The sequence below is a fragment of the Orcinus orca genome, chromosome 6, assembly GCF_937001465.1.
Source record: "Orcinus orca chromosome 6, mOrcOrc1.1, whole genome shotgun sequence".
In the NCBI taxonomy this organism is placed as follows: domain Eukaryota; kingdom Metazoa; phylum Chordata; class Mammalia; order Artiodactyla; family Delphinidae; genus Orcinus; species Orcinus orca.
In genome coordinates, this window is record NC_064564.1 from 104,064,560 (window position 1) to 104,352,917 (window position 288,358).

The window sequence follows — 288,358 nt, forward strand, 5'->3', positions numbered from 1 at the left end:
GCAAGGATCTAGGGGAATATCAGCCTTAGCTAACATTCATTCTTCCTTATCTTTACTCACCAGAAATAAGAACTTTTTTTCATCCTTCTAACACCTTTCATTTTAAATATTAATTCAATAGGGACATTGTTGAGAAACCTTCACCTCTGTTTTTCTTAGAACATTTTACTTTGTCTCCTAGTTGATATGTAGGATCTAGGTATTTTTACTTTATGTTTAATCAATTAAGGTAAGATATGAGCAAGGACCAGATGGATACCACTTGCAGCAAGATGGTGGGCATATTCCAGAAATTCTGGTAGGTGTTTTAAATCACAAGGTGCCAAGAGTCAAAAAGAGAAGAAAACTTTCTGGACAAGACGTTTGAGTACAAACATCTCTGAATTGGAGGCAGTGGTTTCTTATGGTCTTGCTTCTCTGCCTCTTCTGAGCATTCCCTCACAGCTTAAATTAATTAATGAGAAAATCAGTTATAATATATTTGAATCATGTAGACCACCACCTATCACAGGTTAGAAGATGAGAAGTATTAGCTCTTATTATTATGATTGTGGAGTTCACCTTGTGTTGTTATGGTGTTGGAGCTACTGAAATGAGGGAAGATTACAAAGGATGCAATGGGGAAATCATTCTTTAATAATCAATAGAGTGGGATCATATTTTGAATTACTAACATGTTTTTGCCTCACATTGCCTTACATACTGTGGCCATCCCCTGGAACCATACGTAGGGGCATTCCATTTTCACACCCTCAGGGAAGCATTGTTCCAGCAGAGTAGGCAACAAAAAAATCAATTCTTAGCCTTTGAATTTGGAATCGATAACTTTGACAATAGTTCAAAAGGAATGGATTTTGAATTTCAGGATTCTGGACATTAAAAATAAATGGCCCTGGGGCTTCCCTGGTGGTGCAGTGGTTGAGAATCCGCCTGCCAGTGCAGGAAACACCGGTTTGAGCCCTGATCCGGGAAGATCCCACATGCCGCGGAGCAACTAAGCCTGTGTGCCACAACTACTGAAGCCCGTGCGCCTAGAGCCCGTGCTCCTCAACAAGAGAAGCCACCACAATGAGGAGCCCGCACACCGCAACAAAGAGTAGCCTCGCTCACCGCATCTAGAGAAAGCCCACGCACAGCAACAAAGACGCAACACAGCCAAAAATAAAGAAATACATTTATTTAAAAAAAAAAGGCCCAAGATTTGCATGATGGATAAGTGCCAAATTTGTTCCTGCCATGATGCCAGAGGCCACCATTGGGTAAAGACAATCACCTACAATTCTGTAAAGACTAGCTTTGGCCAAAGGTAAAAGGTTAAATCTTTATCATGGTCACACTTTCATGGACAACTTGTATCACCTTTTGGTTGGAGAACTTATTGATCACGTTTTTTTTTTTTTTTGGCTGTACTGCGAGGCTTGTGCGATCTTAGTTCCCCAGCCAGGGATTGAACCTGGGCCCCCCTGCAGTGGAAGCATGGAGTCCTAACCACTAGACCGCCAGGGAATTCCTGATCACTTTTGAGATTAAGTGGTCTCACCTGCCCCAAATTTCCTAGCAGTTCGTTTGAACATTCCTTAGAGTACTTGATCATTTCATATACTTTACTATATTAATTTGCACACATAACTTTCCTTTCTTATTCTTTAGGACCCTGGAAAATAGGAACTGCAGCTTATAAGTGTTATTATAGTACATATAAAATGTCATGGTGCAGATGAATCACTTGGAGATTGCAGATCTCCACCTACAGAGATTCTGATTCAGTCAATCTCCCATGGCACCTGGGAATCTATCTTATAAGCAATTATCCCAGGTGATCCTATTGTTAAGTCTAAAGACCACATTTACAAAAACATTTCTCTGTTACACTGAAAACTGTGTCTTGCCCACAAAATGTATTCAGTAAATAAGTGCTAGATTAATGCAAGAGTAGACTAAGGGGTTAGCAGTTTCAAGAATTGGTATTTTTGTTGAGTTTTTATATCTGAAGAGACTCGTAGTGTGAGTGAAAAATGTTGCCTGCCATATCAACAAACAAAGGACTTACAGCCATCAAGTTACTACCGCCACCCCCTATGGAGAGTAACAGACTGCCCTTCGCCAAGCCCTCAGCCACTGAGACCACCCGCAATGGTGTACCCTGAGGGACTCAGGATGGGAGAGCACAGGATACTGGCCCTAGACAGCTAAGATGCATATCAAAGGAATGATTTCGATGAGCCCAGGTTCTTGCATCTTCCCATACAAAGAAAAGTGCTGAGTTCATTAACTAGAGATACCTGGTTTTCTTTATTTAACAGACTACCTGGTCTTTGTTGCAAAAACCCCTATATATCCTGGTTCCTCCCTTATCTCTTTGGAGCAATCTCTCAGAGCTCGCTGAGGGGCTGTGTCCCGGGCTTAAGTCCTCAGTTTTTTCTGCCAAATAAAATATAATTCTCAAAAATATAATTCTCAACTTTTCGGTTGTGCATTTTTTTTTTTTTCATTCGACATTAGTAATGAGTTGGAAGGGAAATAAAATGTGCTTAACTGAATGCCTCCCAATCAATCAAATTCCTTGAGGGCCAGGAGCTTCTTTACCATAATCCTGCCAGGCCATCTACCCAAAAGGAAACTGAGGCTCAGAGAGTCAATCTCTTGCTCAAAGTCAAGGAGCTAGAAAGTAGCATAACCAGGCTTCACATCCTGGTTGGTATTATTTTTAAATTCATGCTCTTTTCATTCCTCCAAGCCTCCCGGGTTACAAAGCTCAGACACCAAGGTCCAGAAACAACCTCTCTCAGTGGTACTGAGAAAGGCATTTAACCTCTGTGTGCCTTAATTTACCATCAGCAAAATAAGGGCAAAGATACTTAATTAAATAGGGTGCATTATAGACTTAATCAGTGGAGGTGTGGGATGGGAGGTGAAAATGTAAAAGCAGCTTCTAATCATGCCATCATTATTATGAATAATAACATTATCAACGTTGGGTTCATAATTTAATCCTTGAAGCACTGACCCAGCAGCTCTGATTATTATTATTGATAATTATAAGGGTAAGATAGGAGGTTAATGAGGGCTCTTTGTGGCTTCAAATCTTTACTGGGTAGGAAGAGAGGAAAATTAATTCTTTTCTTTATACCAAATGTAACAGAATTTGGATTTGTTGTCTATTTTTGTGTTTCTTTCTCTCTTAAAATTCCCTGAGGCCCACTTAGAATAATGGAGTAAATGAATCAGTCTATAAAAATGCATTTTAAAGCCCACAGTGGTGGTGGCTACAACACGTGGTAGCTGAGACAGTGGCTCATCAGGGAAGTGTTCAATCCCAAACTTGCCTATTTTCTGAAATTCAGAGGGAAGTGCTTGAGAGGAATATAACCCCCTATCAATGTGAGCCTAGGAGTTGGGAAAACTCAGCGAGAGCTCTGGTTTGGTGATTAACCCATGTATGAGTTTAGCTAAACTGAAATACCTCCATGATCTGATCTACAGAACAGGGGTGACAGCCTTTGTTCAGCTTGCAAGGCTATTTCGAGGATCAAATGATGTGATGTAGATGAAAGTCTTGTTGGCCATTAGCTCAGTTTGCAAAGATGTTCAGAAAGAGAAAGACTTTGAATCCTAGATACACAAATTGCATGCTTTATTAATAGATTCATTAGTCAGTTATAAAGTCAGAGGAATGATCTGGGTCTCATGTTTGCAACTTGCTGCTCCAAAGTGATGTCTATATCGCCTGGCCACCCAACGCAGACACCGTCATCCCAGGCCGTGGTTATCTACCTGGGAAGGTGTGAGGTGCTCAGCAGATGCCCCTCCTCAGTGCAGCAGAGACTCGGGCCCCTTGGTGACTTGCTTACAGAAAATTGGTGATTGAATACATTTCTTGAATATACTTTGACCAGAGAAGTGACCCCACTTTCACCTTTTCATTAATTCTAAACTCAGCATCCATACAATATAATGCCAAACAGCATTTTGGAAAATTAGGAGAAATTGTTCTATTATTAGAAGCTCGTAGAGTAAATGCAGAACTGGCCGCAATTCTTAATCTTCCCCTATATCCATACCCTTTGCAATACAACTTGGCTGCCTCTTCCGTCAAGTGGTAAATTCTGGTTCCCTGTCCCCTGAATGTGGCCTTCTGACTGACGCTGGCTAAGAGAATATAATGGAAGTGACAGTGCAGTCATTCTAAATCGAGGCCTAATGAGGTGTTTTGCTCACTTTCCTTTGGAACCCAATCATTGGCTATGTCAAGAGCCCGGGCTAACCTTTTGGGGGATCAAATTACTTATGGAGAGGGCCCAGCTGAGGCCATCTATGAGTAATTTACAGTCAGCAGAGTTGACTGACACACAGCTGCTGGCAGATTCACAAATAAGACAAGCTAAGACAAGAACCACTCTGTTGATACACACACTCAAGAGAAATAACAATGTGTGTTTTAGGCCATTAAGTTTGGTATGATTTGTTACGCAGCAGTTGATAACTCATATAAATATTACAATGGAGACCTTCAAGTATAACATTTCTTTTTTGTAACTTTATGAAAAAAGAAAGTAAAGGGAAAGAAATATTAACCTAGCGTGAGTTTACCATTAACCAGATTTGTCCAATCTCTAATTGTAGTTTTTGAAATTTTTAAATTGTGATGAAATATGTAACTGTAGTTTTACTGTTCATAGTAGAAAAGATCTTGACTACCTATAGAGGTGAGTGTAAGAGGTCATGCAATGACCTCTTTATTTCATGGATTCATTTTAAAACAAAAATAAAACACTTTTATTGAGTACCTGCTCTGTGTCATAAGTGTTGTTGACATTTATGTTGTCATAAATGTCAAACATAAGGCATGTTTGACATTTCATCTTTAGCAAATTATCCTTTGGAAATCTGCTTTTAAATAGTCCCAGAAGTTAGACCATTTTAAGCTGGTCTCAGTGACAAATATAGATGGAATTCACTGTATGTTTTCAATTGACTCTTTTTCCCTCACCTATGATCAATTTTCTCATCTGAAAAGCAGAAGGTTGGGACCAAGCTCTCTTCCATCTCTCTATTAACTGACGTGAGAAACTTTCCTTATTTTCATTCCCAGCTGGTACATGACTGATACAGTAACTTAAGAGATACCAATGACTTAGCTCAAAGCCTTAGTGAAAATAATGGTGAAAATCTTGGACATTGGATTTCAGCTCCAGCATATAAAGAGCTTGGGACTAATCACTTCAATCTTAAAAACAAGAAAAAGCTGGAAAAACGGAAAACCAAAGGCTGTTCTTGGACCCTTTAGAGAACTGATGCTGCCTTTATGAAATCTGGAGAGACAGTCCTATCCAGAAAGACACAGCTAGGCTCCCTCCAAAAGCTTCTGGAGCCATGCACTGGTAAGAACACTGTAACAGTAATTTTGAGAATTGCTTGTGGCTGAGTATTAAGCAAAAATGCCTGGGGACCTCAGTCTCAGGGTACTCCCCTACATTTTTTTATGAGCTTTACCTTCAGGAACCCCACCAGATTCTCATTTTGAAGATGTGAGAAAAACCCTGTGTCTCTGGCAGGTGAATGGGAAAGGATAAGTAATATTTATGAAATACTCCCAGAACCTCTTCATGACAAATGCGTGCACTCCAGGTGAGAGCCCTATTCCAGTTGAGGAAAGAGGAAGGACATTTCTATTACTCCTTCTAGCATTCCTGTTTCACCTAAGGGGAGAAGGAAGAGGAGCACAGTCCATAGCATTTGGGATTCAATGACATTGATTGAGAATGCTTCATCCTGGGAAAGGAATAGGAAGCGGGTATAAAAAAAAGAGAAATAAAGTTATAGCATTGAGGAGACAACTGTGAAGGGCAGAGCCCAAAGACACAGCCTCAGTGAAACACTCAGTGAAACACTGAGTTTTTGTTTTTTTTTAATTTAATTTAATTTATTTTTTATACAGCAGGTTCTTATTAGTTATCCATTTTATACATATTAGTGTATATATGTCAATCCCAATCTCCCAATTCATCACACCACCACCAACCCCCTGCCACTTTCCCCCACTGGTGTCCATATGTTAGTTCTCTACCATCTGTGTCTCTATTTTTGCCCTGCAAACTGGTCCATCTGTACCATTTTCTAGACTCCACATATATGCATTAATATATAATATTTGTTTTTCTGTCTTACTTCACTCTGTATGACAGTCTCTAGAAACATCCACATCTCTACAAATGACCCAATTTCGTTCATTTTTTTTTTTTTTTCTTTTAGCGGTACGCAGGCCTCTCACTGTTGTGGCCTCTCCCGTTGCGGAGCCCAGGCTCCGGATGCACACGCTCAGCGGCCATGGCTCATGGGCCCAGCTGCTCCGCGGCATGTGGGATTTTCCCGGACCAGGGCACGAACCTGTGTCCCCTGCATCGGCAGGCGGACTCTCAAACACTGCGCCACCAGGGAAGCCCAATTTCGTTCATTTTTATGGCTAAGTAATATTCCATTGTATGTATATACTACATCTTCTTTATCCATTTGTCAATGGGCATTTAGGCTGCTTCCATGACCTGGCTATTGTAAATAGTGCTGCAATGAACATTGGGGTGCATGTGTCTTTTTGAATTATGGTTTTCTCTGGGTATATATCCAGTAGTGGGATTCCTGGGTCATATGGTAATTCTATTTTTAGGTTTTTTTAAGGAACCTCCATACTGTTCTCCATAGTGGCTGTATCAATTTACATTCACACCAACAGTGCAAGAGGGTTTCCTTTTCTCCACACCCTCACCAGCATGTGTTGTTTGTAGATTTTCTGATGGTGCCCATTCTAATTGGTGTGAGGTGATACCTCGTTGTAGTTTTGATTTTCATTTCTCTAATAATTAGTGATATTGACCAGCTTTTCATGTGCTTCTTGGCCATCTGTATGTCTTCTTTGGAGAAATGTCTATTTAGGTCTTCTGTCCATTTCCTGATTGGGTTGTTTGGTTTTTTTTAATAGTGAGCTACATGAGCTGTTTATATATTTTGGAGATTAATCTTTGTCCATTGATTCATTTGCAAATATTTTCTCCCTTTCTGAGGGTTGTCTTTTCTTCTTGTTTGTAGTTTCCTTTGCTTTGCAAAAGCTTTTAAGTTTCATTAGTTCTCATTTGTTTATTTTTGTTTTCAGTTCCATTACTCTAGGAGATGGATCAAAAAAGATCTTGCTGTGATTTATGTCAAACAGTATTCTTCCTATGTTTTCCTCTAAGAGTTTTATAGTGTCCAGTCTTACATTTAGGTCTCTAAAACCATGTTATTTTTGTGTATGGTGTTAGGGAGTGTTCTAATTTTGTTCTTTTACATGTAGCTGTCCAGTTTTCCCAGCACCACTTATGGAAGAGACTGTCTTTTCTCCATTGTATATCCTTGCCTCCTTTGTCATAGATTAGTTGACCATGGGTGCATGGGTTTATCTCTTGGCTTTCTATCCTGCTCCATTGATCTATATTTCTGTTTTTGTGCCAGTACCATACATACTGTCCTGATTACCGTAGCTTTGTAGTATAGTCTGAAGTCAGGGAGTCTGATTCCTTCAGCTGTTTTTTTCCTTCAAGACTGCTTTGATGATTCAGGATCCTTTGTGTCTACATAAAAAATTTAAGATTTTTTGTTCTATTTCTGTAAAAAATGCCATTGGTAATTCGATAGGGATTGCATTGAATCTGGAGATTGCTTTGGGTAGTATAGTCATTTTCACAATATTGATTCTTCCAATCCAAGAACATGGTATATCTCTCCATCTGTTTGGGTCATCTTTAATTTCTTTTATCAGTGTCTTATAGTTTTCTGCATACAGGTCTTTTGTCTCCTTAGGCAAGGTTATTCCTAGATATTTTATTCTTTTTGTTGCAGTGGTAAATGGGAGTGTTTCCTTAATTTCTCTTTCAGATTTTTCATCATTAGTGTATAGGAATGCAAGAGATTTCTGTGCATGAATGTTGTATCCTGCAAGTTTACCAAATTTGTTGATTAGCTCTGTTTTCTCATGGCATCTTTAGGACTCTCGATGTATAGTACCATGTCATCTGAAAACAGTGACAGTTTTACTTCTTCTTTTCCAACTTGTATTCCTTTTATTTCTTTTTTCTTCTTTGACTGCCGTGGCTAGGACTTCCAAAACTATGTTGAATAATAGTGGCAAGGGTGGACATGCTTGTCTTGTTACTGATCTTAGAGGAAATGCTTTCAGTTTTTCACCATTGAGAATGATGTTTGCTGTGGGTTTGTAGTATATGGCTTTTTTATGTTGAGGTAGGTTCCCTCTATGCCCACTTTCTGGAGAGTTTTTATCATAAATGGGTGTTGAATTTTGTCAAAAGCTTTTTCTGCATCTATTGAGATGATCATATGGTATTTATTCTTCAATTTCTTAATATGGTGTTTCACATTGATTGATTTGCATATATTGAAGAATCTTTGCATCCCTGGGATAAATCCCACTTGATCATGGTGTATGATCCTTTTAATGTGCTGTTGGATTCTGTGTGCTAGTATTTTGTTGAGGATATTTGCATCTATATTCATCAGTGATATTGGTGTGTCATTTTCTTTTTTTGTGGTATCTTTGTCTGGCTTTGGTATCAGGGTGATGGTGGTCTCACAGAATGAGTCTGGGAGTGTTCCTTCCTCTGCAATTTTTTGGAAGAGTTTGAGAAGGATGGGTGTTAGCTCTTCTCTAAATGTTTGATAGAATTCACCTGTGAAGCCATCTGGTCCTGGACTTTCGTTTATTGGGAGATTTTTAATCACAGTTTCAATTTCATTACTTGTAATTGGTCTGTTCATATTTTCTATTTCTTCCTGGCTCAGTCTTGGAAGGTTATACCTTTCTAAGAATTTGTCCATTTCTTCCAGGTTGTCCATTTTATTGACATAGAGTTGCTTGTAGTAGTCTCTTAGGATGCTTTGTATTTCTGTGGTGTCTGTTGTAACTTCTCCTTTTTCATTTCTAATTTTATTGATTTGAGTCCTCTCCCTCTTTTTCTTGATGAGTCCGGCTAATGGTTTATCAATTTTGTTTATCTTCTCAAAGCACCAGCTCTTAGTTTTATTGATCTTTGCTATTGTTTTCTTTGTTTCTATTTCATTTATTTCTGCTCTGATCTTTATGATTTCTTTCCTTCTGCTAACTTTGGGTTTTGTTTGTTCTTCTTTATCTAGTTCCTTTAGCTGTAATGTTAGATTGTTTATTTGAGATTTTTCTTGTTTCTTGAGGTAGGATTGTATAGCTATAAACTTCCCTCTTAGAACTGTTTTTGCTGCATCCCATAGGTTTTGGATCTTTGTGTTTTCATTGTCATTTGTCTGTAGGTATTTTTTGATTTCCTCTTTGATTTCTTCAGTGATCTCTTGGTTATTTAGTAATGTATTGTTTAGCCTCCATGTGTTTGTGTTTTTTACGGCTTTTTTCCCTGTAATTCATTTCTAATCTCATAGTGTTGTGGTCGGAAAAGATGCTTGATATGGGTTCAATTTCCTTTAATTTACTGAGGCTTGATTTGTGACCCAAGATGTGATCTATCCTGGAAAATTTTCCATGCACACTTGAGAAGAAAGTGTAATCTGCTGTTTTTGGATGGAATATCCTATAAATATCAATTAAATCTCTCTGGTCTCTTGTGTCATTTAAAGCTTGTGTTTCCTTATTACTTTTCTGTTTGGATGATCTGTCCATTGGTTTAAGTGAGGTGTTAAAGTTCCCCACTATTATTGTGTTACTGTCTATTTCCTCTTTTAGAGCTGTTAGCAGTTGCCTTATGTATTGAGGTGCTCCTAGGCTGGGTGCATATATATTTATAATTGTCATATCTTCTTCTTGGATTGATCCCTTGATCATTATGTAGTGTCCTTCCTTGTCTCTTGTAACATTCTTTATTTTTACGTCTATTTTATCTGATAGGAGTATTGCTACTCCAGCTTTCTTTTGATTTCCATTTGCATGGAATATCTTTTTCCATCCCCTCACTTTCAGTCTGTATGTGTCCCTAGGTCTGAAGTGGGTCTCTTGTAGACATCATATAGATGGGTCTTGTTTTTGTATCCATTCAGCAAGCCTGTGTCTTGTGGCTGGAGCATTTAATCCATTCACGTTTAAGGTAATTATCAATATGTATGTTCCTATGACCATTTTCTTAATTGTTTTGGGTTTGTTTTTGTAGGTCCTTTTCTTCTCTTTTGTTTCCCGTTTAGAGAAGTTCCTTTAGCATTTGTGGTAGAGCTGGTTTGGTGGTGCTGAATTCTCTTAGATTTTGATTGTCTGTAAAGCTTTTGATTTCTCCGTCAAATCTGAATGAGATCCTTGCCGGGTAGAGTAATCTTGGTTGTAGGTTCTTCCCTTTCTTCACTTTAAATATGTCATACCACTCCCTTCTGGCTTGTAGAATTTCTGCTGAGAAATCTGCTGTTAACCTTATGGGAGTTCCCTTGTATGTTGTTTGTCATTTTTCCCTTGTTGCTTTCAATAATTTTTGTTTGTCCCTAATTTTTGTCCATTTGATTACTATGTGTCTCAACGTGTTTCTCCTTGGTTTATCCTGCCTGGGACTCTCTGCACTTCCTGGACTTGGGTGGCTATTTCCTTCCCATGTTAGGGAAGTTTTCAACTATGATCTCTTCAGATACTTTCCCGGGTCCTTTCTCTCTGTCTCTTCTCCTTCTGGGACCCCTATAATGTGAATGTTGTTGCATTTAATGTCTCAGAGGTCTCTTAGGCTGTCTTCATTTCTTTTCATTCTTTTTTCTTTATTCTGTTCCATGGCAGTGAATTCCACCATTCTGTCTTCCAGGTCACTTATCCATTCTTCTGCTATTGATTAGTTATTATTCTGCTATTGATTCCTTCTAGTGTATTTTTCATTTTAGTTATTGTATTGATCATCTGTTTGTTTGGTCTTTAATTCTTCTAGGTCTTTGTTAAACATTTCTTGCATCTTCTCTGTCTTTGCCTCCATTCTTTCTCTGAGGTCCTGGATCATCTTCTCTATCATTATTCTGAATTCTTTTACTGGAAGTTTGCCTATCTCCACTTCATTTAGTTGTTTATCTTGTTCCTTCATCTGGTACATAGCCCTCTGCCTTTTCATCTTGTCTATCTTTCTGTGAATGTGGTTTTTGTTCCACAGGCTGCAGGACTGTAGTTCTTCTTGCTTCTGCTGTCTGCCCTCTGGTGCGAAATGCTGAATTTTAATGAGAAGATTCTAGAATACTCCTGTGATATGCTGAGTACTGGCCCACAAACGATAGCCACATCCTAATCCCCAGAGCCTGTGAATATGTTACCTTACATGGTAAAGAGGACTTGCAGATATGATTATGTTAAATGATCTTGAGATGGGAAGGTTATCCTGGATTATCATATCCTAATGGGCCTTAAATTTAATCACAAGGGTCTTTATTGGAGGGAGGCAATAAGGTCAAAGAAGGAAGTAGGAGATGTGAAAAGAGAAGCAAGAGGTTGGAGTGCTTCAAGAAAAGGGTCACCAGCCAAGACATGCATGTGGCTGCCAGATGTTAGAAGTCAGATGTACAGATTCTCCCCTAGAGCTTCCAGAAGACACCAGCCCAGCTTCCAGAAGACACCATACATCTGTATTTTAGCCCAGTGACACAGATTTTAGACTTCTGACTACAATATGTGTGTGGTTTTAAGCCACTAAGTCTGTGTTAATCCATTACAGCAACAATGGGAAACTAATCCAGCTCCCCGTTCCTATGCCTTACCAACACCACAACAGGGTTACAGAATAATGACAGTGGATTACCCATGAAACAGCTGAAATAGTACTTAGGGAAGCCTTTAGTAGTTTGAGGAACAGTACTTAGGGAAGCCTGAATTCAAGAGGGGAGACAAAAACAAGGACCTAAAGGAAGTTGAAGCCTCTGGCACCTAAAGCTACACAAAATATTAAACACACCCAAATCCTAGCCAGTTTCTCATAAATCCTCACACCAAAGGACTATTTGCCACAATTCTTGTTATCTGATACAACATGTCTGCTTTTCAACAACAACAATAAAATTACAAGATATATTATGAGGTCACATGAAGCACAGTCTGAAGGGACAAAGCAAGCCTCAGAATAGATTCAGTTTATGACACAGATGCTTGAACTATCAAGGAATTTAAAATGACTATAATTAATCTGTTAAGCCTCTAATGGAAAAGATTTACAACATACAAGAACAGATGGGTAGTATAACTAGAGAGAAGGAAACTGGAAAAGAACAATTTAAGCCTAAAGCAAGCAGAAGAAAGGGAATAATAAAAATTAGAATAGAAAATGAAATTGAAAATAGGGAAATAGATTGAAATGATCAGTAAAATTAATAAACCTCTAGCCAGGCTAACCAATTAAATATGAGAAGAGAAACAATTTTCCAATATCAGAAATGAAGGAAGGGTTATTACTACTGATCCCATGGATATGCAAAGGAGAATAAAAGAATATTATGAAAACTCTATGGCTGCAAATTTGATAATTTACTTGAAATGAACCAGTTCCTTGAGAGAGAAAAACTACTAAAACTCACACAAAGAGAAATACGTAACCTGAATATCCCTGTAAGTATTAAAGAAATTGAATCCACCTTCCAAATTGAATACAACCTTCCAAAAAAGAAAACACCAGGCCCAGATGGTTTCACTGGTGAACTCTACCAAGCATGGAAGAAGACCAATTCTGCACAATCTCTTTCAGTAACTAGAAGTTGGGAGTGGGGAGGGAATTTCCAAAGTAACTTTATGAGTCCAGCATTTCATTAAAACTAAAACCAGATAAAAGAGATTACAAGAAGGGAAAACTACACACCGATATATCTCATGGTCATAGATGTAAAAATCCTCAGCCAAATATCAGCAATTAAATTCCAACATTGTATAAAAATAATTATATGCTGCGACCCAATGAGATTAATTCTAGGTATGCAAGGCTGGTTCAACATTTGAAATCAATGTATGATTTCAATGTATCAACCATATGAATGGACAAAGAAGACAAGGCATATGATCGTATCAGAAGACAACAAAAAAGGATTTGAAAAAATCCAATACCCATTCATGATAAAAAAAAATATATATATACCCCTCAGAACATTAGGAATAGAGGGGAATGTCCTCAGCTTGATAAAGGACAACTAAAAAATCCTATAACAATGTCATACTTAATGGCACTCTCCTCCTAAGATCAGGAACAAGGCAAGAAAACCTTTTCTTACAACTTCAATTCAATATCATAATGGAAGTTTCATCTAAAGCAATCATAAAAGAATCATTAAAATATACAGATTGGGAAGGAAGAAATGAAACCATCATTCTCAGATGCCATGTGGAAAATCCCAAAGAACTGATTAAAAAAACAAACAAACAAACAAGAAAACCTCCTGGAATTAATGAGTGATGACAGCAAGATTTCAGGATACAAGAATAATACAGAAAATTGATTGCTTTCCTATGTACCAGTAATGAATTTTACTACTAAAAATATAATTTATAATAGCACCCACAAAATGAAATATTAATATAAATCTAACAAAACTTTGTTGTAGTATCTATATATGTGGAAACTACAGAACACTAACGAAACAGATAAAAGCAAAACTAACTCAACTCATTTTTTACAAAAATGCAAAGGCAATTTAATGAAGAAAGAATCGTCTTTTCAACAAATGACACTGTAGCAACTGGACATCCACGTGTAAAAAACCATGAACCTCTAAGCATGGACCTCCCCCAAAAAAATTCACTCAAAGTGAATCATACACCTAAGTTTAAATGTAAAAGTATAAAACTTCTCGAAGCAAAAGAAAATCCACATGACCCTGGATTTGAAGATGAGTTTTTAGATACAATAGCAAAAGAATGATCCATAGAAGAAAAAGTTGGTACATTGGATTTTATTAAGATTAAAGACTTTTTTCTGTATAAGATATTCTTAAGAGAGTTAAAAGACAAACCACAGACTGAGAGAAAATATTTGCAAAACACAGATCTGAGCTTGCAGTCAAAATATGCAAAGAACTCTCTAAAGCAGAACAACAAGAAAACAAACAAACCAATTTAAAAATAGGAAAAAGATCTGGACAAGCCTCACCAAAGAAGATACACAGATGGCAAGGAAGCATATGAAAAGATGCTCAACATAATTTGTCATTAGAGAAATGCAAATTAAAACAACTAGACACCACTATACACCTATTAGAATGGCTACAATCCAAAAAGCTGACAATAGCAATTTCTGGCAAGAATGCTAAGCAAGAAGAACTCTCATTTATTGCTGGTACGAATGGAAAATGATGCAACCACTTTAGCAGACATTCTGGCAGTTTCCTACAGAACTTAAGCATAGTCTTACCATACTTTCAGGTAGTGCAGGAAACCTATATTGGATTATAGCCTAAAGTATAAAATACATATCCATGAGTCCACTCTGATGTAGACAAATGACTGAGTAGACAAATAAATGGGGGAATATAGATAAATCTCCCACGCAGAATTCCAAATAATTTTTCTGCCTACTCTGTCCTCAAGTGTCCCCCATTCTTTAAAAGTGGGCTTCGCATAATGACTCCCTTACAAAGATTACCGTTTGAAAGGGGAAAAAAAGAGTAAATGCATAGTGGAGAAACCTGCAAAGCACTATCTTAGCCATGTGATCAAGAGGAACATTATCAGTGATAAGTCATGTTGATAAAATGTACCCTTGGTATGAGGTGATGAGAATAACACTTCACCTCTGTGATCTCCCTCCCCAACACCCATGACCCCAGTCGTCCAATCATGAGAAAAAACATCAGACAAATCCCAGTTGAGGTATTTCTATGAAATACCTGAATAGTACTCCTTAAAAACTGTCAAGGTAATCAAAACCAAGGAAAGTCTGAGAAATATCTCAGTGAAGAGGAGCCTAAGGAAACCAGGTAATAAATGTAAGGTGGGAACCTGAAACTGAAAAAGGATATTAAGTAAAAACTAAGAAAATCTAGATATTATATACATGTTAATAAATAATAATATATTAATATTAGTTCATTAATTGTGACATGCTAATATGAGATGTTCATAGTAGGACAACCTCACTGCGGGTTATAGGGGAACTCTGTACTATGTTCATAATTTTTCTGTAAATCTAAAAGTATTCTAAAATTTAACAAGTTTATGAAAAAATACTGCACACTACAGCAAGCTTGGTGAGAAGAATATTTTTTGGTAGAGGAGGAAGCCAAGGAAATCAGCATAGTGTATGGAATTGGGCATTAGCACTAGACAGACCTGGGTTCCAAGATCAACCCTGCTACTTTCTGGATGTGTGTTGCTAAGCATCTAATTTAACCTCTGTTTCCTCGTATGTTAAATGAGTGTCATCTAATGATTATCGTTGAATTAAAGAAGGCATATGGCGCATAGGCCATGTAGCTGTTGCTGTAGCTGGTATTGCCAATCCTCTGTGTGACATGACTCTTCTCGGTTCAGCTAACCACGCTGATTATCGACACCCACTGGGTAGATGTCTATGGTGTGTTTGGATGACAACTGCAGTAATGCAGTGCTTCCTTGTATTCAACTCCAATCCAGCTTGCTGTCGTTCAAACATGTCCCCTCTCAGGGAGACAGAAAGCAGATGCTCCCCTTTCCTTGAACAAAGATGCCAATTATTTAGTCAGATTTCTCTGCAGACTTAGGGTTTCTTTTCTCTTTGTGTTCATGTAAACTGGTGCTTTTATTATCACAGTTGAAGGAGAGTTGAGGCTGGAATATTTATTATTCATGTTATAAATAACCTTTCATTATTTCCTCTTATTATGAAAACAACAGATATTCAATATAGAAAATTGAAAACATTCTAATAATCAAAAAGAATTAAAAACCACTTACAATGCCAAGAGTCAAATGGTTTTATAACCTGCTTTTTAAAATCAACATTATATCTTGTAAACCCCTGATCATGCTTATGTCCCTAAATATTGTCACACAAATAATTTTTAATTGCTGCATAGAATTCCCTATATAATGACTGCACCACAGTTTATTTGCTCAAGTGCCTACTTTTGAGTGTTTGGGGAGTTCCCTCTTATTTTTTTTTTTTTTTTTTTTGATATTACAAATAGTTTGGTGTTGAACATCCTTGTAGTTAAACCTTTACATATGTTGTAATTATGTCCTTGGGGTGGTGTGTTCTTTGTGGTAGTTGCTTGAGCTGGTTGGCCTCAGGAGGATCCTAGAGCTAGCACTGCTCTTAGGCCAGAGGAAGGGTGAGAGGAAGGAGTGGGATGTACGGAGTCTGAAATTAATTCTTGGGTAATTCAGTGTAAAATGAAAGAAAAACAAAACTTGTATTTATGCTAGATTGGACTTTGCATCTCAATATCTACACTTCTGCTTCATCCCAGTTGTAAAGATTCCAACCACAATGCCCTTTGTAGCTAGATACACGGGTAAGAGTCTCAGGTACGCCACATCCTAGCAGCATGACTCATTATATTCATCTGTAAAATGGGGGTGGCCTTGTGAGAACTAAAATAGATAACACATATAAAGCCCCCCCACGCCCGGTGCATGATGCGGGCTCAAGAAGCAATGGATTGCCTCCACCTGAGAGATGCTTGAATTTTTTCCACAGCCCACAGCAAGGCATTGTTCCCCTCAACTTTGGTCAATTTATAATATCTAGGCAATATTTTCCTTCTGAGAAAAGCAAAAGGACATTTTTCTGCCTCTTTTGCATTCTGCATCCTCACAGCCCCAGGCCCTTCTGAGACTCCTATGACCACTAAGTCACTTCCATTATACTCAGGACTGGAAGAATGTCTGTCCCTGACAAACAGGGTTTTAATTCATCAGTGGCCCCCTGATACCTCAGTGTCCAAAATGCTTTATCTGGCATTTGCCTCGCCAATGAATGGGGAAGAAAGAAAAGGCAAGATGCTATGCAGGGTTTAAATCTAATAAGCCTTAGACAGTTCAACTGCTGCTCCCTCCACCCCACCCCTCCCCCTCTTCTTTTGGAGCTACTCATTTTCAAACATCCTCAGTTTTCTATCGGAAGGGGAATAAAGGAAAGGACATAAGCTGGGCAGCCAGGCATATCAGGGTTCCACTCCACGGCTCTGCTATTTACTGGCTTTGTGATCTTGGGCAAGGTAATTTGTCTCGCTGAGCCTCGGTTTCCTCACATGCACAATGAGGATAAATACAGCTGGTTGGTAGTAATTTCATGATTAATGAAAAACGCATAGCATAATGCCTTCCACACAGCAGCATTTCCCCATTTATTGGTTCTATCACCCCTTGTAACTTTCCTTTACCACACCTCTACTAAAGTTACCTTGGAGAGAGAGAAACTTTTCATCAGTATACAACCCATTGTGCCTTCCAGAATGATTTGGTTAAAACTGCTACCTAAAAACCTGCCTAATGAGACTTATTTTTACCCAACTAGACTCGTTCATTCATCCATTCACTCAGCTTGTGCCAGGAATTATGCTGGACACTGAAAATGCCTAAAGGAACAAGACCTTCTCTGTCCTCAGGGAGCTCATAGCCTAGTGCAGGACACAGACAAGGAAACATAAAATTATAATTCAGCAACGAAGTGTTCATGTTATGGCAGAGAAATGTGTAAGGGCTTGGCAGGGCTCCCAACCTAGCTGTGCTGGGGACGGTGGCGTCCTCAGAGAGGGGCAACTGAGCTGAGCTTGAAGACCCAGTACAAATCAGGTCGATGTGAGTTACATCATGTAGGCTTTAAGACAACTCTGAAAAATAGACATTTCCATTTTACAAATGTGGAACCTAAGGCTCAGAGAGACTGAGCTATCTAAGATCACCCAGAAGGCTGGGGACCCAATAAAATCCAAGGGAGCCTGGCTCCAGAATGCCTCCTTGATGGTGGAAGTCCAGACGCCTTGTCAGGATCGCTGCCTACTTAATGGAAGCTCTGTAGTATGCTTCTCAGCTTCCTTTCAAATCATACTCTCTCCCCCCCTTTTTCATGCTGCAGCTCCTCTTTCTCCACGGATATGCTGGGGATTTAGAGAAGGCAGGGACTCAGCTTTGCTCCTACTGCCTAGCCCCATATGTGGGCTGCACGAGTGTCAGCCACCTCCCAATCATCATTCTTTCTTCCAGGGACAGAGTTATGGCCCCCGGGAGAGGTCTGTTCCACCAGAGTAGTCAGCTACTAATGAGCTTCATGCTGCTTCTCTGCCCCCGGCTCCCCAGCCATCCTCCACCCCAGATCTCCTAAGTCACCTTCATCTGGCAGCTGGAGACGGATGGGAGTCTGTGTGGGGAAGTGCCCAGCCCTGGAGCTAGAGCATGTCCCTAGATCCCTTGGGTATACACTGAGTGAGCCAACCGCAAAGGAGAGGAGGAGACGGGCTCAGCCCCTTGGACCACTGCCCAGGACAGAGACGCCTGGTCTCAGTACATCAGACCTGTAGGTCCCTCCCTTCTGGGGAAAGGCACATTTCGCTGATGCCCACAAAACTCTGGTCCTTCTCTGCCAGAAACCCAGGACCCCTCTGCTGAGCCTGTTCCTATGGTGTTATAGGATTATATAATATCATGTGGATTTGAATTGGGAACATCAATACCATAATAGCCACCATTTATTGGGAACCTGCTATAAGCAAGATATTCTTTTTTAATAAATTTTAATTTTATTCTTGAAGTATAGTTGATTTACAATATTATGTTAGTTTCAGGTGTACAGCATAGTAATTCAGTATTTTTACAGCTTATACTCCATTAAATGTTATTACAAGATAATGGCTATAATTCCCTGTGCTATATACAATGTATCCTTGTTGCTTATCTATTTTATACATAATAGTTTGTATCGCTTAATCCCAATACCCCTAATTTGCCTCTTACCTTTTGTGATCACTTGTTTGTTTTCTATATTTAAACCTGTTTCTGTTTTGCATGTATATTCATTTGTACTATTTTTTAGATTCTACATATAAATGATATCATACATGCAAGATATTCTTAAATACCTTATGTGAATTACTTCATGTGCTGCTTACTGTAAACCATGAGGCAGATACAACTATTCTCTCTGTTCTACATGAGGAAATTAAGGCTCAGAGAGTTTAAGTAATGTGTCCATCTTCCCACAATGGATAGATCCAGTATTTCACCCCAGTAGCCTGACTCCAAAGTGTGTGCCCCTAACTACCAAGAATATAGGGGGCTGAGCTAATGTTTGAACACTCACTTTGTGCCAGGCATTGGGCTAAGCTCTGTGCATGGATTATCTTAGTGGCTTCTCCCAACCAGCCTAGTATCCTTATTTTACATATGAGGAGCCTGAGATTCAGAGAGGTTGAGTTTCTCTAGGTCACAGAGTGAGCAAGTGGCAGGATTAAAGTCCCAGGCAGCCTGACTCCTGAGTCCACCCTCCTGGCACCATGCTGTACCAACTGTGCTGGGTTGAACAGTGCTCCGCCAAAGTTCATGTCCACCCAATCTCAGAATGTGATCTTATTGGAAAGTAGGGTCTTTGCAGACATAATCCAGCTAAAATGAGGCCATACTGGATTAGGGTGAACCCTAAAGCCAGTGACTGGTGTCTTTATACATAAGAGAAAGACGAGAAGAGTCAGACAGAAAGACATAGACACACACAGAGGGAAGACAACTGTGTGAAGACAGGCAGAAATTGCAGCGATGTACCTACAAGCCAAGGGATGCCAAGGATTGCTGGTAACCACCAGAAGCTAGGAAGAGGCAAGGAAGGATGCTTCCCTAGAGCCTTGGAGGGAGCATGGCCTGGCCAGCAACTTGATTTCAGACCTGTGAGAGAATACATGTCTGTTGTCTTAAGCTACCGAGTGTGTAGTGCTTTGTTATGGCAGCCCTAGGAAACAAACACACCAACTGAATACCATGTTATCTTCTTGAAAACAGGAGCCTGGGCTCCATGCTCTCCGGGAATACTTTTTGGCTCCACGAATTATGATGGTATCATTTTTAGTTAAACCAAAGGAAGGTTCTAGAGGTCCTAAGGAGAATTATCCAGGGGAAACCATGGCCATCAATGGGGTCTAGCAGCATGAATACCCCCTTCACCATTCCATGGTGTTCTCTGGAGCAGGGGAAATGGACCTGAGTTTTCCAACAGCAAGGCTTTGGATGTGTCCGTTAACCTCTTAGCCTCAATGTTCATATCTATAAAATGGGAGTAATTATATCCTTGATATTGTGAGGATTAAATAAGGTAGTGGATATTCAGTGCCTGATAACACGGAAAAGAAAGATATATGCATTAGCCCCCTACCCCCATCTCAGGGAGATTTCTTTCAAGGCACTGGCAGTTTTGTAAGGATGTTCTCAATAGGAGAGGGGCCAGGGCTATGTGCAGGTGGGAAGTGAGGGGTCCAGGGCAGCTTCAGTGGGTGTCATGGGGATGTTTGTACAGCATCTCTTTGCTGGTAGCGGAGGGGTGTTCAGCAAGATTCAGGAGGTCAGTTCAACAAAACATTTGATGACCCTCTGCTGTGTCCTGGGCACTGGGCTAGGAGCCATGGTAGGGGAGGAAACACCCTGAAGCTGCGCCAGATGGGGTTGCTCGCTCGGCTGCAGAGCTTAGCTGTACCTTTCTATATTTAGATTCTATCTTTGTCAAGCAAGAAGACTTGTTTGACAGGGCTCTGGTTTTTCATCTCTGAAAAGCCACTCATCCATAAAGCTTGGGGGTTGGGGACAGAGATAAAGGGGAGGGAACCTGGCTTCTTTCCCTCACTCTGAACAGATGGGATCAGAACAGGGCCCTTACCCCAGCCAAGATGCCCGAGCCTTGGCAGTGGTCCCAGGACACAGACAATGGGGTCTGATGGCAGCTTCTCAAGCCTGGCTTTCCCTGGGCAAGAGGCTTCTCCTGAGGCTGGCAAAGCCATTTCTTCAGGCTCAGAAATAGGATTTGGGGAGAGGGAAGAGGGGACTGCATTGAGGCAAATCCTGACAGCTTATTCTGGAAAACTAGGACACAGCTTGTGGGATCCTAGCCCAGCGGCCCTGACATCTGACCCTTCTTCTGTCTCTGCAAAGACCGTTGTCTAGGGAGACAGAGGCAGAGCTGGCCCAGGAACGTTGGCCTGCTGGCTGCCGACAAGAGGATGGTACAGAGGATGGTGTATGGGGTGAGAGGTGGGGGAAGGAGGGTCAGGCTGTGGGATGGTACAGTTGGTTTGAGTCTGACGTTTCTCTTTATGGGTGAGGCAGGCTGTGGAGGGAATGGGTAAGGACAGTTAGCCTCTGAGCACAGCTAAAATAGAAAAGCTTTAGCATGAGGTAGGGGAGGGGTCCATCTGCCCGAACGGTTAGACACAGACCTGAAAAATGAAGGAATCAGATCCTGAAGAGCCTTTCTGAGGTGCCTGAGCCAGACTCCTGCCTTCAGAAAGATGAATTTTGAAACCACCCAGGGAGAAGGGCTGAAAGATAATCCCTCGAGTGATCTCCTGTTGACTCCGTACTTGCAGCCTGAGCCACTTTCATTCCCCATAAGTCCTCAGCCTCCTCTCTTCCTAAGAAGGGGGACTTACCCATTCTTCACCAAAACTAAGTTCATCTGGCGCCATCTTCCTCCACTTCCTTTCACCTCTGAAAATGTGTTGGTTTTCAGCCCCGCAGACTGTAAGCTTCTCAAGGGCAGGTGCCCTGTCTTATTCCTCGTCTGTGTCCCCACATCATGTGGCATAAAAGCAAGGGGAGAGAATAGAGAAGAAAAGAGAGAGAGGGAGAGCAAAAGGGAGTGGGAGAGATGCAGCTAGGTAGAGGGAAATGCAGTGGAATAACAGACATGCAGAAAGACAACCAGAGGCAGAACACTGGCACACAAAATCCCTGTCATGTGATACGCACAGTGTTAGGTAAACCAAATGCATTTTTTGGAGGACGTTTCACTGGGTTTTCTCTTCAGCTTATGAAGGGCAGTATAACTTATGCTGGTTGATAGATGAATACCTGCCAAACTACTCAGATATGAACATAGACAAAACCAGTAATCTTCCTTTCCATGTTTATACCCCGCCCCCAGCAAGACACACATTGTACTAAGTATCAACAATTAAGTGTGTTAGCTTTTGTCCTCCCTGGCTTTCCCATATGCTTGTATAAACATAGGCTTTTTTTATTCTACTTCTTTACAGAAAAAACGATAACCTGCTATGCCTGTTTACTCCACATTTGCCTTTTTCACTAACAATATATCGCAGACATTCCTTTCTGTCAATATACATAGATCAAACTCTTTCTTTTAATAACTAAACAACTCTCCAGAGGATAGATGCATAAGAATTATTCTACTATTGATGGACACTCAGGTTGTTTCCAGACTGTTTTATGTTATAATAAACAATTATCTAATAAAGATCCTTGACTATCCATGTATACTGGTGTTTTTATTTCTGTATGCTGGATTCCTCCAAGTGGGATTGCTGTGGTAAAGGTAGACAGGTTTTAAATTTTATTAGATCCTTCTAGCTTAATTTCTGAAAATGCTACAGCAATTTATATTCTCACGGGCAATATGAGACAGTTTTTATTTTCCTACCCCTTTGCCAGCTACTAAATGGAATCAATCTTTAATTTTCGTGCATTGGTTAGGAGAAAATGTTATTTCATTGCTGTTTTGATTTGTATTTCTCTAACAACTAGGGGAGCCTAATGCAAGTTTAGGCTTGTACTAGCATTAGGGTTTTCTCTTCTGATATTTGCCCATAATATCTTTTTCCTTTTTCTACTGGGATGTTCCACCTTTTCTTACCAATTTGTAATTGATAAGAAATTGCATATAATATATATTATACATATATTATTTAATTTACTCTTTAGAATGACGGTTCCCAAATTGTGTCAAGGTGCCTAGGGGGGACACAGAAAACTTAAAGGGGCATGAAGCAACATTTAACACTTTAGGGAGAAACTCAGTGATATTTAACATCTGCTGAATACCCTGGAATTACCAGGGTGAGCGAGTTCACCATCTCACCATCAGATCACACTACAGTTCATTCAATGACATCATATATAGGTGATGCTGGGTTTTAGTGAGTTGCTCTAATAACAAAGCAAGTAACTGCAGAGGAACTCCCCGGCGGTCCAATGCTTAGGACTCTGTGCTCTCACTGCTGTATGGTATGGCCAAAAAAAAAAAAAAAAACAGGCAAGTAACTGCAAACACCAATGTGGAACAGGAAAGAGGGATGTCGGTATTCAATCTGATTGTACAGTGTCCACAGTCCCACACATTCCATGAGTAATTAGGTGACTGTGTTTATTTAAGAATGAAATGATAGTGTTATCTTTCTTTCAAATTATGTATATAAAGTGATAGGACATACACACTTTTGAAATTGTTTGAACCCAACTGCTTAATACATGGAACTGTTGGGTATTTATTTTGGCCTAGGGGCCCTGTGAAAAACTACTGAGATACTAAAGAAACTGTGACTCCAGCAAGTCTGGGAATCTGTGCTTTGGAACAAGCCAATAACGTTGTCGTGGGTGATGACATCTCTGTTTTGCATATTTTTCACAGATGTGGAAACTGAGGCTCCAAGAGGTTAATCGATTTATTCGAGATCAGAGAGTTAGAAAGTGATGGAATCAGAATTCGAACCTCAGTGTGCCTTGCTCATACCCTGACATTTTCCCACCCCAGAAATCTGATACGATTCATTCACGGATGCAAATGTTTATTGTGCCTGGAGTCGCAGAGGAAAGTGACCCTTCTTTCTGAAGTGCAATCCTCCAACACTGCCTTCAATTGTGCTATTGATTATTTCTTCTCTCTCCTATATCTTTGATCCCTCCCTCTCCACTGAATCCTTCTGTAGCCCATGAAAGTGTTCAATTCTTATCTTAAAAGAAGAGGGGGGAAAGTTCCTTGACCTTGATAATCCTTTAAACCGTTTTGCCACTGTGGCTCCTTGACTACAAACGCCTCCATAGTTTGCTGGCACCTGCCCTTCTTCATTTCCCCTTCTGGCTCCACATCATTGTAATCTAGCCTCCTGCGCTCTGCTGATCCCCAAGGCTACCAAATGATCTTAGAAAATCTTTACAAAGTTTAGGGCTTTTTTCAGGCTCCACAACCAACTTGTCCTTGTACATACTGGAACTGCATGCACTCGGTGCTCAACGCATGCCTAGGACATACTGGCTCTGCAGGTCTGCCTCCAATGTCTTTGCTCAGCTCTGCTGATCCCCAAGGCTACCAAATGATCTTAGAAAATCTTTACAAAGTTTAGGGCTTTTTTCAGGCTCCACAACCAACTTGTCCTTGTACATACTGGAACTGCATGCACTCGGTGCTCAACGCATGCCTAGGACATACTGGCTCTGCAGGTCTGCCTCCAATGTCTTTGCTCAACTCCAGGTCCCTGTTAGTTTCCAGTTGCCTTCTGAGCACCCCTAAGTACGTGAAGCTCTGGAGGATCATCTATGTAAATCAATTTTCCTGACTGCCTCTGAACTCCACATCTCTCAACCCTAAATCCTCCTCTTTACCCACCTCCCACTTTTTTCCTTTTTCCATTGTTAAATAAAAGTTCAGGGGCTTCCCTGGTGGCGCAGTGGTTGAGAGTCCGCCTGCCGATGCGGAGGACACGGGTTCGTGCCCCGGTCTGGGAAGATCCCACATGCCACGGAGCAGCTGGGCCCGTGAGCCATGGCCGCTGAGCCTGCGCGTCCGGAGCCTGTGCTCCGCAACGGGAGAGGCCACAACAGTGAGAGGCCCACGTACAGCAAAAAAAAAAAAAAAGAAAGTTCAGGAATTTAAAATCTATCCAGAGCTGGGTTTGAATAATCCCTTATATAATATTGGGCAAGTCATTTTGCCTCTCTGAGCCTGTTTGATCATCTGTAAAATGAAATAATAATAATAGTAATAATGCATTTTATGCCTGTTATAAGGATTAAATGAGAGATTTCACAGAAAGTATCTAACATAGGGCTTGACACTTAGTAGGACTCGAAACATGAAGAAAATGTGTTAATTATCAGCATCATCTTTTGTCATCATCATCACTATCATCTTCCCCACAAAAGACCTGCTCCTCTGTTCCTGAAGATAATATGCTTTAGTGCAAAGAACACTGGGTTTGGAGTCAGAAGGACCTATGTTAAAAACCCAACCATACATCTATTCTGTGACTTTGGACAAATCACTTTACCTCTTTGAGCCTCTGTACCCTCCTCCATAAAGGGGGATTCATATCATTCATCCATGATGGAGTATCCAATGAGATCATAGCTGAGAAGACACTTCTTAACATATATTGCAACACAAAGGTAAGTTTTAGCTTATGATTTATTATTGTGTCCATCGGGCTACCATTCTCACAGGAGAAAAGGTCAAAGTAATCTTTGACATCTAGACTCTGCCCCTCTTGCCCTGACTCAAAGTGCAATGACCACCTTTCAGTTCCTAATCTTGCTTGTGCTGGTCAGAGACATGCACTGGATCGAGGAGCATTTTCTCTGCTTCGTGTTTACTGTGGGTCGCAATTCATATTTAACCCCCAGGAGGGCAACAGATTTAGCCCCACGGCTGCTGCCCCAGCCTGATAAGGTTTCCTAACAAAGTGAGTATACTTTCTGAGTATCTCCATATCTTAATGGAAAATTCTCCTGCAACTTTTCAGACACTTTACCTGGTATTAAATATTAATGTTTCCAACCAGCATATTTTTCATTGGAAAGTGTGAACTATTACAAGATCCTCTCATGTTGTCTATTCACACGACTTCCTAAAGCTGGTGCCAGATCAGGGAGCTGATTGGAAATACAAAGAAAATTAAAAAAAGGAGAAGGGAGCACCAGTGCTGGGGGTGGGGAAGGAGAAAGCACGCAGAAAGACCCCTTGAAAACTGCAGGAGCTGTCTTGGAACTGTTCCTCTTTATTATGCCCTGATTGGCAGACACCTCACAAGGTTCCCAGATATCCCCTGCCCAACTGATGTGCCCTCTGAGATTTATTTACAGGACTCACAACACAGGGGTAGCAAAATGCTACTGTCAGGAAGATATTATAACCAGAATCTGTTTTTAATGCAAAATCTTTAACTCACTATCTTATCCATCTTCAGAAAAAGGTTTTCCTGTCCAAACCCCTTGCATAAGATCTTGATGAAATGTATGAGGGAGAGGAAGGAGTTCGCTTTAACCGATAGCATTCACCGTTTTTTATGGTGCTATTTGTCTAAGTGACAAAAGCAGAAGGCAAACCTATACTTCTTTCTAACTTTTTATTGCTTTTCATCCCAGTGGGAACCAGCAGACAGGGGGAAAGAAAAAAAAAAATCTTTCGAATGGTGAAATGTGGTTAAGATTTTTTTTTTTTTTTTTTCCAGAAAGAGGGAGGAAAAAAAATGACCAACAAATACAATTCGAGTTTGTTACAGTCTGGAGAAAAATGTTGTTGAAGCTTGGCTTCTGCAAATTCTCTGTGAATTCACTTCTGTGAATCCAGCTAGAGCTGAAGGGTAAAAGCGAGACAAAACGAAGAAGCTACTGTGACTTGCATTTTGGCTTTACATAAGAGAGCTCAGCACACAGAACTGTGTTCAGAGTGAGCTACTGTATAAGGTGGTGAGGTCCCCATCACCAGAGGTATTTAAGTATATGCCACTTGGTGGAGATGTTGTAGAGAGAAATAAAAAAATGGAGAACAGGTCAAGTGGATGACCTCTGAAAACTTTTCTAGGCCTGAGAGTCTATGATTCTTTAAGGTCAGGGGCAAGAAGAAAAAAGGTGAGTGTGTGTGTGGGGGGGGCTTTGGTAGTAAAAATACAGAAATTTTATTTTCTCCCGGTGATCCAGATAGAACTGAGTTTTGATCACCTGACTAAGAGGGTATATATCCCATTTTATAATGGGAGGGACTAATAATATTAACATTAGCAACAATCACAGTGGTAATAGTTAATTTATTTTTAGTGTTGGCTATGTGCCAGGCACTGTCTTAAGTGCTTTCCAAACATTTTCTACTTCACTCCTCAGAATCACCCTATAAGGAGGAGACTGTAATTATTCCTCCCAATTTAGAGTTGAGGGAACTGAGATTCAGAGAGGTTGTGTAAGGTCACTAGAACCTCCTTTATAGATGGAAAAATTATACCCAGAGGACTAAATAATTTATCCAAAGTCTCAGAGAGTGTTTGAAGCAGAACAATCGGAAAGGACGGGGCGGGGGTCGGCGGAGGGATGAATTGGGAGATTTGGATAGACATATACACACTACTGTATATAAAACAGATAACTAATAAGGACCTACTGTGTAGCACAGGGAACTCTACTTAATACTCTATAATGACCTATATGGGAAAAGAATCTAAAAAAGAGTGGACATATATATCTGTATAACTGATTCACTTTCCTGTACCGCTGAAACCAATACAACATTGTAAATCAACTATACCCCAATAAAACTTAAAAAAAAAAAAAAAGAAAGGATGGGGGGATTTGGAGTCAGAAGACCAGGGTCCTTAAATTCTAGGTATCAAGTGCAGTGATCCATGTACTGTATTGTGAGATGAAGTGAATTAACATACTTAGTACATTAATTCACTTCACCTCACAATAACCATGTGAGAGTGATATTTTTGTCTCCCTTTTAGAGATGAGGAAAGTGAATATCAGAGAGGTTAAGTAACTTGTGTAATACTGCACAGCAAGGTTGAGGTAAGGATTGACATTTTCAGATTGATGGCCCTGTTGGTACACAGAGACGTTGCATACATTCATCAGATCTCAGGAAAGTCATTAAACAACTTATAGCTTTGGATTTCTCATTTTAAAAAAAGAGACAACATTACAACTGTCCTTGGCTTGTCAATTGTCCAGGGTTGTTATAGGTCCTAATAATGCAGATTGAATATATCGTGAATCAAGTGTAGTGTCTTTAATTTTTGCAAACATTGGGTCTCCTGATTAGAAGCTGAGGGGGATCCTCCTAATTGTCATGGTTGTTTGTTTTGGTTTGGTTTTGGTCCCTTAAAGCAGCAGCTGGAGGCCAGGACTTGGAGGTTCTAAAGGTGGGTCCATGTTCTTTAAGTGCCAAGGCCTTGGTGGGTAGCAGCACCGTATCTGTAAGCATGTGAGAGTAGATGCTGGCCTCCCTGCCTGGCATTGTACTTAGCGGGTCTCAGAAAGCAGAGAGCCCAGGGGAAAATGCCCTTTGAGTGAGCCTGACATAATGGGACCAGGCCTCCCGAATCCTTATCTGGGTTCTCTCTCATATGAGTGACAGGGTCTCTCTGGCCTTGTTTGCACCTGCACAGTAATTGGGGCAGAGCTGCCCTATGTGCCTCTGCCTAAAGGTGCTTCCACTTTGGGCTCTTTCCCTTAAAGCTCTCCTAGTGTTTCCAGTCTGGAGGATAGAATCTGACTATCATAATGGTATGCCTTCTTCCTTGCTGGTAGTCCTAAAATTATCCCTTAATAAATTTCATGTTGGACAGTTTTTTTTCTTTTTTTCTCAAACTGTGGGGTCCATGGAGGGAAAAGCCAAACCTTGAGATTTTCACAGCACTTCATCGTTCTATAGGACACAGAGCCATGAAGCCAGGAGAAGACCTAGCATTTTGCCTCTTGCCTCTGCCATGAGATCTTGGGGAAGTCATGTTCATTTAACAATTTCCTGTCTACTGAGGAGATTGCAATGCAGTAACAGAAGCGTACACTGGATGGGCGCATGGGGTGCTGAGACGCCCAGAGCAGGCACTCAGTCCTCTCTGGAGTGAAGGCTTCCTGGAGGAGGTGTGATGTAGCTGAAACTTGAAGGATGCATTAAGTTGACAGGTAAGCAGGTGGAGGAAGGGCATTCTGAAGAGGGACCAGTTTATGCAAAGACACAGAGGGACGCTGAGAAGGCCTGGTGCATTCAGGGACCAAAAGCCATTAAGTGGGCTTCCCTGGTGGCGCAGTGGTGGAGAGTCCGCCTGCCGATGCAGGGGACACAGGTTCGTGCCCCGGTCTGGGAAGATCCCACATGCCGCGGAGCGGCTGGGCCCGTGAGCCATGGCCGCTGAGCCTGCGCGTCCGGAGCCTATGCTCCGCAATGGGAGAGACCACAACAGTGAGAGGCCGCGTACCGCAAAAAAAAAAAAAAAAAAAAAAAAAAAAAAATCCATTAAGTGTGGCGGGAGCTCAAGAAGCATCTTAAGGGATGCTGAGGCCAGATCATGAAGAGCCTTGGGTGCCAACAGAAGAGTGTGTCTTTATCCTGACAATGATGGGGAGACTTCAGAGAATGTGAACCCATCAAAGGAGAGGTGGGATGCATACTAAAAAGTTACTTTGGTTGCAGTTCAAGGGGCAGATGGAAAGCAGCCAGTACAGACTAGGATAAGATAGGACACTAGTGCATAATTCCAACAGAGGATAGACGAGGCATAATCTAAGGCAGGAGTGATGAAGAAGAGGGGGAGTTTCAGGGCACAGCTTGCTTCTTTGGGCTCCACTTTCCTCGTCTATGAAGTGTGGGGATTTCTGTGGCCCAAATCCTTCATCATTTCACAATTAAGTTTTCCTTCTATATTTTTTTTCCCCATAGACCCCCAATGTTTCAAAGGGTTATGTCTATTAAGTTACATTTATTAAGGGATAATTAGTTTTCCAATAAGTACCAATTTTAGTTGATATAATCCCCACCAAAAGCAATTAAAGTCTGATTTTATTGTGGAAATGTATGATTCCCGTTAGCATTTTTGAAATATTGAAGAGTTCATGGACTGCCATTATACCTTCGGGCTCTTCTTGCCAGGGAGTGTAAGCAGAGTTGGGGAACCACTGGATATGTTCATCTGTAAGGGTCACCTCTGAAATTTTTGAGTCTAGGAAATATCCCTCTTCAACAAGTACTTGGTGAGCTGTAAATCACTCTGTAAGTGTGAGAGATTGTTAGAACTCATTATGATTATGCAGAATCTCCCAAAATACTAGACTTCAGACACATGAGGTAGTAAGCTGGGAGCTACTGTCATTTAATATATGAGAAACTGGAGACTTAAAGAAGTTGAACAATTGGTTTTAAAATTCAGCAAATTAGCAAAAATAGCAGCAGTTGCTTCCCCTGCTTGACTTCCTTGGGTATCTGTTGATTTTAAAGAATGCTTGAAGTTATCCTCTCCCCACCTTCCAAGATCCCCACTTAGTGGGAAGTGATTCATTTCTTGGTGCAGAGGAGCAAGGAATCAAATAGTGGTACAGTAGGAAACTCAAAGGAGGCTTGTGGCGACTCACAAGTAGAACTGACCTCAGGGATGAGGGACAGGGGATACCCTGCACCTTATCCCAGAGAGAACTGCAGAGACAGTGATGAGCTGGGGAGATGGTGGCAGAGCAAAACCATGGGCCATTAGAGAAAGGCTTTTTTTTTTTTTTTTTGCGGTACGCGGGCCTCTCACCGCTGTGGCCTCTCCCGTTGTGGAGCACAGGCTCCGGACGCGCAGGCTCAGCGGCCATGGCTCACGGGCCCAGCCACTTTGCGGCATGTGGGATCTTCCTGGACCAGGGCACGAATCCATGTCCCCTGCATTGGCAGGCGGACTCTGAACCATTGCGCCACCAGGGAAGCCCCTATTTGTGTATTTTTATTTTATTTTCTTGTAATGATTACTTCTTTTGTGTGAGACCATATTCATGGATTACGTATTAAGAAACAAATTTGGCTTACTGGAAACTCTAAGAGCATAACACAGGTCTGGAAATGGAAAGCCGACAAATGAAATATTTTCACTTATTTGTTTACTCATTCATCCTTCATTCATCTAGTTCCTATTGCATGCCGATTTTGCACTAGGCATCCTTTTAGGAACTAGTGATAAAGTGGTAAACAGAAGAGAAAAAACATCCTTGCTTTCCTGTGAAAGGTGGAGACACAATCAATAAATAAGTAGAATATTTACTTTGTTAGATGGAGGTATGCTCATTGCTATCCACTGTCCAACAATGGATATGTTCTGTGAGGAACAGTAAAGCCAGAAGAGAGATAGGAAGGACCAAGAGGGAGAAGTGCTGCAATTTTAAATGGGACGGATAGGAAAGGCCTCTCAGAGAGGAGGCATCTCAGTAAAGGCCTGACCTGTGTCAGGGAACTATGCAGCTATTTGGGGGGAAGAGCATGCCAGGCATTACTACATTTAATCCTCTCAATAATCCTCATCATAGGAAATGTAAGTTGGTGCAGCCACTATAGAAAACAGTATGGAGGTTCCTTACACAACTAAAAATAGAATTACCATATGATCCAGCCATCCCACTCCTGGGCATATATCCAGAAAAACCTCTAATTAAAAAAGATACATGCACCCCAACGTTCATAGTGGGACTATTCACAATAGCCAAGACATGGAAGCGGACCTAAATGTCCACTGACAGATGAATGGATAAAGAAGATGTGGTATATATCTGTATACCACATACATATATTCCATACATCTGAAACTAATACAATAGTGTAAATCTACTATACTTCAATAGAAAAATGAACAAGAAATAACCCTCACTATAACCCTGGGAGACAGGTATCATTAATGTCCTCATTTACAGATGGGGAAACTGAGGCTCAGAGAGGGGGAGGTTGCCTGGCTAGTAAGTGGCAGAATTGAGGCTCAGCCTAGTGCTCTTCCTAATGTGCCAGTGGTTATCTCTGCCCGGGATCTACCTTCAGAAGAACATTTGTTGCTGAGTCTGGGGCATTTTGGTGCAGCTCTAAGATTGCTCAGGAGCTATAGGTCTGGTGGAAAATGTCCTCTAGTGCCACCTTTGCTGCTCTTGCAGGATTAGAAGGTGACACATTCCTTCTCCCTCTCCCTCCCTCTTCCTTCTTCATCCTTTTCCTTTCTGTCATCTCTTGTCCTGAGCCCAGGTAGGACACATGTGGGCAGAACACAGCAACTGGTTTTGAACCTTCACAGAAGTTTCCAGCTCTCAAATGCTGGCTCTCCCGAAGTCCTCCTGACATGCTGACACGTGAGTGGGAAGCAGAGTGATGATGTGGAAGAGCATGGGATTTGGAGACAGAAGACCAGGCACCTAGCCATCTGTATGAACGTGGCCAACCCTCTCATGGTCTCAACTTCCAATCTCACCTGGCCTAAGTCACAGATCTACATTGCAGATCAAATGAGAAGACAATAACTAAGATTCTTGTCCCGAATTCCAGTGTGTGTATTTGTGGGTGGGGTAGGTGATTTGACCACACCGACAGGCAACACTTGGATACCAGCCGTGTGTCCTACGATTCAGCTTAGTTCTAGCACATCTTCCTGGAGATAGCACCAGACTCCACACGTTAAGGGCTCAGTTCCACAAGACTGCCCTTCACTTTAGATGCCAATTGCAAGTCCAGGTTGTCACTTGTGCTTTTGAGCGACTGGCTATAAATCAGATGTTCCAGTGACCCCGAACTTGGGTTGGATTAATTCACTAGATCGGCTCACAGGACTCAGAAAACATTTTACTTACTAGACTGCCAGCTTATTATAAAAGGATATAACTCAGGGGCTTCCCTGGTGGTGCAGTGGTTGAGAGTCCGCCTGCCGATGCAGGGGACGCGGGTTCGTGCCCGGGTCTGGGAAGATCCCACATGCCGCGGAGCGGCTGGGCCCGTGAGCCACGGCCGCTGAGCCTGCGCGTCTGGAGCCTGTGCTCCGCAACGGGAGAGGCCACAACAGTGAGAGGCCTGCGTACCGCAAAAAAAAAAAAAAAAAAAGGATATAACTCAGGAACATCCAGATGTAAAAGATGCATAGAGCAAGGTATGGGGAAAGGGTGTGGAGCGTCCATGCCCTCTCCAGGCACTCCACTCTCTCCAGATCTCCATGTATTCACCAACCCAGAGTCTCTCCAAACACCATCCTTTTGGCTTTTATGGAGGCTTCATTAATAGGCATGACTGATTAGATAATTGGTCATTGGTGATTGATTCAACCTCCAGCCCCTCTCCCTTTCGTGGAAATCAAGGGGTGAAACTGAAAGTTCCAACCCTCTATTCCTGGTTCGTTCCCCTGGCAACTAGCCCCCATCTTTAGGTGCTTTCCAAAAGTCACCTTCATTAATATAAACCCAGTTTTGGTGGAAAGGAGCTTGTTTTGAATAACAAGACAACCCTTTTGCCTTTACTCAGGACTATAGAGAAATTATTATAACAGAAGATGTTCCCACTGCTCTTATTTATCACTCAGGAAATTGCAAGGGTTTTGGGAGCTCTGAGCCAGGAACTATGGGTTGAGACAAAACATAGATGGGAAACATATATTTGGTCATTTGACCAAATTTGACCTTATTTCAAATGACCAAATATATATTTCTTATAAATCACAATATCACAGTAATTTTATTAGAAGTAATATATAGATATTAGATATTTAGATGGACTAATAAATGTTCCATTAGATAGAGGTCTACACTGAGGCTTAAGGTCTGGACAATAAAGGTAGCAAGAACAATCAAAACAAGAGCTCCTTTAGGGATCCAAATGCACACATAATACTGCTATCATTCTACTTTCTAAAACAAAACTTAATGATGTATGATGAGAGAGAAAACAATGAATATGCTATTTCATAACTCGGAAGCAAAATTCAGTAAACAGTAAACTCGGAAGCAAAAATCGTAGATACACCTTTCCATGCCCACTCCACTTTCCTCATCCAGGACACCACCAATTACGATGGGGTGTAGTTAGCTCTCATCATCTCTCATTCAGTCATGTGTATCCCACACAACATCCACAGTGAGGTTCAAAAAATACGAAACACGCTACTCCCCTGCTGAACACCATTCACGGCTCCCCACTGCCCTCAAAACAATTTTCAAACTTTCCAACACGGCTCCAAAATCTCTTGATAATGATTAGGTCCCTGCCAACATCTTCAGACTCATCTCTCATCATTATCATTATTCCCCATTTTCTCCCCAGCATGACTATGAAGTTCAGCCAATCTGAGCTGCATACAGTGCCCACAAGTAGCCATGCTCCTTCTCATCTCCTGGATTTCTCCGCGTACTCTTGCTTTGCCCAGGGGATGTCTATTTCCCCTCCCCCGCTCCTGCCCAGCACTGCCCAGGCTGGGTGGATGGACCCCCTCCTCTCTGCTGCCACCACTCCTGCTTGTCCAGCCACAGCCCTTGTCACCTTGGATCACAGTTGTTTGCAGTCAGTATTTCCAATTAGATCGTAAGGTCTGGGGCTCGGGGGAGGGTCACGTCTGTCTGCTTCATCTTTTAATGCCCAGAGCCTACTACAGTTTCTGACATAGACGAAGGTGTCAGAAAAGGTAGAAAATAAGTATAAATAGCTGCTATTTGTTGAATTCTTCCTGTATACTGTGCTAAGTGCTTGACACAATTATCATTTAATTGTCGTAGTAAGGCACTGATCCTTCAGAAAGGACTTGGTCCAGGGTGTCAGAACAGGGATCTGCTGTGCTCGGCATTAATTCTTTAGTAGCTGGAATGTTTATTCGTCCAGTGCATCCAGGGGAGGAGGCTGGACTGTACAGGTGTGTGTGTGTGTGTGTGTGTCCACACATGTGTGTGTGCAACTGCTGTCTACCAAAAGGAATGAAATTATTATCAAAATATTTTAGGGCTTCCCTGGTGGCGCTGTGGTTGAGAGTCTGCCTGCCAATGCAGGGGACACGGGTTCGTGCCCCGGTCTGGGAGGATCCCACGTGCCGTGGAGAGGCCGGGCCCGCGAGCCATGGCTGCTGAGCCTGCGCGTCCGGAGCCTGTGCTCCGCAACGGGAGAGGCCACAACAGTGAGAGGCCCACGTACTGCAAAAAAAAAAAAAAAAAAAATTTTAGCTAACACAGGATGACTAAAACAGCCATATTTAAGGTGATCACATAATTTATAGTCCAAGTTGGGACATCTGGAATTGAAAGACGGCACTATTAATAAGTAACTAAATCTGTGATTTAAAGTGAAAACTTTAGTGTCCATCAGAATCACTTTTTGCTGAGCTCCACTCAAGAGTTTCTGATTTGGTAGATCTGGGGAGGGGCATGAGAATTTGTATTTATGGCAAGTTACAAAGTGATTTTAAAAAGAAGGCAAGCAGGGGAGGAGGGTGCAGAGAGAGAGAGACGGAGAGAGAAGAAGAAAAAGAAACATACAAAGAAAAACAATTACAGAGCCTAGAAAAAAATGAAGTGATCTAAGTTCTCTGTCTTACTCTCTTAGATTTTCCTGAATTAATTTTTCTAGTTTTAAAGCAGTTGTTATAGTGTACTTTTCTTAATAGAAGGTAGAGTGTAGTTCAGTAATTCTCAAATTTTATTTTCTGCTAAACTAGTTCTAGGATATGGTAATAAGTGATTCCTGAGGGAAAACAAAAACTTCTGTGGGTCAGATAACATTTCTAGCATAAAGGCACTGAGGAGGTCTGCACAAAGAAATGTGCATAATTAAAATTCAATTTTATTTATTCTGTGAATGCTTTAAATTTTTCCCCCCCTAGAGCACATTTATTATCATTTCATAGAACTAGACTTCCTTTACACCCAATATGGGAAATAATTAGTGAAGTGAAAAGGTCTGTAAATAGCCATTGAGACTACACAAACATTAACATGTGTGATATTTTTACACTTTGTAACACACTTTAAAATGCGTAGAATAGTTTCATAATCTCATAAACCTGGGAACTTGACTGAGAAGGCATAGTGGACATGAAAACCAAGACTCAGAGAAGTTCTCAAAGATTACTCCAGGAAGAAATGGCAGAAGCAAGATTTGAAGTTAGGTTTTTCTAGCTCCCTGACATCAGGCAGGATGCAAGAAAAAGCAAGTTGAAAAATTTTAGTCAGAACATCAGGCAAAGAGGAGATGTGTACATTTTTGCAGCAGAAAAGAGCATCATGAGAAAGCAAGTCCCACCATAGCCAAAATTACGCCAAGAAAATTATAAGATGTTCATCTGATACTAGTGGGGTAATGAAAAGAGGAAAAAACAGACTGTTATCAGTCAGGGCCCTGTGAGGACCAGAGAGCAGGTTCTGGCCAGATAATGTGTGAATGATATTCTGTAATTAGTTGGCAAATAGATGCTATTTCTTTTAACTGCTGGGACATGGCCCCCGGCACTGTGCCTCCATGCTGCTGGAGCCAAACATGGGATCCCAGCTGCCGTCGCAACTATGGCTCTTTTCTTTTCTCCCATGTCATTTCTGATCAGGTCATGCAGATACCTAATTTCACCATTTGAGAGCTCAGGTTGCCACAGTAACCCCATCAAGGTGCTCAGGTGCTGCAGCTGAAGCTCCATCATCTGGATACATTCTACTGGGTCCCCCTTGGGCCCTTGCTCCCTTCAAGAAGAAACAGATGAAACAAAAATGAATATGAAAGGGATATTGCAAAAGGGGGAAGAAATAGGTTGATTAATTGAGTGCCTCCTTTGTTCATAGATTAGTACATCTGATTGGACCACTCAAAGATATTCCATCTTGCCCACTTTAGAGATGGGAAAACTGAGGCACAGAGAAGGGATGTGTCAGATGTCTCTGAGTACAGTGAGTCAGAGGCAGAAAGAAGGCTAAGCTGAAACTTCAGACTCCTTGCACAGTGCTCTTCCAACACCAAATTTTACTCAAAATATTTATGGCCAACTCTCTTCAAATTGTATTCTCCAGGCTTAGGGTTTTTCAAGAAAAGTTAGAAAAAGAGGGAGTAGAAGAAGAGACAGGGTGACCTGTTCCTCAAAGGGAATCTGAAAACAATTGCTCCAGATTTCATAGAAAATCATTCTCCATGTTTGGATAGGTTTGGATTTCCTTGTATGACGGGATGTTTATCTATGTATTCAATATGCCCATGGATAAAAGTTATCCTGGCTTTCTGAGCCAGAGACCAGAAGAGTAAGGCCTTTCATTTATTTATTCAGCAAGGCCGGCTTGGGACACGGAGCATACAGCAGGGGACAAAGACAGAATCCTGCTTCTGGAACGCTTAGCATCTGCAGAACTGATGAATTCTCCCTGATTCCAAAATAATAACCCCTAACAAGGGTGGGGTGACATCTGACATTAAAAAGGGCTCCTACACCTCGTACCTCACTGGAGAAACTCAGCAGATCCCTCAGAGGGAGGTGGCATAATATACGCACATCCTAAGAGAAGCTTGTGGTCACAGAGCAGAAAGAGGCATAACCAAGCCCTCTGATTCGCACTGAGAAATGGTGTCTGATTCTTATAAACCTGGAGCCCAGCACAGCTTCTGGCACACATGTCTGACCAAATGGTGTGTGAACAGTAGTGATGATGATGATGATGATGAATATCTTACATCAGCCAGTGTTCTTCAGAGAAACAGAACCAATTATACAGGTGAAAACACTGAAGCTTACAGAAGCGATGCTGCATATCTGAGTCTCATGTGTGGCAGCCACTATGTCATATGAGAAAGGCCTAGAGGTTAAATATATACACAGGGGTTTTGGGAAGACTTCCTGGAGGAGGTGATATCTCAGGTCAGATTTGGATCGATGAATCTAAAGTTTATCATGCACGATAGAGAGAAGGGTATTCCTGTCAGAGGTAGCAGCTTTTCAAAGTAAAAAGATGGCACAAGAGTAGGGGAAGAACTGGGGAGTTAGGAGTCAGATCATGAAAAACCGGAATATGATAGGATCTTGGAGTGTGGGCATCAGAGGCTGGTGGAAGGTTTGAAATGGGGCTGACATGATTTTCCTTGTGTTGCAAACACGATTGTGAGGTTTCATAAACCCAGCTAACATAATTCTCTCTCTACGCAATGGATTCTGGTAGTCGCATGCCTGCATCAAAGCACTTAGTACCAAATTCTCTCAGCTGATTGTTACCTCCACCCACAGTGCAGGTAGGAGGGGATCACAGCTGGAGCACGTTCATGGCTCCATCATCTGGAGAAATACTACAAAAAAATACTCTCTTTTTGTAGGTGAGGGGTCAGGCCCAGAGAGGACAAGGGACTCTCCGAAGGACATTGAGATAGGTGATGTCAAAGCCAGGGCAGAGCCTGAGTTACTTCACACCAGGGGTTTTGCTTCTTCTCACCCTGGGAGACACTTAGCAATGTCTGGCTGGGGAAGAGCTACTGGCATCTGATGGGTAGAGGCCAAGGATGTTGCTAAGCTTCTTGAAATGCACAGGACAGGTCCCCACGACAGAGAATGATCCAGCTCAAAATGAGTTGAGAAACCTCACTCTACACCCGGACTAGATGAGGCTCTTGTTGCATGAGGTCCTTGGAAACCATTTGGTTTCCTTCCAGCTGAGTGAATCGAGATTCAGAGAAGATGAGTGACTTCTCCAAAGTCACACAGTGGAACCGAGACTATTGTCATAGCTTCATTAACTTCCAGTTCAGCCCTAACATGCATTGCCTCTCACAAGCCTGAGCATAAGTCAGGTGTCTGATGGGTAGAGAAGAGAGATGATACCCAAAATGGCCAGAGGAAGTTCTTCTGACCAAAGTTTGTATAGCAGTCACTAACACCCTCAATTAGAGGGGGGGGAAAACCCAGGCTCCAAAGGAACAAACAATCATGCTCTTCACGTATGAACTCAGCATATTTACAGGGTGCCTGTTCTTGTTCAGGCACTGTGATGAACACTGAGGATTCAACAACGAACAAAACACGGTCCCTGCTCTTTCAACACACACACACACAGGCAAAGGAACACGCTTCCCACTACCCACACTCTGATGATTCAGTGCTTGGGAATCCAAGCTCTGAAAAATTAACTTACTTCATACACTTCTTCATCATGTACTAGCTGGTGCAGCACAGGCAAGGAACTTAACCTCTCAAACCTTCAGTTTTCTCATCTATATAATGAGAATAATGACAGTACCTCCCTCACGGGATTGAGGACTGAATGAGGCAATTGATAAAAAGTATTTAGCCTAGTGCTGGAAACAGCAGGCAGAAGTAAGGGCACTAGTAGCAGCAGTAGTTATAATTATTATAGACAGAAGCCCTGAGTACTTGTCTTACTTTTCCACTCTCAGCTAAGTCGTCTTATTACTCTCCATTCCTAGGTCTCAGCAAAATGAAGAGATTGGACCAGCTCTCTGTGGGCTATGAAGTTTACCGTTCGTCCCCTAACTAGATGACTCCTGAGTCCAGCACTGCCCTTCTCTTCTGGAACCTGGCCATCCCTCCCATCCCACGCTAATGTCATTCATGGTCCCACACTACCCACAAGCCAGCCAAGGTGGACCCCTGAGATTCAGCAAAGTGATGACAAAGCTGCGGTTTCGGGTAGGCCAGCTTCCTGGGCTGCGCCTAGCTGCTTGGAATGCGTATCAGTGCCAGCCTGCAGTGATCATGAACAAAGCCATGAGAGGGAAGATGGTAGTGTTTTTTTTTTTTTATTATTTTTAACAAAATGACTCATTCCCCCTCCGGCAGTGAGCTGTCAAAGGCTCAGGAAGGAGCAGGAGATGTTAGAAGTGCAAGTTCAGGACACTTTCACCTCATTGGAAGCCAATTCCAGGGATGCCACACACTTTTGCTCAGCTTAATCGGACCTGGAAAAAAGTGTTTAAACCAAATCCACAGTCTCAGGGCTGTGGATTTACGGCCAAGGGGAAAGACGGACAATCATACAGCCAGTAAGTGACAGTGGCAGAGTTAGAACCCTGGCTAGGGGTGGGAAAATCTACTGATGAAAGCTTAATGTTAGGTGTGGTCAGGGGCTAGGGGCTTTCTGGAACTTAGTTTCCAGATGCTGGCTTAAATCAGGAGCTTTTAAATTGTGTTCTGCAGAGTCATAGGGCTTCCCTTGGAGCCCGCCATGTGGTTCTGGTTCTCTGCCTGGCTTCACCTGGAGTGGCTCTGCTTGCATCTATCTCACATATTAAAATCTCAAGAGTTAACATAATTATTGGTTCCTTATGTGCCAGGCATTGCACTAAACACTCAATACGTATGAAGTCATTTAGCTTCATAACAACCTTATGAAATATTTACAGTTACTATTGCTATTTTATACTTTATGAAACGGAGGCTTAAAGCCAAGGTAAATCATTTGCCCTGAGTCACAGGGCTAATAGGCAGTTTGCCAGGGCTGGAAATCAGACCTGTCTGTCGGCAAAGCCCATTTTCTTAACCACAATTCTACACGGCCCCCCTGCTGGGTTTCCATATAAGCTTTCATTTTCAAAAAGTGTTCCACGGTTATTTTAAAAGGAATAAAATAAAAGTTTGAAAGTGACTGATTAGATGTTCTGAGATCCCTCCCAGCTCCAGATTTCCAACTTTTATGATTTACAGAAGGAAGAAAGCAGAGGTCATGTTACACAGCTTAGTGGTGGGAGACAAGACAGGCTACGGGATAATAATAGTAGCTAATATCTGAGCATTTCATAGGCCAGGCAACGCTCTAAGTCCCTCATATACATTAACTCAATCTTTGTACCAACCCTCTCTAGTAGGTGGTGTTCTTATTATTCCCATTTATAGATAAGAAAACACAGTAGAACAAGGTCATGACTCATTCAAGGTCACACAAATTGAAGGCCACAGCTAGATTCCAGAGCCTGTGCTCCTCACTGCTCTGCTGTTGAGATGACTTAGTCTGGGGGAAAACTACTTCCCTTAATATCAGCATTTATTTTTTAACATCAAACCAGTGCAAATTTATGTAAATAGACAAGCAGATCAGCTGCTACCCTGGCATTGGTGCCAGCTTCCTATCAGGGATGTTGATGCAACAAAATTTGACCATTGGTGCTGATCTGAGCTATCACAGCGGTAGACTTTTCAATAATTCCCCACATTTCTCAGGCTTGGAAGAAATAAATGCATATTAGACAGCTATAGGCCTACACATGCTGCAATTTTGCATTTCTTTTTTTAAAAAAATTATTTATTTTATTTATTTATTTTTGGCTGCGTTGGGTCTTCATTGCTGTGCACGGGCTTTCTCTAGTTGCGGCGAGCGGGGGCTACTCTTCGTTGCGGTGCGCAGGCTTCTCAGTGCGGTGGCTTCTCTTGTTGTGGAGCACGGGATCTAGGTGCGTGGGCTCAGTAGTTGTGGCGCACGGGCTTAGTTGCTCCACGGCATGTGGGATCTTCCCGGACTAGGGTTCGAACCCGTGTCCCCTGAACTGGCAGGCGGATTCTTAACCACTGCGCCACCAGGAAGCCCTACATTTCTTTTTCTTTCAGATATTTTTCAAACTGTGGATAGCTGGTAGCCACTGAAAACAAGATGCTGTCTAGCACTGCATTTTCATACTGATTGATGCATTTGGGCCTTGCCACCGTCCCGCGAAGAAGGTCCCTCCCTTCAAGAGGCAGGGACAGAGTGGAAGGGGCTTGCTTAGAATATTCTCAGAATTTGTTGGCCTGGTTTGTCTTTCTATGTCTCCTACCCCCTCCATCATTGATTTTTCCTAACATGGCAGTACTGCTTTCTTAGTTGAATGCAGGAAAGCTAGTGCCCAGTTTGTCCCATAGAAAGAAAGGAAAAGAAAACTGTGCCACCTGCCCCTTTACAAATGGACATAAGCATTCACAGTAGAAAACCAGCAGCCTAATAAAGAAGAGAATTCCTGGAGTAGCTACTACACCTGGCAGTGTGCCCTGTGCTTTGGATAGGCTGACTACATTGTCAGCCTATCCAAATGAATGAATGAAAAAGAACGAAAAAGGGTGCTATTAATAATTACATCCTGGGCAAACTAGGATGTATGGCCGCCCTTGCAGAAGAGATACTATTCATTTCATATTCACCATAGCCCCATAATATAGGTGACTTTCCCTTTGCTCTGAATCTCAGAAAGTGAGATGCCCAGGGTCACAGAGCAAGGGCTTGGCAGAGCTGTCTGTCTAATTCTACATCCCGGGGTCAAGGCTGACATCAGAGATGGGGACTTTTGACATACTATCCACATAAGAGCTGACGCTAGAGGTTGATTAGCTGTCAAGCCTTTCTTCTCCCCACCATATTCCCAGCCATTGTCCTCGGCCATCGGATCCGGGTGGGGCGCGATGACTGTGCTTCTCCAGCAGAGGGCAGTATTGCCATGCCAGCCAAGACACAGGGCTACAGGAAACAGGACGGAGGCCCAGACTAAGCCGACCTGGTGGCCTGTGCAGCGTTCCTAAAACAGCCAGCCTCAGAGGGCTGCCTACATCCAGCTGCTTCCCTGGCGCCCATTCCCTGAATGCTCACCGTGGATAAACCCGTTGTCCCCTTCACCTGTCTCCTGGCTCCCAAGATAAGACACCTGAACAAAATCAAGAGCTCTGTGCCACCTGGGGTGGAAAGAGACCCAGGGAGGGTTTCCAGATGGGGAACAAGAACTGTTGCCATTTTCTTGTTTGCTCAGAATTACTCCAGAGCTGGGAGCGCTGTTGACATACGTGTTACCACTTAATCTTTCATAAGAAATCCTTTTCATGGGGAAGCTGAATTCTGGATCCACGCCAGTTTAGATAATTACATTCCCCGGTAAGACTGAAGCTCTGAAGGCTGCAGTCTTTCTCCAGCAAGAGTTAGGGGTTTCAAGGATGTGGGTTAGCATTGCTGGGGGTGACAGAACAGTGCGTGGAAAAAGAAAAAGCAGGGTTTGATGAGGAAAAGTTAACCTCAAAGTGTTACCCACTAACTAAGAGTTTCTTTTCTTTTCTTTTTTCCTTCCCTTGGCCTCACTCAGAGTGAGATGCATTTGTAGTTTTTGTCTGTACCTAGGAATTCAATTTTTGCTTTTAAAAGAAACCTGATTTACAGGGGGTGTGAAACAAAGCAGAAAATGATAAGAGGAGGAAAAAAATAACAATTCAAATGGAAAAAGGAGAAAGAAAAGAAATCCTTTTAACAATTTCTCTCTTCTAAAGTGGATGGGACAGCATTTTTATATTAAGTTCAGCATTTTGTCAGGAGGGGATGACAATGCCCTGTGATCCTCGAACTAAGAATTGCTGGTGATGTTATACCCGCTGCTGGCATAGATCTTAATCAACCAGAAAACCTCAAAATGACAAACAAACAAAAGACAGCTTTGCTCTCTGAGGTTCATTAGCTCAGGCCAAGGTTGAGAAGATGCAATAGAAATAGGCGAGCTTGATAAGTCACTTTGTGGGTAATTGTCCCCTCCCTGCTCCCAGCCCTGTGCTTCTCCCTCCAGTAACCAGTAGCCTTTCTTGATGGCTTCCTGGAGCTTGTACTTCTTAGAGTCAGCGGTGGGAGGAGTTGAGGCTGGTGGGGCAGGTGGGGAGAAGGAAGGGTCCTTCGGTGTGCTGGCTCATGCGGAGTCCAGAGTTACCGCCCTCTGCTTTCAAGGGCGTTTGCCAGCCTCCTGAGAACCACAGCAGACCCAGGCCAAGCTTCATCTCCTCATCTTCCTTCCCATCCCAGCTCCCCTTTCTCTGATCCTTCATCATGTCCAGAAGGCATTACCATCTCCTGCACCGCTGATTAGAAACCTCAGAGACACCTACCTATTCTTCCCCTCTTTCTTTCTATAACCAGTTTTCTAAGTCCTATCAAAACATCTTCCAAATCTTTCTCTCTTTCTTATATATCTTCTCTTCTTTCGTAGCTCCAGGTCTGGTCCTCCATATGTTTCTCCTTAATAACTTCTTAGCTATTTTCCCCACCTCCCTATGCATGACAGCCAAAGGAAATCTCCTTAAGCCCATTTCTGATGGTATAATTTCTCTCTAAAATCCTTCAGCAACTCACTGCCACCTACAGGATCAACTCCCCAATCCTTAGCTGGCGCTTAAGGTCCTTGATGACCTGACTCTCTCTTGCCTTTCACTGTTAGTGTCCAGTGTTTCTCTAGTCCCTGGACTCCAGCCATACAGAGCCTCCCCTCGCTCCCCAGCACATTCTTCTCCGGCCCCGTTGTGTTTTCTCAGCTCACTGCATGCACTCACATGGTTCCCTTGGCCTCACTGATTCTGTCCAAGTTCTGTCCACTTGTTATGCTTCAGCTTCAAGGTTAACTTCTCCTAAAATAATAATATGCTTCCTACCCACCATATCTCTGCCCCAGATGGAAGTAAATCCTCCCTGCTTTTAACTTACACAATGCTTTACTTGCAACACATTTTTAAATTGATCTAGTATTTAGCCATTGTATGCACATGTTTCTTCCTCCTCTCTTAAGTGTACTTTCCATGAAGATAGGGAATCATCTTTATTCCATACATAGATTAATTCAGTGCTTTTTTGGTATGGTCAGTTTTAAACAGCAATTTGTTGAACAGATTAATGAATACTTTTGAGAACCCACAAATGAAGGAGTGAATCAAAGTTGCATGGATGCATGAATAAATGACGTTGTACACAGATAAATAAATGAATTAATGTACTTATGCATTCAAATATATCTTGGGAGCCTACTATGCAAATTAATCCAGGAATAGATGAATCCTCACATGCATAAATGAATAAAAACATCCATGCATGAATCTGTGAATGAGTGACTAGATGGCTGGATTTCTGATTCTTAGGATTGTCTCTCAGAGAAATGTTGGTGAAGATACTCTTACATACTGCTGTGATGCTCTACCTTCACCAACATTTCTTGAGTACAAGTAGGTTTTTACTCATTAAGAGCCTTAATTACGTTTATATCATTAACCAAACAAATCCATTTTCTTTCTTTAGTGGCCCTTTAGGCGAGTAGGCCCACTTTTGCACATACCATTGAAATTGGGCATAAGCAATAAAATAAAATAAATAATAAAACTAATAAGATTAATTCCAGGCAGTTTCCCAAGGCTTCTTCTGCATCTTGACTGGGCTTCCTGTTCAACTCTTAGATTGTCATTCTTTTTTGAGTCTAACACCCACTAATTTCTATTGAGGATGGTCTCTGCCAACCCCAAGGCAAGACATCCCAAGAAGGAGGGATGTTCTGCTCTTACTTGCCCTGAAGTAGTTTGGTTCTGTTTTTGGGAAGCCACTAAACCATCAGTTCTTAAGTGTTCTTGAAGGATGGTGTCTCTACCTTTCTGTATCACATAGTGGCCATCTTCTATGGGCTTTCCTTTAATCCACATTAGAGATTATCTGCATTCTAAGTCCTTGTTAGAGGATTTGATTGTGAATCGAATGAGAAACAGCGCTTCTCAGAGGCTCATTTACGATATCTGATGTTTGACAGAGAAAGTCTAATAGACATGCTAACTATCCATTCATCTCCAGTCTCCACTGGAAAGGAAATACCTGAGTCACATTATCTCAGCCCATGGCAGAAATGCTGTCCCTGAGTCACGACTTAATATTTTGCTCTTTGCCTTTACAGAGGGTTGATAAGAAAAATGCCCAGGAGAAAAAAGTGTGTCTGTATTTTTCTGAAACCGTGCTCGAAGATTGGATCCACTATTTATAACTCACTGGACTTCAGAGTCTCTATTTATATTATAGAAAGTGTCCTAAAATTAAATGATGGACCATACCATGAAGCTAAGTAAGGAATATGTGGACTGTGTTCTACCATGATGGACATGCCCCAGTGTAAGGGTATGATTGATGCGGGCTGTATCCAACACAAGAAATGCCACACTGTGTGGTTTAGGACCTGGGACCAGGTCTGGGCCATACGGTATGTTTTGGACAGAATGGGAACTCAGAGGCCACTAATGTTTGTTTGTTTGCCTGGCTTATCACCAGGTATAAGAGGTGGGAGTCCAGAGAGCATTCTAGAACAGAGGTCACAAAACTGTTGCCCTTGGGCTGGCTGCCTGCTTTGTAAATAAACACAGCGGGACATTATTGGAACACAGCTATATTCATTCATTTGTTCCTTATTTGTGGCTGTTTTCATGCTGTAAAGACAGAGGTGAGTAGTTGCTACAGAGACCTCATGGCCTGCAAAGCCTAAAATATTCACTATTTGGTCCTAGAGAAAAGGGCATTGGGACAGATCACAGGACATGGGTTAGAATCCAAGTTTGTATGTGTTTAAAAACTCCCCATACCGTTTGAGATGCAGTATCCTCAACTGTAAAACGAGACTGGTAATTTAGTAATTCTGTCTTTATTATAGGCTTTTGCAAGATTGAACAAGAAAACATAGGTGCAGATAATTAGCACAGTGCCAATAGAGCCACCACGAGTAAGGCATCATGCTAGCTCTGAGTGAGGCTTAGGGACCAGGACAGAAGAACACCTACTCTGGGGCCAGACACAGACATGATCTCTGCCAAACAAAAGCTGGTGCTTCAGTTTCTTTCTAGGAGAGCCACCCTCGGAAGTATTTTCTCCAAAAGCCATGGCCCAGAGGAAGACTATTTTCCTGCCAGAAAGAAAAGCAAGGGGTGGGGTGGGGGGAGGTGGCGGGGACTGAGAATCCTCTGTCTGCCCTTCTTATCACACAGGAACTAAACAGAGATAATCTCAGGTGGGGAAAGCACGGTGAACTTCTTCCAGGGCCTCACATGTCAGGTATGATTTTAATTTCAGATAATGTCCAAACTAGATAAGAATCCCATTGGTAGTGTGAGCAGATCTTCTGGTGCTGCCTCTGTCTGTGGCTGGCACTCTCCTCCCTCCCTCACCCCAGCTCCAAGGTAGGGGAGACGCCACTAGGATGAAGGTGCACCTCAGCCTCATATTTCCTCATTGTTTCCTGAAGCTGGATTCCCTGATGAAAATTTCCATTTGAGATGCAACATTGCTCCAGTCCCTGAGTTAAGCAGTTCTTGATATGTCTTTATCCCCATTGCCTAGTACTGAAACAGGAGGGAAGGGGGCAGGGCACAACATTTAAAGGAATGACATAGCCATAGGACATGAAAAAAACTGATTAGAACCAACTAAGTCCAAGATGGCAGAAGATTTGACTTCTAGCAGACCTCATTATATACTCATTGTAATATATTAGCATCTAAATAACGCAGCCACCAGAACCATGACAATTCTGAGGCTAACCATAAAAGGCCAAAAAGTGGGCTGTGGCCCAATCCCTGGAAATCTCTGCCCCTTCCCAGAAATAATTGGAATAATCCTCCCACTCATTAGCCTATGAAATTACCCATCCCCTAAAAACTAACCAAGCCATATTTCGGGGCCTCTTGCCTTCTGAGATGGCCCACACTCTGTCTGTGGAGTGTGTTTCTCTCTAAATAAATCCACTTCTTACCTATCCCTTTGTCTCTCACTGAATTCTTTCTGCAATGAGACATCAAGAACCTGAGCTTCAGGACTTCCCTGGTGGTGCAGTGGTTAAGAATCTGCCTGCCAATGCAGGGGACATGGGTTCAATCCCTGGTCCGGGAAGATCCCACATGCTGTGGAGCAACTAAGGCCGTGTGCCACAACTACTGAGCCTGTGCTCTAGAGTCCGTATGCCACAACTACTGAAGCCTGCGTGCCTAGAGCCTGTTCTCCGTGACAAAGAGAAGCCACCGCAATGAGAAGCCCGTGCACCGCAACAAAGAGTAGCCCCGGCTCAACGCAACTAGAGAAAGCCCGCGCGCAGCAACGAAGACCCAGCGCAGCCAAAAATAAATAAATAAATTTATATAAAAAAAAAGAACGTGAGCTTCATTAAGTCCTGAGACCAGGTGTGTGATCTCAATTAAAAGACCGTGGGTTCAAGTCCCAATCTGAGTTGAACGGTTTCAGTACCGGTATGTCCAGTGCACGCAGAACATTCAAATGGACTTGGCCCATCCAACACACAGATGCAGAGGACAGAACTCCACCATACAGCACAACGCAGACACTCGAGTAATTTCACTTCAAATAGAATTGAACAAAATGAGTTTGGGTCTTGCTGGGGATGATGACAATGACGACGATAATGATGATGATGATGATAATGAAAGCAAGAGAGTGGTGGTGATGAAATGGTGGCAGCCACAATTAAGGCATCAGGGTGAGGTTTTGAAAATGGAAATGTATTACATCAGGAATTAAGTAAATACTCAGAGACTGGTCTGCTGCTCACACAACCTGGGGGCTCTCAACTGAGATGACTACGTACCTAAGGGAAAATATCCATATGGAAGACAACGCTCTTCTGGATTAACAGCTGAACCAATACCAGTAATCTCCAGTGATGAGCTCTGGTAAAAGCCTGCTTGCAGCATGAAGCTAGGGAACCTAGGTTGGTCTGTTTAACCCCCTTTTTAAAAACTGAGGTGGCTGAGTCTTCAGAGGAGTAACTTGTAGGAGTTACTCACTTGGTTACAGGCACACATGAAATGGGGTAGACACACAGACACACAGACTTGTTTCCTCCAAGGAGGCAAAAATGTACCCCGATTTTCTTACCCCTTGGGAGCAGGACGGAACCCTGAACATTGCTAATTAAATGTCCTGGGGATGATCAATTAGACTGACTATGCAAGAGGCTGGCAGAGATGGAAGCATGAGGAATGTGGTAGAAATCTCCCTCTCCCTGCAACTTGTCCTGTTAAAACACTTTGCTGAGCATTTACAAGCATATTTTTTCCCTTTGATCCTCACATCAACCCTAGGAAATAAACAAAATCATTGTCCAGCTGAGGAAATAGGTTCAGAGGAGTTAAGTAACTTGCCTGAAGTCATCCAACTTGGCTGAACTAGATCTCAGACTCCTGTTTGCTTGACTCAGAAGCCTTTGCTTTTCCCCCTATACCCTCGCTGCTCAAAATGCCATCTGTGGATCAGAGACTCAGCATCACCTGTAATCCTGGAAGCAGTTTAGGAGTGCAAGTGTCTCAGGCCCACTCCAGTCCTACTAAACCAGCATCTACATTTTAACAAGATCTGCAGGTGATTTGTCTGTGTAGTAAAATTAGAGAAGCACCATGTTACATAATACTGCCTAGCTCCTACCATTCTCTTTTTTCCAGAAAACAGGAATATTCATCATGGTCACACCATGCATAGAAGGCTGACCTGGATTTGGGAACCCCCAAGTAATTGAACTTATTCTGCCCACTGAGTTGGAACCCTAAGACCTGCCAGACCATGGTCTAAGTTTCCAGAGGCCCCTGGGCTTTGTATGCATTGGTCAGTTGTCTTTACTGAGGCCAATGTCCCCATATCCTACTCCATCTTCCTTTACTGCCATTCAGTCTGAGGCCATGACATCCCAGCAAAGGATGGGCAGGTTTTATTCAAACATCCCAATGTGTGGCCAGCCCAGACCCTCCGAGGAGGAAAGAGTCTGCTATATTTCCCCCTGAGGAAAAAACATGCACATATACGTTTGTGGAATCCTGAAAATCCTGAAGAAATGAAGTGCTAGGATAAGCTAAAAAAGTTTCTTGTGAATTTAAGCCATTTATTTTCCTTTTTCACTTTTGGTATAGTTTTGCTGTTTCTCAGTGTAATTTCCTATAGCAGATTAAGATCTATAATGTTCCATGATACTGTGATTCGTGCATAAGAGATATTTGAAATGAAAGATACATTTCTTGATACTACTGCTCAGACACTTGATAAATATTCTCTCACTGTAGGCTCAAAACAACACTCCGAGGATGGGGGAACTTATCCTCATTTTATAGATGAAGGCAATAGGCTCAGTCTCTGGTGATGCTACCAAAGCCAGTTTTCAAGGGTAGGTTGGTACCATCCCCAAGATGCATCTTCTTGAGGTGAATGACAGGTAACATGTGAGGGGCGAAGGATGCCTAGAAATGAATAAGACCTAGGGGCCTAAAATGACCATCTGATTTGAATACCGGAGGTAGGGGAAATTAATGACTTTAATGGGTAGGTACTTTTAAACTTTTAAAAAGAATCATGAATATATTAAGGAGTAGAAAGCAAATGTTGAAATGTTGAATACATTTAAGACCAATAGAAGATTTGGTACAAGTACTGAGACTATGGATGGCTAACTTTTCAATTCTGTCCTGCAGTCCTGGGGCTAGGTTTTCACTATTTTCTCTGCTGTTAACAGTTGCAGCAGCAGCAGCAGCAGAAATAGCAGAAGTGACAGTGGTAATAGCCTGACAGTTACTGTATTATCTATGCTGCATAACCACTTATCCCCAAACTTTGTGGCTTAAAGCAACACATGTTTATTGTTTCACAATTTCTGTGGGTCAGCAATCAGGACATGGACAGATGGGTGCCTGCTTCAGTCTCATACAGGGCACAATCGTGCTCTTGGCTGGGGCTGTAGTCTCATTTCAAGGCTTGACGGGGGAAGAATCTCCTGTTGGTTGTTGATAGGATTTGGTTCTTCAGAGACTGCTGGGTTGAAGGTCTCAGTTCCTTGCTGGCTGTTGGCCTGAGACCACCCTCAGCTCCTTGCTACATGGATTTCTCCAACACACCACGGCAGTCAGCTTCATCAAAGTGTGCAAGCTGAGAAGGCAGTACTGAGAGTCCAGCAAGTCACAGCCTTTCATAACTTAATCATAGAATCGATATCCTATCATATTTGCTATATCCTACTTGCGAGAAGTAAGTTTCCAGGGGAGGGGATTACCTAAGGACTTGAATACCAGGAGCAGGGACCATTTGAAAGATGTTCATCATAACTACCATTCACTGGATATCTCTAATGTGCCTGGCATTCAGCTAATCACTTAATTTTACATTAGCTCATTTTATAGTCACAAAGTTGCAGTATAGATCACAATACCCATTTTACAGACAGGGTAACTGAGAAACATAAGGTGAAGCCACTTATCCAGGGTTACCTAAGTAGCAAGGTCAAGACGAAAATCATGATTTGTGTAACACTAAAGTTCATGTTCTTAAGTGAGCTCTTTAAAAATGTTATGTTCTCTCACATGGCCTCTTTTCCAGCCAAGTTCTTGGAGCTTAGAGGTCTCACACATCCATGGGGGCTCAACCCAGGGAGACAGATACTTATTAGAGAAACATTTTAGTAAGTGAATAAAGTGGGCATCTATTTACATGAATTGCTGTTCATAGGAACATCTAGTGTTGACTGAAGCAGAAGGAAGAGACTCTGGGGAGGTAAGAAAGGGATCAGAAAGATGAAAATGGATGGAATGGCCATTGGCCCATGCCACCATGATGCATTTTGTTCAGACACATCTGAAATTGGGATTAGGGCTAGAAACTGAAAAAAATAGTACTTGAGCAAGCACTTAAAAGTCTCTGAACATAAATAGAACTACTTTGGGAGCCATGAGCCAAGGAATAGAACAGAATTGGCATATAAAAGGGAAGATGTTTTTTTGTGAGGAACAGAAAATCATATTGGCTAGAAGTTCAGAAGTAGGGTGGATTTCAGTTTGGTTTGATTCACTGACTCTATGGTGTCATCAAGGCCCTGGTTTCTTCCTGTTTATTTGCTTTGCCTTCCGCAATGTTGACTTCATCCTAAAGCTGACCCCATTTCTTGTCCATAAACTGACTATCAGAATGTCCAGGGCTATATGTCTCCTCACCCATATCTAGAGATGCTCTCTGAGAAGTACAGTCAGCCTTGCCCAGAAACTCTCTGCAAACTGCTCTTCCCTTCTTGCTGGCCTGAATTTTGTCATATGTTCATATAATAATTGTGTGGGGATCATGCTGATAGCTAGAATGAGACACATGCCCTAGGCTCAGATCCCTTTTCAAGCCAGTTTGTTTCTGCTTTCTGTTTTTTGCAGGGTTAGATTGAACCTGGCTGAGATTGAACATCAACCTCCTTGAGAATGAAAGTTCTCTCACCTCCTCTGCAAATCTCTGCCCCTAGACCTTCCTCATATCTGGACACAGGAGTCAGGGACAACAAGGTTTATTGAAAAGAACACTGAATATGGAATCAAAATACTTTTGTCTTAGCCATTCTTCACTAAGTGATCTTAGACATTTTACAACTCATTCTATTAATGTTGAGAGTCAAATGAATCTAGGGCCACATGCTGTGCTAGGCTCTGTGGGAATGACAAGAACATGACAGATAATGGACCTTCTTCTCATGGAGTTTCTAGGAAGGACATAAGCCATAAACACACAGTTTTCTTACAGGCTAAAGATTACCTTTAAGAAAGTATAGAATACTGTGAGAGCACAAAAGGGGTGCATGTAATACAAACTTCAGGGAAAAAGATATGTTGACTGACATTGGAAGGATGACTTCCCATGAGACAGTCCAAGGGTTGGGGCTGACAGAGGGGAGAGGTCCACAGGGAAGTCATTTAACATCAGGGGCCTCAGTTTACCTTTCTGTACTATGGTCAGGGCCGGTTATGCTAAGTGAACTTGAAGGTTCTCCCCCTTAAAAGACTTCACGATTCTGTGTTCCAGGAGAGTGGCACAGAGTAATGTCAGGATAAGACCTATTATTGTGAGGCCCTGAATGACTTTTGTCAGCTGAAGACCCGTGATCTTGGATCTCTCCTTCCCAATGGCAATGAAATGGATGGGGCCATCAGCAGCAGTTTCCAAAAGGTAGAGTAAGAGCTGGAAGAAGTTTTGAATAAAACACACATGCATTTTTGTAGATGTTGGAGAAGAGGGGCTTTATGATGGTGATGGAAGGAAGTATTATGGCTAATTGCCCTAAGAAGTGAAGGACTTAGCAATTAGAACTGTGTGTGTTTATGACATTCCCATTGTTTTTTCTGCCTTAGGACAGAGCAGAAAGGCACTTCACTTCTCTTCATCACATGGAATTCTGCATGTCTCAAGAGGGACGATCTGTGTTGAAAAAGGTTGAGCAGATTTTTTAAATGAAGGACTTCTCAGAGCCTATGCACGAAGAGTTTCCTGGAGAGGGGGTTGGTATCATGCATCTCCAAACATATTGGACCACAGAGCCCTTTATTGAGATTATCATGTACAACTAATGAACTGTGAAAAACAATTTGGGAAATGTTCACCTGAAGGCATTGTGTTGTTAAAAGAACACTGCTCCCCACCTATACCCTGAGAGTTTTGGAGCAATACTTCTCCGTGTATAACTTTTCCATAATTGTGATTATTTATGTAGTTATGGAATGTCTGGTCCCCCCTGTCTAATGTAAATACCATGTGCTTCTTTCCCATTGCTAATAGATGTGTATCTTCAATGCCTCCCAAGTAAGTGCTCAATACATCTGTGATTGAATGATTCAATGCATGATTAAGACTCTAGAGGCCTGGATTTTAGTGCCAGTTTTGTGGCTGACTGGGTATTTGACTCTGGGAAAGTCACTTCCCTTCTTGGCCTCAGTCTACCCATTTTGGCAACAGAAGAAAATGCAGGTGAATGATCTCTGAAAGCCTTTCTAGCTCTAAAATATTATGATCTAATTTCTTGTTTCTTTCAAATGTAGCCAATTCCATACTTTTCTTACAAATAAGATATTAAATATCTTGGAAGATACGAGAGAGTATGTTTTTGGCAATAAATGAAATAGGTTCTATAAAGCACTTGCCAGATCCCTAGTGAATGTTTAGTAAGTGGCGGCCCTTTCTGCTCTGTGGCTGTTGATGGAATTTGGAGTTCAGGTGCTTTGACTTCTAATCTAGCGCTCCCCTTCATTTTACTTGAATACACCAAGGCTTCTGATGCAAGCGTGCTCCACAGGACCAAACACACACCAGGAACTTGACATGTCAGTTGAATGCATGCATGTCTTTTGATAATATAAAGTCAGACAAATGTCACTAATCAAAATATCCCCAAATAGTACAAAGTGCAATTCCAAAATCCCAAGCTAACACTTTCCTTTTTCCTATGTTTATACTGATCATGGCTTAAATCCCCAACAGTGACTAAAAACACTCCCCTCCCTCCAGCTGTTCATAAGGGTTGTGGGGTCCATATCAAGTGAAATTTTTCTCCAATATAAATTGATCGAATTAATCCGGATGGTATCAGAAATGCAAGACATCCTTAAAGAAAAAAGAATTAAATAGAATGGGTAGAGCAGAACAGAATGGGTGAAGAGAAGTCACAAACCACTGAGTGCATGTTAAGGATGCACTTGAAAGCAGAGAAAGTTAATGCCCTGGTGCTGATGATGGGCAGGGCCATTATAGACTGATTGTCTGTACATGAAACACTGCATTATTTCAAATTAGTCAAGAGAAGTACAGGACACTAGACACCAGCACATTTTAAAAGGTATTATTTTCAGTGAGCACCCATTAAAAACAAAACCACTCCACTGTAATAAAGCATGCTCCATTACAGTGGAGAGAGTGATGACAGTATGATCCTATGGGCAGGAAATGACCTGTATTGATGCCGGTATGTCTCAGATCACTTCACAGCCACAGCATGGTGTGCATTTTAATGGCCAATGACCGTTACATCACAGAAGTCTAAGTGGCAGTGGGTGTGTGTGTTTTTTTTTTTCCCCAGAGAGTTTGGGGTGATAGTGTTTTTTTTAAGAATTAACTTGCAATTACGCAAATATATGTATATTGCACGTTAATTTAAAAGACAATTTTAAGAGAACCAAACTCCAGAAATACAGTTGCTCCAAACAGAGCAAGTCCAGGAAATGCCTCATAAACTGTCTACTGCTTTTCCTTGTTTGTCTGCTTTCCTTCTCACCTCTATTCATTACTTAAGTTGTGGGGGATGGGCTTCTTAATGTGAAACTCTATATGGATTTGGGTGGTCAGGAAACTCCTTGAAATTTCATAAAATTTTGTACATGGGAGGAAATGCATTTTTTTTTTTTTTTCTGAAGAGAGTGTCCCACATTCACAAAGCGATGTGTAAGAGTATCCATCCACTCCCACTCCCACATGAAGAATCATTAAATTAATTGGAAGGAACAATGTACTGTGAAAAGAGCTGTATGTTTTAAGAGTAAGATAGAAATAAATTCTAGCCCCATATATTCTTGAACAAATTACTTAACATCTGTACATCTTAGATCCCTTCTTTTAAAAATGAGATAATACCTACCCTACAAGTTTATTATTAAAATCAGATAATCAAATGAGCCAAATAAATGTTTGAGAGCATCTAATCCAGTACCTGTCATATAGTAGATATTCACAAAGTGATAGCTGACATTATCATTATGATTATTCTTGAAAATACTATTTCTGGCAGCAAGGGAGACCAGATCACGTTCCCTTATTGTCCTTCAAAAGGTTCTGTCTTCTTTTATCTATACACCAACCCACCTCGCTACCCATGCACAAATCCATTTCGCCATTCCTATATTTCCTGCTTGGCCACTTTGTTGAAAAGGCCTTCAGTTTTCCATCTCTCTATTTAGCCCACTAACTTAACCTAAACCATTTCTGACAATGAAAAACAAGACTGGGTTTATTAAAAACAAACAAACAAACAAAACATTGATCTTTAATCATGGCTGAAGATAATTCAATCTGGCCTTCATTATTACAGTGGTTTATATCCAGCAGCTGTAGCCCCTCACTCAGATAAATGCTTGTCCTGTATCATTACAATAAAACCAACACCGTAGAATGACATTTCCCTCCCTTTCTTGATGATATCATCACCGAGAATTAATGTTCTGGATTTTTTTCCATTACTGATTCCTTGTATGAAATATGGACTAAACCAAACCTCTGGTCAGATAGTTTTATGTACAATATTGAGGAGGAGGGTGGGAAATGCAAACCATTGAGCTCAATGGGTGAAAACTACTGTGTGGAATAAGTAGTGAAGAATATCTGATGTGTGTTCATAAAGAGAGGAGACAGAAAGTACGCTCCGTTTAAAGCTTTCTCCTTAATCTAAGCTGTTCTGTGTCCTCTGTTTTAGTTGGTGGCATTTCTATTCTCACTAGCATGGAGGTACAGCTTCACCTTAATAACGGTTAAGTGTTGGAGCATTATTAAATGGTGTTTGCCTATGAGGCACATAGAAGATCTGAATACTGCCTTACACCACCTATTCTTTTCTTTGCAAGAATTTCTAAGGGCAATAAACACATAAACAATGACAGGAAATTGAGAAATCAAACTTCCACCTTATTTTGGCAGTGCCTGTGCCAGAAAACCAAACGTGATCTCTTTGCTAAACCGACAGGAGCACTTGGCTTAGAAGCAAGGGCTAAATGGGGATGGGGAAGGAGGAAAGGAGATGATTTCTCCTGTTGTGTCCAGCCTAAATCTTAACTTTAGTCCAGTGCTTTTAAACCTTGGCCACATATTGGAATCACCTGGGGAGATTTTTAAAACACTGCAGGCTGGGTTCTACTTCCAATGGTTTTAATTTAATTGGTCTGAGATGCAGACTGGAGAATCGGGATTTTTAAAAGTCCTCCATATGGAGCAGAAGCAAGAACTACAATCCTGCAGCCTGTGGAACAAAAAACATATTCACAGAAAGAGAGACAAGATGAAAAGGCAGAGGGCTATGTACCAGATGAAGGAACAAGACAAAACCCCAGAAAAACAACTAAATGAAGTGGAGATAAGAAACCTTCCAGAAAAAGAATTCAGAAGAATGATAGTGAAGATGATCCAGGACCTCAGGAAAAGAATGGAGGCAAAGATGGAGAAGATGCAAGAAATGTTTAACAAAGACTTTAGAAGAGTTAAAGAAAAAACAAACAGAGATGAACAATACAATAACTGAAATGAAAACTACACTGAAAGCAATCAATAGCAGAATAACTGAGGCAGAAGAACGGATAAGTGACCTGGAAGACAGAATGGTGGAATTCCCTGCTGCGGAACAGAATAAAGAAAAAAGAATGAAAAGAAATGAAGACAGCCTAAGAGACCTCTGGGACAACATAAAACGCGACAACATTCGCATTATAGGGGTCCCAGAAGAAGAAGAGAGACACAAAGGACCAGAGAAAATATTCGAAGAGATTATAGTCGAAAACTTCCCTAAGATGGAGAAGGAAATAGCCACCCAAGTCCAGGAAGCGCAGAGAGCCCCATACAGGACAAACCAAGGGAAAACACGCCAAGACACATAGTAATCAAACTGGCAAAACTTAAAGACAAAGAAAAATTATTGAAAGCAGCAAGGGAAAAACGACAAATAACATACAAGGGAACTCCCATAAGGTTAACAGCTGATTTCTCAGCAGAAACTCTACAAGCCAGAGGGAGTGGCATGATATACTTAAAGTGATGAAAGGGAAGAACCTACAACCAAGATTACTCTACCTGGCAAGGATCTCATTCAAATTCGATGGAGAAATCAAAAGCTTTACAGACAAACAAACGCTAAGAGAATTCAGCACCACCAAACCAGCTCTACCACAAATGCTAAAGGAACTTCTCTAAGTGGGAAACACAAGAGAAGAAAAGGACCTACAAAAACAAACCCCAAACAATTAAGAAATGGTCATAGGAACATACATATCGATAATTACCTTAAACGTGAATGGATTAAATGCTCCAACCAAAAGACACAGGCTCGCTGAATGGATACAAAATCAAGACCCATATATATGCTGTCTACAAGAGACCCACTTCAGACCTAGGGACACATACAGACTGAAAGTGAGGGGATGGATAAAGATGTTCCATGCAAATGGAAATCAAAAGAAAGCTGGAGTAGCAATACTCATATCAGATAAAATAGACTTTAAAATAAAGGATGTTACAGGAGACAAGGAAGGACACTACATAATGATAAGGGATCAATCCAAGAAGAAGATATAACAATTATAAATACATATGCACCCAACATAGGAGCACCACTATACATAGGGCAACTGCTAAGAGCTCTAAAAGAGGAAATACACAGTAACACAATAATAGTGGGGGACTTTAACACCTCACTTACACCAATGAACAGATCATCCAAACAGAAAAGTAATAAGGAAACACAAGCTTTAAATGACACAAGAGACCAGAGAGATTTAATTGATATTTATAGGACATTCCATCCAAAAACAGCAGATTACACTTTCTTCTCAAGTGTGCATGGAACATTCTCCAGGATAGATCACATCTTGGGTCACAAATCAAGCCACAGCAATTTTAAGAAAATTGAAATCATATCAAGCATCTTTTCTGACCACAATGCTATGATATTAGAAATGAATTACAGGGGAAAAAAAACGTAGAAAACACAAATACATGGAGGCTAAACAATACGTTACTCAATAACCAAAGATCACTGAAGAAATCGAAGAGGAAATCAAAAAATACCTACAGACAAATGACAATGAAAACACGATGATCCAAAACCTATGGGATGCAGCAAAAGCAGTTCTAAGAGGGAAGTTTATAGCTATACAAGCCTACCTCAAGAAACAAGAAAAATCTCAAATAAACAATCTAACCTTACACCTAAAGGAACTAGATAAAGAAGAACAAACAAAACCCAAAGTTAGCATAAGAAAAGAAATCATAAAGATCAGAGCAGAAATAAATGAAATAGAAACAAAGAAAACAACAGCAAAGATCAATAAAACTAAGAGCTGGTGCTTTGAGAAGATAAACAAAATTGATAAACCATTAGCCGGACTCATCAAGAAAAAGAGGGAGAGGACTCAAATCAATAAAATTAGAAATGAAAAAGGAGAAGTTACAACAGACAACGCAGAAATACAAAGCATCCTAAGAGACTACTACAAGCAACTCTATGCCAATAAAACGGACAACCTGGAAGAAATGGGCAAATTCTTAGAAAGGTATAACCTTCCAAGACTGAACCAGGAAGAAATAGAAAATATGAACAGACCAATCACAAGTAATGAAATTGAAACTGTGATTAAAAATTTTCCAACATGGGCTTCCCTGGTGGCGCAGTGGTTGAGAGTCCGCCTGCCGATGCAGGGGACATGGGTTCATGCCCCAGTCTGGGAAGATCCCACATGCCATGGAGCGGCTGGGCCCGTGAGCCATGGCCGCTGAGCCTGTGCGTCCAGAGCCTGTGCTCCACAACGGGAGAGGCCGCAACAGTGAGAGGCCCACGTACCGCAAAAAAAAAAGAAAAAAAAATTAAAAAAATCTTCCAACAAACAAAAGTCCAGAAGCAGAAGTCTTCACAGGTGAATTCTATCAAATATTTAGAGAAGAGCTAACACCCATCCTTCTCAAACTCTTCCAAAAAATTGCGGAGGAAGGAACACTCCCAAACTCATTCTATGAGACCACCATCACCCTGATACCAAAACCAGACAAAGATACTACAAAAAAGGAAAATGACAGACCAATATCATTCATGAATATAGATGCAAAAATCCTCAACAAAATACTAGCAAACAGAATCCAACAACACAATAAAAGGGCCATACAACATGATCAAGTGGGATTTATTCCAGGGGTGCAAGGATTCTTCAATACATGCAAATCAATCAATGTGAAACACCATATTAAGAAATTGAAGAATAAAAACCATATGATCATCTCAATAAATGCAGAAAAAGGTTTTGACAAAATTCAACACCCATTTATGATAAAAACTCTCCAGCTAGTGGGCATAGAGGGAACCTACCTCATCATAATAAAGGCCATATATGACAATCCCACAGCAAACATCACTCTCAATGGTGGAAAACTGAAAGCAATTCCTCTAAGATCAGGAACAAGACAAGGATGTCCACTCTCACCACTATTAGTCAACATAGTTTTGGAAGTCCTAGCCACAGCAATCAGAGAAGAAAAAGAAATAAAAGGAATACAAACTGGAAAAGAAGAAGTAAAACTGTCACTGTTTTCAGATGATATGCTACTATATGTTTTCAGATGATATGCTACTATACATAGAGAATCCTAAAGATGCCACTGGAAAACTACTAGAGCTCATCAATGAATTTGGTAAAGTTGCAGGATACAAAATTAATGTACAGAAATCTCTTGCATTCCTATATACTAATGATGAAAAATCTGAAAGAGAAATTAAGGAAACACTCCCAGTTACAATTGCAACAAAAAGAATAAAATACCTAGGAATAAACCTACCTAGGGAGACAAAAGACCTGTATGCAGAAAACTATAAGACACTGATGAAAGAAATTAAAGATGACCCAAACAGATGGAGAGATATACCATGTACTTGGATTGGAATAATCAATATTGTGAAAATGAGTATACTACCCAAAGCAATCTACAGATTCAATGCAATCCCTGTCAAATTACCAATGGCATTTTTTATGGAACTAGAACAAAAAGTCTTAAAATATGTATGGAGACACAAAAGACCCTGTATAGCCAAAGCAGTCTTGAGGGAAGAAAACGGAGCTGGAGGAATCAGACTCCCTGACTTCAGACTATACTACAAAGCTACAGTAATCAAGACAATACGGTACTGGCACAAAAACAGAAACATAGATCAATGAACAAGATAGAAAGCCCAGAGATAAACCCACACACCTATGGTCAACTAATCTATGACAAAGGAGGCAAGGATATACAATGGAGAAAAGACAGTCTCTTCCATAAGTGGTGCTGGGAAAACTGGACAGCTACATGTAAAAGAACAAAATTAGAACACTCCCTAACACCATACAAAAAAATCAACTCAAAATGGATTAGAGACCTAAGTGTAAGACCGGACACTATAAAACTCTTAGAGGAAAACATAGGAAGAACACTCTTTGACATAAGTCACAGCAAGATCTTTTTTGATCCATCTCCTAGAGTAATGGAACTGAAAACAAAAATAAACAAATGGGACCTAATGAAACTTAAAAGCTTTTACAAAGCAAAGGAAACTACCAACAAGACAAAACACAACCCTCAGAATGGGAGAAAATATTTGCAAAAGAATCAATGGACAAAGGATTAATCTCCAAAATACACAAACAGCTCATGTAGCTCAATATTAAAAAAAAAAAACAACCCAATCAAAAAATGGACAGAAGACCTAAATAGACATTTCTCCAAAGAAGACATACAGATGGCCAAGAAGCACATAAAAAGCTGCTCAACATCACTAATTGTTAGAGAAATGCAAATCAAAACTACAATGACGTATCACTTCACATCAGTTAGAATGGCCATCATCAGAAAATCTACAAACAACAAATGCTGGAGAGGCTGTGGAGAAAAGGGAACCCTCTTGCACTGTTGGTGTGAATGTAAATTGATACAGCCACTCTGGAGAACAGTATGGAGGTTCCTTAGAAAACTAAAAATAGAACTACCATATGACCGAGCAATCCCACTACTGGGCATACACCCAGAGGAAACCAAAATTCTAAAAGACACATGCACCCCAATGCTCACTGCAGCACTATTTACAATAGCCAGATCATGGAAGCAACCTAAATGCCCATCGACAGACGAATGGATAAAGATGTGGTACGTATATACAATGGAATATTACTCAGCCATAAAAAGGAATGAAATTGGGTCATTTGTTGAGACCCGGATGGATCTAGAGACTGTCATACAGAGTGAAGTAAGCCAGAAAGAGAAAAACATATATCATATATTAACGGATATATGTGGAACCTAGAAAAATGATACAGATGAACCTGTTTGCAGGGCAGAAGTTGAGACACAGTTGTAGAGAACAAAGGTATGGACACAAAGGGGGGAAAGTGGCAGGGGTGTGGGGGTGGTGGTGTGATGAATTGGGAGATTGGGATTGACAGTATACACTGATGTGTATAAAACTGATGGCTAATAAAAACCTGCTGTATATAAAAAAAAAATCCTCCATATGATTCTTACATGCAGCTCAGGTTGAGAGTCATACCTTCTAAGCTAGTTGTCTGACACTGAAGTGATAATTTCCTGGAGCAGTACTTCTCAAACTTTCACGTGCATACCGATTAGTAGCTCTGGAGTGGGACCCAAGAATCTGTATTTCTCCAAGCTCTCTGCTGCTGTTGCTGCTGCTGGCTCATGGACCATGCTTTGCGTACCAAGGTCCTAGCGTTCTTGACAGGAAAGACAGGGGGAAGTTGCAAACTTGATGAGCTAACTTATTGATCTGGCTGCAATGAGAGGAGAGACTAGAAGAGAGCATGACAATTTTGTTCATAATTCAGTGACCCTACCTTGGGGTACATTCTCCTACCTCTGTCCTGGAATCTGACCTAAACAGATTAGTAACTTTTCTTAAAGCAATGTGGGGTAAGGAGGAGAATGATATAGGAACATCTTTTCCCAACAATGTTTGCAGTGATAAGAGGGGCAATATGAGGTTCATCTCTGCCTCTTTACTCTTCTTCCCTTTTCTGATCAATCCATGGCCAACTTCTGTGTTCTTTCTCTAGCATATCCTCCACTTTCTTCTTCTCTTCATTTCTGCTGAAACTATTGTATTTTGGTATCTCATCATCTAAGTTGTATGTCTGCCTCTAGTTTCTCCCTTGCCAAAATTGTCTACAGGCTGCTGTTAGGTTAATCTTCTTAGGAGATGATTCTGGTCATTCACATAATCTTATATAAAATAAATTTGAAATTCCTTACTTAGCCTGTCCTATAAGCCCAGCTCACTATGTACCCAAATGGGCTAGGTCCCAATCCCTGCAGACTTGCCATTTTCTGAATACATTATACATGATTCCATTCATCCATCCATTCATTCATTTGTACATTCATTCATTCAAGGAACATGACAACAGACATGCAGACAAAGAGTTGTGACATACTGTGATATTATCTGAGAGCATCAGGGAAGGCTGCATAGAGGTGGTGATATTTGAGCTTGAGTCTTCCAGGAGAATAGTTTTTCAGGTAGATAAATTAATTCTGAGTCCAAGAGACAGAAAATGCAAGCTTAGAGAGGCATGAAACAGAGGACGTGTTGTTCAAAATGTACAAACGGCCTTGGTGTAGTGTTTGTTAGGAAGCTAGGTTAGGTAGGATAACATAGTGAGTGGACTAAGGCTGAGAAACTATGGAGCCACGAGATGCATTTTAGGCAGCAGGGAATTTAGAAGGATTTTATTCTAACAAAGCAACATTGAGATGTGCATTTGTCCCCCTTTGACATTTGCCTCTGTTGTTCTCTCTCTCTCTCTGGAATATTCCTTCTCCTCTGTTTTCCTGATGAGGTCTACTCACTTGTGCTTTAGCTGAAATAACTTCTCCCTGCTCAGTAGAATCAATCTTTCTTTCTGTACTTTGGACTCAAGTTATTTAGGTGACATGTGTGTCTTTGCCTAGATTTGAAGATATTTATACAGCAAATATTATGCTTTACTAATCTTTGAATCTCTTTACTCTTTAACACCTAGGCTTTCTCCTGGCACATGCTACCTGTTCAATAAACAGTTGCTGAATTAAACAGGACAGGAAAAGCCATGCCATCAATTACAGCTTAAGAATTCACCATCTCCACTCGTTATATTTGACTTGAGTGTTGATCAAAGGGTATTTACCAATAAAACCATGTATTCAGTCTAGTGCTGTCTACACAGAGACTTTGCTGCAGAGCAAAGGGTTGGGAGTTAAAAGGCCTCTTGCATCACAGCCAAATTGATGGCTCAATTTCTCCTGTCAGGGTTTCAAGTCCAGATGCTGGGTACCACCAAAAAGCACAGCTGGATCTTCTTATGCCAGCTGGAAAGGAATGAACAAAAGGATAGAAACAGCACCCACCATTTCACCTGCCTTTGCTACTAGCTCTTCGGAAACAACAGCTGTCTACCAGGCCATTCTCAACGCCAAGTGTGCATGGCATAATAATGGCAGTTATCATTTCTAGTGCACGTACCACAATTCAGACACTGGAATAAGCATGTCCTGTAAGTTTGCATGTAATATTTACAACAAACCTGCAAGGTAGACATTCGCATTCCCTTTTCATAGATGGGGAGACTGAGGCAGATAGTGGTTAAATAACATGCCGAAAGTTGTTCAAATGGTACCGGTGAGTGTTGGAACTGGGAATTAAGCTTAGGCTGTCTGACTCCAAAGCCCAGGTCTTTAACCATTCTGTCATATTGTCTCAAGGAATTAAAAAGGATGCTCTGAGAGTCAGGGAATGTGCTAGCAGGTGCAGGGAGGGCATGAAGAACTTCAGGCCAACCAGGGGTCTTTAAATCTACACCCCCATTGTCATCAAGTCCCATCGATGCAATAGCAGTGGGACACACAGGAGCATTTGAAAATGTTCCTATTGATTGGAAGTGAATAATTATTACCTTTTCTATATTGCGGATTCACTACCAGAAAGTAATAGCAGAAATGCTAAACAAGATTAATGGCCATGTTTCATTATGTTTAATGCAAACTATTGATTTTAAAGTGGTGTAAGGTATGGCGGTTTATTACAATAAAACAATAAAATAGACTATATGAAATAATTGAGAATAATCTTTTCCCTTTTTTTGCTGAGGCTATGGGACATAATGTGCCGTGCATGTGAAGGCATTTATGGCGAGCTCTATCCAGCAATGGCAGTTTAAGCACTCTATAAAGAAGCACTGTGGAACCAGAGTATTATAAATAATCGGCAATAAAGCTGGTAAATGGGCCTTTAATTTGATTCCATTATGTCACAGGATCACAAGGACCAAGGAGGCCCAGCATCAAAAACACTAACTGCTGAGCAGAACACTAAGTACATCAGATAGCCTCAAGGTGGCCTTCCCACCAGGGAATTTTCAGGTAAGAGCTGACCATTGGTGTCCGGATGTGGGGTAATACGTTACATGTGAACCGATGCATCTGCAGTCAATGACCCCCAACTCCCATCACAAGAGTCCAGCCTCCTAACAGTCTTCCTCACCAGACTTTGTTTCTCCTCTACTTTCATTCACTTTATCCATTTCCAGAGCTAACAGTCGACACCCTCAGAAGCAATTTCTCTCTGGACTCATTCATTCTGCTGATTAGGGCCTTAGAGGCTGTTGAAAGAATGTATGATTTAATCGCCAGAAACAGACCATAAAGGATGAAGGAGGGGACAGGCCAACTGTACATGTTATGTTAATCAGGCCACACCTGGAGTAGTGAATGCAGGTCTACACCAAACTCCAAAAGCAGATGAACGCTGGACACACTGAGGAGAGAGAAGGATGATGAGGAGATGAAGGCAAAATCATGGCAAATGAAGCGTGAGGCCGGACCTGTGGTTGTTGAAACTAAAGGAGACTCAGGCAAATGTAAGAATTGTTGGCTGATATTTAAAAGGCTGACATATGAAGGAAGATTTAGGCTTGTTTAGTGTAGCCCTAGAAGAGAGAAATTTGGTGTCAGCCAGACATGGGCTTGGGTGCAAACCTATGCAGGTGAGTGAATCTTGCTGGGGCTCAATTCGTTTGTCTGTACAATAGAGATACTACTAATACTTACCCCGCAGGGTTTAGGGGTGAATCAAGTGAGACAGAACAGAGCAAGGGCTTAGCACAGTGCTTGGTACAAAGCAAGAACTCAACAAACACTAGCTTAAAAAAAATAAACACCGACAATAACAAAAGGAAAACTGGAAGGCCGACGGCACCTTTCTTTGAGGAGTTGGAACAGACATAGTTGACGCTGAAATTGGGGTCAAGGGGGTTTGAACTAGCTCCATAAAACTACAAAGCATCTGGGAGGTCCGATCTGAGTTTGGAGTGGGAAAGTCAGACAATTCTTTTCCTTTAAAAGTATAGTGGATTAGCTTTTCCTCAGCTGCAGCTAAGGTGTTCTGTCCTTCCGAGGAACCTAAGGCCACGTTGGGGTGAGTCCCTCACTTCATCCGGTGACTAGCACCGTGCCCGGCAGTCCCTGCCTAGCGCTCGCCCACACCATGGCCTCCGTCTCGGAGCTCGCCTGTATCTGCTTGGCCCTCATCCTGCATGACGATGAGGTGACGGTCACGGAGGATAAGATCAATGCTCTCATTAAAGCAGCCAATGTAAATGTTGAACCTTTCTGGCCAGGCTTGTTTGCAAAGGCTTTGGCCATTGTCAACATCAGGAGGCTCATCTGCAACGTGGGGGCAGGTGGACCTGCCCCAGCAGCTGGTGCTACACCAGCAGGAGGTCCTGCCCCCTCCACCACTGCTGCCCCAGCTGAGGAGAAGAAAGTGGAAGCAAAGAAAGAAGAATCTGAAGAGTCTGATGATGACATGGGCTTTGGTCTTTTTGACTAAACCTCTTTAGTAACACGTTCAATAAAAAGCTGAGCTCAAAAAAAGAGTATAGTGGATTAAAAAATGAAAGCCAGGGGGGTTGGGAGCCCGGGGGGGGGGAGGAAATGAAAGCCAAATTTAGACCAATTTTAGATGCAAGCATGGGGCCAGAGGAAAGGCCAAGAGGCGGGATAAACAAGGGAATGGGGAGAAAGTGAGTAGAAGGGGTAGAAACGAGAGGTGACAACTGGTTCTTAAAACTTTCATGAGTTGTCTGTGGCTCACTTTGGTGGCCTCTGATTACGTAGTGAGTAGGATGGTTGGCTTTTAATAGTCTTAAGCTTAGAGTGGGTACCAAAAGACAGATTCCAAGTGGGTATGAGGAAGACATTCCTAATTGGGAGGCAGTATACTATAATAGGTTATGGCAGGAAGTAGCATGCTAGTTAAGAGCACAGGCTCTGGAGTCAGACTGCCCAGATTCTGGTCCTGACCACTCCAGTAAGACCCGCCTAACCTCTCTTTGCCTCCACTTCCTCATCTGAGAAACAGGTGTGATAATGAAATCTACCCCTTTAGTTTATAAGGATTTAATGAAAATGATGCATATAATGATAGTAATGATGGTATGGGTTTCCACACATGAGTCTAGGGTCAGCAGCTGAAAGTAGAAGGGCTTTGATTAATTTCACCACCCATATGTCTGAGCAGCAAGCCATGCCCATTTCCCTGGGGTGAGAGCCTATTGTTTATTCCACTACCCACGGCAGAAAGGACATTGATTAAAATAAATTTTTGCTTTAAAAAAAAAAATGCCAGGGACATCTGGGGCTAGGGTTCAATTACAAGAATGTGCTTCAAAGAGCAATTTGGAGGAAGCGGTCCCTTCCCAGCCAGGATATAGATATAGATATAGATATACACACACACACACACTGATCACAATGGAAGCTGAAATTATTGAGGGCAGTTTTAAACCCTGATCCTGGCAGAACTTTGTATCATCTCTTTCTAGACTCTCATTCTCTTCCAAAACTCACGGAGGTATTGAAAGTGGGACTGGGAGTTGTTGTATTCTTTGCAGCCTGGGTCCTTTCTCCTTCTTTCTACCAAGGAAAACCTATTAGATCCCATATCCTCTAGGGTCATCCATGAGATCTTCGCATACCCCTCCCTGCTGTTCTACTTCTCTGAAGTCCTTTAATTTTATGGAACACAAACCCAGGAGTCCGGTCAGACCACTAGAGTTTGTTGTTTTGCCAAAAGATGCAAACCTGTACCTTGACCTTGCCTCCGAATCCTCATGTCCCAACCCCACTCATCACTGACAAAAAGTCCTCCAACTTAAAACTGAGTGTAAACACTGTGTGAGCAAGGAACCCTTCTGCTTGGTCTCTCCTAACCACTAGCACCAGTAATCTTGGGTATGTAACTTTTTCTTCCTGAACCACAATTTTCATTTATTCAGGGATGGTAGGGTTTCACTGAGCAGATTATGAGCGTGTGTGGAAGACAGTGTCTGTTGTCTAAACAACAGCTACCTCCCCTTATTCCATTTAACAGAACCCCAGCACCAAGCTCTAGGTGATGGGACATGGTCCATCTAAGTGAATAATTTCATATCCATCTGCCCCCTGCAGGTAGAGAAGGCTCCTCATGCAGATATGGCCAAGGAGACACAAGGGGAAGTCAGCCAGAGTGTGGTTCCAGGAAAACTCTAGTTTTCCTGATGAAAATGACCTGAGGCTCATCTTTCTTCCCTTCTTCCTCCACTGAAGGCTGACTTGCAGGCCCTGGTATTACTAAGCCCCCGAACAATGCCAGCTGACACCTACCTTGACACTCATAATTTGAGAAACATAAGCCTCTGTTTATTTAAGCTATTCCTAGTCAGGGTTTTAATTACTTGCAGCCCAAAACATCCCTAACTGATATTGGGAGGGGGGTTGAATTTTAGGCTGAGGAAACTAGTTAAGCAGAAATGAAGAGATATGAAAGTGGTTAGTGTTTAAGGGGAAGAGAGGATGCTATGGGATAGTGTTAGGGAACGGATGGGCAAGATGGAGATGAAACATAGGGGGAGGTTGGGTCAATTTAGAAGACTGAACAGCAGGTGTTCTCAATACGGGCTTGCACATTTGAATCACCTGGAGAGCTTTATAAACCGATGCATGCTCAGGCTCCTCCCTATCAGATTCAAAATGAATTGATCTGGGGTAAGGACAGGGCATCCGCAGTTGAAAAAATCTCCCAAGCACTGAACATCAGGGCTGAGGACTACCACCTTATAAGGTATTACATGGCCAGGTCCCTAGCTTCCTGTCCACCTTCACTTCTCTCCCTTGAGCAGTAGGCTCTCAACACACTGCCCTTCTTGAGCACATCATAGGGTTTCTCACCTCCTACTCATGCTCCGAGCTTTACCCAGATTGTCACTCCTTCAGATTCCAGAGACCTCCCCCAGCCTCCTCCTACCAACCTAAGTGGGATGTCCTCTCTTATTCTCTTATAGTAGTGTTTATTTCTTAACTACATAGTTCAAAGCTATATATTTATTTTCGTGCTCTTTGTTTATTTACTTATTTCTCTACTGTGAGAGCAAATGTCGTTGCCCATTTTCATCAGTGCTATATCTCCCAATACCTTGTACAATATGCCTGCCATACACTGGGTACTAAATAACTATTTGTAAAGTGAATTAATAAAATAAAGGCTCTATGTGTCAGACTCAGTTGTATAATGGCAATTTCTGCAGTCCCTGGAGGGAAATAGTCACATTAGTGCTTTATCGAAGGGCTCCAGTGTGCCTGTGGAGAGAAAGACTGGAGCAAAACGGGGAAGGGGCACTACTCAGAAGATTATTTCGGCATCATAGGAAAGGGATGGGAACAGCAGACACATTCAGCCGTATGTACCCAGCTCTGTGCCTGACAACAAACCACCCAAGAATATCTGGAAAGTGAAGGAATGGAGGGCTGAATGAGTACTGATGGAAGAGTTTTTATACAGAGCAGAATTTAATAGAGCAAGAGCTCTCTGAATTTTCAGAGAGGAAAGGATGCAGAAAGTGTGCGCAAGGGTATGATAGATTAATTTTGTCAAATTCACCGCACCTTTTGCAGACATGAAGAATTTTATGAGAGTCCTCAGCTAGTGCGTGTAGTGGAGGACAGCAGGCTAAGGCAGCTTGTGGCATTTTGTTTTCTTTCTTTGTTAGTAAAGGGAGAATTTAAATGAGTGTAACCTTTGATAATCTGGCAATTGTAAAAATCAACCTACCAAAGTTCAGGCAGTGTCAGACGCAGAGACACCCTTTCCAAACAGCTCATCTTCCCAGACCTTTCTCTGTCAAATGTCAAAGCCCAAATGAGTTTGTTTGGAAGGCAAATTACATGTAGCAAGCTGTCATTTTCCGTAGTGGGTGACTTCTATTTTGAATAATTAAATAATACAGCAACAAAAATACTCTGGTCTTCAAGTCTAAACATAAGGGTGCATATATGTAAAACTGTCCCCCTAGTCCCTGGACATTGGAGGGTTCAGGTCTTGAATCAGACATCAATAGTAATCTACCCAGAATTTATCATTATTTAAGGACTGCAATCTGATGTAAAGGCTGAGTAGTGAGCACAATTTTAATGGGACAATAGAAGAGAGAGAAATTATTTTTTTTCTGGAAGGGGAAGGGGAACAGGACAAGGTACTATGAAAGATTAAATTAATGGGTAGAGCTTGGCCTGTGAAACCAAGGGGAAATGGTTTCTGGAAAGGTGTGGCTGTCCTCATCCTCATTCTCACCCTTACCCTCCTCTTCTGTATCTGCACAGTACAGCCCTCACATTTACATCACAGTTTAATATTCAGAAAGCACAAAGTGAGTTGACCTGTTCTGCATGTAAGCAGAGAAGGTCTTACTACCATCCTTTAGCATATGAGGAAACTGAGGCTCAGAGAAATAAAGTGGTCCATTAGACAGCACAGCTGGTAAGGAAGGGAGTCCAGAGGCAGTGTCAGGGATATCTCAAGTGTTCTGACATCTGCGAGACACTGTGTGGTAAGGAAGGCAGTAAAGAGGGTAGACTCACAGACAGTATGCATATGCCCAAACTCATCAAAATTTACAGTAAATATGGAAAGCATTGCATATTAGGTAGACCTCAATAAAACTGGAAAAAAAGAACGAGCTCTGTATCTAGATGTGTGGCCCTCAGCAACTCAAACTATATTGACTCCTCCCAACACTGCTTCCTGATTCAGGTGCTCAAATCTCTCACCTGGAACTCTCCAGCAGTCTGTTCACTGATCTCCCAGACTCCAGTCTGAAGCTCACTCTTATCCATCCACCACCGTACAATGAAACTAATCATTCTAAAACATCTACTTGTCAAGATCAAATCATGCCCTTTTGTAACTCCCCATCTTCCCATAATCAAATCCTAACCTCCCAAGCCCTACTCATAAAACCACCAAGATCTGGAACCGTCTACTTTTTTTTTTTTTTTTTGCAATACATGGGCCTCTCACTGTTGTGGCCTCTCCCGCTGCGGAGCACAGGCTCCGGACGCGCAGGCTCAGCGGCCATGGCTCACGGGCCCAGCTGCTCCGCGGCATGTGGGATCCTCCCAGACCGGGGCACGAACCCGCGTCCCCTGCATCGGCAGGCGGACTCTCAACCACTGCGCCACCAGGGAAGCCCTGGAACCATCTACTTTTGAACTTGGCTTCTCCCAAATTCTTTCAACTCCTGGAGCCCTAAGCTCTAGTTGTTCAATGAGTTAGAATGTGTAAAATGCTTAGAACAGGGTCTGGCACGTGGTAAGTACTATAAAAGTGTTAGCTACTATATTTCTATTACTTTTATTATTAGCATTCCTGTCTTATCAGCACCTGGATTTCCCAACAAGCATCATGTTCTCACCCTCCATGCATTTATACATGCCTCTCCCTCATCTGGTTAACTCTAGATCTGAAAAACTTAGCTCAGATGTTGCTCCCTTTGGAAAAACTTTCTTGACTTCATCCAGAAGAAAGCGGTACCACGTAAAGTGCTCTGTGCTTCTCATATGGACACGTTTATCAGTTTGTATTGTAATTCTGTTATTTTTGTTTCTGGCCCATGCTTTTTCCCTGCCAACAAAGAGTTGCAGTTTTCTCTATAAATGTACTTAGCGTGGTGCTTGGAACAAAGTACATTCTCAGTATATGGTTGTTCATCGGTCAATGATGTGGCTGAGACCAAATGAGCAGCTCTAGATGTCTGTTTCTTGAAGTATTGTGTTTGGAGATCTAAATATACTGTAAATGCCCTTCATTCTCTGTTCCTTTTTGAAAACATTAACTGTGGATAGGCTGGTTATTTATTCTCCTTAATTTTCAGCCACCATCTTCCACACCAGTTAGTAAGTATAAATGGCTGTGGCTCTCATCTTGTGGCTCCCTGGGGATGAGGGCAGGCTGGGTGGCTTGAGGAAGGGACTAACATAGAGTAGCTCCAGAGAGTCCCCAAAGGACCATTCCAGTTGATTAGGCTCTAAGTGTGAGGTAGAGCAACATGTGCAGCAGAGAAGGGAACTAGATTCTTCAGGACTGCAGCACACAGGCAGAAACACTCACACATGCACACGCATGTGCACACACACACACATTCACACCATACTTTAAAAGTCTTTGCCCAGCTTCTGCTTTCCAACATCTATTTCACAAATATTTTTGCAACCTATTCTGTGGACCAGCCACTGGGTGAAGAGCTAGCAGTGAGCAAAACAGGATGCTTACCCTCATGGAGTTTGCAATCCTGTAGGAAGACAAACTTGAAATAAGTAGTTGAGTCCAGAGATAAATGCTATGAGTTCATGATGATGATGAAGGCGATGGTAATGATAGAATCAGTACTCATTTGTGTGTCTTACTATAGAGGAGGCCCGGTACTAAGCACGTTATATGTATTTTCTTGTTTAATCTTGCTGATGATGGTATGAGATATATGCCACTATCCTGGTTAAAAAATGAGGAAACTGAGGCTCAGAGAAGTTACATAACTTGATGAAGTTCAGCTGTGACTCCGAATTAAGTTTATTCTCTCCATAAACCAAGCTGAGAGGAGATGGGAGTTGAAGGGAAAGAAAAGAGAATGCAGAGTAAAGGGATCAGGAAAAGCGAAGGCACTTTTCTTTGGAAGGTAAGCAAGTTAGGAAATGCCAGGGAATCAGAGGTGCCCTTAGATCCTGTGGGTAGATGTATGTCTGGGGCATCCATTACGATGGCTGTCACCAGACCAAATGTGGGTGAAAGGGAAACACAGCCATCCAAGAATCCAGCCACATAGAGAAAAGGTCTGGGGTCAGGCATGCAAAGATGCCAGTGTTACCATGCCAACAGCAATGGTACAGGGAGAGAGATGTACCAGCATTGAGGGCTGGTGATTATTGGGGTTGGCAGAAGAGTTACCATCACGGTCCAGGGCACTACTTAGAAAACCTACTCACCATGGGTAGGTTTTTGATTTACATACAAATTGGTAAAATCCTGGGTTTTCATGGCAGCTCTTCCTAGATTTTTTAGATGGAGAAATGTGTAGGGACCAGAAACTTGTGCGGAGTCTGACAATGAGTCTGACGATGAGTTAGTGGTAGAAAAATGACCAGGAGCACAATCCACTTTGCTCTTTTCCTTTTCCTCTACAGGAGGAAGGGCTGCTTCTGCTCTGTGCTCTGGCCAGCATAGCCAAGAGTCTCCATGGCTACCTGCGGCTTGGCCCACAGTTATGTTCTCTCCTGTTTCCTCTGTTTTTGGATTTTTCACTATGCCTGCCTGCTGGTCACACCTGCTCAGGCTGTACCTGAGCTCCTGGTCCCAGCAGTACTTCTTGGAGTGGGCCTCTGGCCAAAGCAAAAGCCAGCCCTGTAGCAGAGGGACTGGCCTTTAGGGCCCTGACTGGCAGGCCCTGGACCTTCTCCCTCTTTCTCTGTCCATCCTCCCCTACCTTCTTGGCAGACCAGAAAGTCCCTGATGAGAGAATCCAGCTCTGGGCCAGAGATGTTTTGCTAGGACAATACATTCTGAAATTATGTCTTCCTTAGAAAGTGTATGATGGTCAAAAGTATAGAAATCAAACTATAAACTACTGTTGTAGAGGAGGGTTATTTTCCAAAACAGCTAGAAAATAAATAAAATTTGTATGTTTCTCTAACTTTAGAAAAAATCTTCTCCCACAATATATTTTCAATATTTCATATATGCTCTTTGATTTTGATTTTCCTCCACAATTAGGTATAAAGCCAATTGGATTAAGGGCAATTAAAATCAGAAGAAAATGATAAGAAGAACCACAAAACAACCAGGTATCATGTATTGAAGACTTGTGATATGATTGATATGTTGTTTAAATTTTCATGACAAATTCAGGATAAACATAATATTGTTCTAAATTTGCAGATGAGAAAACAGAGGCACCAACAGGCTGCATAGTTCACCCCAAATCACACAATTTCTGAGAGGCAGAACTGGAATTTAAATCTAGATCAGTTAACTTCTGAGCCCGCTCTCCTCCATCATAATTTATGTCAGTATCAGCATTAGAGTGCATTATAATTACCTGGATTGTTTGGTGACACACAGATTTCTGGGCCCAGTCCTAGAGTTTCTGATTCAGTAGGTCTGGAGTGGGGCTGGAGAATTTGTATTTCAAACAAGTTCCCAGGTGATGCTGATGCTGCTGGTCGGGAAACTCTATTTTGAAAAGCACTGCCTTACAGGTGTTTAAATAGCATCTTTCATGATTATGTAATTTAATCCTCACATAATGTATGAGAAAGGAATTTAATTATAATCCCCATTTTGTAGAAGACAGAAAAAGCATTCTGTCGAAGGTCATCCAGCTAGTAAGTGATGGAGCCTAAATTCAAAGCAGCTGTCATTCAGAGCACACACACATACTGGACCATTAGGCTGGAGCAATTTCTAGCTTTTCCTCGATTGTATTACACTTATTATATCTCTGTTTTTGCTACAAGTAGCGGCACTTGCGTTTTTCCACTTTCCATTCACAATTATAAGACAGGAAGGACAAAATGCAATAAAAAAGGCAATCCCTTGGACAAACAAACCCTGCTATACAGAGAACATGGCAAAACTGTCCACCCTGAACTGTTGGCTGGCATGCAGTGCTACTAGGTGGTAGCTCAAAATGTTGAATGATCAACAAATGCGCAGAACTCCAAATTCAGTTTTATATACTGTTGAGTAAAGTTAAAAAATGGTAATAGGTGATTGTTTCTAATTGGCTTCTGTGTCTTGGCCCTCCTAAGCCCTGGGCATCAGCCAGACCACCACGCTCTCTGTGTGAGAGACTTGGTTCACAGGGCTAGCACCCACAGTTTGCACAAATGAGGCCCAATGTGACATCTCTCCCCAACCACAGACCCATTTCTACTATTGCACAAATCAACCAAACTCAGTGAAAGGAAACAAAAGTGGGGAAAGGCATTAAAAATTGCTAAGTGCTTACACTTGCTGTTGATCAGAAACTCTTAGCTGGTTGAAAATGATTTGGCAAAGCACATTTTTTTACACATAGGGAAGAAGGTAAGTCATTTTGAAATTATTCATTTTTGTTTTGTTGAAGAAGATTAGAGAAGAGGGAGTTTTATATTTTATTTTTTAAAGAATCAATTTTATTTATTTATTTATTTTTGGTTGTGTTGGGTCTTTGTTGCTACACACGGGCTTTCTGAAGGTGGGATGAGCTGGGGCTACTCTTCGTTGTGGCATGTGGGCTTCTCATTGCAGTGGCTTCTCTTGTTGTGGAGCACGGGATTTAGGCACGTGGGCTTCAGTAGTTGTGGCACACAGGCTCAGTAGTTGTGGCACACAAGCTCAGTAGTTGTGGCACACGGGCTTAGTTGCTCTGCGGCACATGGGATCTTCCCGGACCAGGGATCAAACCTGGGTCCCCTGCATTGGCAGGCGGATTCTTAACCACTGCACCACCAGGGGAGTCCCAAGTTTTATATTTTAGTTTAGCCCTCTGTCTGGCCATGACAGAGAATCCTCCAATCTCTCGGGCTTGGATTAAATGAGATCAAATGAAATCATGCTTCGTAAACTGTAAAGTGTAATGCCAGAGGGTGAGATTATTATGATGAAACACAGTGGAGTGAAATGGTCAATTTTATAGCTTTGAAGACAGATAAATTGAAGCTTAAATGCCAGTTATGCTAATAGCAGTGTAATTTTAGAATGAAAATTGACCTCTCTGAGCCTCCTCTTTCTTAATTATAAAATAGAAATTATAATACTATTGCATGAATGTGCTTGTGGGGTTGAATTGGGAAATAAAAGATGGTCAAAAAGGTATTATGACTGGATATTATTTGGGGTAATACTGGTTTGAGCTTTTTTTTAAAGGCAAGAAAAAATATAACCTTAGTTAAAATTCTAAATAATTTATAAATTAAGCAGCTGCCTAATGGTATCAAAAGCATGGTTTTAAGACATCCAAAAGATTTAAAGCTATGTCCAATAGGCCCTCTCAGTCAGACAAAGGACTTCTCAGAATCTTAAGAGTATTATTTTTTTTTTCCACAACAATGCATGGTCAAAGTAAAGAGAGGCATACAGAAAAGATTGTAGCTGTTGCTTCTATAAAATGAATTGGACATTTGATTCTACATTTCTACATTAATATGTGGAAAGCCCACAAAGTTTTTAAGGGAGTTGTATCAGGAATGGACCACCAGCTGGCATTAAAAGTGACTGAGATTGCTCTTGTTTCTAAAAAGCTTCCAAGCCCTCAACTTCCTATAGGCCAGAGATAGGCTAAAAAATTTACTTAGCTGTAAACAAAGGTTGTTTCTTACAAAACAGCAAGAACATCTCAGACAGTAAAGTTAATATCCCATGGGGAGAGTCAAGAGCTAAATGAAGTAATAGACTTGTTCAACAGAGCATTGGAAGTCCTAGCCACAGCAATCAGACAAGAAAAATAAGTAAAATGTATCTAAATTGGAAAGGAAGAAATAAAATTGTCACTGTTTGCAGGTAACATAGTACTATATATAGAAATCCTAAAGACTCTACCAAAAAACTATTAGAATTAATAAATTAATTAAGTTGCAGGATACAAAAATAATATACAGAAATCTGTTGCAATTCTACATATTAACAATGTTCTACCAGGAAGAAAAATTAAGAAAATCCCATTTACAACTGCATCAAAAAGAATTAAATACCTAGGAATACATTTAATCAGGAGGTGAAAAACTCTGAAAAATATAAGACACTGATGAAAGAAATTGAAGACAACACAAATAAATGGAAAGATATAACATGCTCATGGAGTAAAAGAATTAATATTGTTAAAATCTCCGTACTACCCAAAGCAATATGCAGATTCAATACAATTCCCATCAAAATACAAATAGCATTTTTCACAGGACTAGAACAAATAATCCTAGAACGTATATGGAGCCACAAAAGACCCAGAAAGCCAAAGCAATCCTGAGAAAGCAGAATAAAGCTGAAGGCATCACGTTCCCTGGTTTCAAACTATACTACTGATACAAAGCTACTGTAATCAAAACAGCTTGAGCTGCTTTGATGTGCACCTGAAACTATCTCAACATTTTTAATAAGCTATACTCCAATATAAAATAAAAAGTTAGGGCTTCCCTGGTGGTGCAGTGGTTGAGAGGCCGCCTGCCGAAGCAGGGGACACGGGTTCGTGCCCCGGTCCGGGAAGATCCCACATGCCACGGAGTGGCTAGGCCCGTGAGCCATGGCCGCTGAGCCTGCGCGTCCGGAGCCTGTGCTCCGCAACGGGAGAGGCCACAACAGTGAGAGGTCCGCGTACCGCAAAAAAATAAAAAAATAAAAAGTTAAAAATAAAAACAGTATGGTACTGGCACAAAAACAGACACACAGATCAAGGGAACAGAATAGAAAGCCTAGAAATAAACCTGCACTTACATGGTCAATTAATCTAGGACAAAGGAAGCAAGAATATACAACGGGGAAAAGACTGCATCTTCAATAAATGGTGCTGGGAAAACTGACAGCTACATGCAAAATAATCAAACTGGACTACTTTCTCATATATATATGAAAATAAACTCAAAATGGATTACAGACTTAAGTGTAAGACACCATAAAACTCCTAGATGAAAAGATAAGCAGTATGCTCTTTGACACAGATCTTTGCAATTTTGGGAGGGGGTCTGTCTCCTCAGGCAAGGGCAACAAATGCAAAAATAAACGGGACTACATCAAATTAAAAAGCTTTTGTACAGTGAAGGAAATCACCAACGAAATGGAAAGGCAACCTTCTCAATGGGAGAAGGTATTTGCAAATTACATTTCCAGTAAAGTGTTAATATTTAAATTATATAAAGAAGCTAAACAACTCAATATCAAAACCCCAAACAATCTAATTAAAAAAGGGACAGTGGACCTGAATAGACATTTCTCCAAAGAAGACACACAAATGGCCAACAGACACATGAAAAGATGCCCAACATTATTAATCATCAGGAAATGCAAATCAAAACAACAATAAGATATCACCTCACTCTTGTCAGAATAGGTATCCTCAAAAATAAAAAAAAATTAAAAACGTTGGCGAGGACGTGGAGAAAAGGGAACCCTTGTACACTGTTGGTAGGAACCCTTGTACACTGTTGGTAGGAACCCTTGTACACTGTTGGTAGGAACCCTTGTACACTGTTGGTAGCAATTTACAAATGTAAATTGCTGCATCTATTATGGAAAACAGTATGGAGGTTCCTCAAAAAACTAAAAATAGGATTACCTTATGATCCAGCAGTTACACTCCTGGGTATATAGCTGAAGAAAATGAAAATACTAATTCAAAAAGATACATGCACCCCAGTGTTCATAGCAGCATTATTTACAACAGCCAAGACATGGAATCAACCTAAGTGTCCGATGATAGATAAGTGGATGAAGAAGATGTGCTATATAAGTACACAATGGAACATGACTCAACCATAAAAAAGAATAAAATCTTGCCATTTGTGACAACATGGATGGACCTAGACAATATAATGCTAAGTGAAATAAGTCAGCCAGAGAAAGACAAACACCAAATGACCTCACTTATATGTGGAATCTAAAACACAAAATAAACAAACAAACAAAACAAAACAGAGATAGACTTATTTCTTATTTCACAGAGTGCTAACTGGTGGTTGCCAGAGGGGGAAGGAAGGTAGAGATTTGGGTGAAATAGGTAAAGGAGATTAAGAGGTACAAACTTCCAGGTTTACAATAAATAAGTCACAGGGATGTAATATACAGCATAAATAAATACAGTCAGTAATACTGTAATAATTTGTATGGTGACAGATGGTTACTAGACTTATGGTGGTGAACACTTGTAGTGTATTTAAATGTCAAATCACTATGTTGTACTGAAACTAACAATATTGTATGTCAACTATATACCAATAAAAATATAAAAAACAAACAAATAAATAAAGGGAGTGATGAATTTGGGAGCTACTCCTAGGGAGTAAATGCAGGCCCTATTGAAAGAACAGTAACTGTTCCTAAATTACAGGGTCCTGACAAAATTTACCTAAAATTGTAACAGCTAAGGCACTTTCATTACTCTACCTTTCATGTGGGATCGTCCTTTGTGGTTATCCAACCTCTAGCTCACCACTGTATGTTGTGTCAGTGGGGGAAGACGTTGCCTTTTTAGGTCACAGGTTTTTAGATAAAGAGTGATCATAAAGATGTACCTGAGGAGTCTCAACCCCATCTGGACCTGACTTAAATAATAAGATTCTAGAATTGGAGTCTCAGCATATAATGGCTTTGGTCAGTGGCTCCTCCAATAGCTTCAGCAGAAAATCAAGGGAAAAGCCAACTATTTCTGGGAGAAGAGGATCTCTGATGGACACTTGCTGGCAGTCCTGTGGAAACAGATTGTGGGTCTATTTGTGTCTTGCTACAGTAAAACCTCCAGTATGGAGATCCCTCTGGGACTATCTTTCCATTTAGTAAAAGTTCCCAGATGGCTAAGGGTCTGCCACGTTAAGTTCCAAAGGGTTGTCTTTCAACAAATTTTAGAGCGATGCATTTCTGAGATGTATCATATGCTTCCCTGATTCCTGAAATAGCGAAGTCAGAACATCAAGTTTGTGTTTTCTTATGACTGTTCCTTACTTATACTGTTCCTTCTCCTAGAACAATCCATCTGATTTCCACCTATGAGAATCCTCCCCATCCACTAGAAGCTGCTGAAATACCACTTATTTCATGAAGAATTTCTTGATTTTTTTCTCCAACTAATTTAATAATAATATATAATTATCATGATAACAGCTATCATTTATTGAACGGTTACCATGCACTAATTACTTTGCCTAAATGACATGCTTTTAAAAAAACAGTCAAATAACTGTTGTCCTATTATTATTTGATCCACAGAGGTGATTTAGTAAACTACAGGATTTTTCAACTGAGGAAAATGAGGTTTAGAGATTTACTGAACCCGCAGAAGTCATAAACCAAATGGTGCCTGTACGTAAAAACAGTCAGGGAGAGTCCCAAAATGTACTGCTTCCAAATCAGACTGCTTTCCATTCACATATGAAGATCTGCCTGACCACAGGGAAAGGATGATATTCTTTTTCCTGTTCCCATCTCTCCTAGGATATTTCTCCTTTCCATTCTAGCAAACCTTGTGAGGCTATATAATGGAGGGATTTAAAAAGTCAGTCTCTGGAATGAGACTGGCTGGATTAAATGCTGACTCTCCCTTTTACTAGCGTTACATCTTGGGCAAAGCACTCAATATCTCCACACTTCAGTCCTTACCTATAAAACAGGGACAAGAGTAACCTCCCTATAGAGCCGTTGTGATTAGTAAATATATTAACCCATATGTGACACTATGCTGGGCACATAGTAAGAACTCAACAAATGTTATCTATTATGGTGTTATTCTTTTCCCTTCCCTCTTGTTCTCTCTACCATTCTCTCTTCTCTACTTATGTTTTGAGTTTTTTTTTTTTTTAAATAACAATTTGGCCTCGATTGATGAAGCTGAAAAGTAAATAAATAGCAGGTGCAAGTGGAAAGCAGGTGGAATTCACTCTGGGTTTCCCTTCCTGTTAGCTTTGGACACAGGTTTGCTGTTTGCGTAATGTGTTCTCTTCCTTCTCCCAAATAGCCCTGTATGGGTGGGGTCTCTGTTTGTTATTTAATTCACAAATTATTTCCAATTCTGTTTCCTCCAGGTATGCCACCTCATCCTTCCCCACTACATTAATATCAGTTGTCATTTACAGAGTACTTACTCTGTGTCACACATCCTCCATTCTCTCTTATATAATACTCACATGATCCCTAAGACATCAGTATTATTATTTCCTTTTCACAGATGAGGAAACTTGGATTTCATAGAGAAAATCTCATAAATTTCTGCTTGTGATCATTTAATAGTTATGTGACATTTTAAAAAAAGATGAGAGGCTTCAACTTGTATACAGAAATTTTTATCTTCTGAAATTCTCTCTTGTAGAAAACAGAGAAACGACCACTCTTCACTGGATGTGTTTTTTTTTTTTTTGTTTTTGTTTTTTTTGGTATGCGGACCTCTCACTGTTGTGGCCTCTCCCGTTGCGGGGCACAGGCTCTGGACGTGCAGGCTCAGCGGCCATGGCTCACGGGCCTAGCCGCTCTGCGGCATGTGGGATCTTCCCGGACCGGGGCATGAACCTGTGTCCCCTGTATCGGCAGGGGGACTCTCAACCACTGCGCCACCAGGGAAGCCCTGGATGTGTATTTTTTAACAAAAATTGTAACTGAGTTAAAAGATAACTTTTAGGAAATAGGATCCAGGCTGGAGAATGTTTATCAGAAATATTGCCCTCAGTAAGAGAAAGGAGTTGAACCAACTGCAGTGAGATGACATCTCTTTCACTTGGACTTGGGAAGAAATAATAAGGGCTCTTTTATCCGAACCCTTCAGATAAAATATAAGGGCCTTAGGGAGCTGCTTCTACTCTGATGATAGGTGTAGGGATGAGGCTGCACACAAGTCTGAGCTATGATTGTACACTGGGGTTATTGCATCTTGCCATTGTGATCTCCTGAGATCCAACCTATTCCTCCAGATCTCTTCAGGAGAGAAATGTTGAGACATTATTCTTTAATTCTAACTGCAGAATAACTTCCTTTGCTTTCTTAGAGGTTCTCTGCTTCTTCATACCTACAACTGTATGTGACTTTGCAAACTCTGTGGTTAGCTCTAGGCCTGAGTGTATATGTATCAGTCAGTTTTTAACCAGGGTACGCTGGATAACAAACAACCTCAAAATCTTATCAATACATATTTAATTCTTAAATTTCTTGGGGGTTTGGGGTCAGCTACAGCTCTGTTAGACTTAGCTGGATTCTACATGTCTTCTCATTCTGTAACCCAGGCTGAAGGAGAAGCTACAATTTAGGACATGTTGTTCTCATAGAGGTAGCCCAGAAAAAAAGCACCCAGCCAATCCAAGAAATCAAATTGAAAGCTTCTGTACATATGACCCTAGCATCATGTCTGCTCATATCACATTGGTCAGGATATGACACATGGCAAAGCCCCACAAAATGGGGCAGGGAAGCATGAAAAGGCTGGGGAGGAACAAATAATTGTGAACAAAAGATATACAACAACAAGGAACATTGAACCTGCCATGTCAAGAGCCCATTGTTAACTGACTATATCTTGTGTCATATTAAAAATTCTTGATGGAAGTTCTGATTCACTTAGGATAGCCCAAACTATGGATTAGTTTTCCTGGACCAGGTGTCCATCCTTGAGTCAGTCAGGAGTGGCCAGAAAAAGGGGATATAATAACATTATATAAAGGGAAAAACAAGAGCTGCAGCCAGAGGCAAATTCTTTAGGAAGGATGCATCAGAAAGGCATGTAAATTCACTGAGCTTGTGTTAATTGAATGTTGACCTATTGTGTTTTTCATTATTATTAACCTCATTATTATCATCAGCTTCAGTTTTACCACCTCTCTACTATTGCTACCCTCATTAACATCATCATCTTTACTACCTTGATGGCTTTAACAACTTTGTCCTTTTTATTCCTCTCCACTACTTTGTCATCATCTGTACCACTATCAGCATCATCTTTACCCCCAGCATTGTAGCATAGTATTCCTTCCAATATCAATTCTTTTTTTTTTAACATCTTTATTGGAGTATAATTGATTTACATTGTGTGTTAGCTGCTGCTGTACAACACAGTGAATCAGCTATATGTATACATATATCCCCATATCGCCTCCGTCTTGCATCTCCCTCCCACCTTCCCAATCCCACCACTCTAGGTGGTCACAAAGCAGCGAGCTGATATCCCTGTGCTATGTGGCTGCTTCCCACTAGCTATCTATTTGACGTTTGGTAGAGTATATGTCAATGCCACTCTCCCACTTCGTCTCAGCTTACCCTTCTCCCTCCCTGTGTCCTAAAGTCCATTCTTTATGTCTAAGTCTTTATTCCTGTCCTGCCCCGAGGTTTTTCAGAAACTTTTTATTTTTTTTTTTTTAAGATTTCGTATGTATGTGTTAGCATACAGTATTTGTTTTTCTCTTTCTGACTTCACTCTGTATGACAGACTGTAGGTCCATCCACTTCACTATAAATAACTCAATTTCATTCCTTTTTATGACTGAGTAACATTCAATTGTATATATGTGCCATATCTTCTTTATCCATTCATCTGTTGATGGACACTTAGGTTGCTTCCATGTCCTGGCTATTGTAAATAGAACTGCAATGAACACTGTGGTGCATGACTCTTTTTGAATTATGGTTTTCTCAGGGTATATGCCCAGTAGTGGGATTGTTGGGTCGTATGGTAGTTCTATTTTTAGTTTTTTAAGGAACCTCCATACTGTTCTCCATAGTGGCTGTATCAATTTACATCCCCACCAACAGTAAAAGAGGATTCCCTTTTCTCCACACCCTCTCCAGCATTTATTGTAGATTTTCTGATGATGGCCATTCTGACCAGTGTGAGGTGATACCTCATTGTAGTTTTGATTTGCATTTCTCTAATCATTAGCGATGTTGAGCATTCTTTCATGTGTTTGTTGGAAATCTGTATATCTTTATTGAGAAATGTCTATTTAGGTCTTCTGTACATTTTTTGATTGGGTTGTTTGTTTTTTTGATATTGAGCTGCATGAGCTGCTTTTAAATTTTGGAGATTAATCCTTTGTCACTTGCTTCATTTGCAAATATTTTCTCCCATTCTGAGGGTTGTCTTTTCATCTTGTTTATACTTTCCTTTGCTGTGCAAAAGCTTTTAAGTTTCATTAGGACCCATTTGTTTATTTTTATTTCCATTTCTCTAGGAGGTGGGTCAAAAAGGATCTTGCTGTGAGTTATGTCATAGAGTGTTCTGCCTATGTTTTCCTCTAAGAGTTTGATGGTGTCTGGCCTTACATTTAGATCTCTAATCCATTTTTAGTTTAAGTTTGTGTATGGTGTTAGAGAGTGTTCTAATTTCATTCTTTCACATGTAGCTGTCCAGTTTTCCCAGCATCATTTATTGAAGAGGCTGTCTTTTCTCCATTGTATATTCTTGATTCCTTTATCAAAGATAAGGTGACCATATGTGTTTGGGTTTATCTCTAGGCTTTCTCCTGTTCCACTGATCTATATTTCTGTTTTTGTGACACTACCATATTGTCTTGATTACTGTAGCTTTGTTATATAGTCTGAAGTCAGGGAGCCTGATTCCTCCAGATCCATTCTGCTTTCTCAAGATTGCTTTCGCTATTCAGTGTCTTTGTGTTTCCATACAAATTGTGGGTTTTTTGTTCTAGTTCTGTGAAAAATGCCAGTGGTAGTTTGATAGGAATTGCATTGAATCTGGAGATTGCTTTGGGTAGTATAGTCATTTTCACAATATTGATTCTTCCAATCCAAGAACATGGTATATCTCTCCATTTGTTTGTATCTTCTTTAATTTCTTTCATCAGTGTCTTATAGTTTTCTGCATACAGGTCTTTTGTCTCCTTAGGTAGGTTTATTCATAGGTATTTTATTCTTTTTGTTGCAGTGGTAAATGGAAGGGTTTCCTTAATTTCTCTTTCAGATTTTTCATCATTAGTGTATAGGAATGCAAGAGATTTCTGTGCATTAATTTTGTATCCTGCTACTTTACCAAACTCATTGATTAGCTCTAGTAGTTTTCTGGTAGCATCTTTAGGATTCTCTATGTATAGTATCATGTCATCTGCAAACAATGACAGTTTTACTTATTCTTTTCCAATTTGTATTCCTTTTATTTCTTTCTCTTCTCTGATTGCTGTGGCTAAAACTTCCAAAACTGTGCTGAATAATGATGGTCACAGTGGGTAACCTTGTCTTGTTCCTGATATTAGTGGAAATGGTTTCAGTTTTTCACCATTGAGAACGATGCTGGCTGTGGGTTTGTCATATATGGCCTTTATTATGTTGAGGTAAGTTCCCTATATGCCTACTTTCTGGAGGGTTTTTATCATAAGTGGGTGTTGAATTTTGTCGAAAGCTTTTTCTGCATCTATTGAGATTATCATATGGCTTTTCTCCTTCAATTTGTTAATATGGTGTATCACATTGATTGATTTGCGTATACTGAAGAATCCTTGCATTCCTGGAATAAACCCCACTTGATCATGCTGTGTGATCCTTTTAATGTGCTGTTGGAATCTGTTGGCTAGTATTTTGTTGAGGATTTTTGCATCTATGCCCATCAGTGATATTGGTCTGTAGTTTTCTTTCCTTGTGACATCTTTGTCTGGTTTTGGTATCAGGGAGATGGTGGCCTTGTAGAATGAGTTTGGGAGTGTTCCTCCCTCTGCTATATTTTGCACGAGTTTGAGAATGATAGGTGTTAGCTCTTCTCTAAATGTTTGATAGAATTCACCTGTGAAGCCATCTGGTCCTGGACTTTTGTTTGCTGGAAGATTTTTATAAATTTATTTATTTTTGCTGTGTTGGGTCTTCATTTCTGTGTGAGGGCTATCTCTAGTTGCGGCAAGCGGGGCCCACTCTTCATCACGGTGCGCGGGCCTCTCACTATCGTGGCCTCTCTAGTTGCCGAGCACAGGCTCCAGACGCGCAGGCTCAGTAGTTGTGGCTCACGGGCCTAGTTGCTCCGCGGCATGTGGGATCTTCCCAGACCAGGGCTCAAACCCGTGTCCCCTGCATTAGCAGTCAGATTCTCAACCACTGTGCCACCAGGGAAGCCCTGTTGGAAGATTTTTAATCACAGTTTCAATTTCAGTGCTTGTGATTAGTCTGTTCATATTTTCTATTTCTTCCTGGCTCAGTCTTGGAAGGTTGTGCATTTCTAAGAATTTATCCATTTCTACCAGGTTGTCCATTTTATTGGATATAGTTGCTTGTAGTAATTTCTCATGATTCTTTGTATTTCTGCAGTGTCAGTTGTTACTTCTCCTTTTTCATTTCTAATTCTAATGATTTGAGTCTTCTCCCTTATTATCTTGATGAGTCTGGCTAATGGTTTATCAATTTTGTTTATCTTCTCAAAGAACCAGCTTTTAGTTTTATTGAACTTTGCTATCGTTTCCTTCATTTCTTTTTCATTTATTTCTGCTCTGATCTTTATGATTTCTTTCCTTCTGCTAACTTTGGGGTTTTTTTTGTTCTTCTTTCTCTAATTGCTTTAGGTGTAAAGTTAGGTTGTTTATTTGAGATGTTTCTTGTTTCTTGAGGTAGGATTGTATCATTATTAACTTCCCTCTTAGAACTACTTTTGCTGCAACCCATAGGTTTTGGGTCATCGTGTTTTCATTGTCATTTGTTTCTAGGTATTTTTTTATTTCCTCTTTGATTTCTTCAGTGATTTCTTGGTCATTAAGTAGTGTATTGTTTAATCTCTATTTTTTTTTTTTTTACAGTTTATTTCCTATAATTGATATCTAGTCTCATAGCATTGTGGTTAGAAAAGATACTTGATATGATTTCAATTTTCTTAAACTTACCAAGGCTTGATTTGTGACTCAAGATATGATCTATCCTGGCAAATGTTCCATGAGCACAGAAAGTATATTCTGTTGGTTTTGGATGGAATGTCCTATAAATATCAATTAAGTCCATCTTGTTTAATGTATCATTTAAAGCTTGTGTTTTCTTATTTATTTTCATTTTGGTTGATCTGTCCATTGGTGAAAGTGGGGTGTTAATGTCCCCTACTATTATTGTGTTACTGTCTATTTCCCCTTTTATACCTGTTACCATTTGCCTTATGTATTGAGGTGTCCCTATGTTGGATGCATAAATATTTACAATTGTTATATCTTCTTCTTGGATTGATCCCTTGATCATTATGTTGTGTCCTTCTTTGTCTCTTGTAATAGACTTTATTTTAAAGTTTATTTAAGTTTAAAATTAAAATTAAGTTAAAAAAAAAAACCCAGTACTGAATGTATAGGCAGCAAGGGGATGGGGTGGAAAGTGCCCTGGATCACCTTCTTTCTTGAATGAGAATCCAGAAGCCTGCCTTCTAAGAGTGCCAGCCACTAACCTGCACATGATGTTGGGCAAGTTCTTTTCCTTTTCTGGACTTTAGTCTCTCCATTGATAAACTGATAGGTTTGGTTCAGGTTCTCACTAAGGAGCCTTGGATTCTAAGGTGGATTTCAGACTTTCTGAGCAGTGGGGAAATGCATTTTAATAGATTTAGTATTTCTCAATAAGTCATACATCTAAGTTTAGTAGCCTATAAGTCTACAAAAATAGAAGTAGAACCATAGACTGTAAGAGCCAGAAAGGACAATGGAGATCATGTAATTCAACTCCCTTATATTTGAGATAAGGAAACCAGGGTCCAGAGAGGTTAAGTGACTTACGCAAGGGCACCTAGGCAATTTCATGGCCTTGCTCTTTGCCTATTCCTTATGACGTTAATTTTATCCGATTTCCTTGAGATAATCCTGCCCTGCCATCTCTTTTAACATTGAGAATTCACCAGTGGAGGGTTATTTCTTTTTCCTTCCTCACATAGCAAATGAATTACAAGAGCTCTTTCCAAAGGAGGCTGTTACTTAGTTATTCCTGCAGCCTCAGGTTCTCCTAGCCTGACAATCAAGGTGAGTTGAATGAATGAAACTAAGTGAGAAGTGAGGTCATTTTAACCATTCCTCTGCCTCTGTAATGCTTTCCCTAAACTATTCCAGATGAGTTGGTTGGGTGACATTTTAACCTTTAAAGAGTTAGTTTGGAAACACATTGAAGAGCTGAGCTTGTATTCCAACTATCTAGAAGATGTTAAGGAAAGACTAAGGAAGAGTTTCCTAAAATCATCTGCATTTCTATACCATCAGCCCACATTACCTGTCTCAAATTTACTTTCCACTTCTGACACACCTGTCAGGTAATCATTGATAATGGACATAATGGTCATTTGATTATTTCACTGTGACATCGTCAGTTCTGCCAATTAATAACCTATTAGACTTCTTTGTCCAAAGCGAGAAGAGACATGTCCTCCATGACCTCTGCTCACCTCCAGAAGCTGAGGATCCAAAGGGAGATTTTATTTTGTAATTAAAAGGAATAATGTAAATGGGGACCATTTGAAAGTGGCTCCTTGGATTCCCTCCTTTGGACTGAGATCTGTGAAGGAGGTTGTCTCCTTATTCTGCTTTGAGTAACCTGTAGGCGTCACAGTAAGATCACACAAAAAGTCCCATATTCTCTAGGAAAGAAAAGAAAAAAAAAAAAAATCTGTGAATTCTCTGAGAAACCATACTTCTGGATCTTTGCAGGGAGTTGAGATCCAGCTCCTGCTCAGTCTCCTTTCGAAAACTCAGAGTTAACAGACAAAGCTGAATATGGCTGAGCTTGCATCTGTGTGACCTTCTTTACTTCTTTTCCTCTTTCAGACACAAGCAAGGTCATGGCTCCAGAACATGTGTCTCACAGAATGCCCTTCCTAGAAGCCAGCATGTCAGGAAAGCAGCTGTGGAGTCATGGGATGAGAGTAAGGAGACCTGGGTTCAAGCTCTAATCCTGCCACTTTCTGGTTGTGTCACTTTGTCACTCAGTGTCTATTTTATTCATCTCTTAGTTGGGATAATACCTACTTCACAGGGCAAGTGTGTCTGTTATGAATTATATAAATAAGATGTTTGGCACACAGTTGGTGCTCAACAAATAGTATCTGTCGTTATTATTATACTAATAGCCCCCAAGTTGGGAGAAAGTATTGTTTAAGACTAATAAACTCAAGAACAGTGTTTGCCTAACTTCAAGATGCACAGAAATGTCATTTTATTCTAGACATTAGCCCCAGAGAGTCAGATTCAGTTGGAGTGAGTCTAAGAATCTACATTTTAAACATGAGCTCCAGGTGATTTTGATGCAGGTGGTTCATGATCCACACTTTGAGTAAAATGTCATGAGGAGGAAAATGAGAAGCTAGCAGGCTTAGCAAATCATTGTTGATTCATTGATTGACTCATCAGGGACTCAAGCTCTCACCTGTAGAGGAGACTGAAAGTAGGCATCATTTTATCCCTGCAGTTATCAAGAAATCTCTCCATTTGTTTAACTGCATCCTTACCTGCAGTAACCAAAGCCTGTTCCTTTCAGTAAAGTGAGAACAAGTGATCTGCAGCCCCATCATAAAAACTCTTTAGATATTTGCAGACAGCAGTCATGTCATCCTCTACAGTCATCTCATGTTTTCAGAAAACTCTTTTATTTGCTGTAATTTTGAGTCATTACTAAGACTCAGTAAATGATCTCTAATGAATAAAGTCCTGATAAAACAGGAATAAGGATCAAAGAATATCAGAACTCACTGGGAGCTTGGAGATTTTCTATCATAAATCTCTCATTTGGCAGATGAGCCAATTAAGACTTAGAGGTCACATCACACATTGGTGATAGGATAGGGATTTAGACCCTGGGCTTCCTGCATTCCATGTCAGTACTCTTAATGCTATATGGTGTGGACTCTAATTCATTTTAAATCAATGAACATTACTCTTTCTGAGGCACTGTGCTGATCCCTGTCGGGAATGAGGAGGTATGTTGACCTAAGAAAACAGTCCCTGCACTAAATATCACTGTCTTGTAGAGAAAACATAAAGCTAACAGGCTATTGACAAATAACATAAAAATTGAGAATTGCCCCTATTGTAGTAAGATGGGAACTGAGGACCAGAGTGAGTGAGTAACTTGCCGAAGATCGAGTAGTATCTGAAAGAGCCTAAATGTGGCCTTTTAATTCATTCAATCAACAGATATTTATAACAGACTTACTTACTACATGCCAGCCGTATACTAGTCATTTGCTATATAATGATGAACGGGATGTCCACCACACCAGTGTAATGAGTCAAGCATGGAGCATAATAAGTCAAGTCCTGGAGCTTATGGTCCAGAGATCTGCTCCCTCTCCCTCTTTAAACAAAGACTAACTGGTTGGCAATCATCCTGGGAATCTCAAAAGGCAAAGAAGGCAGTTCCAGAGAGCTCATGCAAGGAAAGCAAAGATTCTTTCCTGCCTAACGAAAGTGAAGACATAAACCATGGAAAGTCAAATCAATCTTTCCTTACTTTCTTGGAACCCCAACTGCTACGGACCCCTAAAGATGGATGTTCTATCTTAAGGCTGTAAATTTTCCATAATTATATTCCCAGCAGTCAGATGCTAGGGCCATGAGGGAAGGAAACACACCCTGGTTACCCCCACTCACGTTAAATGTTGAATTATCTTACAGTTGATAGTTCCCTAGATTCCTCGACCTTTAAATGCCAAACACTACTCGCCTTTTGAATTTTAATCAATTTATTTTTTTCAACTGGAAATGTCAGGCTTCTGTATGGAATTACTTGGCGCTGCTGATGTGATAAAGACTCAGAGTTCAGTGTCTGAAGTCCTGGAGTAGCAGAGGAACCAGCACACATCAAGAGACATCATTTGCAGGCAGCCAAATAAGGGAGTGAGAGAACATACATTTTTCATTAGCTTTCATTTAGAGGTTTGGGACTTGAATTTATTTTGTCTCCTATCCTCCAGCATGGACAAAACTACTCAGGAATGTTAATGACTTAGACCGTGTCACTAAGACAGCTGAAGAGGGAATGTGATCTCTTATTTATAAAGAGCCTACTGTGTGTCTGAAAATATTATCATCTAACTCTCACCCAAACTCTGTGATATAATAAAATAGTTATGATTCTTATTTCATGGAAGAGGAAACTGAGGCTCAGAGAAACTTGCTAGCTACTGCACAGTGTGTGACATAGCACAAACTGTGGACTTGTTGAGTCCAAAACACCTGCTCTTGCCATTATACCAATTGTCCTGAACTAAGTCAATATTCCTTTACCCATTTCTCAGGATAATAATCAGTCTTCAAGTGTGTTTAAGCTGAGCATCACGGGCTCACCCGATCCATCTACTCTTGGCTTAACTGATCTGACCCAGGGCCTTCACACTCATGTATTTTGTATCCACATAAATAACTTCTATAATATTTGACTTCTGTGAAAAAATAATGTCGAGCCTGTTCTCCACCAGATGGTCATCAGTTTGACCACCAGGAGAGGTGCCTGGCACATAGTAGGCACTCAATACATATTTGTTCATTTTTTCTCTTTTTGTAGCTGTCTCTGTCTCCAATTCTTTCTCTTTCCTTCTTTCTCTTTCTCTTCCCTCGATGTGTATTCCAGCATTTATCTCTAGGTTAAGAAAATGCCAAAGTGATCTTAGAAATTCATGGATCTTCCCCTTCATTAAACCATTACTGTCTCCTTGGCTGACTAAATAAAGCTAACATTTAAGTCACAGAACAGTTCCCAAGGTAATAATAGAGAAGTAGAACTCCACTCATCACCGACTAGTTTCACCTTTTAAGAAAAGGCTGTTTGGTCAAGCCCACAGATCCACAGCCCACACTCCATCCATATGCCCACTTTCTGTCTAGAGAACTATCTGCCCAGCAGGTTTAGAAGACTGAAAATTCCTAGGCAGGAGTGGACTTGTCCAGGGCTGTCACTGCATCCTGCCTCTATCTCCACAGCGAGGGAGGTGCTAAAAGCTTATTTAAGCAGCTAACAGCAGACAGGCTCAGTACCCTTAGGTGACTTCTCCAACAACTGGTCCCCTGGGGAAAGAAACCTGCCAATGCCCCAACGCATCTTTGTAGCTTCGTCTGTTGCCACCTACTCTAAATCTTCTACTCAAAAGATTGAACTCAAATGCACACAGAGGCTGAGCAGTTAATATAAACGCGTACATTGGCCCAAGAGAATTAGACTAGATGGTGCCTATGAAAGGGGCAGCTTTTACCTAGATTCACAGATTGTGCTCAGGAGAAAGATGGCCCTGTGCTGCTAGAGCTTAAAATTTTCAAAAGGATTCTGATATCTAGTATATTTACATCTGTCAATCTTAACTACCATTTCAAATATTCTAAAATTAGGTGTGTGACTGTGGAAACCCCTCTTCTTTCATCCTGTGATTCCCTATAATCTGTGTTTGCTGACCCCTGGATTTTCTTCAGGCTGTTCCCTCTACCTAGAATCTTGGCCCTCTGTCCCCATCTATACACATTCTGAGATGCCACCTCCTCTGTGAAGCATTTGCCCACTTATAACTGACCTTTCTCTCCTCTGTGTTCCCAGGATATGTTTCATGGACTTAAATAAATGCAACACTTTGTAGACTTTGAGTTCCTTGGATCTTACTCAAAACTTCATTCCCCCTTTTCCCATACCATCCATCTCTAAGTCTAATACTCAATAAATATCTTTAGAAACAGGATTAAATGAATAAATGAACTAATGCACAAATAAAAGATGGTGTAGTCTGATAGAAGGAGCCTGAAGCTTGGAGACAGACTTGGATCTTTGGGTTCCAATTGAAGGTCTGCCAGTTACTAATGTTGTGATCTAAATACTATTCTTGTTGCCTGTAAAAGAAAGACAAAGATGTCTACACTGCAAGGCTGTTGTGATGATTAAGGAAAATGCGCTTCAGAGCTTGGACCAATGCTCTTACATCTCCTATTGCAGTGTTTTTTCAAACATGGCTGATCATAAGAATCACTGAGCCATTTATTATTAATCATCCAGGGCCCACCCAAGGCATATAGAATCCTAACCATTAGTGGAAGAGCCTAGGGATATGTGTTCTTATAACCAGAAGGAATTAGAAAATAAAACACACTCTTTGTTACCACTTCTATACTCCTAATAGCAGCCTCCTGGATGTCTCAAGGTATTTCAAACTTTTGGGGTCACACTGACTGCTAATATTTAAATAAAAATGGAACCCACCCTGACTCCTTTCCTTAGTCTGAGGATGAGGTCATGTGCTAAGTAAAAGCAGTAATTGAAGATTTATTGGTAGGAGTCTTACTATGAAAGTTATTTCAAAAATCATTTCCTGACTCCATAGGGTCCCATTAAAATGTTAGCACCATAAGGGCAGGGAATATTTTGTTTGTTGTTATATCCCCAGAGCTTAGAACATGCCTGAAACATAGGTGTGCAATTAACATTTTCTGAATTAGATCAGATAACCCGGTTTGCAGCACATGTGCTCTAAGAATAGGCTCACATATTGAATATCAAATGGTTCTTTCACTTCAACTCTCAATCCCAAACATGCAAAGGACACTTCAAGTCCCAGATCAAACCCTCAGTAGCTGAAACTTTAGCAGAGGAGTTGATGGTTCTATCACTGCCTGTGTTATCTTCTCATTAGTCACTTTATGGACAGTCTGTCCAAGCACATGCCTTCATGATGTATAGGACCAAGGGATGGATAAGAAAGAGGGAAGTATTAGTATGGCCATTCACTGTGGCAGGCTCCAAGAAATGTTTCTGATGAAAAACAAATATGAAATCTTGAACTGTTCATTGTTAAATCACAATGGAAAGAAGCAGAAATAGAGACAATTTATTTACTCAATTGCTATATTGGTCAGCAACAACAACTATAAATTGGAAAAATAAAAAGAACCATATTGTGTTGAATATATATGTTTGTTTACACAATCCAAGGGAGCAATGTTGTAATAACTCACTGATTAAATCAGAAGTTAACTTTAATTTTACAATTTATTGAAAATAATTAAGTATATAGTGAAAGGAAAATGCCCTTTGCCAAAGGAGGAAGAGGCAAGATAAGGATTAACTACCAGGTGGCCAAGACACAAAATTCCATACATAAATAACCAAAAAACAAATAAATATATTAATATATAAATAGATAAGAGTAAATATTTCAGGACAGGGAAATACTGACTATATAGCTGAATCATATCATGGGGAAAGATAATGTAAGATATCACAGTCATTTGAAATAAAAGACCTTTAGTTAATTCTTCCTATTCCAGTATGATTCCTTTGGTAGAATGTGCATTTTTCTTTTTCTATTTTTCACTCCTTCCTTTTTTTTTTTTTTTTTTTTTTTGCGGTATGGGGCCTCTCACTGCTGTGGCCTCTCCCGTTGCGGGGCACAGGCTCTGGACGCGCAGGCTCAGCGGCCATGGTTCACAGCCCAGCCGCTCCGCGGCATGTGGAATCTTCCCGGACCGGGGCACGAACCCGCATCCCCTGCATTGGCAGGCGGACTCTCAACCACTGTGCCACCAGGGAAGCCTACTCTTTCCTTTTTTTTACTTTTTATTTTTAATACTTCTTCCTTTTAATAGAAGTATACACCTATGCCCTTTGTCATGTGGCTTTGATGCCTCTAAGTAGAGTAGGTGGAGTATACATCCCCACCAGGACCCCACCTCCAAACACTTTGGGCTTAGCCATCTGGCTTACTTCGGCCAATAGTATATTGACAGATACGCCATGAACAGAGGCTTTAAATGTGCTTGCTCGATTTGTTTTGGTCTCTTGTGCTTTTGCCACCCACCATGAGAAGACCATGCCATGGGTAGCCTGAGGCCCAGAATGAAACACCTGTGACACGAATGACACACAACCTGTGGCGGAGTACCTACCCATCCTCTTTGCAGGCAATCCATAAACTAGTGAGTCAAAGAGTCAGGATCATACATGATTTTGCTGTAAAACCACCAAGATTTTAGGTAACATCATCACAGTAATATATGGCTACTGTAATCCCTATAAACCTGCAACTTCTGATGAATATTACTATTGTTCAAGGTGACCTTCACTTCACCTGAATTGCTCTAGCTCCATGCATGCATGGAACTTGGGCTGTAGGAAGCAATGTAATTTATAACATCTCTGGTAGAATCTCATGTAGCTATTTGTGACACACTGGGTGGTATGTATACAGATATCTCTAAATCTTAATGACACCTGTCCTACCTTGAGCAGTAACTGTACATGGAACTAGGGTAATATGACTTTGTGCTCAATAATGAAAGAAATCTTTATTGGTAAGGAAAGTCTAGATTATGATGCAGTGATTAAAAAATTCTCAAAAGGGAACACTTCTACACTGTTGATGGGAATGTAAATCGGTGCAGCCACTATGGAAAACAGTGTGAAGCCTCCTCCAAAAACTAAAAATAGAGTTGCCTCATGATCCAGCAATCCCACTCCAGGGCATTTATCTGAAGAAAACTATAATTCAAAAAGACACATGCACACCTATGTTCACAGCAGCACTATTCACAATAGCCAAGACATGGAAGAACCCCAATTGTCCATCAACAGATGAATGGATAAAGAAGATGTGGTACATATATACAATGGAATACTACTCAGCCATAAAAAAGAATGAAATCATGCATTTGCAGCAACATGGATGGACCTAGAGATTATCATACTAAGTGAAATAAGTCAGAAAGAGAAAGGCAAATACCATATGATATCACTTGTGTGGAATCTAAAATACAACACAAAGTAACTTATCTATGAAACAGAAACAGACTTACAGACATAGAGAACAGTCTTGTGGCTGCCAAGGGGGAGAGAGGGTAGGGGAGGGATGGATTTGAAGTTTGGGGTTAGCAGATGCAAACTATGGTATATAGAATGGATAAACAATAAAGTCCTACTATATAACACAGGGAATTATATTCAATATCCTGTAATAAACCATAATGGAAAAATATGAAAAAAGAATGTACATGTGTAACTGAATCACTTTGCTATACAGCAGAAATTAACACAACATTGTAAATCAACTATACTTCAATAAAAAAATTTTTTGAAAAATCTCAGTGGTTTAGAAAAACTCAGGTATTTTTTTAAACATCTTTATTGGAGTATAATTGCTTTACAACGTTGTGTTAGATTCTGCTGTACAACAAAGTGAACCAGTTATATGTATACATATATCTCCATAACACCTCCCTCTTGTGCCTCCCTCCCACCCTCCCTATCCCACCCCTCTAGGTGGTCACAAGTACGGAGCTGACCTCCCTGTGCTAGGCAGCTGCTTCCCACTAGCTGTTTTACATTTGGTAGTGTATATATGTCAATACTACTCTTTAACTTCATTCCAGTTTACCCTTTCCCTCACCATGTCCTCAAGTCCATTCTCTACCTCTGCGTCTTTATTCCAGTCCTGCCCCTAGGTTCATCAGAATCATTTTATTTTTTATAAGATTCCATATATGTGCGTTTGCATATGGTATTTGTTTTTCTCTTTCTGACTTACTTCACTCCATATGACAGAAACTAGGTCCATCCACCTCACTACAAATAACTCAATTTTGTTTCCTTTTATGGCTCAGTAATATTCCACTGTGTATATTTGCCACATCCTCTTCATCCATTCATCAGTCGATGGACACTTAGGTTGCTTCCCTGTCCTGGCTAGTGTAGATAGTGCTGCAATGAACATTGTGGTACATGACTCATTTTGAATTATGGTTTTATCAGGGTATATGCCCAGTGGTGGGATTGCTGGGTTGTATGGTAGTTCTATTTTTAGTTTTCTAAGGAACCTCCATACTGTTCTCCATAGTGGCTGTATCAATTTACATTCCCACCAACAGTGCAAGAGGATTCCCTTTCTCCACACCCTCTCCAGCATTTATTGTTTGTAGATTTTTGGGTGATGGCCATTCTGACCAGTGTGAGGTGATACCTCAATGTAGTTTTGATTTGCATTTCTCTAATGATTAGTGATGTTGAGCATTCTTTCACGTGTTTGTTGTAAATCTGTATATCTTCTTTGGAGAAATGTCTATTTAGGTCTTCTGCACATTTTTGGATTGGGTTGTTTGAGTTTTTGATATTGAGCTGCCTAAGCTGCTTGTAAATTTTGGAGATTAATCCTTTGTCAGTTGCTTCATTTGCAAATATTTTCTCCCATTCTGAGGGTTGTCTTTTTGTCTTGTTTATGGTTTCCTTTGCTGTGCAAAAGCTTTTAAGTTTCATTAGGTCCCACTTGTTTATTTTTCTCTTTATTTCCATTTCTCTAGGAAGTGGGTCAAAAAGGATCTTGCTGTGATTTATGTCATAGAGTGTTCTGCCTATGTTTTCCTCTAAGATTTTTATAGTGTCTGGCCTTACATTTAGGTCTTTAATCCATTTTTAGTTTAAGTTTGTGTATGGTGTCGGGAAGTGTTCTAATTTCATTCTTTTACATGTAGCTGTCCAGTTTTCACAGCATCACTTCTTGAAGAGGTGTCTTTTCTCTTCCTTTGTCACAGATTATTTGACCACAGGTGCGTGGATTTATCTCTGGGCTTTCTATCCTGTTCCACTTATCTATATTTCTGTTTTTGTGCCAGTACCTTACTGTCTTGATTACTGTAGCTTTGTAGTATAGTCTGAAGCCAGGGAGCCTGATTCCTCCAGCTCCGTTCTTCTTTCTCAAGATTGCTTTGGCTATTCGGGGTCTTTTGTATTTCCATACAAATTGTGAAATTTTTTTGTGCTAGTTCTGTGAAAAATGCCACTGGTAGTCTGATAGGGATTGCATTGAATCTGTAGATTGCTTTGGGTAGCATGGTCATTGTCACAATGTTGATTCTTCCAATCCAATCTTGGTATAAAGATATACCAAGAACATGGTTTATCTCTCTCTGTGTTTGTATTGTCTTTAAATTCTTTCAACAGTGTTTTATAGTTTTCTACATACAGGTTTTTTGTCTCCTTAGGAAGGTTTATTCCTAGGTTGCAATGGTATATGGGATTGTTTCCTTAATTTCTCTTTCAGATTTTTCATAATTAGTGTATAGGAATGCAAGAGATTTCTGTGCATTAATTTTGTACCCTGCTACTTACCAAATTCATTGATTAGCTCTAGTAGTTTTCTGGTAGCATCTTTAGAATTCTCTATGTATAGCATCATGTCATCTGCAAACAGTGACAGTTTTACTTCGTTTCCTATTTGAATTCCTTTTATTTCTTTTTGTTCTATGATTGCTGTGGCTAAAACTTCCAAAACTATGCTGAATAATAGTGGTGAGAGTGGGCAACCTTTTCTTGTTCTTGATCTTAGAGGAAACGGTTTCAATTTTTCACCATTGAGAACGATGTTGGCTGTGGGTTTGTTATATATGGCCTTTATTATGTTGAGGTAGGTTTCCTCTCTGCCCACTTTTTGGGGAGTTTTTATCATAAATGGGTGTTAAATTCTGTTGAAACATTTTTCTGCATCTATTGAGATGATCATATGGTTTTTATCCTTCAGTTTGTTAATATGGTTTATCACATTGATTGATTTGCGTATATTGAAGAATCCTTGCATTCCTGGGATAAACCCCACTTGATCATGGTGTATGATCCTTTTAATGTGTTGTTGGATTCTGTTTGCTAGTATTTTGTTGAGGATTTTTGCATCTATGTTCATCAGTGATGTTGGTCCCTAGTTTTCTTTTTTTGTGACATCTTTGTCTGGTTTTGGTATCAGGGTGATGGTGGCCTCGTAGAACGAGTTTGGGAGTTTTCCTCCCTCTGCTATATTTTGGAAGAGTTTGATAAAGAATAGGTGTTAGCTCTTCTCTAAATCCTTGATAGAATTCACCTGTGAATCCATCTGGCCCTGGGCTTTTGTTTGTTGGAAGATTTTTAATCACAGTTTTAATTTCAGTGCTTGTGATTGGTTTGTTCATATTTTCCTAGTTCAGTCTTGGAAGTTTGTACGTTTCTAAGAATGTTTCCATTTCTTCCAAGTTGTCCATTTTATTGGCCTAAAGTTGCTTGTAGTAGTCTCTCATGATCCTCTGGATTTCTTCAGTGTCAGTTGTTACTTCTCCTTTTTCATTTCTAATTCTGTTGATTGGAGTCTTCTCTCTTCTTTGCTTGATGAGTCTGGCTACTGGTTTATCAATTTTATCTTCTCAAAGAACCAGCTTTTAGTTTTATTGATCTTTTCTATTGTTCCTTCATTTCTTTTTCATTTATTTGTGATCTGATCTTTATGATTTCTTTCCTTCTGCTAACTTTGGGGGTTTTGTTCTTCTTTTTCTATTTGCTTCAGGCATAAAATTAGGTTATTTGAGATGTTTCTTGACGTAGGATTGTATTGCTATAAACTTCCCTCTTAAAACTTCTTTTGCTACATCCCATAGGTTTTGGGCCATCGTGTTTTCATTGTCATGTGTTTCTAGGTATTTTTTGATATCTTTGATTTCTTCAGTGATTTCTTGGTTATTTAGCATTGTATTGTTTAGCCTCCATGTGTTTGTATTTTTTACAGCCTTTTTCCTGTAATTTTTTCCTGTAATTGATACCTAGTCTCATAGCATTGTGGTTGGAAAAGATACTTGATACGATTTCAATTTTCTTAAATTTACCGTGGCTTGATTGTGACCCCAGTTATGATCTATCCTGGAGAATGTTCCATGAGCACTTGAGAAGAAAGAGTATTCTGTTGTTTTTGGATGGAATGTCCTATAAATATCAATTAAGTCCATCTTGTTTAATGTATCATTTAAAGTTTGTGTTTCTTTATTTATTTTCATTTTTGTTGATCTGTCCATTGGTGAAAGTGGGGTGTTAAAGTCCCCTACTATGATTGTATTACTGTGGATTCCCCTTTTATGGCTGTTAGCGTTTGCCTTATGTATTGAGGTGCTCCTATGTTGGGTGCCTAAATAATTTCAATTTTTATAACTTCTTCTTGGATTGATCCCTTGATCATTATGTTATGTCCTTCTTTGTCTCTTGTAACATTCTTTATTTTAAAGTCTATTTTATCTGATATGAGTATTGCTACTCCAGGTTTCTTTTGATTGCCATATGTATGGAATATCTTTTTCCATCCCCTCACTTTCAGTCTGTATGTATCACTAGGTCTGAAGTGGGTCTCTTGTAGACAGCATATATACAGGTCTTGTTTTTGTATCCATTCAGCCAGTCTGTGTCTTTTGTTTGGAACATTTAATGCATTTACATTTAAGGTAATTATTGATATGTATGTTCTTACTACCATTTTCTTAATTGTTTTGGGTTTGTTATTGTAGTTCTTTTCCTTCTCTTGTGTTTCCTGCCTAGAGAAGTTCCTTTAGCATTTGTTGTAAGGCTGGTTTGGTGGTGCTGAATTTTCTTAACTTTTTCTTGTCTGTAAAGGTTTTAATTTCCCCATCGAATCTGAATGAGATTGTTGCTCGGTAGAGTAATCTTAGTTTTTTCTCTTTCATCATTTTAAATATGTCCTGCCACTCCCTTCTAGCTTGCAGAATTTCTGCTGAAAGATCAGCTGTTAACCTTATGGGGTTTCCTTTGTATGTTATTTGTTGCTTTTCCCTTGCTGCTTTTAATATTTTTTCTTTGAATTTAATTTTTGATAGCTTGATTAATATGTGTCTTGGCATGTTTCTCCTTGGATTTATCCTGTATGGGACTCTCTGTGCTTCCTGGACTTGACTGTCTATTTCCTTTCCCATGTTAAGGACGTTTTGAACTATAATCTCTTCACATATTTTCTCAGACCCTTTCTTTTTCTCTTCTTCTGGGACCCCTATAATTCAAATGGTGGTGCATTTAATGTTGTCTCAGAAGTCTCTGAGACTGTCCACAATTATTTTCATTCTTTTTTCTTTATTCTGCTCTGCAGTAGTTATTTCCACTATTTTATCTTCCAGGTCACTTATCCGTTCTTCAGCCTCAGTTATTCTGCTATTGATTACTAAATTTCATTTATTGTGTTGTTCATCATTGTTTGTTTGCTCTTTAGTTCTTCTAGGTCCTTGTTAAATGTTTCTTGTATTTTCTCCATTCTATTTCCCAGATTTCAGATCATCTTTACTATCATTGCTCTGAATTCTTTTTCAGGTTGACTGCCTATTTCACCTTCATTTGTTTGGTCTGGGCAGTTTTTACCTTGCTCATTCATCTGTTGCATATTTCTCTGTTTTCTCATTTTGTTTAACTTACTGTGTTTGGGGTCTCCTTTTTTCAGGCTGCAGGTTCGTAGTTCCTATTATTTTTGGTGTCTGCCCCCAGTGGGTGAGGTTGGTTCGATGGGTTGTGTAGGCTTCCTAGTGGGGGGACTGGTGCCTGTGTTCTGGTGAGTGGGGCCGTATCTTGTCCTTCTGGTGGGCAGGGCCATATCTGGTGGTGTGTTTTGGAGTGTCTGTGAACTTAGTGAGACTTTAGGCAGCCTCTCTGCTAATGGGTTGTGTTGTGTTCCTGTCTTCCCAGTTGTTTGGCATGGGGCATCCAGCACTGGAGCTTGCTGACCATTAGGTGGAGCTGAGTCTTAGTGCTGAGACGAAGATCTCTGGGAGAGCTCTCGCCTATTGATATTATGTGGGACTGGGAGGTCTGTGGTGGTCAAATGTCTTGGACTTGCCCCTCCTACCTTGGAGGCTCAGTCCTGACACCTGGCTGGAACACCAGGACCCTGTCAGCCATGTGGCTCAGAAGAAAAGGAAGAGAGAAAACAAAAACAAACAAACAGAAAACAAAAAAAACAAACAGACAGAATCCTAGGACAAATGGTAAAAGCCAACTTATACAGACAAAATCACACAAATAAGCATACACATATACACTCATAAAGAAAGAAAAGGCAAAAAAATATATATATTAAAAAAAAAAAGGAAGAGAGCAACCAAACGAGAAACATATCCACCTATGATAATAAGCACTAAATACTAAACTAAGATAAACATAAAATCAGAAAGAAATTAGATGCAGAAAGCAAACTCCAAGTCCACAGTTGCTCCCAAAGTCCACCACCTCAATTTTGATAAAATTTGTTGTCTATTCAGGTATTCCACAGATGCAGGGTTTATCAAGTTGATTGTGGGGATTTAATCCACTGCTCCTGAGGCTGCACAGAAAAATTTCTCTTTCTCTTCTTTGTTTGCACAGTCCTGGGGTTCAGCTTTGGTTTTGGCCCCACCCCTGTGTGTAGGCTGCCTTCAGAAGTCTGTTCCCCACCCAGACAGGACGGGGTTAAAGCAGCGGCTGATTAGGGCTCTCTTCCTCATTCAGGCCGGGGGGAGCAAGGGGTACGTAGTCATAATTGGAATGCAGGGCGAGCCTGAGGCGGCAGAGGCCGGCGTGACATTGCAACACCCGTGCTGTGTGTTTTCCTGGGGAAGCTGTCCCTGGATCTCGGGACCCTGGCAGTGGCAGGCTGCACAGGCTCCAGTGGGGCTGTGGATAAAGACCTGTGCCTGCACACAGGATTCTTGGTGGCAGTGGGAGCAGCGTTAGTGGTTCATGTCAATCTCTGTGGTCTGAGCTGATAACTGCGTCTTGTGCCTACCTCTGGAGCTCACTTAGGCAGTGTTCTGCCTTCTGTGGGCACACTGGAAAGGAATCCCCTCTCCTCGCACACCCAGAAACAAAGGTTTCTTTCCTCTCCGGCAGGTCCAGACCTTTTCCCGGACTCCCTCCCAGCTAGCTGTGTCACACTAGCCCCCTTCAGGCTGTCTTCATTCAGCCGACCCCAGTCCTATTCCTGGGATCTGACCTCCAAAGCCAGAGCCTCAGCCCCCAGCCGCGATCCGTCCCGGCGGGTGAGCAGACAAGCCTCTCAGGCTGGTGAGTGCTGGTCGGCACCGATCCTCTGTGCGCGAATCTCTCCGCTTTGCCCTCCGCACCCCTGTGGCTGTGCTCTCCTCTGCGGCTCTGAAGCTTCCCCCGCCTGCCCACTCCCCATCACCACCAGTGAAGAGGCTTCCTAGTGTGTGGAAACTTTTCCTCCTTCACAGCTCCCTCCCAGAGGTACAGGTCCTGTCCCTATTCTATTGTCCCTGTTTTTTCTTTTTCTTTTGCCCTACTCAGGTACATGGGGATTTTCTTGCCTTTTGGGAAGCCTGGGGTCTTCTGCTAGTGTTCAGTAGGTGTTCTCTAGGAGTTTTTCTTCATGTAGATGAATTTTTGATGTATTTATGGGGAGGAAGGTGATCTCTGCTTCTTACTCCTCTGCCATCTTGAAGGTCACTCTATTTTTCACTAAGACCAACTATCATCTATCTGGTGACTCAGTGATAGAGGCTGATGGAGGTTTTGTCATCCTACAGCTGTGCCATCTGGAACACATGGCCTCCATGTTCAATGTGGCAGGTAAAGGGAAGTGCAAAAAAGGTCTTAGAGTGGAAATTAAATATTTCATCTCAGAGATGATACACATCACCTCCTCTCAGAGCCCACTGTCTAGTACTAGACACATGGTCCTATCAGACTACAAGGCAGTAGGGAAATGTAATTATTATCCTGTGCCTGAAAGAGAGTGGAACTGGATATAGGTAAACACTGAAAATCTCAACCACAAAATCATATTGTTCTAGTTTATTAAATGGAGAAGATAATCAGTGGGTTGTCATTGTGCTGACGATAATTACTGTGTCAAACATGACACATGACAAACTTTAGCGGATTGATGTGTGAACACAATTTTTAAAACGTATCCTGAAGTATAACTAGTGACATATACACTTAAAGTGAGTATCTCTATTAACACAAAAGAATATTCAGTAAGAGCTCACCAGCACTCTTGAGTGGTGGAAGCCTCTTAGATACTACTTTCTATACCTCGGTTTGGGGTAATTAACCTGTCTGTTATAATTGGAATCCCACAGAGAACAGGGCACAACCTTCTGAGGCCTTCTGGGAGTAGAACTGTAAAGGATATGAGGTAGAAGGACGGAGCATTTTAAGTCTCTCCAGAGACATAAATGGCTTTGGGGTAGATAAAACATTCCCAAATTGCTCTGAAGCCAACCAAGTATTAAAAATTCCATGCAACAGAGAGCTGTGTTAAACTGAAATAAGACACCATGTAGACATTCAGCCTGGGGGAAACAACCAACTCTACTCTAGAGGTCATGGTTGGCGGGAGGTGGGTTGATCATGGAAGTGTGTAGCCATGGCTCATAATGCATGAACCTGACAATGTTTGCCTACCATCTAATGAGCTAGACTCTCCAATAAGACATCAGTGCCCAAAGTACTGAAACTGTGAATTGGAAGAAATAACCACAGGGATAATAAAACTATTTTATAGGCTTAGAAAAATAGAAAGCAGTGTTTCAAAATGAGTCATGCTATACAACTGGTAAGTCCATACAGGAAGAAAAATTGGTAATAGGGAGTTAATAAGAGAGAACTAGATGAAAACTGTGCCTTTGTATCTTGGCTATGATTTTATTTCTAACATCTCTATTGGGTATAAAGAGTAAGAGCTGCCTGGGAAGTAACATTGTCCAGACACAATTGCCAGAAGTATCATTTTACTTTTGTTCTTCCAAGCAATTGTGTTAAATTTATGACTATCCCAAGCTGCCAGCCACACCTCCTGAGTGTGAGCTGCTGGGCCACAGGGCTCTATTTTCCCAGCTCAGCTCAGAGTCCTAGAGACCTGTTCATTGCAGCTTCTGTAAAACTATCTGGTTCTGTTCTAAGGAAGAGTGGATACAATAGATGACCGTTCTTCAAATGGTGAAAAAATATGAGACGACTCTAATATTGGGTTGAAAAACTGTATATCCATGTAAATAAAGTGACATATATGCCTGTCAATGTTCTTGGGAGGGTCACTGCCTTCAAGGTTCTGGGATATCTAATTGTTAGCTCTTCTTTATTGGCTGAGGGTAAATGGTGTACTTCAGAAAGAATCTACAATGTTTGTGCCAGATTTTTTACAGGCTAGGAGTGTCATTCTTGTACACAACATTCTGAGGTGAATTAGAACTTACATCATCTGTAGGTCATCTTGCATAAAGTTGAAAACACATGAACCTAGCACTACACACACACTCACACATGTGTACACATATACACACACATATACATGTATAAATTGATTGTTATTATTTTAGCGGCCATATGCTCCTAGGAAACACTAGCTTCTTTCTTTAATTTACCATGGATTCTGGCCAAATGCAAGGATTTCTGTACTTTGAAGAGTACAGCATTACAGCATTCACCGTTTTTTTTCCAATTAGTAAGAAAAAGTAAAAGTAAAATGTATCAGAGACTCTTAGAAAATCTTTCCCTGAAAACCAAGGCATTGTGGCCATTGTCATGATTATAACCATTCCTTTATCTGGGGACAAGAATGGACTTGAAAACGTTGTTACCTAGAGACCATAGAACACAAGATGTGAGTCCTTCAACTCTCAAGGGAAAATGTATGTAAGTTACCATAAAAGTAAACAATAAATGTTGAGATATTCTGTAGTCTTTTTATCTTACATCATGGCATGATAAATGTTTCACGCTTATTACCTTGCTATATCCCTATCAGTAAATAGGAGAAACTTAACTTACTTTTAAATATTTTTCCTAGAGAAGAGAGGAAGCCCCACTTACAGAGCCCCACATGCAAAAGGAAAACTTGTCACTGTATATTACTACCGTCACACATGCTGAGAATAAGTGAGACAGGCAGGTTCTCACCCCCAGGAGAAATAGTGTGGGAGTGTGGTCTGCTGAGGATAACAGGGCTGGTCACACATACCTGCTCACCTCTTCTAAGATGGAAAAGGAGGGCATAGTCTTCACTGCTTCCAGAAAAGAAAAAAAAATTAACCTACTCCAGTAACAAGACAAGAAGCCATACAAAGCATTTTCTTCATTTTGCACCAAGACATTTTAAGTTGAAAATAAAAATATTTTTCTAAAGGAACAATCTTTCCTTTCATGTGTCATCTGTCTTCTAACACATCCACTCACTGCCTTATACAAAGAATCAAGTGTATCTCTGCTGATCCCTAGAATACCAGCTTCCTGCTGTATTCATGGAGTTCTTCCTTTTCCCTTATCACATCTTCTCCTTACTCCTTGCATTTAGATTATTTCTCTCATTCCCATCTTACCTTTTGAAGGTTTTCCTTTTTCTCTGTCATTAAATTATGGGATTCAGACATTTTTCCTTGAAGTACAAAATAAACCACTCTCAAAGAGATTCGAGGTCCTGGTGGAACTTAAATCACAGCATTGGCAACCTAAAATGGAAAGTGACAGAATGAAATGTTTTAATTCGGGGGGTTTATAGTCTTCTTAATTATTTTCATTTCTCTCTGTCTAATGTTTTTGTCCCAATGGGGAAAAGAGAGGTGTTATTTATCCATCTCCTTCAAACCAAAATATAAATTCTATGCAAATTTAAACATTCCAGATCATCAAAGTCCCTTGGCCATTATACCACCTTAATTTGCTCATTGGTTATCTCTCCCTCAGACTTAAGTACCCTTAGTCACCCCTCTGTCCCAAGATCTACCCCATCACCAACATCCCCTGCCTATGTGCACAATCTCTCTTCTCCTCACCTGATATTAGTTTTCTTTATCTCTTTTTCTTGGGTTTACCCAGGCAACTCAAAATCCCTCTTAACTTTTTTTTTCCTCATTTTTCTATTGTGTTAATATATACATAAAAATTTTATTATTTTAATCATTCATAAGTGTACAATTCAGTGGCATTAAATACATTCATAGTGTTGGCTAACCATCACCATTTTCTATACCCCAAACTTTTTCATCATCCTCAACAAATACTCTGTACCCATAAAATTATAACTAGTCCTTCCCCTCTTCCCCTAGCCCCTGGTGACCTCTATTCTACTGTCTCTGTGAATTTGCTTGTTATAGGTAGTTCATGTAAGTGGAATCATACAAAATTTGTGTATCTATATCTGGCTTATTTCATTAAGCATACTGTTTTGAAGGGATGTCTATGTTTTAATAATTATCAAAACTTTAGTATTTTTTTCTATTGAGTATTATTCCATTGTATGTATATACCACATTTTATTTATCCATTAACCTGTTGATGGGAACTAGGACTATTTCCACCTTCTGGTTATTGTGAATAATACTGCAATGAACACTGATGTACAAATATCTGTTTGAGTCTCTGCTTTTAATTCTTTTGGGTATATGCCTATGAGTGGAATTGCTGGGTCGCATGGTAGTTCTATGTTTAATCTTTTGAGAAACTGCCAAACTGCTTTCCACAGTGGCAGCATTTTACATTCCCACCACTCATGCATGGGGGTTGAATTTCCCCATATCCTTGCCAACACTTATTATTTTCCATTTTCATTATTATAGTCATCCTATTATGTGTTAAGTGGTATCTTGTTTCCATTCACATTTCCCCAGTGACTAATGATGTTGAGCATCTTTTCATGTGCTTACTGGTCATTTGTATATCTTCTTTGGAGAAATGTTTAAGTCCTTTGCTCATTTTTGAACTGGGTTGTTTGGTTTTTTGCTTTTGAGTTTTAGGATTATTTATATATCCTGGATATTAATCTCTTAACAAGCATATGATTTGCAAATATTTTCTTCCATTCAGGAGGTTGTTTTTTCACTTTCTTGATGATATCCTTTGATGTACAAAAGTTCTTCATTTTGATGACATCTAATTTATTTTTTTCTTTTGTTGCCTGTGCTTTTGGTGTCATATGCACAGAGTCATTGTCAAATCTAATGTCATGAAGATTTTCCCCAAAATTTTCTTCTAAGAGTTTTACAGTTTTAGCTCTTAAGGTTAAGTCTTTGATCCATTTTGAGTTAATTTTTGTATATGATGTAAGATAGAAATCCAGCTTCATTCTTTTGCATGTGGTTATTTAATTTTCCCAGGACCACTTATTGAAAAGACTGTTCCCAGCTCATCCACTTTATATTCAAAGCAGCCAATAGAAGTAAATAGTAGAGCAATTTACCCTAGGGAGACAAGATTCTAGAAGTATGTCCAGGCAGTCATGATTTTATAGAGGAGGGATGATTTACTATAAGTTCCATGAAAGGAGAAACTGTTTCTGTCGGGTTCAACACAGGAACGTCAGCTGCTAGAATCATGCCTGGCACATCATAGGCTCTCCATAAATATTTGTTAGAAAAAAAAATCAATGAATAAAGGACTTATCCTTTGCACTCTAAAATAAAGTGTAAGAAGAAGGCAAAGATTGTGTAGGCTAGTGATAGATTTGAAAGTTCTGACATGTGGTAATGGAGATATTTCTGGGGAAATTCAGCCTTCCTGAACTCAGTGACACTAGAATGCCACCACCATAGAGCATACACAGCTGTAATCTGCTGGTTTCCATGGTTCTCTCCTTTACTACAGTGAAACTGTGAAGGCAGCAACACCCTCCATACTCCCTCCTCACGGTTTTGTGCCTACACTCTGTCCTTGGCCTAGAATACTCTTTTCACTTCCCAATTACACTCATCTTCACACCCCACACACAACTGAGCATATACCCAACACAGATGTGCCTACACACACTTCGCCCAGCTAATCCTTATCACTTTGAATATCTCAGCTCAGTATTGCTTACTCACCAATACCTTCTCTGTCTCTATTCTGACAAGGTCAGTCCTCCAGCCAGACCATCCTTACCACTCAACACATATCAGTGTATATTTGTGACATGATTTGATAAATGTTTCTTTCCCTCAACTGCCATAAGCCTACCACACTTCTATGTGCATAGTAGGATCTCAAAAACTGCCCAGTAAACAAGCCTATAGGAGACACCCCAAGTGTGGTTAACTGTCATTATTCAGAATAAATCATTATCTAGATCTAAAGATGATATTAAAATAGTGAGTTGGACTGGTAGGCAAAGACCATCAGACAACAACCATGAACACAATGACAAAAACAACTCAAGAGAAAAACTCTTCACTGTGTTCCTCTCTCGATAATCGCAAGCAAGCAACATTCACATTTGAAAATGAGTTTAGCTGAGGACTATTGATTTTCTCTCTGCTTTGCCTCAGGCTTTGTGCTGAGACTCCAGCTCTCAAGAGGGAGAACACCCTGCCCTGATTCCACTTGGCCTTGGTTTACCTCCAGCTCAAACATGCTTGCCTGTCTGTCAGATTTAATTAAAGGGCAAGATAATAGCAACAACAGCAGAAGCAGGGTAGTCAAGAGACCTTGCTTGTTTTGTGAAATGGAACATTTAAAGAGGATTTTCAGAAGGCAAATGAAAATCTTCCCTAATTTTTATTAGGGAATTTTTCCATCTTCCCCAATTTTTATTTGAAAAAAAATGTTCAACCCCTGGAGAATCTGAAAGGATATTATAATGAATGCATATGTATTCTTCATTTAGATTCACAATTGCTAGCATTTTGCCACATTTGCTTTATCCGCATATATATGTGCACACACACACATTTTATGGGTATAGAGTATTTGTTGAGGATGATGAACACACACACACACACACACACACACACACACACACACAGTGGATTTTTTTCCCAAAATCTTTTGAATGTAACTTGTAGGCATCATAATATTTCAACCCTAAATACTTTAGACTATATCTACCTGTAGAACACAAGGACCTTATCTTACAGAACTATACTACTATTATCACACCCAAGAAATTTAACACTAATATGGTAATTGCCTAACATGTAGTCTTCAAATTACCCAAGTTCTCCCCAAATATACTTTTATAGCTCTTTCAAAAATCCAAGATCCAACTAAAGGTCTCTCATTGCATTTGTTTTTTATGTTTTCTTATTGTCTTTAATATACACCCTCCTCTCCTTTATTCATCTATGTTTGTTTGTTTACTTTTATTCATGGGCAATTTTTTAGAGAATTTCATGCTAGTTGTCTTGCACAATTGCCCCAAATTTTGGATTTTTCTGATTCTTCATGACTGAATTCTAGTTAAACATTTTGGGGAAGCTATTGTGCAATTGACTTTGAATAACATCAGGGGGCACATAATGCAAGTTTATCCTATTATTGGTGTTGCTAAATTTGGTCAGTTGGTTAAGGTGTTAGTCCCCAGGTGTCTCCATTATTAAGAATCTCAAGTGACCTGTGAGATTATGGTTTGAAATCTCATAAATGCCCTTTTTTTCAGGACACTTTTAACCAATGGCTTATTGACTGTTATTGACTCTCCATGAATCAATTATTTCTTGATGTTACCAAACAGTGACTTTCTATTCTATTATTCCAGTGACATATATTAGTTAGTATTCTTATGTTAAGAAAGCTCCCTTTTCTCTTTCAAAGGGGGGAGGTGTAGATTGCGTCTTGAAGACAAGACCCCAAAGTGTGTAGGAATAAAGCCCACAGTACTAATCACATCCTGCTTAAATGTTCCACATGTAGTTAGACGCTTTCCTGTAAGACTGGTCTTCTCTGATGTGGGTTCCAAGCCCTCCAAGATCTTTGGATACCCCAACAGCATAGGTGTCTGATTTTTCTGGCTCTCTGGGCATGAAAATCACCAACATTATATGAGAAATTTAGAGTCAAAAGTATGGAAACACCCTTGTAAACCATGCACATGTAATCCCTTATTAGGGCTGAGGTTAACCCAGTAGGGGACCAGTTTGTGGTGGAAATAGGATAGGAGATCTTAGGGTCCATATTGAAACAGTTGTGGCAAGGAAGATGCATTAAGTACTGTGAAATCCATAAAAGCTTAACGCCTAGTGTACAAACCAAGTAGGATAAGAGGAATAAAGGAGAATGAGCAAGAGATGGAGGTTCCAATGCATGTCTGAGACAAGTAGGGGCACAGAGGGGCTCTCTTATCTACTTCAGAATACTTTGGACTTACTGAAGATTGAATGCAGTTTTAGCTCCCCTCAATGGAGCCCCTACTATGTGAGAACAGACTGCGTTAACTGCATCAAATGTCCGATTGGTGTAGACAAGATTGTTGGGGTGATGTCCACATGACACTCTTGCACCTAGTCTCTGTGACTCAGTTCCAGTGGGAATTGGTCTTCTGCGGTCTCAGCAACAAAGCTGACATGTAATCTCTCCATCTCTATGTGGCAAGGAAGTTCCTGCAGAGGTTAGCAAAGGGGAAAGTGGGCTTCCCCTAGTGGCGCAGTGGTTAAGAATCCGCCTGCCAATGCAGGGGACACGGGTTCGAGCCCTGGTCCGGGAAGATCCCACATGCCGCGGAGCAACTAAACCCATGCACCACAACTACTGAGCCTGTGCTCTAGAGCCCGCGAGCCACAACTACTGAGCCCACGTGCCACAACTACTGAAGCCAGCGTGCCTAGAGCCCGTGCTCCACAAGAGAAGCCACTGCAATGAGAAGCCCGTACACCATAACAAAGAATAGCCCCCGCTCGCCGCAACTAGAGAAAGCCTGCGCGCAGCAACGAAGACCCAATGAAGCCAAAAATAAATAAATAAAAGTAAATAAAAAGAACAAAAAAAGGGTGACATTTAAAAAAAAAGAAAAGGGGAAAGTGAGTACACGTGTGGGGGTGGGGGAGTACGGCAGCAGGGAGCAGAGGGTAGAGACAGGTGTATTTAAAGTAGCAGAACAATCAGTACTAGGCGGGGCAATTTTGGGATTAGCGCTTTGGATTCTATTTTATTCTATTTTTTATAAAAAGGGAAGATCTCTCTCTGATGAAGAAGTCATGCTGCTCTATTGTTGTAGTCTCACCTCCACTCACACAGTTTCAACCCGTTTCATTTGTGACCCATTTCCTTCATCTCCTTTGCTTGTTTCCTTCAAGAGCAGTTTTAGCTCCCAACCCCAGCCAGTACCTTGCTTAAACTGCTTTAATCCCCAAGTGCTTCTTATATTGATTTTAAACAGTTAAGCTGCCAATCAACTCCTCTCCTTGTGCAGCAGCTGAGGGCAGAGAGATTAACACAAACAAACAAATAGGGCTGGAGCCAGGAAGTTGGTTAGAATTTCCAAGTGAATGTCAGCACATACTGGCAGTCCCTCTTTCCCCCTCCCACCATGGAGGTGCAAGGTTATTACAAACAGACTATGCTTAGCTTTGTAATGTTAACAATAGCCAGCATTTAATGAATAGTTGCTCTGTGCCAGGAACCCTTCTAAATACTGTACTCTTATAAACTCATATAATCCTTGCAACAATCACATGGGGTAAGTCATATCAATATTCTGTTCTAACAGAAGAGGAAACTGAGGCACAGAAAGGTTAAGTGACACATCTAAGGTCACCTTAGCTAGTGAATGGCAGAGCATGATACTAAAGGCAGTCTGTCTTTAGAATATGAACTAGTAGCCAGTAAGCTATATGGACTCCCTTGCCAGTAAGCTATATGGACTCCTTTGCCTTGTTACAAAGTCCTCCCCAGGCTGTAGCACAGAGAGAAGCAGGAATGCCCCCTTCCAAAATGCAGAGGGGAGACTGCTCAACACAAGTAAAAGTTAAATACCTTTTAATCCAATAAGCATTCATGAAGCCCTGGTTACGTACGGGCACTAAGCTTGATGTTGGAGATACAGAGATGGCGAAGATGCAGTTGCAGCTATCAGAGACGTCAAAAGAGTGAAGTAAGTCAGAAAGAGAAAAACAAATACCATATGCTAACACATATATATGGAATCTAAAAAAAAAAAAAAGGTTCTGAAGAACCTAGGGGCAGGACAGGAATAAAGATGCAGACGTAGAGAATGGACTTGAGGACACGGGGAGGGGGAAAGATAAGCTGGGACGAAGTGAGAGAGTGGCATGGACATATATATACTACCAAATGTGAAATAGATAGCTAGTGGGAAGCAGCCGTATAGCACAGGGAGATCAGCTCGGTGCTTTGTGACCACCTAGAGGGGAGGGATAGGTAGGGTGGGAGGGAGGGAGACGCAAGAGGGAGGGGATATGGGGATATATGTATATGTATAGCTGATTCACATTGTTATAAAGCAGAAACTAACACACCATTGTAAAGCAATTATACTCCAATAAAGATATTTAAAAAATATATATATATATCTAACAGAATCTAATCACAGATAAGCAGTCCACCTGGGAAGATGGTAGTTAAAGAAGAAGGAGAGGCAGGCAAGTGATCAAACAGCTCCTAATTGTTCACTTTATGACTCAAACCTCACTTCTTCTAGGAAGCCTTCCCTAACTACCTTCCGCTGCTTTGCTCTTGTCATATCACTTGCTCTTTTTTTCTTTTCCCCTAAAGATTTATTTATTTATTTATTTTTGGCTGCATTGGATCTTAGTTGTGGCACACAGGCTCCAGGGTGCATGGGCTCTGTAGTTGTGGCGTGCGGGTTCCAGAGCATATGGGCTCTATAGTTTGCGGCACGCAGCCTCTCTAGTTGAGGTGTGCGAGCTCAGTAATTGTGGTGCATGGGTTTAGTTGTGCTGCAGGGAACTAGGATCTTAGTTCCCTGACCAGGGATCAAACCCGCATCCCCTGCATTGGAAGGCGGATTCTCTACCACTGGACCACCAGGGAAGTCCCCATGTCACTCACTCTTGAACACTGCAATGGTAGGATCACCTGGTTGTTTCTCCAACTAGATAAGGGGCCTGCAAATGACATCTTAAAGGGCAAATCTGGCCCACCACCTGTTTTTATAAATATTTATTGAAACACAGTTGTGGTCATTTGTTTACATATTGTCTAGGACTGCTCTTAAGCTACAACAGCAGAGTTAAACAATTGCATCAGAGACTTTTTGGCCTGTGAAGCCTAAACTAATTACTATCTAACCCTTTTCATGAAAAGGTTACTGACCTCTATACCAGACTATCAATATTTTTAAGGCAGGAGCTTGCTCTTTATTTCTGAATCTGCAGTAGCCAGCACTGCAGATCATTCTGGGTAAATCTGCATCTGTTAACCTCATGGAAGCATCATTTAAGTTTGTCCTGGCATAGATTCTTAAAATGAAGGTTCCTGCTGGACAGAGAAGCAGAGGGGATGCTGGAACTCCTACCCAGCTCTTCTATTTCCTGGCTCCACCAGTGACACAGCAAATGGCCAGGTGATTTAGCAACCAAACCCAGGCCTGCTGAAAGCACTCTGTAAGAACTAACACACATAACAAAGAGACACTTTGGGGCAGGCAGAGGGAACGAGGTGGAGACAAAGATAAAACAGACCATGTGTGGGATGATTTTCCACTTTAATTTTCCTAGGGGGTGATATAACTTCTGTGACAGGTACGTTATTTTGGTTCTTCATTAGAACTCTTATTAGTATGGTATTGGATGTACCTAACTGCACCTGCTGTGTTAGGGATCATAAAGTGGTGTGTATAATGTTGCATCTATCTTGGGAAGGACCAAATGTGAGCTGGTGTGAGGGTGGGCAAGCAACAGACTGGACGGCGGGTAGAAATTACCTGCAAGATTTCCATGCTCTGAGCTGGTAACAAGCCCAGAATGAACACTTGATCCAAGCAATTGCTGGCAAGAGGGTCATCCGTCTTGAAAGAGAACATTTTTGCTCAAATCGCAGTGCACCATGCAAGAGCTCAGCTGGTCTGAACATTTTTTATATCTTGGTCCGCAGTTTTCTCCCAAGTGGTATGTGGGGAACAGTAAGTTTTCAGAGGGCTGGCTGCAACCTGCAGAGTCAGGAGGGAGGTGTAAACCTGCTGAAAAGGGGTGACACATGATCCCTAATTTATATGACTAAGACATTGCCAAAGTGAGACAGGCTGGGCTTTTGTCGTCGTCGTTCTGGGAAATCTTGCTATGTTACATCTCAACTTGAATCAAGCACCCCAAAGGCTGTCAGAGTCTATATTTTTCCTTCCTTGTGGGACAGCTGAGAATCTCCATTCCCCTGTCATAGCTTGGTGGTCATTAGAACTTCAGGTTTAAAGGGATGTTCAAAATGAGCTTCTATCACTTAACTATTACAATTCAGTTAGGGAGTTCTTACAACTGATGGTGCTTGAATACCTAATTTCTTGCATACCTCCTTTCTTGAAGAACTCAGATCTCCCCAAAGCACGCCGTAATATCTTGGACCGATTTAACTATTAGAAAATTGTACAGTGCACTTCATATAGTACAAATAGCGGTCTTCTTGATGTCAAAGGATGAGCCCAATCTTGCTTTTACATAATATATCTTCATGTGTTTGTAGATTGTTTCCTTTCTGTCCCTACCCCCAAATCGTAAGTATTCTCTTCTCTAGCTTATATAATCCCACTTCCTTCAACCTTTCCCACAGACGTGGTTTTGACTGCACTCACAACTTTGATTGATTTTTTGGTAACATGCCTCAACCTGTCTTTGGCTTTATTTTAGTCTGTTATCCAGAAGGAATACAATGATGCAATGCTTCTTTCCTCCTGCTAAATGTGCTTCTCTCACAAGACAAAATACAGTACTTGGGACCACTCTCAGATGTCGAAACTAATCAGCTCTCAAGGAGAAGTCTTCACACCCTTATCATAAGTTTAAATCCAAAGACCAGAAAGCATTTCATGGGGGCGGGGGGTTATTAGGCACAGTGGATTCCTCCTCCTGATTTCAGAACTACTCACCCAGTCACTGGAACATTGAGTTCTCCGGGTTAGATTCAAAGATAAGTTTTTTTGGGTTTTGTTGTTGTGTAATTTTTCTAGGATTTGGGAAAATCTGTTCATTAATTTTGAAATTATTTTTTTTTTCTTAGAGACTGTTGTGCAATAAAATAAAAGTAACCTGAATGGTTGTTAGCAACCCTTTGTTCACTTACACCACTCACCTCTGAACTAACTCCTTCTCGGTGACTGCAGTGCTTTGAAAATGCAGAGCTAATTTTCATGCGTTAACCCAGTGAGCTCTGTTTTCTTTTCTTCTCTCGGATTTTGGCAAGAGTTTTACTTTCCTAGCTATTCAAGTGATTTCCAAGCCATTTTATGGACAAAGATGTGGCACTTCGCTTGGGCCAGAACTTTTTCAAAAGAACCAAGCTGTAGGATGTCAGCAGTGGAGGAATCTGAGAAATCATCAAGCCAATGCTCTAACTTTGTGAGTGAATGTCAGCTAGAGGTGATCCTGGACTGAGTCGGAACATGAGACAAGGCTTCCTAAGAGTCATTAACTTCTGCTGAAATTGAGGGGTCTCACTAACATTCTTTTTTACTCTTATAGGATGGTAGTTATCAGAAATGCAATCATGGAAAATTAGACAATTTCTGTACTGCTTTTATTTCCTTCTTTTATTTATTTATTTTTTTCCTTTGGCTTTTTTCTAGAGTGCTTCTTGAAAATGTCAGCCTGTCTCAGCTACGCTGAGGGGAGATAAGAAAAGGGGGATTATCCGACACTGAAGTAGAGTGTTAGGGAGAGGGCTGTGAATCCTGGGAGCCTGTGGTGAAGGTGGAAGACAAGTCAAAGCCAGAGAGAAGGAGACGGTAGATAAGCACCCTGGAGTGGGCCATGCAAAGCCATCTCTGTGAGGCTTCGTGGCACCCTAATGTTCCGGGCACAGCCTGAACCACTGTGTTCCATAGCCCCAGGGGACGATGGGGTGGTCAGGGAACCCTGCAGAAACTGCAGCTAGCTTGAAACAGCCCCAAATCTCCCATTTTATCTTTAAAATTTTATGTGAATTGTAGATTATACTCCATATTACTATAATCCATAAAATATAAGATGCATTTATTATGAAACACATCATTGTTTTATCACTAAGAAAGAAAGAAAAAACACTGTAGATTAAACTGTGACATAGCGTGGATTGTAAAAGGCATTCTGATTTCCAAGGTGTTAAACCACAAATGAAATATTGGATATCTGTCTGTTTTAATATAAAACTTTATTTTCCTTCTGTCTTCCCCCAATCTTTAAAATAATTTTACTTCATAAAATGCACCATGGTTGTCCTTTGGCTTTGTGTATCCACTGGTACCACATCACAAACCCCCAGAAGTATTCACACTCCCATTTAAGACACATTAATTACGCCATTTCCTGGAGTTAGTGGTACAAAGCATCTTTGGGGCACACAGGGAAAAGCTGTGGAACTATTTTCATTTAAAACCCTACCAACTCAAGATAATTAAAAATTTATGTTCAAACAAAAACTTGCACATGAATGTTTATGGTGGCATTATTCATAACAGCCAAAAAGTGAACACAAGGCAAGTGCCCATCAAGTGATAAATGGATAAACAAAATGTGGTGTATGTGTGTAATATTATTCAGCCATGGAAAGGAATGAAGTACTGATACATGTTACACCTTGAAAACATGATGCTAAGTGAAAGAAACTAGTTACAAAAGACATGCATTATAGGAGTCCACTTATATGAAATGCCCAGAATAGGCAACTCCATAGAGACAGAAGTATTAGTGGTTTCCAAGGGCTGGAGGAAGGGGAGGATAGGAAGTGGTGAGTGACTTTAATGAAAATAGGTTTTGTTTCGGGGTGATGAAAATGTTCTGTCATTAAATAATGATAACAGTGGTACAGCATTGTGGATATACTAAAAGACACTGAAATGTACAGTTTAAAATGGTTAAAATGATGAATTTTATGTTATGTGAATTTGATCTCAACTTTAAAAAAGGATTTAAAAAAAGCTATAAAAAAGCTTCCTGTTTCTCTCTGAGCCACCATCCCAGTTAAAAGCAGAAGCAACTGTGTTGGAAGTAGAATTGGGAGGATGTTCTAGCTCAGCCTTGCTCTTACTCCAAGAGAACCCCTGAGGTCCTTCTGCAAAACCCTGGGGTTCTGAGGAGCTAAGATGAAACCCACTGCCTTAAACTCTCCTCACAAAGTGGCTTTCTCTTTCCTGGTGAGTTGCAAGGCCCACACTGCCTTCTTCCAGGAGCAGGTTCCCTGAGTAGCAAGAATAGTGTGTTTCTCCAACATATGTCCCCTCTTTCCTTCTCCAGATCTTCCAGGTACTTCAGATTCAAACTGCTCCCTCCCTGGCACCAAGTTCCTCACACGTTTGGGAGCCAAGTTTTTATACCACCCACATCCTCCATGAAAGGCCAGGCATGAGGACACTGGAGAAGTAGCATGTTCTGCTGGAAAGATTATTTCCAACTTTGAATTCCCTTTGGAGTGATGCACATGCACATGTACATTTCACACTCACATGTGAAGTATGTGCTTTGCTCAGGCCAGGTGCTGCTGTGCTCAGAAAGGTCCAGGTGAGCCTGCCCTAAGCCCAGGATATTTTGAGAGTTGATCACATCAGACTCGTTTATTCTATGTTCTGACTTGGCTTTTTTTTCACAGTGACTTACTTGCCCGCACCTCCATATCCCTAGTTTCATGGCAGACATATCATCTCTGAGTCCAGATTCGCCTGGTCCTCATGCCTGCCACTGTGTATTCTCTCCTTCTAGTAACTGTTGGCTCTCAGAGCGGCCTGGATAGAGGCAGCCAAGAGCCCCAGGTTCTACCTACGCTAAGTCACCAAGATGGAGCCCATGATGCTTTTTCCCACTTCTTTCTTTATGCTATTTTCTCTCCTTGACATACCCTTCCTTCTTCTTTTTGCCTGACTGTCTCACTCATGTTTGAAAACTTAGCTCAGATCCAGTAAATGGAGGCTTGGGCATGTCTGGAAAGATTCATCGTATCTCCCACAATACAAACATAAAAATGTTAGATATTATATAATAATAAGTAAACAATACACATCTAGTCTTAAAGCATAGAGAGGGAAATCCACAATGCCTGGAGTTGGAGCTATGAATACAGACTGATCCCTAACTCACAGGGGTAGGGAGAGGTCATATAAATGAGTATGGGCTCTGCTCTCCTGGGTGAACTGAAACCCTGAAAAAATTCACAAGCCTTAAAAAATGCCCTATGTATAATATAGGGATTTTACCACTAGCCCTCCCCTCCCAGGGCTATAAGTGGAAATCAGATCCCTGTGAGAAGTCAGAATCGTTGGCCAAAGCCAAATATACTTGTAGACTTTAAATTCACATAATCTCTGGAGTGTTAAGACTCCAAATGAAAAACTAATTTATATATAAAAAAAGAATCTCAAACTAACGCATCAGTTTGCTTCTATAAGACAATACACAAGCGGCTCCCACTATACACACCCCTACTGAGACAACTTCCTAGTAAAAATTGTGTACCACACAAGGAAACAAGCCACAACGAAGGAGAGTCTACATATGAAGCAAACGGAAGAATTTACACTGAATGAACCTGAACACTAGACAATCTGAAAGAGATTTTAAAGTGTATTTAAAGTGGTCAAAGGAGATAAATGAAAGTAGTACATGTAAGTCAAGAACAATAGAATATGGAACAAATAATAGGTGGATTTAAAAAAAATAAGTTTAGAAATTAATGTATTTGTAGATATTAAAAACACAATGGATGGATGATACAGTAGACTAGAAGAGAAGATAATTCATGAACTGGAATATAGCTTTGAGGAAATTACCTCAAACTGCAAAAAAATGCAGTTCACAGATGTAAGAAGAAGGGTAACATTAGATCTCTAAAAACTGTGAATATCCAACATGCATTTAATAGAGAAAATGTAAATCTAGTGGCAAGTGATGTTCACAGAAAAATAGGCTAATTTTTTCCATTTTTTTTTTATTGTAGTAAAAAACTCGTAACATAAAATTTACAATCTTAGCCATTTTAAGTGTACGGTTCAGTAGTGCTAAGTATTAATATATTCACATTGCTGTGAAACAGATCTCCAGAAGTTTTTCATCCTATAAATCTTAATTATATTTGTTAAACAACAAATCCTCATTTCCCTCCCTCCCAGCTCCTGGTAACAACCATTCTACTTTCTGTTTCTATGAATTTGACTACTTTATATACCTCATATAAGAGGAATTGTATAGTAAATATTCATCCAGTTTTGAAAACAGATCAAATCAACATAGAGGATCCTAGTTAAGACAAGTAAAAACAAATCTATACCCAATATATTTTATACCAAAATGAAGACATTTTCAGACAGAAAAAAGACTGAAGTGGTTTGTCTGCTTACTGGCCTCTGCAAAAGGACTACTAAAGGTTGAACGGAAGTGAAAAAGGAAGCTGAATCTGAATGGAAGGTATAAGATGCAGGAAGCAAAGTTGAGTAAACAGTATTAAGCATACTGTTAGCACTAAATAAACACAAACCTCAAATATTTACATATATAGCTGTGTGTACACATACACAAATAATGGAGGGGTTTTAAAATGGTGGAAATAAAATATTTGTCAATACATGGAAAACACAGTTAAAGGGTCGTATGTGCTTCACAATATTCATGTAGAAAACAGAAATGATCAATTTTAAACTTATTAAATACAGCATGCATGTTTAAAATTGAAGATCAATCTCTAAATTAAGCCAAGTAGAATGTATAGTTTTCAATTTAAAAAGAGGAAATAAAGACAAAATTTTTCAATTAATAGAAGGCAGGAAAGGAGGCAAAAAGGCGGCAAGATAAAGAATGCTACCCAGCAATGCAAATGAATGTCTAGATCTGGATGGGTAGATCACAAAAATATAACATTCAGGATAAAAGAGAAAGTTGTCAAAGTTTAGGTATGATTCTAACATATGTACCTCCTATAACAATGATATCATGATATGTATTGCTCATGGATATGTACAAATACATAAATATAATTGTGAAGTTCTAACATCATTATCAGGCCAGGTGTTGTTTCTAGAGATTTAAAAAAAAAAAAGAGCATAGAATTGAAAAGTCCCACAAAGAAGTTTTCTACTATATTGGTAATCTCTAATTCTGTATAGGTTTTGAAGCATCTATGAAACAATGTTGGTATTAGTTACTTCCAGGTGGGGAGTATGTGTTTTATAATGTTGTATTAGTCTGATACATTTCTATAGATTTAAAAGATTTCATGTCTATAGAAAGATTCAGCTCAGGATGCCTCTCTCCCAGGAAGCCCTCTCAGGCCCTTTGTCTCTAGACCACGTGTGATACCTCTCCCCTGTGCTCTCAAAGCCCCATGTACTTACTCTATCAAAGCACCTACTGTACAGTGGCTTAGGAGGTGTTCTCCAGAAGCAGAGCCTGAGTTAGGGACCTGGGTCCGTGCAATTTACACAGGGAGAGTACTAAAGTAGGGTAAGGAAGGGGAAAGAGCCAAGCACAGATGTGGTCTGAGGCACAGCCTAGCCTTGGCCTGATCCACAGGACAGGATTCTAGAGCAAAAACGACACCACAGCATTGTCTGTCCTTAGTGTCCATTTGGCTGTGAGCTGCTCACTAGTGGAGGTGGGTGGCTTCGGGCAGCTAAGTGTCATTCTCTCAACAGGAGGTGTGAACCTTACCAGCCAATACTCACTGCAAGTAGAGCTCAGTGCACTGACCCTGTAAATGGCATATGCGTCAGCCTCTATAACACCTACATTATCTTAAAATGCTCATGATCCTCTCTACCTTCTCAGTATATGAACTCCTTAAATCAGGGGCTGGGTCCTACTAGTATTCTGACCTCCAGGCCTACCTCAGTGACTACACAGTGTAGACTCTAACACACACTTAATGAATTGAAATGAACCTGGAGGAAAGTGATCCAGCAATGCTAAAAGGGGAAAATCAATAGGAAAAAGGCCAAAAGTCTGTTCTTGCTTCTGTATTCCTGAACCCATTGGTGGAGGGCTGACTTGCTGATTTTCTGATAAATATATATGCATGCATGCATCTATTTTTTTTTTTTTTGCATGCATCTATTCAGCATCTACTGTGTGCCAGGTACTAGAGATTAAAAACTGTATATATTAAGCTTATATCCTCAAGGAGATTACATTATAGTCAAATGAGTAAGGCAGTTGATTCCTATGAACTTATATTCATGGAAGGCTCAGCTTCCAGGATCAGTGGGAACATTCCATGCTGAATAATTGATGCTAACTGCCCATAAGCGCTTACAATTCAGAAAGGGAAACAGGGCTGCACATAAACAAATTTGGTATCAGATAAGCTGCTGTAAATGCAATAACTGGAGTTCAACTCTGTGATATATGTTCAGTATGATATATAATTCATTCATTCATTCAATTATTCATTTGTTCATCTTTCCTTTGAGCAAATATTTAACAAGGGACTGTTGTGTACTAAACAGAGATGCACTGGGAATAGAGTGTTGAACAAGATAACATGATTCATAAATTTACAGACTACAGACTAGTAGGAAAGGCAAATATTCTAAAGTTACTTATGAATAAATATATAATGGCAAGTTGCAGTAAGTCTAGCTTCAAGTTTCTTGCACGTGAAGAAAACCAAGTGCTATGAAGCAAGGTTATGGAGGATGCCCTGATTTGGTCTTAGGAGATATGAAAATCATCTCAAATGAATTAATTTTTTTTGTTTCCTATGAACAAAGAATTTGGACAAGCAAGGAGTGAGGAAAAGAGTATTTCAGATGTAGGGAAGAAAATCACAAAGTTTCTGATGTTGGCTGGCATTTAGCACAGGATTAGAATGAGTTGGAGAATGGTTGGAGTGGGATCTTAGGGGCCAGATCATGCATTACTTTGCAGGCCTCCTTAAGATATCTGAATTTCATTCCAAATGTAAAGGTAGGCCACCAGAAAGTTTAAGCAGAGGAGTGATATGATCCAATCTGTATTTTTAAAAGGATTAGTCTACTAGAGTGGAGAATGGATTGGAGGCAAACAAGAATTGATATGCGAGGGACAGATAAAACAGTTGTCCAGCACTGAGATGACAGCAGCTTGAAGCAGGCATGACAGATTCAATATGTATGTTGAGGATTGGATGGACAAAGCTGGGATGCAGATTGTCTATGAGAGGTGGAGGAGGAGAAGACAAGAATGAGTCCAGATTTCAGGCTTAAGCAACTGGGTAGATGGCAGGACTATTATCTGAGATGCAGAAGGATGGAGTAGAAATTAATGCTGCCTAAGAGAACTCAGGAAGGCCTCCAGGGGTAAGTGATATCTGGATGACAGGAGTTATAAAGGAGGATATTAAAAAAGATTAATATAGGGAAAGGGGGTTGTTCTAAGCAGACAACGATGTGAACAAAAGCCTGGGGATGAAAGAATACATGGTCAGGAGAATGGCAGTGAAAGAGTATGGCATTGCGTATGCAAAGTGACACTATGCAGATGTTGCTATCAGGGTACAAAATTGAAAATTTAAGTGACATACGATATCAAAGTCTTTGAAATTAATCTGGGAAAAAGATAATTTTTAAAGGTTTTCAGACAGTGGAATAATATGTTCAGACCTGGGTTATTTTTTTTTGTTAAAAATTTTGTTAAATTTTTTTTTTTTTTTTTTTTTTTAGTTTTATTTTAGGAAGGTCTCCAGAATTTCTGGAGCTCTGAAAGGGAGAAAAAATAGTTGGTGTTGGAGAAAGAGACATTTTGGGAAAATTGAAATATATGCAATCTTTTTTTAGCATCTCTAACAGATCAGTTTAAGAATATGAGCATGCATTATGTATAATTTGGGTTGTTTTTAAAAGTATCATGTTTCATGTTTGTTATATATAGAGCTGCTAAGGCCTGGACAATTCTTGGAATAGATTTTATTTTCCCATTAGGATGGAGGTGTGGGTGTGGTGGCTACCCATTGGTCAACAATATTGCCTGGTTAAATCTTGCCATTTCCAACCTAAAGTTTCATATCTATTTTATAATTCAAATAAGAAAGGCTGGTTTTATTTTTATTTTTGGATGGCCTGATCTATTGCCCACTAAAGTGTTCTCTGGACCAAAAAGCAAAGGAAAGAAAAATATGACTGGGAAATTATGGGACAGCATATACTATTCATGGTGCGGAATTACAAAAAATATATTAAAATAATTTTCCTAGTTATGCTTTCCTGGTACTTTTTACATTAAAAAAAAAATCAAAGCAGTGTCCTTGACCTTGACCAGTGTCCAGACTCCTTGACCAGGAGTCAGTAAACTTATTCTGTGAAGGGCCAGATAATAAATATCTTAGGCTTTGTGGACTCTGATCTCTGTTGCAACTCTTTAGCTCTGCCTGTAGCACCAAAGCAGCCATAGATGACACAGAAACAAAGGATCATGGCTGTGTTCTGATAACTTTGTTCACAAAAACAGGTGTTGAGCCATATTTGTTGACCCTTGCCCAAGACCCCCAAATCTGATAATATCATAAGGATTCTTTTTTTTTTTTTTTTTGCCGTAAAAGGGCCTCTCACTGTTGTGGCCTCTCCCGTTGCGGAGCACAGGCTCCAGACGCGCAGGCTCAGCGGCCATGGCTCACGGGCCCAGTCGCTCCACGGCATGTGGGATCTTCCCAGACCAGGGCACGAACCCGTGTCCCCTGCATCAGCAGGCTGACTCGCAACCACTGTGCCACCAGGGAAGCCCAAGGATTCTTGTTTTTGGCTACTCTTTAAACATGTCTATTTCTGCCTTTGTAGATCATACATAGTTTATAGAGTATCACTATGGCTCATCTGCCACTTATAAATGTTGCTCAGTGTAATCCACTCATATTCAGGTAGAGCCAGTACCAGTAAAAGTGAGCCCCAGGTATGGTAGCCCTTTGTCTTAATCAAGGTTATGAAAATTTGTTCCCAAATTCGAACTTACTTTAGTGTCCCCCACTTTTGATTTGTCTTGAGTTAATGTTTTTAAACATCCTGCTTGATGACTAGTAAAATTTGTTTCTCGGGTAAAATTCTCATTCACCCTCAGAGAGTGGGGAAGAGAAACAGCAGCAGGAAGAAAAGGAAAATGAGAACAAGGATGACGCGATGGATAAAGTGGAGGATGCTCTGCATGGTTTTGGTTGTTGCTGTTGCTGTTGTTTTGCCTAGAACTCACAGGCCAGGCTCTGTGCCAAAACCTTGCCAATGCTATTTCCCCCAACAGCCCTACAAAGGAGGTTACAGTCACCATGTAACTCTTGGCAGGAACACTTTTAGGTTGGGTTTCTCCACAGTTAGATACTGGGACAAGGATTTGAATGCAAATAGTCAACCAGAGAGGTAATCCCAGGAAACAAAGGGAGGGAGGGAGAAAATGAGCCAGGAAAAAGGGAAAGACCGTAGGGAATACGTTATCGTGGGGACAACTGACACTCAATCCGTGTCAACTGACACTCAGCCCTTTCAGAGACTGTGGAACACACCTCACAGCTGTCCCCCTGAGAAGCCAGGAGGCTTATCTAACCACCAAACCCCATCCCTTGTTGGTTACGTTTGCTCCTGGGGCCCTTAACCCCTTGCACCACTTGTGGGTTGGTCCCATTCCTGAAGCTGGAGAAAGGCTTTAGGGAGAGACACACAGGTGCTAGAGGCAGGAACTGATGGTGTGTACAGGAATTGTCCACTGAACTTCCAGATGACCTCTGACAGGGACCAAGGAGCTATGGGTAGGGCACCAAGTGGATGTGCTACAGACACTGAGGACAAAGTCTCTAGGGCATGCATGGTTCTACTTTACCTGACTCACACCCATTATTTGTTCCTCTTTTGTCCCCACTCAACACTATTATCAGTCCTAGAGCTAAAGGGAAGTCTAGGGCCGGTCTCCAAGAAGGGGCTTCAACTGATAATTCTTCTAATTTTTCCAAGCCCTCTCTCTTCCCAGTATGTCAGAGCCCACTCTTAACGCTAAAAATTTCAGTTCGCATTCACTCTGGCACAATACAATTTTAGTGGGAAAGAAATCAATGCAACAGAGTCACAATCCATTAAATCATCCCCAGCCTTGTCATTTACCTGCATGGAATACAGATGCAGGATTTACTAGGTAGTCACCCATAGATGGTGTGGTTCACAAGTCTGATGATGGCTATTTTAACAGCAATGGGGAAATTTTCTTTGTTTGCAAACTTAGAGGCATGCACCCAGGAATGGAGGGAAAAATGTGTTTCAAAAGAAATATCAAGTGCTTAATAAGTGTTAGCTAGTATCATTATCATAGATTTTTGAAAAACTGACTAGTTTTTAACATACCTTCCCCTCCCCTGCTTTAGCTCCATCTTTCTGAGTTGGAATAAGCAGGAGACTGATTTATTTATAGCACAAAGGCTAACATATGGGAAAGACATGAGACCTTGTTTCTGTGTTCCTCTAGAGGGCAGAGCCAGAATTGATAGAGGGAAGGAACTCCAAGAAATAATTGAACTCAATATGAGGGAGAACTTTCTGGCCGTTAGCATGATCCAAGACTAAAGCTACACTGCCTTGTGAAGTACCGAGCTCCCCATCACTGGAGGGGCTAGCTTCCCATGTGTTGCAGCCAGAATAGTGGGAGAGCTATGGCATTAAGTGAATGCAGGAAAGAGATATAATCACTGCAGTTTCCTTGAAATCACAGTCTCTGGAGTCTGATAGCCTGGGTTTAATCTTGGCTCTGTTACTCTTACCTATCTGAGTTTGAGTCTTCTAATCTGTTAAAATGGGGGTATCAATAGTATATATATATATATATATATATATATATATATATATATATATATATATATATATATTTTTTTTTTTTTTTTTGCGGTACGCGGGCCTCTCACTGTTGTGGCCTCTCCCGTTGCGGAGCACAGGCTCCGGACGCGCAGGTTCAGCGGCCATGGCTCACGGGCCCAGTCGCTCCGCGGCATGTGGGATCTTCCCGGACTGGGGCACGAACCCGCGTCCCCTGCATCGGCAGGTGGACTCTCAACAACTGCGCCACCAGGGAAGCCCCCAGTAGTATATTTTTATAGGTTTGCTCTGTGAATCTCCTAAGGTTATGTCTGTAAAGTGCTCAGCACAGGGTCTCGCTATAATACTCATTAAGCTGATACTGCTCTTTGTTGTTATTAAGGGGCTCTAGCCATGTAGGGATTTACATAGAAATTCTCTTGGCAAACGCATCCTGAGCACTCTCTTTGTCTCAGGCTTGAGCCAGATGCTGAAATACAGAAATAGATACATTGGATTCTTTTCTGCAAGATACGCCAAGCATACATGTCCTTGTGTACAGGGGTCTCCTAAGGATAAATTAGTCCAGGGACATCTGCTGGCCTGGGTTTTAGGGAATGACCATCTGGCTGAAGCCCAGCAGCTCTGCCTGGGAGAGGGTTGTTCTTATGGGTGATGGAAATAGGTGAGCTACATTGTCCCATGCCATTTCTAGAGGGGCACAGTAAACTCCAGAGGATATAGGCAATCAGACAAAAAAGTCACACGTGTCTATCTAGGAAAATTAAAATGAATGCTAAAATCAGCCTTCAAGGGGAAAAAAGAAGACTCAGAAAGTCAGTCTGTCAATATGCATAGGGGTTAGCCTGTTCCAGGCCCCCCCAAAAAACAGTAATTGAGAGAAAATGGAGCTGCGAGGAACTATAATTTGTTGAGCATTTACTAAATACCAAGCACTGCTCTAGATACTTCATATGCATTGAAGTATTTAATCTGTTTGGTAGCCTTATGATATAGGTATTGCTATTATTATTTCACCATTAGAGGACAAACTGAAGCTTGCCGAGGTTAAACTACCCATCTCGGATCACGAGGTGCACAGGTGGGGAGAATTCCATTTACCCTGAAGGGGAGGACTGTTGGAGAATCATCCGTTTCCTAGCCATCTCCCCTAAGCCAAAATGGTCCTGATGGGCTTTTTGGGGACAGCTGAGCCTCCTGGACCTGGGATCTGCTGCTGACTGGTTTTTGCCATTGCTACTTCTCTGTTGTAACCTGGAATCACACCTGTCGGTAAAATTGCTTTGAGGTGAATAATATGAAATGGGGAACGAGGATTGAGGACAGAAGTGGCAGTTGCCATGGAAATGCAGGGATCTTTGTAGAGCCCAGTTTTGGGTGGTGACTCTCATAAAGGTGTGTGAAATGAGAACGTTCTCCTGTGACGGTATATAAAGGTGGGATGATCACAAGGGAGACCTCTTTTCTGAAACAGTGGTTGGATGGTTTGACCCAAGTGGGAGTACAGAAATTCTATGTGATTTCCCAGCTATGTGATCTTGGACTGGTCATTTAACCTCTCTTGGTTTCAACTTCCTTTTAGGTAGCGATGTCTCCTTTGCAGGATGGCTGCCCATATTAAATGAGTTAATAATTCAAAGTGTCAAGCATTAAGTCAAGTCAAATATTTCAGACTGCTAGTCATATATGAGCCTTTGTGTGACCTTGGATTCATTCTTCTACCTGTCTCGAGTGAGGTTCATTCAATGTGAAAAACGGGCCAGAGCTCAGCTTCTCTCCTGATCTGGCAGCAGAGTAAAGGTGGGAACGGTTACCTCTGCCAATCTCAGCTAGGTCTGACCTTGTGGAAAATCAAACAAACAGAATCTTATTTTCAATCCCCACAGGAATAAGCCTGTGTAGGGGTCACTCTTGCTCTGCCAACTATTGGCTTTCTTTCATGGACACGTTAAGAAGTGTATTTCACTGGTAAAACAAAGCCCACTGGTGTCTGGCAGAAAAGCTGAAAGCAGAAGGAGGCTTCTCCTCTCCTCTCCCTTATTACTAATGCTTATTCCGGCCTACTGATGAGGAAGCAGTATCAGTGTTAGAAGGTTGGTAGCTACAAGGTAGTGATACCTAGGGCTTTCCAGAATGTTTCAGCCCCAGACTTATAAGCAGAAACTGCTCCAAAAACAAGACTGGACACCAGGAGAAAAGGACATTGTGGTTATATGGTAGCGTTTATCTGTGATGTCTAATGGTTCTAAATGCATTGACTGGCATGTGATACCTGCTCAGATCTTTCACACCTTTACCCAACTAACCACCCTGCCTTCCCCCCTCCCCCCCCCCAAAATACAGTCTTATTAATATAAAATCAGTGAGCTTCCACTAGATGGATTCTAGAGAAACCATCTTGACCAGGTGGGAGATGACCACTCCTTTCATAACTGTGGGGTCTTGAACAAATGACTATGTCCTTGGGGTTTCTGTTCCTTCCACTATAAAAGGAGGACAGTGCTGCTTACTTTAAAGATCATTATGAACATAGAGACTTCCTACCAACTTATAAATTAATGGGTACATATTAGGCATTATTCTGAGGGCTGTGGAGGCAGGAGTGAATAAGACAAAATTGCCCTTCAGGAGTCTATGTTCTTACAGGGAAATCAGATAATAAACACATAAGCAAATAAGATAGTTTTAGCTACTGACATGAGCTATGAAGAAGATAAAACAGAGTCATGTGATGTAGAAAGACAAGTGATGCTGCTTTAGTGAAGTGATTAGAGGAGATCTTTGAAGTGGTGACCTTGGAGTTGACGCACGAATGACGAGTGGGTGTCAGCTCTGCAAATATCTGAGGGCAGGACATAGTTGGGAGAAGAAATAAGTGGAAAAGCCAACAGATGGGAGCACAATTTGGAATACCTGAAGGTTGTGGCTGGCAGCTAGTGACCAAAGGAAATACTGGAGAGAGATGAGGGATCTCAACAGCGTTTTAGCCACAGTAACTCTTAGCTGACTCTCAGTTCCAAAGCTAAAATCTTAGTGGAGAGAATTCTGGTTCAGCTTGAGTGAGGTGTGTAGCTCTCAACCTGTTAATTCTGGCTGGAGGGTCAGGTTTATATCAGAACATGGTAGCTCCAATGGTAATTATATTGATGGGGTGAGGGGAAATGTAGTTCCCCCACCCCACCGCCCCCCAAAAAAAGGAGAGTACTGTTCCCCGAATGAAAGAAGAACGGCTGGTGCTTAAAATGAGTCATTCATGAGTCAACCCATGTTCTGTGGTTCCCAAAAACTTTGATCTTCCTGGCTGCCTCTTGAGGTAGGTTGAGCAGGTCATCCTATGTCTAGCCTAGGAAGAGGAACCATGCTGCAAAGACTGAAAAGTTTTATCTAAGGTTACATAGGTTATAAAAGGCTAAGTAAGACAGGTAATCAGATTTGAGGTTGAAATCCTAAGACACCATCCTCCATTCTTTGTTCACTTAACTGTTCATGTTTACTTGCTGTTTATTATATTCTAATAGCCGTTGTCCTTTAAAAAAGTCTTTTCTCAAAGAACTTTGCAAAAAAAAACAACCTACTATGCTTTGGATATTCTTATATTAGCATAAAAAACCAAAGTACTTGAGTATAGAATTTATTAAAATTTCTTCGATCACTGAACTTGCTTTCTACTATGTGAGATGCTACACTAAATGTCTTTTAGTTATTCCTATTCATTTGAAAATTATATATCAAATATTACTGCAAGGTATAATGGAAAAACAAGGAGTTGAAATCAAAACATCTGGTTTAATTCCAGCCTCTGCTGGGTGATGGTAGGCAAATCATCTATTTTCTGTACACTGGGTTCCTAGTCCTTTACCTATAAAATGAGGAGAGTTAGACTAAATGAGGCTAAAGTCTCTTCCTGCTCTGATAGTCAGTGATTGTATTTCCATTCCCCAATGCTGTAAAAGTTACAGACTAGAAGAAATATGGTTCCTGACTTCAAGGAATTTACATTGCATTTGCAAAAGGAGACTGCACAGACACACACACACAGCATCATAAATGTGTGATTATATAGTCCTAATTATATATAACCTTGCTCATCTCAAGGTGAGAGTAATGACGATGTTGTTCGGTTGTTCTATGGAGAGCACAGGGACAATAAAAAGGTTACATGATTTCCTCAAAGTCACACTATGTTTAATTGCAATTGCTATTGCCACACGTGTCCACAGTTTGGGACCTCCATAAGTTAACCCATCCTTAGAATAGAATTTATGCTGCTAGGAAAAGTACAAAATGGACAAAATAAGAACTCATATTTGAACAACTCTTTACAGTTTAAAACGAGTTTTGCTTGGACATACTTCACCCAATCTGCACAGCCTAGTATATATATCATTATGACCACCATCTTTACATAAATAAGAAAGCTGTACTGCAGAGCATTTAAGCAACATGTTCTAGGTATAATAAGTGGTAGGGCTACTTCTGTCCAACTCTATAGCTATTTGTTCCATGATTCTGCCCTCACTGGCCTAGTAAAAACATTGTATTCCTAGACCTGGAGGTTGAAAAGAGATGATTCCCCTGTCTACACTGAAATCCCAATATTTCAACCCAAAATGGGAGAAAAGACACCATCCCCATTCCCTTTTCCCCTCCCAATGTGAATATTTTCATTCCCAATTTGGTTTTGTTATTTGGGATATCTGAGATGGAAAGGAAATAAAAGATATTAACAATATTACTCATACTAGTACATACTTAGTGACTCGCTTGGCATTTGCTCCTTGATTGCAGGATGCAAAACATACAAATCCCTTAGCCATTACTCTTAGTTTCCTGGAAAAATCGTTCTCATAGAGCTATATTCAGAATTGAATATTATACAGGAGAGAGCATATTTAGAATCCAAAATCCCCAGTTCCTGCAATTTAAGGGCTGTGGAGTCTTGGTTGATTTACTTCTTTGAATCTCAATTTCTTAATCTGTGAAATAGGAATAATTTTGATATTTTAATAACTGCTCTTGTAAAGATCAAACAAAATAAGCCTTGGACATGCATTTTAATCTTCCATGAGAGATGCATACATAAGGAAACACTACTTTAAGAATGAATGTTATATTCAAGAAAAGTGTTTGCACAAGAGCTCAAATTTTGTTGTAACTAGATTAAGAAAGCTTTGTTCCTAGGAGTCATATACCAAAGTACAGAACTTTATTCTACATAATTCTGCTTTTTCACTGTAATCTTTTTGAAATGAAATTTGACCTGTATTCAAGAGAGAATGTAGCTAGATGTTGGTGTCAGGATTTGCAAAAGACAAAAGGCAGTAAAGGAGAGGGGTGTGAAGGAGAGGGGAAATATTGAGCAAATCACGATTGTACGGATCTGCATCCAGGTGAATCAAATCCCTTCCCCAGCAGCTTCCAAAAGCCACATCTGGGTAAACACACATTGTCTGTTGTCAAGGTCATGTGCTCTCCCCTACCTTGTCTAGTGCCCGTCAGTCACAGCTTCTAAGCTCTGACAATGGGGGAAGAGTTTAGTAGCCTGTTTGCTGTCACACCCAAGTGTCTGCAAGCAAAACTACAGCAGCCACAGGCAGGGTGCAGGGTGTCTCCAACTGGGACAGGATTCCAGATCCCTGCGATGAAAAGAATGCTAGTATTTTATAGCAGTGTTTGAGTTTTACCACCCTTGACCTTCCCAAAGAGAGGTCTCCATCCATTTTAAGTATTCTATGAGATAGCACATATGGAATTTGGGACACACCTGGGTTTGTCTGAATAGCTTGCCTCAGGCAAGTCACTGCACATTTCTGAATATGTTTTCCTTCTTTATGAAAATAATCCTCAGACTCATTGTAAACATTATAAAGGGTAAACAGTGAAAGAGAATAGTTGTTAAGTTCACCATTAATTCAGCGGCCAAGCAAACGTCTGAAATTAGGAATTTTGGCAGTCAGTCGGGTACTCCTTTTACTGTTTCTTTCAGGGGTCAGTTTGAACAAAGCAGAAGTCTCAGAATGAAAAGAACCTTGTATTTATGTCCAGTAGGAGGGTTAGATATATTCTGAGAATCCCTTCTGTGACCACCAGATAACTGGAACCAAAATGTTCCATGGCACATTGGTTGCTTACATTTGGGGCAAAGATGCCTGCCTCACACAGAGAAGATGAAAAACATAAGCTTCCAATTGCCACTATAGGCTGTGATTTCCACAAAGCTGCACACTTAGGGAGGAGGGAGGACACAGACACAGCCCATAGCCTTTCTATCAAGAGGTTAACCAAGCCCCACCAGCTAATTTCCACCTGGAAGAACTTCTACACCGATGCTTCTCAGACTCTGTGCCCAAAGAACAGTTGTTGGTTGTTTTCTTCTCCCTATTTCAACACAGAGTTGTTGTTTTTTAGTAAAATACAATTAAACTAAATTGAAAAATGAAATAAAATGTAGACATACAAATACAAGATCAAGTTTTGTTGTGTTAACATTTGACAGAAATAAAATTGCTTTGTCAAATGGATATAAAATTTTCCAGGGCCTTTCTCTAAATTTTTATACTTTTCTCATCATGGACAGGTTACAGTTTGTGAGTCATCACCATTGTGGTCTTCACTCTAAATAATCATGCTCTATAGCACAGTATAGCAGGAGCCCCTAACCAACACTCTGGACTGGGAGCCCTGGAGGAACAGATGCAGTCAATTATGAGATCATTAACATGCTATATGATTTATACATGTGTTATGTCTATTGTCTATTTCCTTCCATTGGAATGCAGGCTCCATGCAAGGAGTGATTTTTGTGTGTTTTGTAGCCTAGATATCCCCCAGAGCTACACAAGGACTGTTGCATAGTAGCCACTCAAATCATATTTATATATAAATATGTGGATGATACAAGAAGGGGTGAGAAGAAGAATAGGGAGAAAAACAAATATTAAAATGCACACGCCGAGGCTTCCCTGTTGGCGCAGTGGTTGAGAGTCTGCCTGCCGATGCAGGGGACGTGGGTTCATGCCCCGGTCTGGGAAGATCCCACATGCCGCGGAGCGGCTGGGCCCGTGAGCCATGGCCGCTGAGCCTGCGTGTCCGGAACCTGTGCTCCGCAACGGGAGAGGCCACAACAGTGAGAGGCCCGCATACCACAAAAAAAAAAAAAAAAAAAAAAAGCACACACACATACTTTCACATATGAGGAAAGTTAATACTGAGAAAATTAGCCAGCAAAACCAAGCATCTAAACATGAATACACCATGAATTAAATAAATTCTGCAAAATGTTTGACAAAGGTTCATAATAAGAATATGTAGGTTAATCACAGAAAAAAAAAAAGAAAACTTGAATCACACTGGAAATTAGGAAACAAGCAAAAAAAAAAAAATGAAATTGGAGAGTGTGGACATAAAAAAATAACCAGTTAGAAATTTTGAAAATGGATACATTTAAATCAAAAATATAAAGAATGGAATAAATGCTAGTTAATAAATAATAAAAATGGTGATTTGGAGTGGAATTATAAGAACCTCACCCAGAATTCTCCAACAAGGAATCAACTAAAAAGCTACAGTAATCAAGAGAGTATGGTACTGGCACAAAAACAGAAATATAGATCAATGGAACAGGATAGAAAGACCAGAGATAAACCCACGCACACACGGTCACCTTATTTTTGATAAAGGAGACAAGAATATACAATGGAGAAAAGACAGCCTCTTCAATAAGTGGTGCTGGGAAAACTGGACAGCTACATGTAAAAGAATGAAATTAGAACACTCCCTAACACCATACACAAAAATAAACTCAAAATGGATTAAAGAGCTAAATGTAAGGCCAGAGACTATCAAACTCTTAGAGGAAAACATAGGCAGAACACTCTATGACATAAATCACAGCAAGATCCTTTTTGACCCACCTCCTAGAGAAATGGAAACAAAAACAAAAATAAACAAATGGGACCTAATGAAACTTAAAAGCTTTTGCACAGCAAAGGAAACCATAAACAATACGAAAAGACAACCCTCAGAATGGGAGAAAATATTAGTCAATGAAGCAACTGACAAAGGACTCATCTCTAAAATATAGAAGCAGCTCATGCAGCTCAATATCAAAAAAACAAACAACCTGATCCAAAAATGGACAGAAGACCTAAATAGACGTTCCTCCAAAGAAGATATACAGATTTCCAACAAACACGTGAAAGGATGCTCAACATCACTAATCATTAGAGAAATGCAAACCAATACCACAATGAGGTATCACCTCAAACAGGTCAGAATGGCCATCATCAAAAAATCTACAAAGAATAAATGCTGGAGAGGGCGTGGAGAAAAGGGAACCCTCCTGTACTGTTGGTGGGAATGTAAATTGATTACAGCCACTATGGAGAACAGTATGGAGGTTCCTTAGAAAACTAAAAATAGAACTACCACATGACCCAGAAATCCCACTACTGGGCATATACCCTGAGAAAACCATAATTCAAAAAGAGTCATGTACCACAATGTCCATTGCAGCACTATCTACACTAGCCAGGACAGGGAAGCAACCTAAGTGTCCATCGACTGATGAATGGATGAAGAGGATGTGGCAAATATACACAGTGGAATATTACTCAGCCATAAAAGGAAACAAAATTGAGTTATTTGTAGTGAGGTGGATGGACCTAGTTTCTGTCATACAGAGTGAAGTAAGTCAGAAAGAGAAAAACAAATACCATGTGTGAACACACATATATGGAATCTAAAAAAAAATAAAATGGGTCTGATGAACCTAGGGGCAGTACTGGAATAAAGACGCAGAGGTAGAGAATAGACTTGCGGACATGGTGACAGGAAAGGGTAAGCTGGAACGAAGTGAAAGAGTAGTATTGACATATACACACTACCAAATGTAAAATAGCTAGTGGGAAGCAGCTGCCTAGCACAGGGAGATCAGCTCGGTGCTTGTGACCACCTAGAGGGGTGGGATAGGGAAGGTGGGAGGGAGATGCAAGAGGGAGGATATATGGGGATATATGTATATGTACAGCTGATTCACTTTGTTATAAAGCATAAACTAACACTCCATTGTAAAGCAATTATACCCCAATAAAGATGTTTTAAAAATAAATAAATACAGTTCCCCTTGAAAAACATAAAATAAAAAGAGAAAAAGAGAGATATCAAGGATATCTTGAGAAGCTCCAACTTAGACCCTGTAAAAGTTCCAGAAGACTGAATGAAGGAAAAAGGAGGAGAAATATTTGAAGAGGTAATTACTGGCCTTTTACAGAACTGACGAAATACAAGTCCACAGGTCAAAGATCCACAGAGAATAATAAATTATACCAAGTAAATACGTACTCATTGACTGAAATGGTAGAAGAACTAAGGCAAAAATACAGTCTTAAAAATTACCAGAGATAAATGTCAAAGTGACCACAGAATCATAGTATTTAGACTGATAAGATATTTTCTTTCTCATTTTGACAATAATGATGCCCTAAGATCAAAGGGTAATATATCACTGTATTGAAGGAAAGCATGTATTAACTCAGGGTTTTAGACCAAGCTAAACTTTTAGTCAAGTTTGAAGGAAAGACAAAGCATTTTTTTAGAATGCAAAGATTAAGTGAGGTTAACACTCTCAGGTTCTTTCAAGAAGAAAAAATGCAGGATGTCTTTTATTAATAAGGAAATGGTAACCCCAAATAAAGATGTGGGATATAAGAAACATTGTTAAAAGTTAAAAAAAACAAAATAATGGGAAAATTTCTGTGAGTACAGAATTGAAAAAAATACCAGTACATTTAATTAACTTTAAATGTAAAATTAATAATAATTATGTTTCTGTAAAAAATGTAATTCAAAGTCTGAACAATAATTACCATGACGGGCTGGAGTTCAGCAGTAAATAATGTGTTCTAAGATATTTGCTATGTTCAGGAAAACATTTAAAATTTTGAATAATCTTAGTCATGGTTAAAAATTTATAATTACAGTCATCCCTTGGTATCTGCATGGAACTGGTTCCAGTGCCCCTGTGAAATCCAAAATCCACAGTTGTTCAATCCCTTATAAATGGTATAGTATTTGCATTTAACCTATGCACATCCCCCCGAATACCTTAAATAAATTCTAGATTGCACCTAGTACAAAGTAAATGCTATGTAAGTAGTTGTAAATACAATGTAAACGGTATATAAACAGTTGACAGCATGCAGCAAATTCAAGTGTTGCTTTTTGGAACTTTCTAGAATTCTTTTACCAAATATTTTCAGTTTGAGGTTGGTTGTATTTGCAAATGTGGAACCCCAGGATTTCTAGGGTTGACTGTATCTATGTATGTGAAAAAAATACATTCCTGAAAGATCAGAGGAGAATAATAAATATGGAAAATATATCAATCGTAGCAGAATCGAAAAAAGGGAAAGAAAATAAGAAGGTAGAAACAAGTCTAAATATATCTGTAATCACTATTAATGTGTATGAATAAAATTTGCCATTGTAAGATATATTATCAGAATGGATTTTCAAAACTACAGCTATAATGTTCCTTAAAAGAGAATCACTTGAAACAAAAATCACACAATAAGTTTGAAAGGTAAAGTAAATGATATATTAAGCAAATACTAATGCAGTGAAACATAATGAGGCAACATACCAGCAAAATGAAATCCAAAGCAAAGAAGCATTACTAGAGATGAAGAAATATATTACTTAAGAGTAAATTTTAAAAAGTTACTAAGCAAACATAATTTAAAGAATACTGATGCACTTAACAACAGATCCTCAAAATATAAAAGCAAAATTGATATCATTTTTTTGCAAAATTATCAAACGTCCTATCATTAGTGGGAGTTTTTAAAATATCTTTATCAGAAATCAATAGATTAAATAGACAAAAATAGTTAACAAAATTAGCAAGGTTTGTCATATGTATGTGTGTATTTGTTCATATGTATAAATATGTTATACGCAAAAATTGGTAACATAATTTTTCTAAAATGTACCAAGTATACATATATAACTATCTACACATATGCTTTTGTGACATATATGGTCATAAATAAATTATCAAATATTTTTTAAAAATTGGTACTGAACAGACTACGTTTTCTTTCTGCAATGCAAATAATTTAGACATTGACGATAAAGCAGTAGAAGTGTACTTTACATTTGGTAAGTAAGATAAGGTAAGAGAAACATATATTTTGATAATCTTATTTACTGAACGTTGGCATCATCCAAGGGGACTATAATAAACGCTGATGCCTGGATCTCACCCCCAGTGATTCTGATGAAACTGGTCTCTGGGTATGCAACCTGGGATTCTAATGTGTAGTCAAAGCTGAGTACAGTGGTCCCTCAGTATACAGGATTGGTTCCAGGATCCCCCCCACCCTATTCCCATCTCCTGTGGATACTCAAGTTCCATACATAAAATAGTGTAGTATTTGCGTATAATGTACACACATCCTCCTGGATACTTTAAATCATCCCTACATTACTTATAATACCTAATACAATGTAAATTCTATGTAAATAGTTGTAAATGCAGTGTTAATGCTGTGTAAATAGTTGCTGGTGGGTGGAAAATTCAACCTTTGCTTTTTGGAATTTTCCGGAATTGTTTAAAAAATATTTTTGATCTACAGTTGGTCGAATCCACAGATGTGGAACCGGTGGATACAAAGGGCTGACTGGACCACTAATCTAAGTTCTGCCAATATTTCTAACCTATGTATGTTAAAGCCTTTAAAGACTCTATCACAAAGACAAATGCTTTATATTACTCTTCAAGGGTTATCAAGATACAATCTTCACTGAAAGCCAAGTGTCTGGTGATGTAATCAGTACAGCAGCTGTCAAAGTGCCTTCAGTCACTGTGACCAAATTCCTCCATCTGTGCTTTATTTCCTTGGTTTACTATTAAGCACATATCTTTTTAAATTTTTTAATTAATTTTTTAAAAATTTTATATTGGATTACAGTTGATAAACAATGTTGTGTTAGTTTCAGGTGTACAGCAAAGTGATTCAGTTATACACATACATGTATCTGTTCTTTTTCACATTCTTTTCCCATTTAGGTTATTACAGAATATTGAGCAGAGTTCCCTGTCAAGTACACATCTTAATTGACCCTTACACAGAAGATATCTGACTGTGAGTTGCTGTGGTCTCCGTATGTGAACGGGTCTGAGTCAGTCATTTTGCCTCTCTTCTCATGGGAAAGAAAGTAGCAGACACACCGAAGCATTTTTCCTCAGTCTAACCCAAAGGCCAACGTGATGGAGATGAAGTTCTTCCTGAAGAGGAGTGAACTGGAGTGCAATCCAAATGTTCTGGCGTTGGCCGAAAGCAAAGATAGATAACTGAGATTTTCAGGAATAGTATTCTATATTGTTTGATACATTGTATGCAATAACATATAATGTATGAATTCATGGGTTTTGAAGTTAGATATATTAGGAACAAGTCCCAGCGCAGTTAATTATGAGCTATGTCTCCTTGGGCCCATTACTTATTTGTAAAGTTTGTGACATTTAAATGAGATGACGTGGATACAGTATTCAGCTCAGTGCCTGACACATAGTATGTATGTGGTCCATGGTATCCATTACTATTGTTACTGTGGTTATTATTCAGTAATTTTCCAAGGATACGTATCACAAGGGTCATGCTAGCTGTCAGTGTTTGAAAGCTAATGCGTCTTTCTTCCATTAGAGAGGTGACAGGATGGGCTGGGAGCTATGAAACATGTCTTAGAAAGTGAGAAATATAAAAATGTAAGTCCAGAGACGGAGAGAGACTTTTAGCACTGAAATACCTTAGTAACATGATTTCCAGGTTTCGACAGACAGTGATCTTTCTTGAGAAAGGGTCACTCCAATGGGGCAAGGTACTCTAAAGCTTTAGCATGGTGATTGGTAGATGATATTTTTTCACACCATTACTCCAACCAAGGGAACAACAACAAAAAGAACATTTAAATTTAAAGTGGCCCAGGGCATTGAAGCTGAAAGCTGCAGATCTCATCATCTCCCTTCTCCAACAAGACATGGTCAGACACCTATGCATTCTGCCACTTCCTCCTCTTCCTCTAATACTGCAACCTAGGTACAGAGATGTCATGATTTACATGTTTTAATGTGGGTCTAACAGGTTACTTTCTTTTCTGATAATCCACCCACTTCTATCCAAGTCTTCTGTCCTACATTTTTGTGTTCAGAGTTTTCTCTTTCTCATTCATAAGATACACCAGACATATTGTTTTTCCTCTGCTCTGCATGAAGGCTTGTATCTCATGCCATAACACCTCTTCATTGTGCTACAAAGTATTTGCTGAGTACCTACTATGTATACTGTTCTATGTGTTACGGATGTGGGAAGCAAGAGTCCCTTATCTCAAGAAGAACACAGTCTAGTGGAAGAATGATGGAAACAAGTTATGATGGAAACGCAGAGGACAGGAACCGAACCCAGACTATTGAGTATTCGAACTGTGGCAAGTCCTGATTAAGATGTACTAAAACTGTAAAATATACATCAAATTTCAAAGACTTAGTCTTGGGAAAGAATATACAATATCTAATTATTATATTGAATCCATGTTAAAATGATAGTATTTTTTGAGATATTGATTTAAATTAAACTACTATTAATTTTGGGGAGAGGGATAAATTGGGAGATTGGGATTGACATAAACACACTACTATATATAAAACAGATAACTAATAATGAGAACCTACTGTACAGCACAGGGAACTCTACTTAATACTCTGTAATGGCCTATATGGGAAAAGAATCTAAAAAAAGAGTGGATATATGTATATGATAACTGATTCACTTTGCTGCACACCTGAAACTAACACAACATTGTAAATCAACTATACTCCAAAAAAATGAAAAAAAAAATTTCACTTGTTTATTTTTACTATTTAAAAGTGGCTACTAGAAAAATTAAACATATGCATCTTGCATTTATGGCTTACATTATTTTTTTCTATTTTTCTGAAGCACAATGTGCTTCATTAGAGGCTTTTAAAAGACAGAATATGTGATCATATTTAGCAATATTTTTCAAAGATGGGTATTTCCTTAATATGATAAATATCCTGCTTAGTGGAGAGAAACACTAAACTCTAAAAACACTTCCATTAAAGTTAGAGACAAAGAACTCACCATCAACAGAAATAACAATGACAACAAAACCCACAGCTATTAGTTAATCTTTTTTTTTTTTTTTTTTTTTTTTGCTGAAGGTGCTAGACAGTTCTGTGGGACAAGAGAAAGAATCACAGATATAAACATTGGGAATGAATATGTAAAAGTATCACTACTGTACATAATATGATGGTATACTTGGAAAACCTAAGAGAATAAAGTGAAAACTTTTACAAATAATCAGATAATTCAATAAAGTGGATGGGAACAATATTAATATACTGAAATCAATAACTTTCACAATACAAATAACACACAGTTAAAACAGAAAATAAAACAGAAGAAAAGACTCAATTTAAAATAGCAATAGGGACTTCCCTGGTGGTGCAGTGGTTAAGAATCCACCTGCCAATGCAGGGGACGTGGGTTCGATCCCTGTCTGGGAGGAGCCCACATGTCGTGGAGCAACTAAGCCTGTGCACCACAACTACTGAGCCTGTGCTCTAGAGCCTGTGAGCCACAACTACTGAGCCCACACACCACAACTACAGAAGCCTGTGCACTTAGAGCCCATGCTCCACAACAGGAGTGGCCACCGCAATGAGAAGCCCATGCACTGCAATGAGGAGTGGCCCCTGCTCACCACAACTGGAGAAAGCCCACGCACAGCAACGAAGACCCAATGCACCCAAAAATAAATAAATAAAATAAAATAAATTAAAAAATAGCAATAAATAATAAAATGGCCAAGATCTATATAAAGGAAAACTGTAAAATATTCTTGAAGACTTGAACAAGTATAAAGACAGACCATGTTCTTGGATAGTAAAACTATATATATATGTTTTTGGTACACGGGCCTCTCACTGTTGTGGCCTCTCCCGTTGCGGAGCACAGTCTTCGGACGCGCAGGCTCAGCAGCCATGGCTCACGGGCCCAGCCGCTCCACGGCATGTGGGATCTTCCCGGACCAGGGCACGAACCTGTGTTTTCTGCATCGGCAGGCGGACTCTCAACCACTGCGCCACCAGGGAAGCCCAACAATATTTTTAATTAAACTTTTATTTTGAAGTAATTGTAGATTCACATATTGTTGTAAGAAATAATGCAGAAAGATTCCAGGTATACTTTATCTAGTTTCCTCCAATGATAACACATTACAAAATTATAGTACAATATCACAAACATGAGATTGACATTAATACAGTCAAGACACAGAACATTTCCATCAGCAAAAGGGACTCTAATGGGGTCTTTTAGAGCAATATTCACTTCCATTCCCCCTCCTTCTATTTCTAACCCCTGGTAACCACCAATCTGTCCTCCATTTCTATACTTTTTTCTTTACAAGAAAGGTATAAAATGAAGTCATAGAGTATATAGACTTTAGGGATGGGATTTTTCACTCAGCATAGTTAGCTAGAGATTTATCAAGAAATCTGTGTATCAATCATTTATTCCTTTTTCTTACTGTGTTGTATTTAAGTTCCACATGTTTTTCTTCATGTGCTATAGTATGCTTAATCATTCACTCATTGATTGGTAACTGGATTGTTTCCATTCTGGAGCTATTATGACTAAAGTTGCCATGAACTTTTGTGTACAGATTTTTGTGTGATCATACATTTTTATTTCTCTGGAATAAATGTCCAGCAATTCAACTGCTGAGTCTTTTCGTAGCTACATATTTAGTTTTTTAAAGAAACTGTCAAAACATGTTCCAGAGTGACAGTACCATGTTACATTCTCACCAGCAATGTATGAGTGACTCAGTTTCTTCACATCCCTACCAGCACCTGATGTCACTATTTTTCATTTTAGTCATTCTTGTAGACACGTAGAGATATTACAGGCTGGTTTTGATTTGTAGTTCTCTTATGGCTAGTGACGTTGAAATGTTTTCATGTGGTTATTCGTCACCTGAGTATTGTATTTGGTAAAAGATCTGTTCATGACTTTTGCCCATTTTCTGAACGGATTTTTTTTCTCTGTTGAGTTATGAGAGTTCTTTATATATTCTAGATACTAGTCCTTTGTTGAATGTGTGGCTTGCAAATATTTTCATTCAGTCTGTAGCTTCTCTTTTCAGCCTTTAACAAGGTCTTTTGCAGAAAAAAGTCTTAAATTCTGATGAAGACCAATTGATAAATTTTTTATTATTTTTTCCTTTTCTTTTTATGGATAGTACTTTTGGAATCTAGCTGAAGAACTTTTCACTTAGCATTAGGTGTTCCATGAATTCCAAAGCTCTTTTCTTAGATGCCTACACATTTGTATAAGAACACTGCTTAGGCTCAGACCTCAAAGATGTTCTCCTATGTTTTTTCCAAAAGATATATAGTTTTATATTTTACATCTAAGTCTGATCTATTTTGAGTTAACTTTATATAAAATGTGTGGTTTAGGTGGAGGTTCTTGTTCTTTTTTTTTTTTTTTTTCCTCCCTGTGGATGTCCGATTACTTCAGCACCATTTGTAGAAAAGGCTATCCTTTCTCCCTTGAATTGCATTTACACCTTTGTGAGAAATCAATTGGCCACATTTGTGTGAATTCAGTTCTCAGTTCTTTATTTTTTTTCATTGATCAATGTGTCTATTTTTCCACCAACATTACACATCTGTGATGACTGGCTATACAGCAAATCTTGAAATCAGGTAGCCTGATTCCTTCAGTTTATTCTTCTTTTTTCAAAATTATTTTAATTATTCTTTTCCCTTTTCAGATATACTTCAAAATAATCTTGTCTATATATACAAAATATCTTGCTGAGACTTTGATAGAAATTATGGTAAACATACGTCAATTTCGAGAAAACTGACATCTTAACTACGCTGAGTCTCCCAATCCCTGAACGTGGTGACTTAGTTATATTTTCTTTGATTTCATTCATTACTGTTTTATAGTTATCAGCATACAAGTCTTATACATGTTTTGTTAGATTTGACCCTAAGTATCTGGGGTGTTTTAGTGATTGTGAATGGTATGGTATTTTTTATTTTGATGTTCATGTATTCATTGCTAGTATAAGAACAACATGGACAATGCATTATTTAGAAGTGTGTTGTTTAGTTTTCAAATGTTTTAAGATAGTCTTATCTTTCTGGTATGATTTATAGTTTTATTTTCTTGTGCAGAGAATGCATTCTATCTCATATCAATTCATTTAAATTTGTTGAGATTTATTTTACATCTGAGATTGTGGTCTACTTTGGTATAATTATCATGGGTATTTGAAAAAAAATTGTGTATTCTGGTGTTGGGTGTAGTGTTCTATAAGTTTCAATTAGATACTCTTTTTGATGGTATTGTTGAATTATTCTATATCCTTGCTTTTTTTTTTTTTTTTTGGTCTGGTTTCCTATCAATTGCTAAGAAATAAGTGTTGCAGTCACCAACTACAGTTGTGGATTTGTGGATTTATCCTTTAATTTCCATCAATTTTTCTTCATATATTTTAAAATTCTGTTGTTTGATGAACATACAGTTAGGGTTGATATGTCTTCTTGGTGGATTGATCCTTCTATCATTATAAGATCTGTCTCTGTTTGGGGTAATTTTCTTTGCTCTGAAGTCTATTTATCTGTTATTAATATAGCTGTTCCTGCATTCTCTTGATTAATGTTTGCATAATGTATATTTTCCCATCATTTTACTTTTAACCTACCTGTATCATTGTATTTGAAGTGAGTTTCTTGTAGACAGCACACAGATAATACCCATTTAAAAATCCAGTCTGTCAATCACTGTCCTTTAATTGGAGTGTTTAGATCATTTAAAATGAATATAATGACTGATAAATGAGGGCTTAAGTCCTCCACTTGCTTTTTTGTTTGTTTTCTATTTACCTCTGTTTTGCATTCTCTTTCATTTTTTCTACCTTCCTGTGGGTAACTTGAACATTTTAGAATTCCATTTTGATTTAGCTATAGTGTTTTTGAGTATGTTTATTTTTTTAGTGGTTGCTTTAGGTATTACTTTTCCATTATTTATTCTTTCAGCACTTGAAAAACATTGTGTCACTTCTGTCTGACCTCCATAGTCTCTGATGAGAACTCTGCTATAATTCAAAGTGCCCCCCCACAACTTCCTCATAGCTAAAGTATTATTATAGATACTTAAATGCATGCAGAAAACAGGGAACATCGGTCACCTTTCATATAGAGAACTGGGCTGCTGGTGAATGGGGTAATATATTGTTTTGTATTTTGAACCATATGTATGTTTTAGCTATTAAAAGGCACGTTTAAGATTCCTCAGCCAAATGTTACCATATGTTAGGATGCCCCCCAAAACTTTTAATCAGGGTAAAATGAGATCTGACAAAAATATTAGAGGAGGAGAGCAGAGTGTGGGTAAAGACAGGGAGTACTATCATTTTGATAGTGAGAGAAATTGAAAAGTGAGAAGTTGAGTGATACTGTGAACTGGTTAAGTATGCAGGCACTTGTGTTAGGCAAACCAAGAAGCATATACACATTTGGTTACTTCCTAGCTAGAGGACCAGGGACTAGTTCCTTAACTTTTCTGAGCTTTAGTTTCCACATGTGTACAGCGGTGATGATAAAACCAGCCTTATGTTGTGAAGAATGACGAAATAATTTGGTATGTGCACACTACATATAGGAGGCTTTCAATATAGGAAAGTTATTATTCATTGTTTTCTTTCTTGTATTTATAACAATACATACACTCATCTAAAAATATTATTTCATGAGAAATAGGATCATATCATAAAACTCTAAAAAACTGTTCTGCAAATTTGGGGCTTAATTTAAATTATTATGAGCACTTTTCCCTGTCAGGGCACGTGATTTTACCTCAATTTTTGAAATGGCTCAGCACTAATCCTCTGTTTGCAAGTACTAGGATTTATGACTTTATTCCACAGACAAGTACTGTTAGGTTTTTTCCCTAATATTCTATTCTTACAAATAAGGCTGAGTGAACGCCTTAGACCCCTATGTTTTGCACTTATTTTGTAGGATTTCTCCTATATTAGGTTATTATTTCTATGTGGTCACAAAGTTTGGTTAACAAATGAATTTTCTCTAAGTCAGCAAAGCTTCTCAGAACTCTTTGCCTTTCATTTCAAGATGGGTCCACTTGAAGGTATTCCTCTGTAGGACTAGAGGATGAAAATCACCAGTGTGACCCCAGTGGAGAGTATCCTGGTCTCTGCAATTTCTCTAATCACTCTCTTCAGCTTGATGGATGCTGAAGGAGGTAGATGCCTGTTGGTTGGGTAATTTCTACAGTTATAATGGTAGATTATTTTTAAGTGAGCAAAACTCAAGCAGCACATTCTGGTAATGAGGTGGGAAGGAGAGTAATGAGTAAAGTTCAGGGTATGAAAACATCATGATAAAGAAAACTGCTTTGGAGCAGAATGACTAGGAGAGTGATTAAGGGGCAATGTTGGGAATGAAATGATCCCAGGCACAGCAGAAAGAGCAAGGAACCACAGAGCTTAGATGGGCTTTGAAAGGTCATCCAGTCCTTTCCCTCCTTATAGGTAGAATTACTATCTGTTAGAGTAGGAAGGTGTCTAGAGACCTATGGATCTGTGCCAATCAATAGGAGTCTGTTCAACCCCACAGACAAAGCCTTGGGGGTTCAAGAAGCCTATGCGCCTTTTATTTGGAAGAGTTTTAAATAAACAAAACAAATCCAACAAACAAAAGCACAGCAGAATAATACTGCAAACAATCCTCTACTCAGCTGCTTAGAATTAACAAATATTTAGATTGTTATTTTGCCTTACACTTAAGAAATAAAACACGGCAGCTAAAATTGAAGACTCAGCCTCTCATAGCTCCCTCTTCTTTTAGTCTGCCAGAATGTTATGTATGTGAGTATGTGTGTGTGTACAGTTAACAAAAATAGCTGTCATACATCCTTCCCTTTCTTGCATGCTCATGGTACCATTCTTATCAAGAAGTAAAGTCTATTTCCCCTCTCCCTGTATCTGGGATTGTGACCTGTATTGACCAATAGAATGCAGCAGAGGTGACATTTTAGGGCTTCTGACCCCTGGCCTTAAGAAGTCTGAAAGCTTCTGAGTCTTCCCTCCACAAAGTCAGCTGTCATGTAAGAAAGCCAACTACCCTGAGATCACTATTTCATGAGGAAACCCAAGCTAGCCACGTGAAAAGGCCGTGTCGAAGAACATTGAGGTTCCAGATATGTGAATGAATTCGTGAACTTCTGGCCTAGACCACTGGTAGCTGAATTCAGCTGAGTGAGTGACCCACCCAAGGCCACATGGAACAAAAGACCCATCCAGTTGAGCCAGGTCAGCCAACAAAATTATGAGGAAAAAAATATGTTATTATTTTAAACCACTAAGTTTTGGGGTAGTTGATTATGCAACAGTAGATAAATAAAATATGCATATATATTTATACCAATAAAATATTAATAGTGTACATAAACAACAGCTGTTTCATCTAATGGGCAAATAAACCTCTATCAAACTGGTCCTCCCATGGATAACAATAAGTAATGGACAAAATATTAAAAAGCAGCTACTTCAAGGCAATGGAGAGGGAGCAGAAGTAGGTGTATCCTGGAGGGGACTTGACACTTGGAGGAAAAATGAGGTCTTCCTTTTCATAGCTTATCTCAGCATGAGGGCAGTCCATAGTCTGCTCCATGCAGAGCAGTTAAAACTCTGATAGAAGGCACACAGCCTTTCTGGCTTCAAAAACAGAAGTTAGAGTTTGGGGCAATCATATTTGCTGGAAAGTGAGGGGCAGATCTTAGAAAGGACAGAGCCAGAGATGGACAGCCCAAATTCTGTTTATAAATTCTTCCCAAATCTCTGTCTGACAGCTTAATCATTCATGCACGGAGCAGAGTTTAAATAAGCTAGCTACGGCTAAAAGAACTGAACTTTGCATTCTGCACCCAACCATGTTATCTTCTATTAAAACAAACAAACAGAACCCCTCACTTTTTCAACAAGTCCAGAAGAATCTGCCATCTCCATACCATAACATTTTCAATATCTAGGAGCTAACCATAAATAACTTGATATATGGAGAAACAAGAGCATGAGACACATCCTCAAGTGTATAATGACTTTGCCAACAGCAGAACCTACCATTTAATGAATGACTCTATGCTTCAGGACATATTCTATGCACTTTTACACATATTATGTAAATCCTCATGGCAGGTCTATTATGTTGATACAATAACCTTATCAGTCAATATGGAATTAAGAAAGCAGAAACCAGTTTAGGTTATTTCAGGCAAAGAGACATCAAACATATAAATATAGAAATCTGAGCTATTTAATAGTTACAAGGACCAGAACCGCACTCCCCCTCCCCCTCAAAGGGCAGTGCTATCCAGACATAAAGAACTGTGAGAAGCCACTACTGTCCTAAGATGCCTCACTAGGTCATCAGCTGCTACTATGGCAAGAGTTGGCCATTGCACAGCTGCTACAAGAGCCTGCTATGGCCACCAATTCCATGGAAGGGAAGTTCCCTTGTCTGCTGCTACCAGTATCACTGTAGGGGTCAATCTTAGTCTGCTGCCACCACTGAGGCTATCAAAAGAAGAATGACCCTTCCTTTCTTTTACCGTATCATCTTGCAGAAGTGCTTTACATTGGTGGAAACTATATTGGAATACTACTGGTAAGGATGTAGAGGAAATGTAGTTTCTAATCTTCTAGGCCTTGTAATACAGGGAAGAACTTAGAAGAGCAGGGAGAGTGTAAATATGAACAGATATTATTCAGCACAATTGTCATTATTATTTACAGAACAGAAACAATTTTAAGCAACTTGCCCAAGATCACACATCTAGGAAGCATTAGAACTCAGAAAGCTTAACTCCAGAGGTAGTGTTTTTAATATGATGGACATTTACCTTGTTTTTAATTATTTAATATTATAAACAAAGTCACAGAGAATATTTTTGTCTTTGGGTCCTCATGCTAATTATCATTTTGATAATGACTTAAAAATAATTTTGCATTCCTTAGATGTTTCTAAATTACAATGTTACAATCAAGACTACCATCTAATTTCAAAACCTGTATTTCTATTTGTTTTTCATAATTATGTCAATGCTAGATTATGATGCCAAGTGGCAGCATTTAACTTTTAATGTGTTGGTAAGCAAGTTTGACAGCATGTAGCTTTCACATCCTAATGTCACAATGACAATATTTGCTCTGCATCTGCCACTGTATTCATTAATCCTTTAACATTTATTATGACAAAATTACTCTTTCTCAGCAATGGGTTGCATTCAAAAGATATTTTCATGGACTATGAAATTAACTTATTGACTTAGTTGATAAATTAAGAATTTAATTTGACATCATGAAAATGATTCAGTGAAGGGGAGTGTCACACTATCTTGAATGTTGCAGGCTAATGAGAAAACTGTACTGCTAAAGACTTCAGAATAAATGATGCATTTGAGAGCCAACTGACCTCATGACAAGCTATAGGGACAAATAGTCCTTGGCAGTTTGAACAAAGAAAAGTGGAGGGAGAATTGAGTCATCAGAAGGCACACAATGATGTTCCTAAAAGAGAACAAAACAAAACATGTGCCTTTGCACTTACTGTTATAATTAAGTTTTGAGCAAAACTGGAACATAGAGCTCTTCTTTATATATATTATTTAATATGAGTTTAGCAATAAATTTGTGAGTAAAAACATTAGGAAGAATTCATGTGTATATAAGTAAATGTATATAAATATACATGCATATACTTATTAACCTATTGTAAGGTATTACTACCAAGGTAGGTTCTGTTATAGTAACTGATAGATTCAAAAATTTTAGTTTTTAATCCAATCAATGTTTACTTCTCACTAACATAACAATCCAAGGTCATAGGTGGCTCAACTTCATATGATAATTCAGTTTTTTTCTATCTTGAAACTCTGCCATTCTCTGAGTCTCACCAACATCATCATTTACATCCAGCAAAAAGAAGGAAATAACTCAGAAGCTTATATAAGTCGGCATGGAAGTGAAACAGACCATTTCCAATCACATGCCTTGGAGATCAAACAGAATGTACAGTCTTATTTGCCTAAAAAAATCAGACAGCGTTTGGGAGTGCCAGAGCAACTGGGAATTAAAAGGGGGGAAATGCTAGAAGTGAGGGAGCCACAGAAAATTAATTCTAAAATCTGATTATTAGCTTCCCTCGAATCCTTGGCTGACTCCTGACATGCATGCCAGAGGCATGAAAATGTAAGTGGTCCACAGGCAAAACAGCACCTGGAATCCTTAGATTTCTGATCAGAGGTTTCAGCAGCTCCCTACCTCATGGAAGGCAGAGTTTTGGGTTTAGGTCAAGTTACATAAGAGGGAATTGGTAAACACCTTGGGCTTATATTAGAAGGATGACACAGAAGAAAATAACAGGTCTCAGATTAAGGAATTTGTTTTAGAACTCAGAAAAAAACTGGAATAGGTCACCTTTCCAAGACCGGAATCTAAACCTCTAAGATCCAGTTGATCTGCTAGTAATTTAACTGTCTGCCAGAACAAAACTCAACACTATACAGAGGAAGATAACAGAATCTAGAATCTTCACTGTTTATTATTCACAATATCTAGTTTACAATAAAAGACAGGTATACCTTGGAGATACTGTGGGTTTACTTCCAGACCACTGAAATAAAGCATGTAACACAATAAAGCAAGTCACACAAACTTTTTGGTTTCCCAGTGCATATAAAAGTTATGTTTATACTATGCTGTAGTCTATAAAGTGTGCAATATCATTTTGTTAAAAAATGCACATACCTTAATAAAAAATATTTTATTGCTGAAAAAATGCTAACCATCTTCTAAGCCTTTGGTGAGTCATAATCTTTTTGCAATAGCAGCATCAAAGATCACTGATCACATATTACTATAATAAATATAATAATAATGGAAAAGCTTGAAATATTGTGAGAATTACCAAAATGTGACACAGAGATACGAAGTGAGCAAATGCTGTAGGAAAAAAAGGCGCTAATAGACTTGCTTGATAGCAGGGTTGCCACAAATCTTCAATATTGTGGCAAAACACAGTAACTGCAAAGCATAAAGCAAAGCACAATAAAATGAGGTATACCTGTAATTATTAGACATATATTAAATATAACAATATGATCTGTAGTCAAAAGAAAAATCATTCAATAGAAACACTGACAATCAAATATTGAAATTAGCAGACAAGGACTTTAAAAAAAGAGAAATATGCTCAAAATCATTAATCATTAGGGAAATGCAAATCAAAACTACAATGAGATATCATCTCACACCAGTCAGAATGGCCATCATCAAAAAATCTAGAAACAATAAATGCTGGAGAGGGTGTGGAGAAAAGGGAACACTCCCGCACTGCTGGTGGGAATGTGAATTGGTACAGCCACTATGGAGAACAGTATGGAGGTTCCTTAAAAAACTACAAATAGAACTACCATATGACCCAGCAATCCCACTACTGGGCATATACCCTGAGAAAACCATAATTCAAAAAGAGTCATGTACCAAAATGTTCATTGCAGCTCTATTTACAATAGCCCGGAGATGGAAACAACCTAAGTGCCCATCATCAGATGAATGGATAAAGAAGATGTGGCACATATATACAATGGAATATTACTCAGCTATAAAAAGAAATGAAATTGAGCTATTTGTAATGAGGTGGAGAGACCTAGAGTCTGTCACACAGAGTGAAGTAAGTCACAAAGAGAAAGACAAATACCGTATGCTAACACATATATATGGAATTTAAGAAAAAAAAAATGTCATGAAGAACCTAGGGATAAGACAGGAATAAAGACACAGACCTACTGGAGAACGGACTTGAGGATATGGGGAGGGGGAAGGGTGAGCTGTGACAAAGCGAGAGAGAGGCATGGACATATATACAGTACCAAACGTAAGGTAGATAGCTAGTGGGAAGCAGCTGCATAGCACAGGGATATCAGCTCGGTGCTTTGTGACCGCCTGGAGGGGTGGGATAGGGAGGGTGGGAGGGAGGAAGATGCAAGAGGGAAGAGATATGGGAACATATGTATATGTATAACTGATTCACTTTGTTATAAAGCAGAAACTAACACACCATTGTAAAGCAATTATACCCCAATAAAAATGTTAAAAAAAGAAAGAGAAATGTGATAAACAATTTTCAGGAAAACTTTAATATAATTAGTGAAAAGTTGTGGAATTTCAGGAAAATATTAAAACTGTGATAATGAACAAAATGAATATTCTAAAACTGAAAAGTAAAAATTTAAACTTGCTACCTGAAGTTAAAAAAAAAAAAATGGGTTTAGCAGTTGATCGAAAAATAACAGAGCCTCAATGACTTTGATAAAATATCAAGTGTTAGGGCTTCCCTGGTGGCACAGTGGTTGAGAGTCTGCCTGCCAATGCAGGGGATGCGGGTTCGTTTCCTGGTCCGGGAAGATCCCACATACCGCAGAGCAGCTGGGCCCGTGAGCCATGGCCGCTGAGCCTGCGCATCTGGAGCCTGTGTTCCACAACGGGAGAGGCCACAACAGTGAGAGGCCTGCGTACCGCAAAAAAAAAAAAAAAAAAAAAAAAAAAATAGGGTGACCATATGTGCGTAGGCTTATCTCTGGGCTTTCTATCCTGTTCCACTTATCTATATTTCTGTCTTTGTACCAGTACCCAATTTTTTGATTACTGTAGCTTTGTAGTATAGTCTGAAGTCAGGGAACCTGATTCCTCCAGCTCCATTTTTCTTTCTCAAGATTGCTTTGGCTATATGGGCTCTTTTGTGTTTCCATACAAATTGTGAAATTTTTGTTCTAGTTCTGTGAAAAATGCCTTTGGTAGTCTGATAGGGATTGCACTGAATCTGTAGATTGCTTTGGATAGTATAGTCATCTTAACAATGTTGATTCTTCCAATCCAAGAACATGGTATATCTCTCCACCTGTTTGTATCATCTTTAATTTCTTTCATCAGTGTCTTATAGTTTTGCATACAGGTGTTTTGTCTCCTAGGTAGGTTTATTCCTAGGTATTTTATTCTTTTTTGTTGCAATGGTAAATAAGAGTGTTTCATTAATTTCTCTTTCAGATTTTTCATCATTAGTGAATAGGAATGCAAGAGATTTCTCTGCATTAGTTTTGTATCCTGCTACTTTACCAAATTCATTGATTAGCTCTAGTAGTTCTGTGCTAGCATCTTTAGGATTCTCTATGTATAGTATCATGTCATCTGCAAACAGTGACAGTTTTACTTCTTCTTTTCCAATTTGTATTCCTTTTATTTCTTTTACTTCTCTGACTGCTGTGGCTAAAAATTCCACAACTATGTAGAATAATAATGGTGAGAGTGGGCAGCCTTGTCTTGTTCCTGATCTTAGTGGAAATGGTTTCAGTTTTTCACAATTGAGAATGACGTTGGCTGTGGGTTTGTGATATATGGCCTTTATTATGTTGAGGTAAGTTCCCTCTATGGCTACTTTCTGGAGGGTTTTTATCACAAATGGGTGTTGAATTTTGTTGAAAGCTTTTTCTGCATTTATTGAGATGATCATATGGTTTTCCATCTTCAGTTTGTTAATATGGTTTATCACATGGATTGATTTGCATTTATTGTAGAATCCTTGCATTCCTGCGATAAACTCCACTTGATTATGGGGTATGATCCTTTTAATGTGCTGTTGGATTCTGTTTGCTACTATTTTATTGAAGATTTTTGCATCTATGTTCATCAGTGATATTGGCCTGTAGTTTTCTTTTTTTGTGACCTCTTTGTCCAGTTGGTTTCAGGGAGATGGTGGCCTTGTAGAATGAGTTTGGGAGCATTCCTCCCTCTGCTATATTTTGGAACAGTTTGAGAAGGATATGTGTTAGTGCTTGTCTAAATGTTTGATAGAATTTGCCTGTGAATCCAACTGGTCCTGGGCTTTTGTTTGCTGGAAGATTTTTAGTCACAGTCTCAATTTCAGTGCTTGTGATTGGTCTGTTCATATTTTCTATTTCTTCCTGGTTCAGTCTTGGAAGGTTGTGCTTTTCTAAGAATTTGTCCATTTCTTCCAGGTTGTCCATTTTATTGCCATATAGTTGCTGGTAGTAATCTCTCATGATCCTTTGTATTTATGCAGTGTCAGTTGTTACTTCTCCTTGTTCATTTCTAATTCTATTGAATTGAGTTTTCTCCCCTTTTTTCTTGATGAATCTGGCTAAATGTTTTATCAATTTTGTTTATCTTCTCAAAGAACCAGATTCTAGTTTTATTGATCTTTGGTATCGTTTCCTTCATTTCTTTTTCATTTATTTCTGCTCTGATCTTTATGATTTCTTTCCTTCGCTAACTTTGGGTTTTTTGTTCTTCTTTCTCTAACTGCTTTAGGTGTAAGGTCAGGTTCTTAATTGGAGATGTTCCTTGTTTCTAGAGGTAGGATATTATTGCTATAAACTTCCCTCTTAGAACTGCTTTTGCTGCATCCCGTAGGTTTTGGGTTGTTGCATTTTCATTGTCATTTGTTTCTAGGTGTTTTTTGATTTCCTCTTTGATTTCTTCAGTGATTTCTTGGTTATTTAGTAGTGTATTGTTTAGCCTCCATGTGTTTGTATTTTTTACAGATTTTTTCCTGTAATTGATATCTAGTTTTATAGCATTGTGGTCGGAAAATATACTTGATATGATTTCAATTTTCTTAAATTTACCGAGGCTTGATTTGTGACCCAAGATATGATCCATCCGGGAGAATGTTCCATGAGTACTTGAGAAGAAAGTGTATTCTGTTATTTTTGGATGGAATGTCCTATAAGGATCAATTAAGTCCATCTTGTTTAATGTTTCATTTAAAGCTGGTGTTTCCTTATTTATTTCCATTTTGGATGCTCTGTCCATTGATGAAAGTGGGGTGTTAAAGTCCCCTACTATTATTGTGTTACTGTTGATTTCCCCTTTTATGGCTGTTAGCATTTGCCTTATGTATTGAGGTGCTCCTGTGTTGGGTCCATAAATATTTACAATTTTTATATTTTCTTCTTGGATTGATCCCTTGATCATTCTGTAGTTTTCTTCTTTGTTTCTTGTAATAGTCTTTATTTTAAAGTCTATTTTGTCTGATATGAGAATTGCTACTCCAGCTTTCTTTTGATTTCCATTTGCATGGAATACCTTTTTCCATCCCCTCACTTTCAGTCTGTATGTGCCCCCAGGTCTGAAGTGGGTCTCTCGTAGACAGCATATATACGGGTCTTGTTTTTGTATCCTTTCAGCCAGTCTATGTCTTTTGGTTAGGGCATTTAATCCATTTACATTTAAGGTAGTCATCGATATGTATGTTCCTATTACTATTTTCTTAATTGTTTTTGGCTTGGTATTGTAGGTCTTTTCCTTCTCTTGTATTTCCTGCCTAGAGAAGTTCCTCTAGCATTTGTTGTAAAACTGATTCGGTGGTGCTGAATTCTCTTAGGTTTTGCTTGACTGTAAAGGTTTTAATTTCTCTGTCGAATCTGAATGAGATCCTTGCTGGGTAGAGTAAACTTGGTTGTAGGCTTTTCCCTTCCATCACTTTAAATATGTCCTGCCACTCCCTTCTGGTTTGCAGAGTTTCGGTCACAAGATCAGCTGTTAACCTTATGGGTATTCCCTTGTATGTTATTTGTCGCTTTTCCCTTGCTGCTTTTAATATTTTTTTCTTTGTGTTTAATTTTTGATAATTTGATATGTGTCTTGGTGTGTTTCTCTTTGGATTTATCCTGTATGGGATTCTCTGTGCTTCCTGGACTTGATTGACTATTTCCTTTCCCATATTAGGGAAGTTTTCAACTATAATCTCTTCATATATTTTCTCAGTCTCTTTTATTTTTCTCTTCTTCTTCTTGGACCCCTATAATTCGAATGTTGGTGTGGTTAATGTTGTCCCAGAGGTCTCTGAGACTGTCCTCAATTTTTTTCATTCTTTTTTCTTTATTCTGCTCTGCAGTAGTTATTTCCACTAGTTTATCTTCCAGGTCACTTATCCGTTCTTCTGCCTCAGTTATTCTGCTATTGATTCCTTCTAGAGAATTTTTAATTTCATCTATTGTGTTGTTCATCATTGTTTGTTTGCTCTTTAGTTTTGCTAGGTCCTTGTTAGACATTTCTTGTATTTTCTCTATTCTATTTCCAAGATTTTGGATCATCTTTACTATCATTATTCTGAATTCTTTTTCAGGTAGACTGCCTATTTTATCTTCATTTGTTTGGTCTAGTGGGGTTTTACCTTGCTCCTTCATCTGCTGCATATTTCTCTGTCTTCTCATTTTGCTTAACTTACCGTGTTTGGGGTCTCCTTTTCACAGGCTGCAAGTCCATAATTCCCAATGTTTTTGGTGTCTGCCCCCAGTGGGTAATTTGGTTCAGTGGGTTGTGCAGGCTTCCTGGTGGAGGGGACTGGTGCCTTTGTTCTGGTGGATGAGGCTGGATCTCGTCTTTCTGGTGGGCATGACTGCATCTGGTGGTGTGTTTTGGGGTGTCTGTGAACTTATTATGATTTTAGGCAGCCTCTTTGCTAATGGATGGGGTTGTGTTCTTGTCTTGCTAGCTGTTTGGCATAGGGTGTCCAGCATTGTAGTTTGCTGGTCATTGAGTGGAGCTGAGTCTTAGCGTTGAGATTGAGATCTCTGGGAGAGCTTTCACTGTTTGATATTACATTGGGCCAGGAGGTCTCTGGTGGACCAATGTCCTGAACTCAGCTCTCCCACCTCAGAGGCTCAGTCCTGACACCTGGCCGGAACACTAAGACCGTGTCAGCCACATGGCTCATAAGAAAAGGGAGAAAACAAAAGGAAGAAAAAAATAAAATAAAATAATTAAAATAAAAAATAACCAAAATATTATTTTAAAAAAATATTTAAAAAGTAAGAAAAAAGAACGAGGAGAGTGATCAAACCAAAGAACAAATCCACCAATGATAAGAAGCGCTAAAGTCTATACTAAAAAAACCAACCAAACAAACAAAAAAACGGACAGACAGAACCCTAGGACAAATGTTGAAAGCAAAGCTATACAGACAAAATCACACAAACAAGCATACACATACACACTCATAAAAAGAGAAAAAGGAAAAAAAAAATATATATATATAAAGGAAGAGAGCAACCAAATCAATAAACAAATCTACCAGTGATAATAAGCTCTAAATACTAAACTAAGATAAACATAAAACTGGAAACAAACTAGATGCAGAAAGCAAACCGCAAGTCTACATACAGTTCCTCCCAAATTCCAGAACCTCAATTTTGGGATGATTCGTGTCTATTCAGGTATTCCAAAGATGCAGGGTACATCAAGTTGATTGTGGAGATTTAATCCTCTGCTCCTGAGGCTGCTGGGAGAGATTTCCCTTTCTCTTCTTTGTTCGCACAGCTCCCAGGGTTTCAGCTTTGGATTTGGCCCTGCCTCCACATGTAGGTCACCTAAGGGTTGCTGTTCCCCACCCAGACAGGATGGGGTTAAAGTAGCAGCTGATTAGGGGGCTCTGACTCACTGAGGCCAGGGGAGGGAGGGGCACAGAATGCAGGGCGGTGACAGAGGCCAGCGTGACATTGCAGCAGCCTGAGGCGTGACGTGTGTTCTCCCGGGGAAGATGTCCCTGGATCACGGGACCCTGGAAGTGGTGGGCTGCACAGGCTCCCAGGAGGGGAGGTGTGGTTAGTGACCTGTGCTTGCATACAGGCTTCTTGGTGGCTGCAGCAGTACCCTTAGCGTCTCATGCCCGTCTCTGGTGTCTCTGCTGATAGCTGCGGCTCACACGTCTCTGGAGCTCATTTAGGCAGTGCTCTGAATCCCCTCTCCTCACGTACCACGAAACAATGGTCTCTTGCCTCTTAGGCAGGTCCAGACTTTTTCCTGGAATCCCTCCCGTCTAGCTGTGGCACACTAGCCCCTTGAGGCTGTTTTCACGTAGCCAACCCCAGTCCTATCCCTAGTATCTGACCTCCGAAGCAGGAGCCTCAGCTCCCAGCCCCCACCTGCCCCGGCGGGTGAGCAGACAAGCCTTTCAGGCTGGTGAGTGCTGGTCGGCACCAATCCTCTGTGCGGGAATCTCTCCGCTTTGCCCTCTGCACCCCTATTGCTGTACTCTCCTCCGTGGCTCCGAAGCTTCCCCCCCCGCCCACCCTCCATCTCCACCAGTGAAGGGGCTTCCCAGTCTGTGGAAACTTTTCCTCCTTCACAGCTCCCTCCCAGAGGTGCAGGTCCCATCCCTATTCTTTTGTCTCTATTTTCTCTTTTGCCCCACACAGGTACATGGGGAGTTTCTTGCCTTTTGGGAAGTCTGAGGTCTTCTGCCAGCATTCAGTAGGTGTTCTGTCGGAATTGTTCCATGTGTTGTCGATGTATTTTTGATGTATTTGTGGGGAGGAAGGTGATCTCCACATCTTACTCCTCTGCCATCTTGAAGGTCCCCCCCTGTATCTTCTTAATAAGAAATTTCAAATACATTGACAAATCTATAGGGAGAAATAGGACCAAAGCTATATTTTCTACCCCTGCAAAGGTGTTAAAACTATAGCCTTTATCCCAAAGAGCAAATGTTTGGACCAAATATTACTTAAGTTCTCTTTGGCATTCCCTTAGAGTACTTATGACTGTTTGTTTCTGGAATTTAGGAATATACTTTTAATTTTAGCTTATTTTCTCTATTGAGTTAGTTTTGTCTTTATTTCCTGTTAAAAATAATTGTGCATTTCTAGGTATTACAGACAAAAGGGGGGCAGTGTGCATTTGTTCAGACTGCCAGTATGCCTGAACTAAAAATCACAGACCAACACAAATCTTATATGATGCATTGTGACAGCTTCTAAAGGGTGGAGAGCAAAACTAGAGTCTGCAAGCAGGTGAAAGTAGGTAAGAAAAATGACTACTATGTAGTGAGCCCACACTATCACCAAGGCTCATGCTGAATACTTTACATACATCACATACCTAATTCTTGCAATATCCTATAAGGTAAGTATCATTTTGCTAGTTTTAGATTTGAGGATACTGCCTGAGATCACATAGCTTATAGACAGTAGATATGAGCTACAGATTCTGTTTCCCATGACTCTGAAGTCTGTATCTCTATATCACCAAACCAACCTCTACCAGTGATGAGTAAATAAGACCTATGCTAAGGATGATGGAGGAAAAACAATGCATCTGTGACATAGCACAACTGTGACATGCAAGTCTGGTCATTAAAATGACTGAGGGAGTCAAGGAAAAGAAACTGGACAAGGCAGAGGAAAGAGGAAAAAGGAGTTAAACATCTTTTCAGAATAAAACCTTGGTGCTACATTGTAGCCTGGCTCTCACCCACTCCCTGGGTTGCCTTAGACAAGACTCTCTCCCTTTCTGACACTCGATTTTCTCATCCATAAAATGAGAGAAGTAGAGGGACAGATTTTGAAGGTGGCATCCAGGTCAAAATTTCCATCCTTCTCAGACCGGGCTGCCAATTTCCCCATGCCGGGCACAGTGGCCAAAAAATGCACTACAGGACCTTGTCAAATCTGTATCAGCAGGAGAAGCAAAGGTAGAGAAACCACCTCAGGCCAAACTCGTTAACAGTTGTTTCATTAATCACAGTTTGTGTTTCAAATCCAAAGACAATCTGTCCAATTAGCATTAAAGCTCTGGCAGCCATGGGGAGACCTTTAGGAAAAGGCAATTTGACACAATTGCTAATAATGATCACATTTAGAAAAGTGGCTCCCAAACATAACATTCTCCTGGTGACAGCCAGAGTCCTGTCCAAAGAGGGAGCACAGGCTTCAGGCACCTCCGCAATCTGACCCCTTCTCTCCACCCAGCCTCACTGCCCTGGATGCCCGTCACATGCCAGTTGCCTTAGCAAGACCAGTTTTCCAGAACACACCAGTGTCATTCGCACCTCTGTACCCCTGTCCATTTGAACCCACAGCCTGTTGTCAACCCAAGTTCATGTGCCCAACACACAGTGAAGTCAAACAAACCAAAATGTTGGAGTTTGGAGCAGAGAAAGGTTTATTGCAAGGGCCAAGCAAGGAGTATGGGGGGCTCATGCCCAAAAGACCCAAATCCTCTGACGGCTTTCAGGGAAGAGTTTTTAAAGGCAAAATCTGGGGTGAGGGCTGCAGGGTGAGTGTCTTCTTCTGATTGGTTGGTGGTGAGGTAACAGGTGGTATTCTAGGAATTCTGTGCCTAGCTTGGAGTTACTATTCTCCACCTGGGTGGGGGGTCCTTAGTTCCTGTAGAAGAACTCGAATATAAGTATCAGATTGTTATGTATATCCACTGGAGGGGAGCTAGGTCTCTGCTTTATAGCTGCACTATAATTTATTGACTGCTTTTTTCTCCGGTTCTGCATTCCCTTACTTCCCTAATTAGGAACTGTTTGAATCTGCCCTTTGTAACTCAAGGAAGGCCTACACAGAGAAGGTTTTTGTACCCAGGAGGAACCCCCAGGGTCAAGCCCACATGCCTTCCTGATTATTCTGTGGTCTAGTCTAAGCTCCTCCATATTATATTTCCAGTAATACTTATTTCAACAAATAATTATTGAGCTGTGTTGAGACTTGGGTTTGAACCTCATTTCAATCAATCATCAATGTGGGCATGCTTTATGTTTTTATTTTCAAATAATACATATACACAGACAAAAACATTCTAATACTACAAAGGGCTATACAGTAAAACCTAAATCTCCCTTTCTCTCTAGCTACCAGGATCCTCCTTGAATGCATTCTCAGTTAATAATATTTTGTATTTTCTTCCAAAGATGTGTATACAAGAATATACATAAATAAAAATTTCCCCCCACACTAATAGTAATATATTAGGCACACTATCTTACCCCTGACTGAACAAAGTATCTGGGAGATTGTTCCGTATCAGTACATATAAAATTTACCTCTCTGAGCATCAGGGCCTTTATAGGTGAAGTGGCATAATAAAATGATTCAAGCCTTGCTCTTGGGTGCCTACTCTGGGTACATACCTACGCCCTGAGTGCACGGCACTTAGGACACTGTTTTATAATTGTCTGTTAGTACTTTGTGCAACTCTGGCAACCAATTATTGACATTTGTGGAGTGAATGACTGTGAATCTAAGGAACATTGTGGAGGTGTGATAGTCACTTTTATGTGTCAGTTGACTGGGCTAAGGAAGGCTGAGATACCTGGTAAAACATTATTTCTGGGTGTGTCTGTGAGGGTGTTCAGGAAGAGTAGCATTTGAATTGATGGAGTGCATAAAGGAGGCCACCCTCACCAATGTGGGTGGGCGACACTCAATCCATTGAGGGCCTGAAGAGAACAGAAATGCAGAGGAAGGGTAAGTTTGCTCTCTTTGCCTGAGCTCGGACTTCCCTCTTCTGCCGAGGGACTTCCGTGCTCCTAGTTCTCAGGCCTTCAGACTTGGACTGGGAGGACCTAAATCATCAGCTGCTCTGATTCTCAGAACTTTACTTCAGACTGAGACTGAATAATGCCAGTAGCTTTCCTGGTTCTCCAGCTTGCAGGTGGCAGATCATGGGACTTCTAATAAATAATCTCTATCTATCTATCTATCTATCTATCTATCTACCTATCTGGCATCTATCTGTCTGCCATTGGTTCTGCTCTCTAGAGAACCCTGACTAATACAGGCAGTTACATGAGATCACACATCAAGAACAGTACCTGGGACTTCCCTGGTGGCGCAGTGGTTAAGAATCCGCCTGCCAATGCAGGGGACACGGGTTCGAGCCCTGGTCCGGGAAGATCCCACATGCCATGGAGCAACTAAGCCCGTGCGCCACAACTACTGAGCCTGCGCTCTAGAGCCCATGAGCCACAACTACTGAAGCTTGCACGCCTAGAGCCCATGCTCCCCAACAAGAGAAGCCACCGCAATGAGAAGCCCATGCACTGCAATGAAGAGTAGCCCCTGTTCACCGCAACTAGAGAAAGCCCGCGTGCAGCAACAAAGACCCAACACAGACAAAAATAAATAAATTAAAAAAAAAAAAAAGAAAGAACAGTACCTGACACATGGAAGGTAGGTAATATGAGATTCCTCTTCCTCTCCTCCTTACTTTCATGATAGGCACAGGCTTAACTGTACAACAGAGTACTGATCTTTATTCTCCCTTATTTACCAATGTGTGTGTGTGTCTGTCTGTCTGTCATGATCTCCAGATACACTGCAGGCAGAGAGGTGGACTGTTCAGAATGAGCACTAGGAAAAATGATGAGGTCAGGAAAGTTGTCCCTTCCTCACCCACCACTTCCCTAAGGAATTTTTGAATGGGAAAAGCATTAAGAGTTAGAGAGAAGCTTTGGTTGAGAGTCACAGTTGTACCAATTCCATGGAGCAATCCTATGACTTCCCCCAGGCTTTTGTCACTCATCTGCATAGTAGGAGTAAGGGATAGAGCCTGGGTAGGGTTACTGTGAAGTCTGAATCAGATGATGCATAGGAAAGCACTTTACAGGTGGAGTGGCTTTAAAAGTGACCACATTACTGAGGGGATCATGCTTTGACACTGTTGCCTGGCTGCCTTCCCTACTTCTAACACATTCCTAGACCAGGAACCAGATAGCAAAATGTTCCAGGCAGATAGTAACAATGAAGATTCATGAAGAATTGCAACGTATTTTTTTGTGATCTGCCCATTTGTTAAAATTCCAATCTTTCTGTTCAGGATATGGTAAACAGGAGACTCCTGGGGCTGAAACAGGCAAGGGCTGGTCTCCAGAACCCCCCAAAAGTGACTGAAGGTCATTGGTGAGCAGTCCTTGAGGGAGTCTGAAGTATGGAAAGTAGAGAGAAGAGAGGCCACTGTGTCAGGAATACTCTTCTTATGGATAAACTGCTAGATCCGGCAGTTTCTAGCAAAGGTGGATAAAGACAATCTATTTTACAAGTGCTGGTTTATTGAGAAGTTGGGTGTCGGGGAAGGGAGGAAACTGCACAACTCTGAAACTGCCTAGGTACCCATGACTTAGCCAAGACACCTCAAATGTGGAATCTGAAGTTAATATATTTTCTGCCCCGGACAGGAAAGGCTCAGGTATTGCTGGGTGGGGTGGAGGGTCCTTTGGGAGAATCACACATGGAGAAGTAAGGAGGGATCAAAAAGGAAGCCTCAAGCATTGCTATAAACTCTCCCAGAGCCTGGCCTTTCTGGAGGGTTGGGCAACCCATTGCTCACTGGTAATTACCAGATGCATTCAGCTGCTCATAAGACTCTGATGTCAGAGGATGGTGCCTCCCTCCCCGCTCCTCTCTCCTCCTGCTGGCTGGCTCTCCCTGGGTGTCCTTGCCACTTTTTCTTCAGATTCTTGCTGGCCCTGGTGAGGCAGCAGACCAAACAGAGCTATCATCCTGTTGATTCTTTTCTCTTTTCCCCATGGAATCATTGAACTACACCTGGGGAAGGGGAATGGAGGGAAATGAAGGGGTCATTAGACACCAGGAGAAGAGGGGATGACCTTTGAGACAGTCTTTTCTGAGTGACACCTGAGCAGTCCAAGCCTGCAATTTCCTCCATGACTGTTCAGCCTCTTCAGATAAGTCCCCTAATGACAGTGTGGGCGATGGATGGAGACAGGGCAGTTGAAGCTTAAAATATATGCCAAGGAGATATTAAAAGCCATAGAACTACCTGGGGGTGGGGAAAACAGGCAGGAGAGCAGAGGAGATGGGAGAGGAGTTCTGCTGCTTGTTGGTTAAGAGGCTGGAATTGTCTTTTGTTCATTCTTCTATTGTTCTGCACGCCATCATACTGATGCTTCATAACGCCTTCAGTAGCTCTCCACTTCCTCTCTATTTCCAAAGTCACCAGGCTAGCCTAAACCTTAATTGCTTTTCTCCTTGACAATTACAGTTATAGACATTCTGACTCCAGGCTCTGCCACTTCTAGTCTACCCTGTAGATGTCACCAGATTGAACATCCTAAAATATCACTTTAAACATGTTATTTTCCTGCTTAAAAATTTCAACGACTCCCCATTGTCTGCAAAGCAAAGGCTGAAAATCTTAGTCTAGAAATCAATGCTGCCAAGACCTGAGACATTCTGTGTCCACCGTGAAGGCTGCAACCAGATCTTATGCATCTTTCTGTCCCCAATACTGATACGTAAGCTCTATGAGAAAAAATAGGATTTATTCTTCATTGCTGACATATAATAAGCTCTCAGATGATCACTGTTGGATGAACACATTAATCAACTCCTTAATAGTGTATGGCACAGTGTATGGTAGGTACCCAAAGTCTTTGTTGAAGGTAAGGGTGAGGGGAGACAGGCAGGGAAGAAAGATGATGCTGAATTAAAACAGGCAGCTACACAGATAGATGGCAACTATGGTTATGGGCCTCTAGAATCAGAGCAAGGCAGTAGAAACTTTACAAAAGGAGTTAAAGATAGGGATGAAGCAGAGGCTTAAGGTCATCTGAGGTTCAGACCAGATGTCGGGAATGGAAGCAGACCAGAGAGGGAGACTGAGCAAGTTGAGGGACTACTAGTGGGCACTGTTTAAGAAGACAGGCAGTTATGGAAGCAAAGCTGTAAGTGGGGAGCTTGGGAGCCCAGGTAAGGGGACAAGGAGTAGTGACCCATCTGGATGAGGAGCCAGGAGCTCGGAGAGTTTGCACAGCAACCAGGATGTGCCGGATAAGTTTTAATAACCACTATTGCTTTCTATGGGTAGTCCTTCAATTTTGGATATTGTGAATGTCTCTGAGACTTGCATGACAGCTGAAAGACCCGTTTGTTGGAAAAATAAGTAAACCTATAAAATTTTACACATAATCACAGAGGCTGAGAGATTTCCCTGAAGCCAATCCCCAGGTTAAGAAAAGCTGTTTCATGTAGTCTGGATACCTCACATTTACATTTTATCATCTGTTAACTTGAAGGTTTTTATCATCCATTAATATGTTGAATCCTTGCAACTCTCTGAAATTGGTAATAATTTATTCCTATTTTGAGAAAACTGAGCTTTCTTGAGAAAATATGCCTTGTCCAAGGGAGAAGTAAGTAGCAACATATTTAGAGTAGAAGTCAGGTTTGCTGGTTGCAAGTTGAACGGTTTGTGTTTCCTATCATATGTTCACCCAACCAAGCTGTGCATGAACCAGAAAACCCTTGTACAAGTATAGACCGAGTACCGGCTGTGTCAGGCTCTGTGCGAGGCACTTGGCATATACCGGGGAACAAAAACAGCCAATATTCCTGCTTTTGTGGAGCTCCAGACCCAAACTGAGGTCAGTGTTTTCCCAGACTGAAAGCCTGGATCAGAACATATTCTGGTCATAACTGTTGATTCAGATGCTTAATGAAAAACTACAATCCAGCAGTCAGCATCCTACGTACTTGTTGTCAAAGGTAGGGTTTTATGTCAGTTAACACTGAACAAGCATGCCTCATCCCCCATCATGAGCTAATCACTAATTTTCATTTCTTTTTGTTGTTGTTGTTCTTCTTCTTCCATTAAAAACATTTTAAACTTGAAGTCTCTCTGTTTCCCATCTCAGCAAAAGAAATAAGGCCCAAGTAAGTCATCTAACGCATGGTTGTTCAGAAGAGGACTAATCAAAACCAGGTTGCGTTGGGAGACTCAGGGCCCCAGTACCAACTCCGTTGTTTGTGGTATTCCTTTTCCTTGGCCCTTAGCTTCCTCACCTGTAAAGAAGTCTGTATGCTTCTGTGCTCCTTCTTTGTCCTAAAATGCAAGGGATGCCTAAGGGCTCTAAGCCTGTCTGCGAGAAAACTTTTATAATTGCAAGGTGGTGAGATACAGATGGTGAGAGAAAACTCACCCCCGCAATTAGTAGCTGCCCACCTTGGCTCTGGGAACCAAACAGTTCTTAGCTGAGTGGGATGTAGGGGGATGGAAAGGTAAAAGGCAGGACACAAGCTTGGTTTCTCATCAGAGAAGGAGCAAGACTCATCAGTGGGCTGGATTGGTGTGTGCAGTATGTCGTGGGCTATATTTCCTTCTGAAAAGATCAGTGCACTATCAAGCCAGGGCTGCAACATGGGGTCTCTTTAAAAGCAGACAGTCAGAGAGGTTGCCACTGAGCTGGAGAATGAGGGGCAAACTCAATTATGGCATGTCGGAACAGAAAGGGACCTGATCACGTTTGTGCAATTCCCTCCTTCTATTCTGCACATAAAGGACACTGAGGTTCAGAGGGTGTGGTTAGGAGAGGTGACATGCCCATGGTCACAGAGCTTGCAGCCAGCAGGGCCATGACGAGAGCCCAGGAACTCCCCATTGTTGCCTAAAAGCAAACCTCCCCTTTGCTCTGCTTGTGGCCACCTTTAATGAAATGATTCTTTTTCTTCCATCTGCTACTTGCTTAGCATCTCAGAATTAATAAAATGTGATAGTAACAGTTATCCCTTCTTGACGGCATGGAATCTGACACTTAAAAATTCAAGATGTGACTCATCAAATCTCTAGGTATGTTTTTAAGAGTTATTTTGTAAATGATTAAGTGTTTATAATGAGAGTTGACAAAATTATACCTTTGGTTTGGATTTTCAGTTTAAATACACTCTCCTCCATTCTTTTTCCTCTTCACTCTCCACCTGGCCTGAGTTCTCTCTCCAGTGAAAATAATGAGAATCTCTCTCCCTGCTTGTACCTAAAATATCTCACTGGATTCTCACAATGGTTATTGCCCCCCACCCCATACAATGCCTTACCCTTCTGGATTGATTTATACCCTACACCCACACCCTCGCCAGCCCCACCCTGATCTATTGGAACATCATTATTGGTGAAAGCAATCCAGGCAGGCTTGATAGCAAAGTAACCCTCAGCAAATTATTCAACCTCTCTGTGCCCAGTTTGATTTTCTGGAAAATGGAGATAGAAGTAATTCTTAACTCTTAGGTTATTGTAGGGCTACATATAAAAATAATTCCTACTGTTTCTCCAACACCTGTCTGTGCCACAGGAAGCCCTTTACACATCTTATTTAATTCACTTATCATAACTGTTCTCATTACTACCTGCATTTTACCGCTGAGAAAACAGGACCAGAGAAATCCCAGAATTGCCCAGGGGGCAGAGCATTTGAATAACAAGTCTGTCTAACTCACAGAACCATACCTTTTTCTAGCTCACCACATGGGTTACTAGGTAGCATTGGTTCTCAACCTGGGCGACTCTGCCCACCCACCCCCAGAGGACATCTGGCAATGACTGGAGATAATTTTGGTTTCACAGCTGGGCAGAGGTGCTACTGGCATCTAGTGGGTAGATGCCAGGGAGGCTGCTAAGCTTCCTACGATGCACAGTGCAGTGCCCTACAAGGAAGTGCCCAGCTCCAAGTATCAATAGTGCCAAGATTGAGAAACCCTGCTGTGTGGCATCCCATCATATGAACCTACCATAATGTGTTCTGCTGGATGGACATACTACGATGCATACGAATGGCCAAGCACATAACACACCTTCAGTAAATGCCAGCTATCCTTGTTAGTATTGCTGCTTCTACACATAGTCCACACTTTGCCTCTCCTCTTTTGAGGTTACTCCTGATACCTGCTAAATAGAAGTAGCAGTTCCCTCATCTCTTTCAAAAACTGCTTACTTTCTTTAGTATTTGATACCATTTATTACAGTCATTTAAACACATTCTCTATCCTCTTTAATAAGTTGCCAGTTTCCCAAGGGAAGCAGTTGTGTTTACTTTCTTTTGTATCTCCCCATGTATTTAGTACAGCGTCTGGCCCATACTCATTGAATTTGAGAAACTGGACATTTTTCTGAGGAAAGGAAGGCAGGAACTATTATGCCTATTTTATAGCTGAGGAAATAGGCTCGAAGTAACCAAGTTATTTACGGCTGTATGACTTATAAATGATGGGGCTTGTACTAAGAGCTTACCTCCAGTCCAGCATTAGCTTGTTTAGCTGCTATTTATGTCATCAATTACAAACCACCAGAACTGTAGCCCATTCTTTTAGAAAGAAGTTTCTAAGAGAACCTTTGGATTCAACAAGAAAACTGATAAGGAAATAAGTTCCAATGTGCATCTGATCTGGAGATGCCTGTTGTGGTGTCCACAAAACAGAGCTGGAGAGAGCCTACCACGAAGGTCAATCCATGGAGAAGATACATGGCAGGGAGTCCAGGCACCTGGATACGAGGCCGGAACTTGAATTAGCTAGTGGTGCAGCGCTGGATAAGATATGGTGCCTCCTTGCTCCTCACTTTCCTCATCTGTCAGACAGGGACTTTATGCCCATCCTAACAAGCCCACAGGTTGCTCTGAGGAAACGGATGCCACATACAGTTAATCCTCACTATTCATAGTAGTCATGTTCCATAAAATCACTGCAAACGCTGACCCGGTGAATACTGAACCACTGCTCCTAAGGGAGATATCCGTAGGGTTGCCGTGAGCCTCTGATCACATTTTCATCAACCAATCAGTATATAAACTTGGTTTATGTGTATTCCCTTTAAAGACACCTTATTTAATATTCACTGTCAATTCATTAACATTGAACTTACAGACAACAGCCCTATAACTCATGCCTGAACAAAGCTGATTTAACACATCTATTTTCTAAGTAAGGTACATTAGAGCCTTCTTGAGCTTAGGTACCCTAGACAGCATTTTAACACTATGCTTAGGTATCGTTTCAAACAGTGAAATCATCAACAAAAGCACAAAAATGCAACAAACATGGCAGCAAATGTACTACAAAAAGGACACTTTATAGGATGAAACTGAATTAAGAAGGGAAAAAGAGTATAAGAAAGAGTAGATATATGTATATGTACTACTGATTTACTCTGTTGTACACCTGAAGCTAACACAACATTGTAAATCAACTCTACTCCGATAAAAATTAGAAAAAAAAAATCGTTCTAAAATCAAAAAAAAAGAAAAAGAAGGCAGGGCATCACCCTGTTTGATCTCAGCTGGGAACGTGCATGTCAGAATACAATTTTTCACTACTCTGCACATGTCTGTGAATGACCATGAAAGCATGTGAGTATTGACCTGGGGTTACAGATGAGTTTTAGAAAGTAGGAGAATTTAGAAATTGAGTCCATAAATAATGAGGATCGACAGCATGTAAGTTTTAAGAATTGGGGTGTTAATATGAGAACGATGACAGGTAATTCACAAGAGAAAAAAATTTTAAATGGCCAATGAACATAGGAAAAGATGTTCAACATCACTACTCATCAAGGAAATGAAAATTAAAACCAAAATGGAATACCACTGGACATCCACCAAAATGGCCAAAATGTAAAAGACCAATAGTATTAAATGTTGACAAAGTTGCGGAACAATGGGAACTCCAGGTATTGCTGATGGATGTACAGAGTCAGTACAACCACTTTGGAAAACTATTTGGTAGAATATACTGATGTTGAATATATGCCAATGTTAAGGCCCAAGAATTCTACTCCTAGATGTATACCCAACAGAAATGTCTACACATGTTTACCAAATTACATATGTATGAGACAGTTATCTCTGATTGCCTAAGAGATGAAAGAAACTAAATGTCCATATAATAGAATTAAAAAAGCATGACTAAATTCACAACGGAATACTGTACAACAGCAAGAATGAAGGGACTACAGTTACACTCAACAACATAGATGACTCTCATAAACACAATTTTAGGCCAAAGAAGCCAGACATAAAAGAGAGTATACACTGTATAATTTCATTTATATAAAGTTCAAAAACAGGCAACATCTATAGTGCTGGAACTCAGAAGAGTATTTATTCTTGGGGCAACAGTGACTGGAATGGGCCTGATGGAGGAGGCTGGTGACATTCTGGTCTTGATCTGGGTAGTTACACAGCATCCTCACTTTCTGCACACTTATGAGCTGTGCACTTTTCTATGTGTACTTTATACTTTAATAAAACTTGAAAAATAGATTTTTATAAGTGGAGGTAGAGACAAAACACTCAATGAACACGTACTATGTGCCAGACATTTTACTAAGCATCTCATTTAATCTTTGCAACAGCCCATGGGTTTTCATAGCTTGCCTAATAATAAAAATCACAGATAGCACTTGCTAAAATTAGAAAATCACCAGATCTCACTTCAGGTCTTATGAGTTAAAATCTTTAAAGGATGGTACTGGAACAATAGCCATTTAAATAGATGATTATATAATCAGCCATTGACATATATTGACTGGTATGTGTCCTGAGGAGTGAGTTTGATATGATGTTTAACATATAACATGAACATAAATGGTAGCTCTTTTTATTTTTAGGTGGTTGCCTCCATTATATAGATGAAGAACCAAGGTGCAGTGAAGGAAAATGATTTATTTAAGGTCACAGCTGGAAGCAAATACTTTACATGTTATCTTACTTTAATAATCAGTCAGGGGAGTAAATTCCATTATGTTTATCTTACCCAGGAGCAAACTGTAGCTCCAGGAACTTAAGTAACTTGCCCAAGGACATTTAGCCAGGAAATGGTGGAGGTGGAGCCAGGTCAATCTAACTCAGGAAGCTCTGATGGATTCATTACTCATAGGTTCTGCCACAGGTTAGGAGGGGTAGAAGAAAGGCAAATCCAGGAGCACAGAACACAGACTTTATTATCTTTACATTTTGTATGCCCGGTCTTTAATATACACTCTCTTTCCTTTCCTACTGAGTATTGTCACCTCTGAGCAATTAGGGTAGGCTGCATACTTCCCTGGTTCCATCTTTAAATAGAACATGACAGGGGTGGGGGGAAGGGAGATGATAGGATGCTTGGGTGATGCGACCAGTGTCTAGGATAGTTGTAATCTGTGTCATTTACTCACACAGATAATACATCTTATTTGGGCTGCTGTCATCACTGATTGGTGAAGCTAGAAGGCAGCCTTACCACAAATTTGGGGAAATTCTTTAGTCTTTTTGGAAGGTAGCTCTTGGAAAATCCCTGTTTGAAACAGAGCTTTCTCTTGTCCTTTTTTGTGGCTAAGTAATACCTCTGGGAGTCAAGGTGGTGGCTAGAAACTATTTTGCAATGTCAGATGTCATGAGCACTGATTCCTCACTATTGTCAAAGAGCAAGAATGTTTCTGTCTCAGGTTAGAGTGAAGAGGGTGATTTTTGACCCACTTTGTTCATAGAGTAGAATAATTTTCAGTCTCACTGCCTACAACTTTTACTAGTTCACCGTCATTTGTTAAAAATCAGGACCACATTTCATTAGTGGGCAGGGTCTTCATACCTTAAAGAAAAGAAACAGACCCTGACCTATTTTTTTCCCCCTTCCTGTACTTATATGTCATTCATTTCCACTAACCTGTGTTTATCTAGTTGAAAGAACCAAGACTTCCTCCTTGAGTAGGAGGTGAGGAATTTCTACTCTGTTCTCTGTAGCCTGTTTTGGAGCTCTGGATATAGGCTGCACAGTTTAGGTCGCTTTAACACTAGAGACCGTGGAAAAATGGGAAAACGTATTCTCTCTTGTCTGTCTTGCTCCTTTTTTAATTCTATGACACTGATGGATGTCATGTTGACTTAATTTTAATGACATTGCAAGGCCAAGATCCTAACCTTAAATAAAGCTTCAAGGGGAATGAGTTAGAAACGCTACTGAAGACGCCAGTCCAGCTTTTGTTAAGAAAGTCATAATTGGTTTTTTGCTTGCCTACTGCTCATGTGCATATAAATTGCCTAGCCAGAGGACCATCTGTTATATGCTCATATCCCACCATCACTGTAGTCATCTCATTTTTATCACTGTCACCATAATTATCTTTACTCTCAACAGTAGAAAGCTTTGACTACTACTAAAAGCCTTGACCACTGCTGACTGATATCCCACCATGGCAGCAGCATCATGCTTGGTATATTGAGTAGTGCCCAGAGGCACAGACCTCTCTGTCATTCAGACATGACTGACATCGTCCAGCCTCCACCCCACTCTTCCTTTCAGGGGATTATTCACAATGCAAACAGATCATGTTTACTTACAGTTCTGGATGAAACACAGGATGACAAAGATCTCTCAGTGCTTATGCAATCCCACCTTTTCTGGGAGGCTCCTAAACAGATAGATGTGCTGAGCTTTCAGCTGGGAGAAATGGAAAACCAACCAGACTTGGAGTCAGAAAAACCAACTGCAGCCATTTTTCTAACATTCTGGCTTTGATCAAATATTCCAGTTTTGCTTCGAGCCATTTTGCACCTAATCATTTAACTCACATGTGGTGGGGAAAGGTACTTTAATCGATCATGTTTTAGATGCACTGACATTCAGCCCAAATATTCTGGCCTTGTAAGAACAGTCCAATTTCCCAATGCCTGCAGGCAGTTGCTAAGCTGTTGCCCTGTGTTCCAGAGAGGGGAAAAGTATCCCTTTGTGTAAGAGACAGAAATTCCTAAATCCAGGGGATGGGGAGGAAGAGGAGGCGGAATAAGAGAAGGAAGAGAAAGAGGAAGAGGAGGGGGAGGCAGAGGGGAGCGCCCCAAACCCTTTGTGCCCTGGTTCAGCTTTTTCATTCCAGAATGGGGGTGGGGCTGGGGGAGTCATCTGGCTGAGGGGTGAGGTGATAAATGCAACCAGGGAAAACTTCTAATTAAGAGACAGCTGGGGACTTCCCTGGTGCTGCGGTGGTTAAGAATTCACCTGCCAACGCAGGGGACATGGGTTCGAGCCCTGGTCCGGGAAGATCCCACATGCCGTGGAGCAACCAAGCCCGTGCGCCACAACTACCGAGCCTGCGCTCTAGAGCCCGCGAGCCACAACTACTGAGCCCGCGCGCCACAACTACTGAGCCCGCGCGCCACAACTACTGAAGCCCGCGCGCCTAGAGTTCGTGCTCCACAACAAAAGAAGCCACCACGATGAGAAGCCCGCGCACCACAATGAAGAGTAGCCCCTGCTCTTGCCGCAACTAGAGAAAGTCTGTGCACAGCAACGAAGACCCAACGCAGCCAAAAATTAATGAATTAATTTTTTAAAATGTTAAACGAAAAGAGGCAGGTTGGCACAAAGGACAGAACATTGCCTTTGAAAACAGACAGAGAGAGATTTGAGACCTGGCTCTATCACTAATCTGTTGTTGTTACTTTGGACAAGTTTCCTCACTTCTCAGTTTTCTCAGCTGTAAAGTGGGGATAAAATCTTGATCTTTCAAAGGTTGCTCTATGGATTATAGGTAATGTACCTCATATAGGTGCTAGCACATTGCTTGGCTTTCAATAAAAGACAATTACTAGCATTCTTTAATTCTAGATATTGAATAGATACAAAGATATAAAGATAAATAGGATACATTGGTTCCAGCTAGTTGGTTCTCTAGCTGTTCACTCTGTAGGAAATGAAATGTCATGTTTCCTGGATACCATTAATAAATGTGGACTATAAATCCATGTTTGATTACAGTATCGCAATTATTCCCATCTTCCAAGGAGATAGCTTGAAGTTATCTCAACTCTTCTCCATCCCTTTATCCCCATATCTGATTATTCACTAATTCCTACCGCTTTCATTGTTAAAATATTTCTCACATCAAAACCTCTTCTTTCTATATCTGTTCTTACTACCCTTGCCATAGTTCTGAACCTAATCTTCTCTGTCCCAGGTTGTTGCAGCTTTTCTTAACTGAGTTCTTCTAAACATTTTCCACATTACTTTGTTTTCCAAGCAAGTTATTTTTTTGAAATGGCTCAAATTCTAATCCATGCTTGATTATCCTATATTGTTTACTAAGCAGGGTTTTCTAGCTTTTCTTGGTAGCCAGGATCGTCAACCTTTTGGTTCTAACCTCCCTTCCTACTGGTGGATCTCAAGTGACTGTGCTCTCCAGGGGACGTTTTTGGTTGTCAGGACTGGGAAGGGGGAATGTTATTGGCATGTAGTGGGTAGAGGCTGAGGGTGCTGCTTGACATCCCACAATGCCCACACACCACACAGAATCATTCAGCCCAAAATGTCAATACGCCAGGACTGAGAAAACTTGCTTTACACCTGAGGTAATCAGAACAAGGCTGGAAACAGAAACAGTAGGTGCGATTGCTGGTTAACAGATGGGAAGTTGGGAGAAAGCAGGATGGAGTGTGAGAAAGCAAGAGGAGAAGTTCAAGAACGATGTGTCCTTCTTACACATGATTTGCTCCACAGAAGGAAATGGGCATGAATGATAAAGAAACTGAGCTGCACTGGACATCTGGGTATAGGGGAACCTTCAGGAGAACACCGGGCAATGCACACGTGAGGCAGCGGGTTTGGGAAAGGAGAGGAATGTTGCATTTTCTCTAGGGCACCTCCTAGACAAAGTACATGTGATAAATAGGCTCATCTCTCTCTCAGAGGTAGGAATAGAGATGTTTGATATGTAAATGCAAAAATACATAAAAATAATCTCTGGAATTACACTTTATATCATTGATATATGAGACCAAATTAATTCCAGTAACAGAAATTGAATGAGAACAATGATGATAATACTAACAATTATAATAGTGATTTAGATTCATATGTCGCTTTTAACCTGAAGAGTTTGATGAAATAAAGAAATCATAATTAAGTTTCTATAGCGATATAAGAAACTGTGTGATAAAACCTTTAGTGATGTTATTTTCAGATAAAATATAAATTTCTAAAGTTCCAGAGGCAAGGCAGTGAAAAGTGTTTTTGTTTTTGCAATAAGCCACTGAATGTGAGATAATTTCAAAGGAGGATTTAATGATAAGATTTATGCAGTAAAGATACCAAGAGGGCCACAGACACACACCTTCACTTTCTTAGGTTGCTGTGGCTGATTTGCACTTGTATTAGGACGTCGGTGAGGTGACATGCATAATTAATCACTAATATTATCATTAATATCTCTTAATATAGAAGACGGATCATGGTGTATCTAAATTGCACCCTGCCTCAGCTGTTACTTTATTAAAAAGCTGAGGCCAACAGTCAGAGAGAAATATTAATGGCATGCAATTCAGTTTAAATCTTAGTTTGCAAAGAGATCTCAGAAATAATTGTATGTTTTGCCAGGAGGAATACCTGTTATGCAAAAACTGTTTTGGACCAATTCCCTTGCTCTTCAGATCGAGTGAATGTCTGTTCCATATTAATATGTTTATTTGGTCTCAGGTTGTCAATAAGACCATTAGAGAACATTTAGCTTCAAAGACCGAGACGGCACAGTAAAGATACAAGTGTAAAGTACAGGTGAAGCGAGGAATTTACTTTTAACCTCATGGAGGATTGGACTTTAATGAGACACTACTTTAGGTCTGAAATGGGAGGTTTGCAGCAAGAAAAAAAAAAACTTGAATGTGACTATTAACCTGATCTTGTCTTTACAAGATGCTTTCTAAGTGACTATAGCTTACATTTGGGTAATACGGTGGAGCACCTACCTATGGAACACCTACATGTGGGCTATTTCATTTGACGTTCACTGCAACCTAGCCATCAGGCAGGGCAGAAGTTACCATCCCCATTTTACAGATTACGAAACAAATCATTCAGAAAAGACAAGTGATTTCTTTAAAGTCACCCAGTAAAATACCTCCTCTTTACAGCCTTATCTAAAGCAGGATTTTTTTTTTTAACTAGGTGACTACTACAGTCTCTCCTAAACTTGGTATTTTAAAATATGTTTAAAAAGTATTTTACATTAAGAAAGTATTACATGGTTTGTATTCTGTTTCCAAATATATTAGCTCATTTGATCCTCATAACAACCCTCCAAGCTAAGCATTATTATCTCTAATTTAAAGATGAAGTCATAGGTGTTCAAAAAGTTTAAGGGCTTTGCCCCAGGTCACCATTTTGAGGACATGGCTGGAACTCAAGCCCATGTGTTGAGTCCAAATTCAAGGTGAGTTTCTACTATATCTATTCTGAAATGCAGCTTAATTGTTAGTGGATGTCAGATTCCTAGGACTATTTGACTTTCAATGAGACACTTGGAACTCCAGTGTCTTTAAAGAACCAGACAGATGAATCTGTCATATAGAAATTTCAGGTTCTTCCAGGGATAGAGGAAGGACTTCATTTTTGGCCAGGCTGCCTTCCCAAATGCCATAAACCCTAGCGTGTGAGCAGCTGTGCTTAGGATATCCTAATGAAAAAACTGTCCCATCTGATTCCACTGTCCAAATGGAAAGAAATACAAAGAAGTTAAACATGAGAAACAAATGTCTAGCAAACCTTTGTTTCTGGGAGACCGGAGCAGGGGGAGGCTATGAAGAAGTCATTCATCATTTTAAAGGTAGCTGTGTCCCTTTAAATGCAATCTGTAATGACTTATGACTCCAGCGACCCTTCTTGATTACTGCCTGTTGCCATTCATTATCACCATGGAAACAGTATTGTTGCCAGCTGTGTGCTTTGTGGTGGGGTGGAGGTGGTGCTATTGACTGGGGACAAGAGGCTAGTACATGTGGGACTCTGGATTTTTAGGACTCTTTTTTTCAAGAGGAAAGAAATTGAGGGGACATGGCTCCATTCTTCCCACAGCAGGCCCCTAGGTGAGGTGTAATCCACAGGGGAACACCAGACCAGATGGTCTCAATGCCCTTGCCTCTCTCTGGGAAGAAAATAAGATGAGATCGGAATCACTCCAGTCTGGATGATAATCTACCAGGTGGCAGAAGGCATGAGGAAGGGGCAAACCATGTGCAAATCTCATTAACACAATTTCTCATGGAGACTCTTCAAGCATGCAAGCCAATCTTCTCTGCTGCCTTGTTCCTAAGCCTCTAGTGTATTCATCTCCAAGAGTGATCTGCAAAATCCATCCAGCCTCCCCCTACCTGACTCAGTCTTAATTTCATCCCCATCTTCCTTCTATTTTGGTTTTCTGCCCCCTCTTTGCTCTTCTTGTATGTGACCCTTCGCCTTTTATGCCTGCCTGCTTTCTCTCATCTCCCCTTCCCTATCTAAAGAATGATGTTAGCAAGATAGACTGGGAAAAGAAGGAGACAATCTATTCCAACCTCCTCCTGTTATAGACAAGAAAACTGGCATCCACAGTGGTTTCAGGAACTCCCCAAAACCACTCAGAGCTCTCTTGGCAGCCTCAGTACTAAAGCTCGTGTCTCTGAATTCCCAGCCCACTGCTTCCTCTAGCATATGGGCTTGCTCTATCATATTTTCCCCTCACTTCTTAGGCTAATTCTCTGCCACACAGAAGTACAGTCAAATCTCAACTCTAGGCCAATTATTATTTAATGCAGAGTAATCCTTGCTGTCACGGAGTGTTTTTCTCGGCAGAACTTGGTTTGCCCCAGAGACTTCAGAGGACTCATTCTCGTGAGATACTCAAGTTGGAGGGGTGCAGGGCCAGGATGGCTTAGTCATCTTTCTACTTTATTCAGAGTGAGCATTAAAGTCCCAGGACATGGAAAGGCTCGAAATGGGTATATAAAAAAGTGCTAGAAAAATCAGAATATTGCACTCTGCCCTGCTGAACTCTGCTTGAGGTGCAGGCTGCTGGGGGAATGAGAGACACCATCTCTGGGTTTGCTGCAAAAATGTTTCACACAAACGTTATTTGGTTAGCAAAGGAATTTTTTACACATGACATTCCATTCAACTTCCAAGATCTCTGGAGAATGCCCACAATCAATGTCTGGTGTTAAGACAGAGGCAGGCTGGTAAAGTAGAAAGGATAAAGAACCTGGAGACTGTTGACCTGGACCCCAGTCCTGGCTCTGCAGCCAAGCTTGCATTGAAGCTGTGATTAAATCCCTTCCCCTCCTGGACCTCTATGTCTTTGTTTGTGATGTCAGGTTGTAGGCCAAGGTTATCTATCCTCTAGGACACCTTTTCCAACTTCAGCCTAATTGTAATGATAGTAGCAGAGGCAGGATTGCTACCCTTTATTTAGCCCTACTGTGTACCCAGCAACTTTGCAAGCATCATTATCCCATTAATGCTTATAACCTCTCACATAGGTAGGAACTGTTATCCCAAATTAGAAATAAGGAAATGGATTCAAACAGATTAAGGATCTTGCCTAGGGTTATTACATACTAATTTAAACAGCAAAACTAGGATTCATGCCCAGGTCTGTTGGTCCAACACCACTTTACCAAATGACAATGTCTTTGAAAAGTCTATGATTTTGCTATCATTTCTGACTTTTTAAAAGCCACATATTCATTTATTCAATGAATATTTATTGTGTCTAATACATGCAACTTTTTCTTTGTAATACTTTTATTTCAGGCTTACACAAGGGAATGAATATCACCTCTCTTGAAAGTAAATAGTCTCTTTGATGGTACTCTGATATTATTTTAGCCACTCCAGCTTTTGTTTGATTAGTATGGTATATCTTCTCTCATCCTTTTACTTGTAACCTATTTGTGTCTTTATACTTAAAGCATATTTCTGGTAGACAGTATACAACTGGGTCCTGTAATTTTATCCATTCTGACAATCTCTGCCTTTTAAATGGAATATTGAGACAACTTATATTTAATGTAATTATTAATATGATTTGGTTTAAGGCTGCTACTTGCTATTTGCTTCATATTCGCTTGATCTGTATCCTGTTTCCTCTTTTCTGATTTCCTTTGGGTTAGTATTTTTCATGATTTTTTCTTATCTCTTTTGTTGGTTTATTAGATAAGGCTCTATGCTGTGTTATTTTAATGGATGCTTTAGGGTTTATACTATAACTTATCACAGTCTATTTTCAAATGACATTATATCACTTTGCATATAGTATAAAAAGCTTATATTAGTATGTTTTCATGTCTCTCTTTCCTGACCTTTGTTCTTTTTTTCTCATACATTTTATTTCTAATTATGAACCCCAAAATACATTACTATTTTTGCTTTAAATGGTCATTTATCTTTTTTATGGCTTTATTTTTTTAAGAGCAGTTTTAGGGTCACAGCAAAATTAAGAGAAGGAATAACATGCAACTTTTAAAAAGCAGGGGATACAGTGATGAACAGAAGAGACAAAGCCCCTGTCCTCCTGAAACTCACGGTCTATTTTATGTATTCAGGGAACTGTAATCAGATAAATATGCATGTAACTTTAGGTAGAAATCAATGTTATGAAGAAAAAAAATGGATGATGGGATAAAGCCAGTTTAGGTGGCTTCCCTGAGCAAGTGACATCTAGGCTGAGACCTGAAACAGAAGGACAAATCAGCTATTCACAGAGCTGGGGGAGAAGGGTGGCAGGTAGGGAGGAACAAGAACAGAGTCCTGCGGAGGGAAGGAGCTGGTATTTCTGAGGGAGAGCAAGTGGAGTGGAGATGAAGGGGTATGAGTTCTGGGGAGCAATGCAAAGGGTGAAAGATGATCTGGCCAGAGCTGTAGACAGGAACCAGATGAGCACAGCCTTGAAAGTGCTGTGAGGTCATACAGCTCCCTTTTAAGTGTGAGGAGACATCAAAAGAATGTAAACATGTATAACCAAGATGTATGTATGGGAATACACACTCTCTAGAGTTTAAACATGAAATGGTTTTAAATCTTTCAACACTTACCTCAACTATACTCTATGTAAGTTTCATTAACGACATCTTTTGGTCTTGCTCCTTTGCTTCTGAGCCATTTTCATATATTAGAGCACTCTAGCTGTACTACTGAATTCTTAGCCCTGGTTACTTTAATGCTAATCTAAAACTCTCTTTAAGATTTTGTCTTCTCACCTCCCCAGTGCAGACTAGCTCTATCCAAGGCTCTAGCATAGGGGCCAGAAATGTTTTTCTGTAAAGGGGCAAATGGTAAACATTTTAGGCTTTGCAAGGCCATATGTTCTCTGTCGCAACTACTCAACTCTGCAGTTATAGTGTGAAAGCAGCCATAGACAATACAGAAATGTGCGGGCGTGGCTGTGTTCCAACAATATTTATACACAGTGAAATTTGAATTTCATGTAATTTTCAGATGTCTTGAAATTTTATTCTTCTTTTCATTTTCATTTCTTTTCTATCTTGGCTTATAGGCCAAATAGAAACAGACAGGATAGTTTTGCCTTCTCTGGTGATTTGGAGTTAGAGGAGGTATATGAAGTATATGGTCCACTTTTTATACAAAATTTATCCCTCCTCTATTTTTATGTCTTCCATCTGGTGAACAGAGCCAGGGATGATAGAAGTTTTCTATGTGCCGACCCATGGTCCTTTTGCTGTATTTTCACTGTTGGCTGTCACCCTTCTTTAGGCTAACATTGAATGGGAGTAGCAGAAATTGTCAATATCGGTCCGTATCCCCTCAGACTATATCTTTTTCATTGACTAACTTCCAACTGCCAGAACCTATATCTCTTTGCTTGATAGTTTTCCTTGGCTTCCAGAGCACCCTCTTCTTATGCAGTAGTAGGTTGGAAGTGGTAGGGAATATTCCTCAAGAGCAGCCCTCAAATATTCCTCAAACAATGATTGACAGGAGAAGGCAGATACAACTCCCAGCTCCCTCTCCTCCAGGATTATCCTAAGGATAATCCACATTGGCCTTAGCAGGATTTAGATACAGGTGTCCTCAGTGGCAATTTGCTTGATGACTCATTCTTTATTCGTTGCCTCCGTTTCACTTCCTTACTCTCTTACAGATGTTTTTGAGGATCACCTCCCTAATAAAGTACTTGAACTTGAATCCTTGCCTGAAGGTCTGGTTCTAGGGGAATACAAAACAAGATAATGGGCATCTAGACTCTCTGTGTCAACCAGTGTCCAATGCTGGTCCTGTTTTAAGACACATAATGAGAGTTTTGGAGGTCTTCAGTGGGATCTGTCTGTGAATGGTTAGACGTGAATGTTGCCTTCAAATAGCTGAGATTTATCATAGAGGAAGGATCTGATTTAAACCCACGTGGCTCTAGAGGACAGGAATAGGATAATCAAATAAGCATTATGGGAAGTATAGCTCAGATAAGAAAGACAGCTTTAATAGTCATAGTTATCATGAATTAACTTGGTCTACCTCATGAGTCAGTGAGCTCCTAGTCTATGGATATATCCACATGAAATTTGACCAGTGACTTCTTGGTAGGGATATTAAAGAGTATGCAGTCAACTGACTGAAGTTAGACCTGCATATGCATTAAGATTCCTTCACACTCTTGCATTCTTGCATCTGGGGATTAAATAAAGAAACCTCGAAGCACTGGGAAAGGCAAACAAACCAAATGTCAGGAATTGATACATCACAGAAAAGAAACTTTATCCAAATTGTGATGACTGAGTTTAGGAAATTGTTTCTTATCCAAAAACTCATAACTCATTTCACAAGATAGTTTCCAAAGGATCCTGAAACTGTTGATGTGGAGAACGGTGACTCATAGCCCAGTCTGACACCTCTTCATACCTGAAGAGAAATTTATCCAAGTTGAACAACCATAATGTCCCCTAGGAAGAATTATGGCACCATTGCCCTGCCCTCCAGTGGCTCTTTCTCCTCTCTTCCCAGAGAAAACTGAGCAAAAATAAAATATTTTATTCCTCTCAAAGTCATGTCAAATATTTATTGGGGCAATTCTCTAGTTGTCACCACCAATTGCAAACCCTGGTCATGTTATAAATCTTATTAGTGTCATACTCATGAAAGAGAACAACCTGACTTGGGCACTTGGTTAGCAGGTCTTTCTTACTCCCTACAGAATGGGATTCTAAAATTTCATGTGGAAACTGGCAAGGGTAATTAATGGAGATTAGGAATTGGCCAAAACGTACAAGAAAGCTAATGAATCATTTAGAATCTTAAGCAATGGAGTGAGAGACATTTCAGAGAATGTCAGAGCTAAATCTTGTGTTTCAGTGTTGAGGGGAAGGAAGAAAATAGCACATAAGCCATGGTATCAGCTGACCAAATTTCTCGTCTCAATTTTGTTCCTATTTCACTAGGAAACAACAAGTAAGTAGATTCCCTTCACTGGGTTTCATTTTTTTTTTTTTAATTTTTAAAGTAAAGGGATTGAAACATTGACTGCTAAATTCCCTTCAGGTTTAAAATTGTGATTTATAGCTACATCTATTATTATTCTTTTCCAAAGTATTTTTCCTATATATTCACTCAGTAATGTGAGATGAATATCCACATGCCAAGTATACATATAAACACATATATGTTTATATATATACAAACTTGTATATATATTGTTTACATACCTGTTTGTATATGTATGTAGATGGTTGTTTGTATTCATATAAATATACACTTATAAGTAAATATACACAATCATATATGTGTGCATGTGTCTCTGTACATACACACAAATATAACAAGCGTATATGCATAAAAAATAAGAAAGCAGAATGAGGAATATCTAGTGGAGGGATATGATTTCAAAATAAGTTAGATGTGGGAAAATAATTGCTTCATTTTCATCAGTTGAAGAAGTCTTCCTGGAAGAAGTAGAATTTTATTAATTATTTTATGAGGTAGTGTTAAATTCTAGATGGATTGATGGTGATGGGTCATGTGTGGTCATGCCATTTGCACAAATAATATCTTGAGAGCAGACTTGGATCTGAGTGGGACAATCCTTTTAAGATGGCATTAAAGTCATCATGACAATGGCCATGGGCAGGGATTTTTCAGTTGGATTAGTAGACCATTTCAGTATTAGCTATGTTTCAGCAATCTACTATTTTCACCCAAGTGCTAGAAATACATGGAAATTAGGAAAATAAGTAAGGTATATTAGGAAAGTAAGTGATAGAAAAATGAGGCATGGTGTCTGCTTTCAAGAAGCTGACAACATGATGAGGAATAAAGATTAAACAAAGATGTATTTATTAAAATGTGTACTAAGTTGAGAGTAACAAAGAAGAGGTGGAGAAGGAAATAAACACAGAAAGAACAGACAGCATGAAAAGCCTGATGGCAAGAAACAGAGACAACTGGGTGAGCCTAGAGCAGGAGTCCCCAACCCCCAGGCCGCAGACTGGTACCGGTCAGCAGCCTGTTAGGAACCGGGCTGCACAGCAGGAGGTGAGCGGCGGGCAAGTGAGTGAAGCTTCAACTACCGCTGCCCATCACTTGCATTACTGCCTGAACCAATTGTCTTCCAGGAAACCGGTTCCTGGTACCAAAGAGAAGGAAAAACATCAGATTGTGAAAGACTTAAAAACAGTGTTAAAGATATTGGTGTTTATAATGTTTTATGCAGAGGGGTGACATGATCTTAATCTGCATCTACTGGAGAATACCTTGGAGGAAGACTAGACTGAAAATAGGGAGAGAGAGAGGCTATTACAGTCATCCAAGTGAGAAATGGGGAGAACCAAAGGTATGAAAGTGAGGATGAAGAAAAGATGGTTATCTTAGTTCCTGTGGCCACTGTAACAAAGTACCACAAACTTGGTGGCTCAAAGCAACTCTGAGAGTTCTGGAGGACAGAAGTTTGAAACCATGGTGTTGGTAGGGCCATGTTCCTTCCAGAGTTTCTTGGGGGAAATCCATTCCTTGCCTGTTCTGGCTTCTGGTGGATGGCGGCATTCTTTGGGGTTGTTGGCTTGCTGCTGTATTGCTCCAAACTCTGCCTCTGCCTTCACATCACCTTCTCCTTGGCATGTCTTAAATCTTCCTCTGCCCTTCTCCTATACAGATGTTTGTTATGGTGTTTAGGACCCACCTGGATAACCCAGAATGATCTCATCTCAAGATCCTTAACTTAATCACATTTGCAAATGCCTCTTTTTTCCAAATAAGGTAGCATTACAGCTTCCAGGAATTAGGATGTTTACAGGGCACCATTCTGCTCACTACAATGACAGACAGTAGAAACACACAGGATGGAAAAAAATTGTGATCGAGAAGGATCGGGGGGAAAGTCAAGTTTCATGTATAAAGTTCTGGCATGGATAACTGGGTAAATAGCAGTATAACTGGTTAAATAGTAGTGCCACCAACTGAAACAGAAAATAGCAAACGAGGGGTGGGTTTAGAAATTATGATGATGAGTCTTATTTTGGACCTAATGAGTTTGAGATGCTTTTGGTCATCCAAGTGAAGACATAAGATCCTGAAGTTAAAGAAAGGGGTCTGATAGAAGACATCTATTTGGGAGCCAGTGTCTATAAATTAGCCTGGAGGCCAATGAGATAACTTAGAACAAATGTGTAGTAACATAAGCAGTAGAGCAATGATGTAACCCTAGGGAACACCACCTTGAGAGAGGCAGGAAAGTTCAAGGAAGCATAAACAGACACTTAAAGTAGACACTTAAAGAGAAAAATGGTCATACGTGAAATGTGAAGATGAGTTGAGTCTATAGATGCCAAGCAAAAGTTATAGCTGTCATTTCCTGACTATCTGGACTTGTGCCAAAACTCTACATACATCCTGGAATCCTCACAACTGTCTTGTGGTGTAAGTGCAATGATTCTACTTTTAGATAGGAACTAAAGGTTATGGAAAGGTTTTTGATTCAAGATCACAAAGCTAGCCCATGTTAGAGCTCAGATCCTAATGCATGTCTGTGTGACTTGAGAATATATGATCTTAGGCAATCTCTATTCTGTCTTCCTTTTGAAGAGTGGTTGCTAGTGAATAGGAGAGGAGGGGAGAAAAGGACATGAACATAGCAAGTGTTCACTGGTCTTCCCAGAGTTTGGCTGATAAAGGAGAAAAAAAAGAGACTGAATGGTTAATATAGAGTAACGACAGGCCAGATGATTTTTTTTAAAGGGTATGTGAGCCCTGAGCATGTTTATAGTATAAGGAGAAGGATTCTAAAAGGAAAGGGTTAATTATAGAGATTTTGATTGATTACCTCAAGGTTGTGGAAGAGGAGAGGGGTTCAGATGCACAGGTGGTTGCACTTGCTCCTGAATCTTAGTTTCCTCAACTGAAAAATATGGACAATAAACTTGTCCCTTGTAGGAGAGTTGTGCAGATTAAATGAAATAAAGCTCCAGGAGCACTCTGTAAACTAACTACCATACTAATTACTGGTTTGTTATCCTTAAAATGATATCTAGAGGAGATGGATTGGTTGGTAAGGGACCACAAAGAAGCTGAAAGATATCAACTCATGTGGGTGACAGTTCTCTAAGCTGCAGTTGGCAAGACATAGTGAGGGGATCTTAAGTTGTAGAAGCTGTGTTTCTTGGGAAACTAAGTGGGGTTGCATTCTTCCTGCCTTTGCCTGTCTTCTGACAAGAGCTAATTCGAAGCCAGGAAAGTTCCAGCTGAGGACAGAAGGGGCTGTATCAGCTGTCATGTACATACTAGTGGGAAGCAAGGCTGGATTAGGTATGTTGGGAAAATGTTTAACAACTAGCTCTCCAGGTAGAAAAAACCCTTACATAACATTTCCTGATGCCTTGGAAAAATTATTTCCATTGTGGCGGACTTCGGTCTACCAAGTGAGAGTGGAGTTGACAGAGATGTAAACCATCAGCCTTGTGAGCCAGCATGAGCAGGCTCTAGCACCTGTTGTGAAGGAAACTGGTGGTTTAGAAAGTGAATGTTCTGATTCCCAATTTCAGAGATGGAAGCAGAAGCTTAGCAGGATGAAATATCTTGCCTAATTTTATGTAGCTAGCCCATAGGGGAGAGAGGCGGTTAAAAACAGTAGTTACACATACAAAACACTATGTTGTATATTTTGTTTTTAATCTTCATTCAAGTGTTTAGGTTCCAAATCCCATATTCTTTCTGTTAATTTCTGTGATAACTTTTAGGCACCTCTGATTATTTTCAATCCTTTTCTGAAACACACATTCAGAGGTTTCTGCTTTCATATTGTTAAACTCTAAGAGAACATGAAAGATTTGTAAAGTCCTTCTTCCCAAACCAGGTTTTGGACTTAAGGCAAACGAGTTCAAAATATTAACTTTGCTATAGATAAAGTTAATATTAAGAAAACGGTTTGTGCTGCATTAAGTAATCTTTCTAATGCTGAGTCCAGCATCCAGTGACAGGTATGTTAGGCCAAGTTTTTGTTGAAACTTAGGGCACTGCAAACTGAGAAGAGCTTGCCCCTCCTTCCCTGAAAGTGGATCACTCACAAGTGAAAGAGAGAGAAGGGGAGGTTGTTTATGTCCAGGTGTTCTTTTCAAACTCAGCAAATGGTTTACTCCACTTCCTTTTATATGGGAATTAACCCCAATCCTTCTCAAACAAACAAACAAACAAACAAAAAAAAAAAAAAAGAAAAGGAAAAATTCATTTTATGACACCACTATTACCATGATATCAAAGCCAAAGACAGACCTATATCCCTTATTCATACAGACCTATATCCCTTATTCATATAGATGCAAAAATTCTCAACAAAATACTAGTGACTGAATCCAGCAGTATATAAAAAGGATTATAAACTATAACCAAGTGGGATTAATCCCAGGAGTGCAAGGTTGGTTCAACATATGAAAAGCAATCAATTTAGTACACATATTACTAGAATAAAGGGGGAAAAACCACATGATCATCTCAATAGATGCAGAAGAAAATATCTGACAAAATTCAATACCCTTTCTTCATAATAACACTCAACAAACTAGGGGAGAAAAACCATATGCAAAATGCAATTGGAGCTTTCTTCACATGAAAGGAAACGTCATCAGAAATAGGGAAAAAATTTCTTCCCTAAAAATTAAACAAAAGTGTGAATTTTGTCAATTACCTTGATTTTCTGACCCCACCCTGAAAAGAGCCATTTGATGGACACAGAAATTGTTATGGCTGGAAGGAACAGAGAGAAAAATTTTGAAGCAGAACTGGGTAGATTGCATGCTATAACACAATTATACAAGTATTGGTTTAAATTTTGAATGATTATTTATTAGCGGTATGATCTTTGGGCATCTTAAGCTTTGTGATACTTAGTTTCCTCATCTGTAGAATTATTATAACAATTATTATTTGCTAAGATTGTTACAGAGTCAGGGTTAGTATGTGTGAAGAGCTTAGCATGGTCAATAGTCAGGCACAGATTAGGCACTTCCTAATAATAATTTTACTATTATTCATAGCTATGGGGAGCAGGATGATAGGATGGGAGGGGAGTTAGCTTGGCTAGGGGGATACCCACTTAAGATGTGGATTTGGGTATATACCCTAAAAAAGTGAAATCACTATCGGAAAGAGATATCTGCATCCCCATGTTTACTGCAGCATTGTTCACAATAGCTAAGACATGGAAACAACCTAAGTGTCAATTAAGGGATGAATGGATAAAAAAAAATGTGGTGTATATACAAAATGGAATATTATTAAGTCATAGAAAAATAAGGAGGGCTTCCCTGGTGGCGCAATGGTTGAGAGTCCGCCTGCCGATGCAGGGGACACGGGTTCGTGCCCCGGTCCAGGAAGATCCCACATGCCGCAGAGCGGCCGGGCCCGTGAGCCACGGCTGCTGAGCCTGCGCGTCCATAGCCTGTGCTCCGCAACAGGAGAGGCCACAACAGTGAGAGGCCCGCGTACCGCAAAAAAACAAAACAAACAAAAACAAAAACAAAAATAAGGAAATCCTTCCATTTTTGACAACATGGATAAACCTGGAGGGCATTATGCTAAGAGAATAAGTCAGAGGAAGACAAATACTGTACGATCTCATTTATACGTGCAATCTAAAAATGCCAAATTCATAGAAACAGAGAGTAGAATGGTGATTGCCAGGGTCTGGGGGATGGGGAAATAGGGGATGATGTTCAAAGGGTACAAACTCCCAGCTATAAGATGGATAAGTTCTGGGGACTATAGCTAACAATACAATATTGTATATTTGAAAGTTGCTGAGAGAGTAGATCTGAAACGTTCTCACCATCATCACAACAAAAAAAAATGATAATTATGTGAGATGATCTGTGGTAATCAATTCACAATATATATGTGTATTAAATCATCATGTTTATACCTTAAAATTATACAATGTTATGTCAATTATATCTCAATAAAGCTAGAAAAAAAAAAAAAAGAAATGGAGTAGGACAGCACTCATAAAAGAAGAAAGCAATAGAAGTTCTCTCTAGTTTATTCTATGACATCTTGCATAATCCTGGGTAAGTCATGAATCTGATTCTGGTTTTCACATCCCCCATCTGTAAAATGGAATAGGTGAGTTACGTGATCTTTAGGATATCTTTTAGTTCTAAAGCTCAGTGACTCTCCAAAGTGGAGATGGCACAGAATAGAGGTAGGAGAATGCCACATGCAACCCTTTCAGCGTAACTGTAGACTGTGTTTGAATACGAGCTCCAATTTACTTCTACCAAAGGTAACAAGAGCAAAGAACATCAACATGATGACACTCCTTTTTGGCTCTAAAAAGCTTCCAGATTGTGTCTAATTTTAAACCACTCTCTGGAGGCCAAAGAGGTGCCTGTGGACAGCTTGACGATAAATCTTTCAACACACATAACTCTTCTCTTTGTCATCTCAGTGTGAGGAACGTGAGCGCTTCAAGCTTCCTCCTCCAGAGTCATCAGTCTGACACCTGTCACCAGCATCTGATTCATTATAAAAATATTTAATTCTTCCAAGATGAATTGGCAGAATGTCCAAAGAGAGGGAATAAAAGGCACAGGAGAGATGGAAAAGGCTGTTTTCAGAGAGGGCTTCTGCTTGGCTCAGAATCCAATAAACATTTTTAGAAGGGAAGCCAAACCCAATGGTTTTCTTCATCACCAATATCAGTAGCATCATTTTGGTCAAATTTAGCAGTAATGTTAATAACCCATTGATCCTTCTAGCCTCACAGTTCTCTAAGGTTGTCTCCCGTGGGAATCCTTATCTCCTCTAATCTTTGGTAGCCCCACATATTCAAAGTCAAAGTTAAGAAACTTTCAGACCTGTTTCTCTTCCAAGATTTTCAACTCAGGAGGCCTTTCTAATCCCAACCTTAAATGAACTCTGATAGCTTCCCACACCTATAGGATAATGTTCAAAGCCCTCACTTTCAAAGATCAAAATTGTCATATGCCTTCAACCTATTTTCTCTGCATCAAGATATTTCCATCACTCTGAACTAATCATGACCCCTGGCTTTATGTTCACCTTGTTCTGGGATGTTCTTTCTTAATAGCTTTACTTCAGAGTTTTTCAACCTTATGCCTAATGACATTTGGGGACAGATAATTCTTTGTGTGGGAGCTGTTTGTGCATTGCAGGATGTTTTGCAGCATCCCTGGCATATCCCAAGTATGACAAATGAAAATGTCCACTGGAGCTTAAAAATGTCTCTGATTGAGAGCCATTGCTCTACTTGGAAAACTTCTAACCAGCCTTCACTATGCAGTTCAGATGCCACCTCTTCCGTAGAGGCTTTCTAACTTCTCTAGGAAAACTGACTGATTTCCTCCCATAACTTCCTTCTCACTATGGTCAGGCATGCTCTGCTGTAGTTATTTCTGTAAATGCTTGTCTCTTCAACTAGACTGAGCTTCTCTAGGGAAAAGACTATGTCTTAGTCATCACTGCATTCTCATCTGCTAGCATAGTAGCTGGCACCGCAACTATGGTTAGTGACCAAAGTCTGTTAATTTATCTGATATTTATATCAGTCCCATGATGTGAAAAGAGCAAATATTATTTTTTAATTAGGCAGGTAATTTTTCCATTGGGCAGATGTAGTTCCAATTGCAACTGACAGGATTATAACTCAAACTGGCCTGGGAAAAATAAGACATATTATGGCTCATGTATTTAGATTAAAAAAAAAATCCAGATTTAGACTTCAGGCATAGGTGGATCCAGGTGAATAGATCCTGGGCAGGAGAAATGTTAGTTCAGATTAGCTATTCAGAAATTTTTAGGTGTTGAGAGATTTTAAAGGAATTTTAGTGAACTTGCCCAAAGTACAGGATTAGGCAGAGATTGAAGAGGGAAGAAAACAACAATGTGGATTTTATTCAAGTTTGCTTTAACCTCAGTTCTAATGCTTCTTTTGGAAGAGAAAATGCTTCTCAGGATTCACACCGGCACCTGAATCCTGAGATAAGGATTCAGGGGCTAGTGTGGATCCTTATTATTTCTATTATATCACATAAAAGTACTCGAGATTCACTGACTTTTAGATCCTGTATAAAGTTTAATGTTTTCCAGGATGAAAGAATCTAGAAATGTGTGATTTTATAGTCCCAGCGATATCTATTCCCAAGAATAACTTAATTTAGTCAATAATTCTGCTATTCATTGATCCTGGTCACCCAAACTTAATGTCTAGGTTCTGGGTCTTGAACTACGCTTTGCACCAGTGATAAATCATTCTTCTCTTACATCTGACTGACTAGTAGGCCTAGGAGTTTTTAACTTATGTCCTTTTAGAGTTTTGTTTTGTTTTGTTTTTCCTGAGGGAAAGCCTAGCCATAGACCACACAGCAGAATAGCTGGGACTAGATCTCTTGACACATGAGTGATCAGTTTTATCAATATAGTGTAAATCAAAATTCAATAAACCTCACAGGAAGGGAATACCACAGTTGGGTGGGCAGGTAGGTAAATTCCCTAGAATACAGATCACATGAGGGATTTCTAGGGATCTAGAAAAGGTTGCAGTTTGGAGATACCATACAAGGCAGCTCTTTTATGGACCAAGACTTTCCCCAAGGCCATAAGACACACACTTGTGAGCTGGGACAACCATACAAAGTGAAAACACTCAGACTAGGTGTGTGGCAACCTAGACTTTGGCAAGACCTTAGTCAAGTCACAGAATCACAGAATATCAGAGAAAGAAGAGATTTTAACCGTAAGTTGCAAGTCTCTTATTTGTGATGGTGTAGACATTGGTCCAGAGGGACACAGTTCTGGCCACAACTATGGAGTGGCAGAGTCAGGGTTAGAATCAAGATGTGTTAACACTGCACTTGCAAACCAGTATTTCTTTTGGTATTCATGATGTTCCTACTATACAGGTATTATTATTATTATCTCCATTTTAGAACAATACCATCTGTATCCAAAGTGACTTAACCAGAATCCTTTAGTCAGTATCAGTGATGAAATCACAATGCTGGAATTGGTCTCCCTGTTACAAGCCCAGATTTTTTTTCAATACTGTCTATAAAATAAGAGCTGAAAACTAAGGGGGTCTTCCTGTTCTGGGGTTGGTAACTACTCCTCTGCCTAATGAACCCTCCTCAGAAACTGTCCCATGTACCCCAGTGGGCTTTCTTGAAAGCAGTCTCCTGGGAGAGCCAAGGCAGACAGACTCTGAGAAGGAGCTTTTGGGGAAGGCAAGGAACGATCTAATTATAAAAGTACACTGTGAACTCAAATGTGCTTAGCCTTTTAGTCACATTATCACATTTAATTATCACAATCATCCACTGATTGGATTTTGCCTTGCTTTACAAATAAAGAAACAGAAGCTCAGAGAGAGGTCATGATCAGTTCAAGTTCATGCAGGTATTAAGTTGAGATTTGAATCTCTTCCTCTGTGGTGCCAAGTCTACGCTTGCTCTATGCTCCCTCCGGACCACTCCGTTGAGAGCAGTAGAGCAGGAATGAAGATAACCTGATTTATTTTCCTACTAAAATTAAGATTAAATCCATACAGTTCCTTTGCCACCTGTTCGTCTCTCATCGGCTTTTCAGCCTCAGCATCTCTCATTTTCTAGAAATACAAACCTGCTGAAGGCTCCTTGACTTCTTTAAGTTAGAAATTTTACGAGAGTTTTAGGGAAGGTGTGGGGAATATTTTTTAAAACTAAAAATAAGAATTTGGGAATTCCCTGGTGGTCCAGTGATTAGGACTCCAGGCTTCTACTGCAGGGGGGCTGGGTTCCATCTCTGGCCAGGGAACTAGGATTCCTCAAGCAGTGTGGTACGGCCAAAAAAAAAAAAAGGAATTTGATGATAGCTGAATTGAAGGCATTTACAGTGTTCTGGAAAACAGAAATGGTCTAGGAATGAGCTATATCTGGGTCCTAATACTACAACTGCCTCTCAGGTTGGGTTAGGTTAGGTTAGGTTAGGTTTGGTTACTGTAAACAAAATCTTCAATCACTCTGAGCTTTTATTTCCTCATCTGGAAAAAAAAAAGGACAACAGTAGTGACTCTGTCTTTGACATAATAATAATAACACACACCTGATGATATTGTTGTCTTAAAGATTAAATGATATAAAATAGTTGCATACTTAGAACTGACCCATAGTATGCCTCATGTATGTATATATACAGTATGTATATACTGTATATATATATATACATATCAAAGATATGATACATATGAGTGTATATGTGTGTGGGTGTGTGTGTGTATATATATATATATATATATATATATATATTACTACTAGCTAGGGAGGTTTAACATTTTTAAATTCTATTTTACTCATCTGTAAAATAAGGATAATATTCTCCTGTGGGATTGCAGAGATGATAAAATGTGATACACAGGAAAGCACCCAGTATAATGTTAATGGGTGTTTAATGTATGTAAATTGACAAATGTTAAGACAAAGTCAAACAATTAAATTTATACATTTATGCTTTATGTGCCTCTTTTTCCCCAGTCTGTAGCCTGCATCCCACCCCCCGAATGACGATATTCTTAGAATTATTTGCAGTAGAGAAACACTTGTGCTAGGTTCCCAAGCATGTGAAACTCAATCACAGAGCTGGAGAGATTGGTTTAAATGCCATGGTTCTCTAAGGAAATAATCAGAGACGTGCACTTCTCTATCATCACAGTGTTGTTTCAGTATTAAAATGTCATTAAAATACACAATCTACCAGCGGAGAACTGTAAATTAAATTGTGAAATATCTACATGATTAAATCATATGCAGCCAATAAAAAGTATCTTATATAGAAGGTTTGACAAACTTATCTGATCGTAGGATTCTCCTGGGATGAATTATAAAAGCATAGGCTCCACCCTAGACTTAATGAGTCAAAATATCCATGAGAGGGAACTGGAAATACGAATTTTTATCAAGTGCCCCAGGTGAGTTTAATGATCAGGCAAATTTATTAAATTCTGTTATAGAACATGTATTCTTCTAATGTGAAGAGAAAATAAAATATTATCAAATAATACATATTATTCTTTAACAATTTTGTAAAGGAAATAATAAAAAAAGAAACAGAATCTCTTTCTCAGTGTTGAGATTACTTTTGTAGTGTTAAGAGTATGGTACTTACTGTCAGAAGACCTGTTTCAAATTTCAAAACTGCTATTACTAGCTGTATAACACTAGGCAAGTACTGAAACGCATTATGTCTTAGTGTCCTCATCTTTAAAATGGGGAAAATGAAGTATACACTTTATGTGTCATCATGAGGATAAAATAATATAATCAATACAGTTTATTGGGGACTTCCCTGGCGGTCCAGTGGTTAAGACTTCGCCTTCCAAAGCAGGGGGTGCGGGTTCAATCCCTGGTCGGGGAGCTAAGATGCCACATGCCTCGTGGCCAAAAAAACAAAACATAAAACAGAAGCAATATTGTAATAAATTCAATAAAGACTTTAAAAATGGTCCATATCAAAAAACAATCTTTAAAAAAATACAGATTATTGTTAATATTTTTAAGGATACTTCCACTTCCAGCCATGAGGAAATAAGAGTGCTGAATTACTCTCTCACCACAGCCCACTAGACAGAACATATGAAAAAACGATTTGCAGAAAGTGGGCAGCAGACAGCTGAGGTTTAAGGCATCCACCTCACTTAGGGCTGTCATCTTTAGCCTCCACCCACAACAGCCGTCTCTGTTTCCCTGGCTCCCTTCTTGACCTCTATTATCAATTCTCTACAATGCAGCCAGAATGTCCTTCCAAAGTCACTTCCTTGTTTAAACTGTCAGTGGCTCTCCATTGTAGTAAACAGACGTGGCCTCTCCTAGGATTCCATTTCAGTCTTCTGTCTCCTCACTCAGCATGTTTATCTCCCCCTGCAGTTGTACCCCCGTGAAGACTGGACTGTGTCTATCTTATCTCTGCTGTGTCTCTCTAGAGCAACTTAAAACAACGGTTGACTGAACGTTTGGGTGTCTTTCCTGTCTTCCCTTCTGTAGCTCCCTGACTCCACCCCAATCCTACCACAGGACCTCATGGTTATCTCTGTGCTCCTGGCTCCCCACACTGGATCTGTGTCCAGAAGGTATCACTAAATACTGCCCCCACTGAAGCTCCTCTGGGTCTCAATTTCCCTGGGTGAAGGGTGGCTTCCTGACCCACTGCAAAGTAATCTCCTCATATTGCCTCTTGGCAAAGTCTCCGAGAAAAATACCCCTGCTAACTTTCACCTGCCCAATGAGCTTTCAGGTTCTGTTCTAGGAGTTCAGCCTCCACATTTCTTAACAGCTCATTGGCCAAGATGTTATGATTGACATGCACCTAACCCAGTGGGTGATGAAACCTGCCCTATGGTAGGTTGTAAAAAAGACTCAGTGCCTGGAGGGTTGTCCTGGGAAATGCATGACTTTTTCTAATTTCTTGGAGCTCCATCTTCTATGGACAGAGGAAGAGAGTCAGTTCTAACTGATTCATGGATGAGGGAACACCAAACCAGCCTCTGAGAGCAGAAACAGACTTACCAACCAAAGGGTTACAGTCCAAAATGGAGGGTGGTGACACCTCAGAGGTAAGTGCAGCCCCCAAAAGACACCTAGATGTGTGACAGACCCTGGCAGGCCCTGAGAAGCCAAAAGAGTCACTGATAGGACATGAAAAGTCATGATAGCCTGTGACTTGTCCTAAGAGGCTCTGAAAAGACCCTGAGAGATTGTCAGGCTCCAAAAGATTCCAAAAGGTGGTGATTGATCAAAAAGTCTAGACCAGAATTCATAAGACTTGGAGACACAGAGCTAGTTTGGTAGGACCTGAGAGACAGTGAAAGGTGCAAGAGATAATAAAAAGACCCAGGGTGTGTTGACAGGTAGTGACAGAAAAGGGGAGCTAAGAAAGAAGAGGAAGGTTGCCGGATGGGGACCAGAGATGACAGCCCAAAGTGAGCTGGATGAGTCAGCTGAAGGCTCTGTCTACACGAACTGCAGCGGCTCCCCATTCCCCTTAAGATAAAAGCCAGCCACTTCAGCATGACCCTCAAAATCCACTGCTTATTTGGAACTTCAGCCTCTCCTCATTTATGTTCTATCCATCTCGATGGAGGGAACACTTAGAGCTCTCCCCGCTCAAGGTCTCACAACATTCTGTCCCCTTCACCGGGGACGCTCTGCCACTCCCCTTATCCTTCAGCGGCCAATTATCACTCATCTGTCAGGGCTCAGCTTGTAAGTCACTTTCAGCTGGAAGCCTGACCTGACCCCTCCGGGCTGTGCTTGGTGACCTCCACCTTGAGTGGGGAGAAGGCATTACCACTCTGTGGGAGAAGCAGTTAAAGACAGGGACAGGGTGTAAGCAATGGCGCCAGTACCCAAAAAAGGACCTGAAAAGAGGTTGCTTTCCTGGGGGATGTGAGAAGCAGACGTAGAGGGGGGTAGAAGGTCAGGGGCAGTGATGAGGACAGAAGAACTTTTGAGAAGAGGTCAGAGGCAGCAGCAAGAAGACAAGGGCACTGACCAGAAGGGATGCAGGATGAAAAGCGTGGAGAGGTACTGTCAGAGCCTCATCCTCAGGAGAGTGGAGCAGGCGCCTCTGCCACTGACAAGGAAGATGGGCACTTCTGGGAGTGTGTGTGTGTGAGACGGGTGGGGAAGGATCTACAGCTCTATAGAGAAAGCACTTACGTATTCCTTCAGAATCCCAAATCCCCGATATTGTTTCTTTAGCCTGGTTGAAGCCCATCTCTACATCCTGCAGTGAGCTTTTGTGAACCTTGGGATTTCACCTCAGAGCTCCAAGCCTGCATGGTCCTTACAGTTCAAAATCCCAGAGAGGAGAAAGCATCCTTGTAGATAATTCTAAAGTGTCCCAGGAGTGTTCTCATTAGCTTGGTGTGAGTCGTATGCTTGTCTTTGAACCAGTCGCAGTGGCCAGGATGACAGAAGCTAAGGTGTCTCTAACTGACCCGGCCTGGACCATGGACACCCCTCCAGGCTTGGCTGGGGGAAGATGTTCAGCTCCCACATCCAAATAGCATAATGCCTAACATATTCCGCAACAGACTTTGTTCCCACAATCTTTGCAGCATTATTTTGCTCTGCGTTTTGGATACTCTCAGGCTCATAGAGGTCCATGAGAGAAATTAGAACTTTAAAATTAAGTCAGCAAGAGCCTTGGGCAGCTCTGGGAAAGACTCAGGTAAGTGTAAACCAGTAACTAATAAGTGCTTTCACTTTCTGTGCCATCTCATGCTCTAATAAACAACCTCTTTTGGTTTGCCCATCCCTTCAGGGTCTGGGTGAGTTTGATTTTTATTAAATTTGTTTTTCTTTTATAATCCTCCTCCCCTTCAGAGCCATGGAAATTACAAGCAAGGAGCCAAGTGCCAGAACAGCCTTAGGGAGACCTGCTGATTGAAGGGACAGTTTCAGGTCTCACAGCTGGACTTGGCCACCTGGAGTGCTGGGTGACCTTGGGCCAGTTACTTTCTCTCTCTGGGTTTTCCTGCTCTCTGCTTTTGAAGAGGAACTAATCCATTTTAACCTTCTCCCTGCATGTAGAGTTGGACTAGAGAAATCTCAGACGGCAGGAAGTCGTGTTGCATGCCAGACGGATGATTTGCGTACTCTTAAATGACTCCTTTTTCCACCTACACTCACCTGGTGCCCTGCTTCCCCCCTGTTCCTGCTGTCCTCAGGTAATGAGTTGCTGGTTTTGGCTCGTGAAACATTCAGTGAAATAAACTCTCTCTAGGCTTACATTTGGGTGGGGTAGGAGGCTAGGATAAAGCAGGTAAGAAGAGGAAAAAGGGGGAAATGAAAGAAAGTCTTTGGAAAATGTAAGAACTTTATTTCTGGCTGCAGGTTCAATCCTGGCACCAATAAGAGAGTTAGTTTATCTATTTACTCTCCAGAACTGCTAAGAAACTATTCCTGTGATTGGATTGAATTACCGGCTCTGTTCATTCTCTGCTTAAAAAGATGAATTAACAGAGATAGGACCCACATGAGGGAGTCAAGGACCCTTTCTGGATATCCTACAACTGGAATAATTTATCCCTAGATTACGGAAAACAATTTAGGTTTAAAATGAAAAAAAAAAAAGTCAGTTGCTGCCATGTGAAAAGTAATTATTAATTAGTTTTTTCAAGGGACATTTACTGAGCAGCCAGATGAAGTCATTTTCTCATTTAACTAATACCTATGCATCGAGTGCCCTGTGTGTGCTCTTCTGGCCCCTGGGAACACAATGATGAACAAGGCAAGGACAGTGTCATCCCTCATGGCGCTTGAATTCTAGTGGAAGGAGATAAGCATAGACTGTGAACAGGTAACATACATAGGAAAATTTCAGAGAGTGGTAAGTGATCTGCAGAAAATAAACCAGGTGGAAAGTGACTAGAGTGGGAGCTGGTTTAGACATGGTGTTCAGCAGATCCCTTCCCAGGGAGATGGTGTTTGAAATGAGAGCTGAAACCGAAGGTTCCTTGAGCCACTCAGAGAAAGGGCTGGGACCAAAAACTAGTAAGTGACCTCACTTTCCAGTCTATCTCTAGTCATTAAAGAATACTCTCTCCTGACTCACCCATCTCTCCAGAGCCTGGGTGAATTCGATTTCTGTTAACCTTTTCTTTCATATCTAGCCTCTCCTTTGGAGCTGGGTCAGCATCTACTGGGTTTTGTGAAAGTCTGGGGCACGGCTTTCTGGGCAGGGGGTTGCAGCAAAGCAGCAAATGCAAAGGCCTGAGCTGGAACAGAATTTACTTTGGGAAATAACACAAAGCTCAGTGTGTGAGACAAAGGTGAGACTAGAGGAGGCTAAGGGACCAGAAAGGGGCCACCATTGTGTGGGGCCTGATGCCTGATGCCATGGTGGGGAGTTTGAATTTTAAGTTTGGAGGGTTTTGCATAGGAGAGTAGCCTAACCCAACTTATAATCAAGGGTTGTCTGCTGTGTAGACACTGACTGCACATTAAGAAGTCTCTCATCTTAGTAAGATCATGGTCTCATAGACAAGATAAACATTGGAATAAATGACTATGCTACAGTGGGATGATTCAAAATATGCTGAAAGAATTTTCCAGAACACGAAAATACAGGGTGAACAATCCGATATATTTACTGATAAGTGGACCCCATAAGGAGTCAAAACTTAGTGGAAAACAGGGTAGAGTGTATACAAAGTGATGGGAGTAGCACAGAGGTAGGAGGGATTAATTCTGTCTAGGGGAATTTAACAATGGAGTCCTATTAGCTCTGGCATTCCTACTTTATCTTAAATAATTAATGGGATTTTACCAATTAGACGGGGAAGGATGGACCTTGAGACAGAGAGGACAATTCTAACTAACACCCAGAACCATGAAATTTGCAGGACATTAAGAGAAAGGTGACAAGAAGGCTCTTTGTAGAGGATTAAATGAGTACAGAATAGCTGGGGGCGAGTCTGGAAGACTAAACAGAGGTCGCTTTGTAACAGGCTTGTTGCCATTCCAAGCATTCTGGACCTTACTTGAAGGCAGTAGGGAGCTACTGAAGACTGATGAACTGAGGAATAACAGGGTACCTATTGTACTTTTGAAGGACCATTCTGATAGCTCTGTGGAGACTAGATTCAGCGGGATCATAGTAAAGAGAGGAGCCCAGTTAGAACTATAGTCATGTCTTGAAATAGAGGTAAGAAGACCATGAACAAGAAATGGAAAGGACATGAACAAGAAAGGGAAAGAAACTAGAGGAAGACACAGAACACAGAAATTTTCATCTGGTACAAATACCCTGGGTTAATAACCAGTGACATAATTATTTTCCAATGAGTAAGACCGTGACAAGACACTTATTTTCTGGACTGAATGGTCTCTGATCCTGATACGTGCCCAAGTTAATGGGTGTATGATGCCCAGATGTGAATATTTCTTACACGGTAAATAAATCATAGCTTCAGACCAGGAGCATGCTTGAATATCAAAGTGCCCAGTCATCTTTTTTAGGATTGGATTCTCTCTTTCCACTTACGGAATGATCGCTGAGTTCAGTGCTCTAAGGGAACATCACCCATTTGTACCTTGCTTTATGGTTTGTAAACTCCTTTCATGGCCATGCCCTCAACAATCACAAGAACCTTGCAAGGCAAGGAGGGGGAGAGCCACTATGCTCATCTCATAAACAATGGAACTAAAGCTTGGAGAGAGTAAGAGATTTGAATACAACCATACAAACATCTTGCGGTAGAGCATTCAAATTCAGCATTCTAGTCCAAATCCCAGATCATCCACTGCAGTACCCAGGCTTTAAAATTAAATAGTAGGGGGCTTCCCTGGTGGCGCAGTGGTTGAGAGTCCGCCTGCTGATGCAGGGGACATGGGTTCGTGCCCCGGTCTGGGAGGATCCCATATGCCGTGGAGCGGCTGGGCCCGTGAGCCGTGGCCGCTGAGCCTGCCCGTCTGGAGCCTGTGCTCCGCAGCGGGAGAGGCCACAGCAGTGAGAGGCCCGCATACCGCAAAAAAAAAAAAAAAAAAAAAATTAAATAGTAGGGAGTGGCCTTGATCCCTGATGGCAGCAGAGGCATACACTTTGTGCTGCTCCTTTGCTCACTCTTGGCAGACATCCCAAACCCAGCTCAACACTCTTTCCTACGGAACTTGGACTTTGCCTGCTACTCTAGGCAGCCACTAACCATGAATTGGGATTAGCTTTAAAATAAAACCCATTTCCCTGGGCTTCCCTGGTGGCGCAGTGGTTGAGAGTCCGCCTGCCGAGGCAGGGGACACGGGTTTGTGCCCCGTTCTGGGAAGATCCCACATGCCGCGGAGCGGCTGGGCCCGTGAGCCATGGCCGCTGAGCCTGCGCGTCTGGAGCCTGTGTTCCGCAACAGGAGAGGCTGCAACAGTGAGACGCCCGCGTACCGCAAAAAACAAAAAAAAACAAAAAAAACATTTCCCATTGTGGATCACATGATCTCTAAGGTTTACCCCAGCTTTCAGTTCTGTGATTCTGTATTTAATGGTGATGATTCTAGGAACTCCATTGAATCCAGCTAAGATTTATTGGAAGCCTATGGCATCCTAGGCACCCTCTATTCATCACAGAAGTAAAATATGTTTTCTAGTTTTATGCTCACAGTCTGGTAGAAGTGATAGGCAGATACATAATAACTGAGCAGAAGTCTAGTTTAGATTCAAAACAAATGTTAAGGAAGAAAAGAGAATGCAAAAGTTAATGCCCGTTAAGGATAAAGATGGTGCTAGGTTAAGACAAACCTGGAATCCCTGCAGATAACACAGCATCTGAGCAGAGCTTCAGGTACAGGTTGTGAAGGAGACACTTTTAGCGATGACAGTTACTTGAGAAAGGGCATCAAGCATAGAGAGGGTTGAGTGTGGTAACCTTCTGAAGATGGAGTGTAGATTTCTGTTCTGGATCCCATTGTGGGTAGTCACATGCTAGACAGGAATGCAACCTATGTATTGACTGAATATTTAAAAAATAATACCGAGGTAAAAGAGGAAATAATGCTCATCCTCAGGCAGCTTACAATTGAAAGAGAGAAAGGAGAAAGATTTCAGGTATCAGAAAATTTGAATTCTAGTTCTAATCCTAACTGCAACTTGAGAAGTCAGCCTCCTAAGGTCTCAGGTTCAAAGGTTAAAAATGGGTTGCATCTTAAGCGCCTACCCTGATTCCTCTGGAGGAGTGTGCTGAGGAGATGCTGCAGGACACAAATGGCTGGACGGATTAGCAAGATCTGTCACACGTGGGAGCTGGGAGCACAGCAACACCATAGATTTGCCATTCCCAGATGAGTCCACCTCTGAGGTCTCTGTAAACTCCATACCCCTAGGATTCCCATCACAACCTCTGGGCTGTAGCTTAACCCCAAAAGACAGCAGGGTGATGAAATGCAGCAATTTAGTCCACTTCAATAGGGAAGGAAGCACATACGATATTGGCAAGAAGAAAGGAAAACTCCTGATTACTCTCTTTTTATTTGAGAGACATTTTGAAAAATCCTTAGTCTCAACACCCTCAGTTCCTGACCATCAGCCATGGTAAAATCTGTTCCTTCTGGTCCATTGCAAATTAAATAATCATAACTCTATTCATCAGGAAAACATATGCAGAAGAGATGCATAAGCCAGCAATTAGTATTAAGGCTTCCAGCCTTTCATTGACTAACTCAGAGGGCCTCATGGTGAGTGTTTCACTTGAGACCACGAATATCCAAGCTCCTGGCTCTGCGCTTCCAGGGTAATGCTTCTTCAGGTGGTTGCACTGGGAGTAGATGTCTGCCCAGCCTTGTTCCTGGCTTAAACTAGAATGTCTGATAATACTGGTAGAAGGAAGAGTGCCAACAGATCATGACACTGAACCACTTATGAAGTACATAGAATGCGCCTGAGACACTGCAAGGCATAGGAAGAGGCTTCCCTAAACACAACATGCTCTTTGCTGCTTTCTGTGCATCTGTGAAAAGAAGAGGTTGGGCCGAACCATGTCTAGCAATCTATGAAATAGAACGTGACCAACCACAGACTTCCGCTCGGGTTTCTGGTCGCAGGAGCAGGGCGATTTTTCAGGTGATACCCATCTGGATTACAGCTGGAGAGAGGCTTCTGAAGTCAGGATGAGGGTCCGTGGCTGTGTAGCTGTTGCCCAAGGTTCATGTCTGCCTCGTCACTCCCTCCCTGGGCTGTCCTCACTGCATCTCAAACGCCATCTTCCCCTTTAATCTAGAGCCAGCTTCTTTTGGCTGGGAATATAACTTGCCCTCTAAGAAGCTTTATCGGAAAAGTCCACCACAGCCTTCACTGAATGTCACCAGCTCTTGACATAGTTTTTTTGCAGCATGCTTGTGTCAGGAGATAGAAAATCTAAATGTGAATTACAAATGGAGCTGTGATGTTTGCTGAGCACATCTATTCTGTGGCCATTTTCCTTTTTTTTTTTTTTTTTTTGTTATTGTTGATGTTGCTATGTGTTTTGTTCCATCTAATATTCTCTTCCAGATATTGACTGAGTGCCTATTTTGTGTATCCAAGCCCTATGCCTTGGGGTAAATGGAGAAAGATGAAAACCATGGTGCATCTCATCTCTCTTTGTACACTCAGAGTTCCACTAGCTCTGTCGTAGGTTTGTTTAAAATGCCCCGTGCCATCTGTCTGAATGGGATAGTGATAGTTTGACTCATTCTTCTCTATGCAGTTGGGAAAACTAAGGCTGAGAGAGGGAAGGTGACTTGCCCAAGGACACACAGCTCATCATACGGGAAAAGTCTAGCTCTGATATAAAGGCTTATAATACCCCATCCCCAGTTTACTGAAATGTTTTTTTTCTGGGAGATATATATATATATATATATATATATGTATATGTATATGTATATATCTTCCATATATATGTGTATATAATAACTTCCATATAATATTCCACATATATATATATTTTTTCCATATATATGTGGCACATATATATACATATATTTGTGTATATATATATATACACACACACACACCCAAATGGTGCTCTGCAGACACATCCCCCATGATGCTCAGCACTGCGCTGAGAAGGGTAAGGATGGGGTCAGTAGGTAAGTAATTGCGGGGTAGCTAAGGTATCAAGTCATTTATTTGCAACATGCATTTAAAGACTTCCTAGTATTTGCAAATTGTGAAAAAATAAAACCGGGTCGCTGACATCTGCCAGTTCACTTCCCTGGTAGGGGAGAGAGATACACACGCATTAATTTCCATACGGTTTAGAATTTTAGTAAGCGGTACAATCACAGCAAACGAAGTGAAACGTGTGTTTGAAGGTGAAAGAGGTTAATCGTGCTTAGATATCTGGGCAAGTTTCTTACAACACAGGGTAATACTTAGATTAGGGGGAAGGCATTTCTTGAAAAGGGACCAGCGGATGGAAAGATGTGTAAAAGGCATCCAAATATGTTTTGCAAAATATCCCAGCACTCCTTACAGGAACGTGAAAATATCCCATTTATGATCCGTTAGAGACCAGCCCTGATCTTCCTGCACACCGCGGAACCACTGAGGCGGTCATTTTTTCGCCGCTTAAGTTGGTTGCAGTGCTCACTTTAGCCACATGATGGCAGTGCAGGGCCACAGAAGGGTTGAACAACCTCTGTACTGCTTTTGAAGGGTTTGTGAAAAACGCCGGGAAAGAGGGTGAGGTGCCTCAGACCAGGGCCAGATCTGCTGGGACGGGCTTCTAGGAGAGGACAGTAGCTTTCGAAGCTGGGAAGGCATGTACTGCCATTCTAAATCTCTGGCTTGTTTGGAATCTCTAGAAGCAATTTAGATGTTTTCCCAGATGCAGCTGGTGAAGAACGATGCCCCTTTGAGTTAGACCCATTTTTAACAACAGGAAAGCTTGTAATACCCCATCCCTCAGTTTCTCCAAATGTTTTTCTTCTCTCTTGGGACTGTGTTTGTGGTGCTTGAGGGGCAGTGGCTTGTTGCCACCTGGGGTAAGGAAAATAAGAGGTGATGGTGGAAAAAAGAATAAGGAAGTGTTGCCAGGGCCCCTGAGAGAAGATGCAGTGAGAAGATGCAGTGGGAGGGGACCAGCCCCAAACCCTTCCATCCAGGCTTGCCTTCCTCAGTCCCCTCCTCAGTGTTTGCTCATCTGTGGAATGTATGAGGGGAGTGTGAGGGTGTGTGTGTGATTGTGTGTGAGATACTGGAGTGTGGTTGTGTGTGAAGTTGTGTGTGGGTGGGTGTATGTGTGAGATTGTGTGCGTGTGAAATTGTGTGCATATGTGTGATGTGTGTGCACATGTGTGTGAAGGTGATAGTAATGAAAGTGCTGGTGCTGGCATGAGCCACAGCTGAGGTCATCTTTGGCTCCGTGGGGTTAGGGACAGAGAAAGGGGAGAGAGAATAGGAGAATAGGAGAGAGGAAGAGGGAGTTCCTAGAAGATGCCTAGGGTTAGGGAAATGATTTGATTGAAATCTCTGGCAAAGAGTCAGCTTCCAATTAGAATGTTTTAACCCCTGCTCGTCTGACTCCTTAATTTCCACCTCTCCCCTCACATTCTCTACATGTCTGTCTCGCTCTTTCTCTGTCTTAATAGCCACCTGCTTCTCTCTCTCTCTCTTTCAACTTCCATCACCCCTAGTGTCCATCCTCCTTTCTGTTGCTCTCAAATAAAAACATGGTGGGAGAGAGAGGGAAGAGGGTCAGAATCTGCAGTCCTCCCGAGAAGAGAAAGAACAGAGCGCTGGAGGAACACTTGCTTCCATGTGTTGCTGGAGGTGGCGGGGGAAGCAGTGTCGGAGGAGAGCGATGACGACCAGGTCAGCCCCAGGCGCAGGAGGCTGCTGTCCCGGAGAAAGCCCACTCCACAGCTGCAAAGGAGGAAAACCACGACTGTGTCCAGGAGATGGGAGCGGGGGAGCCTATGAGATGGGTGCTTGTGTGTGTGTAGAAATTGCAGCTCTTCTTTTTATTTTAAAAAAGCAGAACGTCTCAATTTTCAAGTCACAATCAATTTCCAGAAATCCTTTATTTCTAAACATTACCAGTCAAATCCCCCATTCCTTTCTGCTTTTAGAGTTTGAGTGAAATTGATGTGTATTTTTAATTTTAAAGAAAAAAAAAGATGTCCCTCTGGCTTGGAAATTCCGGGCATGGGTTTTCTCTTCCCTTTTCCTTTCTTTGCTACTCCCTCTCCTGCCACCCCAGCTACACCAGGGAGGGCCCCAAGGGTGGGGAGCCAAGAGAATATTTAATTTGCTTTTTTCTTTACTATTGATGATACAACAGAAGAAACATGTTTTTTTTTCAGACATTGATATTCATAAAGACCATTTTCAAAGAGATATAAGTAGGAGAGCCTGCGTGGGTGGGATTCAAAAGAGAATGTGTTGGTTTTTTTTAATCATTATTATTTACTAACCTTTTATTCAAGGACTGCAATGGAAGATCGACAAAACAACTTTCATCCCATAATCAATTACAGCTGGAAGACAATGAATAGCTCTTCAGTGTTTCTCTCACGTTCTGGGAAAGAAAGACACATCGACTGTCTTTAAAGCTGGGGACCTTTCCATAGACCCTGGGTGGGCTGTCATAATTGGCTCTGTTAATCCAATAATCTCTATGTGCTTGGAATAAATTAAGATAATAATACTGATAAAAACAACAATTTGCTTTGGTGTTAGAGTTTACAAAACGATGACACATGCATTGTGAAATTGAATTCTTTCAACTGCCCTGTGAATTAATGATTATCCCCATGTGACTGATGAGGCAGCTGAGGCTCAGAGAGCTTGAATTTACCCCTCCCACTTTATCCATGCAGATCAAGGGCCAGCCTAACACATTCTCTTTCCACAGAGATAAGGACCAAGGCCAAGTGAGCCGGCAAATCCTCAAACAGAATGAGCTGAGAAGGATACAAACTGCCTGGAGGCTCTAAATAGTGACCCTGAGTAGAGAATTTCTTTTCTTTTTCCTTTTCTTTCCTTTTCTTTTTTTTTTTCCTTTCCTTTCCTTTCCCTTCCTCCCTTCCTTCCCTTCCTTCTTATAGGAACATTTACCATGAGATTATCCTTTTAAAAAAATTTTAAGTGTACAATGTGGCGTTGTTGACAACAGGTGCAGTGTTGTACAGAAGATCTCTAGAACTTAACTCATCTTGCATAACTGAAACTTTATACTCATTGAATAGTATCTCCCCACTTCCCCCAGCCCCTGACAATCACCATTCTACTCTCTATTTTAGATCCCTCATATGACAGAATCGTACAGTATTTATTTGTCCTTCTGTCACTGGTTTACTTCACCTAGCATAGTCTCCTCAAGGTTCATCCATGTTGTCACACATTGGAGAATGTCCTTCTTTTTAAGGCCTCAAAGATTAAAATAGGATAACCCTATGATCCAGTAACCCCATGTCTGGGTATTTATCCAAAATAACTGAAATCAGGATCGTGAAGAGCTGTCTGTGCTCCTGTGTTTGTTGCAGCATTACCACAATAGCCAAGATATGGAAAGAAAGTAAATGTCCATTGACGGATGGATTAAAAAACGTGGTCTATGCATTCAATGGAATATTACTCATCCTTAGAAAACAAAGAGCGAGAATCTTTTCTGAAGCAGAACTTCTGTCAAGTTCTTACTTCACCTGTATTAAATCAGAGGCCTGGGACTTTTAATTGACTTCTCTAAATCTTAGTTTCTTTATCTATAAAATGGGAATAATGGTATCTGTCTCTTAAGAAGATTACATGAAATGATGCATGCAAAGTTCTTAGTATGCATCCAATACTTTCTAGTTGCTATTACACCAAATAGAATCCAAATGGACCATCAATTCCTAGACCCTTTTCAAGCCATTATCAGACACAGGTGAAAGAGAGACTGTATATTTATCCATTGCTGCATAATAAATTACCTCAAAGCATAGCAGATTAAAACAATAACCCACACCGTTTCAGTGGATCAGAATTTCAGGAGAAGCTGACTAGGGTGGTTCTAGCTCAGAGATTGCAGGGAAGATGTTGGCCTGGGCTGCCATCATCTAAAGGCTTGGCTGGGGTTGTAAGATCTGATTCCAAGTTGGCTCATGTGGCAGGATGATGGTGGCTGTTGCAGGTAGCCTCAGTTCCTAGCTACCCGGATTTCTCCACAGGGCTGCTTGAGTTCCCTCACAGTATAGTAGCTGGCTTCCCCTAGAGGGAGTGACCCAATGATCCAAGAGAGCAAAGTGGACGCTGCAGTGTCATGGATGGCCAGCCTCAGAAGCCACACTTCGCTATTTCCACAAAATAATTTTCCACAATCATGGATTATCCAGTATGGAAGCAGGCTACATGGAGGCATGAATGCAGGTAGATATAGTAAGTCCCCTACATACAAACGAATTCCATTCCAAGAGCACGTTTGTAAGTCCAATCTGTTCCCAAGTCCAACAGAGTTAGCCTAGGTACCCAACTAACACAATTGGCTATATAGTACTGTACTGTAATAGGTTTATAATACTTTTCACAAAAATAATACATAAAAAACAAACAAAAACAATAAATAAAACAGTTTTAATCTTACAGTATGGTACCTTGAAAAGTACAGTAGTACAGTACAACAGCTGGCATCCAGGGGCTGGCATCGAGTGAACAGGCAAGGAGAGTTACTGACTGGAGGAGGGAGGGGGGTGGGAGATGGTACAGCTGAAGGATCGTCAGCAACACGAGACGGAGGGCAGGCTGCAGTTTCACTCATGCCTGATGCTGACGGCACAGGTTCTGGTTCCTTGCTGGATTCAATACTATGTACCTTCTTGAAAAAATGATCCAGTGATGTCTCGGTAGTAGCTCGTTTCTTCTCATCATACATGACACGGTGGCAGTGGACTGCATTCTGAATGGCTGCTGCTGCAACCTTCATGTACCGTTCTACATTCGGGTCCTGTACCGCAAAAACTAACCGTGCCTCCTCACATAAAGAAAATCCCCTTGCCATTTCCTGCATCATGAATCTCTTTCGTTCTTCAGTAACTTCTTTTTCCTTGTGTCTCTCTTCATCCTTTCTCAGGGCCTCCAATTCCACCAGGTCTTCATTAGTAAGCTCTTCGTTCGCATCTTTGAAAGTCTGCAACTTGAAGGTTCGTATCGGAACTTACTGTAGAATCATCAGAGGCCACCTTGGAAACTGTCTGCCATGGAGCTCCTTCCTACAGACTCAAGGACTAGCAGTTTTATATCAGGGATTGTTTTGGGAAGGACTCAGCCCTTGGAGAGTTAGGTGGACATGATGAGGTAGCCGTTGTCAAATAACCCCTCAGAAACCAGGGGGTCAACTTCAGAAAGCACTACATGGACCTAGCAGCAAATAGGTGAAGCGGGCAGTAACACTTCACAGACGGAGGCAGTGAGGCCCAGAGAGTTTACGTGACCTGTTGGCTTTGCAGTTTCCAATCTGGCTTCCTTCTGCACCTTACGCTGGGCACCCAGACATTCTAATCCTTGCACCCCAGCCTGCCGCAAAGCAGGCATTCAGCTCCTATCACCCAAAGCATTGTTTCCCTGCCTCCTTTGTTCTTGAGAATCGTTAGGAGCACTTACTGAATGTAAAGATTCCAGGGTGCCTCTCAGAGAAATTGACTTAGGAAGCTTGGGATGGAGGCTTGGAATCTGTATTTCTAGCAATCATCCCAGGTGACTTTAATATCAAGTTTGGGAAGGCCTAAGGTACTTTAGTAAAGAGTTGATGGACTTATAAGACCTGAGTCTGTCTCCCCATCACACCACATGTGCATTGAAATTGCTCACAACCCTGGATCCTTTGGACACACTGGTTACGCCAGCCTCATGCATCCTCCAACGTCTGGCTCTTCTGCTTCTTGTCTTGTATATATGCCTTTCTGGACTTCTAATACTGTTCCCCTCCACTGCCAGCACCAAATTAACAGCCCACAAAAACACACATAGAATGTTTGTGTGTTTTGTCTGTTTGGACAGGCAGGAGGTTCCCTGGGCGTTTGGTGATAATTTCTTGGTTAAATTATGTATTTTTTCCTTTCATGTTTGAAAAACAAAAAAAAAGAAACAAATTGGCTTCTTTACAGTTGCCTCCTTTCTTTCTCTCTTTATTTCCTGCTGTGGAGACAAATCTCCTACTTTTTTTTTTTTTAAGTCCCCAACACGCACGCATAATCAGTCTGCTTATAAACCGACATTTGCAGCTCAAATATTGCATAGAGGAAAGAAATGAAGGGGCAGATCCTGGTTTAACCAAATAATATTTCCCTAGATTTCCACTGTTCAAGAGTGACCTCTTCGACTTCCCTGGTGGCACAGTGGTTAAGAATTCACCTGCCAACGCAGAGGACACGGGTTCGAGCCCTGGTCCGGGAAGGTCCCACATGCCACGGAGCATCTAAGCCCGTGTGCCACAACTACTGAACCTACGCTCTAGAGCCTGTGAGCCACAACTACTGAAGTTCGCGCACCTAGAGCCCGTGCTCCACAACAAGAGAAGCCACCGCAATGAGAAGCTTGCACATTGCATTGAAGAGTAGCCACCGCTCACTGCAACTAGAGAAAGCCCGTGCGCAGCAATGAAGACCCAACGCAGCCAAAAAAAAAAAGAGTGACCTCTTGGCTATTAAAATGGGCACATCCACTCTGCAGATAAATCATGAGGTTTGGTTCTGGTCCACCATTTCCATGCCCTTATGTTTACTGAGTCCCTACTGTGTCTTTTTTTTTTTTTTTTTTAAGAAGGCAAACTGATAAAACTGATAGGGATTCAGCCCTTATCTAATCTATTAGGGGAAAAGGAAGAGGGGCATAATTTCAGTGCAAGGTAGAATATGAAGAGTGTCTTAGGAGAAATGAACATTAAATGTTAGTGAAGCTCCAAGGAAAGACTATTCCAGGGGAAAATCACAGAAGGCATTGAAGTTAAGGGCATGAGGCTCTGGGGTCATAACTTAGGGTTCAAATCCCAGCTCTGCCTGGTATTAGCTGGTTGATATGGGGCAAGCCCATGGACCTCTCTGGGCCTCAGTTGCATTATCTGTGAAATGGGGATAATAATAGTATTCATCTTAAGGTTGATATGAGAATTCAGTGAGTTGATGCAAATAAAGCAACTAATCAGTGTCTGGTATGTAGTATGATCTCAAAAAAAATGTTAAGTATTCTTGAGCTGAGCCTTGATGGATGGATGAGATTTGGGCATGACTAGACGGAGGTCATTTTAGACCAAGACAGTAATAAGAGAAAAAGCAAAAGTTGGGGGAATTTCAAGTACCTTTAGCAGAAGAAAAGGATGAGTGAGGAATAGAGGAAGGTCAGGTGGAAAGATGTGCTGAGATCACATCTCCCTCTTTTTGGTGGTTTGCTTACTTCACTGATGACACTAGTATAGTAAAATGTTAATTGTAGAGTTCTGATGGGGAGTGTATGGTGGTAAGTACAATTATTTTAACTTTGCTTTTGGGGAGAAATAGTTATACTATGATAGTGGGGGCCTATTTTGTTCTCTTTCACTTTGCTACGTATTTCATCTCAACAACTGTTTCTGGTAAAATGCCCTCCATCTTGACAACCAAAATAGTTCACAGCTATAAGGCACTGTTACTTTCACCCCAGTCACTTAGAAACAGATTTTACAAGATTTAAATTTGGCAAGGTATTTGCCTCATTTGAAGGCCATCTAATACTTCCTTTCCTTCCTCTCTTAGCTACAAAGAAATGATCTCTTCATAATGGAAAAGGCCATATTCAGTGATAGCTTATCAAGTGAATCTTTTCCCCAAATCAGGTATATACAGTCTATCTCATGTAAATAGGCAAGGATCTCAGCCTGCAGAGGCAGGATTTTTCTAGGCTCCCTTGGCCCAAGTGGGCTCTGTAAACTTCAGGAACTTGTTTTTGAAATGCCAGGCATGGAAGGTTGGGAAGAGTGCAAACCACAGGGAACAAGGTATGTTCCATCTGGGGAAAGACAGAGAAGCAATACCTGCTGGTACAGAGAACAGGAAAACACAAACTGGGGAAACAAATATCCCTGATAAAAATTTTTAGGGTCAATGCTGTGGAATAAGAAATGTTAACACCCTATTTCTGTCTCCATAGGAAAACCTATAGTACAGTCTTAGGAAAGAAAAAAAATCAAGTGATGTTGGGTGTGATTGAGTATCTGGAGGAAAGAGTGTGGGTGGAAGGGCAGGTTTACATTTAGTGTCAGAAACAGTGGCTTCTTTTATACATACAGCCATCTTATAAGTGGGGGTAGGTTCTCCACTGCAAGAGGTGAGGAAACTGGGGATTGGAGGGTAAAAGTGACTTGCCTATGATCACATAGTTGATAAAGACAGTCAGGGCTCTGTCTTGGACTGTGGCATGCTGAACTCCGTCCCCTAGAAGTCTGCAGAACACTTCTCCCCTGATATAGGGCCTCTGCCTCGTCCATCTTCACATATTCTAAGCTCAGCACAGAGCCTGGCACAGAGCAGATTTTCAGTGCCTGTTTATTGAGTGAACGTTTCAAGGACTCCCTTGTCTCCTGCATACAGCATAGAGGTGGGTGGGTGTAATGGGGAAGGCACCTATTTCGTTAGCACTACCTCTGGTTGGTGGAGTGATGGGGGCATTGATGCTCAAGAGGGTATATGACTCTAAGTAAACCCTCATCAGTGAGTGGTACCTCTCCAAGATACAGGCAGTGGCTTTCACTAGCAGTTGGAGGGGCCATGGTAATGGGGTGTGCAATCATTTACTTTTTTTTTTTTTTAACTTTTAAAGCTGTTTGTGAGCCCAAGTATACATATGGTGTAGGTTGACAGACGCTCTAATATACTGGCCCAGAGTAGAGTAAGTCATGGCTGCACCTTCCAAGTACAGGCTACCCTTGCAAGCTGTGCACCTAATTACACTCTGATAATCTGTATAAACTAGCATTTGCTAGTGATAAATATCACACACCAAGCCTTAAATAATACATTAGACTTAACTGAATAAACGCATATATTATGGCCTTCTAATGCATATTTGCCGTAATGAGTTGTCTTTTATGCACAAACAAACAGAGATTCTGATTAATCAGGTGGGGTAATGTTGCTATTAAAACGCCAGGTTCCCTGAGAAAGGTCTCAGTGTTGGTCAGATGACAGAAAACAAAACAAAACAAAACAAAAACCACATTATTTTCCTTGACTATTTGGATAAGTTTCCTATCTTTGGGAATCTCCCTAACTTTGAATCCTTAGATTTTTGCAGTGATATCAGTCTATATTTAAAACACTTCCAAAATTTCCCATTTCCAAAATTTGGATTTGAGTCTCGAATCCACTATTTACTAACTCTGTGATCTTGGACAAGTCACTTGAATTCCTTATGCTCAGTCATCCCTGTGGGTTTGGAGGGGAATAATAGCACTCCTTTTATCAATATGAAAAAATTAGATGTGTTATGTGTAAAGCATCTCACCCAGTGACAAGAACAGAGAAGCTGCCTGGTACACGGAAGCTGTTATCATTGTGAAACATCAAACAACTTACCATCTATTTTTCTCATTCAGTCATGACAAGAATTATGTGAAGAAGGCAGAGCAGATATTATGCCCAATTCTAAAAAGGAAAGAAACTGCCCCAGGGATTAAACGTCTTATTTGTTTTTTTCCATTCAACAAATATTTATTGATCACACAATGCCAAGAGCTGGAGATACAAAGACCTGACCTGGTCCCTCTCTGCCTTGGTGAACTTATAGCGTAGTAGGGTGGGAGTGGGGAGGGAAGAGAAGATAATACGAAATTACCAATAATTATAATACTGCCCTAATGATAGTGTACACAAAATGTAGGGGCAGAGTCCAGGAAGTGGCACGCAAGTCATTCTCTAAAAGCCAAGGAACTTCTCCAAGAGATGATCAGAGTTGAATGGACATGTGGAGGAACAAGTCTGATGCTTGGGGTTGGGGGGTGCGTTCAGGGAAGAGGGAACAGTCATGTCAGAGAGTCAGAGAAGAGGAGCCAGTCAAGCATGAGTATCTCACCCTCGGCACTACTGGCATTTGGCTTAGTTGTGGGGGCTGTTTTCTGGGGGCTGTCCTGTGGATGGAAGGATGTTTACCATTTTCCTGACCTCTATTCGCTAGATGCCAATAGCAGTTCTCCCCTCCCCCACCAGCTGTGACAGTCAAAAGTGTTTCTACACATTGCGAAATGTCCCTGGGGGTAGGGGGATCTCCCACAGTTGAAAACTACGGGTCTAGGATGTAGATTGCAAGGAAGGAGTCATGAAAAATGAAGCTGAAGTGACAGCCAGATCATAGCCAACTTCTGCCATACTAAAGTAATTTCTATTTTTCTTTAGGTGATGGGGAAGAGTCTTGTTATAAGTACATGGGGGAATCCTCTTACTGTAACTTACAGAGAATGCACATTTTGCCACTTTACCAGCCTGTGAGTTCATTAACAGCAATAATTCAAGTGGTACTAACTCCTGCCTCCACCTGCTGACGCAGGATCTGCAAAGCGTTCCCCTCCTGCAAAACCTCCTCTCCTCCTCCCCTCTCTCGTTAGGAGTTTTTCTGGGGGGGGAGGGGGTTGTTGCTTTTTTTTTTTTTTTTTTTCCTGAGTCCCTGGAAATTTCTCACATATGCTCCTGGACACATTTTCTGCAACTTCCACCGCTCCATTAGGAACTGCTGTTGCGCTGGACAGCAGAATTCACACAGAAGACCAAAAAGCCATTGCTAGGATAGCACTTACAAAACCATGATTTTTATGGTCCAGTCTTAGAGCACCATAGTGGGCAATATGGTCCAGCCCCCCAAACACATTTTCAGTACACATTTGTCTTCTTTATTTCCCTTCTAGCCCCGTCCATTCATCCTATCAGTTTTCTGGCACCATTCCCTTAAAAAAATCATGCACACACACAAACTCCAAAAGCCCTCTCCATCCCATCTCCGTGCAGACTTGCTTTGTGCTTCAAAAACAAAACAAAACAAAACAAAACTCCTCCAGCCACAGTTCATGTACCTCTTGCTCTTTTCTGCTTTCCTGGAATCTCTGTGGTTCTTTCTCCATTTTTTGGTATCATAAAAACCTAGAGAACCAATAAGGCAATTACAGAACAGTCCTTGGAGGGCAAGAGGTAATGTGGTGGAAGAAGCCTGAACCCCCTTTGTGGGCAGCAGAAAGGGCAAGGCTAAGAATTTTGGTTCCATCCAGAAGATTCAGCAGTCTACACAACTGGCACTGTCACTAATTTAGCACTTGGTCGCTTCACCAACCCCTGCAGTGCCCCCCATTTTCTGGGCAACATGGCTTTCCTGGGAGGGTATTTCTGCTCCTCTGTCCACCATGCACCACAGTTTCTCCTGTTGCTCTACAATTTCCTAGGGGTGGTTGCCATTGACCTGCCAGGTGTCACCATCCTTTGACACTTGAGCTACTACAGACCAAAAGATTCTCAGCAGCCTTAGGTGATTTGAAGGGATTATTTAACTCCCCTTCTTCCTTTATGTTACATTCTCTTAGAAAGGCCATAGCAGTGAAGACTGTTCCACCATATGCTTAAAAGAATTTGCTGAATCAGAGCCTTCATTATTTACTGATAGTGCATGCGCCCTTCCAGTTGGCTGGCTCAGCAATGGATTTGAGAAACAATCATAGTACCGTAACTGAGATCATTATTCCCTCTGATCATTCAACTTTGTTCTTGGTCAGCTTTTCTTTCCTTAGGACATGCACATGCTGCCTGCTGTCTCCCTATGCCACCCTATGGTGCTTCTTACCACTTAGGGTAGAGTTGGGCCACCTTGTTGCCAGAAGTGCCCACTATGGCACTGATCTGATCTCTACTTTTGGATGCAGTCTACCTGCAAGCAAATATTTCCACTGAAATGTATTTCCTGATTCTCATTTTTATGTATTTATTTCTCACTATTAGTTTGTATGTTTTCCTGTAAGCCACCTTGAACCCTTTGTGGGGTGAGATAGATGATAAACACATGAATGAATCTGCACTTTAGGCGAGTACGTGAAGAGATTATGGAGAGCAGATAAGGGCCACGTGCATATAGTTCCCTGAGTCAAAACTTGGCTGACCGGCTGGAAGGAAAAATGGGTAATTTGGGATAAGAGACATATAACCTCTCATCAAATGTAAAGGCATAAAAAAAGATTACAGTGGTGAACACGAATAGGACTGTTCTTATTGATCCAGAAGATGAGGCATTCTACTTAAGTGACATTTTTCAAAAACGGAAGCTTGGTCCTTTTAAGAGAACACACTTTCCTTTTTAATAATTTTTATGCAAACCTTTCTAAACAGAAGATTACACATTTTTAAAGGCTTCAGTAGAGGCTGACAGATTTCACTTTACCTTTGTGTGGTTGTTTGAAATTGGCCTGATAAGCATCTGCTCTGACACCATACCCCTCTGCAGTACTGCCATGATGTCTCCTTTTAGCATCTTGTAGCAACTTCTATATATTGAGTGCTTACACTGGACCTTGCACTGTACTTAATGATCCCATCTATTATCTCACTGGCTTCTCACAAGGGACATCCTATTGAGGGAGGCAGGGATTGTGCCCTTTCACCAAATAGTTCCACTTATGTTGCTTCTTAAAGTCTTGCGCCTGCATTTTATGATTTTTATGTCCCCTTGCTTATTGTCTGGAAACCACCTCTTACCCAGCTTCTAATTTTCTTCTTTTCATCCTCTATGTGTTAGAAAACCTGGAAACCACACTTCACAGGATTATGTAGCAAGAAAGCTGGGGTCTGAATGAGAGTCTTGTTGGTTTGTTTGGATTTATAAAATGGATGCATCACTTCAGATCCTACAGTGACTCAGGACTGCAGCGACCCACCCCCCGCCCCTGGCAGGAGTGTGGGATCAAGCTGAGAAAGCCTAGAGGCCCCAGTCAGCCAGCTCTTTCCATTTACAGAGTTGACCTGGCTGGGCTTCTATTCAATTTCCCTTCAATGCACGAACTTCCAGTTATCATGGGAAAAACAAAAGCACATGCTCTTATTTTATACATGTTGATCCTGACAGGTGACAGGAAGGTAATAACTGCTTATCAGAATTTAATATGCCTAAGCATTTAATTAATCTTTTAGAAATTAACCTTTGACTTTCAACAACATGTAACTCTACGCATGTCATTCGAACTTACTACAGTGCCTAAAAAGGTTTCCTAGAATGGTTTGTACCTCTGGGTATATATTTGCTTTAACAGGCTTCTGATAAAATTTGTTTAAACCTTATGAAAACTGCAGTTAGTCATAGCCTAATATAAGTTGTTCACAGGATTCATTAGGGATTATATCTGAGAATAAGATTTATTGCATTTATAATAAAATATATGAATAAAGAAATAAAATGTTAACATTTCTGAATATCTATTAGGATCTGCTAGAATGCCATATGCTATGTAGAAAGGGCTGATAGGTTAGGATGCTGACTCTTTGATTCCAGAGTCTTTTTCACAGTTCTTTCTTTTTGGCAGACACTGGTGATCCCAAGAGCTGTGAATAGACATTTCTATAGAAACCTTGAGTTTGGAGATGATACAAGAACCATAATATTGGGCTATATGGAATTTTTATGAGAAAGGGTATATTACTATATGACTTAGATATTGGAACTTGGGTCATCTCTTCTCATTTGGACCTTATCTGAGGATGATCTTCCTTCAATAACTATGATCCAGACAACAATATGGGACTTTAAAAGGAGAGCTCCATATCTAGACTTGTGGCTCGTCTCACTAATCTGGGTGACAGCAAACTCAGCATGTTATAGAAATAGCAAAAGATCAGGGACGAGGTGGTCTAAGGTTCAGGTCTAGGCCTTACTTCTATCACCTACTAACTTCACGGTTTCCAACAAGTGATTTCCAATTGTATCTCTGAGTGGAAGAAGGAAGTAAGGACTTCGTCACTCAGATCATTGCTGGGAGAACTACATGCAGTAATATGTATCTGGGGAAAACATCTTGGAAAGTTCAATATGCCATATATGCTTTTCCTTAGTATTATTTAGAATTTTTTCCAAGATTGAATCTCCTTTCACATCAGCATCTGGATGTAGGTGAGAGTTAAGGTGTACATAACTGAAGGGGATCAGGGTCACCAATGGAATTTAGTGAACCATTAATGAGGCTTCTTTGAAGTGAGACAGCCACCCATCTATCTGTGACTCTGTGTTGCCTTGAAGTAGACTGTCTATAATTATATTAATCCTCATCCACGATAAAGGAAAAACCTTGTTTCTGTTTCCTCTCTGTAGAAGGACCCAGCTCAGGCAGCCTCCTAGGCAAGCCAGCGTGGATTCTTCATTTTGGTCCTGTCCACCATTGGCCTGTATCATTATTTTCACAGTATTGCAGGATCTCTCTCTCTCTCTGGAAAGATCACTGTGCACAGTGAGCACATTCTTCAGGAGGAAGACAAAGAACTAACATATCATGTGCATGTACATGTCATGCTCCAACATAATTAGACCTCAGACTGACCCTGCGAAGAACAGAATACAGCCCTGTATCATGGCTGAGGGAACTGATGCTCCTAAATCATTTAATTTACGCAGCACTGATGTAATGGGCACAGACGGATCTAACAAGCCTTTCTCTCTGTCATCTAAGCAGTGTGGCTCCACTAGTCCAGGCTTCCCCCTCAGAACTTCAGAGGCAGGTGGAACGGGCCTCATGTTCAGGAAGGGGCAGAGGATTCCACTGAAGGAATCGTAAGACATGTATCATAGCATGTTTCTGTCATTTTTTTACACTTGAGAAAATCATATAATATCTTTGACCCTGTTTTTTTTCCCACCCTTGCATATCTGCCCTGCCCGTTAAGGATCAAGTGGAATAACAAAAGCAAAAGCGCTTGGTAGGCTGTCAAGGGCTCTATGAAAGTATGAAATCGATGTTATCCAAAGAGGCCTCACCAGATTTTGTCTGATGTTTAAGAGGGTACAGGTGAGAACATCACTCGGTTGCTACTTCCATAAAGCAGCATTTTCGCCTCACCCAGTTGGTTGGCATAGGACAACCAGCCACTTATGTTCTTGGCAATGACTGGTACCAATGAAATCTCAGATAAAGTGGCCACCTGTTTATCAGACTTTTGTTGGATTGATGGTATAATCTAGTTTTAATGGCAGCGCATCTACCGCTTTCGGTATGTAGGCTTAGGAAGACTGAGCTTATCTAGCTTCCCAGTATATTAACTTTATAATCTGGGCTAGAAAGTGTGGGATGCTTATTACATTTTCTGTAGGATTATAGAGAGGACAAAAGATGGGATGGTTTAGCTGGAATTATTTTAATTCTAAGTTTATTAGACTCATATACAGTATAATTTGCTACTGGAAGGAAGAACGTACAGATCAACTCATCATTGCTTTATTATTTTTTTAATTCCAAACTTCATTAGGAACCTCTGTGTGGCATACAGATGGCCAACAGGAACATGAAAAGATGCTCAACATCACTAATTGAGAAATGCAAATCAAAACTACAGTGAGGTACCACCTCACACAAGTTAGAATGGCCATCATTAAAAGTCTACAAATAACAAATGCAGGAGAGGGTGTGGAGAAAAGGGAACCCTCTTACACTGTTGGTGGGAATGTAAATTGGTGCAGCCACTATGGAAAACAGTATGGTGGTTTCTCAAAAAATTAAAAACAGAATTGCCATATGATCCTGCAATCCCACTCCCAGTTCAGATAAATGGGCATATATATGGACAAAATTATAATTCAAAAAGATACATGCACCCCTATGTTCACAGCAGCACTATTCACAATAGCCAAGACATGGAAACAACCTAAATGTCTATCAAAAGATGAATGGATAAAGAAGATGTGGTACATATATACAATGGAATGCTACTCAGCCATGAAAAAAGAATGAAATCATGACATTTGCAGCAACATGGATGGATCTAGAGATTATCATACTAAGTGAAGTAAGTCAGAAAGAGAAAGATAAATACCATATTATATCACTTATATGTGGAATCTAAAATATGACACAAATGAACTTATCCACAAAATAGAAACAGATTTGTAGACATAGAGAACAGACTTATGGTTGCCAAGGGCGGCGGGGGGAGGTATGAACTGGGAGTTTCAGATTAGCAGATATAAAACTATTATCTATAGAATGGATAAACAACAAGGTCCGACTGAATAGCACAGGGAACTATATTCAGTATCCTGCGATAAACTGTAATGGCAAAGAATATGAAAAAGAATGTGTATATAGGTATAACTGAATCACTTTGCTGTATAGCAGAAATCAGCACAACATTGTAAATCAACTACACTTCAATAAAATAAACTGACAAAAAAAGAACCTCTGTGTGGCAGGCATCATGCTATAGATCAGTAAGACAAAGCTGGGATAGCAAGGTTCTTGTTCTTTAAGGTCTCAAAGTCTGCAGAAATATAATACATTTTGTAAAGTCCACATGTTGTTTACTAAAGGCTGTATAATTATTAGTTCATGGCCAGATCAAAGAAAACCAATCTGGAACATTCTAATCCAGAGAAGTTTGTAGATAGCTTTCGCCTCACTAACTCCTTGCAAACATTTAAATAGACTTAAGGCTTGGATGCCTTAGTTGGCATTTTAGAGCAAAGTGTACAGTCACATGTTGGCGTTGCAATTCATGGCTTGTTGTGTGTGTGAGTTTTCTGTGCGTTCTGGGGGAGCACATGGGAAGTAGCACAGTGATGAATACCTTGGCATTAGAGTCAGCCTCATCTGCCTCTATCACAGACTTTTACATGAGGACTTGGGCAATTATTTAATCTTGTAAAGGTCCATTTCCCTTCTCTGTAAATGCGAGTACAGGTCCCTACCTTGCAAAGAGTTGGGAGGAGGGTGAAAGGAAATACAATGTATAAAATTGCTAGTGCAGTATCTGGCACAAAATAAGTGTTCAAAATCCTAGTTGTCATGGAAATCCATACATGTATACATATCCCTGCAGCATGTCAGGAAAAGGCCTTCCCCCATGCTGATTCTGACACATGGATATCAGCAATATCTGTTGGATATTGAGAAAGACACCTTGTTTCTCCAAAACTGTTGCTTTCTCTGCATAAAGAAAATAAGAACTACCCTTTGGGGCCAGCGAGGGGATTTTCATTTGTTTATGCATTTATTTCATATATCTATGTCAAGCCCCTATTATGCACTAGGAAATGTTCTAGTTACTGGGGAATCAGCAGTAAGTAAGGGTGACACAACACATGTAAAGTGCTTGGCAGACAGTAGGAACTTAAATGTAAGCTAACCACATGTTACTAAAAATTGCAACAGATCTGCTATTACTGTTCAATCAAACTTGGTTATAATTATAATTAGCATTAATATTATCTATCCATAATTACCAATGTCCCTATTAGATATATTTATCTTCTTGTGCATGTGTGATTTTAATAGACTAACAGTCTGAATAGCCCATTACAGGTTACAGAGACCACTGGGACCAAACATTTGAATTTCCAGACATTTGCATGTGTTTTATCTTCCATGGGACCTTGCATTTGACCTCAACTCCAGCCTATGAATTTACATTTAATAAGAAGCTGAGTGGAAAATCAGACCTTCACCCCTGGAAATCCTTTTACTTCCATCTGTGTTTACAAAAACGATGACGCCTTGCAATGAATTTGCTCCTCTCACTGACTTCTGAAAATGTGTTTGAGGGATCAGAAACGGTAATTTGGTTCTTAGCCCAACTCTCTTGAATTAAACGATTGCACCAGCAACTGTGAGTTTCATTTCCTTCCTAGGTCCATCTGTTTCCCCGTGTATTAGGTCTGTGTAATAGGTCTTGAGAAATACCTCAATAGACACTGAGGTGATGAATACCTTAATTCCACAGCTGAGTGTTGAAGCCACCCACAGATCTCTGATCCTGGTGTGGAGCTGGCCTAGAAGTCACATGGGGTAAACATTGGTTTGTTCACCCCTAATCTAGGTGCAATCACCCAGAACACTGATGTGTGACTGATTCACTCCCTCGGTTTAGCTAAGGACAAGTCCATAAATTCAGGCCACTTCTCCCAGCCTGAGGCATCATTCTCCAGTTGACCCATAAAAGCTAGTGCATCTAGGCCAGCGGTTTTCAAACTAGGGTTCCGTAGAAGTGACTTCAAGTCAGCCTGCGTGGAGGCGGAGGCAGGCAGTTATGAGGTTCTGGTTGATCCTCCACTGTTTCAGGCAGAACAACTCTGCTTATAGTTGTTTTGCATTTTGCTTCTCCAAAAAATTTCATTTTGAAAAAGTATTCTTGATTCCATTTATGTATTCAGTTTTAGAAACAACACTTTAGGGTAATCGTTCCAGCTTTTCTCCCCTCTTAATCCTTCCCTTCCCCTCTTAGATCTGGTGGTCGTAGAGTCTTCTGCTTCTCCAAACATACACAGATGTTTGGTGTATTGCTCCTAACACAGAGTTGGTGTCCAAGGATGGCTTTGGTGTGAAGTGGGGTGGAAATCCCTTGCACCTTTATCTCTATCCATGCCCTTCCAAGCCATGCCTTTTATATGTAGCCTAAGCCAGGACTTGTTAAATTTTAATGTGCACACAACTCAGTTGGTTATTTCATTACAATGCAGATTCTCATTCAATAGATCCAGACTGAGGCCTGAGATTCTGCATTTCTTACAAGCTCCCTGGTGATGCTGATGTTGCTGGTATGTGGACAATCCTTTGAGAAATTATAATGTGTTCTGATGCATGAACACAACCTCAAGACAAATCCTTCCTTACTCCATCACTAATCAAATTGTGGCCCCTCTGTAGAAATCCTGGAGTTGCTGCTGCTGCAGTATACTCTGTTGCCTGGAGGGAGGGCTTCCTCACTCCCGTCGTGGTCAGGCCAGAGATCCCCATAATCGGGGGAGCACCATGACAGCAGTCTTTTGGAGTCTGTCTTCCAAAACTGGAAATGGAGGCTGGAATCTTGCTGAGCATCCGCTGTATGGCAGACACTATGCTCGGCACTTAACATACAATATCACGTCTGACAGTCAACATTTTGGGGAGGTCTGAGTTTAACAGTCATTGCATATCTGAGGAAACAGAAGTGATGTCACTTATGCTGCAAAAAGCAATGGCAATCATCACTAAGTCTTAATGACTGCTAAGCAGTTTCTAATCTAATTTTTTTTTTTAAGTAAATACTTTCTCATCCACTCCTTTGAGTCTTCAGGATCATGTAGCTGGTTTAGGGGGCTGATTAGCGGCACGGCTAGCAACAGACCCTGAGTTCCTAGTCCAAGAATCTCCCTCCTCTGTGTTGTCTTTTATATCTGCAAAGAACGTTATACTCTGTCCACAAAGAGCAAGGGGTCTTTCAAATAGGAGGACAGTTGCATGATGTCATAAAGCAGTTTTAAAATTTAGGCTTGAGAATCATCTGGAGATCTTGTTAATTTTGTTTTAGTAAACATGGGGTGGAACCTATAAATACCCATTTTTAACAGTGAGCCAGATGATTCTAATGTCGATGGCACAGGGTGGCCTTCGAGAAACACTGGTATGTCCTACTCAGTAGAACTGGGCATCAGGAGACCTGGACGTGAGACTTGGCTCTGTGCCCTTGGACCGCAACCTCCCCCACCTCATTCTCGCATTTTTTTACAGGAGAAAGTGGAGCTGGAACAGTGGCTCCTCATCCTCTTGGTGCATTAGAATCACCTGGGAGTAATTAAAACTATAAACACCTGGACCATGCCTCTGAGATTCAGAGGTCAGGGGAGAGCCTGGATATTTGTTTCTAGGTAATTCTATCGATTATATATAGTTAGGGTTTTTAAACCGACCAGGTTTGATTTTTACAAATCATGGTACCTCATCATAAATCCTGCAAGTTCCTGAGACATCCCCTCTGCAGGTCTTCCCAAGGAAGATCAGGGGGGTGCCACTGTCTTTGAGGGTGGGCTGTATCCGGCAATGAGGGACACACAGAGATGTGTGCATTTCTGGTGCTTTTGGAAGTGACTAGAGATGGTAAAAACTACCTCCATTCCTGGCTTCCATTCTCTGTATTTGATGTCCATGATGCTAGCATGAAGTACGGTCCATCAGGTTCCTTATATCCTCCATTTAGCTCTCAGAACACTTTCTCCAGGAAAGTATTCATGTTTCACAAATGAGGAAGCCACATCTCCAAGGGGCTAAGTGGTCTTCTGATAATCTCACTGATGAGCCGGGGTCTGAACCCAGGTCAGCCAAGCCCAAGTGCATCCTTTTCTCCTAAATCTCCAGAACATCATATCTCTTGAGTCTTTTTTTCCCTCACCTTCTTAATATTGCTCTTTGGAGCAGGGATCTATACTAGTTTGCTAGGGCTGCCATAACATAGTGCCACAGACTGAGGTGGCTTAAACAACAGAAATGTATTCACAGTCTGGAGGCAGGAAGTCCAGGACCGAAGTGTCAGCAGGTTTGTTTCCTGAGGTCTCTCTCCTTGGCTTGTAGATGGTTGCCTTCTCTCTGTGTCCTCACATGGGCTTTGTTCTGGGTGAATTCCCTCCTAGTGTCTCTTCTTCTTCTTATAAGGCCACTAGTCCTACTGATTTAGGACCTCATCCCTATGACCTCATTTAACCTTAATTACCTCTTTAATGTCCCTGTCTCCAAATACAGTCATTTTGGGGGTTAGGGCTTCAACATTTGAGTTTTGGGGAGACATAATTTAATTCATAGCAGGATCTTTGGTTCATTTTATCTCATTAATATGTATGGATCAACAACTCCCAGACCAGTTCATTGGATATGGGTGAGGAAATTCTCAGTCAGAGTCCTACTTTCAAATTACTTTATTCAGTCAGTTTCCAGAGTATTTTCTTGGCAAGCACTGGGCTAGAAACTGGGACCTTAACATGTACCCCTAAAGTATATATGGAAGGAGGAGGCATGCTCTGTGAATCCCTGAAATCATGTATAATAATAGCATACATTCGTAAATGTGCATTTTTCCAGGGAGATAGTCCACAGCTTTCTTCAGATTTTCAAGGATGTCATAACCTCCAGAGGTTAAGCAGCAACAAAGTCCATTCTCAACTCTTAAGGTCTAAGGTTCCAACTAAGGGATAGTTTGTTCTCTCGAAGGTTCTTGATATAATATCTTGAAGATGTCATCATTTGTTTCCCTTCCACCCTCAGGGTTTAGAAAGAATATGCTTCTGCACTAGTCAGGGCAGGATTCTTGTAGGACGTGGGCTACAAGTCTATTCTCCACACTTAGTGAGTAATGGGGGCATAGGAGGTTTCCTACATCTGAGAATCGACCAGTTCTCATATTCAGGTAGAAAAGAAGGAAAATAATGTCCTGGTGAGATGGTTTAAGACTTGCCACGCTTATGAATAGAGTGTATTTTTTGCAAAGTATCTTGAGGGAACAATCTCCCAGAATGACTCAGCAAAAAACAACCTTTTGAAACTTCCATCCTTTCTTCATTTCTCTCCATCACTACCTCCAACCAATTAGTTGTTGCAGCCTGTGGATCCTCTGACTTGCTCACATGGGTGGTTATTGAAACTATTCAACGAACTGGGTCCCTGCCTCCTACTCTGCCTCCTCAAATCCACCCTACACCCTGGTGTTAGATCAGATTTTCTAAAAATCCTTGTGTCACTCCCCCGCTCAGCATTCTTTGGTGACTCTCCATTCCTCCAAAGGGCATTTAAGATCCTCTATGATCTGGACTTGACCTATCACTCCTTCCTTGTATATTACAAAATCATCACACAAGCACTACATTTCACCCATATGAGAACACTTACTGCTGGAAAACACAATATGAGCTATATTAGGGCTCTCCAGAAAAACAGATATAATAGGAAGTATGTATGTGTATATGTGTAAACGTATACATGTATACATATGTGTGTGTATATATATATATATATATATATATATATATATACAGCGAGAGAGAGAGAGAGAGAGAGAGAATGAGATTTATTTTAAGGAATTGACTTATTATGGGAGCTGAAATTTGCTCATTGGGCAAGTCTGAAATTTGCAGGGCAGGACAGCAGGCTGGAGACTCAGGGAAGACTTAAGGTTGCAGCTCAAGTGTGAAGGCAGTCTGGAAGCAGAATTCCCTCTACCTTGAGGGGGGCCTCAATTGTTTTCCTTTAGGCCTTCAACTGATAGAGTGAGGCCCACCCACATTATGGAGAGGAACCTACTTTACTCAAAGTCTACTGATTTATATATTAATGTATTAATTTTATCAAAAATATCTTTACAGTAATGTGCAGACTGGCATTTGTCCAAATATCTGGGTACTATGGCCTATCCAAGTTGACATATAAAATTAACTATCACATGAACTTCTATACTTCTGAGCCTGGACTGCCTGCCCCACTTTCATAAGGTATTTCTAGATTGTCCAATTAGAACATATTTTCCTTTATTGTTTTATTTGTGCTCTTTATAGGTACAGCCATCATAGCATTTACTATAATTTGCTTTGCATTGATCTAACTGTATACATATGGGGTTATTCATTGGATCATGGTCAAGTGAGAGGCAGTGTCTCTGGGCTAGGAGTTTTGTCTCCAAAGTATTCATGACAAGCACATTGCATTTGTCTGAAACAGCAAAAGTATACAAATGGGCCTCGACTGGTTCCTTTGTGTCTAAAGAGGTAGCAGATTATACTAAGAGTGTTGCTTGTGCAACCGAACTCCTTGGCTAAAATCCTGGCTCTGCCACTTACTTGCTGTGCAAACTTGGGCAAGTGACTTAACCTCTCTGTGCCCCAGGTTTTTCATCTGTAAATGGGGATGATATAACCTCATTTGGTTATTGTAAGAAAAAAAATGCATTAACACTTATAAAAGACTCAGAACAGTCCTTGATATGTAGAAAGTACTGAATAAATATTAACCGATAATACTGTTTTTATTGGTATATGGTTTCAAAAGTTTAGGTAAGGAATGGTGTTCTGACTGTCCAGGAATTTCCAGCAAGGATAGGGAACTGAGTAAATTACTCCTGCATTAACCCTATCCTTAAAGATCTTGGGTTTTTCCAGGTGCTTTCCACTCTGTGAGTCACCATAGGATTAATTCCCAGAAGCAAGTTTGCTCAGTTTTTATTATCTCTTCTTTTTTTTTTTTTTGAACCCTCTTTTAATATCTTATATGTTTTCCCTACCAGAAGTATATTCTAGACCCAGTACTGGGTAATAACATATAATATGGCTTATTCGGGGCATATTCAACTCCATCATCTGCTGATGTTTTCAGAAATTTCCTTTACATGAAAATCAACAAAGTGTTTGCAGTGTTATTAATTGAAATCAAATTAATATAAGCAAATTTTAAATTTTATGAAATTAATATTTCTTATTTTTCTTAAATTAAATAAAAAATTGGCAGATCTTAACTTGCTACATTTTTCAAAGAAGTTTAGCAATTATCACTCAAGGCTGTGGAAAGAGATGGCTTGTTTATATAGCACTGTTTTGATCCAGTATGAAAGGTGGGGTTATAAACTCATTCAGTCCATGATTTGAGATTTCATCCTTCTTGTGGACTACTCTTCATTTATCCGGAAGTACTTCTTATCTCTTCCAGAGTCCTTCTCTTACAAAATATTTTTTGTGTGTTTGTTAAATGATTCAAGTCCAAACATTATCTCACATTCTTGAACAGAGGCCCATCTTCTCCTCTTCCCTTTGCATTTTTGCCTAGAAATACCTATTCTGACCCTGGAAGTTGAGGTATTTGTGCAATATCCTGAAATGTTTTAAAATTTCATTACCCTGCAAAATAAAATCAACCAAGATTTTATATTTAAAATCACAAAGTAAAACAGAGGGCTGTGTCACTGTGACATTAACAGAAAGGCATTCAGGGTAAAATAATTTCTGATTTGCTGTAAGAGCCAGAAAAGAAAATATGGACATCTTTCTTTAATAATTTGTAAAGTTACCATGTATATCCTATGGCATTATTAGGGTGACTATCCCAGAATCATTCATTTGGAACACAAATTACATAAACTACGTAACTCCATTCTTCCCATTTTCCATTGTTAATATGCTTATTATTATTTATAGTAGTTGTTATGGACTGAATTTGTGCCCTCCCCTCCAAATTCATGTATGGATTCCTAAACCCCAATGTGACAGTGTTTGGAGATGAGGCCTTTGGTAGTTAATTAGGTTTAGGTGAGGTCATTAGGGTGGGGTTCTCATGCTGAGATTAGTGACTTTGTAAGAAGAGATACTAGAGAACTCTCTCTCTGTGTGTCTCTGTTTCTGTCTCTGTCTCTCTCCACCATGTGAGAACACAGCAAGATAACACCTGTCTGCAACCCAAGAAGAGAGTCCTCACGAGAAACCAAGTATACTGACACCTTGATCTTGGACTTCCAGTCTGCATAACTGTGAGAAATCAATGTGTTTTATTTAAGCCATACAGTCTATTGTATTTTCTTATGGCAGTTGACTAAGGCAGTATCAGTAGTAGTTTTCTTAATTTCCAGCACCTGCTTCATCACTTTTTCAACTTCATTATCTAATATTTTCCTTCTGATCTTCTCCATTCTCTTCCTCTTTCTTACCTTTCTCCTTTTATTTCACTTCAACTGCCACTTAATTTTCAATCACTTTCAGTTTTCTTCATTCATTAATTCACCTTTTATTCTTTCTGATTTTTCCTTGTTTCCTTTTAATCACTTTCATTTTCTTTTCCCCTTGTCCCACATTTATTTTCATCATTTCCATCTGTCCTTCTTTTCCCTCTTCACAGTTCTCTTCCCTGTGATTTATGTCCTTACTCATATTTTTCTCTCTTCCTCACTTTTTCATGTCCTCTGTTTTTCACTTCCTCTTTCTTTTCTTTCTTCTCTCCCTTTCCATTTTTCTTTTTACTGTCTTTTCCCTAATCTTCTTGCAGTTTATTCTACTCCTCCCTACTTGTAGCCTCATTCCTTATCCCATCTGTCCCGTCCCTTGTGTTATCCTTTATCTTTTTCCTGCAAAGACACATCTAAGAGCAGATGTGTAAGTGTAGGATTCAACGGGGCAAGAAGCCAGATGGTGAGCAGCCAGCTCTGGGGGAGAGCTCTTGTGATAACCTGACCCCACCCCCATACCTTTCCTGTTTTCCTCCTTTTTTTCTTTCTTAGGAAGGTGCCTGCATTAGAAATTCTTTTGCTCTCCTTCGAGGGAATGTTGCTGACATCCCTCACAGGGTATTTTCCAGCCTGGCATTGAAAATTGCGGAGGCCGAAGAAAGTCATGGAACACACAAAAGGACCTAGATGTAATCACCCATTATTGCTTTATTACTGTTGTTAGGGTAAAATAACAGAATCTATCATCTATTGAGCTCTCGTATGTGCCAGATGCATGCATCACATACATGCATGCATCTATAACAATTCCAGGAAGTAGGCACTATGGGTGACCCTATTCTGCAAATGAGATCTGAGGAGGCTAAGGGGGTAAGAATTGGCTTGAGGTCACAGAGCTGGTACCTGGCATTTCTAGAAACAGCATTTCTTCATGACAGACATAGTTTTCGTGCAAAGAGTCACGGAGCAGTTGGGACAGAGGCACTTTTATGGAACTTCTAATCTTTGTGAGGCTGCATGATACGATAGAATCACGCAAACCATGTTTAAATCCTTGCTCCACCCATTCCTAGTCATGGACATGTACTGTCTCATTTAGTTCTCATGACCGCTTCTTAGGTCAATTTCATAAGCAAGGGATCTAAGGTTCAGAGTTCATAGGCAACTTGTCCAAGGTCATACAGGTCTGACTCCAAATATAAATGCTATATATTACATTGATGTGGATTTTAAGGATGAATAGAATTTCCTAGGCAGAGAAGGAAGAGTAAATTCTCCAGGCAAGGAGGAGGGAGGCTGTAGGCAGAATACAAAAACAGGGACACAAGCACAGTATTTACAGGGCATTGAAGAGACAGGTCTTTCTGGCTTATTCCCACGTGCAAACTTGAATGAGTCACTTATCTTTGGAAGTGGAAATTCCTTTATATGTGAAATGAAGACCATATCTGTCCATGCAATTGTTGCATATTTCAAGTCTTATACTGTCAGAGAAAATAAGTTTAAAATGCAGTATGTAAAATAAAACGGACGCTAGTGAAATTATGTCAAATATTGTACCACACGTTTCAGAGTAGGGTGTATCAAAGAGGTTTTTTTATTCTTTATTTTTATTTTTCTTCAATATTTTCCAAATTTTCTAGGATGGCCATATATTTCCATTCTATAATAGGAAGAATACTTTTATTTTAAAATATTAATGTCTATTCAGCTTTACTCATGTGGTTGCTTTAGGGATATTTAAGAAAGCATGAAGAATATCAAATATAAGATATTGATACTACTGTTACTTTTCTCCTCTTACTCATCTTAGAAGTGAAAAAATACTGAAATATGACTCATCAAAGATTAATTTTCCTTGGGCTTCCCTGGTGGTGCAGTGGTTGGGGGTCCGCCTGCTGATGCAGGGGACACGGGTTCGTGCCCCAGTCCGGGAAGATCCCGCAGGCCGCAGAGCGGCTAGTCCCGTGAGCCATGGCCACTGAGCCTGCGCGTCCGGAGCCTGTGCTCCGCAGCGGGAGAGGCCGCGGCAGTGACAGGCCCGCGTAACGCAAAAAAAAAAAAAAAAAAAAGATTAATTTTCCTCAAAGTACTTTATTATATTTTTAATTCTTTTGAAAATTTATAACCACACATATGGCTGCACAGATGCATATAATTTTTTTTTTTCCTCTTAACTGTAATAGCTATGCTCTCATATCTATCTTTGGCATTTACTATATAGAATTACTGAGGGCTCACAAATTAAGAGGATGGGTCAGCATGAGTTGGGGCAAATCAGGGATACCTTTTGGAAGCTGCAAGATTCAAACAAGGTGTTCAGGAGAATGCTGTCCTGCTGAAGAGGAGCTGGTAAGGAGTATGATATGAGTAATGGAGAGAGAAACAGCAAGATGCACACAGATAGGTTCTAAACAGGCTAAATCAGAGGGGACAGGTTACAAAATTTAAGATGCAAGGCTGCAGTATTACAGGATCTAGGACAATCATCTAGCAGAGGGTTTCAAGATCAGGAGTGATCAGTACAGTAGGGACAGCTGAATCCCTGGAGACCAAATATCCAAGGCCTGATTTCACTCCCTAGTCACTTTGTTCAAAGCCACTCAACATATTGACAGTGAGAGGTGGGCCCATATTGCAGAGAGAAGAGAAGGAAAAGGATCTAGGCTTTCCTAGATAAACACAGGCACTAGAAGCCTGTTAGGGACTTTTATTTTCACTTTTTAACAAATATTTTTCCCAACAGTCTACTTATAAACCAGTTCTTTCCACCCAGGCTCTGAGGCAACTACTCATGAGATTTCAGTATAAATCCTTTAACCTCTTTCAGTCTTATGCTTTTAATCGTTAAAATTTAAGCATTACTGCTTGCCCTTTTTTTTTCCCGTAGAGAGATCTTTTGAGGACTATATTATTTCAAGACTATTAGAGCACTCAAATATAGTAATGTGCTGTCTAGAATTATAGGTAGTAGTCAATATCTTCCCATTAGGAGGAATTAGAGGTATCTGTTCATTTCTTTTCTTTTTATTAATTTTATTGGAGTCGAGTTGCTTTACAATGTTGTGTTCATTTCTGCTGTACAGCAAAGTGAATCAGTTATATGTATACATATATCCCCTCTTTTTTAGATTTCCTTCCTATTTAGCTCACCACAGAGCATTAAGTAGAGTTCCCTGTGCTATACAGTAGGTTCTCAGTAGTTATCTATTTTATACATAGTAGTGTATATATGTCTATCCCAATCTCCCAATCCATCCCCCCACCCAGAGGTATCTGTTCCTGTCAAGCATACTCACAAACAACTAATTAAACCAGAAGGAAGCCAAACACCATACGTTAACTCTGAAAGGTGACGGATGGTGATGATGATGATGAAATTAACTGCCAAACTTTCTGAGATCTTGCCAATTCCCAAGACTGTTTTACCATTTTACATCCATGGACTAACTTTATCTTGTCAAGACCCTTGCACAATAGATACCACTGTTTTTCCCACTTATATGTGAGAAATCTAAGACTCTAAGAGGTTAAGAAACTTGTCTAAGACCTTGTAGCTAGTAAGGGTTGAAGACAGGATTCAAACCCAGGTAATCTGGATTGAGTGTTAAAATAATAGCATTGAAAGAAAATATGAGAGCAATAACATTGTATATAAAGTCGTTTAAAGCAATCTCTTAAATTTCTTTTTCTTTCTTTTTTTTTTTTTGCAGCATATGGGATCTTCGTTGTGGCACACAGGATCTTTAGTTGTGGCATGCAAGATCTAGTCCCCTGAGCAGGGATCGAACCTGGGCCCCCTGCATTGGGAGTGCGGAGTCTTAACCGCTGGACCACTAGGGAAGTCCCTAAAGCTACCTCTTGAATTTCTAATTAAGTATACTTTAATTCTTTTTTTGACAAAGGTTTATCAGGAAAACTTATTTATGTTTACTGACCATTGTTAGAGACTTCAAAGGCTCATAAATAGAATCTGGAGAAATAATTGAAGGGAGAACGTAGATTTACTGAATGTAACTGAACAAGATTTGGGAGAGGAAGCAGGAGGGAGTGATGGAGTTAATCCGAACACTAATGGACATATGAAAATGTATTCGGTGGCCACTGATACAACAATGCTGGGTAACAAACTATGCCCCAAATCTCAATGGTTTACAATAAACGTTGATTTCACTCTCACATGTCTGCAGGTTCACTGGGAGGCTCTAGCTCATGCTATGAGTTTGTTCAGATTGGCTCCATCCATCTTTCGTTCCACAACTCAGGTTTAAAGAACAGTGCCTACAAGGGTATGATCCTCTTAAGGTGCAGGGCAAGAGTGCAAGAGACCAAGCCAAACAGCAGTTGCTATGGTGCACTTTACACTCACCTACATTTCATTGGTCAAGACAATCACATGGCCAACCCCCAAGTCATTAGAGTGGAGAAGTACAATTTGTTCTCAGTGAATAATGACAGAGGTTGGGAAAGAAGGAAAATAATGATCCAACACTATAGACTACCACAAAGAGGCCACCTGAGGTTGAAATAACTAACTGCTACTTAGTGAAAGGTCATATGACTATCCCGACTAGAGAGGGTAAAAACAATCTTATTAGGAAAGAAATATTAAACTTAATGGACAAAAAAATCACCACTGGGTGGTACTCTTATTCCAAGACTGCTTTTTGCAGGGTAGATCTGTATTCAAGTGGCAAAAGAGGAAATTTTGAATAGGACATATACAAGTTGAGTTTTTATAACTCAAGCTGTAAATACATGTTCATTTCCACTTCATGATGTTAATGTATGTGTAAAGTACTCAAAACAGTGCCTGAAAGAGAATGATGCTATGAGAGTGTGCTATGAGGATGCTGGTGATGATGATGATAAAGATGATGATGCTGCTGTCAAAATTGTGGGGTATTTCTTTTCTTTGTATATTTCCTTTCTCCTACTTTAACTCAACAACAGGTTCGGCAAGGTATTCCAAAATGCTTACATCCTAATGAAGACCTTTTCTAGGTTTCAGGTCTCATGACCAAGAGAGCAGAAAGTAATAACTTTTGTCAATGCTGGACATTCTTAGTAATATAATTTTGTATAAAGTGTTAAGGGTGAGTTGCAAAGAGGTCTGAGGGATTTAATGAGAAGTGTGCAAGAAAGATTTGTCTGTCTTCCACCAGCATCATTTTAACTGTCAAATATAGAACAGCTTTTACTTAAAGGGACAAAAGTTGGAGGAGAAATCTAGCTTACAATTCTGGCAAAAGATATGGCCAAAATGACCCAATCTGGGAACAGCATTCTGTGGGCAGCTACATAAACAGGTAATCTTTTTTTTCTTTTTTTTTTTTTTAAATGAAAGCTTATTTATTATTTATTTATTTATTTTTGGCGGTGTTGGGTCTTCGCTTCTGTGCGAGGGCTTTCTCTAGTTGCGGCAAGCGGGGGCCACTCTTCATTGCAGTGCGCGGGCCTCTCACCGTCGTGGCCTCTCTTGTTGCGGAGCACAAGCTCCAGACGTGCAGGCTCAGTAGTTGTGGCTCACGGGCCTAGTTGCTCCGCGGCATGTGGAATCCTCCCAGACCAGGGCTCGAACACGTGTCCCCTGCATTGGCAGGCAGATTCTCAACCACTGCGCCACCAGGGAAGCCCGAAACAGGTAATCTTTTTAACTTATTCAAGCAGGGTAAAACCTTAAAAATGCTGCAAATCCTGTAAATAATGAAAATAAATAGCCCGTGTCTCAAAATATTTAGCCAAATGTCTTTTTTCCTGAGACATCCCCACATAGCAAGAAAACAGAACACTTAAAAAACAAACAAGGGCTTCCCTGGTGGCGCAGTGGTTGTGAGTCCGCCTGCCGATGCAGGGGACACGGGTTCATGCCCCAGTCCGGGAAGATCCCACATGCCGCGGAGCGGCTGGGCCCGTGAGCCATGGCCGCTGAGCCTGCGAATCCGGAGCCTGTGCTCCGCAACGGGAGAGGCCACAGCAGTGAGAGGCCCGTGTACCGCAAAAAAACCCACAAACAGATAAACAAACAAAAACAAGAATTAAAGTCAAGGACCTAAAAGCATCAGGGGAAAAAAAAAATCCTGGAAGAGTAGGGCTCTGTTCCTCATGATGCTCTCTTTCCATCTGGAATACTACAGGAAAATTTGTTTGGAAAGAAAAAAAAATCCTTCCTACTCCCTATCCTCATAGGTTTGGGATTAAAGCTAATATGATTTATTCTTCACAAATGTATCTAATCGGAAAAGAGACCAGAATACTGGAATGTCTGTTCTGACAGCCCTTGAAGACCACCCTGAGACAGTCAGAGAGAGTTAATGTCAGTTTCTCAAGTACACAGTTAGTAACAGAATGGGGACAAATGACCCAGACGTTTTTATTCTAAGTCCAGTGTCCAGTATTGAACTGGATTTAATATAGCTTTCCCTCCAACTGCTTATCTTTGGGAAAATCACTGTAATGTTTTCATTTTCCTTGTCAGCAAAATGGAAGGACTAGGTCAGTGGCTTTGTCAAGGATGTCCCTTCCACGCCATTATTTAGATCCACTTCTTTTGAGCCATTCCTCATAGAGAAATGTTTCTCCTCCATGTTTTGTTATTTTATGCATCAGATTCAAAGACTTACAAGGGACTTCCCTGGTGGTATGGTGGTTAAGAATCCACCTGCCAATGCAGGGGACATGGGTCCGAGCCCTGGTCCAGGAAGATCCCACATGTCGCGAAGCAGCTAAGCCCGTGCGCCACAACTACTGAGCCTGCACTCTAGAGCCTTTGCGCAGCAACTACTGAGCCTGCGTGCCACAGCTACTGAAGCCCACGCACCTAGAGCCCATGCTCCACAACAAGAGAAACCACCTCAATGAGAAGCCCGCGCACCGCAACAAAGAGTAGCCCGCGCTCGCCGCAACCAGAGAAAGCCCACGTGCAGCAATGAAGACCCAGTGCAGCCAAAAATAAATAAATAAATAAACAAACAAATAAATAAATAAATAAATAAATTTACAAAGACTTAACAAAGGAATCAAGGAAACCTGGGGGGAGGAAAACTTTTGGGAATACCTCCTATAACATGCTGAGCAACAGACAGATTTCTTACTGGTCTCCATTCCATTCAAGAATGATTATTGTTCTAAAAGAAAAGATTTTGCTGAAATTTCTCAGTGAAGCAGGCTTTGAAAGGCATCGTTGTAGGATGATGGAGCCATGCTCAACTGCTGAATTTAGATAAATGTGTTTAATAGACCATTGTTCAACACATGCTTTCTGGTGCATGAATCGGTACTTTGAGGTTTGAATCTCAGAGATTGTTTTATTGGGCCATGCCGCACGGCTTTTGGGATTTTAGTTCCCCAACCAGGGACTGAACCTGGACCCCAGGGAATTCCCTGAATCTCAGAGGTCCTTACTTTCAGTTTTTGGGAAATATTCAATATTTATATTTGTCTCTCTTAACCTTTAAACCTTTTTGACCCAATCTTCTTTCACTCTCTTTCACTGTGTTCCTAATCTAAAAACAGACACCTAAAGAAATCAGTGACAATCAACCTTTCAATAAAAGGCTTGAGAAATCATCTTGTCCCATTTTCAGATGAGGCCTTTGAAAAAGAGCAATTCAATGACTTACTCAAGACTACTGTGAATAATCTCTGTTTGTAGGTTTCTACCTTCAGCTTCTCCTTGGTTTTCTCAGTGCCCCAAAACCCTCTTAGTGGCAGCTGTGGGGAAAGAGAGACTCCTTAGTCCTCTCTCCTCCTTCCTTCAAGGACTGAAGAGTTTCATTATTAATCATTTATATATTAGTGCTACTCTGTCTGCCTCTTTATTAATCACCTCCATGGAATCTATTGCTATTAATCATCTGATGTGTGTCTGAGTACTACCGGTAATTATCTTTGAATGTTCATTACCCGTCAATTTAATTACTTGTTTTTCCCCAGGAGTGCAGACTGATTCAGGTCCCTGACTGTGGTGTGCGTGTGTGTGTGTGCATGTGTGTATGTGTTGCTTTTAGACACCAATTACCATTTCATAAAGGAAAACTATATTTCAATTAAGTATTCCTAACCTCTGGTCATCTATGAAACCATATACTTCTTGTTGAATGTGAAGGCTGAAAGTCAGGTGTAATCTATGATTCTCTTTCATTTAATCTTATATCTTCTACAACAATTCTTTGAAGTCCTCTATAAACTAATTGATGTTACTTCTTCAGAAATAAGCACTGTATGTACCTGGGGTATTTATTTATGTGTGTATGTACTTACTTATTTGCATTAATTGATGCTTGAGGGAATCAGAAAAGAATGACACCAAAATATGTAATCAGTTCCTGTCCACTCCTCTAAGGGTAACTATATAACAGAAAGGTCCATACATTTCCTTTTGGATGGGTGGGAGTAGAAAGAGAGTTGCTGTGTCTTAAGAGTATTTAACTCTGCGAAGGATGCTCAAAGTGTGCCTAGAATAAAATAACACATTTTTAAAATGTTCAGTCTTCTTTGAAGAGGGCATTTCACAGGAACCTACAGTCTTATGGTTAGCAGAAAAAGAAGGGGATGAAAAGAAAGAAACTAACATTTGCTGAATGCCTACATCTATTATTTTATTTCACTTTCCCAATGATAGCTCTTATGTGTAGGTTACATTAACTCATGGAATTTGCCCAAGGACATGCAGATGGTAAGCAGCAGAATTGGAATTTAAACGATGATGTGCCTAATTCTGAAATCCATGCTCTTGCCCCTGCATCATGCCGCCTCAAGACAAGATGTATATAAGTAATATCAGAGAAGGCTCAAGTGTGAAAATTAGGTGAAGCACAGATAATGTCTTTTTTCTCAGACTCAGAAGAGGGGTTCAATACTTCTAGATGGGTTGTTCAGAGAAAGCTTAATGGAGATGACATCTGAATTGAATGTGTAGAATGAAAAGGGCTAAGCAGCTCCGGTGTGTGAACTTGTATGTTCACTCCTTCCTGGAGTCGTAGGAGCCTAGAAAGGTCTTTGTTCTCCACTTGAAGTCTGTTGTCAATTTTAGTATTGAGTGCTTTGGAATAAAGAGGCATAGACTTCTCTGAAGATATGCTATCTTTTTGTTAGCTAGACATTTACTGGAGGAAGTGCTGTTAAAATACATACACGTGCACACACACACATCCCCACACACAATTATTTAACGTACTTGTGTTCTAGGAAGATATTTCTCTTTTCCTCACTACTTTACTTTTACAACCACTTTATCCATTTAGTCACTATTGATGTATTGGATGCATCCCCTCTATACCCAGCACTGTCCTATCTACTTTGAGATTTGCAGAGATGCACTTTAGGAGATATAAGACATGGTCCCATTTATCAATAATCAGAATTTACTTTGAGATATAACAGCTGTAGCTTGCATTTATTTTTTAATTTATTTATTTTATTTATTTATCTTTGGCTGTGTTTGGTCTTTGTTGCTGCCCGTGGGCTTTCTCTAGTTGTGGCGAGAGGGGGCTACTCTTCGTTGCAGTACACGGGCTTCTCATTGTGGTGGATTCTCCTGTTGCGGAGCACGGGCTCTAGGCGTGTGGGCTTCAGTAGCTGTGGGGCACGGGCTTAGTTGCTCTGCGGCATGTGGGATCTTCCCGGACCAGGGCTCGAACCTGTGTCCCCTGCATTGGCAGGCGGATTCTCAACCACTGCGCCACCAGAGAAGCCCAGCTTGCATTTATTAACTTTACTATATGTCTGGAACTATTCTAAGCCCACTTCTGGATTTGTTATCTCATTTAATTGGTTCAGTTGAAAAGTTCAGGTAGAAGTTTGATTTTTCCTCACATCAGAGTACTGGGCAGATTAGTTAGTTAATAGGGCTTGTTATGAGTCGATGAATTGGAAATCATTTTCTAAATTATAAAATGCCATATGGACTTAAGGAAAGTGTTGGGAATTTCGTGTAGGGTAGGTGGGTAATTTGGGGGGTAGACTCAGGTTAGTGAAAACTTTAAAAAAACAGATAGCAGAGTGCAGAGCTTGGATTATGAGTCCCTATTTACAGACGGGGTATTTAAGTCTCTGAAAGGCCTAGTGATGTGTTCAAGTTCACATTGCAAATGAGTTAGGGAATTATTCAAGTCTTCTGACACTGGGTCCAGTACCCTTTCCTCTAACCCTAATACCAATGGCCAAGTATACAACCAAGCAAAGAGGAAGGCTAAACAGAGTGCAGAGGGGTAGACTAGAGTCTCAGTTATGGGTCAACATCATTATATGCTGTATCCCCACTACTAATACCCAGAGAAGAAAATTAGGGGCATGGAAAACTCTAATACTCTAATTTGTAGTTTGAAAAAAAGAAAAATGAAAACAATGGTATTTTACACGTCTAGCGCACCTACCATGTGCCAGGTGTTGTACTAGATGTTTTGCATATTATTTTTTCATGTCATCCTTTTGACAACATTGTAAAGAAAGTACTTTTATCCCCATTTTATACATGGAGATAGAGTGGTGACCCAAAGTTCCACAATGGGACAACTGGGAAGCAGAGATTCAAACTCAAATATGCCTGTATCCAAAATACATTCCGTCTCCACTCTATCACTGTGCCTTCATTCAAGTAGAATAAATCTGTTATATGAATTGTTCTCCAAAGTTCATCATTTATTTTTCCCAAATTTGATCATAACTTCTTATCCAAGGGCTAAGGAATGATTCTTAACTGTTTGGGAAGGAACTATTTTCAGGGCAAGATTACAATTTCCTTCGCTTCTGCTAAGAAGTATGTTCTTTCTTCAGTACGTAATTCCACATGACTTCTGAGCAGAGAAGCAGCTCTGGATGAAAATATTTACTGAAGGTCAGATTTTGATGTGATGATGCATAATCCTGGCACCCCCTTAGGAGGTATATCCCCTTCTTGATGTCAGTGGGGTTCTGATATATTATTAGCATTTGGCAAAGATAGTTGCTAGCAAATTGTTGTTTAAAAGTCCGGCCTAATTTGGAGGATTCCTTAGCATAAACCCAGGAGTAATTCATTCTATGATCTAGGAGAAGTCCAGTGTGCCTTGGTTTCCCTTGTATAGTTAGATATTGAAATTTCAATCCTTCATGGAGAAATTGAACACCTTTCATTGAATTATTTGTTATTGTAGTTTTATATGTTTTTATTTGGAGCAGATAATATCCAACAACCTCTGTTTAAATGAAGATTATGTTTTGTGTAGTGAAGGAAACGAATTCCCTTCCTCCCAGAATTATCCAGTTCACCTCCTCATTTTCTTCTCATCTTGTTCTTATGTCGACTATTTAATTGAGATGTTAAGGTTCCTCACAGCTCTGAGTGGAAATTTTTATTTATTTATTTATTTATATTTTTAATTAATTTATTTTTTAATTTTAATTTTTTATTTTTTTTGGCTGTGTTGGGTCTTCGTTGCTGTGCGCGGGCTTTGTCTAGTTGCGGCAAGTGGGGGCTACTCTTCGTTGCAGTGTGTAGGCTTCTCATTGTCGTCGCTTCTCTTGTTGCAGAGCACGGGCTCTAGGCCCACGGGCTTCAGTAGTTGTGGCTCGTGGGCTCTAGAGCACAGGCTCAGTAGTTGTGGCACACAGGCTTAGCTGCTCTGCGGCATGTGGGATCTTCCCGGGCCAGGGCTCGAACCTGTGTCCCCTGAACTGGCAGGAGGATTCTTAACCACTGTGCCACCAGGGAAGCCCCTCTGAGTGGAAATTTTTAACCAGATTTCTCCACAGACTTGGGAGCTAGTAGCGTTTGTGACATGAGGCTAATCCAATTACCTAGGATGAAAATTCTGGAGAGAGAAGATTTTCTAAACTGTGATGTTATGTCCAGTGTTCTCTCTTTGTTAAAAATAAGCATTTTTAACTTATAGGCTCTTTGAGTTGGTCATGTAATTGAGAGAGGAGAAAGGAAATGTCTTTTTGGAAGCTGAAGTGGAGTGTGTAGCATTGCATAGTTATAGTCGCCTTCTCTTTATATATTTTCACTTAACTAAAAAAATGGTCTTGCACTTACATTTATAATTACCTGAGAATTTGTTACACTTGTTTTATCGTAGACCACTTTTCATAGCATAGTCTCTTTTAAGAGACTCTGAGCAGAAAAAACAAAACAAAACAAAAAAACTTAGGATACCTCCTATCTTTACAGATGAAGTAACTGAAGTAGAGGTTTAGATACTTTGCTCAAGATCACATAGCAAGATTTAGTAACAGAGTCATAAGGAATAGAATCCTAGTTTCCCTGTCTGTATTTACTCCATTCTCCATAAGGTTACTGAGTTGCTTTTCTTTATCAGTTTCCCAATCTGATAATATGCACACTTCATTATTTCTGACATTCATTTGTTCAATTTGTTCATTCAGTGTTATTCATTCAGTTGATGGACTGAAGACTATGAGTATATTGTTGTGCCAATCTCACTCCATCATTTTTATAAATGCACATATCTATGGGGATGTATGTATATGTATATCTGATTCACTTTGTTATACAGCAGAAACCAACACACCATTGTAAAGCAATTATACTCCACTAAAGATGTTAAAAAAATTGAAAAAAAAATTGCATATATCTGTATTGATTAGGGTTATTGATTGTAAGTTTACCCTGGTTAACGTAAGAAAAGAAAAACACACTGGAAGAATCTCTGAGGATATCTCAGAGCATTAGATTTGGGAATAAGCAGGAGGCAAGGAACTCTGGAGGAGAGGTAAAAATGATAATTTCACAAAAGAGATACAGATAAATTATTCAAAAAAAAATCAGAGAATGGAGAGAACAGACATCAAGGCAGCTGTGGGTAAACGAGGAGATGCTTTTTGGAGGAGATGGCATTTGAGCTGATCCTTCAAAGATAGGGAGGATTTATATATTTTGAGACAGAAGGGGGAAAAGCATAATTTTTGCACGAATTCAAGATCACTTTTAGGAAACTTGATATGTGAACACCTGAAACAGTTGGATGATGTTGGAACGTAAGTCAGTACGTGATGAAAGGTCAGTGTGAGGGATATCAACTTTACATCAGTTACTCCACATTCAAGCTCATTCTGACCAATTTGGGTCAAATATGGCTATTTTGCACTGTTTATTTTTTTCCATCTGTTTTTGTCTCTTCTTGCTGTCATTTCTTCTCCCATTGTATGCATTTCTTATTGTTCTTCCTCTTTCCTTTCTTTAAGCCCCATTTACCGCTTCTTCTTGCCCATTGCCTCTCCTATGATTGTTGGTCTTATTTTTAGGCTATTAACATTGGTATAAATATTACATATTTTTGAGATCCACTTCTGGAATGACAGCATGAGGAGCTGTGTAGACATACTCCCCATAGAAACTGGCGAAAACTATTGAAAAAAGAAAACATTCAAAGTCTCTGGAAATGGTCCAAATGGCATATAGCAAATGCAGAAACATATATTCAAGAAAATCTACTAAAATTTGGTAGGAACAATGAGAATCCATAGTATCAGAAGCAAGACTCACTCACTCCCTACTCCCAGCTCAGTGAAACAGAAACTGGACTTTAGATTTATGCTGTCAAGAATACAGGACTCCATCTCCTCCATCTCCCAGTTGAAGGGCTACCTTCCCAGGGGGAGAAGTATGTCAGCATTTTTCATCCTGCCCCAGCTACTTGCTGCTGAGGCTACGTTCTGTGTGAGTGCAGCCAAGTGGTGACTTCTTTCTTCTTCTGCTGAGTCCCGACTAATGGCATGGAGGCTCTACCTTGGGCAGGTATCACTAAGAATACTGAGAAGCCAATCTTCCTTGTCCCAGCTTGTAAGGCAGTGGTTCCATGCTGAGAGAGGCAAGCCAAGAAGACCTGATGCTACTTCCATTCCTATCCACTGAGCACTCAGCTCCTAAAGTGGGAAGTGTAACTCAGAGAGAATCACAGCATTGCCCCAATCCCCAGCTTCAGAGCCCTGCCTCAGAGATTTTGCCTAGGGGAAGAAGCAGGTCTTAAAACAGGTAGTTCCTAATCTCTTCCCAAAGGAACTGACCTTATTTACAAGAGAGTGGGGAATTTCAAGCTCAAGAGCTCTCACAAAAACAGTGGAGCCAATGTTCACTGCAGCACTATTTACAACAGCCAGGACATGGAAGCAACCTAAATGTCCATCAGTAGATGAATGGATAAAGATGTGGCACATATATACAATGGAATATTACTCAGCCGTAAAAAAGGAATGAAATTGAGTTATTTGTAGTGAGGTGGATGGATCCAGAATCTCATACAGAGTGAAGTAAGTCAGAAAGAGAAAAACAAATACTGTATGCCAATGCATATATATGGAATTTTAAAAAGCGGTACTGATGAACCTAGTGGCAGGGCAGGAATAAAGATGCAGATGTAGAGAACAGACTTGAGGGCACAGGGTGGGAAGGGGAAGCTGGGATGAAGTGAGAGAGTAGCATTGACATATATACACTACCAAATGTAAAATGGCTGGCTAGGGGGAAGCAGCTGCACAGCACGAGGAGATCAACTTGTTGCTTTGTGACGACCTAGAGGGATGGGACTGGGAGTGTGGGAGGGAGGCTCAAGAGGAAGGGGATATGGGGATATATGTATACGTATAGCTGATTCACTTTGTTGTACAGCACAAACTAACACAACATTGTAAAGCATTTATACTCCAATAAAGATGGGAAAAACTAACAAAAACAAAAACAACAACAACAAAAACTAGTGGAGCTTGTGATGGATGGCAGTTGGGAAGATACTGTTAGATTCACTGGAGATATAGGCTAAACTGTAGGCCAGAGAATTATAGAAATGAGCCAAATGGAAATTCTAGAGTTGAAATGTACAATAACTGAAATGAAAATATCACTAGATTGTTAGATGGATTAGAAGACTTAAAATAGATAAAATGATTAAATTCCCCAAATTGATCTACAGATTCATGCAATCTCTATCAGTATTCCAGCTGACTTCTTTGTAGAAACTGACAAGCTGATTCTAAAATTTGCATGGAATTTAAAGAGAACCAGGAGAGCCAAAACAGAGCAAAGTTAGAAGACTGACATTTTTTAATTTCAAAACTTACTGCAAAGCAACAGCAATCAATACAGTGTGGTATTGGCATAAAGATACACATAAAGATCAATATGATAACAGAATTGAAAGTTCAGAGATAAGCCCATGTGTCTGTGATCAACTGATTTTCAACAAGGATGCCAATGGGAAATGATTAATCTTTTCAGCAAATTGTGGTGTGAAAATCAAATAAAGAATGAATCCTAGGACTTCCCTGATGGTCTAGTGGTAAAGAATCTGCCTTCCAATGCCGGGGACATCGGTTTGATCCCTTGTCAGGGAACTAAGATCCCACATGCCGCAGGACAACTAAGCCTGTGCACTGCAACTACTGAGCTCGCACACCTCAACTAGAGAGCCTGCGTGCCGCACATTACAGAGCCCGTGTGCCACAACTAGAGAGAGAAAACCCACATGCCACAACTAGAGAGAAGCCCGTGCCACAATGAAGAGCCCATGTGCTGCAACGAAAGATCCCGTGTGCTACAATGAAGATTCCCAAGTGCCACAACTAAGACCCAACATAGCCAAAAAAAAAAAAAGAATCCTTATCTCACACCATATACAAAAATTAACTCAAAATGGATCAGAGACCTAAATGTTAGAGCTAAAAGTATAAAATTCTTATAGGAAAACATACAGATAAATTCTCACGACCTCATGACCTCAGATTTGGCAATGGATTCTTAGATATGACATCAAAGCATGAGCAACGAAGGAAACAATAGATAATGTGAGCTTCAAAACTTAAAATATTTGTGATTCAAAGGACACTATCAAGAAAGTGAAGACAACCCACAGAAAGGGAGAAAATATTTGCAAATTATATATCTGATAAGAGACTAGTATCCAGAATATATATTTATCTAAATAAAACACATCTCAATAATAAAAATACTATTCAGTTAAAACATAGACAAAGAACTTAAACAGATATTTCTCCAAAGAAGATATATAAATGGCCAATGAGCACTTGAGAAGGTGCCTGACCTCATTAGCCATTAGGGAAATGCAAATCAAAACCACAGTGAGATATCACTTCACACTCACTGGAATGGGTATAATAAAAAAGACAGTAACCAGTGTTGGTGAGGATGTGCAGAAATTTGAACCCTCACACATTGCTGGCAGGAATGGTCACTTTGGAAGATAGTCTAGCTGTTCCCCAGATGAGGAAAAATGCAGTTACCATATTACTCTGTAATTCCACTCCTAGGTATATACCCAAGAGCAATTAAAACATGTCCACGCAAAAACTTGTTCATAAATGTTTACATCAATATTATTTATAATAGCCAAAAGGTGGAAATGAAACAAATGCTCATCAACTAATCAATGGATAAACAAATTGTGGTATATCCATACAATAGAATTTTATTCAGCCACAGAAAGAATGAAGTACTGATACAACTACAACATGGATAAACCTTGAAAACAGTATGCTATGTGAAAGAAGCCAGTCACAAAATACTGCATATTATAAGATTTCATTTATATTAAATGCACAGAATAGGTAAATCTATAGAGACAGAAAGTAGAATAATAGTTGCTTAGAGCTAGGGCAATGGACATGGGGTAGGGCATTGATTGCTAAAGGACCCAGGGTTTCTTTTTGCAGTGACAAAAATGTTCTAAAATTGACTGTGGTGATGGTTGAACATCTTTGTGAATACACTAAAATAAACATTGAATTGTACAGTTTAAGTGAATGGTGTGGTAAGTCTCATTAAAGCTGTTTACGGCCCCAGTGATGGTTCAGTGACATATTGTTATCAAAGCTACTCTCTGGTACATGAACTGGACCTCAATTAATGATGTCACTGGTGATGATAAGAATCACATTGATTTGTTGTATTTCAAAGTTCTAAAACCCTTTCTCTCTCCTTGTTTGTCTTTCTTTCCCAGGGTATTCTGTGATGATTCTCCCTTTTTCCATGTTAAAGGGTTTTTCTATGTCTACTTGTTCGTTGGTTTATTCGCTTGATAATACAGTATAATTATGCAGCTGAAATTAAAAAAGAAATCTGGTTTTGGGTTCCAGCGCTGCCAGACTTAATTATATGAAAAAGTGCATTTGTATAGCTAAGTTTTAGTTTTCACAAACAAACAGAAAAATGTACTTACTCATGGAAACAAGAGCTTTCCTTCTTGAAAACCTGACTTCATAAAGGAGACAAACCACTACCAATTGACCCAGTGGAGCTTTCTGAAATTTGCTCAGTTATGACAGCATTTGTCATAATTTGTCATAAGGCCATTATTTGCCCTTGCAATAATGATGGCGTTGTTTGTGAAGTGAGGTAAGACATGCTGTAGCCCAGAATTTGCAGAGATAGATCCTGAATTATTTACTTCCTTCTGCATGCTTACTCTTTCTCTTTGATTCTTTGCAGTTGACTCCCCGCTATTTTTTTTTTTTTTTGGCATCCTCTTCTTTTCAGATTTTTCAGCTTGTTAAAAAAAAAATATCTTCCCTGCTCGGACCACAGAACTTCTCCCTCCTCTTATCATCTCACTGTAATAACTGTAGCAATATGCTCCCTGTTTCCATGGGACTGATTCATCCCCATCTACAGTTTATGTTGGCATGACCTAAATCTGCAGGTGAGACCTAGTTAGGTTTGACTTAAAGTCGCATTTCTATAGGACAGATCATCATTCAAGTTCACAGACTGAATCTCTATCCCTATCAGTTTACTTCCCATTGATCACAAGTAGGAGTACAGATATTTCTTTGTACTCTACCTCCACCAAGACCAAGAAACTAAAACAAGTTTTAACATGGGTGCTGTATTCTGAGTCTCATTTTCCCACATGAAGGACAGAGCAATTCAAAATACAGAACTCCGACCCTATCACTGTTTCCTGTGTAAAGAGAGATGGAAGGTGAGCTTAAAGATGCTATCAATCAGCATTGAGCAATCTGCAACCATATGCTGCCCTCAGCTTTCCCATATGGCTCTGGGTCTAATTTCAAACTCGCTCTTCAGCACATTTAAAGGTGAAAGAGTTAGATGGGACTGAGGGACCTCCATGGAAACCACTTATCAAGAGTAGGAGAGAGATTTTAGAATAGCCAGTCCTCTAGCATGTGTTGTCCAGCTGGACTGGGACAGAGGCAGAAGCAAAGGCTTGTGGTTGGTGGAAATGAAGCAAATGCCTTTTGAGAGGCCCAAGGCAGCTGAACCCATGGGCTTCATTGTGTAGGCCTGACTGTGCAGTCCCAGAGCACCTTACTAGCAGGAAATGGAGAGAGGATTCACTTCAGTTCTTAGGCAATGAGAATTTTTCTTTTAGTTGCATTGCTTTTGAGCTTCACGTTATGCTTTGTGATAGTGTCAAATAATTTTATAGATAGCTTTCCAAACCTTACTTTTAAAAATTTATTCTGCTATCAAGTCCGTTTATTATTTCCCTCTATTTCTTCCTGCCTTCCATTAGTTGATTTTTACTACAGGGTAAAGTGCTACGTAGAATACATATATGTGCAAAGTAAGGTTCTTGTCCTGGAGGGTTTCTGGCTTTGAGAGGATTATAAGCTATGATAAAATGTCTTTTGAAACAAGTAAGTATATGGGATTTCCCTGGTGGTGCAGTGGATAACACTCCACACTCCCAATGCAGGGGGCCCGGGTTTGACCCCTGGTCAGGGAACTAGATCCCACATGCATGCCACATCTAAGAGTTCACATAGCACAACTAAGGAGCCCATGTGCCGCAACTAAGGAGCCCACCTGCTGCAACTAAGACCTGGTGCAACCAAATAAATAAATAAATATTAAAAAAAAAAACTAAGTAAGTATGCATAAGGGCCAGAACAATATTTCTAAAAAAATCCGGTGGAAACTGAAGTCACTTTGACTGCAATATATGAGTGTGAGGGGCTGGGAATAGAGGAAGCTGAAGAAGGAAACAGAGAACAATGTGGTGATCTGCTTTGAGCTGAGTCTGAAGCCTTGGAAAACAAGATTTTTTCCCCAAACACCCTGAGTCACCACCTCCTTTTCACATTCAATTCCAGTAGCCCTCATAAAGTAACATGTGCTCTTTCAGTGGGGGAAACAGGTCGTGGGAATTAAACCTCAATATACAAAGTTACAGGAGCTCCATCACCCATTTACTTTGCATCTTCTCAAGTTGTGGGAAACTCAGACTAACTCAAAGATATTAAGAAGTCAACCCAGAAAAAGCTGTCTGTGATCAGAAAGGAGCATAGGGTGCTACTTTTCCACAAGCAGTGAGAAATCTTCATCAAGTACTAACAGACTTAATTTGTTGTGGTCTTAGCCTACATTATCTCATTTTGTCTTTATAGGAAGCATTCTACAGAGAAAGAAACTAAGGCTTACTGAAGTTAAATGACTTGGCTGATGTCACACAGCTAAGACATGATGAAGCATTAGAAGCAAAAACTCCCAATCAAATGCATAGTCCGTACATTTCAGTTATTATTCTATGCCAACTCATTGAGAGTTGTTCCTTTGCTGAGTCATTCAGGACACATTTGATGGCTATCTCCTTTGCTGAGCTCTAGAGGAGTCAAAGACGAAAAAGGCATGGTCTCTGGTGTGGATCAAAAGGACGGAGTCAAAATAGAAGCATGTTTATGTTTAGTATTCTAAACATATTTTATGCTACCCCAAGCACAATCCCTTTCCACAATGTTACATCAAACCTTTTTATTTTCTCTCTTTCTCTCTTCATCTTCCTGCTCCCTAGAGCCTCAACCATCTAAGACCAAGGCACTAGGAAAGGTTTTCCCCTATTTTTTTTCCCCTACTTTGACTCAGACCAGGAAAGGAGGCAAGTACTTATATAAGCATCAAATATAAAATAATTGATTGGAATGAGTTTCACTTTCATCATGTAAGTATTCATCCTTTGGGTTTCTTTTCATTTTAGTTTTTTTTTTTTCCCTCCTACTTGGTGGTCAATCCACAAGGGTCCTATTGTCCTATGCTCTTCTCCTTAGAATCTGTAGATTTTTCCCTTTCCCCTGCCCATCAACACCACCAAGCCAAACAGGGAAAAACTAACAACTCATATTAATAAGTCTGTAGCTAACACAACGCCTGGACTTTGGAAGGAAGAGAATAGTTAAGGACCAAGGGTCTGCAGGGGCCTGGGAGAGCACGTGAGGAACAGGTTTAGGTATAATACTTTTTGCAGAGGAAGGGATAGCTTATAAGTAGGGTTCTCTCAAAGGCTAAGGATAAAGCCGGGGTACTAGGAATGTTACGTTGAACCTTGCACCATCCTTTCCACTCTGTATGGATTGAACCGTATCTCTTGAACCTCAAGGAAAGCATTCACTGGATACTTTTCAGTGCTCCATGTGCATTTATTTACCCAGGGTGCATATTTGTTCATCCTTTCCCCATCGGATCATCTCCAGATTTCTGGATTCCTCTAGTGTGGGAAATAGGAGAAAAGGGGAGCTACTTGTGGAATCAACCAGCTTGATTGATTGATTTATGTCCTCACCCTTTTCCAAAGATTACCCTGGGTTATGCAAGCATGTGCTGTCTACACTTAACGTGTTATAATGTGACCTGCCAGTGTAGCACGGTCGCATCAGCTTACCAGCTCAGAGTATTTTGTCATAGGTTGTCTTCTAGAAAAAAGAGCAGATATTCCTTTTCAACTTCTCTTTCCTCTTTTTCAAGAGAAGTTGCTAAGAAGAGGAGAAATCTGACTGACCAGAAATCAAGGGAAGGGCTGATTATGTATATAACCTACTCATTCTTTTATTCAATCGGTGTTTATTAAGCACTTATTATGTACTTGGTAATGACTAGGCATTGCGACTACAGCTATGAATGTAACTGACAAAATCTGTCCTTTCATGGATCTTATTAGCCTGTATGTTGAATAAAAATAAAATCAATTGCTATTATCATCCAAAGTTATTATCATAATCATTGATGCAAATAACATACATTGAACTCCTACTGGGTATTAAGCACTGTGATAGGCACAGGGTGTACAGAGATGGACCAGATTTGACTGCTATCATCAAGGACTTGAAAGCCTAGTGAGACATGCAGAAAATTAATCGCTGTTGAGCATGACAGCTGGTTACTGTGGGAGCACTGAGAAGAGAGTGACAGTGCCTGCCTGGGGAGCCTGGGGTAGGTATCAAGAAGATTCAAAAGCCTTTACAATGGCCTACCTCACCCTAAGTGATCTAGATGGTCACTTGTGCATCTCTACACTGGCTTCCTTATTGGTTGTGACAACTTCCTGTCCCTAGGCTTTTGCACCAGCTTATCCCTCTAATTCCGGGTTTCTTAACCTTGGCACTATTGGTATTTTGGATTGGGAGCCTGTCTTGTGCATTGTGGCATGTTTAGCAACATCCCTGGATTTACTCACTGGATCCCAGTAGCAACACTTACTGCTGCCAAGTATGACAACAAAAATGTCTTCAGACATTGTCAAATGTCCCCTAGGGGCAAAATTGCTCCCAATGTTCTCCCAGATACCTGCATGGCTAGCAACTCCTTCAGGAATCTGCTCGAAATGTCTTTCTCAAGGAGGCCCATACTGACTGTCCTATTGAAAACTTCAGTACCCTTACCACTCTTCATTGAATTTTACCACTTACTCTTTTAATTTTCCACCCATAGATCTTAACATCCTCTAACATACTGTGTAACACACTTATTTATAATTTCTCTTGGCTCTCTCCTCATTAGAACATGAGCTCCATGCAAGCAGGGGTGTCTGTTTTATTCACTGATGTATCCTAGTGCCTAGAACAGTGCCTGGCAGATGTTAAGCATTTACTACATATTGGGTGAATGACTGAATGGTAGTCAACATTTGTGTAGAACTGTAACATTTACAAGTACATCCACAAATACTATCTCATTTAACACTCAAACAATATTATTGATTAGGCCACAGTGTTATTTCCATTACACAGTTAAGGAAACTCGGCGAAGTTAAAGGTAAGTCACATACAAAGAAATGATGATGCCAGAAAGTAAATAGAATAATTAAATATTTAAAAATATAGCCTTCTATATATTACACCATACCTTTCCAGGGTCTGGATGGACAAGCAGAGATCCACTGAATGATTTGGAGGAGTACAGAGACAGAGCAAAGAGGAAAGACTCTCTTGTTCATAATCAACCAGCCTCTGCCTCAGGTTCATCACTCGAAAAGACAAAGAAGATTTTTCTAACCCAAGACAAGGCATGGTGTTTAATGCAACGAGGACTTCTATCCCAACCCACTTGCTGTGACTCTATTATTCTGTGTTGCTTAAACTGGGGCACATGTACCCTCAGGGAATATTAGGGAGTAGAAAAGTATAACCATAATAAAAGTATAAAGAACAAGTATTTAAAAGTATGAGAATAGTAAGAAAGCCCCAGAATAATCACTGAACATATTATAAGAGAATCACATTACTGGAAAGGGACAAATACTCTAAAATACTAGCTGCATATTAAGAACAAATTCAGATATATCGTTCATTGATCCATTCATTAATTACTGAGTATATACCCATGCATTCAATCTATATGAAACTGGACAAAGCTTCTACCCTCATGGAGTTTACAGTCTACTGGTAGAGACAAACAATACAGAGATAGAAAATTCAAAGTAATTTTTAAAATAACACAGAAGTGCCGCAGACATTTCAGGCTGGGGAGGAGTAGGCACTACTTAGGCTGTTTACCTTGATAGCCTCTGTGGGGTGCACTCACTCACCGCTGGTAGGAGGGGTATTTGGACAAAAAATACAGGGCAATACTTCATGTGATGACCCAGCCCTAGAGACAGGGACTGGGTCGCTGGGTGCCAGGGGAATATCCTTCATGATTCTGCTTAAGAGTAGCATTTTCTGTACTACAGATCACAGGAACATGGTTCCACAGCACGCTAATGGATACAGGTCTGGTAATGGGTATCCAAGGATAAAAGAGATTCACCGTGGGTCAAAAAGGTTAGGAAACATTGAGTACTCTATTTTTCTTTGTAGATGCAAAATGCCCATTACTCTAGTACATGTTCTAAGGAGTACTTAAGAAACAAATCTCTTTATTCTCCAACCATTTGTTTTCTTTCTTTATTTGAACAGAGCTTGTGGGTTTTTTGTTTGTTTTTTTTTGTCTTCTTATTGACAAACTGTTTCTCATTGAATATAAGGTACCATTGATTGTTAGATGTACCATTACCTTATTTGTCACCAGGAAAGAAAAAAAAAACTCTGCCAATGATAATTGTAATATGTTGTCAATTATGAGACACGTTCTGATTTGAGAGGTGTTAACGTATGAAAAAATGTGAAATTTAGAATTGTTGAATGGAATCAGGTTTGGTTCTTAGATATGCCAAACTGTGAGGGGCTTTCTTCCCTGAGCCAGGCTATGTTTTGATTGTTCACTCTTGTTACTTTCTTATAATCATCATGAAATGGATATTATAGGATGCTAAGGTTGTGGCACTGATAACCCCCTAATCAACACAGATTTGTGTTCCCCTTCCATAGTGTAGAATAGAATTGGTGCTGTGGAGCTGAACACTTCAGTGACTCTGTGTGTGTGTGTGTGTGCGTGTGTGTGTGTGCGTGTGTGTAGTGGGGGGTAGGCCAAGATGCTTGGGATCTAGGCAATACACAGCCTCAGAATATTATTGACATGGCATGAGATAGTTTTATTTGCATTTTAGGAAGATTGCTTTGATTTGGGGATAAAGGATGGATAACAAGAGTTGAGACTTTGAAAGAAGTGTGTCTGGACCCTGGAAGACCCTTGAGCAGTGCATTGCAATACTCTAGGCCAAGGGATGTGTTCAATGGTCATACTAACAGAAATGAAGACTGACGTTTTAGAATTATTTTACAGATAAAAATCTCTAGAACTTGGTAGAATGTTTTGTTTTAAAATGCTGATTTTATTATTATGCAGGTGTTGTGAGACTGACAGATCAGGAGACAATTGCCATTGAAAAGATAGTTTGTTACTCACAGTTCCCAAGAGGAGGGGGCATGTGATACCCTGAGGAGCCACATGAGGAAGCACCAGAGTCCATCAGGAGGCAGAAGGAGCAAGGGGAAGGCGTGAGCAGGAGCCTTTATTATGGCTTCTGTGGGAAAGGCAAGAAAAAGCAGGGTGAGCAGGCTTAGGATTGGATACTTTAAGTTCAGCAGGCTCTGGGGTATACGGGCTTTCTCTCGTTGTCTGGTACCTGGCCCTGTGATGATTAAGGCAGAAGAACATTGCCTTCTATATTACAGTAAGTAAGTCCCCTACTCAGAAATGAGTTCCATTTGATCACGTTCTAAAGTCCAATTTGTTCCTAAGTCAATAAAGTTAGCCTAGGTGCCCAACTAACACAATTGGCTATATAGTACTATACTGTAATAGGTTTATAATACTTTTCACACAAATAATACAAAAAAACAAAAAATAAAACACTTTTAATCTTACAGTATGGTACCTTGAAAAGTACAGTAGTACAGTACAACAGCTGGCATCCAGGGACTGGCATTGAGTGAACAGGCAAGAAGAGTTACTGACTGGAGGAGGGAGACGGGGTGGGAGATGGTAGAGCTGAAGGATCATCAGCAACAGGAGACGGAGGGCAGGCTGCAGTTTCACTCATGCCTGATGTTGATGGCACAGGTTCTGGTTCCTTGCTGGATTCAATACTATGTATCTTCTTGAAAAACAGTCCAGTGATGTCTGGGTAGTAGCTCTTTTCTTCTCGTCACAGATGACATGGTAGCACTGGATTGCATTCTGAATGGCTGCTGCTACAACCTTCGTGTATCATTCTATGTTTGGGTCCTGTGCCTTAAATACTAACAGTGCCTCCTCAAATAAAAAATCCCTTTGCCATTTCCTGCATTGTGAATCTCTTTGGTTCTTCAGTTACTTCTTCTTCCTCTTGTCTCTTTTCATCCTTTCTCTGGGCCTCCAATTCCATCAGTTCTTCATCAGTAAGCTCCTCGTGTTGCACAGCAAGGAGTTCAATGAAGTTGTCCTCTCGCAGATCTAGCTTGAAATAAAGATACTGTACTACTGTACTCTATACAGTACTGTAAAGTACACAAAAGCACAACCACTTGCAGAGGATGCACGCACGTGACAATGTACGCCAGACACATGAACTAATTTACGTGACTGGACGTGCAAACTCACATTTTCACCTTTGAAAGTTCACAACTTGAAGGTTCATATGTAGGGGACTTACTGTATAAAAGCCAGATAGAGGAGGTGTTTCAGAGCATGGGCTCTGGTTTGGTTAGTTTGCATATGAAAATATGCTCCAGGGCAAATCATCTGCTATCTCTAAGAACTGAGCAGCCCAGTCTATCCTCATCAGCAAGGCCACCAATGCCAGAGCATCAAGAATACAGACAATATGAAAATAGTTAATATACATTTGATGAGAGAAATGCAGTCAAAAAGATTTCCATTTTGGATGACTATGGAAGTAAAATGCTGTTAACTTCCAAGGGAACTAAACTTTACTGAGCACCTACTCGGTGCCAGGTACTGCTTTAAGACCTTTACATAGTCTCAATCAATCCTTAAAGCAACATTTTGACAGGGGGACTCTTTTTAGCTTAATTTTACAGCAGTGCTGTTGAAGAAGTCTGCAAGAGTTTGTGCTCCGTCCCCTATGACATGCTTCCTCACAGCTTAATTTTAGATGTGTTGGATTTGAGGTGCCTAGGGGACATCTTGGTAGAACTATTTAGGATACAATACCAATAACATCCCCATTTTAACCTACGTTCAGAAACTTACACTGCACTTCTTACACCCTAGACACTCTCTGTCCTCAAAGCTTTACAAATGCCATCTTATTTAATCCCATAACAGTACTTTGAATTATTATCCTCATTACATTCATATTTTTAATCACCTTAATAGCTACCAATTTATGGACTATCCTGATGAACCATGCACTAGACTAGGCATTTTATGTAAATTAACTTAATTCAATCATGCAAGACAAATGTGATTATCTCCACTTGAGAGACCAGAAAACTAATGCTTAGTGGCTTGCATCACATGGCTTTCTATTTATGAAATTTCATAAATGTGAACTTCTGTTGTGATTGGAACTATTGTCCCATTTTACAGACCAGAAATTGAGTCTCAATAGTTTAAGTGACTTGATCAATGCTACAAGACCATAAATCACCTAGGCTGGATTTGAATTTCGGTATATTTGGTTTTTCATCCCAATCTTTTGCCAATATTCCTGTACTTTTCAAAATGTGTTTCACTGGAGCATTATTTTCAATGTTTCATAAATGTGGGCTTACCTTTTATGAATCTTGATTTCATAAAATTGGACAGTGCCGTGGGCTAAATAGTATCCCCCGCCAAAATGTATAGGTTGGAGTCTTCACCCCATTACCCCAGAATGTGACTGTATTTTGAGATTGGGTCTTTAAAAAGGCAATTAAGGTAAAATGAGGTGATGAGGTAATGGATTAGGGTGGGCCCTCCTCCAGTTTGACTGACTGATTATAAGAAGAGAACTTAGGACACAGTCACACACAGAGGAAAGACCATGTGAAGGCACAGGGGGGAAGACGGCCATCTACAAGCCAAGGAAAGAGCCTGAGAAGAAATCAACCCTGCTGACCCTCTGAACCCAGACTTCTAGCCTCCCGAACTTTGTGAGAAAATAAATGTCTGTTGTTTAAGCCACCTAGTCTGTGTGTTTTTTTTTTTTTTAATAGTGGCCTAGGAAATTAATACAGACAGTAAGTTTCCACTACTAAAACAAAAGTGGGAAGCCACCGTCCTAGGTAGTTAGTCACACATGCTGTATGACCAGTCTGATTACTTTCCTAAACTCTCTAATCCTGAGGTCAGATGACCTCTTGGGATAACAGCCAGCTTCCTCTTGCTGTTACTCCAGCCCCTGGTCTGCAGACATTTTCTTCTTCTTCTTCTAACTTCCCCTCCAGTAACAGAGGAGATAGATATTAGAGAAACAAAAGTCCAGAATGCTAAGGTTGCCACTCTCACTTCCTCTCCTCCCTTAGCCCAGCACTGCTTTGAATACAGTCAGTGTCCTGGGGCGCCGAGCAGGAAAGAGAAGAAAGCACAGTGCCTCGGAGGCTGCCTTGACCGGCAGACACAGAGCGTCATGTTTCCAGAAGGCCACTTTTGGTCACAGAAAATGCCAGGAGGATGCCTCACACCCGCCTGGCTGCAGCTCTGATCCTAGCCATGGCCTTCCTCTTCTGCCTGAGGTCGGAGAGCTGGGACCCTTGTGTACAGGTACGTGGTTGGAGTCAGTTCGGCTTCCTGGAGCTTTACCTTGCTTCTGAAAATCTGCTCTCAGCTCAGTTTCCCATGACGGGCCCCAGTTAGTTTCATTTGCAAACAGACATCAAATTACCTTAAAAACTTAAGAAACCACAGGGACCAAATGATTCATGGCTATAGGACATTAACAAGCAGCCCATAGGGTCATGTCCCATTTAGGAGTTAAAGTGCTCCTAGGGACTTCAGGTCAGATAGACCTGCTTAAAATCACTCTTCTTGGGGCTTCCCTGGTGGCGCAGTGGCTGGGGACGTGGGTTCGTGCCCCAGTCCGGGAGGAACCCACATGCCGCGCAGCGGCTGGGCCCGTGAGCCATGGCTGCTGAGCCTGCGTGTCCGGAGCCTGTGCCCCGCAACGGGAGAGGCCACGGCAGTGGGAGGCCCGCATACCGCAAAAAAAAAAAAAAACAAAAAAAAAACAAAAAAACACTCTTCTTTCACTTTCGGGGTGTGTGACCTTGCAGAAGTTATTAAACCTCTCTGAGACGAGTTTTCACATCGATAAAAGAATTATAGGCTTTAACAGAAAGTTGTAAGAAGCCTGCTTCCTGTCATTGCTTAACGCTGGTGGTCTGTACACTCTGCTTCAAGCTGTTGCTTTGCCCCTTTCGATCTCAGGAAGAAGATATTTTTGGTCTCTTAATAGAAACAACTTTCTAAGTGGACTTCAGACTTCTGAATCTAGTCATAGTTCTGTCCAAAAAATGAAAAGAAAAAGAGTTGGAAAAGAAAAGGAGAGACAGAGATACAGAGAAAGAGAAAGAGCGATGGAGAGAGAAGAAGAAGAGACAGGGAGAGATGCAAAATATCAGCTAAGGCAATGCTTTCTTTCTTTTTTTTGTAAATAAATTTATTTATTTTATTTTATTTATTTATTATTTCTGGCTGTGTTGGGTCTTCATTGCTGCGCGCGGGTTTTTCTCTGGTTGCGGCCAGTGGGGGCTACTCTTTGTTGCGGTGTGCGGGCTTCTCATTGCAGTGGCTTCTCTTGTGGAGCATGGGCTCTAGGCGCGCAGGCTTCAGTGGCTGTGGCACGTGGGCTCAGTAGTTGTGGCTCGCGGGCTCTAGAGCACAGGCTCAGTAGTTGTGGCACATGGGCTTAGCTGCTCCACGGCATGTGGGATCTTCCCGGACCAGGGATCGAACCCGTGTCCCCTGCACTGAAAGGCGGTTTCTCAACCACTGCACCACCAGGGAAGCCCAATGCTTTCTTTCTTTGTGAAACATCAACCAGCTGGTTTGTAATCTCATTCATGAAGGATCTCCTTTGTTTTTCCCTGCATGGACTTCACAATTGCTTTGGAAAGCCCACGGCAGAACCAAGCAGCCAGAAGAATGCCCTGGGATTTAGGGTGTGGCAGAAATTCAAGAAACGCATAACCAGCAGTCCTGACATTGAGGACATGGGGGAAATTGTGTACTTTAATACGTAACAAAGACAAGTTTGTTATTTCCACGTCCTCTGTTCCCCCCATTCCCTGCTCATTGTCCTCCTCCCTGTGTCTCTCCTGCTGTTCAGTTAGTGGGTATGGATCCTCCAATCATGGTCACCCCAGGATATAATTACAGCCACTCCTGGCTCCTCCTATTTCCCATGCCCCAAATGCTCTGTTTCTGAAACTTGTCCAACCCTGCCCATCATCTCAGTGCCACCCTAGGGCAGATCCTCAGTTCCCCTGGCCTTGACTTTTGGGCAGTGACTCGTCTCCGACCCCTCAGCCCCCTTCCTTTAATCTACTCTGCTCATTTTCATCTGCTGTTTTTTTGTCATTGTTGTTGTTTTTTCTGAGGTTCAGATCTAACAAATTACTGTCCTTAAAAACTTTTAATAACTTTCCATTGTTATTAGGACCTTTTCCTACCATGAGGCCTTTGCACTGGCTAGTTCTTCTAGCTAGAATGCTTTTCCCCTAGATCAGTGCTGCTTAATGGGTCACATGATATTATTTAAATTTAAATGATATATTTAATAAACTAAATTTAACTAAATTTTTATTTAATCAAATTAACTTAATTTTAACTAACTGAATTTAAAACTATGTTTTAAACTATGTTCTAGTAGTTAAAAAAATAAAAAACAAACAGGTGAATTTAACTTTAACAATATTTTTATTTAAGTCAGTATATTCAAAATATTATTTCAAAATGTAATATATACTAGACTAGTAACAAGATAGTTTACATTCTTTCTTTGGTACTAAGTCCTTGAGATTTGTATATATTTTACATTTATCATATTTAAACTATCTACATTTCTCATACTCAACAATTGTGTGTGGCCAGTGGCTACCATATTGGACAGTGCAGCCCTAGATATTTTCATAGCTTAATCCCTCACTTCATTCAAATTTCTGCTTAAATGTCACCTCCTCTGGGAAGTCTTCCTTGATTGCCTCATGTAGAGCTCCCCACTCACTATATTTGACTCTAATCTCCTATGCTGCTTTATTTTTTTATATCACATCATTGGGTATATATATATATACTATATATATAAAATACATATAATGTTGTGAATATATATATATATATTTATTTATTGTTCACTGTTTGTCTTTCTGTTGAAATGGAATCTGTAAGAGGGCAAGATCATTGCTGGTTTTATTTATCACTTTATCCCAGTGCTTGGCACATGTAGTTGTTCAATTTATACGTGTTAAGTGATTAAAAGTATTGCCACAGGACAAAGTATGAGGCCCTCCTGATCTGGCTCTGGCTTCCCCTCTGGTTTAGGTTTCACCACTCCTGCCACACACCAGCTAATCTGAGCTAGTTTTCTACCCCTGTGTACTCACACTCTTCCCTCATTCTTCCTCTTCCCATATCCAAATCTCACTTATCCTTCCAGACCCACCTGGAAATATTCTCTTTCTTGGAAGCCTTCTACAATCTACAATCCCTGGATCCAGGATTGATCTCTACCTTTTCTGAACCAAACAGAATACTTGCCAAGCCTGGTTTAAGACCCTTTTCAGGAATGAGCTGTGCTCCTATCATAGCTCTTACTCTAGACTGTGAGCTCATTGAAGTCTGGAGCCTTATCACATTGGCCTTTGTGCTGCCCACAGCACTTAGCAGAAAATGCCTTCAACTGGGATTTGAATAAACTTCCATGTAATCGGTTGTCAATTCATTTGTTCAAACAAATATTTTCCGGGCATCATTCTGAGTGCTGGAGACAGAGAGCTAGAGTCTCAAAGCTTACGATCTAGTGAGGGAAACAAACAGTACGTATGGAACAATCACACAGAAGGCATAATGTTAGATAGTGATGACTCCTGTGAAGGAGGATAAAAGAGGGGAAGGGAGGATGTCTGGCACCATCCTCTATTAGACGGTACGGGCTGTGAGGATTCTGTGAGGAATACCATTTCAGGAGACAAGCGAATAAAGCAAAGAGCTGCACTATGGCCTGTGAGACGTTACACATGTTACTTCATCTCACTGAATTTTTCTTCTTAAAAAGGTTTATTTGAAGATTAAGTTCAAACATGTAACATATAAGAAACAAGCCTGCATATAGTGGGGAATTATAATAGCCAATAATAAAACATGCTAACATTTATTGATCATTTACACTGTAATAGGCTTTGAGATAATCTCTTTAATACCGTATCTCATTAATCCTTTTAAAAGATTCTACTGGTTTTAAACTGAAAACCAAAATTAGCTGGCTTAAGCAAGGAATTTTGTTGAAGAATCAGAGAATTAGGAAATTAAATGGGAGTTTAGAGAACGAGGCTTACAGAGAATTTGGGAAAGTATGATAAACTCAGCAGAGGAACCAAGACAGCATCCAGCGCTTGACCTTACTCACTAGGTTCCACCACTGGAGTCTACGCACTTCAAAGATTTGTCCCCATGTTCAAAGATTTGTCCCCATTTCTATCTCATCTGCTCAAAGGTCCTTGATCCAAGGGAAAGAATACAATTGGCAAAACTTGGGCTATGACTAAGGAAGGTCTGGACACCTGACTCGCAGTCTCCCTAAGCTTGTATACAACAAGAGGTGTATTTAGAAAAACAACAACAATGGGGCTTCCCTGGTGGCACAGTGCTTAAGAATCTGCCTGCCAATGCAGGGGACACGGGTTAGATCCCTGGCTCGGGAAGATCCCACATGCCGCGGAGAAACTAAGCCCGTGAGCCACAACTACTGAGCCTGCATGTCACAACTACTGAAGCCTGCACACCTAGAGCCTCTTCTCTGCAATGAGAAGCTACTGCAATGAGAAGCCCGTGCATCACAACGAAGACCCAACACAGCCCTAAATAAATAAATAAATAAATAAATAAATAATTAAAACAACAACAACAACAACAAAATCCCTTGTTGCAAATCACAGGGAAGGGTGAAACCCAGAGCTTTTGGACTCTAGAGCTTCAGCTCTTCACCACTTGACTCCACTGCTTCTCGCTAAACGCTGCCATTGTGATAGTAGAGGTTAAACACTGGGTAGGTGCTTTTCCCTTCCTAATCTAGAGTAAGACATTTTATAAGACTGAAGTGAGTGGATAAATGAATGGATGGGTGGATGGATGAACAGATGATCGGGTGGATGCACGACTGGATGGATGGATGGATGAAAGACGGCTGACTGGCCCCTGTGTTTGTCCCAGTGGCATCCCAGGCTCTGGCCTAGGAGAGGAGAGTTGCTGGGAGGTCTGGTAAGATGCATGCAGCAAGACACTGCATCTAATGTCTGACCATTTCAGGTGGTTCCTAACATTAGTTACCAATGCATGGAGCTGAATCTCTACAGAATCCCTGACAACATCCCCACATCGACCAAGATACTGGACCTGAGCTTTAACCACCTGAATCATTTAAACAGCCATAGCTTCTCCAACTTCCCAGAACTGCAGATGTTGGATTTATCCAGGTAATATATGAGTTTTACCATTGTACATGGAGAAATGTTCGTTGTTTTATCATTTCATTCTTAAGTCAGAAAGCCTGATTAGTGAAGTCTCATTTTCATTCACCTATTTATTCATTCAACAGACATCTTACCTGCTATATAACTTCGGGCAAGCCACCTCCCTTCTCCAGGTCTCAGCTTTCTTATTTGTGAAATGAGCAGTTGTATGAGACAGTCTCTAAGGACAATTCTATCTTTGATTTTCTTTTAAGTTAGGGGAGTAGATTGACTCAAACTCTTTCATCAGCAGGTATTTATTGACTACTTGCTATATGTTGTTCACTCTGCTAGGAAACAAGAGTGTGTTGATATATAACATACAACCCTAGCTATTAAGGAGGGCATGTCCACTTGAAAGACTTGATATGTTTAAATCCTGAGCATGGTGCTCAGCATAGTAGACATTCAACACATGCTACATGATTCTGATTTTGGCTTTTGAACCTGAGATAATAAGGATAGTAATATATAAGAGGAGGTGATAAGTTATTTGCAAACTAGAGGCAAGACATTGTGTTGTACAGAAAAGGGGCCTTCTATGCAGTGAATAATCAATATAGAGTTCATGAACTGAGTGGGTTCAAATAATGTTTAGAATATTGGAAGTGGGGTAGAGGATAAGGAATTAGAAAGATACAAGTAACCCAAAGAGAAAGATAACAAGATCAAAGGAAAACATCTGCTGTGAGACAGAACAGTGACTAATGTTTTATTTTTCTGATATAGGGAAGTATATCATTCATTAGAACAGGTGAAGTTATTATCATCATTTTGGGGGGAATTGAATCCTAAAATCATTTTCATCATCAGGGACCTTATTTAGAAATGTAATAGATAATGGACTATAATCTCTATAAGGGTTTGTGAAAAATGGAGAAACATTTTATGTATGACATTTTATTATGGAAACTCTTAATAAAGGATAAGAGGATAGTAGATATTTCTGCAGAAGAGTGATCATCTTATGTTTTGTACTCTAACTTGGATATTGATAGACTACAACAAAGGGGGGATCAAGCATTTTGAAGGCAGTGACATAGAGCCTTATGGAGGTCAGAAGACTTGAGCTGGGTCCTCCTCCAACATATACTGCCATGTGGCCTGAGGCACGTCACTTTGTGTGACTTGAGTCTCAGTTTTCAAATCTGTGAAACATAAATGGTGAACCTTACCCCATAGGGTTAACTGTGATACTAAATGTTAACACGCTATATATATTAAAAACCTTGTAAAGTAGACTTTATAAGCATAAAATACTATTATAGCATTCCACTAGTTTATAAATTTCAGTTTTCTGAATAAGAATTTTGTCAAGAAATATACTGAATTGAGGTAGACAGACCAACGCTTTTTTTTAAACAAAAGTTTCTCATCAATGTCCCTTATAATTCACTTTCGACGCAACACATACCCAAGGAACTACCCTCAGAGGCTTTAAATATGTGCTTGCAGAGAGGCTAGCTCCCCCTCCTGGTTAGCCAGGAGGAGATTCTGGATTAGGGGAAGGACAGATTACAGTGCAATAGATACTCTGACTTCTCATGTTGCTTCTTCATATACAGTAACTCCACTTATCTTCTAAGGATGCTTTGTGATAGACCAGGCAGCCTTTTTTTCCTATGGAAATCTATTGATACATTTTTTTCTTTTTGTAGATGAGGAAATTGAGGCTTGGAGAGTTTAAGGGATTCATATACATGCACATGCCTTGTTGACAGCAGACCAGAGATTCATGTTCACATCTCCTGCTTCCAAGTTAAATATTCTCTTCATCTTAATACTCTGATTAATATTAAGCGATGAGCCCTATATGGAGAACTTTTCATGAACATTAAGGATATCTGTGACACTTCGGTGTAATTTTTTATACCTTTGAAATTGACATTCACTAGTCATTTATCATGCCTAACAACTAACAGCTATCTGCCTCATCTGTACCAATCAGATATATAATCACAATTATGTGTGTCAGGAAATGGCTAAAGCTGATCCGAGGTTCAGTCTTCACGTGCCCCAATCATTGATCTTTAACTGATTTCCCTCTGTTGGATGGGCTGCCTCTGCTTAGCATGAGTGCCTAGTGTGATAAAAAGAGACTGTCACGGGGGCCAGTACGATAGTACCAAATGTGTGGGGCTTCTTCTTTGCTTCATCTGCCTTGCTTGATATTTCTGCCTATGCATCATAATATGTCATGTCATATCTGTGTGAAGACCTAGATGACTGTGTTGATATTTCATTTTTTTTTTAATTCAGCCGAAATATTATGTAATCTGTGTCTCTTTTCCTTGTAGATGTGAAATTCAGATGATTGAAGATGATGCATATCAGGGCCTAAACCACCTCTCCACCTTGATATTGACAGGAAACCCTATACAGAGTTTAGCCCTGGGAGCCTTTTCTGGGCTATCAAGTTTACAGAAGCTGGTAGCTGTGGAGACAAACCTGGCATCTCTAGAGGACTTCCCCATTGGGCATCTCAAAACCTTGAAGGAGCTTAATGTGGCTCACAATCTTATCCATTCCTTCAAGTTTCCTGAATATTTTTCTAACCTGCCCAACCTGGAGCACTTGGATCTTTCTAATAACAAAATCCAAAATATTTATCACGAAGACTTGAAGGTTCTACATCAAATGCCCCTACTCAACCTCTCTTTAGATTTGTCCCTGAACCCTTTAGACTTTATTGAACCAGGCACCTTTAAAGAAATTAAGCTCAATGAACTGACTTTGCGAAGTAATTTTAATAGTACACGTGTAATGAAAATTTGTATTCAAGGTCTGGCTGGTTTAAAAATCAATCGGTTGGTTTTGGGAGAATTTAAAAATGAAAGGATCTTGGAAAGTTTTGACAGATCTGTCCTGGAGGGACTGTGCAATTTGACCTTCGAACAGTTTCGGATAGCATACTTCAGTGAATTCCCGAAGGATGATACAGGCTTATTTAATTGTTTGGTAAATGTTTCTGTGATTTCTCTGTTGAGTCTGGATTTAGACAGTCTAGAAGCCCTTCCTAAAGATTGCAGATGGCAACACTTAGAATTGACTAACTGTAATTTTAAACAATTTCCCACATTGAAGCTCAATTCTCTCAAAAAGTTTGTTTTCATAGACAACAAACATATGAGCACTTTTACTAAATTTGAGCTACCAAACCTTCAGTTTCTAGATCTCAAAAGAAATCACTTGAGTTTCAAGGGTTGCTGTTCTCACACTAATTTTGGGACAAGCAAACTGAAGCATTTAGATCTGAGCTTCAATGATGTCATTACTATGAGTTCAAACTTCTTGGGCTTAGAGCAACTAGAACACCTGGATTTTCAGCATTCCAATCTGAAACAGGCCAACGATTTTTCAGTATTCCTATCACTCAGAAATCTCCGTTACCTTGACATTTCTTATACCAACACCCAAGTTGTCTTCCATGGCATCTTTGTTGGCTTGGTCAGCCTCCAAACCTTGAAAATGGCAGGCAATTCTTTTCAGAACAACTTGCTTCCTGATATCTTCACAGAACTGACGAACTTAACCATCCTGGACCTCTCTAAGTGTCAACTGGAACGGGTATCCCAGATGGCATTTCACTCCCTCCCTAAACTTCAGGTGCTAAATATGAGTCACAACAAACTCTTGTCATTGGATACACTTCCTTATAAACCACTCCACTCCCTCCAGATTCTGGACTGCAGTTTCAACCGTATCATGGAGTCCAAGGAGCAAGAACTACAGCATTTGCCAAGGAGCCTTGCTTTGTTAAATCTTACTCAGAATGACTTTGCTTGTGTTTGTGAACACCAGAGTTTCCTGCAGTGGGTGAAGGACCAGAGGCAGCTCTTGGTGGGAGCTGAGCAAATGATGTGTACACAACCTTTAGATATGCAGGACATGCCCGTGCTTAGTTTCAGGAATGCCACTTGTCAGATGAACAAGATGATCATTAGTGTGTCGGTTCTCACCATCCTCTTGGTATCTGTGGCAGGAGCCCTGGTCTATAAGTACTATTTCCACCTAATGCTTCTTGCTGGCTGCAAAAAGTATGGCAGAGGTGAAAGCACCTATGATGCTTTTGTAATCTACTCAAGCCAGGACGAAGACTGGGTGAGGAATGAATTGGTAAAGAACTTGGAGGAGGGGGTGCCCCCCTTTCAGCTCTGCCTTCACTACAGAGACTTTATTCCTGGGGTAGCCATTGCCGCCAACATCATCCAGGAAGGTTTCCACAAAAGCCGGAAGGTTATTGTCGTGGTGTCCCAGCACTTCATCCAGAGCCGATGGTGTATCTTTGAGTATGAGATTGCCCAGACCTGGCAGTTTCTTAGCAGCCGTGCTGGCATCATCTTCATAGTCCTGCAGAAGTTGGAGAAGTCCCTGCTGCGGCAGCAGGTAGAGCTGTATCGCCTTCTCAACAGGAATACCTACCTGGAGTGGGAGGACAGTGTCCTGGGGCGGCACATCTTCTGGAGACGACTCAGAAAAGCCTTGCTGGACGGTAAACCATGGAGGCCAGAAGGAACAGCAGATGCAGACAGCAGACAGCAGGAAGCAACAGCCTCCACTTGAGGAGGAAAATCTCCTGATGTGCTCCTTGCCCAGCTGGACACAGTGATTGTTCAGTTAACAAGTATTAAATGCTGCAACGTACCAAGCATTGTGCTAAAGGCTGATGATTTAGTGGTGCACAAGATATTCAGGACTGTTAATCTCATGGAGTTTACAATGTAGAGGGCATAAACACTGTACTGAAATACAGAACTTCCAGGTGGATGTTTCAACCAACTCAGCTAAGGAGTCCAGGACAGGGAAAGTCAACTCAACTCTTACCCCGTCAAATTGAATTAGAACTAAGAGATTGGGCCTCAGTGAGATTAGAAAAGGACAGACTTCTTCTCCTTCATCTTTTGAGTAGAAACCATCTCATGTTATATGTGCTAGCCATGTTAAAACAAAGCGGTTTTGGTAGTTTCAACTGATCTAGGTCTTGGCTCACTTTTCCCTTTTCTTTTGAATATAATTTAAATTCTATTTGTGACTCAAAAGGCTCCAGATTCAGATCCACACCCCCTACTTTAAGTCTATTCACAAATACCCTGGTTATCCCTTAGCATGTTCTATCTATTAACGACTAGTCCCTGATATTTTTTTGTCTTTATAAATCCAGTTCTCATTTTTCATGTCTTCTCTATAAACCCATATCATAAATAAGGCTGTTAGAGACATGCTGGAAAGATCCATACTTAATCACTAACTTTTGAGCAAATATGTAAAATATACTCTGTCACTTTGTCACTTGATGCCATTCTGAAGTTATTACCTACCAAGTTATGACTGTCATGAAGGAAGCATTAAAATAATTTGGTTGAAAGTGGCACTTATTGTAATAGAGGGAGACAAGTCCAGCTTCCTGGTCTCATCATGAGCAATTCAGGCTAGAGGCAGGGCAGGAGGTGGGGTGACCTCAGGAGGTCAGCTCTTCTTGATGACCCCAGAAACATGTGGGCTGATAGAGCTGGGGTGACTGCATGATGGGAGTTGCAGCAAAGGATTCTTCTGCAGCAAATGAGTATTGTTTGATGGTCCACTGAATCCTTCAGGGGATTTTGAAATGGTTCGAGGTGGGGAGCACACATTGCTGTTTCCTGTTGGATGTCACTCCATGATTACGTTTAGGAAAGAGTAGATATTATCATTGAGAAAGTAACGTCCTTGAGGTTACTGTGGGTCATGCGAAGGGAAATTCTTTGAAAAGCACATGCAGCCAGCTTTCCCAGAACGGTGCAGTCAAAGAAAGGGCAATGAGGACACTTGGAAAATACTGTTGTCAAAAACTGGAAATATGGCCACATTTAGGAGTGTGTTTGTGACTGAGTGTTCCAGAGTGCATTTTGGCTGGAGCATGGTTGGAGTTGCTGAACATGCCTGGGTGTGTTTATAGGTCTTATGTGCTAGTGAAAGTGGATGTATGTATTTGTGCACACGCCTCTATGTGTTCCTGTTGCTTTTTGTGTGATCATGTCTGCATGCAAGAAAGTGTGATTATATTGCAAGGGGAATATTTGCATTTGACATAGATGTCTCCAGATGTTTGAGTTAGGTCCTCACTCTAGTGCTGGTATGTGATTCCTTATAGACAAATGTCTGTGCTATATTCTGAGTATGCTTGAAGGCATGCATTTTTGTGTGTGTCTAGGCTATATGTGAGTGTGTTTCTTTTCATATTTAAATATGCATTCTTCATCTGTGTGTTAGTTCAAGCAAATACACAAGACTCCAAGGAGGAAAATCAAAATAGGACTGGAATATTTCCTGGATCCAAGGCTGTCACTGGTCTTCTTCCTATCAGTCCCCTCTCCCAGCTGGGAATTCTGAAAATTGCAGGTGAGGTGGACAAGAAAGGAAAGAAATGATATGACAGAAACATAAGGGGAAGAAAAAGGAAAGTTAGGCCTAGGACAGGTTCTTTGCAGCCATTTAAATTCTCTGGGTTAAACAGAGATGAAGGGTGGAATAGAAAAAAGAAAAGAAAAATTAATAATAATGCCTTAAATTTGTGTACTACCCTACAACTTAGAACATATTCACACAATTATAACCACATTTGAATCTCTTATGATCTGGGGGGGGGGGGTAGCAGATTAAGAAGTCATTTCACCATTTTACTGGTGTAAAATCTGAAGTTCCAGGAAGTAAATTTATTAGGCCACAGAGTAAAGTGGCAGGGCCTGAACTTGGCTTCCAGCTTACACTGGGCAGCTCACTTTCCATTGTACCCCACTGCTTCATGCTTCAGGTTCACAAGACAGGAAGTGAAACTCCTGAACCTCTCTGTGTGGTTAACAGTAGTCAAGGGTTTTTCACTGAAACCATGAATCATTAGGTAAATACATATGCATATATACATTATATATACTGAGTGATTTATTTATGACACCTTTCTTTCCATAAAGGGCACAAGGGAGATTCAAAAAAACAATACATGGACAAGTTTAGTTAATTAGAACTAGAAAATCTTGACAAGGAAAAAAAGACCCTTAGAGTAAGCTTTAGCAGTGGTTTCCCGTCCTAACTCCAGGGAGACCCCCCTGGTGTTTTGGACAGTATGGCTTTTGGAGAAAGCCAAAACTCACATTCACCACTTACCCTCTGGACATTGGCTTCACCTCCCTGAGAATCTAGTTAACTCAAATATAAAAGGAGGGTAGATTATTACTTTGCAAAACTGTTTTAAGTATTAAAAATAGTACATGTTCAATATAAGGAACACTTTTAAAGGGGAGTAATCCTCTGGGACTTTATGAAGCGATGTTCTCAGCCACCTCCTCCACTTCGTTCCTTAACTCCAAGTATTACAAAAGACTTTGCAGAATGGGAGAAGAGGACTTCTCTAATAATAATTATTTTTAATGGCCATTTTTAGGCCCTATTCTACTGCTTTGTGTATGGTATCTAATTTTAAGTCCCATACTCTGCCTATTAGATGGACACTGGTAATACCAGCATTATTAACAATTAGGAAATGAAGGCTCTATAAGTAACTTATCTCAAGTCCCACAGGTAGAAAATGGCAGAGCTTGGATTTAAACGCAATAGACCTCTCAGTCATTCTTCTTAGGACACCTATGAGTTCATGTAGTACCTTCCAGGAACTTGCTGGTAATTTCCAGAAAAGTGAGAGTCCAGAAGGAGGCTGGGGTTCTGACAACAGCATGGGTGGAGGCCAAGTCAGAAAGAAACTCCCTAATTAGAATTAGTCCTCCTATGGTTCCACTGGTTGGCCAGGGCTCAACAGAATCCAGATATGAAGGTTAAATCAAAGGATGTGTGTTGGGCTGAAAGATGAGCTGTGTGAGAGACATGAGGCAGTACTTGAAATCAACCATTTCCTCCAACAATGACGAACTAAGCCTTTCCCACTTTAATTATCTTTTCTGATGTAGTAATTTCTTTTCAATGAGGCTCCCAGGACTCCATGCAAATAGGTCTATTCAAATGGCCTTCCAGATAGGCTCAACTGTTTCTGTATTTATAGCAATTACCCACCAACCTGTACTCAGAGATACCTTTCTGCCACATGACTTGGAATAAGGCTGTTCCTTTCAATGCCTTCATTAAATGGCAGGGATGTGTCATTGGAAATCAACACAATAAGGAGACTTAACTGATGTAGTTTGAGTACATCAACTTTAGCAATGCACCTTGACACAAAATTTAAGTTGGACTGTCAGGAGGAGCAACAAAGCATGCCTCTTGGACTGACTTTCCCACTGGCACCATTATTCTCACTTCTTTCAGGCTGTCTAATGAGAGGAGGACCCAAATAATTGAGAATTTGGACTTAGAATTTCAGCCTAGTACCTAGAATGCCAATTATCTATTTTGCTAAGTGAAGAATACAGATGCTTTGAAAATCAGGAGTGCTAGAAAATCTGGCTTTCATTTTCTTCCAATGGAATATTCTAGTCATTGTTGCTAAATATAGGGGGGACAGAGTTTTTATTTATTTATTTATTTGCCTGCGCCGAGGCTTAGCTGCAGCATGCAGGATCTTCGATCTTTGTTGTGGCACGAGGGATCTTTTCATTGCGGCATGTGAACTCTTAGTTGCGGCATGTGGGATCTAGTTCCCTGACCAGGGATTGAACCCGGGCCCCCTGCATTGCGAGCGCGGAGTCTTAGCTACTGGACCACCAGGGAAGTCTCTAGGGAGGACAAGTTTTAAAAAATCCTATATGGACTTCTTTATGTGGCTACTATTCTAGCAGATGCATACAGTGGACTTGGATTTGAAGGTCCTGCCACACCTTCACAAGATAATTTTGGATAAGTTTCTTAATCTCTCTAATTTCAGTTTGTTTTCTTGAATAGGAAGGGTAAGTTTCTCCTATATTACAGGGCTACTACAAAGATAAAATAGAGAGTGGAAGGGAGATGGAGCACAGCTCCAAATTTACCTGCCTGAAGGGGCTGCCTTATGAGCAAGAAATATCCCAAGCCTGGCATGAAGGTGACATAGAAAACTGGAACCTGAAAGTCTCTAAGGCAGGAGGCTCACACCCATAGTCAAACTCAGTGATTCCACTCTCAGGGAGGGAGAATGGAAAGAGATGGCAGGGTCCTAGCTCTGAAAAACACAGTGAATTATCAGACACCATTGCTAGAATTTTAAAAGGGGCAAAATGCAAATGATGCAACCAGCAAGGGCTTAATCTCCAAAATATACAAACAGCTCATACAACTCAACAACAAAAAACCAAACAACCCAATTGAAAAATGGGCAGAAGACCTTAATAGACATTTCTCCAAAGAAGACATATAGATGGCCAGTAGACACATGGAAAGATGCTTAACATCACTAATTATTAGAGAAATGCAAATCAAAACTACAATGAGGTAGCACCTCACACCAGTCAGAATGGCCATAGTTGGTGCAGCCACTATGGAAAACAGTGTGGAGGTTCCTCAGAAGACTAAAAATATAACTACCATATGATCCAGCAATCCCACTCCTGGGCACATACCTGGACAAAATTATAATTCCGAAAGATATATGCACCCCAATGTTCACAGCAGCACAATTCACAATAGCCAAAACATGAAAACAACCTAAATGTCCATTGACAGATGAATGCATAAAGATGTGGTACATATATACAATGGAATATTACTCAGCCATAAAAAGGAACAAAATAATGCCATTTGCATCAACATGGATGCAACTAGAGATTATCATACTAAGTGAAGTCAGAAAGAAAAACAAATACCATATGATATCACTTATATGTGGAATCTAAAATATGGCACAAATGAGCCTATCTATGAAATAGAAATAGACTCACAGACATAGAGATCAGACTTGTGGTTGCCAAGGAAGAGGGGAGGGAGAAGGACGGACTGGGATTTTGGGGTTGGTAGATGCAAACTATTACATTCAGAATGGATAAACAACAAGGTCCTACTATATGGCACAGGGAACTATATCCAATCTCCTGGGATAAACCTTAATGGAAAAGAATATTTAAAAAAGAATGTATATATGTCTAAAAATAAAGGGCAAAAGCCAGACTCTGTCCATTTATAATGGAACAGAATTCTGACGCAGGGGACACTGAACTTCCTGTGAGAGTAGAAACCAAGACCTGGTTCAGGGTCTTCATTTACTTGTTGTGTGATTGTGGGCAAGTCATTCAAGTGCCTTGAGGCTCAGGTTTCAATACATAAAATGGGGGTGATACTATCTTCTTTGCAGACCTCACTGAGCTATAATGACAATACTGATAATAATAACCAATAGTTATCTTCAATTGAGCAATCATTTTGTGCAAGGGCCTTATATATACTATCTCATTTACTTTGTCACATCAATGAATTAGGAAGATACTAATTATTTCCAATTTATAGATGAGGAGACTGACACTTGGAGTCATTCTGTAATGTGCCCAAGGTCACCTGTTAATGAATGACAGCTCTGAGGTTAGGATGTAAGTCTACTTCACTCCATAACTAAGACAAGTAAGCACTGTACTATGTCAAGAGCACTCTCTTCCCACAAAAATGCATAAAGCCTTCCATCTCATCGTCATAATTTTGATTGGTATTGACCAAAGAGAATTATTACTATTGTTACTTATCAAGATTACTATTACAGCCATAAGAACCTGTGAAAAAGTAAATTAGGGCTTCCCTGGTGGCGCAGTGGTTGAGAGTCCGCCTGCCAATGCAGGGGACGTGGGTTCGTGCCCCGGTCCGGGAGGATCCCACATGCCGCGGAGCGGCTGGGCCCGTGAGCCACGGCCGCTGAGCCTGCACGTCCGGAGCCTGTGCTCCGCGACGGGAGAGGCCGCGGCCGGCAGTGAGAGGCCCGCGTACCGCAAAAAAAAAAAAAAAGTAAAAAAAGTAAATTAAAGATACACATGATGCCTCTCGGGCTGCAGGACATCTGGATGCTCAGAGCCTAAGGCCGATGCCACCAGGACCGCAGAGGGAGAAGGGTTTTATCTTTTAATAAAGCTGTTGGACTAATCTGAAAAAAAAATACACATGATGAAAGATTCTTAACAATGGACAAATCAGGTCCACTAGATCATGCCTTTCCTGTAAACAACATGTTTATGTTGCTGTATCATTTTTCCAGTCAGTCTGACTTCCTGATGGAAATCACAGACCTATGACTGAACACAGAGGTTATGGGGAAATTCCAAAAGCTAAGGACTTTCCAGACGGCTGGAATAAGGTCACACGCTCTGGGTTCCGTTATGGAACTCACAGAGTTTTCAACTCATAGTGAAGCCTGTGGAATAAATGGCTGATCAAAAGGAATCAAATATATTGAGCGGCATGTGAGCTTATCTGATTGCTGCCACTACCAGTTTCCTCACTTGGACAAAAAGGAAATGGGTGCCCAGAGAGGATAAGTAACTTGTCTAAGGTCACACAGCTTCTATGCATTAATCACAAAAATAACTAATATTTGCTAAGCTTTTGGTACATGCCTGGGACTGTTCCAATCTGTATATTAATTCATTTAATTGTTAAAATTAAATGGGCACATACTAATAGCTTTGCCATTTTTCAGATGAAGAAACTGAGGTCCAAAGGTGAATTGTCCACTTGGAAGGAAGAAAATTAGGATGTGAACCCAAGTTGGCCTGATTCTCAGGGCTGCATTCTTTCCACCAAGTAACAGCTATTCACCAGGGGTATTCAGAGGACTGATTGGAGAAAAATTCAGACAAGGTCAGTACCTCCCATGCCATCTAGAAATTGAAAGTTTATAAGGCAGTGTCTGCTACTCTCTTTGATTTTACAGAAATAGAGATGCTACCTCCCTGTGACAGTGCTAAGTGACAATTCTGAGTGTAAATGTGCTTTTGGCACAAATTGTCCTGTCCTAATAGTCTTGATTATAATTATAAAATAATGGGTTTCTGAAAGGCTGCAAGCAGTTCTGGGAATGGCAATAAGGGTTTAGACACGACATGTTGCTTATGCGAGAAGTGTTTTGTTGAAAATGAAACCCACGTTTAGGAGAAAGGATGGTGATGTATGCTCTTAAGAAACTATCTCACTATGTAATTAAATCAAAACCAGTCAGTCGCCAATCTGAGCTCTTGTCTCACACTAACAACACCCCATCTCCCATGAGCCAAGCAAGACAGGACTGACCTGAAATAACCCAGCCTGGCTTTTATCCACTGCTCCCTAGGACGTCATGCCTCCATCTTTCCAGTGTCCATGAGCTGTGTGAGAGACATGAGGCAGTACTTGAAATCAACTGTGAGATGTGGTCACATGGCCCACCTTCTTTCTGGGACTCAGTCTTATCTTCTTCTTTAGATTCTTCCCATCTCCACAAAAGAGGAATGAATACTGTTCCTGTTTAAGGAAATCCCTGGGAGGCATTATTTGGAAAGAGGAAGTTGAAAATAAGGGAGGATTGTAAGAAAAAGTTTCAGAGGCTCTGAACTTCTCACAAAATCTCCAGACAAGCTGTCTTTGACTTTATTTCTTAGATGGGTAACAGAAGTCTCTCTCCAAAGGTTAGATAAGCCTTCTCTGTTCCAAGATACTAAAGTTAGATTAAGCTACTTAATCCAACATGTTTTCTAAGGTCTCTAGGTCTCTCTCTCTTTCTCATCTGTTCTCTCTTCTTCTAGCCTCTTCCCTCACCCTTCATTTGCACTCAGTCTGTTTTCACCAAGGACTTCTGGCAGCTTACAATTGAGATGCTTTCAGTAGAACTATTAAAAGTGGGAATAATATATCAAGATGATAAAGCTTACCAACTCTGACTTTTAAAAAAGTGCTTGGCTTAAGAATCACTTGAGGTCTTTAACTATATATTTCTATCTATTTTTCTAGCCTTGTTTATCATCCTTATTGCTGGAAATTCTGATTTAGTATCAGAGGTTGAGCCTAAGGAATCTGTATTTTAAAATATTCCCCAAGTGATTTTAATGCACTGACAGATCTGAGAATCACAGTTACAATAGAAAATGGAGGACAATACCCTACGTTTAATATGATTGCTGGTTTCGTCCTTGAGATTTATTGCTAAGATTCATAACAACCAAGGCAAGACCAAAAGAATGAAACATGTGATCCTTCTTGTTAAACATCCCTTACTGGTCAGAAAATGTCTCTTTCTTTCACACGGTTACATTTGCTTCTTCTCAATCCCACCAGATCAGACTCACTGGGAGATTAGCCGGGCCTGTTTGATTTTGAGTTTACAGTATCCATTTAGACATTGTGACCTAGGCAAGTTTTTAGTTCTCCTAGTTCCTCTTAGTGTGTTGCCAATTTCCTTTCTTCATGCTCCAGGATAGTTGAGACCTAGCATAAACGTATACCAGAAAAACGTCACGGTCTGCCCTGAACTCTCTGAGGCATCTGCTGCCTATTTTATTTTTCTGATGTTCCATTGCAAAATAAATCAAAATAAAACTTGTCAGCTCCACTTTTGCAAACTGACTATTCAGCTTGCCATTGACTCTCAAGATTCCAAAAATGGTTTTCTCTGGGAAACACCAGGATCTCCTGGGCAAGAACCTGCTGGGCCATTATCAGTCTTCCCAGGATCCTCTTTTTGGTACTGTTGAGGGCAGGTGTAGCAGTGGGCATTGAAGGTTGATATTCAATAGATTTGACCTTTAAACTTGAGACCCTGAATCTCTGGAAGAGTCTACTGCTCTCCAGAGGGAAATACTTGCTGTAAAAACTTCTACCTTGCAAGGAGCAGTTTTGAAATTATGGCAGGAGATAAATCTCTGACTGTTCAGCTCACTGCCGGGTCCTGCTGAGTCCTTTCTACACATCACCTTTGACTGGATTGGCTGTGGTCTGTGTCTCGTCTAGGTCTGAGAACCGAGCACCTCAAGGAGCAGGGAATATTGTTGTTGGTTACTGGAATACTAGCTGCTGAGCTCAGGTAAGTGAGCAGAGGCAGTAGATGCATAGTTCAAAACTGCTCTCTGGACTCGAGTTTCCTGCCTGTAAAATGGGATACTTGGGCTGGATCAGCATTTTCCAAAGAGTGGTATTGCTAAAAAAGATGGTTTTATGTGGATAACTGATGAGTATATTACCTTCAATGATTATGTATACATTTTCATGGTTATTTTCTATTTGTAATAAGTTTGTGAGTAGTAAGGAATATGATCCATTAAAATATATATGTAAGTTTATAATGTGGGCCTTTTTAGGAAAAATAAAACAGAGAACAAAATGAATAATACAAGAGATATGCAGATGTGGGGAGAAGTTAAAAGTGCCATGAAAAAATTGTCTATTGGAAAGCAATGAACCAAACAGCCGTTGAGGGTCAGGCCAGCTCTCTGACATCCTAGCATGTTCACCTCTCCAGGACTATTTCCTTATCTATAAAATGCAGAAGTTGGAGTAAATGTCCTTTCCAGAAATTCCATTCTATGACTAGAGGTGTAACTCTATCAGGCAGATGGTCCAGCACCCTTAACATGTGGTTTTAGCATTTTAAAACTCCTGATACTATACGAAATTGGGAAACACTAATCAAGCAGTTTTATTCATGCATTTATAATTTTTTCCACTCTCCCTCACTTATGGAAAAGATTCAGCTATTAATCTAGGTGAGGACTAGAGAAAGACTATGGAAGCAGGGGTTAAGACAATGGGATGGTGAATTGCCTCCACCACTATCTGCTTAACAAACACTCGCTGATCTCTTTGTCCCTTGGCCTCTGTTTCTTTGTCTGGGGAGTGATGGTTTATGGAGTCACTTCTATGACAGATATGAGAAGCAAATGAAACAGAAGATTCAAGACATTTTAGGGAAGTGCTATTACATGGGAGGGGTTAGTATCATTCTGGATGGAAAACTCCTTGAAAGAAGGGTTCCTCTTCTGTCCAATTGTATAATCCCCAAAATACCTCCCAGCTTGCCTACACATTTAAAAATCTTTTAAATTAATCCATGTCACCTTTATAAGATTCTTCTAAATTTTAGCAATGTGTATACTTGACTATTTTGAATTATCTTAAGGAGAAAACTACAGTTTGTCTAAATCCAAGCCATTTCTTATACTATAATGCTTGCAATTGTCCTTTCCTTTCCCATACTTGACATTTAAAGTGATATCTCACAGGCTCCTGAACAGTTAGCTACGGAGGCACTGCCTGACCCCTCGTGCCTCTCACCATCTGCAAATTCTTGCCAGTTAAGAGTAAACACTCTGCATAAATTTCACAATTGGCGGTTGGTAATTGCAGAGACCTCTGGTTCCTCATTCCTTCCTGCTCTCTTTCTTAAAATGTCATGTGTGATTATCCCTTCTATCACTGTGGGGCTGCTATTATCCCTCAACCATATGCCACTGCAAACAGCCACCAAAGATGTACTCAGCGGCCAGGCTGCCAGACCTCCCAGGCACTTCCCTTCTCAAGCAGTGAGGTCAAGCAGTTACCTTCCTGAGCCGTGGCATCTGCCTTTAAATAATTCTTTTTCCTTTGCCTGACACAGACCCCTGTCTTTGCTCTTCACTCTTTTCTGGCTCTTGAAACAGTTTTGAAGAAAACTCATCCAATTATCTGGGGTTCAATTCTGGTGTCATTCTAGCCTGTCTAAATGTCACCGCAATCTTCCTTTCTTTGCACCTTCTTATTGGGTGCTAAGCTGATTCTTACCTGGGAAATCCTGTCTCCCTCTCTGCCCTGAACTGACAATATTCCACCTTCCTTACTTTTTGATGTTTTTCTCCCTTTGCTCTTTTCCTTCCCTTCTTTCTGTGATCTTCATTAACCGCTTCTGCATGTCACAGTGCTGACTGCATTACCCCAAAGAATGTGCCTTTTCTTCTTCTAAAAGAAGGAGAGGAATGCCAGCTTGGGAATCAGACAGATCTCTGCTCTGATGCTACGTCTTACAGTATCTGCCTTGTCTGACCCAGCGGTAAAATGAGGACACTAATACGTGCCTCTCAGATTTGTTGGCAGTTTAATTAAAGTAAAGCTCTCGCTCTCCTTTTTCTTCTTGAAAGTTTTCTTTTTTACTCATCATCCCATCTAACATTCATGGGGAAGCTACACTGCTGTTAGCACAGTGCGAGACACACAAGGGTGAAGGAATAAATAACAAAGACATGCTCTCAACACTGAGAAGTTCAGATTCAATTTGGTGGGGGTGATGTGTCAACAGATAATTCACACACACACACACACACACACACACACACACTGTTATGCCAACATGGGAGCCAGGTTGTTCTGCCTAGAAGCAGTTGAGGAAGGCTTTACAGAAGAGGTGCTATTTGAGCGGGAAATTTTAAAAGAATAGCTCTGCAGGTGGAGCATGGTGGAAGATGATGAGGGAGGGGAATTCTTAGACAAAAGAATAGCATGAATGCAAAGCTGAAATCTGGGAAACAGCAGGTAGAAGAACACAGCTATAGCACAAAGAGGTGGAAAGTATATAGTAGAAATAGTTAATTGTGTAGATGCCGAGAGTTAACTGGCATCAGGAGACTCTGGCAAGGTCATTTAATCAGTCTCAGTTGGCTCATCCTTCAGTTAAGGATAATGTATTAAATGAGTTAATACAAGCAAAGAGCAAGGTTCTTGGCAATCACTCAAAAATACTAACTTTTGGTATGTGCTTATGCTAAGAGGCAGGGAGGATACAATCAGATTGAAAGCCCTGATCATTTAGCATTAACTCCGCTGGATTGTGGTTCCTGGAATTTAGGAGGCCCAAGTTCTCATCCTGATGTTGCTGTACACTTGCTGTGTGACACTGGTGAAGCTATAATTTAGACTTGAGGTAATGTGACTTGTTATTTGGTTTGCTTTAAATACTTTCCGGGAATTGCCATGACCTCACCCTCCCTTTCAGGAAACAAAATAGCATATTGGAATGTTACAACATCAGGGCTGGAGAATCACCATTGTAAAGGGACTGTGTCACTGGCTATAAAATTGTTGTCAGTTGTATAACGGAGTTACATAATTTCCCCTTCCCCTATTTTTATGACAAAGGGTCAAAGATTCATGACATGGCAGTTTTGCTTCTCTGGAGTAGACACTCCAGCTGAAAAGAATCCATCACCTAGAAATTAGCAGCTTACGGAGCCAGAAACCAGAGAACATCCATTGAATGCAAAGTTTTATACCAGATGGTGAAAAGGTACAAAGAGAAGAGACAGCTGCCTCCTGTCCTCAAGGAGATGCCAGTTGGGTGGTAGAGACAGAACGTGAAACACCAGAAGAATAAATCTTCCAAAGAACTCTGTATGAGTACAGCAGCCTCAGGCCTAGGCTCCCCTGTCTCTCTCTGCTGGCCTCCTGTTCTGCCTAATGTCGCAGGAACAGTGAGAGGCGAGGCATAGATTTGAGTCAGATCTGCCTGATCCCACTGAACGAAGCTGACTGTGTGTGAAGGAGAGACCACTGGAGTAGTGGGGTAGTAGCAGTCATAAAATGATAGGAACACTACCCCTACTGATGATAATACAAAAGGGCGGAGATGGAGGAAAAAGGGTGGGGAAACACGCGAGGGATTAACTGGAGTGGTTCCACTTCAATCTGTTTTATATTCAGGGCTCTGGTTAAGAGTTTTAGCCTTATTTTCTCCCCCTTCTTCCTTCCTTCCTTCCTTCTTCCTTCCTTCCTTCCTTCCTCCCTCCCTCCTTCCCTTCCTCTTTCTCTCTTTCTTTCTCTCTTCTAAAGCTTTTGCTCAACTCTCTATCCAGTGCAGAAATTCCTTCCACTACCATAAAACAATAAGAATAAAAACCACACTAATTTTTAAAAAGTTATTAACTCCACTTATACTAACAAAGCAGTCTTTGAGCAGTTACCATGTGCCAGGCCCTATGCTGGGCATTTTACGTGAATCACCCCATTCAATGTTCCCAAAAACCCCTGAGGTAGGTGTCCTCATCATCCCCATTGAGCAGGGGGGAAACTGAGGCTTAGGGAGGTTGAACGGATTCTTCCAAATCATGCAGCTAGTGAACTGCAGTTAGTAAGGCTGTAACCCATGTGTGCCTGATCACCAATACTGGGTGGGCTCTCAAATCCCGTCCTCAAATATCTATTATTCATGATGGTTCAGATTATGCTCAAAACGCCAGTGATGGGGCTAATTATTCCCCCAAGTGCCTCATTTCATTGTTTGACACGTCTGTTGACAGATATATAAATACAAACATTTAAATTGAGCCCCAATCCACCTCCCTATGCATGAGAGTTGGTCCATCATTTTCACCTGTGATATGGAAGCGCTGAGAGCTGCTGCTTTACAGGCACTGGTGTGGAAGATAAAGTGTTGTCCAGAAAGGCAGTTGGAGCCAGACCCTGCCCTTTGCTCAGCAGGAGCTCCTGGCTGGCCTGGAGCAGAAAGCCTTTGCCCTGGGGCAGAGACAGCATTCCGGGAGAAGCCTCCTGCAGAGACTTTCCCTTTTTCTGGCTTCCCTCTTTGACTTTCTCCAAGACACTGACTGAGGTCTCTGGGAGGTAGGAGATGCTAAATGATCACACACAGAGGTTCCCTCCTCTGCCACCTCCATGAGGAATGTCATTTGTCTGTGTTGTTCACCAGTTTCTCTCCAGTACACTGGGGTACTTAATGTAATGTGTTCACATGAAACAGGGTGATGCATGTCAGACACTCAGCAGTGCCCAGCACATGGTTCCTGCACAGTTGCCCATGTGGTCAGCTTCAGTAACTAGCTGCTGAGCAAACGTTGAATGGGGCATCGGGAAGCAGTCGTATGTAGTTCTTACAGGCATGGAAACTGGAGGAGGCAATTGAGAATCCCTATCTGGCAGCCTTCTTGTCCCCCATAGACTGGAGAGCAGAATAGATATAATTCCAGAATTCTGTGCCTACTCATTTAGAGTCCTTGACTGAGCTCACATTACTGGCCAGGCCCTGAAGGGGAGCAGTGTAAAAACCCAAACAAAGCATGACCTCCACACTCAGCAGGGTCAAGGTCTAGCAGAGCAGACAGGGAAGCATAGCGTGACGGCACATTCCTAAAAGTGTACACAGTGCTGTGGGTCATCAGGCAGCCAGCTGATAACTAGGGCTTACCTTTGTGGATAACTTCCTCTATGCCTGGCGTTCTTCAAAAGCTTGATGTGAATTTACTCATTTACTTCTCACTCAAATCCCATTATACAAATGGGAAACTAAACCACAGAGCAGCTAACAACTCTGCCCTAGATTATTACAAATCCAGAGGTCACAGAAATGTGATTTGAACTAGTCTGCATCTAGAGTGTAGTTCTTACCATGCCTCTATCTACCACTCGGAGATAGAACAGAATAGAATACAATTTAGAAAACATTTTCTGAATGTCTGCCATGGCTCTGTTCCAGCTAGGGATGAGAACAATGAACAAAAGCACTATTCTTAATCTGTTTGAGTTGCTGATTTAGTGGAGAGAGAGACAGATGTGAACTTGTGGGTTACACTGTAGTGTGACATACGTGAGGCAAAGATTAGTGATTAATAACGGGGGGTTTAATGACAGACATACCTAAATCTACCAAGTGGAAGCTGTGTGACCTGGCCAGGTTATTGAACTCCTCTCTTCTTAAGTTTCATCACCTTGCCTGGTAAAATGACAATAATGCAGATACTTGCCTCAGAGAATTACAATGGCATAAAATAAATTGAGATGATGACTAGAAAGTAATTGGTACACTGTCACATAGTAAGTCCTCAGTAAGTGATACCTATTATTATAATTATTTTCAATGATAAAAATATGGGTGAGGCAAAGAAGAGAGAAACCTGGAAAGGAGGCAGGAGACCAGATCTGAAGGACCTGAAATTGCTTAAGGTATTGGGAAATGGCGAAACTCTACTAAGAAGACATAAGATCAGAAATAATCTTTAGTTCTGTCACTCAGGGGATGGTATGGCAGATGGATTGAAAGGAAAAAGATGGGAACCAAAAGACCAGTCAGTAGAACATGAAGGCCATAACCTCAACTGCTTTTTTTTTTTTTCCGGTACTCGGGCCTCTCACTGTTGTGGCCTCTCCCGTTGCGGAGCACAGGCTCCGGATGCACAGGCTCAGCGGCCATGGCTCACGGGCCCAGCCGCTCCGTGGCATGTGGGATCTTCCAGGACCGGGGCACGAACCTGTGTCCCCTGCATCGGCAGGCGGACTCTCAACCGCTGTGCCACCAGGGAAGCCCCCACCTCAACTGCTTTGATGAATGTCAGAGAGATTCCTGATCTTGTTACAGAAGAAACTGAAAGTTCAGGAGCCCTCGAATCCTTGGCCCCTTTGAATCCCATCTCATAAAGCACGGGGGTGGGGGGACCTTCAGGGCCAGAAACACAGTCTGTTCTTTTGGGGAGAAGGTAGCAGCAGTGATGTCTCCTGTGGTCTGACCAAACAACATGGGCCCTACTCATTCATCTCGATAGCCGAGCGTGAGATATATATAGAGCCGCGGTGACAAGAGGCAGACGGTACTTTAATTTGCGCAAAGGCACCAAGTGGAAGAGACAGGAGGCCCTTCTGAATGCAGATGTAACATGACCGACTTTATTTTTTTATTATTATTTTTGTATCCCATCGCAAAGACTTAGTCTTGTCACGTCTCCCGTTGCATTTGGCCAAACACCAGAGGAAAAAGAGACACAATCTAGGCCAGGGGTTATGAAAGGAAAGAAACTTTTCTGAAAAAAAAGAAAAAATATATATACAGGCCTCTTAGTCCCTTGGAGGGTTGGAAAGAGAAAGGGTAGGATTACCGGTAATCCCCACGCTATCATTTACTTTTTATGAGCTCACACGTCACTCTCTCTTAAATCCCCGAAACTCGCTGCAGAATACATTAGCCAGAGGACAGTGGGAGAGGCCTGCTTAGAGTATAATAAGTACTGGTTCAGGCTCGTGTGTGTGTGTGTGTGTGTGTGTGTGTGTGTGTGTGTGTGTGTGTGTGTGTGTGTGTGTATGTGTGTGTGTGTGTGTTTCTGTTTTTTTTTTTCCCTTCCTCCTTTTCTATCTACGTGTTCCTCCTCTGCAAATGGCTGCTTTGTCACCTTCTCCTTTGTTTGTCTGGATTTTAATCACATGCCTCAAGGCTCCTGAGATTTAGAGATAGGCCAGCCTGGGTCTGATTTTACCACTTCATGTGTGACCTTGAGACAGTCATGGCGCCTTCCTTATGCTCAATTTGTTTCCATGTAAGGTGAGGATAAAGGATGCGTACCTTCTCAGGTTCAGGTGGGATGGATTGAGATAACAGAGGTAGAATGAGGCCATGTGATAGAGGTCCTATAAACACTAGATCCCCACTAGTGACTGCATGGCCCCACTGCTCTCATGGCCTGAAAATCCTCCCACCATCCTGTGCCATGGGCTTCTCCGTGTTTGCAAAGCCCATGCAAGGGAGACTTCTTGCCTCCAGGATTCTCCCCTTCGATGCATCCACTACACCACCCCATGACTGATAGATCTAAAGCTCATTTCTGATCTTGCCCCTTCCTACAATAAGGAGCCTCACCATTTCCCAACACCCAATTTCCATCTCCTCAAAGCCTTTCTATCTTTCAAGGTCCAGCTAAAACTCCATTTCTTCTCGGAAGCCTTCTCTGATCAGAGCGTCTACCTGTATTTGTAGATACACTGAACTCGAGTAGAATTTCTGGCCTGTTAGGCTCCTTTGGATATTTCCCAAGTACTCCCAAGATGCCAGGCTCTGTGCTGACTTACACTCTACAAAGACTCTGACCCTGAAAGATAAAGCTAAGGTGATGGATAGAAGTGACAGGGGAACAGAGAGACATGGATTCAGCACATGCGAGCGTTCTCATGGGAACCAAACCAACCAATATTGGAATGAGCTTCCCCACAAGCAGTGACTTCCCAAACAGTGCTCAGCCTTAATTGTCATTGGCCCCAAATACTGGTGCAGGGGCTAGTGCAAGAGAAACATCCAGAGGTGAGGCTGAGGCTGCAGTTAGATATGAAATAACTTTAGCTTTAGTTACAGACGCAGAGCTGAGATGTAGTTCAGTGGTCACCAACCCTGGCTTATCACCAAAATCTCCTTGGGAGAGGGTGCTTTGGGAAAGAGAGAAATTCATAGACCCCCAACACCTAACGAGACTTTTCTGAGTTAGGGACAGGAACTGTATATTTTTTAAAGCCACCTGGGTGATTCTAATAAACCATCAGATTAGAGAAGCACTGATAGAATCCATCCATCCACCTCACAACACAGGAAGGAAACTGTTAACGTCTTAGTACATTTTCAGTCTTCTCTTCCTCTAAGAGGAGCTGAAGCATCTCCTATATGTTGGGGTCAAATATTCCCACATTTAAAGGATTAAATTTAGCTATTACACTAGAATGATCAGAAAAAAAAAAAAAAAGCATCATTTCCTCCAACTCTTACTGTGTCTATTTTTGCTTGCACATACATTGTACCAATTTTCCAGGCCCAGTTTCTGGTTCAGTAACATCCTGGAAGCCAGCATTTAGTGAGTGATCTCTGCATCCCAAGCACTGTGCAAATTTCTTGACCTGCGTTGCTTCACAGACTCCTATTGACTTCCTCCAAGAAGCACTGTCATTATCCTCATTTTACAGATGAAATTGCAACAGAGAAGTTAACTAACTGGCCTAAGATCCCCTGGCTAATAAGGGGCCAAGCCAGAATTAAACCCTGAGGCATTTATTCCAGAAGGTACTCTCATAAATATCACGACTACGCTTCAGAATTTTAATATATGTCTGAATATCATTTGTCCGATTCCAATTTTAAACGTGTAACTTCACAGTTCATACTTAACCACTTCCCAATGCCTTGCTTTTCCCTAAGACAGTCAAAATCTTCTTCCAAATAAATCTGTTTTACTGTTTCAAGAAAACCACCTTGTTTCTACAAGTATATTTGTGTGTGTGTGTGTGTGTGTGTGTGTGTGTGTGTGTGTGTGTGTGTGTGTTTTGGGGAAAGGCACATTCATTTAAAAAAAAAAAACACATTATGTTTGTCCTTCCCTATTATATAACTGAGATCATACCTCTTCCCACCCAGGTGGGGACTATTCATTGATGTGCTGATGAATGTTTAACAATGAGCTCTATGGGGACAGGGGTGGGGAATAGAAAGCCTTGATACTGTTCGTTGATTTCTGTGGTATAAATATTTCCACCATGGCTAATTTCAAGGTACCAATATGAAGTCACTAAGCATGCAATTGAGAAGGGATGCTTACAATCAGCTTTCGGTAGCCAAATGATCAGAAATGGTAGCATTTTTTTCCTCTAACCTTTAAAATACTTATTTATTCTTGCTCACACACAAATCACATCATTTTTCCCAGGTCCAATTTCTGGCTAAGTGAAATCACAGAAACCAATATTTATGGAGTGATCTCTCTGTTCCAGGGAGTATGCAAATCACTTGATATAGTTTAACGTTACCATTGGTTGTATTCTAACATCAAAGAGTATGTGAACTAGATTATGATGCTCTTCTCTGCTGACCAGTGTATAACCCACCAATCCTGATGGAGGCAGGTTGAAATGTGGGGAAAGGACTGTCTCTGGACACAGGTGCACCACAATTCTAGAATTCGAGTCCTAGCTCTAGTACTACTAGAGGTATGATCTCAGTCAAGACACGTAACCTCTACTGGATCTGGAATATATGGCTAAACGTCTGACAGCATAGGGCTGTTAGGAGAATTAAATGATAGACCGTAAGTAAAATACTGGGCACATTACAAATGATCAATAAATGTTAGCTACCGACTCCTGCTCCTTTCATGAATCATTTATATTTTCTCAATCCACATTTCCCCCTTTATTATGCTCAATTTATCTCCACTGTTCTTCACTCGAAGCCCACATGCTTTGTTTCCTCTTGGTATTACATGTCCCCTACTCTGAGTTGTGATTTCTCTGTATCTGTGCAATTCTATTATCATCCTTCAAGACTTCCTTTCTAAGCCTCTTAGCTTTTCCCCTTTGTGTTACTCCTTTTTTTTTCTCGGGCTGTAACTTCCTCAAGTCATGTATTTCTCCTTCTACTGGGATGTGCGCTCCGTCACCGTGGGACTCTTAGTCTCCACTCTTTGCTTTTTCTCTATTAATTTCTCACAAAACCCCTCCCTATTTCTCTTCGGCGGATTTCACACAAAGCCTTCTTTACTGATGTGCGTTCTGTTCGGTTCTCTATGCAAGAGCAGTCTTCGCTGTGTTCTTTATTTCTTGCATCTTGTACATCTCTTGTTCCTGCCTACATTTCCTTCAACCCTCAAGGGCTTCCACTGCCTCAACTTGAAATCCATTGTCCTTATTTTTCCCATTTCTTCCCCAAAGACCATCGAATTCTCGTTCCATCAGTCCATTATTTGTCTTTCCCTTCCATTTTTCCTGAAACTCCTCTAGCTGGGTAGTTTTTCTTTTCATAATGCAATGGACTCAGGGGCAGTTTGCATTGATATATCTGTTTGTGCCATAAAGGTAACACTCGTTTTGGGGGCTGAGTAGCTGGGTTCTCATCACAAACTTGTGGGGGGGAAATGCTTGTTTCTACACTGAAAACTCTTTAATAAATCTCTGCACAGCATGACAGTTTACGTCATGAAAAGAACATAAACATGGACCAATCTAGTTGTAGATTCAACTTGTCACAGCTGTGTGATTCTAAGAAAAGGCATTCACCTCCCTAGGGCCCGCTCTCCCCATCAATAAAATGGGGGAGCAGCACAGTGTAGGGTCTAAGAATGAGGCTTTGGAGATTGACACATCAATGCCCAATTACTGGTTCATCTTACAAGCTATGCAATCTTAGGTCACCCACTTCCTCATGTTGGCAAGCACTTCTTCATCTATGAAATAGGTAAATCTCAGAATTGAAGGGAGGATTCAATAAGATCATGTGCATTAAATACTTAACCCATTGTCTTTGCCATCATAGGTACTCAGTCCTGGGATGTATTGTTACTGGAATATTTCTACCTTTCTGAGAAGTGACAGCCCCTCATGCATGTCTGATTTTGTTTTTACTGTTCCTTCCACCTGGAATGTTCTTTCACTTCACCCTGAAAAGTGTCTTCCATGACTCTTTTTTTCTTGCATCTTTCGCAAAGCCTTCTCCAACCACCGCATTGCTCTAGATAGAACCAGTCATTCTCCACTGTCTACTCTCAGAGGAGTTTGTCCATGCCCTTTGTAGGTCTAATCACCTTATTTTGCAGCTGTCAGTTTACTTACAGGTATACCTTTTACACATTTTTCTAGCTCTTGAATTTCTAGAAAGCTACAATACACTATGTCTTTTTTTCTTGGTTTTTCAGCACCAGACACAATGCCTAACAAATAGTAGGTGCTCAATACACATTTATAAATAACTAGGAGGATGGATGTGGACAAATGGTATGCATTCACTCTAAGTTTGTGATGTATGAATGAATGAAGACAAAGACCCAATATCTAGAATCGGCCGTTAACGCAAGGGCGTATGCACAGGACATCCAGGTTTCAACTCCAGTGTGTAACACCAGGTCAGACTCGGACCAACAGGTTGAATGCCTTGTTACTGAGGCCCTGAGCTGACTGGATCTTTTCATATTTCTATAGGCCAGACACAGGGCTTGTTCCCAAGTGTGCAGTAGGTTGGAACATGGAAATAGGGTTAAATGGCCTCAGCCTAGAAGATAAGAGCAATTCAGGAAAGGAAGACAAGCAAGTCAGCAGAGTAATCTGGTTTATTTGGCTCTCTCAAGTAGCAATTCACAGGCAATTTGGAGTTTTGACACCCTATCATCTTTCATTTCATTTCCCTATACTTGTACTTATTTTCTCATACTTATACTTATAAAAATAACCCAGGGGAAATAACTAAACTATAATGGTATTTAGTGAAACGAAAGTGAACTAAAATTACAGTGCCACCCATCCCCCGTTCTATGCCGGCACTTTTATGAATAAGACCAACTTCTTCCTGACTGTGATGTATCAGACATTCATTACGTGAGTTGCTGTGTTGCTGGGAGCATGATTTAATCTATGGAACACAACAGTTCAGCTATTCATTTAATAAGCATTTACATAATACCAGGTATGATGTCGGCATCATGTGACCTATTAAGGCTAATAATAATAAAAAAAAGTGATGGCTTGGAAGACAGCCCTGAAAGAGAAGTCAAGAACTTAGAATGTAAGTGTGTGACTCCAGCCCTTGTGAGCTCTGTAATCCAAGACAAGTCACAGGGACTCCTGAGTCTCAGTGTTTGCATCTCAGAAATAGGCATGATAAGAATTGCCTCCTCTCTAATTGCCTCTCATAGAGTTACTGAAAAGATCAAGTGAAGGAGTAGTATTTTAAAGAGCTTTGAAAAGTGAAAAATGTTAAGAAGTTACAAAGAATGGCATTAAGGGTTTTTGTTTTTTGTTTATTCTGTTTTTTTTAAATTGGTGTAAACCAAATGTGAGACTCAGAAATGGAAGCTGATAATGTGAACTCTGAAGAGCCTCCCAGTTCTGACTCTGGAACAAATTACCTGTGTGACTGTAGTCAGCTCACCTCCCCTGTCTACCTCAATCTCCTTACCTTACAACATGAGGTGGCCAGACCACATGAGATCTGAAGGCTCTTCTAGCTCTGACAGTGTTCTGTGATTCCATGAAAATGACTGAACTTGGTGGTAAGTTATGTTTATAACCCTACCCACCTGGACAGGAAAGATGGCAGGACAAGACTGCATTCTTTAGGCCTAGGAACACCATGGGTAGACGGAAGACTCGGGAAGGCAGAGATGTCCTAAACTGAACATCAGAAGAGGCCAGTATGACCTCTGGGGCCCTAGGCATATCACAGGTTCCTTCCTTCATTTAAAAAAAAAAAAAGTATATTTTATGACTGTATTGTTACAAAGATGAACATAATCGAAGATAAGTTATATATATATATATTTTCTTTTAAGTAAAAAGTTTTAAGTAAACCTTTTAGTAGCCCCATAAAATTGTCATGGACCCTAAGCACTAGTTCTACTGTGTCTAATGGATAAGTCAGCCCTGCTAGGCTCTCCTAAAAGTTGTGGCACATTTTACTCAAAGAACATGGAGGCTGACAGTCGACTGACGCTTGCCTCCCTTCTAGAGCAGTGTCTCAACTTTGGCACTATGGGCATTTGTACCATGTAATTCTTTGCTGTGGGGGGCTGGCCCATTGGAGCACGTTTAAGAGCATCCCTGGCCTCTATCCACTAGATGCTAGTAGTATATTTGCCCTGGTTGTGACAACTAAAAATGTCCCCAGACATTGCCAAGTGTCCCCTTGGAGGCAAAATCTTCCCTGGTTGAGAAACACTATTCTAGAATAGTCTTTCTAGATGACGTTCTACCTTCTGCTGAGAGCTCATTGTCTTCTCGGGCAATGTCTTTCCATATCACTCTTGGTGAAAGATGAGGTTCTGACATGGACCTGTAAGGTGCTCTCTGATTTGCCCCTAGAAATTCTCTAACTTCGCTTCCTACTGTTCTTCCCGTCACCCACATGGCTTCAGCTTCAGTGTCCTCTGTGCTGTGTCTTGGACCTGCCAGACACACTGCCTTCGAGATGGTTCTTCCCTCTGCATGGAACATGCTCCCCCAGATGGTCCCCTTGGTTAACTCTCTTACCCTCTTCACTTTCTTATTGAAATATCACCTTCTCAATGACACTTATCTTAAAGTATTATTTTAAAAGCCACCCTTTTAAAAGTTACAGCCTTGTTCCCTGGTATTCCTATCCTCCACTTCTCTGCCTCTGTACCTCTCTGTCTCTGTCTCTCTATAAGTACATATTTTTTTTCCCCATAACTTATACCTTCTAACATACTATGTAATTTATATTACTTATTTACTATATTCATGATTTATTTCCCTTCTCCCCCAGCTAAAATACAAACTCCATGAGGACAGGAATCTTTGTTCTGTCTGTGTTGTTCATCCCAAAGCTGCTACATATTATGTGTTTGATAAATATGCATTGGCTCGAATTGGAAAAGAAATATGAATAGAAGTAGTGCCCTCTGCCTTTGAACAGGCCCAGTAGGAACTTCTTCTTTTGACCCCAAATCCTCATGTCTGTGCCCCCTATGCTGCGTGACCATTCCTTCTACAGTGCACTTTTGTGTCTCTTCCTGAAGTGCTCCCATTCTCCCTGACCACGTTTCTAGATTCTGTTTGTGCCCCTCTGTTCCCCTTTGTCCCTGAGCTGCCTGGAGCAGCAGAGGGGAAACATGCATGCCTGGGTTTTGAAACAGCAGATTCTTCACTTGTTATAGTCATTCTATTCATGAAAAGGAATGATTCAAAAGACACTTGGAAAAAGCAAGACCTTGGCATCCCTGCCAGCACAGACAATGACCACGAGAACAGAGGAGCCCCTTCAATCTTCGCGTTGGGAATTATTTACCACTGGAGCTGCTGAATAGAAGGGCCAAGCTGTGTGGTTATTACGTCCTCCTCTCAAAGCCGGCTGGGGAGAGGCGGCCAAGGAGCCACTGCAACCAGGGCTGCCATGTGGGGACACCAGGAGGCCACGTCTTTCCAGAGAGACAGCCTCGCTGACCCAGTTTCAGCACAACATCGCCTGACACAGCACTGCAATCCACAACTTTAATAACTTGGTGACATACAAAGCAGTTTTGATGTAAAGTGGAGCTGACAGAGCAGCAGAGGGAAGGCTCTGCTTCTCGCTGAGCTGCGTGGGGAATCCACTCAAGGTGACTGCAACCTTCGCAGCCCAGCCAGCAGTCCGAGCCTGCTCTTGCAAACAAGGAAGGCAAGTTTCTTTAGCAGGATGGCAGACATAGGGGTAGCAGAGAGTGAGTGGAACCAACATAGAAGGACGGGTTGATACAGCCTGTCTCTTCTGCTTTGATACATGTCCCTGCTCTTCATCATCCCTGCAGCCCCTGCCTTCATCCTGGCCTCCATCACCTGGGCTATTGGAACAGTTGCATGATACTCTTCACTTGATCTTAGCCAAAAGGCCAAGAAGCGATAACAGTTGCATAATATTCTTAAAGCTTGTCCCCTCCATCCATCTTGTTCACAACTGACAGAATGATCTTCAAAAAGCATACCAATGGTCATGTCACTTTCCACATCAAACCCCTCCATGGCTCCCCATTCTTGTAGGAAAATTAACGTCAAACATTAATGCCAAACACAGTGCTCTGTGCTCGGTCTGTGAGCTACATTTTTAGCGTCTTCCGCTCAGTCCTGCATATTTCGCATCATTTTTTGCCACCACCACCTCCATCACCTTAAACTCCAGTTTTCTTTTTGTATCTTATTAACCATACACCATAATTCTCATTCCCTAATGTCCTGATATATAAGTGGTCATTCGTGTCCACTTGGATGCTTCCTGTGATGAAGGACTCATTACCTTACATGACAGCCTTTTCTAATACTGAACAGCTGTAAACCTTCATCTTTCCTTATGAAACACAAACTCTGTTTCATAACTTTCATTTGTTGCCTCCCGCTCCATGTCTGCCCTCTGGATCCCACAGAATAGGCTCTGTCCCAGGACTCCCTTCTGAGAATGGAACTCAGTGAATCATATCTTTTCAGTTTCTTATCTGTGCTAAAGTTCCAGGGTCCTTTACCCACTTTTCATAGGCTAAGGTTTCTGCCATCCCAACACCCTCCATCTTGCCTTTCTGCACCTTCCTCATATATTCAATATTCCCCTTAGAATCAACAGGGGGAAATAGTACAGTGTGCATCTAAAGATAACAGTCACAATTAGCAACCATAATAATAACAGTTGAAACTGTTCTTGGCATATGGAAATGGATGTTTTGACCTAGGTTGTGCAATTTTAATTATTTATTCTAATATTCATTCATTCACCATATATATTTCTATTGAGCAATGAGGGTACACAAAGTAAAACACAGTCCCTGTCCTCCAGTGCTTCACGGTCTGGACAGCAGGGGTGGGATGAGGGTGGTAACCATGTAAGCAGAGATCACAACTGAATATAATTAGAGCTATGATAGGGACTATGCCAGCACTGAAAAGAGGCCCCTAGCCCAGTATGGGGGTCACTGAAATGAGGCAAAGGGGTAGAGAAAAGCAATGTACAGAAACTGCTGTTTGCACTGAGGTTGGGAGGATAATAGATGTTAGCTGGATGAAAGGAGTGGGCAAGGACATTACACGTGGTGTGAACAGCAAGAGGAGAGGCACAGAGATAAGACAGCATGAAGTATTCAGTGACCTCAAAGGCTCTTATGATTCCTTACCAGGGCTGTGTATATTAAGAGGTTGATTCCTGAGTTCAGACTACAGTTCAAATGTAGTTCCAGAACAGAGAGATTACTGGGGCTTGAAATTGTCAGGACAATCTCTCTGGAGGTAGAGGGTCCTGAGGTGGGCCCGGAAGGAAAAACACTTTATGGATAGCAGAGAAGAGGGGAGATGGACATCCATATGCAAATATGTCCACGCACATACATCTGCTTCATATGCATTTAAAGCTTCAATTGACTTTCACTTGCTTTCGACTTTGGTTCCCATGGTAACCCTGGCCACTTATTTTTCTTTTAACCTCCTTTTCATTGTTTCAGGATGAGGTGAGCTGCGTGAGGGGTTAATCAGTCAGGGGAAGACAGGAGATTTTGAAGCAATTATTTGGATTTTTTTTTTTTTTAAGAAAACTGCC

At 40.6% G+C, this 288,358-nt stretch overlaps 2 protein-coding genes and 1 long non-coding RNA gene across 4 annotated transcripts; all 3 read left to right on the forward strand.

Moving 5' to 3' along the window:
* The first annotated feature begins 9,805 nt into the window (after window positions 1-9,805).
* On the forward strand, window positions 9,806-154,719 carry LOC125964675 (uncharacterized). The gene is made up of 3 exons (XR_007477913.1): window positions 9,806-10,178; window positions 99,206-99,826; window positions 154,416-154,719. It is a non-coding gene; the product is annotated as an uncharacterized LOC125964675 (long non-coding RNA).
* Window positions 65,433-65,856, forward strand: LOC101282644 (60S acidic ribosomal protein P1-like). Its single transcript, XM_004269287.4, has one exon. It carries the CDS (start codon window positions 65,469-65,471, stop codon window positions 65,811-65,813), a length of 345 nt encoding a protein of 114 aa, XP_004269335.1. The 5' UTR covers window positions 65,433-65,468; the 3' UTR covers window positions 65,814-65,856.
* Window positions 154,720-252,181: 97,462 nt separating the features above from the next.
* TLR4 (toll like receptor 4) lies at window positions 252,182-263,081 on the forward strand. 2 transcript variants are annotated; one of them, XM_004269285.3, is made up of 3 exons: window positions 252,182-252,718; window positions 257,480-257,646; window positions 259,980-263,081. In XM_004269285.3, the coding sequence occupies exons 1-3, from the start codon at window positions 252,629-252,631 to the stop codon at window positions 262,243-262,245; spliced, it is 2,523 nt and encodes an 840-aa protein (XP_004269333.1). In that variant the 5' UTR covers window positions 252,182-252,628; the 3' UTR covers window positions 262,246-263,081. The 2 variants fall into 2 exon arrangements, with proteins under 2 accessions (XP_004269333.1, XP_033283234.1); XM_033427343.2 differs by lacking the exon at window positions 257,480-257,646 and having other exon boundaries at window positions 252,617-252,718.
* Window positions 263,082-288,358: the final 25,277 nt, after the last annotated feature.

Bases quoted from the DNA above. Each gene is read 5' to 3' on its own strand.
- LOC101282644 (XM_004269287.4), top strand. From the start codon at position 65,469: ATGGCCTCCGTCTCGGAGCTCGCCTGTATCTGCTTGGCCCTCATCCTG.
- TLR4 (XM_004269285.3), top strand. From the start codon at position 252,629: ATGCCTCACACCCGCCTGGCTGCAGCTCTGATCCTAGCCATGGCCTTC. The intron at 252,719-257,479 runs GTACGTGGTTGG...TGACCATTTCAG, and splicing joins GCTGGGACCCTTGTGTACAG to GTGGTTCCTAACATTAGTTA. The intron at 257,647-259,979 runs GTAATATATGAG...TTTTCCTTGTAG, and splicing joins CAGATGTTGGATTTATCCAG to ATGTGAAATTCAGATGATTG.